Raw genomic sequence first — 288,358 nt, 5'->3', positions numbered from 1 at the left:
CAAAAAGTTCTTACAGGGACATGAAAATATTGTTTGCATACTTTCAGAGTCACAGCTCTGCTGGACTGAATCCTTGATCATAGTAATTTAGATGTCAACATTATTGCGTGGAAAAATTTGTGTGTGATCTGTGTACAAAATGATGTCTTCTTCGTTATCCCTGGTGCCTGAGAATCTTTATCAAGATCTCTTACGAGTTCAACATGGTGCCCTTCAGATGTTACTGAATGACACTTCTCATCAGTCCCAGCCCACATGATCAGTGGTCAGCGATGATAACAACTGTGATTCAGCAGTATCTAGAGGGGCATCAAGTCGGTTACTCCTGTCTCAGATGGACAGAGTTTGGTAATGGTATCATTTATGAGGAAGGTCTCTGAAGAGCTGCCTTATCTTATGAGGTGAGGGTTTCACTCATAGAGCTGACAGACTAGCTAGGCATTTTGGAACATAGGGATCTGCCTCAAGTCTGACCATTGGTCCTCCTAGCTGAGTATTGTCTACATTGATTGGGTGCAGCTCTCCAGGACTGGACTTCTCTTGGCTATACCTGGAATTGCCAGTGATTGAACTTCCACATGCAAAACAGACGCTCCACCAATGAGTCATGGTCCTTCTTTGTGAGTGTGAAATGACTTGCGTAGTCAGTTCCATGGGCATTCCCTCCTCCCTTTGCTTGTACTTCTACATACAGTGGAAATCTGAGTAACAATAGATTTATCATATTGGTAAAAATGTCACCTCCACCTCCATTCCTCTTAGGAGCACGGCCTATTTTTAGAACCAAATGCAAAGAGGCTGTTTAAAGTCTCAAGGAAGAGTTCCAACTCACTGACTCACTGCTGAAGTTAGAAAGTGTTAGAATTACCATTCTATTCATTGACTGTGAAAGAATAGCCCCAACACTATCAAACATTTTTAGCTGCCAAAATTAAAATCCAGTGATGCATTTCAGAAGAAGGAAACTCTTTAATTCTCCTGTCATATTATTTTCTGAAGAGCTACAGGAGAGTTGCATATATACATACATATATATATATACACACATACACACATCCAGATTTTTAACATTTTTTTTACTGGTTTGGGTCCATCACATCATTTTAAGCATGAGTTTTTCCTCATTTAAATTGACAATATGAGTTACTGAGATCAAAATATTTCAATATACAGATAATTCTGATCTCAGATCATCTACCACTAAACTACAGGTCTTCTCACCGTATCTGATGGTACCACTCTAATACTTAGCATAATATTATTATGTCATGAATAATACCTATCAAAAAGCACACAAAAGGGTGCTTAATAATCAACATTGAATAACTGCAAGGGTGGCTTCAAATACCAAGATGTTCTTACTCCTTTGCCATTAATAATTTGTGGAAGAAGGCCAGAAAGGCATAACATTCTCTCTCTCTGTTTCTGACCCTGTTGGTTATTCAGCTCTCATAGAGAAATGGAGCTGACAGATAATGTGGCTTGCTTATATGATCATGTGCGCCCATGGTGGACAAATGTGCCAATTTTTGGCTTCTCATTTGTCCAGCCTTCACTTCTCCACATTTCTGCACCAGGCTGTGATATATATAATTTTTTAAGGGTTCTCGTGAAAATTTGTCCACATTTTTGTGCAAATTTATGCCAATTTTTATATGCATTTTTCCCAGATAGCATGCATTATTGTATGCTATTTTCACTAATCTATGCATTGGTATGGACACTTTAATGTATGCATTCTTGTATGTGTCACCTGGCTGGAAAACCTCACTGCAAAATGTGAATGATTGCACATCTCAAAGGACGGCTATGTTTGGGTTTGCATGTTGTTTCAGAAAGTGTAAGTTTGCCTTTATATGCAAACTGAATCAAATTTCTCTCCTGTCTCTAACAGCAGACCATTGTGAAAAATGCATACACAAACAAATGGCCTTCTCCTACTCATCAGAAAGTCATTAAAAATCAGCTTGGTACTGATCACTGTTGGAGGCAGGCTGCACAGTGTGATGAGCTTTTGCTTGGATGAATGAATATCAAGGCACAAAGCAGATTTAATTTAGGAAGGGAAAACCTTTATTGTTGCTATTGTTCAACATCATGGCTGATTTTTCAAATCCTATAATATTCACCAGGATGGACCACTTGTGAATAATTCAGTCTTACTGAATATTTGCCTGGTTTAGTAAAGAAATGTCTTTACCATTGCCCTCACCTATTTTTACCGCATCCATTTTCATTTTGGTTTGTTATGCTGGGTCCCTTGCGGGATTCTCAAAGGAACTCTTAATACATATTTTTAATATACTCATAAATATACTCATAACTTGTTTTTATGGTGTTATTGGGGGTGGGGGAAGGAAACATGCACCAGATATCTTCAAAACTGATGCAATATTATGAAAATCATGGGTGTTAGGCCAGGCTACTGAGAAGGGGCCTTTAATTTTTATGGGGAAAATATTAGGCTCCACTAGCACCATATTATAAACATCATGGTCCCTAGACCAGGGTCTTAGTAGCTTGTTTGATAATGCAACCCTGGTCAAGACATCCTCAATCTCCATCATCGGCGGGGGGGGGGTCAGTAAAACGCAGAGTTCAGATACCTTTCCATTGACCAATTGAACAAACTCAGGAACCACAGTTTGAGAATCTCTGGTTTATTCCGTAAATATCCCTGATGCAAGCTTTTACTAGCTAAGCAGAAAGGTCTTACTTTTTAAATGGGTTTAAATGATATAATGCGATCAGAAGCAATGGCAGTAATTTTAAATGTTTATTTTACAGTAGAGATAATGAAATATCTCCAGGCATTGGTACAGCTGCAGCCGTCAAATTGTAGGGCTCTATTTATGTGCAAAACCAGACTAATACATATAAATGCAAAAAGTGTGATGACAAAAACTGGGCTGTCAGAGTGATTAAAGCAATCATTGGAAGTTGTTAGTAAAGGCAGAGCTACAAATAATATACTTTGATACTAATTTGACCTACTTAAGACTTTACAGTTAAAAAAACAACACCTAACATTGCAAAGGTAATCACGATTCTTCTTTATATATATTTTTTCAGTTCAAAGGGAAAAAAGTCTTTTAACAGAGCATCCTAAAGAAATAACATAATTAAGCCAGTCACCTACTGTTTTCATTGTACCTGCAGTAAAGAAAAGCACTGTCTTAAGTTTGTATCAGAAACTGTTGGGAGTATTTGATACAACTCAACAAGCAGCATCCGTTGCAATTACAGCTGAATTTGGAAAGAATTATGTCTTCCATTTACAAAGGCAGTATGTAAATTGGCATAATTGTCTTCAAAAGAGCAACAGGGATTTGCCGCAGCTGGGGTTCTGGACCATAAAACTCAGACTGTGTTTCCATAAAAGAACACTGCCTGCATTACGTCTTTGACCAATCCATAGACTGATTAAAAGCCCCTTGTTATCTTCAATGAAACAGACCCAGGTTAAAAAAAGGCTTTCGCAACGAGTCACCAATAAAGACAAACTCACTGGACATGGATTGTGAACTGCTGAGTGCTTCATAATCCCCCTTGCTTTTGCAACCCCAAAAATGACAACGGGAGATCTATTGAGCTTTTTGCGGATCACCTTATATAAGGATTGAGGCTGCATTCATTTTGGTGGGTGTGGGTTTGAAAGTAGCCTAAAGCTAGGGGAACCTGCTAGATGTTGTTGGACTATCATCACTAACCATTGGCTGTGTTGGTTGGATCTGATAGGATATAGTCCAACAACATAATTTTTGCTATCCATGACTAAGCAGTTATGTATTCTGGAGGGCTTTCTGCGCAGTGACTTCTTGATTAGCCAAGACAGAGGGTGACCTTTCACCCCAAGCAGGTGAACGAGCAAGAGGTGATGGCCCTGTGGAGTTATGCATCATGAGGTGCCATAAGGAACATTGGAAGCTGCCTTGTATTGCGTCAGACCATTGGTCTACTTAGCTCAATTTGATCTACACCTCCTGGCACTGGCTCTTCAAGATTTCAGGCAGGGTTCTCTCCCCACCCAAACTGGAAAAGCTACGGATTGAACCTGGGACCTTCAGCATGCAAGGTCCTTCCCATTCAGTGACAGAATACATGCTTTGAATGCAGAAAGTTCAGGGTTGGTCCCTAGCACAGGGCTGGAAAAGGCACCTGCCTGAAATTTTGTAAAGCTGCCTGCCTGTCACTGCAGATAAAACTGAAGTAGGTGGATTAATAGAAAACAGCATGTGACGCCCCTTTTATGTGAGACATGTGCTGCAGCCAGAGCCAGCCCACCTATGAGGCAAAGTGATGCGATTGCCTCAGGTGGCAGATTGCACAGGGACAGCAGATCCCAATGTAGATTTTTATTTCCCCCTTTGTTCCTGATGTAGATCTTCATTCACCCCTTCCACCCTGTCAAGAAGTAGGGGGTGGAATTTTGTGGTTTGCCTCAGATGCCAAAATGTCTTGAGCCGGCCCTGGCTGTAGCACCACCTTGTTCTGCCAATGCAGATTTGCAGCTGCCTCCTTAGCCATGGCCTCAGGCTGGGCAAGCATTGTTGTACAAAACCCAGGCTCTGGGTCCAGCTGTGATTTTTCTCCTTCTGCTTGAAGACTGCAGGTTGTTTTAAGCCAGAAATTTGGAACTTGTGGTCCACCATATATAGTTTGGTGGTCAGAGGCAATGGGCTATAGATCCCCATCCCTATTTAAAAGTCCAGGGCCACATCAAGACTGTAAAATACAGAAAAGGGATGTCATAATTTTAACGATCTAACCAGAAATGGTATTTGCTAAGAGATAAAGACGTTTTTGAAGTAGATAGAGGAATTCTTCCCCAGACAATTGTCTGATTTAATGATTTTGTTGTTGAAATGTCTCAAGTTTATAGTATGAGGTAATTACGTTTGAGTCTTCAGGGAAAATAGATTTATAGTAATGTAGAAAAGTGAACATTAACTTGATTATCACAGCAGATCAAGAGACTCTCTTTAAGTCTTTTAGGAAGGAGAAGGAAAAGCCATGGGGTTATTTGGGTAGGGTTTACTACAATGAAGTTAAAGGGGAAAAGAATTCCACATGCCAAATAAATAAATAAATTAAAATTAAAATTGCAACATTATAATATGAGAAATCTCATTGTGATCCTACTAGGATTTCATAATGTAGATAGATAAGCAAGTAAGCTAAAAATTCTGATTCACATATGACTTCAAAAGCTCAAGATATATGAAATAAATGATAAACTTAACTTGCATAGATTAGTTTTGTTGGATGACTAATTTAAAGGGGGATCTTGGGGAGGGGTTAGTGAGTCTAGGATTCACTTTGCAAGTGGTTTAGCAGAAAATGCCGTTATTGTAATCAAAGCTCAAGCCACTAGGTTAGCAAATGGGAAGGAGGAGCTAGGGACTTCAAGTTGCTGGGTCTTGGTGAATGCAGTATGAATGGTGAATGGAGTATGAACTGCATAATTCATAATGAATTACATTGTTACCTGCTCTTCACTTTCTAGAGTAGTGAGACATTCTAGCGACCTGGGATTGGCTACAGAAGACCTGTATTTGGCTTATTATTGCAATTATACAATTAGAGCATAAATGGAGGCAACCAGCAGAAACAATTCTGGTATCAGACTCCCAGAGAGTCTGGTGAAAGTACTTCAGACTCCCAGAGAGTCTGGTGAAAGTGCTTTGGTCCTTATAACTCACAGATCTCCTCCTACAGTTTCTACCTCCCTTCCAAAATTGCTGCTAGAGAAATTGAGAGAGATCAAGAGATCACTGACCTCCCCCTAACTGGCAGCTGCCATATAGATGTGCCACCTTCTCCAAACTCTAATGGCTTTCCCATTCTAGACAATCCAGGGAGGTCTCTGTATCAGAGAAATCACCTTCTAGCAATTAGTTCCCATAAATAAAAATCCCCTGGCCATGCTGGACCATTGAAAAATAGTGAGTGCATCCAATGCTGTGTGAGCATAAAAGGCAAGCTTGCACAGTGAATTGTTCCCTACCTCCATCCTCTCCCAGAACTCTGTATCCCCCCAATAAAATCATCTCCAGAGGTATGGGGAACCTACTAAACATTGTGGGCTTGTACCACTGCGGGCAACCACAAGAGGAGGAAGTCGGCCAAAACTGGATGGAGGAATCTTGTGTTCTGCCAGTTAAGATGCTTCCTACTTGCACTCTGTTGGATACAACTCATCAACTTTATTTTGTCAAAGTCCAGACTGTGCTCAAGTCTTGCTTTAAGATAAGGGCTAGCATCCATATGGACACCCAGATATTGCTGGACAAAAACTCCCTCTAATACTTAGAGTTTTAAATGATATTTACAATGCCTTTTCAAGTCAACCTTTTTGAAAAGAGCAACGTGCCTTTTGAAGGTTGGAACGAATCTATTTTGTTGAGCACTGAATTGCCATTGCTAGTTCCTTTTCGGACCAACCAGAAGAAGATTCGTGAAACAGAGATTGAAGTCCAGTCATCTTGTTGTTGGAGTTCCATTGGGATTGCACCAGCAACAAGTATGCACATGGAGAGTTAGAATCAGAAGAATCTTGATTTGCATCAACCACTAGCAATAAAATAAAATGTACTGAAGATAGAGGTAAAAACTGAACTATACAAAATACACTTTGGAGGTTGACATCAATAACACATGGAGAGTTATTCTTTCAGACTTATTGAAAGAATATTTGGACTGTTTGTATTTGAGATATTGAGTTGTGTACACCATTATTATTTTGGCATTGTAAATATCATTTAAGATTCTAAGTATTAGAAGGTGTTGAATTTCTTTTGTACATTACTGTCAATGATTTTTTGTAAACCACATATTGTCAGGGACTGGGCAGAGGAGGAATGGTGGAGACTGCCTCTCCAGCCTGACCCTTCCAAAGAAGAGGAAGACAGTTCAGAATTACAACAGGGGTTTGAGGGAGGTCACAGCTCAGAGGCAGATGAGGGGGAAAGTTGGGAAATAATGGGAGAGGAGGAAGAAGAAACAGCACCAGAGGAGTGACAGCTGATGGATACAGTGTCTTTAGAAAGCATTCCAGACCCCACCCCTCTCCCAGAACCTGTAGAGCCTTGAAAGTAGGAAAGTAAAGAGCTCAAAGGCAGAGGGTACTTGTCAGCACCTGTAGGGATGACACATGAGGGAGTGGGAGAGACGGAGGGGGTGGAGATTCAAGCAGGACAACGCCATTAACAAAGAGGCTGTGTTCCAAAGACTGTCTCTGTGAATATTGAATAAAAAGCGTATGGTAAGAAACATTCCTTGTCTTTGTACTTTCCTGGGCAACCAGCCATGGGAGTTGCTGGCAGCCGCCTGACACATACAGAGTTAGTTTGTGATGTTTGTGATGTACGTCTCTGCAGTCCTTGGAAAGTAGTATTGGACAAAAGCTTTCATCATCCTTGACCACTGGCCATGTATGATGAGGCTAGTGGGACAGGAGTCCTACAACCTCTGGAGGGCCACAGCTTCCCTGTTTTTTAAGGCAGCACATGAATGCCAAAGTGTGGATGGGAGCAGGGGTGTCCATATGAGCTCTGCTTGTACTGTAATGTTCTTATCCATGCCTCCACTACTCAGTGCCCTGAGCTTCCCTGTGCAGGGAAGATCTTCAGTGGGCTTCTGCTTATGTTCACTTGAACACTGATAGAATCCTCCATTGCAACTTGAGATGCTGCTTTATCAGTCCATACTTCCACATATTGACATTGAAGACATCAGTAGTGGTAATCTCATTCAGAGTTGCTGCTGCTGCTGCTGTTTTTGTTATTTTAAATCAATATCCTGTCCTTCCTCCCAAAGGAGCTGGATGGCAAACCACAAACAGTACAAAATAAAGCAGAAGCAGAAATAGAAACATAAAACATTATACAGTATTTTTTTTTACTGTGTACCATTAAGTTCCTCTTTTCTAATTATATTTCTATGATGCTTTAATCCTTACACCTATCAATTTGTTCTAAACAATTCTATAACCTTTCCATACTGCCTACTCTGTCCTACATACATATGTAGGAATTCTGATGTATTTATATTTTTCCCCTACACTATTCTACACGAATGAGCATTCTGTAATTATCTTTGAGTCATAGAGATTTATATTTTGCTCATGACAAACTTGATATGATGGGGAGGTTTGTGTGTATCTCATCAAAACCCTTCCTTCCCTAAAGACTGGAGCTAAGGGTGATTGTATAGTTCTCCCCCTGCCCATTTCATCCTCACAATATCCCTGTGAGGTGGGTCATGCTGAAAGACAGTGGCTGGTCCAAGTCACGCAGTGAGTTAGATGGCTGAGTAGGGATTTTAACCCTGGTCTTGCAGGTCTAACCACAACATGATGCTGGATGTGGGAGTATGATTTTAAGAGCAGAAGGATCACATGGATTTAAAGTATGGTTGTAATTCTTTTAGTGATACATACTTCCTCATTTCACATTCATCTAGCCCTCCATGGTTTTCCCCACATTTTCTAAAATTGCTGCATATTGTAGTTATTCTATACCTTATCTTCTCCACAACATTCTCCAACAATATATGAACAAACATAGTTTGGTCTTTTTTCCTAATTTATATGATGGCTCTTTTCATTTTTGCCAGATGATTGTTTTAAAGCCATGACATTTCTCATATTGTATTAATCCTTGTTTTCCTTCCTACATTTGAATAGCAAGAATTGTTTAGTGAAAATATTAATAAAATGACAGCATCTGTCCTCTTCCTGACTCTCTGAGCATTTGTGCTGGCAGCTTCTGAGCTTCTGAGTTTGTTTAGGTTGCTCATGACTGTCTAGGCCACCATTGCAATCTGGATCACAGTTTTCTGTTCCTTTCCCATCATTACTTTGATAAAGACTTTAAAAATTTCATGCCTGTATGTATTATTATTTTTTATATAAAAAACACACACACACAACCCTAACATGACCACAAAACACGAACACCCTGGTCAGTCTCACCCAACCACCGCAAGCCACACTTCACAGCAGTGTTCAACTTTCTATACATGTTTCCAACTTTCCACTGCTTCTGTTAAACTTAAATAATTCTCTTTAATTAAAGAGATGCTTGGTAACCAACAGTGCACAGATTAGAAAGTACAGATCCTCCAACTGTCCCTGTTTTCCAGGGATGGTCCCAGATTTACAGAAGCCATCCCAATTTCTGATTTGATCCTTAGAAAACCCTATTTTCATCAGAGAAATGTTGGAGGGTATGGAGTTATGTAACCCCCCAAACCAAGGAGATAAGTAACTATATAACCTTTAGAAGACATCTGAAGACAGCCCTGAATAAGCTTTTAAATGTTTTATTGTGTTTTTATATATGTTGGAAGCTGCCCAGAGTCGCTGGGGAACCCAGTCAGATGGGCGGGGTATAAATAATAAAATCATCACCACCACCACCATCATCATTGTTATAGAATAGAACATACCTATTTTCTTTGGAGATATGTTGGTGGGCATGGGAAATGATGGCACACAATGGGTTTCAGCCAGACTTCATATGCAATCCAAGCTCCCTTTGTACCAAACTGGGTGGGGCTGGGTTGAGTAAATTGGATTAGGTGGAAGCGTCGCTCTGCCCAGGTCTGTGGGCCTCTCCCAGCTTCCACCAGCACACAGCTCCCCATTCTACCAACCAAATGTGTGGGAAGGTAGAAGGTCTGTAATTGGGCTCTCCATCAGTGCCAGTCAGGAAATAGCTCCGAAGTGGAGTGCTCCGAGAGCAGGGATGGGCTGAGCTAGCTGGGGTTCCATAGATTCTGAGTCACCCCTATCTCTATCATGTGACAGCAGCTGGGTCTGATCTGAGCCTTATCACTGTTCCAGTTCTGGGCCGGCACATCTATTTGCCTATCCCACCACATTCTGCCCCACCTGGCATGAACAATAGGTCTGTTGATGCCAGTGCTATTTTTCTAGAAAAAGAGGTGCTGGAACGCAACATGAACATCTCCTTCATTCTCTTAGAATGGCAATGGCGCCCACCTGAGAGGTGCTGGAACTGAGTTCTGGCAAGTTCCAGCTGAAAAAAAGCCCTGGTTGATGCAGTAGTGACCCTACTTCTCCATGATATACCACAAGGCAACAGATACATTTAGGATTATGTTGTTGTAACCTGCCCTAGGGTTTTGTAGTGAAATGGTGGGTAGGAAAACTAAAGAAACAACATCCTCAGTTAGTTGACTTCAGGTCCTATTGAAATCAATAGCAAAAATTAATCTCTGGAAGGTCAGGAGAACCCCCAGGATAGAGGGGGTTTGACTAGCCAGCTGAAATTCTTGTCCAAGTGGAACGATTGCCATAGCGCTACACTGAATTCCTCCCAAGATATCTTTTTTTAAAATTCTCAGTAAAACTTTCCAGAATTTTTAGTGTGCATTTCTCCTAATATATATATATATATACATATATATATATATTTGCATATAATTTTGCTTCAAATACACATTCTTGCAAGCAATTTCCCATATATTAACTGCATTTTTGGTGCTATTTGTTATTCACATATGTGTTTTTAAGTGTATTTTCATTAATAGAAACATGTTGTACACCCTTTGGGAATTAGGTAGGCATACATTAGAATGCAAACTGAAGCAATCTTCACCTCCATCTCAAGATACAAGTACAGAGACAAAGGAACCAAAGTGCCCTCATTCACGGGGGTTTATAGGACAAGGAACATGTGGAATACATGCTTTGGACATCTTAACAAGGGGTCAATCAAGCGGTTCATAGGACCATAAACAAATTTAAACTTGGAATTTCATTTGTTTCACTGGCTGTCAATTAGAAGTAGATCATTTGGGCTGATCTTCCACTTATTTCATATGCATGTTTTTTCCCCCTGAGATGAATAGTGTGTTTTTAATTCTGGGGATAATGATAATGACATATGTCACTCAAAAATATCCCTGCAACTTTTTGTTCTTGTCAATAGTGATGGTGGCAGTCTTGTTACCAGAAATAGGCCTCACAACACATGTTCTTGTCTGCAAAATGAGAGCATGTCTACTAAAATGAAATAATGCACTTTTGATATGCCATATGCAGGCAAAGCAACCCACAGTTCAGTTTCAACACTATGTATCAAAGAAGGGAATTGTGGATGAATGGGTTTAGGACCAAATCTCAGTCAAAGGATTTTAATACCATGGTCCTATGCATTTTTATGCTGAAGTAAGTCCCACTGAGTTTTCTGGAGTTTACTCCCAGGAAAGTGTGTCCAGAATTGCAGCGGCTAATTATTTCAATAACAGAGTTAAATATGTATTTAAAAGTGCTTCACTGTGCTTGGATCACACCATACCTCAGAAAATCAGCAGTTGATATAACATGCTGCATATTTTGACAATAAATATTTCTCATTATTTGTGTGATTCTGACTGAATCACTTCAGCTTATATCTGCTGACCTTCTGGGGTACTTTATTAAAAGAGAGAACTGTGTAATTCATGCGTCATTTATCATGTTTAATAAGGGAGGCATTTTTTCCTAACCCCCTTTCCCAATTAATTTTAGTTTCAGATAACTTTGTGCCCTGTAATGTGAACTAAATTTCATAACAAAAATATGATTTAGAGTTCAGAGGTCAAGAACTGCATAACAAGCCCAGACTCCACACAACCCATCATCTGAGTCATCAGAACGCAACTACAGTTCTGCCTCCATGTGAGTCATCCACTGATATAATCTGAGATATACAGAGGCACAGTACTCCCAACCCTTTACCTCCAGATCTATCGCTCATTTCTAAAATTAACTTCCAGATGATGCCTCATTGTTCCTAAGAAACTTTTTCCACAACACTGCATTCAGGCTTTTAAGATGGACAGCGCTTTGCTGCATTGTAGCGGAAGTTGTAAGAGACATTGTGAGCTGGTTCAGGTGAAGAAGCCAAGAGCCGTCAGATTTCACACTCTCCTCTCCTCTAAGTGTGACAAGAGAAGAGGGAAAGCTTCAACTTCTAGTTTGTTTGTTTGTTTGTTTGTTTGTTTGCTTGCTTGCTTGGCTACTTATTATTAAAATATTTATGTGCCTTTTTAAATTACAGAATAAATAACAAAGTGGTTCATACAGTAATAAAACTGATTTATTATGTTGAGTATTAAAAAAATAATCAGTAAAATCATTTTTATTTTGTGAGACCAACCACCTCTTCCCTTGCAACCCAAACCATGAAAGATCTTGCTGCCTGGGCTTGTGTTTCTTCCACTTTGCATAGGTTCTTTTGAATCCCAGCCATGAGGAAGAGGACATTAAATTTGATTGCCAAAGGGAAAAGTCTGCGAAAGCATTATTTAAAACTGGAGCAATGTATTTCAAGACAGGGCTTTGTAGAAAACAATTCTGGCTGAGAAGAACCTGACAACATAGAGCACCAATTTATCAGCCGTGGAAGAGCGTTATTGCAACGAATAGAAGAAGAAGAGTTTGGATTTGATATCCTGCTTTATCACTACCCAAAGGAGTCTCAAAGCGGCTAACATTCTCCTTTCCCTTCCTCCCCCACAACAAACACTCTGTGAGGTGAGTGAGGCTGAGAGACTTCAGAGAAGTGTGACTGGCCCAAGGTCACCCAGCAGCTGCATGTGGAGGAGCAGGGACACAAACCCGGTTCCTCAGATTACGAATCTACCGCTCTTAACCACTACACCACACTGGCTATTCTCTCCTCCACATCTATTCTTGGTATGGCCTTGCTGTAGCAGTAGAGTGTGGTATGGAGTGCTAAATTGTGCTTGGTTTTGGGCATGGGAACTGGGACATTGAATAGTTTCATTGAAATCACAGAGCAGAGAGGAAGAAAAGCCTCCAACCCACAAAAAAACCCCGCACAATTGTACAACATGCACATCTATTTGGGAAACTCCGAGGTCTCTTAGGACTCTTAGTAATTTGATTTAGAACCAACAGAAATGAATGTTAAAATTAAATAAATGTCTCTCGGTTTTTCTGCCCCTGCCCCCTCTTTGTATATCAAGTGAAAACTATTTGTCAAAATAAATCAAGAAGAAAGAAATACTGTCCATATCAGGGCAGCCAATACTTGTAGAAGTCAGTTGGCCCAGAACCTGTAAATTTGGGCCTACCATCTGTTGTTGATACTACATCACACTTTGACCAGCAGAGTATGCACAGCTCCAGCAGAATCTTCCAGCAGAACACCAGCATTTTCCTGCTTTCCAGCAGGCAGCCTTTTCCAAAGGTCCTGGTAAGAAAATGCAGACCCTCCAAGCATCCTTATTTTCCAGGGACAGTCATCCCGGTTTCTGATTTGATGTTCCGCTTTTCCTTAGAACGTCCCTATCTTCAGTGAAGAACTGTTGGAGGGTACAGGCATCTCTATATTCATCAGAGAAATGTTGGAGGGTATGGAGTTACCCAACCCCCAGGCTATCTGAAGGCAGCCCTGTATAGGGATGTTTTTGAACGTTTAATGTTTTATTATGTTTTTATACCTGGCGGAAGCCGCTCAGAGTGGCTGGAGCAACCCAGTCAGATGGGTGGGGTATAAATAGTAAAATTATTACTATTATGGAATAGGACCTCCCTAATTTCATCGGAGAAATATTGGAGGGCATGGGAAATACCTTTCCCATTCAGTTTAGTTCAAAGTATAAGGTGCTTATTGCCTCAGGACACAAGACAAGCACAAACACACTAGCTACACAAACTTTTAGAAATACTGGTACATCATGAACTATTCTACTATAATACAGTTCTTTGGTCCAAGAAATAAACCTTGCAAAGATACACATTTACAGAGAGACCCACTAGCACTTTACCATTCTAGCTCACCATGCTTGACTTTACCATATAGCATGCCACTTTGAGCTTCAGCACGGATACCTTGCATTGAGCAAATACCTCACTCACAGTGAAGACCTCACACTCCTGTCAATGCCTCATATTCATGCAAACAGCTGCTGAATCCAGCCTTGGCTTTATACCCACCTGTGCACCTACATACATTCCTTAGAGAAAAGGAGGCTGGATGAGTTACACTTTACGTCTTTAGTCTTGGACCATTTCTAAGCCACCCAGTGCAGCCGAGTCTTTCTCTAAGCAGAATCCAGACATGGGTGATGGGCTGCTCAAGACATGGCCTGGTACAATTTGATGCATTTTTCTAAATTACCCAACAGTGCCCTCCAGATGTCGTTGGACTATAATCATCATAACCGCACTCCAACCAACATGGTGCAGGATATTGAGAATTGCAGACCAGCAATATCTAGAGGGTGACATGTTGACTACCCTTGGAATCTATCCACTGTGTCTTGCATCACCATCACCTTAAGTTAGGTCCAGCAGACTCCAGTCCTACTTCACTGAGGAAAGAAAGCATTGGAGGAGCTACTGCTTCACTAGCTGTTGGATGGGGCCAGGCTGGTCTTCTTCTCACTATGATGTTCTTGAGAAGCAGGAGAGCAGTCTCCCAGTGGCCTTTGGTGCCCTGGCTCGTGGCAGAGAGCAGAGTGAACTTCCCTTTAATTCTGTAGTCCTAGTTGAATCCTTAGCCCAAAACTTCTCAAATGTTACTATATTGCCAATTTCTTTTCTTTTTACTGGCTCACCTGCTTTCCCCTGTAGCCATAGATGACTATGTAAAAATTCCCGTTTTTACAAGGGCTTCTATTCCTGGTTGTCTGGAAGTGATACTTATTCACCACAGGTGACTAGCTATTTGCCCAACCTTTCTTCTATTGCCTTAGGAAAGTCATTGTTTCCATACTGGGGGGGGGGTGGAATCCACGTGGGCAACAGCAGGCAACGGCGGGCCATATTTTAACAGTGCAAAGCCACAGCTCAGTTAGAGGGAACTGCCGGCTGTAAAGGTTTACAGCTGATTTGCTGTGACCTACTCACTGAGCAGCAGAAGAAAATCTTTATTCCCTCAGTTGATTTGCAGCACATGTTGTTTCGATACAAATAAAATACAGTGAGTCGAGCTGCTATGAATCACTACCAAAAATAGCAGCTTATTTTCTAGGGGAAACTACAAAGTGTTCTTAAAAAGATGCTGTGCTTATTTTCAATGGCAGTAGTAATGGTGCTCTTTTTGCACCTCCTAACTATTTTGTCCATCTATTTTTTCCCTCCTCACACCTCAGCTACTGAAATCTCGTCTCCTATATGGTAGAAAGTAGTCAAAATATAATTATTGCCTTACATTGTAAAGAGGAAGGGCTGATGACAATGCAACTGAAAGACCCACCTCTGATGGGAGGCTGGTCAATGCCAAAAAAGAGGACAGGGGGCTGTATCTGAGTTAGCTGTACTCAGAGTAGACCCGTTGAAAAGGATAGCTATTAACTCAGATCCATTGATTTCAATGGGTCTACTCTGCATATAACACACTTGTATATCTGGATGGCCACTGTGAAATCAAAATGTTGGACTAGATGGGCCATTGGTCTGATCCAGCAGGCTCTTCCTATGTCCTTATGTTCTTACGGAACAGAAAGACCCCTTGCACCTTGAATAAATGTGTAGAAAGGCTAATTTTGACAACCGGAAGCTGAGGCAAGAAAACCTGCATCTTGTAAACAGAAATATCTTCTTTGCCAAAACTAGTTATGATACGGAAGCCTTGTCCTCTTTTGCATCTGGTCACCTTAGGAATGACGGGTTTCTTGTGGAATACTGGGGTTTTATATCACAAATGGGTTGTTCAGATCTGCACAATTGGCTTATTGGATTCCATCATCCCATTTTTTTATGGGAGCTGTTCTTCAACATCTGGAGGGCACCATATTGACAATCCCTTTTATAAAGTTATAATAATGAATAACAGCAGAAACATTCCCCCCCCCCCCGTTGGACACCTGTCTTAAGAAATAGTTGTGTACAATGCAGAAATTCACTGAGAGCATTGTGAGCATTAATTGCCCCCAATAAAATACAGGTACAGGCATTTATTGTGCTAATAAACAAACCAATATTTGTAATGCTGGTTGATTCTGGTCTTATTGGATGTTGTGGTTTTGCAGTTTCTTAGGAGACCAATCAGGGCTGTCTTAAGCATATGTGGCGTCAGGGTGCAAAGATCCACCCAGCGCCCCCCCCCCCCAGGTTGCCCAGTCCCAGGCACGCAGGAAGGTGGAGCCGGCCAACCGCCTCAGCATCTCACTGGCTTGGTCGCCCCTGAATTCGCGGTGCAGAGCCGCCCACAGCAGGAGAGTCCGTCACGGCGCTCCAACCGATGGGCAGGCTCTTCCCCAGACTCAACTCTTGTGCCCCGGACTCTCAGCATGGTGCACCTGAGAGCCCGGCGCCCAGGTGCCCGGCGCCCCTAGCACCTATGGGTAAAACGGCCCTGAGACCAATCACAGATCAAATTCATATAATTGTGATTCCTTCATTGTGGGGGAATCACCCCTGGGATTCCTTCCAACGCTAGAATTCTATGATTGATATTTATTAATGTGCATAAATTATTGTCTCCTGTCCAGTTGTGGATTAGAATATCTCCGGCATGCCCAAGGGAGGTTGTAGTCACCGCCAATTATCCATGAGCAGTCAGATATTGTAAAGGTACATGCTCAGAGATTAGCTTTGTTAGGCCTTGGGATTGATATATGAAATGCTGGCCATCAGGTCTGGTATCAGCATATGGCACCATTAGGCAGCTGTCAAGCAGAGTGCACTCTCCCACCTTTAACAGAACCTTGGAGCCACCATTTAAATTCCCCAATGCATCCCAGAGTGATGCAAAGGTGTGGGAACTGTGGGAAATTAAAATGGCTGCCAGCTGTCCACCATCTATTAGAGTGCCACCATTGTCTGCAGTGAGAGCCTGTCAAGCTAGAAGAGAAAGTGTCCTCTAGTGGCCAACAGCCTCTTCAAACGTAGGCTGGATCTAGTGACTGTGGCTACATCCATGCAACAGATTTAACACATGCTGAAAGCACATGACAATCTTCCCCATACCATGGAATTGATGTGTTTTAAGTGCTTGGATCGAGATGGTCTCTCCCGCAAGACTAGCCAGAGCTTAAGAAGTTGAAGCAACTACATCCAGCTATCACACTTGCTGAGCAATTATATTCCTGGAATCAGACTTTGTAGTGGATAAATGGCACTGCAGTTAGAACAGTAGGCATAGCTCCTCTTAAAAAACAAAAGCTAATCTCAAATGAATCACCAGTAGTAAGAAACTGGTGCGAGGGGGACAATTTAGAAGCAGTATCAATTGAAAAGGATTTCCTGATAAGTACCAAATTTAAAATTCAAAGGATGCTGTCTCACTTTGAAATTTAGCTTTGGCTTTTAGATAGCTGATAGATAGATAGCTGATAGATAGATAGATAGATGATAGATGATAGATGATAGATATAGATAGATAGATGATAGATAGATAGATAGATGATAGATAGATACCATATTTTTCTGTGTATAAGACAATATTTCCCCCCTAGAAATAATATGCCAAAATTGGGGGTCGTCTTATACACAGTTAGCAGAGAGGGGTCGGGCAATTGGTGGCAGCAGCCAGCAGGAGATTGGCAGCAGTGATAGGGTGTGTGATTGGTTGCCGTGTTAAGGCCTGCTGACAATTGGCTGCGGCTATTGGGCGGGCTTTTTACGTCATTGGCAAGGCATGCGTGCAATCAGCTGTAGTTGCTTCAAGCGTTCTGGGGGTATTTTGGTGGCTAGCATGCAGACAATTGGTGGCTGCGGCGATGCGTGAGATTTGTACTGGTGGGCAGCCTGTAGAGCGATTGGCAGCAGTGACCCCCCCCCCCAAAAAAGCTAGATAGATAGACACACACACACACACACACACACACACACACACACACAATATAAGCATTTTGTGTGTGTGTGTTTGTGTGTGTGTGTGTTTATAGTATTTACTTCTACCTGAAGCTTTCCCTGCACAAGAGGGATGCTGTTGGGCTGGTGTGTAGTGTGTGCCTTGCAGCAGTGTTGCTGCTACTATTTAAAAATAAAATTTAAAACAAACTGGTGACTGGGTGACTGGGCAAGCTGGCTGGGGTTAATGGGTGCAGAAATCCAACAACATCTGGAGGGCCATCGGTTTCCCAGCACTGATCTATGGCATAATATTAGAATCATAGAGTTGTAGAGTTTGAAGGGACCCCAAGGGTCATCTAATCCAACCGCCTGCAATGCAGGAATCTTAGTTAAAGCATCCATGACAGAGAGCCATCCAAGCTCTGCTTAAAAACCTCCAAAGAATGAGAGTCCTCAACCTCCCAAGGCAGACCATTCCACTTGTGATCAGCTCTCATTGTCAGAAAGCTTTTCTTCCTGTTGTCATCTCCTTTCTTGTAACTTGAAGCCCAGCCCAGCCCAGCCCTCTGGAGCAGAAGAATACAAGCTTCCTCCATCTTCCATGTGACGGTCCTTGAAATATTTGAACATTGCTATCATATCTCCTCTCAGTCTCCTCTTTCCCAGGCTAAACATCCCCAACTCCCTCATAAGGCTTAGTTTCCAGACCCTTCATCATGCTGGTTGCCCTCTGCACACGTTCCAGCTTGTCAACATCCTTCCTAAATTGTGGTGCCCAGAATTGGACACAGTATTCCAGTTGTGGTGTGACCAGGGCAGAACAGAATGGTACTATTCTGGAGACTCAGAATCATTCAGCTCCTTTTTCCATCTTTTGCCAGTTCCATCTTTTGCACCAGGCAGGCCCGTGCAAGGCTTGAGAAACATAAGACTCATTAAACCCCGAGTAGAACATTTGTTTCTCTATTAGAATATTCTGAGAGAGGCATTATGTTAACAGAATGTAATATAAAAAGGGGAAATGTTGTGATGCTGCATCTGCATTAGACCTGATTCCATCAACCATGACTGTTTTGTTATGTGAAAAAAATTGGTTTGCATTTTTTATCAGCTCATTTTTATGCTATATTACCCCAATAGTATCTTTTATCACAAACATGCCTTGTGGGGGGAAATGCTCATTTGTAAACAAATTGGTAATCCTGTAATTGCGGCAACAACTGGAAAACCAGAGTGAAGCATGTGTTGGTAACAGCCCACTGGGATAACATTTCATCAACTATTTTCTCCATTATGTCCAAACCATTTAATACAAAAGAAACATACAATGCTTAATCCACTGGAGAGAACACTGTGGGGCCACGTTGTGCTCTGAGTGACAGCAATACAGGCCTATTTAATCAACACCGGATCATGCTAGAAATCAGAATTATCCACATTCTAGCCTCCTCTCATGCACTTTCTATTGTTTCTAAGACCTGACTCTCTCGTTTGTTGGAAACGCTGCAGAATTAAGCAAAACAGATTGCATCAGTACCCTCACAAAATAAAATACTCTAAGGACTGAAGCTTTTGGGAAGAAAGAGCTAAGGTGTGATATCTCAGAAATGAGTTCCACTGGGTTAACTGAGGCAGAGGGCTGTTGCCAATATTAGTTCCACTTAGAGTAGACCCACTGAAACGAAAGGACATGGCTATCTTCATGCTGCTGATTTCAGTGTGTCTACTATGATAAAAATTGAGTTGGAGACAACTGTTGTTCCCAGGTAAGTGCATAGCTGTCAACTTTTCCCTTTTCTTGTGAGGAATCCTATTCGGAATAAGGGAATTTCCCTTTTAAAAAGGGAAACGTTGACAGCTATGGGTAAGTGTGCTTAGGATTGCAGTTTTAGTATCCTTGGCTCCATTACCGCATACACTTGCGTTTAGTGCTTTCTCTTTTAAGATAGATAGCTCACAGGGCTAAGCTACTTGTTATGCTACCCACACTGTTTAAAAAGGGTTCTTAAACTGGCTATTTTTATTCTGATGGAAAGGTACTGACTTTTCAAAAGTTGCTTTGGTTCTACATTGGACCCCGTGCCAGTTAGTTTCCTGCTGGAAATCCCTCCCTCTCTCTACTGTGTGCAAACAAAGGTGCCATTTTCTGCAAACAACACCTTTCAGGGACATAGAGAAGCTGGGGAAATATTTGCCAAGAAACTGGCACAGATCCCATTTGGGATCCAGAGTTGCATTTTCTTCCAAACAAAAGTGGTTGGCTTAAGTGTGTGTGCCCCCCCACCCTTTTAAAGCATCAGTAAGGATGTAAGGGTGTAAGGGACGCAGGCGGCGCTGTGGGTTAAACCACAGAGCCTAGAACTTGCCGATCAGAAGGTTGGCGGTTCGAATCCCTGCAACGGGGTGAGCTCCCATTGCTCAGTCCCTGCTCCTGCCAACCTAGCAGTTTGAAAGCATGTCAAAGTGCAAGTAGATAAATAGGTACCGCTCCGGCGGGAAGGTAAACGGCGTTTCCATGTGCTGCTCTGGCTCGCCAGAAGTGGCTTAGTCATGCTGGCCACATTACCCGGAAGCTATACGCCGGCTCCCTCGGCCAATAAAGCGAGATGAGCACCGCAACACCAGAGTCGGTCATGACTGGACCTAATGGTCAGGGATCCCTTTACCTTTACCTTTAATGAAGGATGTAGCTTTGTCCTTACATCAAATGGAGACCTTTTCCTCTCCCAATGCAGTGAGAGACAAAAGGTATTTGTGGCTGCTTCTACACATTCAGTCCCTTATGTGGTTGTGGTACAGCTGGAGATGCACAGATCACAAGGCTGGGAAGAGAAACAAGGGTCTCCCATCAGGACTAGTGCCCGGTGTAAGAGTTGTAGATCCTACCACCATCCTACTAACCCAGTAGAAGACCTGAGATGGAATCAGTTGAGTGGTTGTGTCTCTTGGAAGTTTTGATCAGGACAAATAAAAATCAGTTTGGATAGTGAGAGGTAAGGTAAAGGCAAAGGGAACCCTGACCATTATGTCCCTTAGTGAGAGGTAGGGGCCAACCTAGTCTTGTTTAACTGAGAGCATTACAAAAGGTACAGTTGTGGCATGGAGGGGAGTGAATGTTCAAAAGCATTGAAAGTGAACCTAACATTTCATGGGTATCAAGCGACGGTTTTTAAGTTAGGGTCAGGTGACTTGGGGAATCCTCTAATTGTCTCCCAGGCCTGGATACTGTAGCTTCACTTATTGTCATGCTCTTCTGTGTCTGTGGTCAGCTTCCACTAATTTGCCATTCCTCAGACTATTCCTTCCTTCAAGTTACCTGCCTTGCTCTGTATGTCTGCCTGCCTGTTTTCTGTCAAAAAATCAACTCGCTTAGGTTTGCCCAGTGAATTTTATTAATGGGGTGCTACCAGAGAAGGGGCATGAAACAGTTTGATGCCTCAACAAAGTCGTCGTCCCCCCAGTTAATTATCAAGATCTAACTTGACAATTAACAGGGAAATCTGAAATCATATAGTTTACAGGGAAAGTTTACTATAATCAGGATGGCATAGAAATGTTGTTTCTTCAGTAGGATTTGTCTTGATTCAATACATCTTATTTCCACCTGAGAAAATACTGATATGACAAGCTATAAATCTTTTCCACTGGTGTTCTTATTAAGGATGTGACCCATATTGTCTGCCATTAATATGGCACATTTTGGCTACTGAAAACACCTGTCTACAATGGAAACTTGTGTATCCCAAATGTCCAGCTATTTTATGCCCAGCTTGATTCCTTTTCTTCCAAATATTTGGAACACTTAAGTCTTTCTCCATTTGGCAAGTAGATTTTTCCATATTAGGAAAACCTCTTTGTTCTTGGATTCTCATTTTGATAAGAGCATTTTTTTTAAAAAAAAAAATGTTATGACTATATGTCTTCAATTTGCTTTTGAAAAAAAAAGCAATTTAAAATACTATTTATGAGAAAAATGCACTCAAAAGATATCAGAGTTTCCAGTTACCAGTAGCAATGCAAACTGCCTTTTTTGGTGAAAATTAGCAATTTGGATCATATACAGTAGAAGAGGCTGAAGTTTTCAAGCTCTAAAAGAGTGGATGAGTCTTTCATCAAGTGTGGTAACTAGCACATTGCATAGATGCTGTGCAATAGCCTGATTGTTCTAATAAATGTAGGCAGGTTGTGGAGGAGAGTGAGAGGCTGTGCTCTGTATCTGTCGTGACAATGCAGCCTACCATCAGCTGAGATTGCCTCAACAGAGACACTGCTTGTGACATGACTAGCAAAACTTTCCCCGGGGAAAAAAGTCACACTTCTTGAACTTCCTTCTTGTACTATGCATAGCTAGTACAGGCACAGCAGCCTTTCAGCTCTTTAATTTGCCCTGTGATTTCAAGTCATGGGTCCTAGAAGTGTTCTCTCTTTATGGTCCCAACACTTGCCCTGGGAAAACTCACTCTTTACTGCTGAACTGGAGCAAATGTCAATCCACAAAAAAAAAACCTGGTTGTCATTTGTTTCAATTCAGGTGTAAACAGCAAGTTTCCCCAAGCAATGCGGTGGGATAAAATTAAAAGCTCTCACACCCCTGATGAAAATCATGGGGGACAAACAAAGGTGTAGATGGTCCCTGAAATGGGGGGGGCAAATATGGGGGAGAAAAATGCATGGGCCTGCCCATACATTTCATTGAATGCAATATGAGGCTTGCAGCCAAGAGGAAGAGGACTACATGATTGTTTGAGCAAGTAAAGCATGTGGGACAAGAAGCTACAGTTAGAACTGGATATGGAACAACTGATTGGTTCAAAATTGGGAAAGGAGTACGGCAAGGCTGTATATTGTCTCCCTGCTTATTTAACTTATATGCAGAATTCATCATGCGAAAGGCTGGGCTGGATGAATCCCTAGCCGGAATTAAGATTGCCGGAAGAAATATCAACAACCTCAGATATGCAGATGACACAACCTTGATGGCAGAAAGTTGAGGAGGAATTAAAGTACCTTTTATTGAGGGTGAAAGAGGAGAGCGCAAAATATGGTCTGAAGCTCAACATCAAAAAAACGAAGATCATGGCCACTGGTCCCATCACCTCCTGGCAGATAGAAGGGAAGAAAATGGAGGCAGTGAGAGATTTTACTTTCTTAGGCTCCATGATCACTGCAGATGGTGACAGCAGCCACGAAATTAAAAGACGCCTGCTTATTGGGAGAAAAGCAATGACAAACCTAGACAGCATCTTTAAAAGTAGAGACATCACCTTGCCAACAAAGGTCCGTATAGTTAAAGCTATGGTTTTCCCAGTAGTGATGTATGGAAGTGAAAGCTGGACCATAAAGAAGGCTGACCGCCGAAGAATTGATGCTTTTGAATTATGATGCTGGAGGAGACTCTTGAGAGTCCCATGGACTGCAAGAAGATCAAACCTCTCCATTCTTAAGGAAATCAGCCCTGAGTGCTCACTGGAAGGACAGATCGTGAAGCTGAGGCTCCAATACTTTGGCCACCTAATGAGAAGAAAAGACTCCCTGGAAAAGACCCTGATGTTGGGAAAGATGGAGGGCACAAGGGGAAGGGGACGACAGAGGATGAGATGGTTGGATAGTGTTCTCGAAGCTACCAGCATGAGTTTGACTAAACTGCGGGAGGCAGTGGAAGACAGAAGTGCCTGGCGTGCTCTGATCCATGGGGTCACAAAGAGTCGGACACGACTAAACGACTAAACAACAACAACAACAAAGCAATCACCTAGAGCAGGCATGTCCACCTTTCAAGAGACTGAGATCTACTCCCACTATACAGTGGTACCTCGGGTTACATACGCTTCAGGTTACATACGCTGCTTACCCAGAAATAGTGCTTCAGGTTAAGAACTTTGCTTCAGGTTGAGAACAGAAATCGTGCTCTGGCGGCACAGCGGCAGCGGGAGGCCCCATTAGCTAAAGTGGTGCTTCAGGTTAAGAACAGTTTCAGGTTAAGTACAGACCTCTGGAACAAATTAAGTACTTAACCCGAGGTACCACTGTCTATATATATATGTATAAAAAACTGGCAGTGATCTACCAAAGTTGTTTAGCTTTTTGGGGAGAGCCAAAGTTGTTGAGCTTCCAGAGGATTGATTACCTAGTAGGGTGATCATGATCTATGGAAATTACATCTCCAATACAGTGGACACTCAGGTTGCGAACGTGATCTGTGCGGGAGGCATGTTCATAACCCGCAGCGTTCGCAACCCACAGCGCCGCGTCTGCGCACATGTGGGTTGTGATCCGGCACTTCTGCACATGCGCAAAGCACGATTTAGCACTTTGGCGCATGCGCAACCGCTGAAACCTGGAAGTAACCTGTTCCAGTACTTCCAGGTTTCAGCGCATCTGTAACCCGAAAAAAATGCAACCTGAAGCGTCTGTAACCCGAGGTATGACTGTAAATTTCTTCTACCAGGAATCTACCACGGGCCCCCCACGATCTACCAGTAGATCCCAATCTACCTGTTGGACATCCCTGACCTAGAGTGACAGATGATGGGGAGGCAGTGATGACAACTCTACAGCTGTCCCTTCTGTGTCCCCTGGTTGTACCCTTCTTTTGAGGGCAGAGCTGTGGATGCCACGCCACTTGTCCAGAGCCCTATAACTATCCTGTCGGCCTCAGATGTGACAGTGGACGCTACTGGTACTGAAGTGAAATTCATCTGCCTGTCCAGTCAGTTTTTGAATGCAGAACATGCCATTTTATTTGTTGCCTCAGGCGGCATAATTCCGTCTTTCTAGGGCTGACATATGTATGGGTTTTCCTGGGCAAGTCTGGGAAATTGGGCAGGGAAATGGCATTCAGGTGGATTTTTAGTAAATCGGTAAAAAAATGTCTGAGAAAACCTGGACACATGGCAAAAAAAACCCATGTACAGTGGTACCTCGGATTACAGATGCTTCAGGTTACAGAAGCTTCAGGTTACAGGCTCCGCTAACCTAGAAATAGTACCTCAGGTTAGGAACTTTGCTTCAGGATGAGAACAGGAATTGCACAGCAGTGGCGCGGTGGCAGTAGGAGGCCCCATTAGCTAAAGTGGTGCTTCAGGTTAAGAACAGTTTCAGGTTAAGAACGGACCTCCAGAACGAATTAAGTTTTTAACCCGAGGTACCACTTTAAAACTAAAATAAATAAATATATTAAAAGGCCCCAAAGCCCTTAAAAAAAAAAAAAGCCCAACATCTTTGACCCCTCCCCCCTCAAAAAAAGAAGCTCAACTTTGTCCGGATTGTCACTTTTGGGAATATGGCATCCACTTCTGCCTACAATCTGCAAAAGAGATTTGTGACTTGACTGCATGGAAGGAATAGGAAACCTATGGTTCTTTATATGTTGTGAGACACCATCCTCAATGGTTCCACTCAGCATGGGCAACAAATAAGGGGCAATGGGAGTTGGATTCCAACCACTTACAGAGATCCACAGGTGCCCCATCTCTGCTGTATGGTATAGCCTATGGGTAGGCAAACTAAGGCCCAGGGGCTGGATCTGGCCCAATCACCTTCTAAATCTGGCCTACGGACGGTCCAGGAATCAGCGTGTTTTTACATGAGTAGAATGTGTCCTTTTATTTAAAATGCATCTCTGGGTTATTTGTGGGGCATAGGAATTTGTTCATTATTATCTTTTTCAAAATATACTCCGGCTCCCCACAAGGTCTGAGGGACAGTGGACCGGCCCCCTGCTGAAAAAGTTTGCTGGCCCCTGTAATATAGCCTGTTAAAGATACAAGTGTAATATGCATAAAATGCAAGGTTTGGATGCCCTGTATTTAAAATGCTATGCTGCGAGGTTGGCATTAGGCACAGGAGGCTTCACTCTGGCAAATGTGGCAGAAAAGGCTGGCTGTTTCTCTTTAAGTCTTTAGGGTAATTGATGGCTCATCCCAGAAACCTGAGCTGCAGAGCTCGCACAGCAGGGAAGTGAAATCTAAGAAGTCAGGTATTTTTGTCAGTGATGGAGTCCTTAGCAGTGGCAGTAGTGGCTGAGGTCTGCGATGATGAACAAGCAAGATGCTTAGGATCTATCTCTGAGACCAGAGAGAAGAAGGTTCCTGTACTGAATCCTAACGACTAAATATACAGTGGTACCTCGGGTTACATACGCTTCAGGTTACAGACTCCGCTAACCCAGAAATAGTGCTTCAGGTTAAGAACTTTGCTTCAGGATGAGAACAGAAATCGTGCTCCGGCGGCACAGCAGCAGCAGGAAGCCCCATTAGCTAAAGTGGTGCTTCAGGTTAAGAACAGTTTCAGGTTAAGTACGGACCTCCGGAACGAATTAAGTACTTAACCCGAGGTACCACTGTATATATAGATAAGGGAGTCCATTGCTAGTTTGTTAAAGAGGTTACTTTGTATTTTTTGCAATGTTTTATTTTGTAACTAGTTGAAAACAGTTTTGTAGTCAAACATTTTGAAACTTATTCTTGTGGTGGAGAACATTTTCATCTCTGCAACAAGGTCCTGTTCAAGGAATCCATTGCAGCAACTCTAAGATAGACGACTTCGTAGGCCTTGTGTTTGTTCAAAGAGGGTTACTGACCCCTATGATCTGAACCACTTATGGCACTTGGGCTGTGAGTCAACTATCCCTGCTCTAAGCCAGGCACAGGCAAACTCGGCCCTCCAGATGTTTTGGGACTACAACTCCCATCATCCCTAGCTAACAGGACCAGTGGTCAGGGATGGTGGGAGTTGTAGTCCCAAAACATCTGGGGGGCTGAGTTTGCCTATGCCTGCTCTAAGCCAGCCTTGGGTCCCCAGATGTTGTTGGACTACAACTCCCATTATCCCTAGATAGCAGGACCACTGGTCAGGGGTTATGGGAGTTGTAGTCCAACAATATCTGGGGACCCATGGTTGAGAATGGATACTCAGAGCTATGTCATTCTTAGTCATGGATCTAAGAATACTAGCACTATAGCATCATAGCTCTTAAAGGTCTCATGAGAGGTTGTACAAAATGAAGAGGGAAAATGAACTTATTATTACTTATTTACTTAGCAGCCACTTGAACTTTTAAGCACTTTCGGCTGACCATCCTTTGGGAAAATGAGACATATTTACCATAGCTTAACTGTAGCTTGCTTCACTTAGTCACACAGGAAGCTAATGATCTCCCGGGAAACTGCTGTTATCATAAGAGGATTACAAACTGAACAAGGTGTATAAAATTATACGGCTCTCAGATATTTATGACCTGTTCTGTGATTTTTCTGACATTCAAGACCTGGCTATTGGGGTTTTTTTTTAATAAATAAATAAAAATCTGAGAATTTCTATCGACCCAGAGTCACTTTTAACATTTCAAATCCTCTTATCTTTTGTAGCATGTTTGCTTCTCTCTCTCTCTCTCTCTCTCTCTCTCTCTCTCTCTCTCTCACACACACACACACACACACACACACACTTGGGTGTGTGCATACACATGTAATGCTGTGGACCATTAGAGGAAAATGGTAGCATCACGAGACAGCAACCAAACCGGTAATTTAGACTGCAGCTCTCTACCCACTCACCTGGGAATAAACCCCATTAAGCTTAATTCCAAGTAAACTGAATTGCATTCAGTTATTGAATTAAAATTAAGCACATAGGCATGCATAGGTTTGGCCCATTAGCAGCTGCTATCAGCAAAGGAACAAACAATGAGAACATTTTCCCAAGAAGAAGCTATGAAGATACTGCCAATGAAACACAGACCTTTGTTCTTGAGTGTTTTGGAGAAAACAGGTCCCTCCTCCTCTCCTCTCTTTGTCCTTCCCTTTTTTATTTATTTAAAGGTATTTTTTAAAGACTGCCTATTAGGGCAGGGTGGTAAAAGACTCTTGTCTGAAATCCTGGAGAGTCATTGCCAGGCACTGTAGATCAGGCATCCCCAAACTCGGCCCTCCAGATGTTTTGGGACTACAACTCCCATCATCCCTAGCTAACAGGACCAGTAGTCAGGGATGATGGGAATTGTAGTCCCAAAACATCTGGAGGGTCGAGTTTGGGGGTGCCTGCTGTAGATAATATTGAACTGGGTGGGCCAACAGTTTGACTCAGTAGAAGGCACCTGCCTAGGTTTCAGCATTGTTCCATTTGCTCCAGCCCCCTATTTCTCTCTTATTTTCCCCAAACATACCCAGCAGTGGTGGCAAGGAAGGCTTCACCACCAAGGCTTCTAGCAGACCCTCAGCAGTTCAGTGGCATTCCTGGTAGAAGGAATTTATTGGAGATGTAATTTCCATAGATCATGATCACCCTACTATGTAATCAATCCTCTGGAACTCTTCTTTCTTTCTTTCTTTCTTTCTTTCTTTCTTTCTTTCTTTCTTTGGCGATCACTCATAGCCGAGTAAGATTGTGTTCCATAAACACAGTTTTAACAATGAGCCCGTAAGTGACTGAGGAGGCCAATTCTGGATCCACACATACTTCCACAGTTAGGACATTGGTTTCCGGGTGGAAGTTGATCATGGTGAGGGTTTGCCAAGCGTGCCTTCCTCTTAGCACTTTCCTCCCTTGCGTCTGAGTTCGAGTGTCTTCAAAGCCTGTGACACCTTTGGTAAAGGCTGTTCTCCAATTGAAGCCCTTGCAGGCAAGTGTTTCCCAATTGTTGGTGTTTATACTACATTTTTTTGGATTTGCCTTGAGACAATCTTTAAACCTCTTTTGTTGACCACCAGCATTACACTTTCCATTTTTAAGTTTGGAATAGAGAAGTTGCTTTGGAAGATGATAATCAGGCATCCACACAACATGACCAGTCCAACGAAGTTGACTCACCACAACAAGGTGATGATCCAGGGAGTGAGAACTACATCTCCCATGGATCCTTATTCCTGAGAAACCAACAGTGACACTGCCATGCCCTACAGCAAAGCCTCCATGTGGTGGAGCAGCTGCGATGGGGCAGGCTGGTGCCAGGCTTAGTATATGATGAGTTGGACCCAAATTGAAAGGGGTCACTCAGGCATCATTAAAAAAAAGAGGATCCTTATTTCCATAAAATTTGCACATCTCATTTCTAGATGTAAATTTAGGAACATTTACTGTCTTTTAAATAGAGATGGAAGACATTTCACCACAGTGGGGGAGACTATGAGCAGGTTTGCTGCCCAGGTGCTGCTAAATTTTAATGGGCAACTTCAAGGCTCCACCTCTCCCTTTGTAGGATTCTTTATCTTTAAACAGGAATTGGACCAGAAAGTCTTTCCTATAGAGGAAAGTGGCCTCATCCAGCCCATATTTTACCAACTTCTCCACAAAGGGGGGGGGGCGCTTTGAAAAAAGCCTTACTGAAATCAATAAACACTACATCCACAGCATTCCCGTGATCCATCAAGCTTGTAACAAGAAAGAAAGAAAGAAAGAAAGAAAGAAAGAAAGAAAGAAAAGAAAGAAAGAAAGAAAGAAAGAAAGAAAGGAAGGAAGGAAGAAAGGAAGGAAGAAAATAAGATTTGTCAGACATGACTTGTTTTTGAGAAACCCATTCTGAACCTTAGTAATCACAGCATCCTTTTCTAATTGCTCACAGAATGACTGTTTAGTTATCTGTTCTAGGACCTATCCTGGTATTGATATCAAGGTACCAGCCAATAGTTTATTTCCCCCTTTTTTGAAGATGGGGATAACATTTGCCCACCTCCAGTCTGCAGAGGGTGCTTGAGTTTCTCGTGTAAGCAGGGCTTCCAAGTGGGGGAAGTAATTTCTTAACCCCTCTCTTCTAGTGCTGAATTCCAGTGCCATGATGATGATGATGATGATGATGACTGGAAAGCACTTATTTACCACTTTTCATTTCAAGAATAAATACCAAGGTGGTTCAGAAACAAAGGAAAGCTACAGCACTAGTCATAGTAGAACAATAGCCAGCAAGAGACTTTAAGCACGTTGAGAATTGCATCTGCGAAAGGAAAGCCTTATGCCATGTTCCAAAATATCACAAAATCAATTCACAGATTTTGCCAATGTTCTATTTTTGTGTTGTCCCATGTCTGATGCTACCAAGGTTGTTCTTGTTCCAAAAATGAATGGTTTTAGCAATAGCTGGCACTTGGTAATGAGAGTCAAGAAGAGTGAGATTTTTAACACATTCAGAGTGGTTTAATTTCCACTCCATCAGATGATATTAATTTAACATGGGAGGGTGAGGAGGGGGATAGGAGGAAAAAAATATGTGGATTTTTAAAAGCCTCCCACACACCTTATGGAATTCAGTCACCGGGGTGGGTGGGGGCTGTGTCCATGAAGCTGTACTCGGTACTAAGGGATAGTCTGCCACAGCACATTTTCTTCTTAGGGGGTGAAAAACCATTAAATTAAAATTTAATGATACTCCTTTTATCTAAATATCCTATTCCAAACATTTAGATTATGCCTGTTGGGATGTAATATTATTTAATTTAAATTAGACTAAGAATTTTGCTTTGGGTGACACTTATAAAAATGAATCTGCTTGCTTATTCATTTTGTTATATGGACGACTGTTTTATGTTCGTAAAGGAAACACTGGAGAATAATACACTGAGGGGAGGGGCTACAATGAGACCTTTTTTATTGCTATTTTGAAATGTATAGAAGACGTACTGGTATATGTGTGTAGAGATATATGTGTGTATACTACACAGACCCACACAATTTCGGGGGGGGGGGGAAGAGATTAGATTTTAAGCAAAACAACAACCCATGCTTCATGTTATGACGTATTTGAAAAGCACAGAAGGGAGGGGGGACTGCAAATTTTCACTCGGAGCTTCCTTAGCCCTAGATTCATAAATAGATTTGGCAGTACGTGAATGAGATGCATAGCAGCTTTACAGATTTATGCAACAAATTAATGCAAAAAAACAGGAGGTAGGATGTGGGAAATCCTGTGCTCCCACCATTATTATTTTTTAAAAAATGTTCTCCCTAGGACATTTTTAGAAATTCATTTGAAGCATATACAACTCTCTAATTTTAGACTTTGCCCAAAGTGGAGGGGGAAAACAGATGCAAGCTTCCTTCATATATATATATATATATATATATATATATATATATATATATATATATATTTACAGAAATAGCAAAATGACAATAATGATAGCAATAACCTGTCATCAAGCTGTAGCCATCTCACCAGACGACAACACAGGGACTCTTTGTTGGCTCAGCAGAGAGACCAGCAGAGAGACCAGCAATTTTGGCTTTCTCCTCCCCTTGAACTTCTTCATTATAAGAACTCTGTACCCAAGTTTCTTTTTTTTTCTAGTACCCGAGTTTCTTTTTTTCCTCCTCCCTTTAGTTTTGTGTTTTTAAAACTGTAAGCCTAAAGGCAGGGACAATCTTATTCCTGATATTTCTAAGAAGCTCTAGGAGTGCTGTTCTCAACTGAAGATGGGTGTGTGTGACAGTTGTTGGCATCTGTTTGTCTCGAGAGACAATGGAGTGTGCATTCGGAGGTGGAGTCAAACCACTGTGTTGGCAGCTCCAAAGTGACCTCCCTGGGATGCAAGCCTTGGCAGTGTGTACGGAGGTCTTTGGCTGCCCAGACAACAAGACCTCCCTCCGGACCTCATTGATTTGGTCCCAAGAAAAACAGAGCATGGAAAGGAACAGGAGGAGGGGCAAATTTTGCTGATGGTGTTCTTTTACATAGGATGGAACCTGTGCAGTGTTTCAACAGGATTGCTCTGTAATGGGTCATGTGTCAGGGACTGGGCAGAGGAGGAATGGTGAAGGCCGCCTACGGATCCTGACCCTTCTAGGGAGGAGGAAGAGGAAGACAGTATAGATTTACAACAGGGGCTTGAGGGAGGTTGCAGCTCAGAGGCAGATGAGTGAGGAAAGCTGGGAAATCATGGGAGAGCCAGAGCAGCTGGCTGACATGTTGTCATTCGAAAGCATTCCAGAGCCTCCATCTCCCAGAACCTGGCGAGCCTTAAAAGTAGGAGAGCAAAGAGCTCAAAGACAGAGGGCACTCAGTGGCATCTGTAGAGGAGGTGATGATGATGACGAATTAGGAAGTGGGAGATTCACTTGGGACGATGCCATTATCCAAGAGGCTGGGTTCTATAGCCTCTCTCTGTAAATAAAAAAGGACTGCAAGAAACTTCTCCTTGTCTTTATACTTTACTGGGCAACCAGCTGGGAGCTGCTGACAGCATCCTGACATCAAGGAAGCATGAAATGGCAGATCACAGACTCAGGATAGTGCAGAGAAATATTCAGTGTGGCAACCCCCTCATGCCATCTCAAATCATTTTTATAAATGGGGCCTCAATAAGAACGTCCTCAGTAGATGGCAAGACTTCATGAGGGTCTAACACTAATTGGGAGCATCATATTGCATGTGCCGCCAAGCTGAAAACCCACAGAAAGGAGGAGTGGTGACTTGTGGCCCTCTGGACCTTATTGGACTACAATTCCCATGAGCCCTGATCATTGACAATGCTCACTGGAGATTATGGGAGTTTGAGTCCAACAACATCTGATGGGGCCACAGGTTCATCTCCCCTGTTAGAGAAACAGTGTGGAACCTGATTTGAAGTAACTGAGCACCATGAAGGATGAAGAGAAAGTCCAAGACTGGCAATTTGTTGCATGCCTTACTTTTGAGGGAATGTCTCTAAACTTGCTTTCTGGGAATTGCACGAATTATGCGATTGGTGTGAATACCCCTCCATCAATTGCTCTGTGTGAAAGCGCATTCTCATGCCTTTGAGATGGATGACAGATTGCTTTGTTCATTTCAACACTGAAGTGTGCTCAGGAAGGCCTACAACAAAACAACTACATACCATACCAAATAAATTTAAATGGAAATGAGCAATAAAAAACAGTAAAAACCAGCAGTCAAGAATATCAAAGGGGCCAAAGTGAGAAGAAAGCTCACTAGAACTCATCACCACCTGCCAAATGCAAACGTATGTCCCTATATATGCTGTTTCCACAGCCTGAGTGCTACTACTATCATTCCCTTATACAGCAATTTAGGAAGGCCTCTGGAGCAGAGTTTCTGTACAGATTCACTGGAGAGGTGGTTCTTCAGGAGGTCTTATGATAGCAATCTGCTCATCACAGGTTTCATCAAGGCACAGCCCTTTGGATTCAGCACAAAGTTATGGGAAACACTGAAAAGATATGAAACTTCTGTATATTTGATTCTCAGCTTACTTTAATTGACAACTGGAATGAATCAGCAGATGGGGAGGGGGATGACTTCACAGTTTCCAGCTGAATGGAAATAACCAGGCCGTTCAGTTCCATCTGTTGGTCTCTGTAGGCTGCTCTTCCCTGTGCAAAATACCCTTGAAAAGGCTGCTGTGCAAAGTTATGTCAGGTGAGATTTTATTTCCTGCACATGGATACATCCACACAGAGGATTTTAGAGTAACCAAACAATTTTAGGAGTCCCTTCCATGTGTGTGAAGTCCCCAGGTCTACCTTTTCTGCTTTACGATGGCAGAGGATGGCCCCTTTAATTTTCTTATTATTATTTATAAGACTGTGAACACAACTTGCAAGCTTCAGCCAAGCAAAAGTTGGGAGAGGGGAGGAGGTTTTGGCCCTCTGGACTACAATTCCCATGAGCCCTGATCATTGACAATGCTCACTAGAGATTATGGGAGTCCGAGTCCAACAATATCTGATGGGACCACAGGTTCACCTCCGCTGTTAGAGAAACAGTGTAGAACCTGATTTGAAGAAACTGAGCACCTCTTCTTCTTCTCAGTGGTGGCAAAGGAAGAAAATGAATAGGGCTGAGCTCAAGAGAAGGAAGGGGTTATGAGTGCGCAGGGATGCCTGGCATGAGATGATGAGTTGCAGATGCAAGCAGAGCACATGAAGATAAGCTGCAGGAGATGAACCCTGCTGCCTCAACCATCCATGGCAACTCCTGGCGTGGCCTGAGGGTGCTCAAATGCTTCTGGACTGAAGCAAGTGGGCTAGATTAAATGTTCCCTAACCTAGCTCTCTAAACAGGTAGGAAGGCATGATCACCTCACTTCAGCTGGACCTATATCACCAGCGAAATATTTGCACATTTGTTGGACTTCATGTTCGTCTTAGGAATGACATGCCCACAGTGGCTGTGGTTGATAATTAATATATCATACTTAATGACATCACCAGGGCCTGCTTCCTGTGATGTCACCAGGGGCCCAGCCCTAGGTCTCAAGTTTGGGCCCTGAAATCTCAGAGCCAGGGGTGCTCCTGGCCTGGCAGTGCTAGTGGAAACTGAAGCATCATGCAACCAAACAGAAGTAACCTCCCTCTTGCAGATCATTTGTGCGAAGGTGCCAGTGTCTGTCATTTGGGGAGTCCTGCCTGCACCCCTGTCCTCTGCTCCCAGGCCAGCTCAGCCCTTCTTTTCTTAAGAGACAAAACCCCCAACCTTTGTGAGTTCATGCGATACAAGCAGTTTGCTTTATGGAGCTGTCTCCAATATATGGTTCAAGCAGCTACCAGGACTCCATCTGCATGCTTGAAAAGAGTCACACAGCAAGCAGCATCGGACCCACCTGGGTTGTCGCAATGTATTTCTCCGCATGGTCCCCCAGGCTTTGTGTGTGTAAGCATTGAAATGTAATCAGCGGCCTTTCATCGGAAAACAGTGCAGAAAGGAAAATGAAAAACGCCTGTGCCGAAAAGCATTCATTAACCAGAACAAACAACAAGCCAATAAGTGTTAATTAATAATTTAAGTTCCTTCAATAGAACTTGCCCGCCCAAGCCAAGGATAGGCCAGTTTGAAACCAGCTCCGCTTGGCTCTTTTGTCTCCTATCTGCTTTTAATTTGAGTTGACCTCTGGGTTAATCTCTACTGAAAGGAGGGAAGCTCCCCCAGTCAACTTCCTACTACAAACAGACAGACGCACTCACCACTCTCCAATCATGAGAAAGTCTTGGAGCTATAAAGGGGCTTTCTGCCTTCTGGAAGAAGGAAGAGGGAAGCTTCACTGAACTGATTTTACTACATCATTTGCCTTCCCCAACACTGAGTCCCCAGATAAAACTCCCATCATCCCCAACCAACATGACCAATAGTAGGTAATGGTGGGAGTTGTAGTCCTAGTAACAATATCTAGGGACCAAAGGCTGGAGAAGGCTGGATTAGCTAGTCTATGTGTACACACACTGACACACACACACTGACACACACACACACACACACACACACACACACACACACACACACAGAGTGCTGAAGTTAGAACTTTTGAGGATGGGTTTTCTGAAGCTTAAAAGTTGACTGGGGGCCAGCAGTAGTGTCATGCGTTCAAACCAGTTTCTTTTCCAATCTTGTAGAAGCATAGATGGGTGGCTGGTTCAGTTTTAGTAGCAAAACAGGTATGTGGGTGAGGAGTATAGAACCCTCTCTCATCTCCCACTACCTCCATGCAGCTCCTCTCCCCAAGTGGTTTTAATCTAGCTGAGCTCACACCTGGTATTTTCCAGCTAGAAAAAAATGACATCAGAGGACACTCTGAAGCCACGGGTGGGAAAGGTTCTGCTCTTCTCAAATACCCCATTTGCTCCTAAAATTAGACACTACCTCATAGGAGCCAACTCCTAGGGGCTGAGGTCCCTTTGCTCTTGTCCCAAATAAAATATTTGAGGGGGCTGCCCCCCTCAGAGTTGGTAGGCATTATCATTCAAATGGTGTGCGTGTGCTGTGCCTTGTGATTGATTATGCAGGGCAAGGCTTACCTGGGCCCCCACAATATTTGATTCAAGGTGGCACCTCTGCTCTACCTGATTACAGCTAGGGATGTACAAAACTGCCTGTTTGGTTTTGCTCCATTTGCCTTTTTCCCACTCTTTGGCTCTCCACAATTATGTGTCATTTGCAATAATATAAAATAATGCTTATGAAATTGCATCAGCATTTTAGTCCAAATTTCACTGAATATACACATATTTGCAAGCAGTTTCTCCTAATATAATGCTTTTTTGTACGTCACATTCACTCATGTGTGCATTTTTATGCACATTTTTCCCCTAACCAACACATTTTTGTACACATTATTCGTTTGGACAAGTACATTATAAAGTTTGTAGAAGCACGATTCCTAAGCATCATGGTGATTTGGTTTGTGCATTGTTTCAGAAAGTGCAAAACCGGTAGATTTGCATCAATCTCTCCCCCATTCCTAAGTTGCAGGGGAGATATCTATATTTGCCTACCTTGCTATCACATTTTGTTTGGCCCTGAATATAGGAAATGTTGGGAGATGTTTTGTTATTTTCAGTCTGTATGTGGAGGATGCTGATCTCTGAACTGTAATTTTTTTTTAATGCTGATGTGGATTGCTTTGGATTTTTCTCTAATAAAGAAAGATAGCATGTAAGTGTTAAAAAACAAAAAAGGCCAGATAATTTTAACTTTCTGTCCATGTAACATATGCAAATAGCCATGTCTCTCCCCCTGCCCACCCCACACTCCAGCCTCTGGAGAGATGGTAATCCTAGCCAATGTATAAGAATGTATCTATTTTTAAAAAATGGGATGATGAAGATATTAATTGAGTTTTGTGCCCTGCAAAGCTGTTGGTTCACGAAAGATGGGTGAAGTATTGCTCTGCATAATGATTAAACGAAATAATACGTCCTTCCCTTCTGTGAATTGCTTCTTTATTCCTGAAGTTATGAAGCAGTCTCATTCTTGCCGATATTGGTTTGGGAAATAGACACTTAAATTACAACATAATCCTGGTATTTATCCTTTAAAGATAGCTGTCTCCCCATGTTCATGATTTATAACTCTGCTAAGAAGCTGTGTGGCCCTTCAGGGCAAGATGGTTTCATTTCAAGAATCGTGCCATTTCCCCACTTTTTTGCCATCTAAATTAAATTGTTAGAGATCTTTGTAATAGCTCATAAGCAAGAATCCCGGCTACATCCAAGCTGCTCGGTTTTTAGGCTTTATCAGATTGGTAGGTGAAGGCAGTATCTTTGTCTGCTTTTGAATCCATTTGAGAATGGCATGTGCATAAAGGAGACATATTATTAGGTTCGAAAAGAGGCAGGAGACAATGCCTACCTGAGTTTAAGCAGCTAAGAAAACCTGCTGTATTGAAAGGTTTGATAGAGGACTGAAGCCTGTGTGATGTAAACCACTAGAGCAGTCAAGTACAACATCACCTGTTTTGCTAGAGAGGTCATGCAGGGGATGTTGGTCCAGCCAGTCGAACTTCCTGTTACACCTGGCTGGAGCATCCTTCCTTGCATGTGACCAGTAGGTGGGCGTGACCTTTCCAGACCTGGTAAAAGGCCAAGTCATGCAGCCACCTCTCTCTCTTCAATCTTCTTTTTCGTCCTGCAAACTTCCTGATTCCTGCCAGCCAAGCAGTCCCCCAGGTTATCTTCCATATGGGGTAAACCTCTTTGTTCATATTTGTAGCTTTAAGCCTAAAGCCTGCCTTCAGGGATCACACTAAGTAAAACTACTTTTTGTTACCTATGAATAAGACTGTGGTGTCATTATTCTTTTGTTGTTTAGTTGTTTAGTCATGTCTGACTCTTTGTGATCCCATGGATCAGAGCACGCCAGGCACTCCTGTCTTCCACTGCCTCCTGCAGTTTGGTCAAACTCATGCTGGTAGCTTTGAGAACACTGTCCAACCATCTCGTCCTCTGTCGTCCCCTTCTCCTTGTGACCTCCATCTTTCCCAACATCAGGGTCTTTTCCAGGGAGTCTTCTCTTCTCATGAGGTGGCCAAAGTATTGGAGTCTCAGCTTCAAGATCTGTCCTTCCTGTGAGCACTCAGGGCTGATTTCCTTCAGAATGGATAGGTTTGATCTTCTTGCAGTCCATGGGACTCTCAAGAGTCTCCTGCAGGGATCAAAGGGGTCTTACCAGGAATAATAGCACATATCTCAATCTGGGCAAGCCAGACTGAATTGTTTATTGTCTTAAGAGGCTCATACGAGTTTTCAACCAGCTTTCTGCTGTGTAAAGGGGGAATGAACTCTGCTAAGTGAAGAAACTTGCTAGCGCAAGTTAGGAAGGATATCAATAATCAATATATCCTCTCCTGCCACCCTCAACATTCCCACAAAGCCTAGGCATGGTTCAGAGCAATAGCACTGAATTGGGCCCCACATTGTGCATGCCCAGTGTTCATGCATCACACTGTGACATCATGATGCTCTGGTAGCACCTGGACAGGGGACTGTGTCTCCACCGCAGGGCCTCTGTCTGCAGCCCCAGTGGGCCCCAAAAGAGGCCCCAGGGAGGAAGCGCAGGCCCTGGCCCTGTCACTACTGCGGGGCCTGAACGCCAGAGGTAAGGCGGTGGGGTCAGAGGGGAGGTGAAGGCCAGATAGTGACAGGCAGTGGTGGCAGGGGGGAAGCGGCAGGGGGTGGAGGCTGGGCATTCACAACACAATTTTTGTGGGTACCCAGGGCCCCCTGGAGATGAAGCCCGTGATTCAGAGACAGATTTAGGGGAGCGCGATTGGTTCGGTCACACTGGGTGCAGAGCCTCAGGGGGAACGTAGGGGATGCCACAACTATGATTTGGAGTGGAGCGTGAGAGGTGGGGGCACCAAAATTTGGTGTCACACAGGGCACCACTGACATTTGAGACCCTAAGGTCTGCCACCGATACATTGAGAGACAGCATTGATGAGGAATCTATGGCCCTCTGAGTTTTAATGGGGTACAACTTTGACCCTGCTGGCTGGGGCTGATGAGAGTTGGAGTCCATTATGGCCACTACTGGGCTGGAGATTTTCTTTGATGTGGGCAGGTGCCACTCTTTTCCATTCAATGTATTCTGATAAGCAGGTATTCCCTGAGGAGGTCCAATCCATGGAATTCTTTGCCATCAAAGGTGTGGGAGATATTTCCCAGAGAATGCCCTTTTCACCTGTTTTGTATCTGAAGAAGGGCTTTAGATCAGGGTAGAACATCTGCCTTTCATTGAGAAGGTCTTAGGTTCAGTCTCCAGCATCTCCATGTAGGGATGGGAGAAACGCCTGCCTGAAATCCTGGATTGCTGCTTCTAATCAGTGCAGGCAGATGGACCAGTGTTCTGACTTAAAGGTAATAAATGGACCCCTGACCATTAGGTCCAGTCGTGACCGACTCTGGGGTTGCGGTGCTCATCTTGCTTTATTGGCCGAGGGAGCCGGCATAAAGCTTCCGGGTCATGTGGCCAGCATAACTAAGCCACTTCTGGCGAACCAGAGCAGCGCATGGAAACGCCGTTTACCTTCCCACCAGAGTGGTACCTATTTATCTACTTGCACTTTGACATGCTTTTGAACTGCTAGGTTGGCAGGAGCAGGGACCAAGCAATGGGAGCTCACCCCATTGCGGGGATTCGAACCACCGACCTTCTGATCGGCAAGTCCTAGGCTCTGTGGTTTAACCCACAGCAGCAGCTCCTAAATTCAGATGACTGGTTGTATGGTAAGTGTATCAGGTCTAATTAGATCAGGGGTCAGCAAACTTTTTCAGCAGGGGGCCAGTCCACTGTCCCTCAGACCTTGTAGGGGGCTGGACTAAATTTTTTTTTGGGGGGGATGAACGAATTCCTATGCCCCACAAATAACCCAGAGATGCATTTTTAATAAAAGGGCACATTCTACTCATGTAAAAACACGCTGATTCCCGGACCGTCCGCAGGCCAGATTGAGAAGGCAATTGGGCCGCATCTGGCCCCCAGGCCTTAGTTTGCTTACCCATGAATTAGATGCTTGGCTATGGTTATGCTATAAACCAATATAGCAGAACATTGGTGTGCTTAGTCAATGCAATATATACCTTCTAGCTGCTTGACAACATCTCTCTTGCAGTCCTCAAAGGCAGAAAGAAAAAACAAAAGAAGATATTTATCTGCCCTTTGTCGGGCCACCATATATGGCTGATGAGCGGTGTATCGCTGAGTCAGAAGTTGTGATATAAGGTAAGCAAGCCTTGGGGAGTGTGCCGAGAAACCAAGTGTATTAATGGAGTCTCCTTGGCAAATTGCAGAGGGCTTTTAACAATGCTTTTAGCTAAGCAATGCTTTTAACAGAAACGTAAACAACCATTAATTGTGATAGAAACCAATTGACTTTGGACCTTTAATTATTATTTGCATATCTACTAGTACTTCCCAGGCACATTTAACAGTGGGGTTAAATGGGTCTAAAACTCCTGGCAGGTGGCAATATAATAATTATAAATATGGATTTCTAACTGTTGAGAAACCCTGATCATTCCAACTTCTGTATGTGGGAAGATGCTTTTGGATGGTACTACTTCATGTTTCAGCCTGTCCTCATGCTTCTCTCTCTCTCTTGCAATATATAAACCCTTCTCATTTCTTCTACAGAAAAGTTATTTGCCTCTGCAACCTCCCTTTGCCTTGTTTACTCTGGGATCTGGTGGAGTGTCCATCCCTACCGTTAGGTAATGTGCACCTGCCACCTCAGGCCGCCTATTTTGAGTGTCATGAAAGGGCGGGAAATTGTTGTTTATGTATCCATGGATTTACTTTGTGCTTTTACAACTAGAGAGAGACGGTCACCTCCAGGCTTGATTACAGTAACTCGCTCTATGCAGGGCTGCCCTTGAAGCTGACCCAGAAACTCCAGCGGGTGCAGAATGCTGCGGCGAGGCTCCTTATGGGGTCCTTGCCGTGGGATCACATTCATCCAGTGCTTTACCAGCTGCACTGGCTCCCGGTGGAGTACAGGGTCATGTTTAAGGTGCTGGTTTTGACCTTTAAAGCCCTATGAGGCCTAGGACCCACGTACCTACGGGACCGCCTCTCCTGGTATGTCCCACGGAGGACCTTAAGGTCCACAAATGACAACATTTTGGAGGTCCTAAGTCGCAAGGTGGTTAGATTGGTCTCAACTAGGGCCAGGGCCTTTTCAGTACTGGCCCCAACTTGGTGGAATGCTCTGTCACAAGAGACTAGGGCCCTGCGGCACTTGACATCTTTCCACAGGGCCTGCAAAACAGAGCTGCTCTGCCTGGCCTTTGGTTTGCACACAGTCTGACCCTTATGTTTCCCTCCCTTTATGGTTTTGATCTATGGGCTACTTCTAAAATGAGGCTGCATTTTAAATTGCATTTTAACCTGTATTTTAAATTGGTTTTTCCCCCTATTATGTTTTTACTGTAATTTTACTGGTGTTAACCACCCTGAGCCCAGCTCTGGCTGGGGAGGGTGGGGTATAAATAAATTTTATTATTATTATTATTATTATTATTATTATTATTATTATTATTATTATTGCTGCTGGTAGTGCCAAGATAACTTGACTAATCTTGGGTATACTCTGCTCTTTGACTTGTGGGAATCCAATGGATGAGCCTCACTCTGGGAAAACCTCCTTCATTGTCAAGGTGCCAAGTAAATATAAAGTCAGTATGTGTTGCCAAGATCAGCTTAAGGCAGCATAGATTCCTAGCCAATCAGCACCCACACAGTCTTAACCAATCAGCATTTCCCTTACTAAACTAGTGGTGAACGGGAGGGAGAAGCCAGAAACGACTGCAGTAGTTGAGTTGATACTATCCTAGTGGCTGGTTTTTCTCTTCTTTTTTCTTAAAAAAAAAAGGACTTTGTTAGTTATAATGAAAACTTCCCAGCTGAAAAATCCATAATGTATGTGAGGTTGTATCGGAAAGGCAATTTTTAATTAAAGCACTTAGGTTATTAATGCTTTCAAAATTGGCTTCTGTTCTCGATACATTTTCTTCATAGTATTTTTAATATACTTATTCATAATTAATTATTGTTTTCTTCACTGGGTGACGGGAGTTGGTTTTTGAGGTATGAAGGGAAAGATACGACTAAAAGCCCTTGGATTGACACATGCTTTGGATCATGAGAAACACTTGAAAAAACTGTTTGAAGTACATCATTTATATGGATGTAAATCACTACTTTAGTCCTGGTATATAATGTAGTTTGTCACACACACACACACACACTCTTTAATTCAAGTATCGGCCTTTTCAAAGGGTGAGGTTGGGCAGGAAAGGAAAAATAACCATGAAATGTCTTCAAAATGCATAGTAAACAAAAAACAAAAAACAGTGAGGTTGTTGTACAATAGTTTGTGATGGTGGGGAAGGGGCAGAGGGGTGGACCTGAAGGTGTTTTGATCACAAACATGCACACGTTCACTGCACACACACACACACACACACACACACACACAGAGAGAGAGAGAGAGAGAGAGAGAGAGAGAGAGAGAGAGAGAGAGAGAGAACACACTTACTTTCTCACATGAGTGACTCCCAGATTGTCCTTATTTTGCAGAATGAATTCAAGTGCAAACCAGAGATTTACAGTAGGTTTGCACAATTCAAGTGGGTTAAAGCACTCTGCTACTCTAGTGCAACAAATACACTTCAAAAAAGGAAAAGAAACAGATGTTTTGCTGTAAGGAAAGTGATAGGGAAATGCACAGAAAGGTGTGGAATAAACAAATGATAAATAGAAAGACATATAACTAAACTAATGTATAACTAGTTTAACTAGTTTAAAGTTAAACTAAACTAAATTGGGAGCACTGGTAGAACTCTCAGACATGACCTGCTGCACTGCACTAATTCTTTCTGTTTGGAGTTTCCCTGCAGCGAAAGCATGCAGTGCTGTTCTGTATGTTACAAATGAGTAAGCATCTTCGAAGAGATTGCTTGGTCAGAGTAGCTTACTGAGACAAAACATTTCTTAGGAATATGGGCCACCATATGACGCACAATGCAAGATATAGTGGATTACATTCTCCACCTGTTTAAAATTAGATGCAAATCCGTTTGGCTACTGGCATCTGTTAGCATCTACCATCCAACATGGCAGAAGGCATACTTTCTAAGCCTAGGTTTGAAAAAGTCCTGTACAGGGGAAAACACTGTTCATTCTTCTAAATATTTGATGGTCTTTGGGGGAGGGGGAGGGGGAGAGACAATACCACTGGAAAAATTTGGACTGTTGATAACAACCTCGTATCTCTGTCACTGAAATAGACAGTATATAAAAATGTTGCATCAAGGATTGTTTTGTGGAAGAATAGAAGCCTTTTTTGTGAATATTCATAGAAATATTTTGGTATGAATTCACGAGCAGGATTTGAACTATGAGCAACAGAGGGAATTAAAGATCAATGTATAGTAGTTATAATATAAGAGAGAGAAGATAGGGTGCAGCATGGGGGAGAAGCTAAAAACACCATGGAAAATGGGAGGGGAAGTTGAAAAAAAGAAAAAAGAAAAATTGATTATGCATTGGGGTGTAGAAGGCAGAGGGCCTTCTCGGTGGTGGCGCCTGCCCTGTGGAACGCCCTCCCATCAGATGTCAAGGAAATAAACAACTATCTGACTTTTAGAAGACATCTGAAGGCAGCCCTGTTTAGGGAAGTTTTTAATATTTGATGCTTTATTCTGTTTTTAATCTGTTGGAAGCCACCCAGAGTGGCTGGGGAAACCCAGTTGGATGGGCGGGGTATAAATAATAAATTATTATTATTATTTAAAAAGTAAAAAAAAATCATACGGGTTTGGGTCATGCCCTCAATTATTCGTCTTAGGCTACAGTCCTATATACACTTCTGTGTGTGCACCTAAGCCCCACTGAATAGGGCTTACTTCTGAGTAAGCATGCAGAGGAATGCACTTTCTGGCTGCAGTCCTGTTCTTACTTCTCTGAACTCAGTGAAGCTTACTTCTGAATGGACACGCATAGAATTGCACTGTAAAAGTACTTATTAATATTCCCTTCATTTTTTGGCAGTTTAACCATTTGGGCACAGACACTTATATTGGCAGGCTCCTTGCGTCAGGAAATTGAGCTCGATAATGCTATTTCATGTGATTTCTCTCTCTTTTTGTAATAATAAAAAGTCCTATTGTGCTAAGCTCAGTACACTGATATAAACGGCCACAATTTTTATTGATTTCCAGCTCAGCCACATTGTCAGAATGACTGATGTGATGGGGAAACACTGGTTGTGTTTCATTTTCCCTCTCCTTTATTATATAGCCTTTAAATCAGGGGCAGGGGAGAGCCCCAAAGTATATTAATTACTTTTTGAATACAGTATTAGAAACGTAGGATTTTAATCAGTGGTAATCTGTCTGCTTTTCTTCTGTCAAGATCACTGTTTTATTGAAACTTTCAAGAGTAAGATACTTACTTTCAGACCTATTATCACTGTCATTTCCCAGTTTACATCAGTTTTTTTTGTCTTGAGAATTATATTACTGAACCGTGGAGGGCAGGTGGCGGCGGCGGGGGGGGGGCGTTGATAAAGCATAATGGTGTCAGAGAGGGATTTTATATTTTTTTTCCTGTAACCTGTACAAGGATGATTTAAAGTTTTTCATTTTCCTTTCTCCCTTGTTTATGTTTAAGGTGATAATAGGATCCAAGAATCTCTCCCTTCAAACAAGTTGCAGCAAGACTTCAGTGCCACTGGGAATAACAGCTGTGTTCAGGGTCAACATATGAATGGCTCTTCTTGGATTCAACATCCCAGATTAGCTTGACCTGGATCGCTAAGTTACATCTGGAAAGCACCCGCAGGATGAAAGATATAAATATATTTGTTAGTCTTGTCATCTTACAAATTATGCTATGTAAATGGTTAAAGACAATGATTAACATTCTTACTGAAGCCTTGTGTGTGCTAAATTATGCTTGGATTATTCATCTAAAAGGAGACTTTTTATTAAATATTAACGCTGCAGAATATTGAGCTTTATATCTGTCACATATAAAGTGACAGATGTGCCTATGCATACACAATAAGCATCAACGAGTGCAATTTGCACATTGTTTTATGCTCCCACAAGCATCTCTCAAAGACTGTAAGGATAGAGGTGTTTGCGAGATGTTTAAGACAGTTATTGCCAGGGGTCTGGTAGGCTCTGAAATTCAGCAAATCATATCATGCTTTGCATATTTTGGAACCGCCACAGAATTTGATTGTGGCTGTGGAACTAGCCACAAAGAACTCCCAGAGGTAGCTGGGAGAAAGATTGAAAATTGGGAATGGGCAAGTTGACCACACCCAAGGAAAGGTGATGCTCCACACCAGCCCAATCTCCCCTGAGTGGTGCGCAAGATTTCAGGGATTGCAAGCACTCACCCAGGATTTGTGTTTGGAAAACTAGGCACAATGGAGGCTATGTGTATTTAAGGTTTGTTTATGAATATCTGCTTATGGAGGAGCTCACAGCAACAGCAGCCCAAAACACTGGCAGGGAACATGACATTGCAGGTGAGGCCAGAGACCCAACCCTTCTCCACTGGTCACATCTGAAAGCCCTATGCATATAAAATGTGAAAGGGGCTCAAGTGGTGTGTACATATAGGATGTGCTTGATGAGACTGATTCACACATGCATGTTCACCCCTTGATTTTACTGTAGCTAATGACTGTACACCTGAGGTTGACTTGCATTATCTCTTTTTTGTCTGTCAAAGAACCCAAGGTGGCCTTCATCATGCATCCATCCACTGGCTTCAGAAAAGTGGTGACCTTGTGTCCTTTCAGCAGGAACAATGGGGTTATGGCTTGAAATTCCACTGTAGAAATCACTCAATGCTTAGAGCAAGCCCTGATATACTTAGGCCCTGAACTGTGCCTATAATTATTTTGTACCGGTATAGAGAACACCTGATTCTAGTGTTTCTTTATAAAAAAGTGCTTCTTTATATAAAAAAAGGCAGCAGATCTCAGAACTTCCTAGAAAAAACTTATTTTGGCTCAGAACTAACTGTGTTACATAGCCCTGTAAAATAAGCGGGAATCCTGCTGACCAATAATTTGGAAGGGAGGAAGAAATCCACCTCCCAAATAGTTGATGACATAATGTCAGTGATAACATTAGTCAGTGGTGACTGAAGCTACCTGGCAGGCCATAATACATGCCTGGAGATGGGCATTTGGTATAGTGGGCCCCAGACAACTTGGCACCTTTGTTTCTGATAGGACTTAAGCAAAAAGCTAACTTTATCTGGCTGTAGGCCACTGTTGCTATGCTGTAACTTGCAGGTGGGAGGGGATTCTTGGAAACACTCTCAAATTTTGCAGCTAAGTGCACATCAAAAAAGACGAGAAAATCTATTCTTAAGAAATAACTCGGCCACCCATTCCATTTCTTAGAACTTCCAGAGGGCAAGTGTCAACCTCTTCAGGATCCTTGACCAGCTCTTCTAATGTCAAGTGAAGACCATTTTCTGGCAAGAATAAAAGTGTGTCACTGTGGTGACATTTCAGATTTCACAGTGGGGGCAACATTTAGCAAGAGGTTAGGTGGAAAAATAAATCTATTTTGGGATTGGCTGTAATGGTTGCCATCATTACAACCTGGGGCCATTAAAATCAACAGGAGCTTCTCTATTAGCTTCTCTGGGAAAGTGGATTCTACCTTATAATGGGAGCCCCTATAGGGTTGCTCGTACAATAAAATTATTCATGTAGGACAAAAATAACAACTTAATGCCAGTGCTTTATCTTCTACTGGAAACAATGAGCTTCCTTTTGCTGAAGAGGACAAGATGGAATGCATTGTGTGTGCTGTTCCACAAAAGTAAAACTTTTGTCATTCCCGAACAAAGTAAAATAAAGCAATGCAGAAAGTGAGAGCTATAATGACTGTGGGAATTAAAAGGCAGGTCTAAGTTGAATCAGCTCCCAGATATCAACAAATTCCTCTGCGACATATATGGCAAAATAATCTCTAAGTGGTTTACAAGTATAAAATCAATTATAAAATCCATACATAATTAAAATACATGATGGAAACAATTCCATCAAAACCTTAATATATATATATATAATTAGAATTTACCATACAACAAGGCAATTAAAAAGAATAAAAATAAAAGCAGTTAAAAGAGCAATGCAAGCAGTTCAGTCAGGAAGTTCAAGTTCAATGGAATGCTTGCCTAGATAGCTGTGTCTTCAGGAGTTGCTGGAATATCCATACGGATAGAGCCTATCACATTTCAACAGGGAGGGCATTCTACAACACTGTTGCCACCAGTGAAAAAGCCCACCTGTGGTTACTGCAAGCCAGTAATGATGGTTTGAGGAAATAAAGCATTCTTCCATAGAGGTGTGAGAAAGAGAGGAGAAGCCAGGGGAATCACTCAAGCTCCTTGTTCATTCTCAACCGGAATTCAATGTTTGTCCATTGTATCTGAGAAAACAAAGCAGATCCATACATCAAAACACGGCAAAGCCAGAGGGATTTTTCCAAAGGAACTATAATGAAAGGATCAGCCAGTGGTGTAGACTTGGGTGAACTGTGATCTATTACCAGGTGAGAATTGAGCGTAGGTTATTGTGCTTTGCTTTTCGTTAAAGGTTTTTGGTATGCTAGCACACTCAGATAAACTTATTGAATTCACAACATTCTGGGGAGGTTGCATGTGTCTTTATTTTTCTCTTTCTTGACTGGAATCCAAGCACCCATGACTTGTGCTCCTGACTCTTCTTTTTAAAGCATCTCCTCTCTCTCTCTCTCTCTCTCTCTCTCTCTCTCTCTCTCTCTCTCTCTCTGTGTGTGTGTGTGTGTGTGTAGAAGGAGGATTGAGATGACTGTACTGGCATGAAGATTAACCCCCTACTTACACCACTGAAAACTTCTTGGGACTACTGAAATCAGAGCCATCCCAGTGTATCTTATTTCCCGAGCCATTTCCCTCTGTTAATACTTTGTCGTCTCTATAAACTAGTTCCAGCTGTGTTGATTTGCCTGATAGAGCACTTCAAGTTTGTCTTTGGAGTCTAACATGCTGCACTGTCAGCTGACACCAGCACCTTGGTCCACCTAATCAGATTCTGAATGTGATGGGAAATGGGGAGGAAACACAAAAGCAAGCTATTGCTGAAACTGTTGCTGATAAATATAGCTCTTGGGTCAGTCAACAGCGGTGTGACACAGCCCCAGATATCATGATTTGGATTGTCAAAATAACCCATGTTAGATACGGACTGAAGCCTTCAAATCCAGCCAAATGTTCAGCACTTTTAAGCACTACTCATTTCAGAGAGAGGCACATAGCATTATTCTGGGACCAGGGGTACCTCACCACAATGCAGGCAGAATTACTACCAATGCATGCTTAGTGGAAGGGCTTCAGTAGAGGCCTGTGCATTCAGCACAGGGACGCGGGTGGTGCTGTGGTCTAAACCGCTGAGCCTCTTGGGCTTGCCAATTCAGAAGGTCAGCGGTTTGAAATGCTTGTGACAGGGAGAGCTCCCATTGTTCTGTCCCAGCTTCTGCCAGCCTAGCAGTTTGAAAGCACGTCAGTGCAAGTAGATCAATAGGTACCGCTGCGGCGGGAAAGTAAACGGCGTTTCCATGCACTCTAGTTTCCGTCGTAGTGTTTCATTGCACCAGAAGCAGTTTAGTCATGCTGGCCACATGACCCAGAAAACTGCCTGTAGACAAACGCCAGCTCCCTCGGCCTGAAAAGCGAGATGAGCGCCACAACCCCATAGTCATCTTTGACTGGACTTAACCGTCCAGGGGTCCTTTACCTTTTTTTATGCATTCAGCCTAACCTGCTTCATAGAGGTGTTAGGATAAAACAGGAGGGAGACCTATAGTTGCCACTAAGTTCTGTGGGGAAAGGGGTGGAATGTAAGTGGAATAAATACATGAGGCCTAGTTAGCTTTGAGGCGGTAAACCTGTGTGCTCTGTACCATGACTGTGGTAATATATGACTGAAGGCCACTTCATTGGGGGAGAGGGAATGCTTCAAAAAAAAATTAAGGGAAATAATTGTGTGAGGAAGAGTTCAATCAAGTAACCTCCCACCCACAGTCCAAAGGGGTACAAATAGTATACAGGCTTAAAACATCAGTGATAAATCTGCTGTGCCTTAGTGGACAGTTACCTCCACTAAACTAGGCCCTGTACAGGTACACTACAGATCTTGTCTGTAAGTGAATCAATTTTTTAAAGGTTGCCACGGGCAGTTTATCTCACCAAAAAGCACATGCTACTTAAATGTTCATATCAAGGAGAAACTTTACTGGCATGTTCTAATACACAGCAGAAGATGGGGATGTCATAGGGTGGGACCCTAAGAGGGCTGTTATTAATTCTCTCAAATATTGGTGGAGATTGGTAGGCCTCCACACCCAGAGTTTGCTTAATAAGCTTGCCAATTTCATTTTGGTGCCTCCATTTCTGTGTCACACTCTGCAAGTTGAAACTTGGGCTTCTGTAACCACAAGGAGCAAATTCTGACAAGTGTCTTGCCCTTCCCAATTTGCTGCCTTTGCGGCTTACATCCCAGGTGCAACAGTTTGCAGATTCGGATAGGTGAGTGAGTGGCACCTGTCAAAATACTTTCCCCGCTTCAAGATGGGAGCTGGGGAAGATAGCACATTCCAATAAGTGGAAGGCACCTATCGTAAATCGCTGCCTCCTGTATCAAGGATACAAATGGTAAAGATAGCAAATTCTGACAGGAAAGTGACATCCATCAGCATTTTCTAGAGGTGCTCTTCTTATTTCAGAATGTAAAATGATACAATCATCATCTTTTGCTGCTAGAAGCAAGTGCAGGCTGGAAGGCATTTTTTTCAGTGATATACTGCTTGTTTCTTTCCCCCCAAATTAAGCCTTGGGATTTCATTTCATTCCACCTGCTTAGGGAAAAAGCAGAGCAGCTCATGCTGTCAAAATGTTCCCGAATCTGTATTCTCTGGTTTAGAATCTGGAATGGGGAACCTGTAGACCTCCAGGCGCAGTAACACAGGAGCTGGGCTTTTAGTGTGGTTGCCCCTGTTCTGTGGAATAGTATTCTTGTTGAGATACGACGGGCACTGTCGAGGAACAAGATATTGCTCAGTGGGTTAGAGTGCTGTGCTGATAATGCCAAGGTTGCAGGTTCAATCCCTGTATGGGACAGTTGCATATTCCTGCATTGCACGCGGTTGGACTAGAGGCTCCACAGGACCCCTTCCAACTCTTCCCCATCCTGACCATCATCCATGGTGATTGGGGCTAGTGGGAGTCACAGTCACAGTCTAACAACAGAAGCTCCTATCATTCCTTTCTACACCGAGTAGAATGGAATGATAGGGATTCATACATTGTTTGATTCCAGTTTCGGTCTCTGACTTACAACGTTATTGCCTCCCAGTTACAAGGTCTTATCTGCAGCAAGCCCTTAAATGCTATAGAATTCCTCATCTTCCAGGCATTGTTTCTAGAAGCACAGTTCATATTGTAACTGCTACAAATATTGTTGTTGCTGCTGCCGCTGTTATTATGACTTCATTTTCCAGCTGACTCTTGCAGGATGTGAATCGGAAAACTTACAGTATCATATCAAGCATATTTACTTAGAGGTCAGACCCACTGAACTTCAACAGAACTCACTCCCAGACTCATCCAGCATTTTAGACTGCAGTTTACACACTTACCTAGGGGTAAGCCCCACTGAAATGAGTGCAATTTTAAAATGTTCAGCTTTGATCAGAGGGTTTCCTCCATCTGGCTCTACCACCTTCTGCCCTGTGGCTTCTATTGTTAATGACCTCTGAGACAGCCATTACAGGACCACAAGATATCTATCTTCACAGTGCCAGAAGTCCCCCCCCCTTTTGCTTTCCTTTCTAATGTGTGTGCATGTGGGGCAGAGCGGGGAGAAACAGCCAGGGTAATGTATTCAAAATACCCAGCACCACTTCTGCCTTAAGCCTAAGTTTTGTAAACATGGACCTTATTTAGAAAATTCCCAGACTCCCCCAAGTGGATAGGAAAGAAATGTAGCTCTAGAGATATTGCCAGGAAGATCCCTCCTGGCAGTCATTATCCATAATGAGCTAAATTCCTGCATTCTGATATACACTCTCTTTCCCCCATTAGCTTCAGAGCATTTGTTTGACAAGAATCATTGCCTAAGACTCTTCTTGCAAGCTGATGAGCTTTTTGCTCATTCTGTAGCTTAGCCTCTAATGTAGCGGGGGGGGGGGGGAGGAACCTGTGGCCCTCCAGATACTGGTAGGATCCAACACCCCAGTAGATATTTAATGTTTTAAATATGTCCATTAAAAAAAATCCTATTGTTTTATCACTTTGGTGTTTGCCACCCTGGGCTCCTTTGGGAGAAGGGTGGGATATAAACAACAACTTCTTCTTCTTCTTCTTCTTCTTCTCCTCCTCCTCCTCCTCCTCCTCCTCCTCCTCCTCCTCCTGAACCAGCATGGCCAATGGCCAAGGATTATGGGTCTGGGTGTCCAACATCATCTTTAGGGACACTTTCCCCTATGTCTGCTGTAATGCAAACCTCTTAGGAGGAAGGGGTCAGATTGCTATTTTTACAGACCAGGAGGATCCACCTCAAACCCTAACCCTTCAACAAAGCTTCCACTTTTTAATATACCATAATTATATATTTTTAAATCTGCATACGGAAGTTCTATAAAATGGCTTGGGTGATTCTTTCAACTGTCTGTCTATTGCTCAAACTGTGGCCTCCTTGCTGTCTTGCCTTTCTCCTTATCATACAGCTCAACCACATGCATATTTACCGGGAAGTATTTGTGTTCGGTGGGACACGGGTGGCGCTGTGGGTAAAAGCCTCAGTGCCTAGGGCTTGCCGATTGAAAGGTCGGCGGTTCGAATCCTCGCGGCGAGGTGCGCTCCCGTCGTTAGGTCCCAGCACCTGCCAACCTAGCAGTTCGAAAGCACCCCCAGGTGCAAGTAGATAAATAGGGACCGCTTACTGGCGGGAAGGTAAACGGTGTTTCCGTGTGCTGCGCCAGCTCGCCAGATGCAGCTTTGTCATGCTGGCCACGTGACCCGGAAGTGTCTCCGGACAGCGCTGGCCCCTGGCCTCTTAAGTGAGATGAGCGCACAACCCCAGAGTCTGTCAAGACTGGCCCGTACGGGCAGGGGTACCTTTACCTTTACCTTTTTATTTGTGTTCGGTGCAGTTTACTTCCAGGAAAGTGTGCCGAGGACTGTAGCCTTTAAAAAAACCATGAAATAAAAGCATCATTACGTTTCTGGAAGGATCCATCTTACAGCTGCAACCTTCAACTCTCTTACTGGAGAGAAGGCCCCACTGAAGACAGCAGGACTTCCTTCAGAGTAAACATGACTTAGATGTATTGGCAGGGGGGTAAATGAGAGAACCGTTTTTAGTCCCTTCCAGGTCTATTTTATTGATTAATTTTATTTAAACAATTCCTACGTTTCTATGATTGTGCTTCACAACCCACTTGTGTGCCATCATGATCTGTTTATCTGAAGGCTGGTAGTCTAAGGAACAAGTTGTAGTTTTTCTCAACCCAGGACTGTTCACACTCATCCTCAACATGCTGCTTACAGTGTTGTTCAAACTTGGACACCAGTTGGTTTTGGACTACAATTCCCATCATCCCTGACCACTGGTTCTGCTAGCTAGGGATGATTAGAGTTGTAGTCCAAAAACAGCTGGAGCCCAAGTTTGAGTAACACTGTGCCGCTAGATTGATTCTAGATCCTTCTATTCCAAGGGTGGGTGTGGCTACTGATACATATTTGAAAACTCTTTCCTTGATTAGGTTATCCACACCTTTTCTTTCCTGCACATGCCCCAGGTGAATGAAGAAGGAAGTGATGGTTGCCACCTTTGTACATGCCACCATCCTTGGGCAGCTGTGGAGGCATCTCCATTTCTCGGATTACCTGTATCTGTTTTCAAATGGACACACTGAGGAGAAATGTAGTTTCTCAAAAAGTGCTTTACAGGGGCACAAAATATGCAGCACACCTAGATTGTGTGTGGACTACAGAAAAACAACAGGAACCCAGTTGCCACTCATTCTGGAAGAAAAGGATGTGTGGACCCCAATTAAAAAACCCGACTAGCCAAGATGGGGTGGTGGGTGGTATTCAGCTTAGAATTATAATGCCAGATGTTCTAGGAATGACTACGGACAGGGGTACCAACTTGAATAAACTAGAGGGGCAGGTAAACCCCACCCTGCATATTCAATCACATGACAAAGTGCACACACACTATTTGAATGGCAAAGTCTGTCAACTTTTTGGGGGGAGGCCTTTGGCCCCTTGAAATATTTTTGGGGTGGCCTGAAGCCGCCTCAGCCTCTAGGAGTCAGGCATAATAGCGTAATAAGTATGATAAAATTTAAAATCAACAACTTAATTGGTAAGTATTTGAAACCCGGTATGGCTTTTGGAAGTCCATTATATTAATAGCTCCAAGAGCAGCTTTCTCTCTTATTGCCACAGATCCCTTTAACTCTTGCGGTGCTGCTCTGCACCTGTTCAGCTCCGAAAAGAAATTCCATGCGGCCCCCAGCAAGCCTCTCCACTCGGCCTGCGTCTTAAGCGGCACCCCCCGGCAGAGCGTGCGCCTCAATCTGCTTTTTCACCAATTAAGCCATCTTCGGCTTAGAGAAAGAAATAAAAGTCTCTGTAAATCCATTGCAGGAGGAATGGTCCCCAGGCTTTCCGCTGGCTGGTTATTGATCCCTTTAAGTGCCTGCTAATGAGACCCGTTTATACCCAATAAAGCACGCGCTACCGGAGCGCCAAAAGACAGATGAAGTGCTCGCAAGGAAGGGCAGCACACACACCACCACCCCCGAAAACCCGGGCACAGCGGGAAGAAGTATTGATCTGCTGCGGGGCCGCCCTTCAAGGGTTAACCTGCTCTAGGAGAGAGAGAGAGAGAGAGAGAGAGAGAGAGAGAGAGAGAGAGAGAGAGAGAGAGAGAGAGAGAGAGGAGGGGGCGTGGCCACGGTGGCATCAAATCTTGAGGTGGGAGGGGGGAGTCTACAAAAGAGAGGCAAAGCTGCCGGCGCTCTCCAAGTCCCGCGGTCTGTTCCTGAAAGGGAAGAGGCGCTGAGGCTGTGAAAGCTTTGGAAGCCTTTGATTCTTCCCCATCGCCTCCGTATGTAGTTTCCCCAGTGGTGGAAAGGGAAAGCCTGCGTCCAGAAGGAAGCATTTATTTTCCTGCTTCTTGCTCTCCCATGCACACCCCGAGATTCCAAAGGTTGCAACCCCTGACACTGAAAAATCCGGTCCTGCGGGGCAGCCCAGCTGCTCCTCGCTTGGGATCTGCTTCACGACGGCAGGCAGGCAGGCAGGCAATGACAGGGTACGGGGGGGACTACTACTAGCTCTGCTTCCTGTATCCCAACAAAGCGCAAGTAGGGAGCCCGCAAACAAGGCAGAGAGAAAGAGGAGCAGCGTTTGGTCTCGGATATACATTCCCTGGTGGTGGAGGCTCCACTGAGCTGGCGCGCATAGCAGAGAGTCGCTTGTAAGCAGCGAGGCAGTGGCTGCCCCGTCTTCCCCCACCTCCACAGGATCCCACCACAGCCTTGACCCCCGACAGCAGGCGTCGATCCGCTTCCCCCATCGGGAGCTGTCGGGAACGATTCTCTCCCCCCCCCCCACCAAGCGAGGGAAGCAGCTGCAAATGTCACATATTAGGGAAAGGGGATTCGCTGCAGCTGATGGAAAGGCTTCCCTCGACCAGCCAGTCAGGGACACTCGCTCGCCTACCTAAATAAAAAATAAATAAATAAAAATTCTCCCCCTCCCCTCTCTTCCTTCTCTTATATTTTACCTGGGCGACGGCAGCAAGAAGCTGATGTGGGGAGCGGGGGCGCCCTCTTCGCTTCTCCTCCTCCTCTGTCCGTTATTGCCCTCTTCTGTGGAGGGCTTGAGCCAAGAGTGAGGGTGGGGAGGGGGGAAACTGAGGAGGAGAGTGGGGGGGGGGAGGAGGAGGAGAGAAGGCGGCGTGTGACAGATGCACTCCTCTGACAGCTCCCCGGCTAGTGGCTCCCTGCCATTGGCTCAGTGCAGCGGAGCGGCAAGGCTGCGCGCTATAATAGCACCATGCCTGTGCGAGGCAGCAGCTCAGACTCCTTCGGCAAAGCCAGAGAGATGCTAAAGCTGCTCCTCCTCTCTCTCCTCCTCCTCCAGCAGCAGCTCTGAGGGGAAGGGGGGGAAAGACCGTGGTCAATGCCTGCTGGCTCCGGCCATTGCTAAGCTCGCCTGCTTGCTGTGTCTCTGTCCGTCTCGCTCTTTCTTCCCCACCCTGCGGAAAGGGAGAGCCGGGCTGCCGTTACTTCCACCGCCTGAGCTGGAGCGAGCAGCCGGAGGGAGCGCGGTGTGCATGCCTCTGGTGCGCGCGCCTTGTGTGTGCTCGGGGCTCGCTTCCCCCCGGGTTTCCCCACCCACTCCCGCCGCCACCCCATCGCCGCTTCCTCGCACCGCCACCCTACACGCGCACGCACATACATACACGCGCGCGCACACACACACGCCCGGCGCCTTGCTTCCCGGCTGATCGGGCACCCTCGGGGTGCATGGAAGCAGCGGCGGCGGCAGCAGCCCACGAGGCGGCTGCCCCATGGAGTGTTATTACATTGTCATCAGCTCCGCGCACCTCAGCAATGGGCACTTTCGCAACATCAAGGGAGTTTTCCGAGGTCCTCTCAGCAAGAACGGCAACAAAACTCTGGTAAGGAGCCTTCCTCTCCACCCGCCCGCCCCCTCTCCTCTTCCTCGCTCGCTCCATTATCTGTTGATGCCTCGCTTGGGTTAACTCTGGGTTCAGCACCGCAGCGTCCTGGACAGCTCCGAGCGGCGCGCTCCAGGGAAGGTTCTCTGTCGGTTTGGTGGAGATATATTTGCTAAAGGATGGGGAAAACGATTACCTTGTGTTCAGTCTCCCCTGCTTTCTTGTCGGTTTACTTTTGGGTCTTCCTGGACAGGGCTCTCCAACGTGCTCATTATGTGATGGGATCTGGTTTACCGTAACCCCCCAGTGGAAGGGGCACAGATGCTCTTGCTTATTGGTCGAAGCAGTGGTTAGTTCGAGTCCTTCTTCTCTTGGAGGGCAGAGTGTTTAAAACAAGCTGTGCAGTTATCTGGTAGAGGTTAGGACTCCAGAGGAAGTGGAATCCCTCTTATGTCTAGCTCTGGTTCAGCTTTGTTTAATACGAAAGAGGGTGTGAGGGTCTTCAGAAAGTGAAGGGAAAGGCAGATGGAGGCTCAAACTCTTGAGTTTTTCATTAGGAGGTTGTTGAAGAACGATAGTAGTTCGGAGCATCCCCCTGTTGATAAGAAGGGGATGTAAATCAACTTATAGTACAATCCTATGCATGTCTACTCTGAAGTTGGCCCCACTGCTTTCAATGTACCTTACTCCCAGATAGTGTATCTAGGATTGCAATCTTGCACACCTGTTCTCATTTGACTTCCAAGTGCTTAAGAAGGCACTCCTATACCTTCTCCCTCAGGCGTAAGCTTCTTTTGCACATAAGGTTGATGCTGGCTAACTGCCCATGGGGTGGCTTGAGTTGAGAATGCACTAAAGGCACACCTACCTCAATGATATATTGGTATATTCAGGTTGCCAGCCAAATTACATTAGTTGGGGTGTTTGGCTGACAACTCTTCTGTTAAATCTGTTGACGAACACATGCTTGGTTTGACTTGAGAGTGATCACATTTGTTGTGTCTGTGTTTGAAATTGTTGACGCTGGAAGGAATTGTTTTCTGAAGAAGTTCAGCTTCTTCATATGACAAATGAGATGCAGGAAGGCTACCCACTGTGGACCTGTCACCATGTGCAAGAGAGCCCTGAAAAAGTTCTATAGTACTGGATCCAGCTTTGGAGAGAGGAACGCTGTTTTCTCACTAGTGCTTATTGAAACTTTTCTATAGCAACAATGCAGTAGGAATTCAGCACATGTCCCTTGTGTGGAAGAGTTGCTTCCTATGCTTGCTAAAGAAGGTTACCTTGTGATTTCTCTGTAAATATAGTGACTGAGCAAAGTTTGAGGCAAGTCCTAAAATAAATTACACTAAATAGAAAATGACACTGGTTTAGGAAATGTTGGCACTCTCTTCTATGGTTATCACTGGAAGCACCTTGTTAAATTCATTCATGTTTCATCAAGCAGGGACACACAGAGATCCCTATGAAATAATAATGGAAGATGGTATGAATTATGCCAAGTTGGGTGCTGTTCTCTTTAAGGAGCAATAAGGCAAGAATGATTCATTGATGAAATTAGCAAGCAGCCCACAAGCATTTCTATCCATGTTGGTTAAACTGTGTCAAAATCTTATTACCTTCATTGTTCACTAGCCTGAGCTTTCATTGCTATGATTGGTTTGTGTATACAGAATTTTCTGTGTCTTTAACAACTGTGATCCTAAATACAATTCCTTGGAAGCAAGTGCCCATATTGTCAATGGAATGTACTTCCAAGCAGGTGAAATGGGTTCCTATCTCAAATATCTATAGGTAAATTTGTTACCAATGGCAAGGGAAGATTTGCTGCAATATTTCAGATGCCTGGAACAAAGTTAATGTTACATCTTGTGGAGGATCGCAGCTCAAGTTGATGCACTTCTGTAAAGTTCTGTTTGGTGACAAGTGGCACTTTGAAATGTCACGTTGATCACATTCCAAAAAATAGATATGTCAAATGCCTTTTGTCATGTACCACTAATACATCTGAAAGTTCAATTATCTGCTTATTATTCGGCATGATTGGGAGCAAATCTTAAGATATTTTCTTACGTACCACATTCTCATGTAGAAAAGTCCTAAATGTCACCAATCCCTGAGTACTGACATAATTTGTTTTGCCTTGAAGTTATTTTGGCATGTGGCAAAATTGGCCTTTGCCGCAAATCTAATTCAGTTTCGGTATTTGGGAAGAGTTTTTTGTTTTTTTAAAAAAAAGTTAATTTAATGAAAGTGATACAGAAGACTTCCTGAAAGGTAATATAAGGAAAATCTTCTTATAATACAACCTAATGCTCTCAAAAATGAAATTCATTTCTTTTTGGAAGTGAATGCAAAATTATTTCACCGACCCAGTCAACCAGGATGTAAATGTACTTCTTAAATGTAATTTAAAGTGGAAAAATCTTTCAAGGGAGATATGGGGTTTTTCATAAGTAAAAAATACATAGTCTGCAATCTTGACTTTCTCTTCTTGATACATAATAGAAAGGGGCATTATGCATGAAAAAGGAACCAAATTAACAGCATAATGGACAGGAGGGGAAAGAAGAAGAGCTGGCACCCAACTGAAGACAGTGCGGTTAACTTTGTTAAAGAATGAAATTAAGTTGCATGATTTTACATATTAGGACAAATGGAGAAAGCTATTCATTTTTGTTTTTAGATCATGGATGGGAAGGGGGAAAGTGTTGCTATCCAGGTGTTCCTGGACTACAACTCTTGTATTCCTTTAGCATTGACCATGTGGGCTGGAGCTGATGGGAATTGGAGCCTTATAATATCTGGAGGGCTGCAGCTTCCCCATCAGTGTCCAAGCAGGCACCACCTTAGAAGATGTGTTCAATGCAAGAAGGCATCATCTAAGTTAGTGCTTACCACCCACAGTTTTTCTGTCAGAATTTTTATTTTAAAAGGGTTTCCTGATTTATTAGTATTTAAAACTTTTAATAGATTAAGCAGTGCCCCCAGGTTAATGTAACTGCTGAACTAAAAGTTGTAATCTATGGTGAAATATATACAATTCAGTTGTCCCCAAAGTAGCAAGTCCATTGTGATCTGTGCTCACACCCCAAATCCAACTGTTGTCAACAGTCTTTGCTAGTTGTAGAGTGTGGTAAAAAGCAACCATTTCTTCAGAGTTCATGGAATAACTTCAGTGCTGTTTATTAAGTCTTTGATTGACGGTTGACTTTGTCCTGAAGAGATGTAGATATATCATTCCACCAAAAAATTGTGTGCATCTCTTTCTCTCTCTGTGTGTGTGTGTGTTTGTGTGTGAAATGAATATACATATATATGCACACACATGACTGAAGCTAAAATGAACTTCTACCAAAAGCTTTTTGTGACATCAACACTGTATAATCAACTTTAGTGCAGGAGACCCACTTTTTTTGTCGGCAAGGAAGTGCATACATTCCCAGGGAACATCAGATATAGAAAAACCCATAAGACTGGTTAAATGAGCAATTTATGGTTTTAGATGTAATGAAAGGGCCCTGGTTATTTCAGCTTTCAAAGGAGTTTATTTTATTGCATTTGTGCAATTTCTCCATTGGCCAAGAGGGGCCACTGCTGAGCAGTTTATCCCCCTCTCTTACACTCTCATCTCTTTCTCCTCTGAACTAACTTTGCTGTGTGGTTGTGGTCTTAAGAATGAGGACAGTAGATGTTAATCCCACTCCTGATCTAGTGAGCTAAGAAGCACAAATCTGAGGATTTATTGCTCTTTCTCAGATTTCTAGTTGGGGTGGAAGGGGTGATGGTGCCTTAGGTCTTTTCTTCACTTGCTTCACTGCTTGTGAGTGACTTGAAAGAGATGATTGTGAAAGTGCAGCTACATGGTGTTAAACAGAGGAAATGAAGAGCCTCCATTCATATCAGTTCCGTAGTAGGAAAGTGTGACACCCCAGCACCCTCACATTCATGGTCAAGTAAATCAATAAAAATAACTGAGGTTCTGCTCCCTGCTAACATAAACCCTGGCTATGCCCATGATCACATCATTTTCATTTCTACTATGAGACAGGGGGAAAATGTTTCACCGTGATGAGGATGCAAAAGGAAACTGAAGAACAAAGAAGTTGGGGGACAGGGAAGGAGACCACAAGAGCTGTGAGACTGGAAAATGGCTATGGATCAAGAAAACCATGAGTGAACATTGTAGTGAATGTAAAGGTTGGAGAAGGTGCTATAAGCCCAGGGTGGAAATTTGTGGTCCTCCATATATTGTTGGACTCCAACTCCCATCAACCTTTGCCAGTATAGTTAGTGGTCAGGAATGATGGGAGCTGTAGTTCACCACTAAGTGGAGGGCCACAGGTTCCTTGCCTCTGCGGTAAATGAGTGTAATTGAAACAAATGTTCAGAAGGAGCACGGAAATGAACTCAAGCTTTGATGCTCTGTGTTGCTGTATGCTGTAATTAAAATTATGTAGTGAAAATTGAGGTCCTGTAAATGTTTCCCTGGGAATAAGTACAATGAAGCTCAACAGGACCTACTTCCAAGTAGATAAAGGTAAAGGACCCCAGTTAAGTCCAGTCAAAGGCAACTATGCTGTGCAGCGCTCATCTCGCTTCAGGCCGAGGGAGCCAGTGTTTGTCCACAGACAGCTTTCCGTGTCATGTGGCCAGCATGCCTAAGCTGCTTCTAGTGCAACAGGACACTGTGACAGAAGCCAGAGCACATGGAAATGCCATTAACTTTCCCGTCGCAGTGGTACCTATTTATCTACTTGCACTGGTGTGCTTTTGAATTGCTAGGTTGGCAGAAGCTGGGACAGAGCAATGGGAGCTCACCCCGTAATGAGGATTCAAACCGCCGACCTTCCGATCGGCAAGCCCAAAAGGCTCAGTGGCTTAGACCACAATGCCACCCGCTTCATCTTTCCAAGTAGACATGCATACAATTGCACTGTAAGTATGTAGAGAATTCACAATAATGTTGCAAAGGATGTGTATTACAAAGAAATGATGGTTCTAGATTCAGGTAAGTAGCAGTGTTGGTCTGACGCAGTAGAAATATATGTATAAAAATGAAAAAAATTGTCCAGTAGCCCCTTAGAGACCAACTAAGTTTGTTCATGGTATGAGTTTTCGTGTGCATGCACACCTCTTCAGATACACAAAAGCTTTATTTTTATGTATTTCTAAAGAAATGATGGTGGGATTTAGTTGGAATTGTATTAGAAAGATTCCTTTCCATGACAGGACTTTATTTAATTTAACTGCAAAGTAGCAAAATAATTAAAATGAAATAAATTTTGAGCACAGAAGAATTGTTCGCATTAGCCCAACAACAGCTGGACAAAACATACCAACTGTTTCAAAACTGTCACACGCAATATGAAGACAAGAAGCAACGATATAGCAGGTCAGACTATTCAGCCCAGTGCTGTTATTCAGGCTAACAGTGTCTCTCCAGCATCTCAGAATCCTGTCATCCTGCTTTTTTCTTCTTCTGGGGGTACGCAGTACCAACAACTGCCCCCCCAAAAAAACCTTAAAAGTGTGGCACTTACTGTAATGACTTTATGGTGAATACCAGACCTTTTCCTCTCATTTTTTAAAAAATAATAATCACTTGTATCATCTGACACCTGATCATTTTAATTGAAGATGCTAGAGATTGTACCTTGGACCTTCTGCATGCAAACATGTGCTCTGCCACTGCATAATAATCCCTTGCCAAAAATAGTGTGTTATAAGTACAGGAAAAGCCCAGCCTATAGGAGCAGTTAATCAATGGAAGAAAATATCTGGAAAGGAAGTGGAATTTCTTTTAGAGGGAGCTTTCAAAGAAATGAAAGTAGGGCTGTACTTAGACACACACACCCTGCTCTCCATTGCAGTGCCAGTATTCCATTTTAACTTCTGCAACGCAATTCAACTCTTTGTTTATTGTTTACATTTTATACTACTTACTATAAAGAAATTCTTGAAGTGATTCATGTCATAAAGATGGTACTTTTAAAACCATTTCAAAAAGCAGAAAGATCAAGAACTAAAGGACTATAGAATCCAGGGTTAACGATCAAGATTCACAGGCAAAGGGGCATGTTTTAATAATAATAATAATAATAATAATAATAATAATAAGAAGAAGAAGAAGAAGAAGAAGAAGAAGAAGAAGAAGAAGAAGTAGTAGTTTATTTTATTCTGCCCATCTGGCTGGGTTTCCCCAGCTACTCTGGGTGACTCCCAATAGAATATTAAAAACACGATAAAACATCAGACATAAACAGGGCTGCCTTCAGATGTTTTCTAAAAGTCAGGTAGTTGTTTATTTCCTTGACATCTGATGGGAGGGCGTTCCACAGGGCAGGTGCCACTATTGAGAAGGCCCTCTGCCTGCTTCCCTGTAACCCTGTATAGGAAGAACACTTCTATGTTGAGGTTTCCTGAATAACAGGAAGGGGAGAGCATTCCACAGGGTAGGGACTATCGCAGAGACAGCCTGCTTCCAAGTTGCCATCAAAGAACAATTTGCAGGTTCTGGCAAAACCCACGAAGCCTCCCTTGAATATCTTCATGATCGAACAGTTTATACAGGGGAATGATGTTTTCCAGGTAACCTAAACTGCTGAGGGCTTTGTTCTACTGAGCACCCAGGCAGCTGCATGTGGAACCAGCTCTAGCTTCTGGATCAGATTCAAGGGGAGCCCTACACATTACCATAATCCAGTCATGAGGTCATCTAATCATGAGGTCATCAGTGCATGAATCACAGTGGCTGACCTATTCCTGCTTGCTGTTCTGCAGCAGGTCTTAGCTGGTGTACCAGCCACAGTCGGTAGTAGACACTTGTCCCCACAGAAGCTTCTTGAGCCTCTCACGACAATGACTCATCCAGGGTCTAAACGACAGAAACTGATCCCGCAAACAATAAGGCAATACAGTGGACACCACAGGCAGTATCCAACTAACTTGTTCTATCAGTGTAAGGATTTGCACGTTGGAACTACGCCCTATCTTTTCCCTGCTGCATATCCCCTAAACCTGTTCTGGGGATTCGTGCAACATTATGCAATAGATCTGGAGATGGTGCAGGGCAGGGAGGGGAGAGGGAAAGGTCAGTTGCACAAGCAGGAGTACTTGCACTGACAGAATGAGTTAGTTGGAAACCGTCTCACGTCTGATACTATACTAACCTGAGCAATTTTATCCTTGAATTTTATATAAAAGTGGTCTCAGCAGACCTCTGACAGTTCCAACATGCAATTCACTGAGCTAAACATTATTTAGGGCAAAATCTCACTGTTTAGTGTGTTCCTTTATATTCAATGAGACAAGAAAAGGTGATGGTGATATTTGAAATTCCTTTTGGAGGAGGAATGCTTGCCTGGCGCTTTGGTTATATATCTTTAGGGATAGGGCAAAAACGTTTCTTAATCAGGCCTTTGGCTGATCAAGATTCTATGGCTTTTTAAACATGTCTGTAGGAAGGTGGTTATTGGCTTGTTTTTATTTTGTTATGTATTTTGGGTTCTCTTTTTGCATTTTTATGTTGTGAACTGCCTGTGATCTTCAGATGAAGGGGGTATACAAACTGAAATGGTGGTGGTGGTGGTGATGATATTGTATCTGCCCTTGGTCTACTAGGCATTCTAAAATAGAACACACTACAAAAAAGCCCCAGGCATTGCATAAGCCTATTGTTTAAGATGGGGTTGTTTAACATGGTGACCCACAGGCCAAATTCAGACCCCAAAGTGTTGTGATCTGATGTCCCTGCAAGTGTTGATCTAGGGATAGTAAATGTTTTGCTCATGCTTTCACGTATATGAAAAAGAAACAATGGGCTGCCATGCCTATTTTGGTTGAACACTACTGTCTCTCAGTTTTGCGCTCACTCTTGAAAATTAAAGGTTCAAAGCAGATTTGTTTCTCAAGGACATCACCTGCCATTTTTTATCTTGCAGTGCCTGAGTAAATGAGCCCCCATGCTTGTAAAGTCCTTGCTACAAAATGATGTTGGCTTGATTATTGAACCAAGTTTGTTGTTGTGTTTAAAGTTTAAGGTTCATAGTGTATTTATGAAGTGTGCTGCACTTCTGTCAGTATGCAGCTGGTTCAAGAAATCTTGTTGTTGTATAGTCGTTTAGTCGTGTCCGACTCTTCATGACCCCATGGACCAGAGCACGCCAGGCACTCCTGTCTTCCACTGCCTCCCGCAGTTTGGTCAAACTCATGCTGGTAGCTTCGAGAACACTGTCCAACCATCTCATCCTCTGTCGTCCCCTTCTCCTTGTGCCCTCCATCTTTCCCAACATCTTTTCCAGGGAGTCTTCTCTTCTCATGAGGTGGCCAAAGTATTGGAGCCTCAGCTTCAGGATCTGTCCTTCCAGTGAGCACTCAGAGCTGATTTCCTTAAGAATGGATAGGTCTGATCTTCTTGCAGTCCATGGGACTCTCAAGAGTCTCCTCCAGCACCATAAGTCATTAAATTCACCTCTCTTCTGTTATGGTCTAAGTCACATACAATCCATGCCCTAGAGGCTGAACCCTCCAGCAATGATTTTGTGCCTTTTCTCATGACTGCCTAGACAGGCGATCCCCCTACAAGCTTCTTGTGGGCCCACAGTTTACAATTTTTCATCTGCTGTATATACAAAAGAGATGCCACCAGTGCTTCAATATTGTCATTGCTGGATATTTTCCAGATAAATTTGCAGAAAAGAATCCTCACCAGTGCTCTCACTACTGAGGGCAGAGTGAGGTTGATGAGGCAGTGCCCCCCCCCCATTTGTCCTGATGCGACTGTCTCCACTGGTCTCCACAAGCTTCTGAAATGCACTTCATTCAGATGGGGTCCTATCCAAATCCTATCAAACCTTTGCATTAGCAACTGACATTAAAAGAAGTCATGTAAATGCAAAATATAGATTTCCAGGCGTCCTGAATAAATGACAGTTGCCACAGACCAATTTGCTGCTGATAGAAGAGCACCTCAGGCAACCGCTAAGGTTGGATTGAAGAAACTGTTGTACATATTGCTTTTCAGTATCTGTTGGAGGTGGAAATGAAAACCTTATGGTGTGTCGGCATATGTTGTTGGCAGCGCAGTAGGTAGCATAGAAAGGGGAAGAAATGTAGAAAGCTTCTGCGGCGACTGGTTATTTCTTAGCTGTTAACGTTTTTTGTGCTCTTGATAGGTTCAGCTGGTAAAAATTCAGTCCTACAAAAAAAAGGGAGATACTATTTCAGAGGTATGTGTTATAAAATAAATATCCTTTTTAGTATACTGGTTCTGTGAAAAGCTTGGTTTAAAAGGACAGGAAGCCTCAGAAAGCCAAACTCCCAGGGAAACAGCAAGTATCCCCTTCCCCAGAACAAGTAAAACAAAGCTTGTGATAATCCTGAGGGCCACAATCCTGTGCCTTCTGGTAATAATAATAATAATAATAATAATAATAATAATAATAATTTTATTTATACCCCCCCCCAGCAAAGACCGGGCTCAGGGCAGCTAACAAACAATAAAAAACAAGTTGATTGAAATGCAACTTAAAAAAACAAGATTAAAATACAACATTAAAACTTTAAAATGCAGCCTCATCACAGGAGGGAAAAAAAAGAAAGAAAGAGGGGGAGGGAATCAAATTGACTCCAAGCCAAAGGCCAGGCAGAACAACTCTGTCTTACAGGCCCTGCGGAAAGAAATCAGATCCTGCAGGGCCCTGGTCTGATGAGACAGAGCGTTCCACCAGGCTGGAGCCAGTGTTGAAAAGGCCCTGGCTCTGGTTGAGGCTAATCTAACTTCCTTAAGTATGTAAGACAACTAATCTCAGTGGGCCCTGCTTCTGAGTCAACCTGCCTAGGACTGGACTGTGCAAGCAGTTGATCTTCCTAAATTTCAAGAGCAGATTTTTAAAGATTGTTTCAGGCTTTGCCCATCAAAATTATTCACTGAGGGAAAACCTTTTCACAAAAGTCTAGCTTTGTCCTAATAAACTTGTTCAGTAGTGCTATAGTATTGTTTTTATTATTAATATTGAAAAATGGTGCTTCCTTGTCTTTTCATAAGATGCACAATTTAAGAAAAAAAAGTAAAAAGAAATCAACAGATAAACAAGAGGGGGAACCAACGGCAGATCCTTAAAAGCAAAAGGGGAGCGGGGCAGGGGGACACTGAGAGAGTTTGCCAATCACTTACAGGCATTAAGATAGGATCCCAAAACAACACATTGGTTGAGATACTCCAGTCTAGCTAGGAAGAGGCTTCCATTTGTGTATTCCTAGCTAGATGGGGGTACACTTGCAGAAATGAGTTGTGCTCATGCAGTCCTTGTCTTTGGTCCAACGGTCAGTGCTTCCAATTGTTTGCTCAGGTGGGGGAGCAGAGAAGGATGGACTTAGTCTTCCTTTTCCTGTCAATCAAGACACAGACTGATGGAATGCTAAGCCTTTTGGAAAGGGGTTCTTGCATGGAATTTCAGTATTGTGGACTTGGAGAGGGAGCTGAAGGGCTGAATTGATGGCTAGAGTGAGGTTTAAATCTTAGCCAGTTATTTGATACATGCATATAGACATTCCAGTGTGGTGTAGTGGTTAAGAGCGGTAGTCTCGTAATCTGGGGAACCAGGTTCGCGTCTCCGCTCCTCCACATGCAGCTGCTGGGTGACCTTGGGCTAGTCACACTTCTGTGAAGTCTCTCAGCCCCACTCACCTCACAGAGTGTTTGTTGTGGGGGAGAAAGGGAAAGGAGAATGTTAGCCACTTTGAGACTCCTTAAAGGGAGTGAAAGGCGGGATATCAAATCCAAACTCTTCTTCTTCTTCTTCTTCTTCTTCTTCTTCTTCTTCTTCTTCTTCTTCTTCTTCTTCTTCTTCCAATAAGCATCTTTGACTTTGCTTCCATGATAGTTTCATGGTATATCTAGGACTTACCCACCCAAAACTTTTATTAACCCATTTTTCAAACCAGTAAATAAATCCAGCTCTAGCATACTAATTGCCAAACTTGTTTCCATTTTTTTTCTTGCTTAAAAATCAACCCTTAAGAAAGATATGGTTCTTCTGTTACCACTTGTCCATCTGTCCATATTCCATGTTACATTTGACATTTAACTAAAAAGGAAGACACTCAACAGACACTTATTTTCTTCTTCTTTTCATCCCCTTGGTTTTAATTGGTAGCAAATCCCAATGTCATTGGAGTGATTCTGAAAATGCTGAGGGTCAAGGTCAGAAAGTTGAGTGACTTCTGTAGAAAGTGTCTAATTAAGGAAAAATAAAAATCAACAAAATACTTTACAGAGTTTAGAAACACATAGAAAAGTGTTCTCAAGTGTGCCATGACTACAAAATCTACCATAGCCACATTGGCTGGAGTAACATGGGTGCATGCATGGCAACCTATTTGGCACACACTTCAGGAAATGTAAAAATAGAACCCAAACTGAGAAGTGAGATTGTGCAATGGATGGAATCCAGATGAGAAGGACCAGCTCCTGGCATCCTTGGACAGCTGTCAGGGCCCATTGCCCTAGACCTTCCTACGTCTTTGTTTTCCTAGGCCTGGCACTCTTAGCAGTGGCAAAATCTAGCTGTGCTTTCAATGTCTCACAATGCCACTGACCTTGCATTGCTTTGGGAATAATAACATGGCTAGGTAGAAGCAGCTGCCCAGGACTGCCTGATTTGTTATCAACCACAGTTAGGTAAGCCTGCCAGGTCTGCTGGCAAAGGAAAGAGCCCACCAGAGGACACAGTGCCCAGAGCTCCCTGAGAGGTGGACTAAATGGAAGCACTGGGCTGATAGGTGCCATCTTCTCAAGATGATTGAGGGGACCCAATGCGACATCCTGATGTTGCGCGTGCGACATCGCATGAAGCCAGAGGGCGGAGCTGAATGCCTTCTGAACATTGAGGGGGTCTGGCCTCCTAAAAAAACACTTTGGGGCCTCCAAAAGTGCCTCAGCCCCTAGAGGCTGATGCCTATGATTGGGCTTAAGGGATAAGGTATATTTTTGGTAGGTAGAAACTCTAGCTTGCAGCTGAACTAGAACAAAATCCATCTTACTAGATTCAAGGAATTCCAGGAGTGGGAGCTTTTCTGTCATTTCCAGCCTTTCTAAACTTTCACATACTCATTCCTTAGTAACTGATTTCATTGCTGCAGAGGTTGGATCTAATTAATCCAGCCTTGAAATTTATAATCTTAAATCATGCAGGATTTCTTGCCAGGTTTTTAATCTCGGGAAGGGTTGACAACCTATATATGAAGGGATACCTGTCTGGGTAGATAAATCAAGTAGTCAGAAGCTACAGGTGAGTTGATTTGCAGAGTATTCATAGCAGCGTCCTTCAAAATTGCTAGCAGTGTTTGAAGGGATTTACTGTCACTACCCACGTGACACGTTTAACACTTCAGCAGGTGAACTGACCTTTAAATATGATCCTTCTCAAAGAAGTAGTGACAGAATAAAGTCTGATAACTGAAGCTCTGACTACATTTAGGCCAGCTCTGCAGACTTCAATAAGAGTACTGTGGTTTTAAAACAATTAAGGATCTGGGTATTTTTTTAAGGATATTTTGTTCCCTTTATAAACACATCCTACTCAGCAGAATGTCCATACTAAAAAAGAATTCCTTTTACTTTTCCATGTCTCATTTGTCCACACAGACAGTCTGATAGACTACAGTGATACACGAGATTTTATTTATTGTATATGGGCAACAATCACATGGCTTGTATAATAAATTTAAATGTCTGTCAGTGAGGGCAAATGAGGTCAAGGACAGTGAATGCAAAGAAGAAGAACTAGCAACTAGAGGAATAAAAGGATTGCACACAATGTGTCCCCCCCACCATGAGAGGTTTATTTCCTTTACCCCCAGCAATTTGTTCAGCCACACTGAGTCTATCAATTTACAAAGTGGATTACATTCAGTACAATTAGAGTACCAAGTAACTATTTTTCATGGTATTACTAATGGGCCATACTGTCTGTTGGAGATGAAACACCAGGGATCATTCCGTTTGTAACTGAAGGGTTAATTCTGTTAGTGTTAAAGTCAAATAGGCAGAGTGGCATGATCTTCACTTATGTATGTAACACAGATACTGATTAGCTGTGCAGTTCTGAAGGAGTTTTTCCACCCTGCTATGCAAAAGGCTTGATTAAGAAAGACAACATCTCTGTTCCTTTCTCCTCAAAGCATACATTGTTTGCTCAATTTATGCTCAGTAAAGTGCTATCGGGATCCCCCTCCCCCTGCTCTGGATTCCATCTGTTTTATTTAAGTGACTTTGCTAACACTGTCATGTACCACTTACAGCAGCTTTAATGAAAAAATGTTGTCGGTGGTGGAAGGGTTGTGCTCCCAATATTCTCTCCTCCCACCCCCCAGCTTGGAAAACCAGTTTAAATGAAAAATAGGTAATGTTGCAATATGGAAAGATATTGCAACACTGAAAACATGTTGCTAAGCCATGCATGTTTTATACACGTCTCACATTTCAGTTGGGCACCTTTGTTCTTTCTTTAAAGCAGGCATTCTCTTGGTTCCTTAAATCAAAAACGGCAATTGCCATGTATGCATCAAATTTGTTACAGCTAATGATTGGCTGATCAGAAGGGTGCGCCAGGCTGCTTTCCAGGAATCACTTGCTTCATAATGGAAAGTGTAACCTCTCTCTCTCTCAATATCTGAGAGACTGCAATATAAAGTGTCACCCTACAGTTTCATTTTCTCCAGTATTGGTTAGATTTGCACCCTGCCTTTCTGAGACTTATGACCCACACAAGGTGACTTACGCAGAATTAAAATCACAACCATAGCAAAACATCTATTATATATAAAGACAGAGGCGACAGATAGAAACAGTCCTTAGCAGAGACACTTATCTAAGGTGGCACAGTGAAAGAAAATGGCAATATCAACCCTTGCTGGCAAACGTTTTCCAAGAACTAGAGTAAAGATGTTTCCCAGACCCTTCTACCCAGTTTGGGTAAACTGTGACCTCTCATATGATAGGTTTGCCATATTTCAAAAGGAGAATATCCAGACATGGGCTGCCATACATCCAGATTTTCCTGGACATTTCAGCGATTTCCGTCCAGATGCTGTTTAAGAGAGCCAAATACCAGCTATGTCTGGGAAATTGTGGGCGTATGGCAACTCTACCATATGATGATGGATCTCCCATCATTCTTGAGCATTGACCAGGTTGGCTGAGGCTGATGTAGGATTTTGGAGTCCAAAAACAATGGGAGAGTCGCAGATTGGCTGCCCTCTGCTTTAAATGGACATACTAATGGTCGACTGCATGGGTTCTACTGATGAACTGTGAGCCCTTCTCTTAGCATCACATTTCCTTATTCTTGGATTCAGTTCACAATGTCAAGTGTGAGTCAGGCTATGCACAGGTACAGTGGTGGTGATGCACAATGATGGCAGGTGGGGGGGGGATGCTGCATCCATTGTGTTCTGCGGAAGCACAAGAGCAAGCCCTAGAATAGATTGTTCTCTGGCACAAATCTTGGAGAGGCTAGATTGTGTGGGGATATATAAAGCTAGGTCAGGCAAGACAGAACCTCTGACAGCTTCCAGGAAGTTCCTTCAACAAAGGGCTGAAGTCAGCTGAGTGCTGAAGCCTGCATTTGGCAAGCAAAAGACTCCATAGCATCTTCCGTTAAAAATATTAGGTAGGCAAAGATGGGGAAGACCTCACTGAGAGCTGGTGCCAATTGGCGTAGACCAGTGTTCTTCAACCATGGGTTCAGAGATGATGATCAACTGCAAATCTCATCATTCCTTGCTTCTATCTAAATTGGTTGGCGTGATGGTAATTGTAGTCCAACAACACCTAGGGAACCAAAGTTGAAGAACACTGGAGTAGACGGTAGGGCTACATGGACAAGCCCTTGCATTAAAACTGATGAGATTTAGCCATTGATTTTATAATACAAAGTGGCTATATCGAGCTTCTGTTGGCTTCTACTCACTGCAAATAGCAAAAACTTCATTTCTCATCTATTTCCAAAGACTTTAGAATGTCTTGCCTCACTTTCATGAGTGCTGGAAACATGTTTTAACAAATACTTGCCTTCTTAGAATAACATTCCCCTTTGGTTACCCTATTGCACAACCCTGACTTAATGAGAGCCCCCCCTTTTAATTAATTAAGTAAGTAAGTAAGTAAATAAGTTCCTGTCCAGTTTGTCACTAGATTCTTGTGATATTGTTGGTTATTGATATTTTTAAAAATGGTTGTGCAAGTTTGTTATTTTCAAAGATTGTAATGCTCCCAAGTTCAGTGGTCTAGCTGTGTTGATTTTTTTTAATATTAAATTCCATGAGGTTGAGGTCTATGAATGCCTTCTGAAAATGCCATCTGTCGCTCAGGCTGTCTGTTGTCAACTCAGGCTGCAATGTTGCATTTTGTCTGTCTTCCTCGACCACCATCCAAATGGCATTGGATGTGAAAATATATTTGCACAACAATGAAAATATGAGCATTACAAATATTAGCCATTAAACAGTGCAAAATATTAATGGATGCTTTTAAAGCCAATATTCATAAGTGACTTATAGACCATAATACCAAGCACACATGCCGGGAATGTGTTCTGATTTCAAGAACGGATTCCTAATGTATAAGTAAGATTTCACATTTGGACACTGCTCAATTTATTTTAAGTGCTCTTACTAATAACAAATGGTGGTAGTGTGGTACATGATTAATGTAAGCAGAATCTTGGGCGGTGGGGGGGGGGATACTTTTGAAAGATTTTGCAGCGAAGTCCCAGAATGCTGATGAGAAGGACCATGTCCATATTCAAAATGTGCACCCCTCCTCCAAAATAAACCCACCTCTTTTCTAAAGTACTCTCTCTGATATACACTTGTGCATATACACACTCCCGCCATCTCTTTAAACCTTTAAATGCCTCTTTGCAGAGATTTCATTCTTCCTGATCTGCAAGAAGATACCTCTTTATTTACTGTATTTCTTATTTTGCTAAACAATGTCCAAATCGCCGTGACACAGTCAGATGTACAGTATCATCCTCATTGCTGACATTGCCTGTTAACTTGTAGCAAATCTATTGACTTAGTTATGCAGCAGTCCCTGCTCAAAATTGCACCCCAAGGTACTGTAATAATGAGGCTGAACATGGCTTGTGCAACTAAGCTTCTATGTGCCCCTCTCTGTCCCACACCAGGTGCAGATCTGCTGAAAGAATCCCCAGTCCCATTGCTACATCAAGAGTGTCATTTTTAAAAATTGAGGAGCGGGAGAGAGTGAAAAGTTGTGGATGTCTGCAGCATCCCCACCTGATCTTTTATTTAAAAATAAAGCAGTGTGAAGATTTGATACATGATCTCATCTGAGGGGAATCGCAGGGGGTCCCGGGCAAATTTAGGGCAGTGTGACTGGTTCCACTGCTCTGGGTGCTGAGCCTAGGGGGTGTTGTAGCGTGTCACAGCTATGATGTAGTGAATTGAGCAGAATGGAAGTGAGAGGCAGGGTGGAGGGGCAGAAATCTGGGCTCACACAGGACGCCATTGAAATTTGAAAGACCAAAGTCCACCCCTGTACACTCGTGCACGCTGGTGGGATAAGAGCTGGAAAGAAGACAGAGAGGAATTCCCCAAGTGAAATAACCCTTTTCCTGGCATTGAACAGATCAGGCATGCATGCGGGAAGTGTGGTGATGGGAGGAATACGGCTGAAGGTGGTTAATGCAGGTAACAGAGTGGGGAGAAAAGCAGTGCTGGATTTAGGGCAGTGAGGGCAGTTGAGGGGGTGCAAGATGAGGGGGAGAAGAAGGAGGAGGAGGAGGAGGAGGAGGTATAGTATAGTATAGTATAGTATAGTATAGTATAGTATAGTAGTGTTTTTTTCTGGGGGTACTCAAGTACCAGCATTGGTACTCAAGTACCAGTACTGGGGGTATGCAGTACCAGCACCTTTTTTTCTAGAAGAAAAGCACTGACAACTACCACCACCTATATTTATATAGGTAAATATCTAGGTAAAGTACCAAAAGGAATTATTATGAAAATAAGATGACAACAACAACAACAATGTTGGGCAGATCAAAAACAAAAAAATAGTGAAAACGAAATACAAAAAATAGCAAAAGCACACATTTAGGGATTGTGTGCAAGATTTTGCCTTTGCTCCAGATGCTATCTTACCAAAGTCCACCACTAGAAAAGGGGGGGAATGAAAAAGTCCCTGGCATCTAGAATGAGTGCTGGGCTGGGACATTTGTGTGTGCCACCTTGAACACAGGATAAAGAAATAAACAAATTAGATCTTGGTTTCCAGGGTCTATTCCCCCTTCTCCCTTCAATCCCCCGACCCCCACCCCTCACCCTGGGTCATTGTCATGCCATTGGCTGGATGTGAAGGCATTCAGTCGAGACGGCAAGGCAGCTAAATTGCTTTATCCCTGTAAAAATCGATGACTAAACCTATGGTGTTGTGTACACTGTTTCATATGCACCAGTGCAGCGATAAATTATTCATGTTGTGCTCTGTCAGCAGTTTTACTGTAGACAGCAAGGCTGCTAGCAGCACCTAATCTTCGAGCACATGAGTGCATCTTTCAGTGATTATGGCCCGTGAGCATATTTTATGAGAGGTGGGCCAGATGTTGTGTTGCTTTCAAAACGCAAATGTGACTGCTTTGCTTTTTCCAACCTGTCTGTCCCTCACTGCTTACATCTCCTGGAATTTTCTCTCTCTCTTAAAGTTGCTTTACGTGAGCAGGTGTGACATGCTGAGGGATAGTTGAAAAATGGAATCGTTCAGAGCTCTCACCTCCGAGACAATACAGTGTGGCTGGGATGACTCAGTAAAATGCTGAATCTATGCAAAATAGAATTATCCTACTCAGTTTGGTTCTAAAGGCTAATAGCACACATAGTTCTAAAATGATGGAAAGCCATTCAGTCAATAACGGAACTTTGTTTTTAAGGAAAATAAGAGTTAAAGTTGAAGCATCTGTTCACCAAGCTATTTTTAGAGCTCTGCTAAAAAGCTTTGGAGTGAGTTTTGTCCTCTGTGTGTCTTTTTAAGAATTGTTTGTGATTTGATATCTTGAACTTGCGTTACTGTCAGGGCAGATGCATTGAACTGTTACACAAGAGGCTGTGTATGTGTGTGTAGTGGGGTGAGAGAGGCAAGGCCCAGTAGTAACACAAATTAAGAGTAGTATAGAGGAATTGTGAATCAGTTACAAAAGGACACTTGACTGCTAGTCAGCCATGATTTGTTTTTTCCTCTAAGCTAAATGTGTCACACGACAATCCTGTAAAAATCAATTGTGGGGAGGGGAGCAGGTAAGTCTTTCATAACTTTAGATAATGTGCATGTTGGCTGGCTTTTTGCTTTGCTTTTCCAATATGCAGTTTTCCGTTGCAGAATTATAATGTCGGCAAGGGCAATTTGGTATGACTTAGGCCAATCAATGGTGAAGGCACAGGTTTTCCTGCAGTGTGGGCCACCGTGCCATTGGGATTATGGAAGAAGGAGATTAGAATTACCACACCCTGTGTCGACTTTGGACTTGAGATGTGGCATGAAAGAACCAGGGAAGAGGTGGGCTAGGCAAAAAGCAAGGTGGCTACTTCTATTTATATTAATTAATTAATATACCAATGGGTTCCTAAGCAGTTTACAAGTATAAAAACCAACCACACAAGCATTAAAATACAGCTAACCATAACTGAAAGATGCAATAAAACAATCCCATTAAATCAATGGAAGGAAATAGTAGCTGGGAATGTGAGGAAGGCAGACAGCCATATCTGGTGAAGGCATTTTTAGCAAGGGAAGCCCAAATGTTACCACACTACTGTGTTCTCTGTCACCGAGGCAGGAAACTCTGGGTTGTATTACCTCAGGCAGTCGGTGACAGCAAACACAACTTAACATTCCTCCATTAAATAATAATAAAATATCCCTTCACACCGAAGCTAGCATTTTGGGGAGAAGGTTAGGCCAGAAACTTTCCCCGTGCTATGATGATTTCCTGCTACCGTTTCAGAAATGTGAAAGTCTTTGTTGTCTTTTTTTTTACTCAGGTCTTGTACATAGCAAGGGAGCATTCAGCCAAGCATATGGAGGAAAAAGGCCAACCAAACTACATGGCTAATCAGAGCATGTGCTACCTCAGCAAATATCATGCCATTCTGCCTGGCTGTTAAGCAACATCTCCACCCTTTGCCCTCTTGGCTAGTTGACTCTTAAGTTGCACATAGAGTGATCTGTGCTATGGCACTTCCAACATTGTTGTCCTTCCATTCCCTCTCTCATCCAGTAATCCGTGTTGATTGCCTTTCGAGAGAATTAGCATTCCATAGGGGCTATCAAGCATGCTCAGTCCTCATTGGGCCTCTTATTATGTTTTAGGGTTGCCATGTTTCAAAAAGTAAAATTCCAGACACCCACAAAGTTGTTAGTTTTCCTGACACCCACAAAGCTTTTTTTTTGGTTTTAAACTTTTGGAGCTGTTTACGTTGCTTCTTCCATTGTGTTGCCATATATCCAGGTTTTCCCTGGCATTTCCCCTCCGACACCATTTTAACACCTGAAAATCAGGACGTGTCAGGAATTTTCCTGATGTATGGCAAGCCTAAAATGTTTTGTACATCTGCATATCTTGGGGTTACCTCAAGTCTGCTGAGGCACCCCTTTGTGTGTTTTGTGTTGCTGTTTTAGCTATATAAGGGATACCTCTCAAGGCATTGAATCAGAATTATCTGATTAAACGTACTAAACTGAACCAAGTCCCATCATGAGGGATGGGTAGTGATTACTTTAAAAATGCATTTCAATGTGCCACTTCCTCCCATTACATCTTTTTTTTAAAAAAAAGCTTGATAATGGTGTTCCACTTTGTAGGATGTTAATTGTTTGTCTATATGTGTGTGCATATGAAAGACCCATTCCACGAAGGCCAAGGATCTCGATTTGAAAAGTACCACTTATGAGTGGAATTGAATAGAAAGCAGTAATGATTGCTTTCAAGATCTCTTGCATTTGGGAATGATCTAAATACACATTTGCATGGGAGACCAGAGTTGTAATACCCATTAAGGGTCATTGTGCTGCACATTTTCATAATGAAAAGCTACATTCTTCAGCTGCTAGGATGAATGGAAAATTCATACCAACTGGAAGAAAGCAGCATCAGGCTCTGTGCATCTAAAATGGTTTTGAGCAGCATAGTTTTATGGTAAATCCACAGAGTCTCTGTGTGGGGGGCTATCTTCCTTTTGCCATGCCTTTCATCCCTTGCTGTGTGTTTCTCTACTCAGAATTCTCTTTCACAAATACTGGATTGGATCCAGCCCACCATAGGTGAGTGGTCGTATGCAGAGGGTTTTCCCTATAGGCCAGTGGCAGCCAAACTCACCTGTAGGCCTCACATGAAAGTTTTGCAGCCATAGGCCTAATTTCAAACACTCTCTGTGAGCCGTTGATTTAGAACTCTGACAAGAGTGTTCCACTCCCTCAATGTGGATCCTTTAGTGGGAAGTGGTGAAAGAAAGACAGAGAGGTAGGTGACCTTCCCACTTTGGCGCCACTACTGTTTTTTTGTCTCAGCCACAACTAGCATGCAGTCCCTGACATATTAACACCTCCCACAAGGGAATGTGGCTGGCTACAGGAGAGAAAAAAGGTTGCCAATTCGTCCTATGAGATGTTTTCTCATTCCTATCATGCATGCATGGGAGCATCACAGACCCTCCAACATGATGCAGCCAAAGTCAGGGACACCATCTTTCGGGTCTGAGTCATGTGACCCACGCAAGATCACAGACCCAGGAAAAGTGCTTTATCAGGCACGGTGCCCATGAACGTATGTTTGGGGGCACTGCATGAGATTGTGGACCCAAAGAAACACTTTTTCAGGGAGATATCTTAGCCAGAAATCATGCGAGAGCAAGGTGCCCAAAATGGTCACCATACTCTCATGGGGGGGGGGATGGAATGTCCTGGTTTTTCTGCTGCAGTTAATGGGCATGACACCTTCAGAGCCAATGTCAGACCATTATAGGAAACAGGGGAGCTTCCTAAAGACCTATTCAGGCTTCACCCTTCCACTGAAAAAGGAAAAAGCACTTTGATCTCATTTCCCTTGGCTGAGCACAGGGAGAAGAGGTGAATGGAGATATGGAAGGTGCACATCAACCTTCTGTTTCCTGTAACATGCCAGTGTGCTGAACCTCCATGGGTGTGTGCTGCAGTGGGCATGGGGAAATTGGAGATCTGCTGCATTCTATTGGGATATTTTTGTATTCAGACACAGCACCTTGGGTTGACCGGTTTGAGCTGTGTGTTTATAGGAATACAGAAGTGGAGTCAATATTGTGCTAGGAACAGTTACCGGTATTTGAGATTTAGGGCCAGCAGCTTTGATGCTGCCCCATGGGTATAATCTGATATAACCATTGTCTATATAGAAATGGAAGGTGCTCTGTGTATTTGTGGAGCCCCATCTGTCACAGCTACCAATGAAGCTGTCACACAAGAAGTAGGCTGTGGTTTTCACGTGGTGTTTTGCACAAATTGAGGTGCTTGTGCGAGGAATCATTTCCTAAGATAGCGTACTGGTACATGTGTTCTGGAGATGAAAGTTCTACTTCCTGTGTCTGAGGAAATGAAGCAACTTCTAAAAACAAAGAAGACTTAACTAAATCTGCCCTGCAAGTAAGGATTTTCTGGGAGAATTGAGTTCACAGCCGCTAGTACAAAACAGAGCATTTCAGCAATAGAAAAAGTAAAAAGTAAACATTTTGTATGACTGGAGGTCGTCCCACACTCATTCATATTATTGTAGTTGTGCACATCACCTATTGCTTAAATCCTTTCAAAGTCAACTGAAGTGTAAAAGGATGCAGCCAATGTTTTCAGGTCATTGATTATGCCCTGCTAAGTCTTGGAATACATCTTAGTTTATATAGCTCTGTCCTACTAAGTTGCCTCAAAGGAAGACCTCCTGGGAAACATTTATAAGCCTCCCTGATATCTCCAGAGGGAGAGCGAGGACTTGGTCCCATCCACACCATACATTTAAACATGGCCTCCTTCATGGCCTCTTGGGAACTGTAGTTTACTTCAAAGACAGTTACAATGATCACCACCCTTAACAAACTACATACCCTCCAAGATTTCTCAGATGAAAATGGGACATTCCACATCAGGAAGCTTCTCCAACGTTTGATGTCGCCGTACACATAGACATCATATACATTTTTTTTAAGAATCAGACCGTGGCTCACTGGCAACAGGTCTTATAGGAGTTGGCAAATTCACATATTGTACAGTATGTTTAGATTTCGGTCTACTGTCTTGGATGTCCAGTGTCCAGCAGAAATAAAAATCTGTGACATGGTCTTTTGGCTCTTTCCCCACAGCAAACCACATTCTGAGAGATCCAACTTTCAGCTAGGCTGTTAACAGTGTTACATGTCTTTTACAACAAATATGTATCTCTGCAACCACTACACATTGAATTAGGTTTGATAGAAAGGTTTGTGAAAGCAATAGATAAATGCTTTCTTTACCTGAAAGGGGAAAAGATCAGCATGGCCACAATCTAGGAAGGGATAGTTGTGGTTCGAGGACCCGAACCCCGCGCAGTGGAATGAAACACAAGGACACGTGATATAAGGTTAATGGGCAAGAAAAGGCCACAACTTTATTGATTACAGCAAGTGAAAAGGTATTGGCTTAGGCATTGGATTACGTCAGCTGACTCCACCCACTCGGAGAGGGGTGAGTCTAAAAAACAAACAAACAAACAAAGGGGGTTTATTCACCAGTAGGTGGAGCCTGTTGATGCTAATCCAACTATAGGCTCTCCCCTGATGTCACCGAGGGTCGTGCCATGGCCTCCCGCCAAGCAGGCATCGGACAGAATACACGACCGCCGGATTCCTTTAACGGAATACCCAAAAATTGAAGGCGCAGGCGATGGCCACACCTAGCCCTTCGACACCACAACACATTATTCCAATGCCTAACCTACCCACCAATACCACGAAAGTTGTGACGATTGCTACGAGGTAGGCGAAAAAACCAAAAAGCCTAATGCCAAATGGAAAAATTCCTACCAGGCCCCCCGGACAACCAGGGCGACCAACCTAAGGTCCATAGTAAGGCCAAAAGAAAACTGGAAACCCTGCTCTAAGGGAGTGGAGGGTGGGTGACTCGCGACAGGACTACAAAAGTGAGGGCTGGAGGCTGGCGCCGCAGCGATTCAGGCTGCTGTACACGCCCCCTTGAAGGCACCTGGTTGGGTGCTTGACTGAGGACGTGGGCGCCAGCCAGGTGAGTGGGAGGCAGGGGGCAAACGCCCCCTGCTTGAAGCAGAGTCCGGCTCCTGGCCACAACCACTCCCCTCTCTTGCAGGGAGGAGAGTCTTTGTCAGTCAGAGTCAGAGAAATCATAAAAGGCAAGGTATTTGATGATGTGTTAAATTAAGGGAGAGTGTGGAAAGCATTAAAATCCACTGTTACACATTTTCTTGGAAATCTTAAGGCCCCAAACTTTGAAACATGAGAAGTAATATATATCTGAAAATTCTTGGTTTCATTTCTCAACTTATTCCCACCAAACGTGGGTGCTCTGAATAACATACACAAAAAGTGGTTTCACCAAGATATGATATTTTGCTAACCTTTTCACTCTGAAATTCATATCACTGTTTTTTGATCTCTGAGCTATCTCATGCTCAGTTAGCTGTCATTGTTTTTGTGCATTTTTACTGTCTGTGTGCCTGCATTGGTATTACACAACCAACTCACAGAAGACCTTTTTCCTCAAATGCAGATTCTCTCCACTCTCATCAAAAATCAGCAGCATGCATTGTTGGAAGCAGAAAATGGAGGAATAAATAAATCTCTACCTGCATTCATGAAACATGTAAAGGTTTTTTTAAAAATTAAAAAATTGTCTTTTGGCCAATAAGTTCTATGAAATTTCTACACTGGTTGTTCTAACTGCTGTCTGCAATATATTATAGTATTGTTTTAAATGTCTCTTAGGTATTTTTGTTTTATTGTGAGTTGTCCTGTGCTTCCTTTATGGGGAAGGGGGATTAGAAATTTAAATAATGAATAAGCAAGTAAGTCAAGAAATGTTTATGCAGAAGGAAATGTCTCCATTGTAGGATTTCCCCCTAGAAAAGGAAAAATAGAGTCTTTAGTAACTGGTTTTGGAGAACTTAGGCAAATGCAGCAACAGTTGAAAGATTAAGTGTCCTTTTCTGATGGGATATGCATTTTAGGTAATCTTGTCAAAGAAAAGACTAATTTGAAGAACAATGAACGTTTTTGTTTAGATTTCTGTGCCAGGCAAGCAAATAAAAGATCTGGTAAAGTGGGTGGTTGAGGTGATGGGAAACTAGGGTGGAGATATAAATAATAATGTAGAATATCAAATGTGTGGAATGGTAAAGCAATACTAATCTTGTGGAGGGGACAAAAACAGCCTAAAAACAACTATGCATATTATTGTAGAATATACAGTACAGGAAGAAGTTTAAAAAACACACCAGTTTTCTTTCTGTCATTCTTTTGTGCCATGGGAGTAGATGATTTGCATTGGAGACAAAATCAGTCACAACTTTTTTGAGCTAGGTAAAGGTAAAGGGACCCCTGACCATTAGGTCCAGCAATAAAGCTCATCTCGCTTTATTGGCTGAGGGAGCCGGCGTTTGTCTGCAGACAGCTTCCAGGTTATGTGGCCAGCATGACTAAGCTGCTTCTGGTGAACCAGACTAGCGCATGGTAACGCCGTTTACCTTCCCACCGGAGCGGTACCTATTTATCTACTTGCACTTTGATGGCTTTTGAACTGCTACGTTGGCAGGAGCAAGGACCGAGCAACAGGAGCTCACCCCGTCACAGAGATTCGAACCACCGACTTTCTGATCAGCAAGTCCTAGGCTCTGTGGTTTAACCCACAGCGCCACCCGCATCCCTTGCTTGGGCTTTAATAATGGCACAGACCAAGGTGGCATGGCAAAAACTGCTGGCATTAAATGACCACAGACAATTGGTGAGCCCCATCCCAACCAATAGCTAATAAGACTCTGCTTTAAAAAATAAAAATAAAATCCTTGAAGTCCAAAAAGTCCTTGAAGTGGTGTAACTATACACTCACTTCTCAATATTATGATGAGATATATTCAACATAGCACTAAGGTGAATAATTCATCAGCTCAAGGATTTCTCCTAATGCAACTGAACCGTTTCAGTGCTATTTTTCTAGAAAAAGGTGCCGGAACTCCCCATGAACACCTCCCTTGTTCTTTTATAATGGCAAGGGCATCTACTTGAGAGGTGCCAGAACTGAATTCTGGTGAGTTCCAGCTGAGAGCTCCATCTCCTGCTCCCCCTAGATTACCTTCTGGGTTCACCACTCCCACCCTCTGGGGGATGGCATGGGGTGTGCATGGGGGAAAGCGGGGGATACTACTAGCATTCCTTGTGCAAATACAAATATTTAATTGAATACTGCTTGGTATGATTGGACAGATTAGGTTTTCTCCTCTCTGGAACAGCTGTCCTAAAATACCATGAAAATGACTGTGTTGTTCTTTTATTTTTACACCACAAAGCTTATCCTTCTGGCTGCCAGCAGTTTACAGTGTGCAGACTCACACCTTCCGTTCTTCCAATTGTAAGAGGGGTGGTGGTAGTGGTGAAATCGTGGGATGAACTTTGTACTGAATATCATGTCTGTTTTAGCTCCTGCTGCTTCTAAATTTATTCTCCACTAATTGCTAGATGCGCCACAGAGGAGAGGAAAGGTGAAAACTAAAAGAGTACCTTGTGATGTGTGTGAAGAGGGAATAAGCCAGGAAGGCCTAAGAACATTGCAGAGACAAACTGCCATGGAACACATTCCTCCTTTTCTCTGACTGTTGTCAAGAAGTAAACTACTTATTATCTGCAGTTCTCCCTGAAGTACTGTTTTGCTAACTCCATCCCAACCACCTTTTCTGGCTGCTCTGACCTTAATGTTCCCTTCAGGTAATTGGCAAGATTTACACTAAAGTGATCAAAGTGAATTTTTGAAGGCTCCCATTTTGTATCTGAGCCGCATTAAGATTGTGCACTCAGGTATTTAAGGAAAAAAGAAGAAAGAGGGGCACTGGTTTGTTTTTAAGACTATACAAGGGTTAAATGACTCCTGGAATACTAGTACTTTACTTTAGAGCAACAGTGTATGAGAACTAATAGTTACATGCTCAGGTAAAAAAAAGGTAAAGGACCCCTGGACAGTTAAGTCCAGTCAAAAGCGACTATGGGGCTGTGGCGTTCATCTCACTTTTAGACCGAGGGAGCCGGCGTTTGTCCATGGGGAAAAGTGTGTCACTGTACTGCATTAAGCAGGAGTAGGGGATCCAGTGACTTAACAGATGGAATTCTATAAAAATAAGAACCAGTATAAAACCAAAACATCCACCATTTATTATGCAATTGTCTGAGGACGTTTGAGCACATTTCTTATAAAGGTTAACTTCCTGTGGACATTTGGATGGCATAAATCAATTTATATGTTCAAATTTAGATGGGTGTATCACCTGCTATTGTATTTTATTGTGAAGTGAGGGGCCTTTCCCCTCACACTTTTTCTAGTTTTCTTTTTTCTTTTTGTTTATATATTGTAATATGTACACAAATAAATTTTAATAGTAGAGATAGGATAGTGCTCCACCCTAGTTCACCGTCTGTAGATTGGAACAGTGAAATGGAGGCATCTGGCTAACAGTAATTTAATCCCGTGTTACATGCAATTGATCCATTGATGTTGGTTGGTTTCATGAGTGCATGCAGGAAGGAGCTTTGAGAATCACTCCTTCAAAGACAATTTGCTACGGCAATGTTGATTTCCTCCAGGATCCTAGTATTGTTAGGAGAAGAGACACGTCTGCAACACGGCCAATGAATTGTGGAGATCTGCCTTGCAGGAAGCAGAAGTGGCGTGACAGAAGCAAGCATTGAAAAGATAAGCTTAAGGAGAACTCTCAGAGCTCTAGGATTGACATTAAGCATAAGAAGGCATCAGCTACTGATTACGCTAATTGGAGAAACGCAGGGAACCATGCAATGAGGCTGTTTGGTAGTTCAGTTGGTGTCATTAGCTAACTGTGTGTTGTCCTTCCATAGAGTTGCTCGAGATGTGTGAGCCTCTCCCACTGCCATGCTCACTCTACCCTACAGCAAATTATCAAAGTAGATTTATCAGGTCCCAGAGCCTCGAAGGACTAATAAGCTACCAAGTGCCAATTCTTGGGTTGCAAGTGTCAGGCATAATCAGTACCTCCAAATCTATCAATACAAAATATGTCCTCCTCCCTTCTGAGATAACATCACTCATAGAAACTTCATTATCCTTACTCCATAGCAGTGGCTGTATTGCCCTTCAGGAAGGAATCTATTTATAATGGCACACACAAGGCAATAGATCAAGCTCTGATTCTCCTGAAGGAGGAAGGCAATTGACGCTCATCAGAGTAAGTAAAGCTTGTATGTGCTACACTGAAATGGGGGGGGTGATATTTGCTCAAGGACAATTAAAGCTAGGGTGCCTCTCAAACCCTGGGGTATGAAATGTTTGAAAGCAAAGCTTCACTGGAAGGGCAGCTGAACTATTGAACATAATAATCTTATTGAGGCAGACCAAACGGCCATTTAGCCCAAAGCTTTAGTAATTTCCAGGCCCTGAAATCTTGGATGAATGTGTTTGGGTAGGATGGGCAGCATCGTGTTGGCATATCATCTTGAATGACCTTTTAGAAAGGTAACTCAGAATTTAGTAGAAATCCTTGTATTGTAGCTTGAGTCTTTGCAACAGTGTGAACATGTTTTCAGCACTAGATAATTGTGAGGTGAATGTTACATAGTTGCCTGGTGCATTTGCTAAGGTTATCAGTAATTATCAATGCTGAAGGCTCCACTATTTCTTCTTGTGGATTTTACAATGAAAGAGAAGATGCAATAGGTGAAACTCAGGGGCTGTCCTTTTGACACAATGTTTCCCCTGAAATGCAGCAAGGTGGGCGATGTGTGCGCCCATTGAGTGATGTGAGAAAATTCCAATGAAAATTGACGTGGAAGCAGAAATTGTCCCTTCTCCAGAATGTAAATAAATCCAGTGAACGTGATAAGTATACAGTTTTGTTGTTTCCAGTCTGCAAATGATACATAGCAATAAGTAGCTGTTCCATTTCCATTGAAACGACTGGTGTAGAATATGTAATGATAGCACAATTTATTGTGTAAAATTTCATCAAAGTGGACAGTGAAATGAACAGCAGCATTGGTTTTGGGAGCTGAACTGCAGCACAACAGCAACAGCACTGCATGAAATGAATATGGGGCAACATACCTTCTTACATCCTTAGTGAAACGCCTCTGAGAAATCCATTGCAGTCATCAACCTTCCCCCCGCCACCTGCTTGAACATGTTACTTGAAGGACCTCAGTCTTCTCTTTATATATGGCTTTAGGGCAATTCAGTGACAACCTAGTATTGCGGTCCTGAGCTGGTTAAGGCTTTATAGGTCAAAACCAGCATTTTTAATTGGGCCCGGAAACTAATGTGCAGCCAGTGTTGTGGGGTAGGATTGGCGTAAAATGCTCAAACCATCTTGCCCCAGTGTCTAACCTGGCTGCCAAATTCTGCACCAGCTGAAGTATTCAAACTGTCTTCAGAGGCAGCCCTACATATAACAAGTTGCAGTAATCTAACCTAGAGGTTACCATAGCATAGATGACAGAAGTTAAACTATCTCTGTCTGGGAAGGGGTGCAGCTGGCCCACCAGCCAAAGCTGATGGAAGGCACTCTACACCACTGAGGCTACCTGAGCCTCAATCAACAGCCAAGTATCTAGAAGTATGCCCAAGCTACGTAACCACTCCTTCTAGAACTTCCCATATTTTAAGGAGATCTCATTATCAGCTCTGCCCCTCCTCCTGGAATTATTATATGCCCTGGCTGTATAGGTAAATCTGTACACTTAATGTAAGTGTGCTGCTGTCCTAGTCTCCAGGTAGGATGGCACAGGTAGGGAAGTGAGAAGGCATCAAGTTCTATTCTGATCTGTGTTTCTCACGAGCCGTGCTTTTTCCATTCCACTGAATTCAGCTTCCAATGAAAACTGTATCTGCTGTCTGCTGGGGCAGAATTTTATGTAATTAATTAATTAAGCTACCCCACTCATTTCAATGCGAAGGGTGTGTGTGTGTGTTTCATTTATTTATCATTTGCAGACTGAGATCAGCAAAAGTCAACTGTGATCATATAATGAATTGATTTCCATTCTTTACCTTGGATGAAGAATATGTTCTCATTTCCATCAAAATTCCCCGACATCCCCACCTACAGGTATGAAAGCAAGCAAAAGCTGTTTTACATAATAGCAGTTTAAACTGATTTAAACTTACCACCAAGTATTACTTAAATAGGTGCAAACTGAACTCTTCAAAGGAATCCTTCATGGGTGTACATTAGGATACTTTGTTACCATTACGGTAAGAAGGATAATTGCTTTTTTAAAAAAAATCCTTTTTGCATGTCCCAGAATTAGGTTAAACAGTAAAGAGTATCTAATGTGAAGATTTTTAAGGGTTTATTCTTTTCTCAATGGGCATGTATAAATCCAGCTAACACTGAATGAACGCAACTTCTGAACATCAAAGGGAAACTGAGTCCCTTGACACCTTTTTTAAAAGAGTCAGACTCATTTTCCTTTGATGCATACAAGTTGTTTGAATTAGGCTACAGTCTTAAATGCATTTACTAGGGAGGAAGCCCCAATGAACACTGTGGGACTTACCTCTGAGTAAATATGCATAGGTTTGTTCTGCGAAGACGATTGAGTGAAGCAAGCATGTGATCTTTCACTTGGGAATCTTAAAGCTGTGGATTTTATGCCATTTGTACAGCTTCCAACCCTTTCCACAGGTCTGTCATGTAGCAATCACTGCAGGCACCCACTACAAATGAAACGAAGAGGAACTTTGTCGTTACTTTCATTCGCAGATAGGGCGTTTGTTATGGAGAGCTGATCCACAATTAACAGACACTTAGACGAATCTGTTAGGATTAATGATGTATAATGCAGAAACATTTTCTGCTGTGCTCCCTATTAATTACTTAACAATGACAGCCGTTCCATTCAAGCATCATAATTTCACACCTGATGAAATTTAATTTCCTTTTTAGAGTTGGATCCTAACGGTTGCTGCATCAGCAGATACAAAGGCATGTGAAACGTGGAGTCAGGGCAAAGTCACAAAGTGTGATGTTGCCATGGTATTTGTTAGTGTAAACACCAAGCTGAAGTCTCAGCCATCACGTTATTAGGTGGTATACGGAGATAATTTTTGTTTTCCTTTCATGTCTAGTGTGCTGCGTTCAGGAGCATCTCACCAGTGTGTATTCTTCAATTCAGAGTTGTCCAGATTCCCCCTTCCTCCTTTCTCTTAAACTAGGAAAATCCATGCTGCAGGCTTGTATTAGGAGCCTGGCCAGAGAGCTGTAAATAGGATGGCCAGATGTGAAAGATGAATAAATATCCTGTACTTTCTAACAGCTGGGTAGAAGAGGGCATTTCAGCCACCATGCAAGCTACAACTGATGAAATACCCTCTTCTATATAAATATTAAAGATGTGAGTCCTCTACTACCCTTGCAGTGGGCTATAGGCAGGTCTGCCCTGTATGTCCTCCTCCTACCTCCTAACTCATCTCCCCACAACCTGGTACCCTCCAAATGTTGGACTCCAATTCCAGCCCCAGCCAATATGGTGGATGGTTAGAGAATATGGGAGTTGTCCAAAACATCTGGAGAGCATTGTTGTTAGGCAAGGCTGGCATAACTGTGAATAATGTGATCTGGACACTATAATTTAGGATGGATGTTGACAAGTGGGAACATGTGCAGAGGAGGGCAACTCAGATGATCAAGGGCCTAGAAGCCAAGCCTTATGAAGAACAGTTGAAGGAGCTGAGTATGTTTAGCTTGGGAAAGAGGAGACAGAGAGACACGATAGCTATCTTCAAATATCTCAAGGGCTGGCACATGAAAGAGGGAGCAAACTTGTTTTCTCCTGCTCTGGAGGGTAGGAGTCAAACCAGTAGCTTCAAGTTACAAGAAAAGAGATTCTGATTAAGCATACAGAAAAACTTTCTGATGGTGAGAACTGTTCAACAGTGAAATGGTCTCTCTCTGGAAGTTGTGGACTCTCCCTTCTTAGACATTTTAAAGCAGAGGTTGGATGGCTGTCTGTCATGGATGCTGTAGCTGAGATTTCTGCATTGCAGGGGGTTGGACTAGATGACCCTTGGGGTCCCTTCCAACTCTCTGCACCACAAGTCCCTGTTGCTTTTGCTATGTTTGCTACCTGGGCTACAGTTTGACCATGTATACCTTCATCAATGACATTTATATGCTGTCCCATAACAACGTGGTCTGGATGGCTTGCAGTAAATCAATTTCAATACAAAATGAAGCCTTTGAATCAAATCAAAAGCTACATAAATACACCAGAAACAAAACTTGAACTAAGAACCATACATTCAGAATTAAGCCCTACTGAATTCAATTGAACTTCCTCCCAAGGAAGCATGATTTGGACAGCCATCTCTAATTAGTGCTGATTTTTGTGAATGCCAGGGTCAATAGCCTTGATTTGGATTCAGTATTGGCATATCTTATTGAGCCGTTTTTAGATTGTATTTATTAAATTGAAAAGTCACCTTGTGGGTCCTGCTGTGGATTTGAAAGGTGGTGCTTGAATTAGATAACAAAACTCCGGAATGATTTTCAGCTTCACAGGCTATGAAGAGACACGATGTTCTGAGGACACCCACATTTGAGGATGGAACTTAAAAGTTGTTTATGTCAACTTAACTCTAACCCTTAAAAGGAAAAATCCCAGAGATTTTTTTCTTCTTCTTTATAAGCAGCTGAGTTTTTAAGAAATGCCATGGTTACCTCCTGGAAGCAAATACACAGTTGCATCAGACTCCTTAGGAACTGAACAAGACACACGAACCATGTCTGCCAGAGCTCACTGCTTTGTAAGAAATACCAAAGCCATATGGTCTAAATCATATTTGTAATACCACCTTTGAGGTTCTGAAATAACATGTTTATTCATTATGACTGCTTCAGATTGTTCATTCAGGTGAATTATCAGAGACTCTCAACATGATTTCCATAGAAATTCTGTCACTATTGTATTGTCTTCTTAAAAAAAAATAAAAGCACACACAAGGTGCTATGATTAAATGTGAAAATTCGCTCAGCAACTTCCTTTGTGTTTATATCCCATGCTTAGTTCTCTGAAGTTATTGTTCAGTGCAGATCCTTTTAGATCTGTACAGGGTTTTGTTTAAAAGCAGAAGAAGATACATCCTTATTATTTATTTTTTTGTCTGTAATAAAGGAGCATTGGAAAGGATGTAAAAAACAAAGACAGCCGCAGTAAGCAAACTGAACAATGGCACACAACTTCCTGTTGCATTTTGAGTTGTTCCCAACACAATAACTGACTAATAGTTCTTCGTAGAGACTTGATTTCAGTTAGGAAGTTGACCGATCAACCGAGCAAGGCAAAAAAGAAAATGAAAAAAAGGAGAAGGTCCAGGGATTGTTGCATGGGGTTATGCTGGATGTGTGGGAAAATACTTTACAGCCCAAGTCCCTTCTGGTCTGTCTACTTTCTCTTTCTGGCAAGAAGCATGGAGTCTGTGGAAATCCCAGGTACAGCAGCACAGAGACTGGAAAGGAAATGACCAGTTCAGAACAGGGCTGGCCCAAGACGTTTTGCTGTCCTAGGCAAAAATGACACCCCCCCCGATATTTAGAGGTAGACTGTTGCTGGACCTGGAGGCTCTATTTCTTCTCCTTTGGCTCAGAGAGTGAGGCCAGCTGGGGTAACATTTTCTCCACTGGGAGTGGGAGGCAGAGCAACACAGTGGGCTGCCACAACAGCACTGAACCCTGGAGGGCTTTAAATGTTAAAACTGAATTGAGCCTGGAAATGCTTTGGCAATAAAGTTGGTGCAGCCCTGGATGTACAATATATGCTCCTCTCTCATCTTCAAGTCCTCCCTCAACTTGAGTCCTGCTTCCTAGTCAGTGTTAGAAACTGAGAAATGAAAGCAGGGAGCAAAATGGCACCTTAAAATGAGGTTATGGACGCAACAACGGAATGCCTAGGTGCACTTTTTTATAACAAGAATACAAAGCTGAAAATGAATGAGCTGCAGCTAAAATATTATGTTCATTTTTCACACAGTCTAGTCCTTCCCTTGCCTGCCCCCCTAATATTCTTAAGAGGGTCTCTTATCCAGTCTTCATAGAGTAGCTGAAAGTGGGGAGGCAGAAAAAGGTCCTCCTTTTCTTCCACTCTGCAGTTTTAATCTGAAATTTAGGCGCAGTACTGCGGCCATAAACTGTTCGCGCTAATGAAATTCCTTGTTGCAAAACGCACCTAGAACAATGGGAGTTTCAAACACAGTTCCTACTTTCAGGTACTACAGAAGTGCTTTTGCCTTGTTACTGTACTATTTCTCCTGGCAAAAACTATAGAGACAAATGCGTGTGGAGGTGTTCACAGCAGTAAACTACCTTAGTAATAGAAATAATTTCCCAGTTTGCTTCGCTTCTCATTTCTTGTTCTGGATTTAGATTTGTTTTAGATTTAAGCTCTTCTAAATTCTGTCCTCTCTCTATAAGTGCATCCTTCTCTATTTTTTTCTTCTCTTTGTTTCTCTGGCTGTGCAGCCATGTTAACTGCTTAGTCATACATCGCTTTTGTCTTGTCATGTCATGTATGGACACATTTCTATTAGAGCTGTCTGAAAAGAGGTGTTTTCTTCGGTTTTCACATTCCCAGCCTTCTCACAATTTCCCTTAGATCTTTTCCTTGATGTCACGCATCTTATCAAACTGTAAGATTGGTCAGAAGTGGACTGTAAGTAAACATTGCCTCATGGGGCATGCCAGCTGCTGTGGCAGCACAATGCCACAACCCGCAATGTGATGCTGGCAGATCAAACAATGCAGAGAGAACATTTTTATCACCTCAGTTAGAGACGGATCTGTCAGTTCAGTTCTCCATAGTTCTTCAGCATTTTTTGAATTTTCCAAAAACAAATCACACTTGAAAATATGTCAGCAATATCGTGCAAATTTCTCCTAGTAAACACATTTTATATGCAATTTTGTCTAATGCGTATGCTTTTGCAAAGCAATTTTGCCCAATATTTTGCATTTTTCACACACTTTACCCTGGTGTGTGCATTTTTTTGTACAAATTGCTTGGCTGGAGACCTGTGTTGCAAAATTCAGAGAAGTGAACATTTTGAAGGATGGCTATGTTTCAGTTCGAGAATTGAAAATTTGGTAGGTTTGCTTTTACATGAAAACTTAATTAAACCTCTTCATGTCCCTAATCTTAGATGATCTGTAAACCAAGCCACCGTTGTGACCTCCAGATGTTGCTGGACTCCAACTCCCATCAGTGCCAGCCAGGATGGCCAATAGACAGAGATATTGGGAGTTGTGGTTGACAACATCTGGGTTGCGCCATGTTGGCTACCCTTGTCCTAAACTAATCCTTTTCAAGACAGTCAATTCACATACTTGGGTCTCTAACTCACACATTATTTCACTTTTATGGATGTCATTGTGTGGGGGTAAGGTAAAGTAAAGGTACCCCTGCCCGTACGGGCCAGTCGTGTCCGACTCTAGGGTTGTGTGCTCATCTCACTTAAGAGGCCAGGAGCCAGCGCTGTCTGCAGACACTTCCGGGTCACATGGCCAGCGTGACGAAGCTGCTCTGGCGAGCCAGCACCAGCGCAGCACACGGAAACGCCGTTACCTTCCCACTATAAAGCGGTACCTATTTATCTACTTGCACTTGGGGTGCTTTCAAACTGCTAGGTGGGCAGGAGCTGGGACCGAACGACGGGAGCTCACCCCGCCACGGGGATTCGAACCGCCGACCATACGATCGGCAAGTCCTAGGCACTGAGGTTTTACCCACAGAGCCACCCGCGTCCCCCTGTGTGGTGGTAGTCATGGGGGAATAAAAGAGGGAGGAAATGCTTCCTTTTTGTTGTTATAACTTGTGTTTCCCCCCAATTTTCCATCCTAAGACTGTTTTTCATGACTTTCAACCATTTTCATTATTCCCAGTCTTTGTTCTCTTTGATTTCTACAGGTGATCTTGTGCTACCTACAATTCTGGTGCTTTTGATCCAATTGGCATAAATCCTTGTACTGATTTTTATGTTTCATTTTAACTGATTTTATCCTTATTGTATTACTTTTGTAGCTCATTGTGTGGTGCATAGAAACGACAACATTAAGTGCTATATAAATAAATTCTTCAAATTATTAAATGAATAAAAGTGGGTGTACCCACTTCACACAGAGACCCATCCTGGGTGCAGAGACACATACTGGTTGCCCAGCAGCCAGTTGTTGTGTTGTTTTATTGCCACCCCTTTGCTATGCCTTTAAAGGACCATACCTGCCAAATTTCACTGAGATATGAGCAAAGGAAGCTCACTGATTGTAGTGACTAGATGGAGCAAACAGGTGAAATGTGACTCAAATGAATCCACTGAAATCCATTCTAGGTAAAGGTAAAGGGACCCCTGACCATTAGGTCCAATCGTGACCGACTCTGGGGTTGCGGCGCTCATCTCGCTTTATTGGCTGAGGGAGCCGGCGTACAGCTTCCGGGTCATGTGGCCAGCATGACTAAGTCACTTCTGGCGAACCAGAGCAGCGCACGGAAACGCTGTTTACCTTCCTGCCGGAGCGGTACCTATTTATCTACTTGCACTTTGACATGCTTTCGAACTGCTAGGTTGGCAGGAGCAGGGACCGAGCAACGGGAGCTCAACCCGTCGTGGGGATTCGAACTGCCAGCCTTCTGATCAGCAAGTCCTAGGCTCTGTGGTTTAACACACAGCGCCACCCACGTCCCTTCTGGACTGGTCCATTTCCCTCATTGTTTATGGAACTAGTGTACATCCTTAATGAAAGCCCTTTTTTGAATCTAGAGTCTGAGAGAAGTCTGGAAAAGGTTCAGCAAGTGTACCTGTTCTGAGTTCTGGCAAAAGCAGGGGAATCCAGGGTTAACTAGCTAAGGGTTTTTTGTTTGTTTGCATAGCACTAGGCCAAAGCATGTTGTGTGGTATGACCTAAGCTCTCTTAAAAGCATCTCGGTCAAGCTTGTTCTGGTTGAAGCAAGGAAGCAATTTGGCCTTTGGCAGCCTTGCCTTTTTCACACACCTCCTTGCTTTGCTCCCTAATGTGACAGGAGCTGCGCCTGACATAAACAGGGGGCAATCGGTTGGCCTGAACCTGTGGCATTTCCCTGGTTACACCTCATGTGATCTGGTCCAGGCCATGTGGGAAGCAGATTTGAACATGACCACAGCCACATGGAGCACTGAGTATATGGGAAGTGGCTTTTGGATGGCAGCCAAGCTGCTGAGATGGCATTTTGCATCAGCACACATCATGATCATAAAAATACAGTGTACGGATGATCAAAACCTAAGATCTAATATACTAATGGCTTAAATGTAGCACATTAATCGCTCGCTGCTTTCAGGCATTCTGATGAAAGAAGTGCCTTGCAAGGTGCATTGTTCAAATGCAAAGGCTGTGGGTGGGAGACGGTGAAGAATGAATGGCAAGAGATTGTGATAAGGTAGTGAAGCAGTCTATATTACAATGGTGGTATCAACATTGTCCTGTCATCTGCAATCTAGCCTGTGAAGGCTAGTTGGACCTTTGGAAGCTAAGATTTTGGAATCTGCTTGTTGATTCTAGAGATATTGCATGCAGATCTAAGCAGTGGTTTTTCTGGGGGGACGCAGGGGTACGCATACCCCTAAATATTTTGTGAATCTAAGTTTGGCCTCATTGAGGGGCAGTATTTCAATATTAGTAGGAAAATGAGAGTACCCCCCCCAATTATTATTTTTTTTAGAAAAAAAGCACTGGATCTAAGGCTTTCAGGCAAATGTGTGATACACAGTCATGATGTGATTCCCCCCTCCTTCCACCCCACCCCCCAACAATCATCAATAAAATCACAATTACTCTGCAGAAACAAGGCTGGGGTAGGTTGGAAGGTAGATCATTTTAAAAGGATGATCAGTATTCACAATGGTCAGTTTGTGAGAGGCAGAGAGCCAAATACTCATTGATCAAGTTGATGATTTTGAAGTATATTGAAGCTAAATGACTTGAAAGTGGCTATTGTGGTGGTAGGGGTTTTTTATTATTTTAAAAATGCACTCATTGAAGACCTTCAGCGGTTGTGGTAATATCATCAAAGCTATTCAGAGCTATTTGTGTTTAATGTGTAAAACCAGCATTTTTTAAAAGGCATATGACTAAAATCAGCTAGTGGCTAGACAGATAATGGCTTATGAAGTAGGCTGCCTTCCATATTCAGGCAGTGGAAACAAAACTCATCAAAAATTGTCTAATTAAAGATGTTTCATAGATGAAGAACCAGCTGTTTTGTGTGTGTGTGTGTGTGTGTGTGTTGTAGTTTTAAGAGTAGTAGTAGGGATGTGGATAAATTCGATTCACTTTGCATCTTGAGAAGAACTTACCTAATTCAGCAAATTAGTAATTGACGTTTTCCAAAGCAACATGTGAACCGAAGTGTACCCTTGTACAATTTTGCAATACAGTTGTCTTGTGAAATACCGTGTCCAGAAATGCTCATGCAACTTGTGCATGGAAATGCACATATCAGTAAAAGAAAAATGGAGTATAAAAATGCCTTATATAAGGAGTCAGTGCCTTGCAAAAATGTCTATATTAGGCAGAATCGTATACAAAGATGTATCGATTGGGAGAAATTTGCACTAAAATGCTGATGAATTTTCATGAGGCCTTTCTCTTAAAAAAAATAAAAAATCACATACGGATCTGGAAATGCTAAGAAATGAACTGAAGACTGGAAAACGAGGAACCAAAAATGACAGGTTTATCTCTCCCTGGTGTACATGGGGAAAAGCTTTTTTTCTTTGTCTATTGTAGGCATGCTTTGCATGCTGGCTTTCCTAATGTGAATAGAAGTGCTTTACTCACCAATTCCTCCCTCTCCTGCAGCCTCCCCTTTTGAGATGTACTCCATTATCATTGTAATGAAAGCAGCCTTCCCTTTTCTCGAAGGTTTTTCTCCTCCGCAAAAGAGGCTTCCACTCATCCGCCTCATTCTCAGAGCATTTGTTGGTGGGTGTGGTCTGGTTTTGAGCTTAGCTTATCACGGAAAGGTGGCTGAGGGCATGGCATGTGATTTATTTCCTTTCCACTGCATATCTCTTGCTGAAACTTCCTGATCTGAAGACCCCTCACGGGAGCAGGTGCCTCATGATGCTTTCTCCTGGGATTTAATTGAAGCACAGTTACCTTGGAAGACTGCAGAGTGCTCACCACTGGCAACACTCTCCCAAGCACAAAGGGTTTTGGGGTGACCTTGATAATAAGCAGAACAAAAAACCTGCTTCCCACCAGGGCAAATTTGCTGACATTTTCTCTCCCCTTTGATAGTTTTTAAATGTGTTTTCCCCTCTCATTAACTGATGGGGAATGGTAAGAAAAGAAAGGGGGAAAGTTGGAGACATTTTGGCACAGAATAACAACAAGAACAAGAACAACAACTTATATGCCACCCATCTAACAATGATGCCCCAGCCACTCTGGGTGGCTCCCAACAAAAAATAGTAAAAACACAACATCACTCACTCAAAACTTCTCTGAACAGATGTCTTTTTTAAAAAAATACATAGCTGTTTATCTGTTTGACATCTGCTGAGAAGGTGCACCACAGGGCAGGCACCACTACTGAAAAGGCCCTCTGCCGGGTTCTCTGTAACCTCACCTCTCGCAATGAGGGAACCACCAGAAGGCCCTTGGAGCTAGATCTCAGTATCTGGGCTGAATGATGGGGGTGGAGATGCTCCTTCAGGTATACAGGGCCTCCTGAGCAGATTTTTGAGATACACAAGGAGATTCCAGGTAAAGCAATAGGGGTATCTCCCCCCCCCCGGAGGCTCACCATGAGTGAAACTCAATTCATAATAAAGCTCCCCCTTGAGCTGAATCTTTGCTATCGATGCCTAGCACAGTTATGAATATCTAAGGCAATTCTGTCATTGAAGCAAGACAGGCATATCTTGCATGAGTCACTGCAGCTCTGTTCAGATACAAAGTTCACTAGGTGAACTTTGGGCAATTTCCCTTGTTTTGGTTTAGCCTACTCACATAGCTTGTTGTGAGATTAAAGTGTGGTTAGTGGGTTGCGCGTGTGTGGGAAGTACATATGCCACCCTAAACTCCCTGGAGGAAAGGTAGAATATGAATAGAGCAACAATTTAAAACAAAAGTACCATGCTGCTTGGGTGGGAGACCACTTGGGAAATCATATGTAAGCTGCTCTTAACTCTTTGTAGGAACAGAAGCTTGGGAGTGTAGATAGGATAAGCAACTTCACATAGCAAAGGTTACAAACCTCTGCATTCCTATCTAGTAGTAAGTGTCATTGAACCCTGTTGAGCTTAATTCTGAGTACATGTAGAACTGTGCTGTAAATATTCCAAGCATACAGTATTTTAAAGGCGAGCTTGTAACTCAGGAAACATCTACATTATAAAGCAAATATTACCTTTTGCTTTATTTTGAACAAAACACTGAAACCAGCATTTGAATCTCTACAAAAATTTCAGTAGGCAGCACTAGCTATGAATTATTTTTAATGTTAATGTTGGCACTGAAGGTCAAAGTGATCTGATGTCCGGTATTCTTTGGCATCCCTTAAAAATTATTGATGTTGTCCTCCTTTCTAACACATTGTGGTAAACCTGAGTTGGGGGGGGGGGACTTCTTTTGTTGTCTTTCTCATTTTTCTCTCTATGGGAGTAGCGCTAGCCTTCTGAATGATTAAAGGATGGGTGGGAGGGATGGAAATTGCAATTGGGGGGGGGGAAACTAGTAATGGTTTCTGGGGCTAAAAAATAATAATCCATCCTTATCTATTTGACAGACATTTTGTGATATGTCCAGACTGTAAATCCCTGCAGGCATAGTTTGGAAAAACCAGACTCAGAGATGGGCCCTGGCATTATCAGCTTATAACTCTAAGCCAGGACAAGTCCTGAGTAACACAGATGTCCTCTGCAGGTGCCCTCTGCTGGATCACCCACAGGCAATACCTCAGCCTTTTGAAAGCATATTGAACAGATGCTACAGAGATGCAGAGAGGAACTGACAAAGGCCCACTGTTGTCCAGGCCATGTGCTGAATGCTTACAAATGGGTAGACTGTGAAGGGGAGCCTAAGATCTGCAAGCCTCTTGATCACAAATGAATTATTTAAATAACCCAGGATTAATCGCACCAATTTTTTGTCCTTGAAACTCTTTAAAAATGAGAAGTGTGCTTTTGAGGGGTTCATAAGACATCCCTAAAAAGCACTGCTGTCAGCGCTGCCCAAGGTCCCAGCTCACACAAGACCAACGCTGCTTCTTGCTCAAGTTTAAAAGTCTTTATTGAAGTTCAGTTTCATTTCCAGACGCGCAGCGCGCAACGCTACGTCTATCCATCAGACCGTAGAAGTCCCATCTGAATCTCCTCCCCCCTGACACCAGCTTAAGATTCTAGCCTTACTCCACCTCTTCCTCTGTTCCTTCTTTCTCTGGGTCCTTCTGCTAGTCGGAGTCTCAGCCCTCCTAGATTCCTCTGACGCTGATTCTGCTGACTCTTCTCCCCCCCTCCTTCTGGCTTTAGGACCTGGCTCCCAATCCGGGTTTTCTGCTGTCCCGCGCTCCTCCACATTTGAACTTGGCGCGCGCGCGCAGCCTCCCACTTTCCTTCTGACCGTTACACTTGTGTCACTGCTCCCCCTTTCGGGGAGGCTAGCTGGACCTGGCCTTCCCTCCGTCTCCCCACTCCCCGATGGAGGAGAAGCTGGTCCTGACTCACGTGACTCTTCCCCCCCACTGTGCTCTGGTGGGGGAACTGGCCCTACTCCTCCGCTACTCCTTTGGGACTCCCCTCTGGTTCCTTGTTTATGGATCGTCCCCCCTGGGACTCGCCTCGCCCTTACCATAGGCGCCCCCTCCTGGGAATCTTCTGATTCGCTGGAGAAGCTCATGGAATCTCTCGGTCCACTGTCATATTCCCCTACGCTCCCCTCTGATTCCTCTCCTCCGCTCTCTATTTGCTCTCTCCCCTGCTCTTCTGCTCCTGAGCCTCTGACATCCATCCCCCCCTCGAAGCCCCCCCTTCCCCCCTCCCCCTCTTCGGGTGTGGGTTCCAGGTGCTCCAGCACTGGGGGTGTGAGTGCTGGCTTCCGTTCTCTCCCCCTGGTGTGCAACCGGCCAGCGGGATCAGGCCCCCCCACGATGGGTTCGTCGACGTCGACTTCCTCTGCTTCCATTTCTCTGCTGTCGTGCTCAAAACCAAGATCCTCCCCCCACACGTCCATGTCCACCTCTCCACCCGGTCCCTCGGGTGAGGCTGTGTGCAAGGGCCCCCTCCTGGGAATCTTCTGATTCGCTGGAGAAGCTCATGGAATCTCTCGGTCCACTGTCATATTCCCCTACGCTCCCCTCTGATTCCTCTCCTCCGCTCTCTATTTGCTCTCTCCCCTGCTCTTCTGCTCCTGAGCCTCTGACAACTGCTTTCCACTGTTTCTGTGCCTATTCACAGCCATTCTTCTGCACAAATAAAAAATTCAAGGAGGGGGCTGGCCCCCTCAGTATTCTGCAGTAACCACTGTGTGTCGTACTCATCTCACTCGTGCATGCTGTGTGGCATGCATGAAGGACGTCACCATGTCACATAGTGCATGCATGTCACACAGCACCAGCCCTCTAAATCATGGGAGCAAGCTGGCACGTTTGACATACAGCCATACCTTGGTTTTCAAACAGCTTAGTTTTCAAACGCCACAAACCCGGAAGTGAGTTTGCGAACTATTTTTGGAAGTCGAACGTCTGATGGGGCTTCTGCAACTTCTGATTGGCTGCAGGAGCTTCCTGCAGCCAATCAGAAGCCACACTTTGATTTCCAAATGTTTTGGAAATCGAACGGACTTCCAGAACGGATTCCATTTGACTTCCAAGGTACGACTGTATATACTCTTCCTTCATTATTTCCTTCATTATTTCACTTCTCCACGTGGATCCTTTAGAGCCTGCAATAAATAAGGTTGTGTTTTTAAGGGCTCTTGTATATGTGTGTCAAAAATAAAAGTTTAGGCTGTGCATCCTGGAATACATGCTAGTGGGAAAGAACTGCCTTTCAAGGCACCCGGTTTAATTATTTAAACTCCCCGGGGCTCATATCAAAGTTTTAAAAAGATCTGGCCTTGCAGATGGGTTATGGTTTGTTTATCCTCCAAGAGCTGGGCAAAACTCCTGGGTAAATCCCCAAGACTGATATGCAATTGCAAAACAGATTATGCAGAAAAAGATAATGTGGAAAATAGGCTTGCTGGATGACATAACCATGAGTAGCTGAGTAACAATGTTTGACTCATTTCCATCTCGGCACATATTTTATTTAGATTCAGAACAATTTTGCAAACCTTCCAAGAAAATCTTGCTCAGTCGGATAAAAGGACCACGACCTACCAATGTAGCCCCATTCCTCAAGATTTGCAGCATAGTCCTACACTTGTTGGTGTGCTTGATGGGGCTTGCTTACATATGAGTGCTAAGCAGATTGAGTCTCTCCTGGGATAAGCACAAGGGATACAGAGCAGGGAGCAGGGAGTGGGTAGTCTCACTGTTGGAAGAGAATGAGGTGGAGAACCTGTGGCTATGATGATGCTGTTTGACACCAGTGGCCATCAGCTCCAGAGATAGGAGGAACCTGTAGTTCTTAATAAATATTAAGGATTAAAATATTAATAAAGGAGAAGAAGTTAGTAAATGAAAGAAGTTAATATTATTAAAAATGTTAATTTGGAGTACTGCTAAACAGCAGATATAATGAAACTCAGTTAGAGGGGATTCAAGGAAGTCAGTTATCAATGAAATGAAATTAGGATTTGGAAGTAAAAATTCTTTTTTATGCGTTTTTCTTTGTTTTGTGTATTGTAATGTTTTTCTTTGTTCTTGCTTCTTTTTTATGTGATAAATGTGAAAACCAATAAAAAAAATTGGGGGGGGGGGGAGGAATCTGTAGTTCAGCAGCTTCTGAAGGACCCTAGGTTCCCTACCCTGGAGTACAGCATTCCTTACATTTTATTTTCCCACCCAATTACTTTGTATGTAAAATTCATGCCCTCTGTCTACATCAGTGTTTTCCAGGTTGGGTGATAGCGCCTCCTGAGAGGTGCTGGAACGATCCAGGGGAGCGGTAGTAGCCTCGGGTGCAATTAGGGGCCATTGAGTAAAAATAAGGGGGCAGTCGAATCATACAGAAAATTTTGAACAACCATTCGTACATGTTTCATCTGCTGTGCAATGACGCTTATCGTCAGATCGGGCACCGTTATAGGACGGCGGCAATGCCTCCCTTGGATTCAGCAGTTGTGCTGGAAGCAAGGGTTTTTCCTGGGCTTGGGTGAACCCTTGATGGCTTCACCGAGGCCTGGGAAGTGGATTGCCTATTTAGCCAACGGCAGGCGGACTGTGGTGCCAGCCCCGTTCCTTGGGCGGATCGGACTGAGCTGGCAGGCTTTTGTTTGTTTCTGTTTGTGCACTTAAAGATGGTAGATTTCCAGGGGGGTTGCTGAGTAATCCCCCACCGAAAAGGGGGTGGTAGACCAAATAAGTTTAGGAACCTCTGATCTACATGCATGTTCTTTCACAGGGCCTGCAACAAAACAGAACAATGTAACCTTAGCCCCAGACAGCTGGCCAATCTTGCCTTCAGGATACTCCTCTCTCTTCCCTCTCCCCATTCATTTTTCTGTTTCCAACTGACAGGAAGCACCCCATGACTAACAAGTCTTGGTTCTCACTTCTCTCTGTGTGTGCTTTTACTTACTCCCCCCACCCAAAAAATCTTATGCTTCTGTAAACTTTGGGGTTCCCTTGAGCGTGCTGATATCTCCCTCTTCTTTCTCAGTCATCTTATTTTGGCTACAATTCAGTTGGCACTCAGCACTTCACTACAGTATTACAGGGAGTGATATATTCCGTGGTTCTGCAGAACGGTAGCACAGGGATGGAATCTGATATTTACTGCAAAATCCGGCATTGTGAGCTCAGTCTGTGAAAATCCTCTGGGGGGCAATTTGAAAAACAACAACTCTAAGTTGATAAAATCAGTTGCAAGGGGGATGTCCCCCCCCCATGATCCCCTCCTTCGAAAAGTTCATATCTCTGTCCTGAGAGTCCCAGCTGTAATTAACAAAACAAGTTACTTGCAGGCATTAGTGGCATGATAGAATTCCACTTTGAATTTGTTCCAGGTTCCCAGTATTCTATTGGTTTCATTCTGGTTAAACTCCAGTCAGAAATCTATACTTCCAAATGTCAGACTAGAACAGATTCTGTGCATATGTTGGTCTTATTAATGCACACACATACACACAGCCTGATAGCACAATTGCCCCATTGTTTCATGCTGTCATTGCACCATTTCAGGTCTGCCTCCATGAAAGAGGAAGAGATTATTTGCTCCCCATCAGGCACTTAAGGGGTGCGGCATCGTCAAATCTTCATATTATATTCAGTGGAGATGTCCATTGCACCACCATGCAATTTTGAAAATTAGAATATGCACTGGGGGGCTACAAACATGAGTCTGACCAAACTGCGGGAGGCAGTGGAAGACAGGAGTGCCTGGTGTGCTGTGGTCCATGGGGTCGCGAAGAGTCGGACACGACTAAACGACTAAACAACAACAACAACTGGGGGGGGGGATAAAAGAAGCAGTTGTTCTGTCATGTTAAGCAGTTCAGCTTCCTTGGGAAAAATCTGGAAATCTTCCTCTGGAATCTGATGCAACAATGAATTTGACCTTACCAGGTTCCACTCCAGAAAACATGCTGCAATCATAGGACAAGGAAATCCAGGGCAATATTTGACATGATTACTGTATTTTTCTGTGTATAAGATGCCCCCATGTATAAGGCAACCTCTATTTTTTTTAATCCAAAATTAAGAAATCAATATTTTAAACATAAAACAGAACTTTGAGCTTTTTTGAAGGAAGGTGGCCAAAGCTGTTGAGCTTTTCGGATGTTGTCCACAGTTAGGGTTGGTCAAACCCAAACCCAAACCCCAAACCCCTGTGCATTCACCACCCATGTATAAGACAGCCCGTAATTTTTGACTATCTTTTAAAAGCAAAAAAAAAAAATCTTATATATCATTTGTACCAAATTTTGGATGGGTTCTTAATAATAATAATAATCCTAATTTTATTATTTATATCCCACCCATCTGGCTGGGTTGCCGCAGCCTCTCTGGGCAGCTTCCAACATAATACAACATCAAACCTTAAAACTTCTGCTGACATCATTTTAGTTGTTGCCTTTAACTTTTGTTGATTTGATTGATATTTATTGATATGTTATAAAATATCTGGAGTATTTCTTTAAACTGAAGGGCTGAATATATATTAATGGTTAAAAATGTATGGGCAGTGCTTGATGACACTTTAAGTGCATGTGTGGTCTTGCCCCCTTGAAACTCTTTTTTTCAGAGAGGCAGAATTTTCAGTCTCCTACAAGAAAAAGAATAAATTATGCAAACACCACCCCTAGTAGATGCAAATGGGCTTCATCTGCATAATTGGAAATGACCACATGATTTTTTGTGCTGCAGAGCCTGAGCTACCTCGATGTGTTAACTTTGATTTGGCACAGCCCTGAATACACTGTGGTGCATAATGCATCATTCTTGCCTGTCAGAAAGCAAGAAAACAACTGAGTAGAATTTCTCTGACATGGAGCAGGGCTTGCCGCACAAGTTCAGCAATTAAGTCAAGCCAGATGCTCCACTTCTCAAATGAGTAGTAGCTTGGCAATAGCCCTGTAAAGCTGTCTACTTGACTTTATAGAGCAGTCATTATGCGCTGCAGCAAAGTAACTTATTACTTTTGTTCAAGCTACTGTAATCACTTTGCATGGAGGGAGGCAAGCATACAAAACAAAACAGAACCTGACTCTTCCTTCATAGCTACATAAAAAATGGGGAGGGGTGTTTGGAGAAAAGACAGATTACTCTCACTGTGGATAAAGTGCTGTCTGAAGCTTCCATTCACTGCTGCTTTTCATCTCCTCAGCTACAATACATCCAGTTTGTGAGATGCATTTGGGATTCTTGCAAGTATGACTCCTCACCCATAGGACACACTTTTGGACCACTGTCAAGTCACGTGACTTGAAGTGTGTGACCAGGGGCTCCCTAGGAAGATGCCTTTGATTTATTTTACTGACATCTTCTAATGCATTTTGACCAGGCCAAGATTCAAGGGAATAAACTTGATCAACATGAGCTGCTATGGGCTTGCTCTGCTTGGTGGGACTTATGTATTCTTAACCAAAGGATATTTGAAAACTGCTAGACGACATGGCCAACTCTAGAACGTCAAGACTTTATTCTTTCATGGTGATCTAATAAGCATGGTCCAGAAGGGATAAACTAGATAAGTTAAAAAGGTCCCAGCAGAAGCACTGCTTCCCCGTGGACATTGCTTGGGAATTCCATGTAAGTTATGAGATTTCTGAAAGATGAGTAGGGTATAAATGTAGTAATAATAAAGAAATAAAATGCTATGTTCAGTTTTGGAACGGCCTATTGATGGAAGTGCTATTGGCCTTGGTGATGTGGGTGTTTGGGCAATACATATAGGGATGTGATTGCTCCGAAGTGAAACTGACACACAGTGGATCATTTCTGATTACAATCCACAAGCTTTTTTACTCAAGCAACTGTGAGAGCAGACCCTCAGAACCAAACTCAGCCATTAATCTCTGGTGGGAATTTGGGAGGAGCAATGGGATGAACTCCATCTCCCTGGTACCATTGTCCCTGTACAGATCCCTGCCTGGTTTATTGGTGAAGGCTTATGAGAATGGAGCTCTGGAAGAAGTGGAGCCACCCTTGTGCTGTTATGCTATCATCATAAGTATGAATTAGGATCCCCACCCCCAAACAGCTAACTTAAAAAAAAAAATTCCTCCAGATGTCTAATGTATTGAGAGAATTCAATCTGATTTGCTTGCGTAATGCTTACACTGAGGTTAGATTATATCCAGTCATCGCTGAGCATGTGTTCTGATTTCTTCATTGAACTTTCGTCTTGCATTCGCACTGATTTGCTTGTAGTGTTTATGTGCAATGACATTTAATTGCTCGTTCATTTTTAATGCATTGTCCTGTAACTTCCCAAACTGCAAGAGGTCCGTTTCTTTTCTTTCTTTTTGAAAGATGGATTTGTTGCACAAGGGTGACAGAACACTTGCACAAACCTACATTTCCTGGTATCGGCTTGAATCTCACCCACAATAGGCTGACCATACCTACGGCATGGTTGCCATGGCTGTGGCGGTCCTCAGAAAGATCTGTACTATTTGGATAATCTCAGATTCTAGATAATAATTGAATCAGCTTGGGGGGAGGGCTGACCCTCAGTGCTAGCCTCTGGGATACATAATCTGTATGACAGAGACAAATATGACAAGCTTTTTAATCTACTTTGCCATGGAAGAAAAAAGTGGGGGGAGGCCATTGCAGTTGTGGGTTTGGACCGATAAAGATTTTTGATTGTTCATGGCACTGACAAGAGTGCATGAGACAGATCAGCTGGCTCCTGCCCACTGCCAGCATAAGGATGGGAGCCATTCAACACAGCTGGGTACAACTGTGGGAAGCCAAATCTTGGAAATGGCCATTAGTAAAGTCTTGGCAGGCAGAAACTAGAGACGCATGATTCCCAGGCATGGGTAAATTTGTTGTTTGACATTGGAAGGACCTTGGGCTGATGGAGCTTTGCTGTTAAATCTGCAGTTTGCAGTATGTTTTAAGGGAGTGCAGTTGTACGCAGACGGTATCCTCAGAATGACCCTGATGAAGGCTGCACAGAAGCAGTTTGGTGAGATCCCTATATTTTGTGTGTCTGCAAATTTCATCACAGAGCAAATGTAAAAGTTTATTAAATGTTAGGTAGCTGTAGCTGTAATAACAACAGGGACACAGAATATGTAATTTAGGAAAGAGAGGGGAATTGGAAATGGTATATACCTCACAGCGGACCCTCTTGGCACTGAATGACACTGGATTTATGGAGGCAAGGAATTAGTTTTTCCGCTATTTCCTGAATTAACTTGTTTGGCAGCTCTTAACAGAAGACAAAGTTCCTCATGGCTAAGCCCGAGAACATTGTTTTGTTGCCTGAGCTCGCAGAGTATGATTAACCCACAGCCAGCATTTATTCTTCTGAGATTAGCTGGCAAAGCATCCAAAACAGAAAAAAACCCCAAACCATGATTTCCACTGCCTTTCCATCTTTCTTTTTACTGCAGCCATGCCTGAGAATCTCAGCAGAAAACATTGTTCTCATGGTTTCTCATCAAGCCAAGAATCACCCCAAATGCATTCCAAGTAAATCCAATCATAGCTTGCAATGTTCTGTGCACATACTTGATAGCAAATCCCACTGAACATGAGAAAACATGCCCCATGCATATCTCCTCTGGTTAATCTACACCCTAAGTGGCTCTGCCTTCCAAGGCCATCTGGTCTTTTTGTTTGCCTTCATCAACGTAAATGGCTTTGCAATATTTTGATAGATAGGACTGTGTGACTTTTGTGCTTCCCTGACATATTGGTGGGCAGGTGCATCTTGGAGCAGTCCAGGAATCTGCCATTCAACAGCTGATCATTGGTCAAGATTTCCTCTCTGGGCATTTAGAATCAATGAACAGAACTGCAAAAAAAAACTGCCCATGTTCTTCCCTCTTGTACTTCTGTTGCTAACACATTATTCATTATTGCATTGCATTATTATTTTATGGTTCTCCTTTTAGATGCATATAAAGGCAAATTAAAAACTCTACCATGAAAACTGCTTAATTTTTTTAACACAGTCCAAAAATAAAACAACAACAGCAAAGAGAAGTTGAAAAACAATTCAAAGTGAACACTTGAGTAGGAGGCCTACTAAAGCTTATCTAAGATACATTGTCTCTAGTTGTTTCCAGAAAAGGCAGATACAGTGATACCTCGGGTTAAGAATGTAATTCGTTCTGGAGGTCCGTTCTTAATCTGAAACTGTTCTTAACCTGAGGTACCACTTTAGCTAATGGGGCCTCTTGCCGCCGCCGCGCCGCCGCCGCACAATTTCTGTTCTCATCCTGAAGCAAAGTTCTTAACCCGAGGTACTATTTCTGGGTTAGCGGAGTCTGTAACCTGAAGCATCTGTAACCTGAAGCGTCTGTAACCTGAGGTACCACCGTAGTTGAACCTTATTTGGGATACTATTCTACAGAGGCAGCCACACTGAAAGCCCTGCTCTGAGTTACAATGGGGTGAGCTTCTGATATTTTAGGGATGTATTCTGATATATTATAGGAACATAGGAAACTGACTTGGGTTCCCACAAGATGCTAAGCCAAACCATGCAGGCCCTTGGAGAGATGCTCACAGTTGCTTCCTCCCTGGTCCTTTTTTTTCTTTTCTGCTGTGCTGCACTCACAGCTAAGCCAAGTTTTGGCTTCATGAGTCATCTGAACTGGAGCTTGTTTTTTTTTTTTTAAATAATATTTTTATTAAACAATTTTTATATTCATACAAACAAAACATACATAAACAAACAGAAGACAAAAACAAAACAAGAAACAAGTACCATTTCATGTCCTAATTTCTTAAACCTTTCTTCTTCGACTTCCTCATGCCTCCCGTTTCTGTATTCCAAATTCTAATCAATTGTTCAGCAAATCTTCCCTTATTTTACTATAAATTTAAGCTAATCATCCTTATTCTCCTTGTCTTAACCATTACTAATAGTAACCATTTACTTTAGTCCAACATCATTCTAACTGTCGTTAATTTTATAATATTTCTTTAAATAGTCCTTGAACTTTTTCCATTCTTCTTCCGCCGCTTCTCTTCCCTGGTTTCGGATTCTGCTCGTCATCTCTGCCAGGCTCATGTAGTCAATCACCTTCATCTGCCATTCTTCCAGAGTGGGTAGATCTTGTGTCTTCCAGTACTTTGCAATGAGTATTCTTGCTGCTGTTGTAGCATACATAAAAAAGGTTATGTCCTTCTTTAGCACCCCTTGGCCGACAATACCCAAGAGAAAGGCCTCTGGTTTCTTAGGGAAGGTATATTTAAATACCTTTTTCAGTTCATTGTAAATCATTTCCCAGAATGCCTTAATCTTCAGGCACGTCCACCAGAAGTGAAAAAATGTACCTTCCTTTTCCTTACATTTCCAACATTTATTGTCAGGCAAGTGGTAGATCTTTGCAAGCTTGACTGGGGTTATGTACCACCTATAAATCATTTTCATTATATTTTCTCTTAAGGCATTACATGCCGTGAATTTCATCCCGGTGGTCCACAACTTTTCCCAGTCAGCGAACAAAATATTATGACCAATGTCCTGAGCCCATTTAATCATAGTTGATTTAACCGTTTCATCTTGTGTATTCCATTTCAGCAGCAAGTTATACATTTTTGACAAATTCTTAGTGCTGGATTCTAACAGTTCAGTCTCTAATTTTGATTTTTCCACCTGGAAGCCAATTTTACTGTCCAATTTAAACACTTCATTTATTTGATGATAGTGCAACCAATCTCTCACCTTCCCTTTTAATTTTTCAAAACTCTGCAATCTCAATTTGTCCCCTTCCTTTTCCAAAATTTCCCAATATCTTGGCCATTTCGACTCCATATTTAACTTTTTAACTGCCTTAGCTTCCATTGGCGACAGCCACCTTGGAGTTTTATTTTCCAGCAAATCTTTATATCTAACCCAGACATTTAATAGTGCTTTTCTGACAATATGGTTTTTAAAACTTTTGTGCGCTTTAACCTTGTCATACCACAGATATGCATGCCACCCAAAAATATTGTTAAAACCTTCCAAATCCAAAATGTCCGTGTTCTCAAGAAGCAGCCAATCTTTTAGCCAGCAGAAGGCTGCCGCTTCATAGTACAATTTAAAGTCTGGCAGGGCAAACCCCCCTCTTTCCTTTGAATCCGTTAATATCTTAAATTTTATTCTGGGCTTCTTGCCCTGCCAGACAAATTTAGATATATCTTTCTGCCACTTCTTGAAACAGTCCATTTTATCCATTATTTGTAATGCTTGAAACAAAAACAACATTCTTGGCAATACATTCATTTTTATAACTGCAATTCGACCTAACAAGGAAAGCTTCAAGTTTGACCAAATCTCCAGATCTTTTTTCACTTCTGTCCAAGTTTTTTCATAATTGTCTTTAAATAAATTCACATTCTTAGCTGTCATATTCACACCCAGGTATTTCACTTTTTTAACCACAGTCAACCCCGTCTCATTCTGAAACCTTTCTTTTTCAATCTGTGTTAAATTTTTCTCCAATACCTTAGTCTTTAACTTATTCAATTTAAATCCTGCCATTTGACCAAACTCTTGAATTATTTCCAAAACTCTTTTCGTACTAGCTTCTGGCTCTTGTAAAGTAAGTACTAGGTCATCTGCAAATGCTCTCAATTTGTATTGTTTAGCTCCGACCTGAACCCCTTTGACCAACTGGTCCTTCCTAATCATATTAAGCAAAACCTCCAGGACCGATATAAAAAGTAATGGGGAGATAGGGCACCCCTGACGTGTCCCTTTTTCAATCTTGAACTCTTCTGTTACCACATTATTTACAATTAATTTTGCTTTCTGTTCAGAGTATATTGCACCTATACCATTTTCAAACCCTTGGCCTACCCCCATCCCCCGGAGGTTCTTCAACATGAAACTCCAAGATATATTGTCAAAGGCTTTCTCGGCGTCCACAAATATCAAAACAGCCTTAGTGTTTATATTCACTTCCAACTTCTCCAAAATGTCAATTATATTCCTTACATTATCCGACAAATGCCTTTTCGGGAGAAAGCCCGCTTGGTCCCCATGAATCTCCTCCATCAAAACTCTTTTCAGTCTCTTTGCTAAAACATCAGCAAAGATTTTGTAATCCACATTTAGTAACGAGATGGGTCGGTAGTTCTTAAGTTGGGTCTTTTCAGTCTCTGTCTTTGGTATAAGTGTAATGTAGGCCTCCCTCCACGTGTCTGGTGCCCTTCTCCCCTCAATGATCTCATTGCAGACTTCCTTCAAAGGTTGTATGAGCCCTTCCTTCAAAACTTTGTAATATTTGGAAGTCAATCCATCCGGTCCAGGTGATTTGCCCAACGTCGTGTTTTGAATGGCATCTTCTATTTCCTGTGCTGATATCTCCTGGTTCAAAATTGTCTTACTTTCCTGCGAAATCTTTTTCAGCCCATTTTTCTCGAGGAATTGTTGTATATCTGTTTCTTTCTGCGGCCCTTGTGTATACAGTTGTCTAAAGTAGTTCTGAAAACAGTTCCTAATTTCCACTGGGTTGCATATGTTCTTTCCCTCCACTTCTAAGTTTGTTACCGTGTTGAGTTTTTGTCTCTTCTTTATTTGCCAAGCCAATAACTTGCCACATTTATCTGCAGATTCAAAAGTCTTTTGTCTCATTTGTTTAATTTTCCATTCTATTTCTTGATTCATCAGTTCCATATATTGTGTTTGGTACAGTTTAATTTCTCTTAAAATCTCTTGCAATTTTGGCTTCAGTCTTAATTTCCTTTCCCCTTCTTTTATCTTTTCCAAAATTTTCTCTTTCCTCTCGTTTTGCTTTCTTTTCTTTAATGTATTTTGTTGTATCAAAAACCCTCTCATCACGGCTTTACTTGCGTCCCATACTATTCTTTTTTCTACTTTAGTCCTTAAATTGATTTCGAAGTAATCTTTCAGAGTTTTTTGGGCCTTTTTACAGATCTCCTCGTCTCTAAATAAGGTGTCATTCATTCTCCATCTGAAGGAACCAGTTGTTGTTTGCTTCATCACCATCTTTACTGCGTTATGGTCGGAGAGAGTTTTTGGGCAGATTTCCACTTTCTTTATGTTCGACGCCATACTGCTAGTCACCCAGATTTGGTCAATCCGAGTCCATGTCATTTTGGCTTCAGAAAAGAAGGTTCCCTCTCTCTCTAATGGGTGTTTTGTTCTCCAAATGTCAATCAAGTCCATATTGTCAGTCATTTCAAAAAAAGTTTTTGGTAGTCTTCCATCTTTTGTGACTACCTGTCTTTGTGCTTTATCCATATTTGTTGAAACTACTCCATTCATGTCCCCCATCATGATTAATTTATAATCCATATAGTCCATTAAAGTCTCATGCAACTTCTTAAAAAATTCTGCTTTCCCTTCATTTGGTGCATATATTCCCACTATCAAAAATTTTTCTCCTTGGAATTGAATTTCAATTGCCAAATATCTTCCTTGGTCATCTTTAAAGATTTGTTTCGGTTGCAAATTTTCCTTTGCGTAGATCACCACTCCTCTCTTTTTTACTCTGTCTGAAGATGTAAATTCTTGTCCCAATCTCTTATTTATTAATAATTTTCTGTGTGCTCTTGTCACATGAGTCTCTTGTAGGCAAATCAAGTCCAATTGGTCTTTCTTTAGAGCATGAAATATATTTTTCCTTTTTCGGGGATTGTTTAGACCGTTACAATTCCAGGTTAGAAGTTGCAAAGCCATGATGGGGTTACTTGGTTCCTCCTACAGCTCCCAGTTGTTGTTCGTCTTTTGTCGGTGGTTCTGTGTCCGTATCTAGTGATCCCTTGCTTGAAGGATGTCCTTCCCCTGGATAGGTCTCTTTCTGTAGGTCTTCTTCGTGTTCTCCCAGGAACTTGTCTTTATCACTCACTGTTTTTATTCTTCTTTTCTTCCCCTTGTATTTAAAAGACAGGCCTTGGGGAAACTCCCACCTGAATAGTATGTAGTTCCTTTTCAGCAGTGTCACCAAATCCTTGTAAGGACCGCTTGCATCCAAAATACTTTTGGGAATGTCTTTAAAGATCTCAATATAGAAATCTTCAATTCGAAGGGTTGTTTGGTAGTGCAGGTTCAATATTTTATCTCTCTCTTCCTTGGATCTTAAAGTTATCAGGCAATCTCTGGGTCTATTCTTCCTCTGCCTTATTCCCAACCTAAATGCACTCTCTATCTTGAACTCTTCTTCTTTCAGCTCCTGCTTCCAAAAGTCAGAAAACTCTTTTGTCAAGTAATCCACCAAGTTGTCTCCTTCCTTTTCCGGCACAAGTCTGATCCTTAGGTTCTTCTCCTTGCGTTGCATATCCTGCATAGAAAGTGCCAGTTCATACTCCTCTAGCTTCCTGTGCACCGGTGGAAATTTTTCCTCAGCAGCAGTAGCAATTTCCTTAGCTTCCTCAGCTATCTTTCGTGTTGTAGATGAATCTTCCAGTAATTTCCCAATTGCTTCTGCATTGGAGTTCACTTTGTTCCCGAGGTCAGTTATACTTTTAGTATTTAAATCAATTTTCCCAGAGATTTCTTCAATTTTCTTATTTGTTTCAGCACCTTGCTTCTTTAGTTCCTCTAAAGAGTCATTTATTTTCCCCAATGCCTTTGCAAACGCTTCTTCAGAAGACATTGTTTTCACTTTTACCTTTGTGACAGCTGCAGTTCCCGAGGCCCCTGATACAGAGGCCCTTCTTTGCATAGAAAGATCGGCTTTGTATTGTCTACCAGATCTCAAAGTTGTTTCCTGTGAGTCTTCTTTCTGTTTACCATCTGCCATAACAAAGTCTTTCACTCAAGGTCATTCCCACACTTTTAAGCTGTCAGAAGAAAAAAGTTCTCAGGTTTTAAATTCCACTTGTTGCTGAAACTGTTCACAAATCCTCTAGAGGGCGTAAAGTCAGTTCTTAAACTTCAAGTTGTTCCCACACCTTCCAAAAGGCAAAAGCTCTCCTAGTCCCTTTCTTTGCAGAAGATCCAAATCAATAGTATCCTGCAGATAACTTGCTATGTAGCAAAATAGAATGTTTCAAGTTGAGAGTAGCCAAAGTCAATATTACAGTTACTTTCTAACCTTTTTGTAGCGACCGTCCTTAGCCGGTTCCTTTCCTCCGGCAGTCCGACCCCCAGGTAAAGGAGCAGCGGTAAACAGTTCAATTTCTTTTAAAACAGGCAGGGAATCCCTTTAAAGTCTTCTTCCCCCCCCCTCCTGCCTTCTGGGGAGGGAGTTCTTTACTTGGTGTTGGATTTCTTAGCTCGCAAACTCTCCTGTCAAAAGTTACAGCTTAAATGCCTTTCGCTTTAATCTTGCTGCAGAACGGAAAGCAGACTTCCTTTTTAGTGCTTGTCCGTCTCGGTGCCCAATTTCTTTAGTTTTAGCGTCCAATTTTAATATAAGCTCAATCCTACTCACGGAAAGTTGCTCTTTTTTAATCCGAATTCACCAGAAGAAGTCAGCGCTCTCCGCTAATGGCGACGCGGCTTCGCTTCGCAGGCTGGGTGAAAGCGACTCTCAGCACCGCTCCACACACCCTCCGCTGATCCGTAGCCTTTAAAAAGGCTATTTCACAACGTCGGGGGGGCGCAAAGGTGCCCGCCGAGTCTCCAGTTCACAGGCTACGCGCCTGTGATTTTTGAGGGTCCTAGCTCCGCCGTGAGCTACGGGACCCGAACCCGCGAAGCAGATCTCTCCCGGAGCTCCGGGAGAAATCCGCCATTAAGCGCTGGCGCTAACCCGGAAGTGCCTGAACTGGAGCTTGTGGTTAAATGCTCTGCAGACTAACCATGATCCATAACCAAGAGCAAATTCACAAGCCTAGATTTGAATGACATGCTATAAAGAAAACCTTGGCTTAGTTCAGTACAGCCTACCCTTCAACATTCTTCAGATGAAAATAGGGGCATTTATCACTCCCCTCCAACTGACTCTCCTTGACCCCCCAATTTTGTGTGTCCCCTGAGCATTTTCTATCAGGAGAAGGGCGAGTGCCACCACCACACCAATGGGACACAGCACACCCACCCTTCACTGTCCTGAGAAAATTCATTAATCCCAATCTTATTTTATTTTACACTTTGGAAGATTTACAAAAAGAAAAACACAATAAACAAATTTTAGAAGTGGGAAGATTAGACACAAATGCACAAAGGGTGTTTTTTTAAATTAATTCAGCTCTGCTCTGCTCCCCCTTTCTTTCCACCCAGGGTGGCTCTGTCCTTTGCCTGCCCTTCAGGGCCAGCACATCACACAGCTGGGTACAACCATGCAAAAATGTAGCTCAAAACTCTCCTGAAATATTTTTGTATGAGATTATGCATAAAATAACACACTTTTATATGCTTTTTTCACAAATGCATGCATTTTTGTCCACACTTTCCCTTCAGAAATATAAATTTGGGTGCGCATTCCTTGGTTGGAGAACCACCTTGCCAATTTTGGAGATGTGCAGATTTTGGAGATGTGGTTTGTTTCACATATTGTTTCTGAAATTGAGAATTGCGTAGGCTTGCATTAAAAACCAAAACCAAACCCATTTTCTACCCCATCCCTCCTCCTATCCATGTTTATTCTGCAGTCGGAATTTCAGGCCGAATCACAAACATCCGGTTTTGCAGTACTCATGTTAGTAATTTAATCCATTTCTGGTTATTACTTTACCATTTAGAAATGTTGGGATTTATTTGACAATCTGCCAGTACATTAGCTTATTTATTAGGGTAAATGCTAGCTTTATAAGGCAGGGTGGCTCCAAACTAAATTGTCTGGCTCTACTGAATGCAGAGGATTAATCTTGTTAAAGCTGGAATTGCATCTGGCATGGTCTGCAGGAGAAAACAATGACAACACGCAGCACCATGTTGAACAAATATGTTTCCAGCATTAAGTAACTAAAGGAAACAGTTTTCTTAGTTGGTTTCCGTCAGTTGCCATTTATTTGTTCGTAAGTGATTTTGAGCAGCCCTACAGTCTCATCTCAGATATGGAAGTTTGACTAGGTGCTAACACGCTAAATTTTGAGAATCGTGCCATTGATCCATCACGGACAAATTTATGAACCAGCCTCCTTGTGATATTGGGCCCTCTCCTCCCATCCATGGCTTAATTTGAGCTAATTTTACTTGCACAGTCTCATCTCAGAACAAGCTCCAGGAGGATATCTGTACCGCATCAACCTCTCCATGCTGGGAATGGGGAATTCATTGGGTGTGGTTCTCAGGTGAGTTGAGTTGGGCAAGACAGAATCCTGAGTTGGCTACCCATATCCATACCAGGCTTCCTAGGCAGCACAAGGGAAAGGCTTAGAGCATACCCTCCAACATTTCTCTGATGAAAATAGGGCTGTCCTGTTCCATAACAATACTAATACTGCTGCTACTAATCATTTTATTATTTATACCCCACCCATCTGAATGGGCTTCCCAGCCACTCTGGGAAGCTTCCAGCATATATAAAAACATAATAAAACATTAAACATTACAAAACTTCCCTATACAGGGCTGCCTTCAGATGTATTCTAAAGGTTGTATAGTTACTTATCTCCTTGACTCGGGGGTTGCATAACCCCCTACCCTTCAACATTTATCCAATGAAAATAGACATGTCTTAAGGAAAAGCAGGACATGCTGGGATGAAATCAGAACCTGGACAGCTCCTGTAAATCCAGGACAATCCCTGGAAAATAGGGAGACTTGGAGGGTCCGTTTGAATAATTACTGTTCCTGTATATTAAAATACCTCTGACCAAAGGTCCATATAGTCTAGCATTCTGTTCTTACAGTGGCCAACCAGATACCCATGGCAAGCATCTTAAATGAAGTTGCAGCCTATTTTATCTCAGCTATTGTTGTTCTGCACTCTCATTTCTGAGGCCCTTCTTCATGCACCTCCCCCATGAGAGGTCTAGAGAGCAACACAAGAGCAGGCCTTTTTTGTGGTGGCTCCCCGTTTGTAGAATGCTCTCCCTAGGGAGGCTCAACTGGCACCTTTGTTGCATATCTTTAGGTTCCAGACATAAACATTATTCTCCCAGGCCTTCTCCTAATGTCTTTTAAACTGTGTGCTGGAGTGGTGTTGTGTTTGTTTGTTACTATGTTATACATTTTGGTATTTTTATAATGTATAGAAGGGTGGTATAGAAATTTAATAAAAATAGAATAATAATAATAATAATAATAATAATAATAATAATAATAATAATGTGACACAGTGAGGCTGAGCTGTGACCTCATAATAAAATCTAGATTTGATGGTTAAAATGCTGACCACACTGGGGCAGCAGTAAGTAAGAGCAAGGTTGCCTGCACACAATCCCATCACAGACGCTGTGTGTGGATCTTGCTTGTGTGAAAGATAATTAATCTACCCCTTTTTTGATGTCTGCATTCAACAAATTCAACTTGGCTTTGCTTGGGCAGCCATTAAACACCTGTGACTTTATAGATGTGCTTTACCCAAACAAGAAGGTTGCATGGATAGAGAGCGCTCCTCCCTTCTGATCAGTGGTCTTATACCTATCTATGTTATATGGCCATATATTATGGAGTTCTCTCCCTAAGGCAATTCAGTCAATGTCTTCCCTGCTGATTTTCCACTGTTAAATAGAAGCCTTTTTTTTGTTTCAGTTGCCTTTAGGGAATTAATTACTGTTTTGCCCTGTTCTATCTTGTTTGCTGAACTGTTGCTTTCTGCTGGCATTGGGCTTTTTTTGTTTCATTTGTATCATTTTAACACTTAAGATTGCTATGAAACTTGGGTGAATTTCAGTCTTTATTTTTTTTAACGGAATCAATCAATAACACTCCCTTGTGTGTATGTTAAGGGTTTTTGTGAAACCTAGACACTTGGTAAGTCAATGAAAGAGGAAACAGGATGCACCAATGGGCAGCTTGTATATGATAAAATGTTAGTTTCCTGAGCAGAGTTAATCTAATGTGGATTAGGTAGGAGCCCCCAGGCAGTCATATGTAATCCAGATCCATGCGCAGATTAAAACAATACAAAGTGATTACTTTTCACTGTGTTCTCTTTGTTTTTGGTTGAATTAGGTCCCTTTTGCCGCAAAAAAAAAAAAAATCCTCAAAAAACTGGGTCACTGAAAGATGGCAGTTCCAGTTTCTGAGTATCCATGCATCTTTTAGTTTGAATAAATGTGTGACAACTATGAAATATGCATTCAAAAGATTTGTCATGACCCCACTTCCATTTTGCGGATTGGATGTTCAGTTCTGTTCCATTAATAAACATGATTTTTTTTTGCAGGAGGACAGTGAAGTGTGGCTGAACTTGACTGAGTTCCCCTGTGCATACGGAACTGGAGTTTAAAAGCACTATTGGGTTTATTTTCTTTCGATGCTACCCTTTCATTTGCTCTGAGAACCACAAGTGTTGTCAAGTGATGACAATGTAAAATGTAAAAGTGTTTGCTGCCTATGAAATGTGTGTGACAGATGGAGTGGGGGGGCGGGGGCTCAGTGCTATTGCATTAAGGACTCTCTCTTCATTCTTCCCAGGCTGCTTGCTCTAGTCCCCATAGTACTCAAAAAGTCAGAAATATCACCAAGAACAGATAAAGGCCGGTGCATTATCTAAGGGGGAGGACAGGAAAGGAGCTTTGCTAACATTATATCAGCATAATTGACCTTAAAGTATTCACTTATCTGTCAGAGGCAACCAATTATTATTTTTATCTTTGTGGAGCTAATTTTAATGGAATTCTTAATGAGGGAAGAAAAGTATAAAAATATGCTAATTTTGCATTCATTTTTAATTTACTTGGAGGGGGGAGTGCATAAGCACTGGATAGAGGCTTTTTTGCAGTGTTATTATAAATCCAATTAAGTTAACAAACATAAATGTGAAAAAAGAACAGAAAAAGCCTCAGATGTAACCATCTTTTGCAAAACATTCCATGTAGGCTTCAGTTGTTTGTTCTTTTTACTGTCTGAAAGGACTGTGACTCAGCATAGCGGGTCTTTACTCTTGCCGGCGATTCCTTGTAACTGATGTCTGTTTGCCTGGTGTTGGAATAAATTAAATAATTGCAGATGAGAAGAAATGGATTGAGTGGTGTAGTATTTATTTCATTTCATTTGGTTCTGGAATATACCTTGATGCTACCTCACTGGCCCCATCCCCCGATAATTTAAGAGGCAACTTAGTTTCTCACCAACATGAGGGCTAGACACTTGCTAACACAATTTGTAAGCAAGAATGCACAGAAAAGATTCTCAGAGAGCTGGTGGGTATCACCAGTATAATATTTTTATATAAGGATGGACAAAATAGACAGAAAAGAAGTCACACTACTGTATTGCCATGGCATAGTGCACCTGGTTTGCACCCGATTGCTGTGGGTGCAAGGGCTGTGGAGGAACCGGGTCCATAGCCCAGTAAGCAGGCATAGAACTGATGCCATAATTGTATTACTATTTAGTGAACAACTGGGGAGAACATGACCTATGAAACTCCACAAAGAATAGGGTGTGAGCTGCTTCAGTGCCAGCTGAAAATTCAGGGAGGGAGCCTAGGATATATATATATAAGTTGGCAATCCTTACAACCCCCTAGCTACAGTCCTGGATGGAGTGTGTGGCAACTGGCAGGAGGGAAGCAATGAATGTCAGTCAAAACTCAAGGGCAAGGGGACTACAAGGGAAGAGAGTGAGCTCTTATTGTGATGGATCCCATAGGGAGATACCCAAAGCAGCCAGCTTGGTGATACTTGCTCCTATAAACAGGGTGCGGCTTATAGATTTGGAAGATATAAGAGATTTTGCTAGTTAGAGCTGCATTTTGTTTTGATGTACCAGCCTGGGAAGTTTCACACTGAAGGGCAGGTTACAAAGGTGGATGTAACAGTTTGTCTAGCTCAGCAGTGGCAAACATGCAGCCCTCTGAATGTTGTTGTTATACAGTTCCCATCATCTGTGACCATTGGCTGAGGCTGATGTGAGTCCAGCAACATCTTAACATCTTAAGTTAGCCACCCCTGAGCCAGCCCAGCATTGTCAACTATGACAGCCAGCAGCAGCTTTCCCATTGCATTTGTTGGTATGCAATATGTCACATGGATTCATTCCAGAGGTAGCTCCCAAGTGCCTTGCGACTCCCTTAAGTATATTTGTGTCTGTTGGAAAACCAGGATATATTGAAGAAGTCGAGATGAGTAGCTTTGGCAGCACTTAGCTTTCTGGTTTTAAGCAGAGCATTCCCTGATGTGTTGTGTTGGATTAAATATTTCAACTCACTGTGCTTCAGTAAAGGTCTTAAAGGCTTAATTTTTGTTTTCACTATTCTGGGCAGGGTAAGCATCCTGCAGATGCATCCCCAATCCCAGCTGCTATGTTGCAGACAAGAGGTGGGGAACCTCTGGCCCTCCAGACATCGTTGGACTACAACTCCCATCATCCCTGAGCACTGGCCCTGCTGGGTTCTGGAAGGACAGCATGCCATAGTCTGGCATGGTTAACACCCTTCAGCAGATTACGGATTAGGTTGTCCATAGAACTGAACTGGAGCTGATGTTCTCCCACACAGAGAGACACACACACAAATGGATTTCTGTTATTCCTCCTGTATATAAGTTAACCAAGATGTCAAATGGCATTCCTACTTCAGAATTTGGCAATATTTAGTCCAAGGTGGATTTTAAGTTCAGAGTATATTTTGTTGCTCTCTATTATCTTTTCTGCAGCTGTAATAAAGAACTAAAAAGTCCAGCTACCTATCAACTGTTTAGCTGGACAAGAAAGACTTGTGGAATCCAAGCTGAAAGGCTAACAAATTATCCTTTTGAAACACAATCTTATGTTTGTCTACATAGAAGCATGTCCCATTCAGTTAAATGGTGCTTATTCTTCAGGAACCATGGATAGGACCTCAGCCTTAGCTGAAGGTTTTAAGGATTCAGGCCTGACTTATTTACACAGGTGTATGTGCACATGAATGGATCTACATTTGAGAAATTATCCAAATTCACATTTATGCATGAATTTGGGGTTTCCAAGCACCTCCCCCCAAATTATAAGCTCCACTAATTGTCATGGCAAATAAATGAGTGGTTTTTGACTCCACCAAAAAATGGTTTTTAAATCATAAGTTACATGAGTTAGGTTATGCTGACATTACTACTTTGAAATACCATCTTTGACCATGAGCTACTATGGTATCAAATCATCTATTCTTGGCCAGTTTTTTTAGCTTTCTCTCAGCAAAATGGAATGTGCCGGGCTATAACAAAAGAAACTGGTCTGGCCTTTTTCTTTTTTTGCAGTCCTTCTCTTTTTGAGCAGCAAAGATTAAAATAGGCACTGTGTAAAATAGGTGTTACGTAATGGAAGTGTCATGAAGACAACTGAATGTAAGCATGCTGAGCAACATAAGAAGATATAATTCTCTGCTTGGGTATGTGCATGACAAGCATCAGTAAATCCTACTTTTGCAAGTGGCACAAAACAAAAAGGGTGGGGAAAATGGGTCTATGCTTGGGATGGCGAGGTGGGGATTTGCAGATCCACATACACACACACACAAACAAACAAACACGCACAAAGTGTGTGTATGTTTGTAATGATATAATTTTAATCTGTGGTACATTTTCCCCCCTGATGTCAATGCTGGGCCAAGCAGTACTAATGTGTAAGATATGCTTACAAATTGCTTGCTTTTTAAAATTTTTGCATTGCTGTGGGTTTTGCTGCTTACAAAATTCAACATGTGAGAAACCTCCTAAGGGAGGAAATGAAAAGATCTTACTTGGGAGTCAATAACTCATCCATAACAAAGAGAGACAAATGTGTGCTTTACTACTGATAAGAAATGTGTGCTTCTGACTAAATTATTTGTTTAAATAAACTTCCCTCCCCTCTGTTCATTTATGTCCTCCATAAATAATGTTTTAATTAGAAAGAAGGAAAAACCGATGAGTTTTTGACACATATTTACAGAGTTGGTGAAAATGCTACATTTGTATTTAGAAGGTTAACTCTTCCCAGGAAGAGAGAGAGAGAGAGAGAGAGAGAGAGAGAGAGAGAGAGAGAGAGAAGTTGTTCTAGTTCACTTAAATATGCTAGTCTAGGCACCATCATTTTAAGGGTCTATATGACTGTTCAGGTGTTGAAATTGTACAGCAAAGGAGTGCACAGCTTCTAAAGAAGCAAAACATTAAAATACTCTAAGCTGCTTTAAAGATTACAGACATTGAGGAGAAGGCAGTGGCTGGAAGTGTCCCTGGGCAGTGTTAGAGAAGTAGGGAGGGATGTACCGTATTTTTTGCTCTATAAGACTCACTTTTTCCCTCCTAAAAAGTAAAGGGAAATGTGTGCGCATCTTATGGAGCGAATGCAGGCTGCGCAGCTATCCCAGAAACCAGAACAGGAAGAGGGATCGCGGCTTTCGCTGCGTAGCGATCCCTCTTGCTGTTCTGGCTTCTGAGATTCAGAATATTTTTTTTCTTGTTTTCCTCCTCCAAAAACTAGGTGCGTCGTATGGCCTGGTGCATTTTATAGAGCGGAAAATATGGTGACTGGTGAGGTGCAGACCAGCCGGGGGGGGTGCTGGAGTTTCAGGGGTGTGGAGGACAATGAAGTTATGGGGGTTGAGGGTGGGCATTGGAGCTAGCTGGGCTTCAGGGAAGTTGTCTGCTTCATGAAAAACTTGATTAAATAAATAAAAAAATTAGCGTGCAAAAAAAGCTCTCCCTGATACAGATGTTGAATAGAGGGTCCCTATTTTCATATGAGGAATGCGGAGGGTGTTCCCAGTCTCCTTCTCTTTTACATCCATGAGAATGAACAGAGCCACCCTGCTTCTTAACTGACCTGTGCAGTTACCTCACGGACAGGTGGGATTGCCCAGCTTTAATTGCATTTTAAGCGCACTCCACAGTAACTGCAACCTCCAGATCAAACATGAGGGAAGCTCCACAGAGAGCATTACAGTAATCCAGTCCTGAAGTAGCCAACGCATGAACGACTGCAGCAAGGCTTTCCCAGTCCAGGAATGGCCGTAACTGTTGAACCATTTAGAGTTGGTAAAAGTAGCCCTGCTGCTTCAGGGGGAGTGCAACCCCATCCAGGGTAGGGAACTGACCAATTTTTCAGAAACCGGGAACTGTTCCCCCACAGTGCCTCCATCTTGCCAGGATTCAAGCTCAGCTTGTTCTTGTTCATTCATTCTACTGCTGTGTCTAGGCAATGGCCCAGGGACAGTGCAGCCCCTCTCGATCCAGATGTTATAGAGAAACAGAGATGAGTGTCATTAGAATATTGAGGGCACCTCACCCTGAATGACCTCCTAATGACCACTCCCAGTGGTTTCATGTAAACATTAGATAGACCTGGAGAGTCCCCTGTTGCATCCTATAGCATAGCTGCCAGGGGGTTAAAAGACACTCTCCCAATGCTACTCTCTGGACTTGGTCCTGAAGGTAAGATTGGTACAGTGCCTCCAATTTTCATTCCCCAGAGCTGGTCGAAGAGGATACCATGGTTGATGGTATCAAATGCCAATGAGAGCTCAAGAAGCAGGAGCAAAGTCACATTCCCCTTGTTCCACTGTCTACAGAGGTCATCCAGGGTTGTGGTGAGGATAAAATTGGAAGTCTTCTATTATTATTATTATTATTATTATTATTATTATTATTATTATTATTATATTTAATTTATTTACCACCCTATACCTGGGGGTCTCAGGGCAGTTCACAGAATAAAATAAAGATGTAAAACCACAAAATACTTAATAAAAACAAAAACAACAATGCAATAGCCCCCCCAACACATTTTAAAAGGGCATAGGATGTAAATCAGATCAATATAGCAATACCTCCATGTTTTATAGCAATGCCTCCATTTTTTTCCTTTCTAACTGTCTTAAAAGAAAGATAAGAGCCTAGGCCTCCTGTGGGGATAGGTGGAGAATGGCCATGAAGGTGAACTAGAAATTGATCAACTTTCACAAAATGAACTCAAGTCAGCTTTAGTTTGCACACTGCAATTCTGCTAACGACTTTTGGGTGTCGTTCTGGGATTTTTAACTAGTTCAATGGAACCAGTTCATTCCAGCCACTGGAGAAAAGTGAATGGGGATTTGGAGGCCCTGCACAGAACTGCCACTCCTCATAACAGCCTGGCCTATTAAGTATGTCTCAAAATTGAGCTTTATTACACACTATGGCAATTCTTCTACATGTGGGATAGGTTCATGCTTTGATGGATCAGTGTTAGGGCAGCTACTTTGAATGCAGGCAGTCTCAAGTTTAATTATTGGCATCTCTAGTTAAAAAGGATGATGTGATCAGAAATTGCATGCCTGGGGACCCTGGAAAAGACCCTATTAATCAAAATAAAGTAGACGATACTGGGTTAAATCGGACCAACGGCCTGACTACCTTCCTACTATAGCTTAAAAAAATATTTTGTAAGCAGCTTTGTGTTCTCTAGGTGCATTGTGGGATTTCCTATTTTCAGAATGCTTGAAGGCAGGATAACCCAGATGGATGACAAATGCCATGCCCAGTCTTTATGCAAGGTATTTGTGCACATGGCTGGGAGCCTGGAAGCTGACCTCATTGAACAAAAGCAGCTTGCAAGGCTATTATTCAAGTTATAAATCCAGCACACAACAGATGCTGGAGTTTTACTAATATAGACGGAAAATCCATGTAATCCCCGCTTGACTTAATCGAAGAGCCAGGGTGCTGCTCAAAATGAATCACTGGTTCTTGTCTAGGGGAAAATGATTTCAAACAACTAGATTGTCCCATCCGTCCCAGAAAGTCTTTACATTTATACAAGGCCTGCGGGGCGTAACGAGTCATGCTCGCTTTATAAAGAAAGTGATCTATATATCTTGGAAATCTTGAGAATTTATAACAACTTTTGCCTTTGCTGGGTACTCATGACGCCCATATATAAAACTAGTGATCTAGGTTTGTCTTGTAAGTTCTGCGGCACAGATAATCTGCTGGATTTTAATAAACTTTTAAACAAAAACACACTGAAATCTTTGTAGATGAAGTGCAGGAAACTGAATTATTGCAAATATTTTGTTTATTTTACTTCTTGGCCTCACTACAAATCTAGCCATGGACAATTTGCCTCGTGTAACTGCTAGTATAGTTTTAATGTTGTTGAAAGAAATGATATTCCATCCACTCCTCCTCCATTAACCCACTGTGTTCACCATCCACTAATCTGAACGAACAGCAGAGTTTCATTCAATGACAAATGAGTCAAACTTTCTGAGAGTTTTCTGAGGATTAACTGTGGGAGAATTGCACCTCCCACACAAGAATGTTTGATGAAGTACTTCTCTACCATTTTGCCATCTCTGAATAGTGAGGGGAATCCTGGGAGGCTATTTCTGCTTAGCCCTCTGAGTCAAACCCACAATATTTCTGCAGAGAAAGCTTATGCATTCAGTAAATAGAAACTGAAGATGGGATTCAGCTAATAGATGCCATCAGCAGAAGCCTTCCACAAGGATTTCCACTTGTCCAATGGGGCTTCCCCTCTTTTCCACCTGTGTGCCCTCAAAATTGGTTCTAAGGGGCTCAGGAGAACCCCCAAAAGAACACACAGGGAAGGAGAGGTGTGTTTTTCCATCAGACAAACTGAAGTATTTGTCCTGGCAGAATAAATGTCTCAGTGTGATGTCGAATTCCTTCCTGAGTGATGTACGTCAGGAGAGGAAAGAAAGTAGATGAGGATCTATTGATATATTTCTAACTAAACTGCAGTAGATTAGCAAGGGTTTCTTATTGCCATTTGTTTAACAATAGCTACAGCAAAATGACTTTTAACACCTAAATTAGGCTGCTGAAATGAAGAACACTAATCAGAAGTGGACTTGAGTGTGAGCTGATTGTGAGCTCAGATCACTTCTGGTATTGAAAACCAGAAAAAAAAAATGGAACTTTGAACTCCTGATGTGCATCTGTATAGAATCAATAGCTTGTGGAAAGTACCAGCTCATTTGTACTGCTATAATGCAAATAGCACAGTCCCCTAGAATTATCTACTATTCCTTTCCCCATTTCTTCCTCCCACATTAAGAACACAGGAAGCCTGATAATGAGTCAGATTATTGCTCAATGTAGTCTACACTGACCAACAGTGTCCTTCTAGTGATTCTGGCTGTGGTCTCTCTCAAAGCTACCCAGAGACACCAGGGACTGAAGCTGCTCTGGGGGCGAATCTACACTTGTAGTTTATAACGTTAATAATGCATTATTACAGTGTGATGTTATAACCGACTGGTGTAGATTCACCCAAAGTGTGGCAGAAATCTTTTTTCCACTCTCATGACTATGTAAAATGAAATGTGTGAATGACTTGTGCAGTCCTTCTCTTTCCTTAAAAAGAGAGAGTAGAATAATAATTACTGAGAGAAGGACACAAATTATCTGATCACATAAGATTGGCCTTCTCCCTATTCCTCAGGCTTGCCCTACCGCCCTTTTGTATCAGTGGCTATACTATGCAGAAGACACAAATGGTATCTATTTTGGTGACTTGGGAAGCTATCTGGGAAATCCCAAACCACACTGACTCAAGATTTCATTTTTTAAAAGAAAAATCTTAAAAAAGGATGTCAGGTTCAATATTCATGTATTTTGTTATATATCTATATTATTTAATGGTTTACATTCATTTTGTGAGGTAAAATATGTTTTCATTTATTTTATCTCATAAAAATCTCCCCATATATTATTCTTCAAACCAGCCATTACCAGCATCAGATTGAGATGTGCTGGTTTACGGCTCTAATATATCTGATTTTAACAGGGTGACTCTAATGCAAAGTACAGCTTGTCCAGACTGTTTTGAAATATTTCCCCCCTAAACCCCTCCCCCCACAACCATTTAGGCATGGGAGTGTTAAATACTGTTTTGTGAATGCAAGCTTCACATTTTGACACTGCTGCAAATTGATCAATTTAGGCACAAATAAAATAAAAGTCTAGACTCCTAAAAAGTTCACTGTGTAATGTGTAAAAAGGAAGAAAGAATATTATGCTAGGAGGGATAGATAGTATCACAGGAAGAAAATAAAATAATAAACCAATGGAATCTTCTGCATTGTAAGGTGTTGTTCTACCACAGATCCAGGTCTTGCAGGAGTCAAAACTATAATTGGATTCTATATAACCAGTCAATGGATCTTCCACATACAATGCCTTATTCTGTTTTGCAAATAAATAAATAAATAACATGCTGACATGCTCACCTGAACAGAATACTTCCAGATGTTTGCTAACCATGCTATAGCGGAGGTGTATTTTTATGTAGACATATTAGGAAATCTGCAGCTCTTTCCAATTTCATTTAGATATATGGCAGCACTTTCATAGAATTTAATTTATTATAGTTTGGGTCTAGTAAATTGTATGTAATTTGGTTTTTATAAATTTGCCCTGTTTGATAAGCCTGTGTTTTGAAGTGAGTCGTTTGGTCAGTTCACAGGCATGCCAGAAACTGGAAAACATCCTACGATGCATTGGGGAATTGGTCCTAGCAGCATGATGGAGAGTGATTCTCAAATTTCCTTCTAGCGCATGATTGGCAAAGTAGCATTCATGCGAGGAGCATTCTGGAGCATATGCATTTCTGACAAGCAGCTTTTGAATTGTGGGGCGTTTCTGGGCTCATCAAATTATTTATATTCATTGTTATTTGTGTTGTTTTTTACTTGCTATTGTATGCTTATGTTGTATATAATGTGTGTGAGAGAATAATTTCAGTTGTATATTAATGTACAGTGGTACCTCGGGTTACATACACTTCAGGTTACATATGCTTCAGGTTACAGACTCCGCTAACCCAGAAATAGTGCTTCCGGTTAAGAACTTTGCTTCAGGATGAGAACAGAAATCGTGCTCTGGTAGTGCGGCGGCAGCACGAGGCCCCATTAGCTAAAGTGGTGCTTCAGGTTAAGAACAGTTTCAGGTTAAGTACGGACCTCCGGAATGAATTAAGTACTTAACCCGAGGTACCACTGTATGTTGGATTATTTACAAATATCTAAACAGCATCAAGATTTGCATTCTGATTTTCATACATTTGGGTTCTTGTATTTCTCCATTTGTGGTGATCAACCACAGCCACGGAAATGAGAACTTTTGATGTGAACCTTACCTGACCCAACCACATGATCGGCATATGATCTGATATTACTGGCAGAAGCATGGGAGTGCACACACTGGAGCAGTTGTCATGCTGCTGCCGGTAACTTTGCCTCTGCTTGGTTTGTCTGTTATGCTTGTAGAAGTCAGTTGGCCCATACCCTGTTGGGCCCACCACCTGTTGTTGATACTATATCAACAAATGACTTAAAGAGAGGCCAAGAGATCCTGATCCAGGATAGCCATTGTGCCCCTGTGCTCCAGATTTCAGAGAACTGTGTCTCCACACCTCAGCTACTATGATCAGCAGAGTATGCACAGCTCCGACAGAGCCCTCCAGCTTTCCAGTAGTCAACCTTTTCCAGAGTTCCTGGTGAAGACAATTCCTTTCCCACTCAGTTCAGTTCAAAGTATACAGAGCTTATTGTCCCATGACACAAGACAAGCAGGAACACACTAACTACATAAACTTTAAAAGATGTGCGTACCACAAGAACTATTCTACTATTATTCAGTTCTCTGGTCTTAAAAATAAACTTTGTAAAGGTACAAGTTTACATTGAGATGAACTAGCACTACCATGCTAGCTCATCATGCTATATTGAACCATATATCATGTAACCTTCAGCTTCACCACTGATAGCTTGCACTGGGCAAATCCCTTGCTTTCAGTGAATGCCTGTGCTGTTGAATCCAACCTTGGCCACTGCACAGACACATATTCCTTTGAGAAAGAGAGGGTGGATGAGTTGTGCTTTAGGCATTTAGCCTTCAACTGTTTCTAATCACCCAGTGCAGCAGCATCTTCCTCTAAACAGAATCCAGACAGAGGAAGTGGGCTGCTCCAGACATGGCCCAAGCACCAACTAAATTACACCAGTATGCCCTACATGGAATCAAAATGGGAAGTGAGCAGCTGGTCTTAGCTTCATTCTAATATTGATATGCTATATTTTTAAAAAAATACCCTGGTTCTGGAAGAGACTAGAAAACTGGGCTGAGGTGTGATGCAAAAGCAGTTTATGTAGCTAACTGTGGTTTGTTCTAGATCCATCAAACCAGGAGTTGAAACATCATTTTGAGAGAACGGTAGCTTACCGCTTTGTCTAAATATACAGGCTATTGATTTATCACCGTTCAATGCCATTTCTCTGTCCCAGGTGGCTGCTAAACCATGGAAACAGGAGTGAGTTTAGGAAATTGAGTCTGGGGCAAACAGGAGGCGAAGGCAGACAAGAAGCTCAAAATCATGGTTTGCCTGTCATACAACTGGAAGCTCAAACAACATCCAGAAACCCCTAAGTTGAATTCCCCTCATGCAATGGGCCTTTACTGGATGGTCCTCTGTGCTGAAGCCCCCTGAACCTTTCAGACTCTCCTGAAGGTCAAGGGATGCTCTGAAATTGTGTGTGATGGGGCATGCAGTAGAATTGGAACTGTCGAAACTTGGGGCAGTAAGATCCAATCCCAGTTCTTAAATATGGTCGGATGGTTTGTATTCACCATGGTTTGCTACCATCTCAACCCAGCTAAAGATTCCAACCAATTTGTAAGAGCTTGTCTTCATGAGCTGAGAAACTCAAGCATGCAGACGAGAAGTGCTGTATCTGATGCTCTGAGATTGTGCCTTTGTCGAGACAACCCGTTGCTTCTCACTCTGTTATCTTTATCTTGCTCCCTGTTTTCCATCCTCGTCTTCAGATCACTAGACAGCAAGCCTGTGCTATACACAAATCAGATTCTGCTGTGGGTAGAGGCAGTGTAGAATAAATATTGCTTCTGAGAGCAACTAGTTTTCAGAGGCCTATGAGATGTGACAGTATTCTGTTTAGCTGATAAATTGCAGTGTAGCAGGAAGGATTCTACAATGAGTATTGATTTCTTTTGTGCATAGAACTCATTTTGCCACAGCTTGTGAATTGCCTTCATGAGCTGACAATCCATTAAGGATCACTTTGTATGTCTCTCCCTTCATTATTGCTTCTTTTACTGCTTTCTGCTTTACTGCCTTTTAAAATACATTGTCAAGGCAAACGAAAATAGGTAAAAGGGGAAAACTCTTAATAGTGGCAAAACAATTTGGTTCCTGGTAAATGGCTTTATTGAAAAAAAGGGGGGCATTTTTACTGGGCAGCTACCTGCCAGATTGATATTATGCTTGTGAGGTTAGAAATGTATTGTATTAAAGGGGGCGGGGGCAGGGGCAGGCTTCCCTGCCTACTTATTGTTGTTCTGTGTCGCATATGGCATTTGATTAAAATAATTTAATATCAGGACAGCTAAGTGTTTGATTTTGGTTGTTCCTGACAATATGGTTACTGTTTATCTGTTCTGTTCCCATTTGCCGAATCAATATGTCCGTGAGAGAACAGATCATAGCAATTTCTTTCCTAAATTGTGTGAGGTTTCCCCCACTTTATCCTCGGTTTTTCTATCACATGTTGAATTAGTCTGAGCATGTGGTGTGTCTCTGGATTACTGGTTCATTTCCACGTTGCATATCAATGGCCACTCAAATATCTAATCCAGGAGAGGCCAACTTGTTCATATCAGGGCCTGAAACCTACTGGGCTGTGTCCAAAACTTAAAAGAATGAAACCATCCCTGTCCACAGACTTTCAAGCTAATCAAAGAGAAGTTACTCTAAGTAGGAACGAAAAGGGTTGTAAAAGAGAAAAAGGCTCAGGTGGGAAATGATAGAACCAGCTTGGTCAGGAGGACATCGGTTTAACCTTCTGTACTGGATGCCCCATCTGTTCACACAATTGTTTCCCAACACCTTTTGCTTTATCTTATCACATTTGTACCATATAATTCTCTAAGGTATTTGGGGATGTGCATGCTTAATCTTATCTTCTCAACTTCCCTGTAAGATAGGTCAGGTTGAGATGAGGAGGCTCTGCCAAGGATATAATGCTAGCTTTGAAGCAGGATTGATAGTTCAACTGCTCTAGAAATTGTAGCTCTGGGTGGGGAATGAGGGTCTCCTAACAACTCTCAGCATCCTTTACGAACTACAGCTCCCGGGATTCTATGGGGAAGTTATGACTGCTTAAAGTCGTCTCAAACTGTTTTACATGTATGCAGACCCTCCAAGTGTCCCTATTTTCCAGGGACAGACCCAGATTTATAGAAGCCATCATGGTTTCTGATTTGATTCTGGAATGTCCCGCTATTTTTCAATGGAGAAATGCTGGAGGGTATGGAATTATGCGATACCCCCCCCCCCCGAGCCAAGGAGATCAGTAATTATACAACCTTTAGAAGAAATCTAAACATGTTTTATGTTTTTATACATGTTGGAAGCTGCCCAGAGTGGCCGGGCAACCCAGTCAGATGGCCAGGGTATTATTATTATTATTATTATTATTATTATTATTATTATTATTATTATTGAATAGGATGTCCCTATTTTCATTGGAGAAATGTTGGAGGGTATGTTATGGTGTGAATGTGAACATAGTGAGATATTAAGATGGGACTTGCTGCTGTCTGGTTTATTTCCTTCTGTTCCTATGCATGATTAAAGAAAATTCTTGAGCGCGGCTCACAAAATTGATTGAATGTAGAGGTTAGGGCTGTACAAGGACAACACAGAGCCCTTTAATCTGGCATTAGAGTGAGAGGATGTGAAATCTGCATGTTTTTCTTAAATGTGCTTTTTGCAAATATTTTACAGTTGAGTGAGAGTTCCCTAAGGGGCTGCAATGTCGTTTTTTTCTCCCCTATTGACATCTTCTTGATGTTTTGAGCCTCATGCAAATTAGCTGTGCTGTCTGATATTAATCTCTGCTTTGAGTTGTATTTGAATGGGCAGATTAGAAGCACCAATCTTTCTTTAGCAAGAACTTTAGATATCCGAAGCCGATTCTGTTGAAGGACATGGCAGTTTTTATAATGAGTTTATTGAGACAGCATTTCAAATGCAGCTAGACTATTTCAGGGTGGGGGGCGGCTGAAATTCATTTTCTGGGACCACACCAGGAGTTTGTATCATCACAGGCAATGTATATCTTTGAATTTCAGACTTTGTAACCAGAGCAGGGATAGCTAACATGGTGCCCTCTCTGGGTGTTGATCATTTTTAAATAAATGTTGTTGGACTATGCGAAACTCACCATCATGTTGTCCATGCTAGCTGGGGCTTTTGCAACCTGATGGTCAAATAAAGAGACAGACATAGAGGCTGGGGTGAACTAGGGCCACTCTATTTAAAATGAAAACCAATGAAAAGACCCTGCAGAGGGAAAACACTATTGGTGCGGAAGCAAACCTGAACAAACTGCAACCTCTAGGGAGTCCCAAACGCTTAGCTGCAGGAAGTGGAGGCACGGCTGTCCAACGTCCCTTCTCTTCTCTTCTCTTCTCTTCTCTTCTCTTCTCTTCTCTATCATGAAGTTGAGTAGGGAGGCCTATGCTGCTTCATCAACACCCCCAAAGCCCCATAGCTTCAGATAGGAAAGACAGTTTAGCCTCAAGGGCAGCCCCTATCCTACTCCAGAGCCCAGAGGGCAAGTCTCAGGGCTAGCCCATCACCCAGAAATGTGCTGAAAGGTAAGACTAGCAAAGATTTGCCATATTAGTGATAACTTATGTTGGAAATGTAAAGAAAAGGAAGGTACCTTTTATCATATGTGGTGGAAGTGTCCTAAGGTGAAAGAATTCTGGGAAAAGATTTGTAATGAATTGGAAAAAATATGTTGAAATATACACTTATTAAAAAACCAGAAACCTTTCTACTTGGAATAATAGGATTGGAATTGCCCAAAAAAGATGTTAGACTGTTTTTGTATGCCACAACTGAAGCAAGAATTTTGTTAGCCAAAAACTGGAAATCACAAGGAATACCAACAGTGGAGGAATGGCAAATGAAGATCATGGACTTTTTGGAGCTGGCCGACCTGACTGGAAGGATCTGCGATCAGAAGGCGGAGGAATATCAAGAAGATTGGAAGAAATTTAAGGATTATTTAGCTATTCTAATATAACATAAGTAGAACTATTTGTAAGTATCAAATTGGCCTAGGCGTAAAATATGTTGAATTGTATAACATTATGGATTGAAATTATCATGAAGAGAAAGAAAGATAGCAATTTGATTAAGTTAATTTTATTGGAAAGTGGATATTGGAAAACTGCTACAATGAGATTTATGGAAACTCATCTAGAGGGGATTCGAGGAAGTCACTTAACAATGAAAACTAAATTGGGCTTCAAACAGTTAGGTGTTTATATGTTTGTTTGTTTGTTTTTTCTTTTTAATATTGTTATGTTTTTCTTTTTTGTGTGTTTGTTGTAAAATTAGAAAACCAATAAAAAAATTTGGGGGGAAAAAAGAAAGGTGCTGAAAGGGGGTCGCCAGGCTGAAACACATCTACCCCCTTTCCTGCGCCTAAACCACAGTTAACAAATAAAATGCCAGATTAACCTATTTAACAATACAGCAGACCAATCTAATGCCCATCATCCAGCTATTCAGGATGCAGGAGGTTGAAAAAACCAACCCAGTAAGAGGCGGATCAGCCAAAAATTCCTTTGTGGCCTTGAAGCAACCAAGAAGTCACACTGAGAGACAGAGAGGGAGAGAGGGTGCTGCTTCCAGGAAAAGGAGAGAGGCAGCTCCCATCCCACCCATAAGTGTGTGAGTGACACATCAGACAGGCTGCAAATATGCCCCACCGGCCAGTACCAAGGAGGAAGATGCAGTGGACCGGGCCTTTGGAACTAGAGAATCTTATTTGTAACATACATGGTTGGTGCTTTTCCGAGATGGAATAGATGATCCAACCACATGCCATGGATAGAGATACCAAGATGAGCATAAGGTGTTATAAAACTCTGCATCCCAAGGATGCATTGATTCTTATTATGTGATTACTGCTGTGGTTATATCTGTTACCATTGGTCACACTGGTTGGGACCAATGGGAGCTTTGGTCCTAAGTGACTGGAGGGCAATTAGCCAAGGAAATATGCTTTGGGAGATGGGGGGGGGGTTTGGATAACTTCAGCTATGAAAGCTGGGGCTGCCGAAGAGGCCAGAGACCATCTTGGCTGTGAGTCCTGGAAGACCTGCTCCCTGCCTTGCTGGACTTTTCCCACTTGACCTGGGAAGGACTGACTCCAACTACAAAAGCTGAGGCTACTGAACAGACCCTCGGGCTGGGGTGTTTCAGGTTTTTTGTTGTTGTTGGCAGGGGGCATTGTTGGGGGTGTTGTATCTTTATTTTTGATCTCGTGATTTACGTGGGGATTGATCTGTTTGGTTGCATGTTTTTTTAATGTTTTAATTATTGTTAATGACTACTTTTGTTGTAGTTATGTATTTATTTTTTCATGCTGTAAGCCACCTTGAGCATGCTTTGAACTGTGGGAAGGCAGCATATCAATAAGATTATGTATTGTACATATGGTTGATTTGAATATGTTATTATTGATTATGTATACCCAATGTATCAGCTGCCTGGGGGGTTTCAGTGTTTGTTTTCACTGTTTGTGTTTTGGTTGTTGGTAATAATAATAATAATAATAATAATAATAATAATAATAATAATATCAATAAAATTATGTATGTATGAGGGGGAGAGAGAAATCAGAATATGTAGGTGCTGAGACAGAAAGGCATGGGCCAAATCATGAGACATAGTCATTCGGGAACTAGAAGCCCCATTGTTATGTACTGAAGTTCTCACCCTGGGCCAGCAGGGGGATACTGTAGATAGTTATGCAAATGAAGGATCGAAAGTGACGTTCAGTGATTGGCTAGTTACAGAAAATGGTTACTGTTGCATTCTAGTGGAGCTCTATATAAGCAGGCTGACTGAGCTCCTCAGTTCAGTTCTGTTCCAGCTTACAAATAAAGAGCTGCTTTGGAAGAATCGCTGTGTCGTCTGATATGTTCGCCCACAACTTAACACCCATTATTCATGTTGTTGTTTTCCCATGCATAGACAGCAGGAGCAATAAGGGCTTGGCAATTGGCAGCAGGAGGGCAGGTGTGCACCGTAATAACCGCTGAGAGCTCAGGATAGGCTTCACAGTACCCAAAACATTGGTGAGTTAGGCCCTTGGTCTCCAGAGTGCATGGAATAATTGACGTGAAAGCAATGTCTGAAGGGCATTTGTCACTTGCTTATCATGGATACACATGCATCCCATACTGTCACATCTTAGTACTGATTTAAATCAGGCAGCCAGAAACATGAATATTTTAAACCACGGCTGGAGGCATTCTGGCTTGTTGTCAGACTGCAAGTCCTGTCTGCCCCATGGCCAATGGTCAAAGATGGTAGAAGTTGTTGTGTCATAAAATTTGCAGGGCCACAGAATTCCCCACAAAGGGAACATTGAGGGAGCTGAAGGATAGCCATCAAACAACCATTTCTTTTCCCAAAACAGACAAGGCCTTTCATGAGAAAGAAGGGAGCCCAAGTTAAAAAGTTAAAAAAACAACAACCAGGCCCAGAGAAATCGTACTAGAATACAAAAACCTGTGCCAAATGAATCTCTCTCTCTCTCTCTCTCTCTCTCTCTCTCTCTCTCTCTCTATCTCTCTCTCTCTTTCTCTCTCTTCCATGCTGTGTTATAATGTCAGTACATTATGTGTCTCCGGCATCTCTGTATTTGCATTTCCCTGTTGGAAAGGAAATTGCTTTCTGTATTTGATGCTATTAAATAACTTTATAAAAAGGAATCAATTAGCTCTCCTGTGTGTTAATTAATCCACTGTTTTATCCTAAGGATTGCTGACGAGAGAGTGCAGGTTATCAAAGCTATTTTGTGCGCAGGAAGATGACTTTGTAGGCTTTCTAAAAAAATATTATGCCAGAGAATGGAGAATTGGAGTAATGCACCCTGACATTTTATAAATGCTCACTGAAATCCATCAGAAGGCAGAATACAATAAAACGAGTCTTTACTGGTCAGCACTCCTTGGGATAACTGGCTAAAATGCTGAGTGCATTAAAGTTTATTTTCTTTCAACCCCCCCCCCCCCCCCGTACTGTATTTAGAGAAAAATCTGCACAGAACTTAAAAACTCCAGTTGGATGAGATACTCTGAAAGCTGTGCTTAGCAACGTTATTTTAAATTGGGATCAGTGGCCTGGATATGAAGGGCTGCCCTCAGCATTCCACACATATTCTGGGGCTTCCGTAGCCCTCATCCAGTTGCAGCCCCTTGTGCCTGTCCTCCAAAACATCTTTTGAAGGTTAGAGGACTCACTAGAACTGCATGCAGGACAGCCCAGGAAGATGGAGAGGGAAGAATCAGCAATGTCCTTTATGATAATGGATGTGCAACCAGTACCAGGCTTAATGGGATCGCAGTGGCACCAGGGGTGGAGCCTGTTGCTTTGATTTCATCTCTCCACACATATTAATTACTTGTACAGTTAACGGACTTCACAAGTTCCTTGTATATGGTTGTAAAGAAGAGTCTGTTGCAGTAGCTCACTGGCCCACCCTGTTTTCACAGTGGCTAGTCAGAGGCAGATGCACCAAAACTGGGTGTGTGTGTGTTAAGACAGCCCCCTTGATATTTGTTGGAAGGGAGCTGTGCCCCCTTAATATTGATGGGGCCTGGTGTGCTGGGCGTGTGTGCACGATGCCCAGTGGCCGGCTTCTCCAGAACACTCGGTCTCCTCCAGATGACAAGACAATGCATGTGTGATGTCAAAAATGTGCGATGCATGCCAGGCCTCCTTGATCTTGGGGGCAACCTAGCGCTTTTGGTCAAAGGCCTATGGGAAGTTTCAAAGCAGGATCTGAGCACAGCAGCACTTTCCCCTGTTGTGTTCGTCAGCAACTGATATGCCTCTGATAGTGGAAGCATGGTGGCCAATAGCTGCTGGTAGTCTTATTCTCCATGAACTTGTATGATCCTCTTTTAAAGCCGTCCAAGTTGTTGTCCAGCCAGGATCAGGGCAGGGTGAAATGTGGGTGGGAAGGACCTGTGTGTCTGGCCTTTTAGCTTTACCACCCTTGTAAGATGAGTCCATGAAAAACCAGCTTCAACTTTGCTACATTAATGAACAAGGCCAGCAGGAATATGTACACAAGGGGAACTCTTTTCAATACAGTACTCGATAAATTTAGAGAACACAATGGTTGTCTACAGCTGTGGGTGAGGCCAGGCCTTGTGGTCTCCACAGCTCTTTTTGTATATTCTTTAATTCATTCAGCAGAGGGGTTACTGTAATAAGGAATTCTCAATGTGGTGCCCTCCAGATATTTGACTACAGCTTCCATTAGCCTTGGTTAGCATGGTCAATGGTCAAGGATGATGGGAGATGTAGTCCAACAATGTTGAGAGGGCCCCATGTTGGTTTATACCTGGTGATTACATTATATGGTTAAATAAACTTCACCTTCTGTGTGGTTTCTGCGTGATACTTAATAGAGGAGTCATATTTTCAGTGTGCCCCCATGCATAGGCGCCGGCTCCTAGGGGCTGAGGCACTTTCATCCCCTCCCTGTTTTTGTTTTGAGGGGCCTGGGCCCCATCAATGTTCAGAGGGCATTCAACTGCAACCCCTGGTTCTTTGCGACATTGTGCATGTGGCGTCAGAACGTGGTGTCACTCCCCACAATGATCCTGAGAAGATAGTCCTCTGCCCCCATGTATAAATAATCCTTGTACGTAGCAGACTGAAATATATTTAAGTGGAAATCAGCATTGCCCTCTCCCTGGTTTGGCAGTTTAATACATGCACGGATATTTCTTTGTGAGGGAACATTCTAGCATATTATACTCTCTGAATTGGCAGTCCAGAATTCTGCCTATTCAGGCTATAGACCTATACTCACTGACTTGGGAGCAGCCTCATTTGACCCAATGAGGTAAGTGTGTGTGTGTGTGTGTGTGTGTGTGTGTAAACACACAGAAATATGATTGCCTCATCAGGCTATTGCCTCGTCAGGCTATTGCCTCATTCTGCATAATGTGTCGAACAATTAGCTGCACCAAACATTATGAGTTTCTGGCGCAGATGGCCAGTGTTTAATTTCACTCAGGGCTCTGGCCCTGTTGCTGTTTCGGGTGCCAAGCCCTCCAGGTTTGATGGGAGAACAGAAGGAGAGAGGGCCAGTCCTCCTCCGCTGATTTCCAGTAGCCATAACCAGTCTCCACTGGAGGAAATTAGTCAACACTGAGTCTTGGCAACATATTTCACTTTGGATATTAAAGGCGGGAACCAGACTAAGTTAATTGCAGTTCGTTCCCTCAGGTTAGTAATATTTAGCAATGGCTGCAATCCAAGCTCTGCTTGTCTGGGAGTGAGCACCATTAGATGACTTACTTCTGAGTAGGAATGGGAAAATCTCACTTTCTCATTTTTAAAAATTATTAAAATGAGTTTTCCACATGTCTGTATAAGTTTGAAAATCCTTTTGTAAAGTCTTCTTGAGAATTTGGCAGTGTTCTAGTGCAGTTTTAAGCATGGAGATAGCTCAGTCAGTAGAGTATGAGACTCTTGATCTCAGGGTTTGAGCCCCACATTGGGCAAATAATTCCTGCATTGCAGGAAGTTGGACTTGATGACCTTCGTGGTCCCTTCCAACTCTACAATTCTATGATTTCACACACATTTTTGCAAGTATTTCCCCCTAATATAATACATCTAGGTATGTTGTTTTCAGTAACACATCCACTTTATGCACACACTACTGCAATGCAGTGTACATCACTTGTTGGAGAGTTGCATTGCAAAATTCACAGAAGTGTGAAGAAAAGATGGCTGTGTTTCAGAAAGTGCAAATTAGGCAGGTCCTGCTTTCAGTGTGAATCAAATTCCTCCCCCAACCCTAGGTGCACAGAACTCTCCATGCGGCTCTAGCTGCTTAAGGCAACCCAAAGTAGTTCCCCCATTTGTGTGTGTAACATTCCTCAGTTCACACGTTCTTCTCGAAACTGCAAATTGGATAGATTCACCTTTAAATGCAAATTGAATCAAATTTCTCCTCCTTCCCTACTTTTGAGTAGACTTGGTTAGGATTGTTCTGCTTGTTGCCATTTAAATCACTGGGACACGAAGTGCAGTGAACTTAGTCTGGAGGCAAACTTGGCTAGAACTCTTCCTTTACTAATCAAAGCCATTTTGGGAAGATTTCAACACCAAACACATTAGGGTTTCCCAGACATAGCCCTTGTAAACAGCATCAACAACTTTTGTGTCCGGATTTTCACCTTTTGAAATATGGCAGCCCTAACACACATTTCTGTGAGGAGGTACAGAGTGGAAATTGGTGCAACATATGGTCCACACATCAGTCCTACCATGTGAAAGTACAGTGGTACATCGGTTTATGAACTTAATCCGTTCCGGAAGTCCGTTCTTAAACCGAAACTGTTCTTAAACTGAGGCACACTTTTCCTAATGAGGCCTCCGGGGCACCACTTCAGGTTTTGCAGAATTTGTAAACCGGATAGTTCATAAACAGGGCTGTTCTTAAATCGAGGTACCACCTTATCAGGATCAGCCCATGATTTCAGGTGCTGCAGCTGAATGGTGCAGGCTGTTGCTGGTCAATACATCTGTATCCTCTTCTCTTAGGATTGCCAGTTTTTCCAGCAGGAGAGCACCTGGTCATGTTTATCTCCATAACCTCTGTGAAAAGCTTCACCTGCCGATTTCTACAAATCAAGCTGCTGTTAAGATGCCTAACAGCAGGCCTGGGCGGTTTATTTCTGGTCATTGGGCAAGCCTGGTTGCTATTCATGCAGCTCTCCACCGCAGTAGTTTGCACAAATTTCCTGGCTTCCCCTGCTTGGCATGATCTTAGGCTGGTATCTGCTGCCAGGGTCCACCTGCATTGTCTGTGCTGTGGAATGCTTGGCATAGGATTGATAGCAAGCAGTAGCTGGTCCTGTAATAGACCTAGAATTGCTTCATTTTCATGCCACATTAAGGGCCATTTGGGAAGAACCTGGACCTGGCTCTCACGAGCAGCAAGTCTTTTTTCTATCCACTAGGACCAGGAGTTTTCCCACTGGAAGCACATCTGATTCGTCACATCCCTTTTCTGGGACAAGTGACAGGAATCCATAAAACCCATTTCTCTTCACCAGATGAATAGCCAACCCTTGATGCTTGAACACCTGCATCATTCTGTGAGTTCATGGCTTGCCTGATCATTAGGAGTATTTTGCAACACACTCTATAATTCATTTGTTGACCAGATGTCCCCAGCCCAAAGGGTGCCAGTCAGCTGTCCTGAACATGGTAACCTGGATACAGCTCATAGCTCAGTTGGTTAGAGAGTGGTGCTGATAATGCCAAGGTTGCAGGTTTGATCCCCATATGGGACAGCTGCATATTCCTGCATTTCAGTGGGTTGGACTAGATCAGTGTTTCCCAACCTTGGGTCTCCAGCTGGTTTTGGACTACAACTCCCATTATCCCTAGCTAGCAATACCATTGGTCAGGGATGATGGGAATTGTAGTCTGAAAACATCTGGGACCCAAGGTTGGGAAACACTGCACTAGATGATCCTCAGGGTCCCTTCCAACTCTACAGTTCTATGATTCTATGACTTAGCTTATTTAAGCAAGAGTGGAGAACCTGTGGCTTTCCATACATTCCTAGACTCTAGCTCTTATCAACCCTATTGGTTATGCTGGCTGGGGATGATGAAAACACAGCGACATTTGTCAATTTTGGTACCTCTTGGTTTCTCCTTTTTCCAGTATTAATTTTGCTTCTCCACATCAGTTTGTGACTGATTTGAAAATCATGAAAATTCACCAACATTTTAGCACAAATTTCTCTGAATGCGAATGTTTCTATGCAGTTTTTGCCTAATATTTGCATTATAGCAAAGCAACGTCTCTTAATTTAACACGTTTGCATGGTAGCATTTTTATGCATGCTTTAGTATACACATTTTTGCACACATTACTTAGAAAGAGTGATGCCCTCAGAAAAGAAAAGTGAGGAGGTCATTTTGCATCTTGTTTTGACTCATCCAGATTGGCTTGGGATCTAGAACCGTAAGTTATGGTAGGCAAGCAGAAATTAAGCAGTTGAAGATTACTCCCATCATGGCATCTCCATGTTAGGAGATGTTCCCTCCGAATGTATGACTCTTGTGAGGCACATGAGACTTCCAGGAAAACTGGTTGAGCATCAATATGTGGTCCTAGAATCAGTGGTTCTATTCCATCTTCAAGCTTTTTCAGCACTACAAATGGATAGGAGAACACAACCTCAGACCTACAAAAGCAATTGGGACCATTTGTGAAGGCGGAACTCTACAGGAGATTGCATTGGTTGTCATTTTTGAACAAAACAAGCCTGAGTCTCAATTTGCAGTGCTTTTCTTTTTTTTAATGCCTGCGATGGGCCTCTCTTGATTTGCGAAGCTGAATCTGGAATGAGGCTTTCTATTCCTCTGCTTGCCCAATGCATTTTCAAAGCCTCTCATCAACCTACCAGCGCAAAATTAAAATGTATGCACAGCAACCTTCACATGGCTAATTTTTAATACAGTCAAAAACCTACACAGCACATTACATATCATTACTCTGTTTGATAAGGAACAACAAATGTAAAATAAAATGGGTCACCTTGCCACGGAGGAGCACGCCGACGTGAACAGCTGCCACTTAAAACTCACCACCAATTAAATCTGTGTAAACATTGCTGCTCTCCATATAGAGGGAGGAACACAGTGATATCTGCAGCTTTATGGGTTGACATCTGTTTGAGTGACAAATGCCTCTGTCACAGGAATGCTGTACAGATTTTGTTTTATTGATGACAATCTCCTCAGAAAGACTCTACACAATACAATAAATTGAGATTTTTTTTAAAAAAAAACTTTTATGATGAAGCTCTTTATATATTTTTAAAATCCCATTTATCAGGAGCAGAAGCTGTGGGTTGTTTAAACTCCATATGCCATCGCAGGGAGATTTGACACATCTCCATAGCATTTGTGCTCAAGCGTAGAGAAGCTCCAGGGATCATTTTTCATGCAAACGCATTCCCGTGCTGGAATATGCATGAAGACTGCATGCCAATTGTCATAGGTGCCCCATACTTCTTTTTTACTCTGTATGGTGGTGCGCATGCGCTAGAGGGAGCCAGAGGCAACACATGGGCAATTGCAGATACATTCTGTGCTGAACATGATGCTCATTGTGTCAAAGCTCACAACTTGTATGCATGTTCCCACAGAGCGGTATCGTAACACATGGACATCTAAATGTATCCCTTATGTCTGGACCATTAGCTTTTATATTCTTGGGATGAATATGCAAATATGCAAATACAGGATAACATTCATTCATTAGGAAAGAATTCATAGCAGTTTCTGCAAAATTAACAATGGCTGAAAGTGTTGTATTCTGAAAACATTGCTTCTTAGCATATTAAAGTAATGTGGCTAGCCTTAGAGCAGCAGTGGGGAACCTGTGGCCTCCCAGATGCTACTGAACTACAGTTCCACTCATCATTTACCATGCATGGTTCATGCTGGCTAGGGGTCCTCTAAGAGCACAGGTTGTCGGTCCCTGCTATAAGGCATCTCAACATTGTCTTTGGGAAGGTAAATAGAACATACTGATGAATTCTCTCCACTGCATATGCTGACAAGACTTCATTCTTTGAAGTTACCATTGGGGCATGCGGCAGCTGGGTTTCTAAAGAGATCATCACTTTGGAAATGGAATCTGAAGTGCTTTGAAAAATAAAGCACTCTACAAATCCTGTATGTACAAACAGTGTATATTAATTTTTACTGTGATGGGATGGCTTGATGCCAAACAGCTGTAGTGGATCTTGGCTGGGATCCCTTTAAAAAAGAGAGCAGGGCTCATTGTTCCTATATTGTGTATCGTTTGGAGTTCTGTTTATGCATCATAGCATCTCTGGGTGTACTGTGTTATGCTACGGTCAGTGTTGGCAGGCTGAAGATTTAGGCATCATAGCTTCTAGATGAGCATAATTCTTCATTGCTTCTCCTTTTGGAAACTGAGCAGTGATCCTGCGCAAGGTGAAAGGAGCAAGTCTTCTGAGCTGCCTTGCAGAGAAAACCTTATTATTAAAAAGACAGTAGTTCATATTAGGGACATTAGGCTGTGCAAGAGCCCCATGGTGTCTCTGTCCCATACCTGTGCTGGATAATGGCCTCAGGTGGCTCTGTATTGACTAAACGATTTGAAATAACTTGAAATGACTTGGTGAATTATTTCTTGTTATGCCACATACCTGTCCTTGTCCATGCATGTGGCAATGTTGCACATACGCAATGTTGTGCAATTCTGCTGTGTTGCATCTGCCCCGGGTTTCATCTAAGGCAAGGCAGAAGAAGAGGAGTTTGGATTTGATATCCCGCTTTATCACTACTCTAAGGAGTCACAAAGCGGCTAACATTCTCCTTTCCCTTCCTCCCCCACAACAAAAACTCTGTGAGGTGAGTGGGGCTGAGAGACTTCAGAGAAGTGTGACTAGCCCAAGGTCACCCAGCAGCTGCATATGGAGGAGCGGAGACACAAACCCGGTTCACCAGATTACAAGTCCACCGCTCTGAACCACGACACCACACTGGCAGGGCAACATATTGGATCATTCTGCGTTGACACACCTATTGGACTTCATCCCAAACTGAGACAAGCTGTTTTGTGGGATGCCCTTTCCGAGGCTGGACTGGGCAACCAATGAAACAGATAATAAATTAAGCCATGCTGCTGATCATGTGTTGCAGCTCTTATTTGTTACTGTAGCAGCTCACAGAACTATTCCTGCATTCCAGGGGGTTAAATTAGATGACCCTTGGAGGTCTCTTACAACTCTTTAATTCTATGATTCTATGACTAGCTTGCCATTTGGTTATGTTTTCTCAGGTATTGTTCTTCTCTTTTTTTCCATGCTTTTCTTTGGGCATTAAACTAAACAAAAGGAAAAAGAAATGATGAGAATGTATTCCTAGATGCCTTCCACAGAATGTGTTTGGCTTGCTTTTACGCTTTGGGGCATGTGTACAGTACAAGTGGTTGGGGGAATATGAACAAGCAAACATGTTTGGTTTTTGAAAACAAAGTTGTAATTAATTCTTCTAACTGGCCTCAGTTGAAGAACCATTATAAAAAGGGGGATGGTGAAAGTTGGCTTGATGTCTGATTTCCTGATTAAGTCCTGATTTGTTTTTGTTTTTAATCCTAACCCTAATCCTTTAGCAAATCAATGCTGTTACTATATTGTAATTACCAAGCGAATACGCTGTTCATTGTTTTATGTGGAAATGGTATCCAGATTCGTTAGCCATTTTCTTTAAAAAAAAGTATACTGAATGCTTTAGCAGATGCTATTCCACACATGCACATTAATAAATATACTCTCTCTAACTGTGCATCTCTGCTGTCTGATCCCAAATGTTCAAACAAAATAAATCAAGCGTCACCATGTACTTAAGTAAGTGACAGGATTAACAAAAGAATCAAACATGCTGGAGAGACTTTTATAAATCTCTCCTTCTCCCCTATGAGATTTCTTCCCATCATTTCTACCAGCAGCTATGTCTTAACATTTAACATTCACAGAAGCTGACAAGCTTAGCAAATTCTTTTTGGCTCTGAGTATTCATCTGCCATGAAGATCAGCTTGCAAATTTCTTTATGTAACCAGTAACCGGAAGGCATTTTATATTCCGATCCATACATTTGAGGGGAAATGTTAGGGGACACACATTCTTAGGGAAAGTCAGAGAAAAACAAAATAAGCCAGGCAACTTTCTATATTGCAGTGTAAATAAGCACAAGGCTGTTGACATACATGGCTAAAAATATGTTGTCTTCTGGTTACTGGGTGCTGTTGCACTCAGGTCCTGCTTTCTGGCTTCCCACAAACATCTGGTTGGCTACTGTGAGAACAGGATGCTGTACCAGATAAGTCATTGGCCTGATCCATGAGGATCTTTTTACAGTCTTGTTGAGATGTCTGGCTTACCTGTACTTTTAACTCTCATCTCTTGACCATGAAGCCAACAATGATATTTGTTCATCCTTAGGATTCAGTTGAATCTGCATATGCTGCTGTTTCATTTTGGTTCTTTAGCAATACAATGGAAGCATGCAGAGAAGCCCCTCAAATGGCATACAGAATGATCTGAGCCAGTGTCTGTATGGCTGAGTGTAGCTGCCTTGGTGCTAGAGCCATATGGTCTGCATTGGTGTTAGTCTTGAGATGGGAGTTTGGGAAGAGGTAGCAGATTTAAGGCACCTCCAGACTCTCAGTATTTTGTGAGAGGGATTCAAGTGCACCCTGGAACTTTAGATGTGTGCATTTAAAGTGGATTAAAGGGTTCAGTGCTACAAATCCACTTAAAAGACAACAATTGTCTTCTTTGCAGTTTGGAAAGAGAGGTGGGTGAACAAGTGATTAACCTGAAGATGTGTAAACACCCTGCAACCAAATCAGGGTGGATGCAGGATAAATGCGCATTGCAATGTAAGCACCCTGTAAACAAACAAGAACAAATGCTCAATAAAGACCTAACATAGTCTAACCACCACAGAAATTTTGTGCAAGTGTATTGGGATGAATGTTGGTCATCTGGAGGAGTCCCCAGTGGATAACCTTTGTCTTTTGCAAAGCAGAACTTGATTTTTCTTTCAGAAATGTAACATCTAGGACAAAGCAGTGGCGTAGGATGGGTTGCCAGTGGCCGGGGCAAGGTGCAAAGGGGGAAGCAGATGCAGACTCCAACTGGAAGTCCCAATTGGAGCCTTTCTGGCTGGTCCCATCCTGTACCAGCCATAGCACTTCCACAGGAAGTTCCACCAGTCCGGCCCAGGAGCCAGCACACTGCCAGCCAAGGCTCACGCGGCTGCCTCTTGGTCTGCGCTGGGTGCTCCGGCTGCACCCAGCAGTTGCCTGCTCCTGTATGGGGGCCTGGACTGGGGCTCTGCATTACCATGGGAGCCCCAGCTGCTTCTGTCCCAAAGCAGGGGCGGGAGGGGGCCTCCCAGTGCAGCAGTGACCTGGCAAGCATGGCGCTGCTGCCAGCCATGGCACGAGAAGCATGTGGCATGTGGTTCCTGCAAGCAGAGGACTTGGCATGTTGAAGGGGGAAGGCAGCGAGAGGAGGCTTCACCCCGGCAGGTGAGGGTGTGGACCTGTCTGGTTCTCTGCTCCCCACTCGCAGTCCACCCAGCAGCCTGGGAGATGCTTGCGCCAATGGGAGGAACCCCCTCCCTCCCAGCCTCACCACACCTTCAGGACTGCTGCAGCTCAGTGGCCTAGTGTGAGATGTGCTTGGGGCAATCACGCCTGGGGCAATTGCCCCTGTAGCCCTCCCCATGCTACACCACTGCCTCTTCCATACACTTTGCCATTTCTCCCCAGTATAATAGATCATGCTAGTCCTTGCCCTGTAATAACTAGACATAAAATATATTGATGGGTGGGGATGGTGGGGATGCCTGGTCTCTAGGGCACATTCTTGTAAACAAGCCCATTGCACACACATGAACACTAAGAGTCATGTAGACAAAAAGGCTCGTTTTTGAATTGTTGATAGCAGATTGCATGGTAATTTATGTTTTCCCAAAATTGCCTAAAGAGCAACTCATTTCTTGGGTCTTTTAAGACTGCAGAAATTGTTGTCATGTGTAGCAAATGGAGTGTTGGGATATTGCCAGGGAGATAAAGTCCATCTTGGCCCCCAAGCTTGGTGCCGGACGATCCATCGACCTCCCGTAGTCAGGCAATATCAGCAATTCAGCGACACTAAGCCTCAGGCTTAGTGCACACTATATCAGCAGAATTCACACAGCAGGAAGTTGCACAAGCAGAGAGCAGAACATGCATATTTACAGTTTATTAGGCATTGGTCAGAACAAAGAAATCATGACCGTCTCCTCCGACTGCTCAGGCAAAACAGCCAAAAACGAAACGAACTTACAACATAAACATCCTGTGAGACAGGAACTTACGCAGGCTGTTATACAAACATCCTGCTCCCTTTTAAGGTGGAACGGAAATATCCTAACATCCTCCCCCTTTCCGTGTAACCTGTCGTACCTGTGGTTCAACCCAATTGCAACCTTTGTGCGTAAACCTTCAGTTGTTCTCTGTTAACAACCTTAGACAACAGATCAGCAGGAATTTCATTTCCTGGCATGTAGGACACCTGAATGAGTCCTTTCTGAATACACTCTCTTGCACGATGTAGCTTAATCTGCAAGTGCTTGGTCCTTTGCTTGCAACTCTCCGAGTTCAGCAAAGCCAAACAAGATCTGTTGTCTTGATACACTTGTATAGGACATTTCACAGAAACCCCAATGTCCTTAAACAGTTGCATCAACCATTCACAATCCATGAGTGAAAATGACAGAGCATTGAGTTCTGCTTCACAGGAACTTAGGCTAACTGTCGTCTGCTTTTTGCACAACCAGTCAAACAGGCAGTGGTTGTACATGTAGCATACTCCAGAAGTGCTTGTACCATCCGTGGTGTCACTTCCAAAACTTGCATCTGCAAAGATTTCAAGACCTCCAGTCTTCTGACTGGTGAACCTCAGCCTGTAGTGCATAGTCCCTTTCAAATACCGGGCTATGCGCTTCAGAGCTTTCCAATCCTGAACAGTAGGATTGTTAGCATGTCTGCTAAGCAGGTTAGTGCTTACAGCAATGTCAGGTCTTGAACATCTAGCAATGAAATTCAACTTGCCTAGAATGCATCTGTACAGCGTTGTGTCAGAAAACGCTTCAGCAGTACTGTCTACCTGGTAACCTGTCACCATCGGTGTGTCTGCTGGGTTTGCATCAACCAAATTCAACCTGGTTAATACATCAGCAATTTTCTGTGTTTGGTGTACCAGAAAATTACCTGCTTGGTCCCTCTCCACCTGCAGAGAAAGATAGTTGGATACCTCACCAAGATCCTTCATGTCAAAGTGCTCCTTCAGCTGAGCTAGGGTGCTTTGGTAGAAAGCCTGATTCTTCCAAAACATCAGAAGATCATCAACAAAACATAAACAATACAGTTTGTTTTGCCCCTCCTCCTTGACAAACACACATGGATCAGCTTTGCCCTGGTGAAAACCTAGAGAAAGCAACGTTTCAGTGAGTTTTGTGTTCCAACACCTGGCACTCTGCTTGAGACCATATAAGGATTTCCGCAGTTTACAGACCATTCCCTTCTGTATCTGCATCCCGTCAGGTGGAAGCATGTACAGCTGCTCGTTCAAAATCCCGTACAAAAAAGCTGTATTAATGTCATGATGGGAAACATGCAGTTTCTCCTCCGCAGCGATCTTGAGCATCAGCCGAATGCTCTCATATTTGACCGTGGGTGAGTAGGTCTCGTGGTAATCCTGCCCTGGTACCTGTGAAAAACCTCTGGCAACCAATCTGGCTTTGTGTCTGACAACCTTGCCATTCTGGTCTGTCTTGGCCTTGAAGACCCATTTGCTGCCAACCAGTCTCATCCCTGGGACTACCGGTACCAGTTCCCAAGTTTGGTTCCTGTTTAAGGAATCAACTTCAGCCTTCATGGCATTAAGCCAAGGCTCAGCATCTTTAGAGGTTAACTCCTGGACCTCTTTGAAGCTTGAAGGTTCCCACACCTTCTCTGAGCTACTAAGAACAGCAGTTGCCATCTTAGCAAACTCATCAGCAAATCTCTTTGGAGGTTTGCCTTTGGTCGCCCTTTCAGACCTGCGAACCAGACGCAAGTCTTCTGGACTCATCTCCTCCTTCTTAGGAGAAAAGTGACCAATGGTGAACAGTGGTTCTTCCAGTTCATTGTCAGACTCATCAGATGGTCTGACTGAGGCCTTTGCGCTCTTGTAGTCTGCTGTGTCATCACTGTCACTGACAGCAGCAGCAGCGCCGCCCACTGAACTGGAATCCGAACTCTGATCATCATCATCATCATCATCATCATCATCATCATCCTCAGTTTCCTCAGCTTTCTCAGCATGATCTGCTTTCTTCACATCACCTTCATCCTCCTCTGGGTAACTCTGGAAAATTCCCACATTTTCCCCCCACTTAGGATTGTACTCAACACTCCTTGTGAACTTTATGGATTTAGAGTTAGTCATCCATACCCTGTATGCACCTTTTTCGTACCCCATGAACAGACCATGTGCCCCACGCTTCCCAAGCTTGTTGCTTTGTGGGGTGTGTACCCACATGTCAGAACCAAAGATTCTCAAGTGCTTGACATTAGGTTTCCTCCCATACATCTTCTCATAGGGAGTACAACCACTAGGTGATGACAGTCTGCGATTAAAAGTGTAAACCAAATTCGAGAGAGCCTCCCCCCAAAACTTCTCAGGGAGGTTGGCATCATGCAACAAGGTTTTTATTCCTTGCAGCAACGTTTGATTTGCTCTCTCCGCAAGCCCATTCATCCATGGCGATCTAGGCGTTGACAAGTCATGCTGGATTCCCTTCTCAGTCAGGAAAGCTTCAAACTGCTGAGAAGTGAACTCCCCGCCCCGATCAGTAAACAGACAGCCAATACGTTTACCATGAGCATTCTCCAACCAAGCACAGAATGCCTTGAACTTAGGAAATGCTTGCGATTTCTGCTCGAGCATAAACACATGAATGTACCTGGAAAAAGAATCAATTAGAACCATGAAGTACCTTGCTCCTCCCAAAGAGGGCGCTAGAGGGCCTACCAGGTCTGCGTGAACTAGCTGGTAGGGTTTGGAAGCCTGCCTGCTAGACTCCTTGCCTTTTGGAGCAACCTTCACCTTGTTCTCTGCACAAGATACACATTTCATGTGAAATTTGCAAGGTTTGATGTCCAAACCTTCAACCAACCCAGGCATCTTGGCTAGCGCTTGCCAAGAGAGGTGACAAAACCTTCGATGTGCATCATGAATGCAACCTGCATGAAGAACCTTGTTAGTTTGTGCAACACAACAAGTATCAGCATTAGACATAGCAACACCATTGTCATCATAAGTTAGACAGAACAAACCATCCATCAACTTTGCATGCCACATGTCCTCTTTGCCTTTTCTGATGACACAGATAGTCTTCTTGAAGGATACCTCAAAACCACGCCCAGTCAGCTGTGGTACACTTATCAAATTGTCCACAGCTCCTGGAACAAAAAGAACATTACTAATCGTAGTATGCAGACTTTCAAGTTTCACAGTCCCAACTCCTGTAGCTTGCAAAGTCCTTCCATCAGCCAGCTAGACCTCTCCATCTTGAGGTGTGAAGGAGATGAACAGATGGTGGTCTTTGGTGAGATGGCGCGTGGCCGCAGAGTCAACAATAAACCTGGCCTTCCCCTTCGAAGCAGATTTGCTGGCAAACAAAACCTTGTTTTCCACCAGCGTGGGCTTTTGCAGCTTGCCTTTAGCCTTTGGTGAAGCTGTGCCAGCAAACATAGCGTGTTTTCCACTGGCGAGGGCTTTTGCAACTTGCCCCCCTGCTCCTGGCCATCAGACGTGCCTTTAGCCTTTGGTGGAGCTGTGCCAGCAAACATAGCCTTGTTTTCCACTGGCGTGGGCTGTTGCAACTTGCCCCCCTGCTCCTGGCCACCTGCAAGCATCTTGCTCTGTTTACATCTGGTCTTCCGGCCTCTGCAAAGGCTCTGACCTTGGTTCTCACGAGAAACAGAGCTCTCAGCTGCCGACTCCTTGGCTCCCCCTGGAGGCTGGAATGCTGCCTGGGATGACGTGGCAGTCTTCTCCCCCTGCAGCTTGCAATCGGTGCCCTCAGCATCCCTGCATTCACTAGCATTCTGGGAAACAGCCAGGACCTCCGATGCATTCAAACACTGGGCTGGGATTATTGGCTGATGGGCCTTTTTCAATGCATCCCACATGTCACGTGCCGTGAGATTTCCAGCAAGCGTCTTTATTTCCTCCAGAGAGACGGATAAGACTATAACATCCACGGCCCTCGAATCCTGGGCCTGCCATTTCTCTGTCCGAGGAACTGGAGTGGGTTCAAATACAGTATGCCAGACTCCAAACTGACGCAGCAAACTCTCACACCATTTAGCCCAGGTCTCATAATTGTCCCGATTTAATTTAGGACACTCAGCAGCTTCAGAGGCTTGGAAAAACTCCATTCCACCTCTTTACTTTAGCCGTGAGCCTTTATGCGTTCTAAGACTTCTTATCTTGGCAGCCCATAAATCACGATGCCTCTGGCTCGGCTCCCAGGCCAATTAGTTTTGCCGGACATCTAAGACGTCTTCCGCGGCAAACAGAAAAGCCTCTGCTTTCGCTTTTCCAACATACCTTTCAGCAGTCTGTCGCTGTCTTACTCTTCTGCAAGTGCCGTGAATCTGGGCCCATAACCTATTTGTTGGGATATTGCCAGGGAGATAAAGTCCATCTTGGCCCCCAAGCTCGGTGCCGGACGATCCATCGACCTCCCGTAGTCAGGCAATATCAGCAATTCAGCGACACTAAGCCTCAGGCTTAGTGCACACTATATCAGCAGAATTCACACAGCAGGAAGTTGCACAAGCAGAGAGCAGAACATGCATATTTACAGTTTATTAGGCATTGGTCAGAACAAAGAAATCATGACCGTCTCCTCCGACTGCTCAGGCAAAACAGCCAAAAACGAAACGAACTTACAACATAAACATCCTGTGAGACAGGAACTTACGCAGGCTGTTATACAAACATCCTGCTCCCTTTTAAGGTGGAACGGAAATATCCTAACAATGGTGGGGATGCCTGGTCTCTAGGGCACATTCTTGTAAACAAGCCCATTGCACACACATGAACACTAAGAGTCATGTAGACAAAAAGGCTCGTTTTTGAATTGTTGATAGCAGATTGCATGGTAATTTATGTTTTCCCAAAATTGCCTAAAGAGCAACTCATTTCTTGGGTCTTTTAAGACTGCAGAAATTGTTGTCATGTGTAGCAAATGGAGTGGAACTTCCATCACTGGTGGTGAAAGGTGCTTGAGTAATAGTCCTTGGTTTTTGTTTTCGAAAGGAGGAGCGCTGCACAGTTTCCCCCTGTTTCCATCTGCAAAATATTGGGAGGGATGGTGCCCACGGTGACATTCCCACGCACTGCAAAGGGTTAGCTCCCCAGGAAATGTGTGCCCATTGTTTCCAAATGCTCAGAGCTGCTGTATACCCCCCTAGGACACATATGTATCTGGATTCCTTTTGTGTCATATCTGCAAAAAATATACATTCTCTGGATTATGTGTCAAATAAAATAAACACACGCAGCTATGCTCTGGGGAAAGAGAAGTGGGGAATATGAAGGTTGCTGGGTATTTTTAAATCCATCAGGCATTCACAGAAAGTCTCTCACTCATCAGGATTCCATTCCCCCAAACTGAACCTTCCTTTGAGAAAAAAGAATGAAACGTTAAATATTTGTAGCATAGACTATTTTTAAAATCTGACTTCAAATGACTTGGGAAGTTGCCATTTGCTCACTTTGTCATATTTCATTTCCTTTTCTGTCTTCCTTCATATGGCAGGGGGGAGAAAAGGTCTGATTCCTCTTCCCCTCCCATAGCTGCTACCAGCTGGGAAGGATAATTTTCTAGCAGCAGTGTGTAGCTTTTGGCAGGCCTCTTAGCAGACACTGTGTACTTGTTCTGAGGTGGGAGGGGGATCCTTGGCTTCCTTCTACTGCTGCTACTAGTTTGTGCTACTGATGGCACATGCTGGTTGTATGTTAACCCTCTAGGTCTGTTTTCTGCCAGTCGAGAACAAAACCTCTTGACTGTCAAAGATAGATTTTAAAAATTGGGTATTGTGTGGTTATAGGACTTGCAGTTAAGAGTGCCATATGGACTTGACCCATTAATGTAGATGGGTGGGATTCACAAGGCGCTTCACAAGCTTATTAGCTAGAAGATCGGGAATGAAGGGCATGTTTGCTGAGGGGCAGGGATGCAGCTAACCATTATCCCTTGTAATGCATAGCTGCAGAGGAGTGCAGAGGACCCTCTACGTTGCAAACTTAGGACTCAGCTACATTATCAAAGAAAAAAATGCTTTATATGTGTTGTATGTGCATTATAACACTGTGACACCAGGTGGCGCTGCGGAGTTCCTTTTTTGCCAGCCCGATTTCTCATACAAAGCTTACAATGCTTTTAACTGAAACGCTCCTTTGATGTGTCTAGATTCAGCCTTAGTCCAAACATGCACGGTTTATGATGGATGAAAAGGATCATGAAGAGGAGGACTCACAGAGGATGCTTAAACAAAAGCAACTTTAATATAAACAGTTTATGAAGGGGGAAACATGTGCTAGGCTGCCAGGACCGGATTATACCCTTGGAGACCCTAAACACTTAAAAGATTTTGGGGGGTCCATATATATCTAATTCAAAATATAAACAGTAATAAACTGTATACAATTGTACCTTGGAAGTCAAATGGAATATGTTCCAGAAGTCCGTTCGACTTCCAAAACATTTGGAAACCAAATAACAGCTTCTGATTGGCTGCAGGAAGCTCCTGCAGCCAATTGGAAGCCGCAGAAGCTGCGCCGGACGTTTGGCTTTTGAAAATCTTCCAAAAACTGGAACACTTACTTCCAGGTTTTGATCGTTCGGGAGCCAATTTGTTCGACGGCCAAGGCATTTGAGATCCAAGGTATGACTGTATCATGAATCTCTATTATTACTATTTTTAGTGTGTGTTTTTTAAATGTGTGTGTGTATATATACAGCTTCTGCCAACCTAGCAGTTCAAAAGCACACCAGTGCAAGTAGATAAATAGGTACCGATGTGGCGGGAAGTTAATGGTGTTTCCGTGCACCAGTAGTGATTTAGTCATGCTGGCCACATGACCTGGAAAAGCTGTCTGTGTACAAATGCCGGCTCCCTCAGCCTGAAAGTGAGATGAGAGCTGCAACCCCATAGTCACCTTTGACTGGACTTAACCGTCCAGGGGTCCTTTACCTTTTGCTGGTTAATCCTGCAGGCTGCTGCTTAGAATGCAGAACTGCAAGTAAAAGCAAAGTGCCTGTGAGCCGATTCAGCCAGTTTCCAGTAGGGTAAGCCATGAGAGCCAATTCCTCACAATGGATCGATTCACTGATCTTACCCAGGATCCAGAAGATTGAGTGCAACTGTTAGACATACCCAAGGCCTACATTAGGAACTGATGTTCTCCATCATAGAGCACTTTATGGGAAACAGCCGCCCTGCAGGGGCGAAGGAAGGCTCTCTGGCACCTGGTGCATTGTGTCGAGGGGCGGGGAGAACCACCCACAAGGGTGGGGCAAACTGCCCGGTGGCGCATGTGCAGCACTGCTACGTATGGCGGTGCCACACGTAGCAGTGCTGCACATGCGCCACCAGGCAGTTTGCCCCAACTGCGCCATACAGACGGCGGGATCTTCCACACACAACTGTAACGGCATGATGGCAGCGACTCGCAAACTCCCCGCGGGGTGCCTTCTTGTCACCCCCCCCCCCCAGAGATGGCATCTGGGGTGAACCGCACCCCCATCCCCCTTCCTCCGCCACTGCACAAATGCGGGCTGTCCAGGGAAATGAACAAAAGGTTGCATTCTGTTGTGCTGGGGTTACCCTTTGCATGGTGCAAGGAGGAGGGAAAGGGTTGCAGAGAGGATGGGGAATCAGTGAGAAGAATGGGTGGCAGAAAGAGAAACAGAGGTGCGTCACTCACCCTGGGCTCTGGTCTTACCCACCACTGACATGTTCCCACACCCACCCACAACAGATTACTCCAACAAAATGCAGTCCATAACAGGGGGAAATGGCTCTCTAGTCAACAGTCTTTTTATATATGTATAAAATTATTCTTTTGATAGATATACAAACCCTTGTTTATAATGTTTACTTTTGTGTGTGAAATTGATTCTCAACAAGCTAACTTTTATTTTAAAAATCTGCACAGGGACCTGTCTGAACAGGGACCTATCTATCAGCTCAGGCCAGTATAGCTGAAATAGCTGCTTCAGGGAAGAAAAATCAACCATGTTTTGAAAAAAATAGCCTCTAAACTGGATTCCTTATCCTGTACGGATGAGAGTACCAGGGGATCACCTAGGATGCAGATTATCCATGGAGTGATGCTCTCAACCTCCACATGATAGACTGTAGACTAACAACATGCACAGATTTCTTTGCTGTCAGTTTCTGCATGCAAACTCAACTTATCCTGCTCTGCTCTTAATTCCCTGCTCTGCCAAAAAACCTCTGTGCTGGGAGAGTACATTTGTATAAGTAAATCTCGATTAGCATAATTATTAATCATACGTCTTTTGTCCACTTATTTCCTCTCCTAGAGGAAATTACCGACTACTTGAGTTCAAGCATAGTAAGTGCTGTTCTCCACAACAATCCATTAATCTCCAAACTTTCAAAAGGGCTCTTACGTGGCTTTTGTATTTTGATTATCTCGGAGCTGCTTGGTCCAGATGCATCTCTAGGCAACTGCAGACTTGCAAGGGCTTCATGCAGAGGCCTGTAGGAGGTGTGTTTTTTACGGCATGGAGATTTGCTGCAGTGGCCATAGCTTCCTTTTAATGTAAAGTAAGTATTTTGGAGGCTCAATTCAAATTGCAGCATGGAGTGGTCGCCTTTGTCCTTTTCTCCTCCCACTCATCAAGCTCTGGATTAACCTTGCTGCTTAGCACCGTTTCACATAGCATGGTGCTTTTCCATCACATGAATCATTCAGGTGCCTCAGAGTGTAAAGGTAAAGGTAAAGGACCCCTGGATGGTTAAGTCCAGTCAAAGGCAACTATGGGGTTGTGGCGCTCATCTTGCTTTCAGGCCAAGGGAACTGGCGTTTGTCCACAGACAGCTTTCTGGGTCATGTGGCCAGCATGACCAAACCACTTCTGGCACACAGAACACCGTGACAGAAACGAGAGTGCATGGAAACTCCATTTACCTTCCTGCCGCAGCAGTACCTATTTATCTACTTGCACTGGTATGCTTTCGAACTGCTAGGTTGGCAGGAGCTGGGACAGAGCAACAGGATCTCACCCCGTCGCGGGGATTCGCACCGCCAACCTTCTGATCGGCAAGCCCAAGAGGCTCAGTGGTTTAGACCACAATGCCACCACATCCCTTAGAGTGTACATCCTTGCAAGGAAGTATAACACCTGAGGCCATCATTAATCTGAGTTGACCCAGCAACATGTAAGATTTCAGAACAGGGTTAACTGCTGTGGTGCTCTCTGGATGTTGAACTGATGGTTTTGGCATCCGTCTGTCTCGGCAGACCATGGAGGAGTGCACCTATGTGTGTGAAGTCAAAATGTTGAACTATAGCTCATACAGTCCACAGCCTTTGGCCATAGTGCTGAGGCTGAAGGGATTTGCAGTCTAATGACATCTCATTGGCTCCACACTGAGGGCTAATCCACACTTCCGTTTGTTCCAGCACTTTCCCCCAGGAAACCCCACTGAACCAGAACAAATGTCAGTTGGTTCTTCTGTGGGTTGACGCTTGTTTCGATTTGGTGGTAAACAACAGGCTATCTCAGGGACATATGAAAAACCACTCAGACCCATGGGACAAGCAGAAAACCGCTTGGACATGCTTTCTAGGAATGGGAAAAGCAGATGTGTAGGTGAGCCCTTACTTCCTGTTTTAAAAGCTGTGAAACATGCCTCTGAGATAATGGAGATTTCCATACTAAAATATCTGTGTGATCTGAAACTCTCACCTGGGCTAGCGAGGACAAAATGAATAAATAAAATGTGTGACACCTGAACCAAGCCAAAGTCAACTTACTTTGTTCAAATTGTCTGTTGTTGCTTTGGGTTTCTGTACACAATGCTTAAGACATGTTTTTTAATATATTAATGCGGTATAGAAAATAAATAATCAATCAGCTATAAACAGCTGCAAGCAAATATTCCTGTAGGGTTCCTGCTTAAGTGTAGGCAAGAGTCTGTCAATGAAAAGAGAGACCCTAGATTGCCCTATTTCAATATTATTCTTATGCTTCGGAATATGGACGGCTCCCTTCCAAGGGAGACCCGCCTGGCTACTTCCCTGATTTCATTCTGCCAGGTTAAAAACTTTCTCATTTTAAAATGATTTTGTAGTGGCTGAGCAGCAGTTCTGTGGATGTTTGGCTTATGAGGTTACTGGGAGCGGCCTGTTTCTGTTCAACTGCTATTGCCATATATACAAATGGTTTTTTAAAAATGGTTTTGTATTGAATAGTTCATTTTGTTCTAGAATGTGTGTTGAGATTTTTCTCCATTCCCTTGGATGCCTTTGAGCTAGAAGTGTGCTCCATAAAACAATCAATCATCGGCAATGCACTGCACTTAAGAGCAGGTGAAGCCTCTGGCCCTGACCTGGCTGAACTGGTGTGAAGCCAGAAGACTCATTACCAACTGCTCAGGGAAGAAAGCTGATTCCAGTGATAGAAAGGAAAGTTGGAAGTTTGGCTGGGTGTAAAACCTCCCACAGACCCCAGAGTATTGTACGGCATTCCCAGGATTGAAAAGAGGCTCTAGGAGGTTAAGAAGTATAAAGGAAGGGGCAGCTTCATATGGAAATTATAGTAGATTTAAAATCACTTTCTTATGAAAGAAAAAAAAATGTTTCAGAAACACCTGTCATCCTTATACACACTGCCTGCGAATGAACAGCCACCATGTTGTCAGGCAATATATATATATATATATATTTAAATGTATTACAGTGGAATCTCAAATGTGATCACTAAGATGTAAATCCCACTGAGTTCATAGCAAGCTTTGGATCACTCTGATTGTTTAATAGGAAAACATATTTGTGCTTTGAGGGTGTTTTAGATTTGTATTTAATCGAATTACTCCTTTTGTGTGGGATTAAAACAGTGGCTGCCTTGTACCTTTCCTGCCCTCATTTCATGGCTGTACTGTTTAACTTAATCTTTATTGTAAAAAAATATGTATGCCACTGAACTCTTGGGCCTACTAAAAAAAACCTGTGAGGGCACTCATTATTAATCCCTGCTGCTAAAAATTTATAATAGCTAGACTGCAGTCTCTTATGTCAGGTTTCTTTCTTTTTCTAAAAAATGTGATAACAAGCTGCTATGATTGAAATGGTTGCTTTCATTTGGGTCAAGGCACTGGCGGAGGAAGAGGAGTGCAGGGGGACCGCACTGCCCCCAGCAGCACGGTCCCGGTGGGGTGCCCTCGCTGCTGCCCCCTGCCTGCACTGGGTGCCACGCTCCCAGGATGTGCGGCACGCCCCACCCCTGCCTGCTCTCCGGCCCCTGGTGCTGGAGCATGAGTCAAGGCACTGGGTCAAGGCACCAGTGAGTAGATAACATGCATATATATATATGCCTGTGTGTGTGTGTGTGTGTGTGTGTGTGTGTGTGTGTACTAACACACATGCGTGCGCACACACACACACACAAACAGCTACTAAGTTTCTACAGAGATTGTCCACAATTCATTGTATTACAGATGCAAAAGTTATCTTTTATGTCTCAAAGTGGGGTGGGCTTGGGGAGAGGTTCTTTTTTTCCTGAACATTGGACCATTTACAAGTTTTGGTTGTTCATCTTCTGTGCTAACCAAACAGGAAATAACTTCTAGAGGGGTAGCTATAGGAGTCTGTTGCAGCAAAAAACAAGAAGTCAGAATATAGCTCCTATGCTCAGAGATCTACACTGACTTATGATAAGTTAAAGACATTGCTCTTAGTATAAAGCCCTTAACAGCTCATGGCCTGTTAACTTGAGGGATTGCCTTACCACCCCATATATACCCTCTCAACTGCTTCAATCTGCCACATAATATTTGTTCTGCACTTGCATGTAATCAATGTTTTAGAGTGGCAAAACTTATACTTTGGAATTCCCTGCCTATTGACATCAGGCAAGCACCTTCACTGTACACTTTTTAGCACCTGCCAAAATGTGTTGGTTTAGGTAAGCCTATCCAGGCAAGAAGGCATGCTGAAAGACACATATGTTTCCATCAGTTTTTAGTTTAACTGTTGATTTTAATTATATCTTAACTACTCTATGTATTTTACTGGCAATTGCAATTCTTTTTCTTGTAAAACAGTTAGAGGTTCTATTGAGCAGAATATGAATTCTGTTAAACAAAATAAATAGTACCTTAAAGGTTGACTCATTTATTATGGCATAAGCTTTTTACTTTATCAGATGCAATAAACAGAGAGTATTTGTTCTATGGTATCAGCAGTTTCCCCAAATGATGGGTTTGGAAACTTTTGAGCATTTTCATCCTGGGCCTCTAGTTGTTAAATCCATCTAGTTGCTTGTGACTAGTGCTGCAGGAAACCTTAGTACATTGCTGTTACGAAAGGGTTTTTTACCTAGTTCTGCAGCTTCATATTCTTTCAGGATGGGTATGGCTTTGAGTTAGTAGATAGCTAACATACAATTTGACCCTTTGGGTGAATTGAAAATTGCTTCAATGGCAGAGAGTTGTATGTGTATTCTGTTTGGTTATATGAATATGGCTGTATCTTCCAAAAAATTATCTATAGCATTTAGTGCATCAGTGATGCTTATTGAATGTTGTGGAACTGCATAGTCATTAGGACAAAGCAATGGTTTTATTTAAGCCAATGATCTCTCTCTCTCTCATTCACACACACACACAAATATCAGTTTCTGGCAACTGATAATGTGGAAACTACTTTGTAAATGCCACACATCTTGCCCATTCTGTCCTTGAAATTCTGTTGCTATCCGTTTGTTCAACTGTGGATAAGGTTGAACATTTCTCAGGGCTACCTTTTTGCTTGATGTGTTGTGTTGGCGTAAACACTGGAGGCAATGTGTGGGCCACCACATTTTGAGGTAGCTGTGTCCTTGGAATGCGAAAGGTAAGTTAGCTGGAGGGGGTGTCAGAAACCAGTTGCTAGAGATTGTTGTGGATACAGGGAGTGAGCAAGCGTTGGATGCTCTGTTTATTTCCGAAATGAACTCGCTGAGAACAGAAATATGTCTTCGTCGAATTCTGTGGCACTGAAACGTTCTGAAATGAGAGGAATCCATTGCATTTTGTGAAGCTGTGATATTTGACACTTTGGGGCATTGTAAGGGAACAGAGCACAGTTGGAAGGGAGTGGGAAGGGTAATTCAGATTTCCGTTTCCAAACACTCTATTTCATCTTAAAATTTTCAAAGTTTAGTATAGATAAATGAAAATTGGTCAGACAAATGAATAATTATTATATTTGTGGTTTTATATTCTGATTTTAACCTGTGAACTGCCCTGAGACCTGTGGGTATAGGGTGGGATATAAATTTTAATAATAATAATAATGACAAAATGGTATACTAAGCAGATGTGCACATTACAATGGAATGTTAAGTCCATTTACGAACAACTCTGGGGTTGCGGCACTCATCTCGCTTTACAGGCCAAGGGAGCCGACATTTGTCCACAGACAGTTTTTCCGGGTCATGTGGCCAGCATGACTAAGCCGCTTTGGAGAAACTAGAGCAGCACACAGAAACACCGTTTACCTTCCTGCCAGAGCGGTACCTATTTATCTACTTGCACTTTGATGTGCTTTCAAACAGCTAGGTTGGCAGGAGCTGGGACCAAGCAACGGGAGCTCACCCTGTTGCAGGGATTCGAACCACCGACCTTCCAATCAGCAAGCCCTAGGCTCAGTGGTTTAGACCACAGCGCCACCTGCGTCCCTATATCTGGATAGGTTTGCCCAACAAACATGTTTTTAGCAGATGCCAAAGAAGAGTACAGTGAAGATTAGGGTTGCTATATTCTGAAGAGCAAAAAAGAGGACAAATTTACTGCGCAAGGGAAGTCCCACATAGAGGTATCTCTGATTCAGTGCCAGATTTACGTATAAGCTAAACAAGCTATAGCTTAAAGCCTAACTCTCTTGGGGGCCCAAAAAAAATTAAAAGGGAAAAAAAACCTGGATGTACATTTCCAAAATATAAGATAAAAAACAAATAAAATAAACCTACATACAGCAACAGTGTTTTGTGTTGTGTAGGCTCCTGTGAGTAAGTAATGGGCCTTGCCTGCTAGCCTGCTCCCTGGAACGTCACTGGTTTGCTCATTTCTATATATAGGGTGCCTACATTCTGCATGGACTGTTATGTGCAAATGGCTTTAGATACCTATTAGGTCCATAAATTTCCATATAGCATATATTCAACACAAAAAACAGCGACAATTTGTTGTTGACAAAGGACAGCTGGACATATAAAGGGTCCCATTGCCTTCAGTAGCTTAGGGCCTCATCAAACTTAAATCTGGCCCTGCTCTGATTCATGACAGTTGTAGGTGGTTTGGTGGTGGTGCATCTTAAAAGCCACCTCATGTGGCGGTTAAGGCATTGGGTGGAATCCTAGTCTTCAAGCTTTTGGGTGAAACGATGTGTCACCTGCCTGAACCAGTGGCTGATTCAGGGTACCCCATTAGAGGGGTCTCAATGGAAATCTCTGGCCAAGCGTGGGGCAGACAGGCCATAGAGCTTCCAGCAGTGGCCTTAGAACGGCCATCTTGGTAGATTGACATCTTGGGAAAGGCCCACATTCCTTGGCACGACCCTGATGCAGTTTCAGGCAGGAGGCTAGACTTGATGTACGCCCAATGCCTGAGCCAAAATACCACCTACACCTGTAACCAATCAAGTTGTGGCCATTTTTCATACAGATCGTTGTCGGTTTGACTTTGTTCTATCACACCTCTTAGTACTTGCTAGCTGGGGGAGGGTGACACTGTGACTGGTACGGCAAAAGGTGCTTCCAGCCTCTGAATGTGGCAGGTGAATATGCACAGATTAAATACACACTAGCTACTGCTGTGCAATGTGAAGGGAGGGGGAGTACTCTGCCTATTAAATTATATACCCTTGCATCCGGTCCTGTTCAAAGGGATTGGTAGATTATATGCAAAATCCTGTTAGCTTTAGGATTCTTCATAAACAACTCATGCCTCCCTTTTTAAAATTCTGCTTGAGTAGATAAATGTGATTTAAAAGTGAGAAAGAGGGAGAGTAACTGTTTTACTACCCGAGCTATATAATGTGCCGCTGCAGAGGCAGAGTTAGTGATTTTATCTAGTGCTTGGCAATTAGTAGCTGCAGTACTTTACAGATACCAAGTCAGCACTTAATTTTTATTTGAGCAACTTCCTCCTTCCCCGGTTAATGCAGCAAGCTTCCGACTGCCCCCAGGACTAGCACCATGTGTTTGAGTTCGTGGCGTACTTGCGGAGGATCCCCGGGGACCTTCATCACAGATGCAGGCCTACTGTTATGTACCCACAAGAATCTGCTCAGTCCTCGCTGTGTGCAAAAGATGACAGAGCAACGCAGCAGAAATAATTCATGACTGTGCACCAGAAACCAAAAGGCATTACTCTGAGTTGCCGAGGCTGGGAGTGCATTGCTTCTGACAGCTGATTCCAGTTTTGTGGCGGTCTCTGGGATTTATCTGCAGTGCCTTATCTCCTCTCCAGATCGGGCAGTAAGTCCTGGAAATTTACAGCCTCAGACCCAAGTGCCTGCAAGGCTGGCAGGGAGAGCCTGTCAGTTTTATTGCGATTCCCCAAAGTATATTTAATTATGCACTGAAGAATCAGCTAAACAATTAAATCTATTTTGACCAATTAAAAACACATTAAATGCTAATGGGTATTATTTTTGTAATGAGAGATGCTGGATTGCCTTTAGACATTCTCAAAGCACTGCCGGATTATTTTGAACATTCTAGGTTATACTTGGGGTTGAAGAAGACATCTTGATTATTGGCAAAAGATGATACAGACCAGGGTGGTTTTTTCCTTATGCTACGTGGCACAAAGGTTTATAGATTAAGTGTGCATATCTTTCCCACATAGCCCTATGTCATCTGTGCAGAGAACTAAAGCAGGATAATATGAATAGTCTAAAAAGGTACTGTACTCGAAAAACCAAAGAGGTAATGAGAAATGATGAAGGAAGGAACCTCTGTTCACAATTTTTCCTCCATAAGTATACCATGCCTGTTGGGTCTACACCAGTTTTGAACATTCTGTTCACCCTCTTCCCATATGGACAGACTTACAGCATGACTGGAAAACTTATGCAATCAGAGCCCCTGGTCACATGGGGAGCCTATGACCTGGATCCCTGATTGTATGGAGAGCCTGTGCAATCAGGGTCTCTGATGGTTTGGAAACCCTAAATTTCCAAGTGTGGTGTAGTGGTTAAGAGTGGTAGACTCATAATCTGGTGAACCAGTTTTGCGTCCCCACTCCTTCACATGCAGCTGCTGGGTGACTTTGGGCCAGTCACACTTCTCTGAAGTCTCTCAGCCTCACTCACCTCACAGAGTGTTTGTTGTTGGGGAGGAAGGGAAAGGAGAATGTTAGCCACTTTGAGACTCCTTAGGGTAGTGATAAAGCTGGATATCAAATCCAAACTCCTCCTCCTCCTCCTCCTCCTCCTCCTCTTCTTCTATGTTTCCCTATTCTGGCACCATACTGAATTTTTGGAAAGCAGGGACCAGGGTTGGCATGGCATGCTATTCCAGGGGTGAAGCGAGAATAACTAGGAAATGTAGAAAAGAAAGGAGAAGAAAAAGGACACGAAAGAAGTTAGTGGAAAGTCAGGGGGGCGGAGCAGAAAAAGGAGTGAGTGGTAGGCCAGTCTAGAATGAATGCAAGAAGCACATGAGTTTCAGTATTAAAATCCTCCAACAGTGTCAAGCTATTAAAAAAAAAGTTTATTTCCTATTAGAACATTTTGTTATTGCATTGAACTCCAGCATTCCTTCTGCAAAAAAGTAACATCTCTAGTATGGTACGCAAAATTTGATGTTCAGTTAAGTACTCTTGTGGTAGTCCCCCATAAGTAATGGACCTAGGTTGCTCTTAATATGGCTTTCTTCTTAGGATCTCTCTTGGAATCATTTTGTTAGGATGAGATTTGCCCCAGGGTAAATATTCATCCAAGTGCCAGTGGAACTGCTTTAATGGGCACTCTGCACCAGTTTCAGTGTCACTTCCTGTCAACAGCATGCAAAGAATGACTCCCTTCTCTTCCACTGTTCAGCATGTATGCATTTCTTCTTGGCAGCTGCACCCTGCTCACTTCTCCTACCAAATAATCTTGTTTTGTTCCCATTTAACTTGCTGTCCAAATCTACTGGAAAAGAGTGGTTCTGAAGCTTCAAATAGCTAGGACACCAAATGAGTCTCTCTCTCCTTCTCTCCCTCCCTCCCTCCCTCTTTCTCTCTCCTTATCTTAAATCTGCCAGCATTTATATTCTGGTTCCTTAAGAAAAAGCAACAAGAAAAAGCCAGAGATTATCAGTGAAAAGAGGATAGAAGGGAACTAATTATAGGAACACTGCTCTGAAGTTTATTCAGAATTATTAAATATTTGGTGGCTGAACTATTAGGTTGTTCTGCCAGAAGGATTAGCAGCATATGACTGATGGCAATATGAGCCTCAAAAATGCTTTTATAAATATATGTATATAAGCCAGCATGCAAAGGTAAAATCTCAGTTTTTGTTTAATAATAATAATGATGATGATATAATAATAATAATAATAATAATAATAATAATAATAATAATTAATGTTTCCAGATCTGGAGTTCTGCAAAGAGGAGTCCAAAATCACAAGGCTTCTACCTATGGACTAGGGATGCTTGAGGGACTCATTCTTACCAAATTTCAGTGCCAACTGCACTGATGCACAATACCAGGACTAAGGTGTGGGTTGGGTCTTTGTTACTATTTGAAGGAACTGTACCTCAGCAGTAAGGCATTTGCTTTGCATGCAGAGGGTCCCAGGATCAGTCTCTGGCATCTTCAGTTAGAGCTTCCTGAAGTCCTGGGGAGCTGCTGCCAGTCAGTGTAGACAATACCAGACTAGATAGACCAGTGGTCTGACTTGGTAGAAGGTAGCTTCTTGTGTTCTTGTTGGCCAGTGCTTTTTTTCAGCCAGAGCACAGTTCCAGCACCTCTCAGATGGGTGCTGTATGGGAAATGCATCCAGAAGACAAAAATGTATCGAGGAGTTAGTGATCTAACACGGAACCCTTCCTGCCTCTGTTCCTTCCCTCTTGTTAAGTTTTTCGATGATGTGAGAGCAGTCTTTAATGCCCTGAGAACATTGGGAGCTGGTGGAAATCCCCCCCCCCCCGCCGGAATCAGTTGTGGAGGATAATGCTGGGTACCTTCTTTGATGTTGGACATTGTTTTGAGAAAGTGACGCATTGGGAGGAGGTGGCTAATGGATGATCTGCAGGTAGTCAGTCTTGGAAGCCACACAGGCTATCTAGAAAACCAGACAGTTTGGGCAGAGTTTCTTTGAAGCTTGTGCACAGACTGATCTGAGGCTACCTGGGGGAGCTGCTTCGCCACTTCTTGAGGGCTTCCAAGTGGCTTGCTTGGTATGTATACATTGCTTGCTGTTTTAGAATAAACTCTTTAATCTTCTCACTCATTTGTGTATTTTGTGTTGCTTCTGAATCTCATTTTAAAAGAACCATCTTGCCTTTGGCAAGACTGGTGCCATTGCAGGTCAGCACTACCCTGCCTGCTTCTTGCCTTTACATACTTCTGAGAAGCCCCAAAGGAACATTCCAAGACAAAACAAAAGCTGGCCAGTGTGTGTGCATCTACACTTTTTTTTTTAGATCTTTGACTAGACCTAGCTCCTGGCTGCTCCTAGTTGCGATTGGTCAAACTGCAGGAACATCATAGAGAAGGCTGCTTTTTAATATGTTGGACTTGTTTGTCCATTTAGCCCAATTGTCAGGGAGGATTCTGAGGGGCAATGGACAGAAGAGGAAGACAGGGAGATGACAAGGGAGGCAGAACAGGGGGCGGAGAGCAGTCAGGGAGAACAGGGGCTCAGGGATGCTGGAGAGCCCTGCAACCACCCAGAGGCTCAGGAAGGAAGCTCAGACTCAGGAAGGGCTTTCAAATCAGCACAGGCAAGGAGGGAAGTGAAACGTAAGGATCAAAGATGTTTCGTGCGATTCCCACACCTACTTTGTTGGCGTGGGAATCATAGGAAGCCACTCCCTGAATCTGACTCAACGGGTTCGGATGCATAATTCTGAACTGTAGCTGTTCTTGTATATATGTAATAAAGACTGTAAATATCACGCTGATTGTGGTGGAGTGTTACTGCAAAGGTGAAACACCACCTTTACACTAGTGTTGTCTACCCTTGACAGGCAACTGTTCTCCGGGGTCTCCATCAGAGAATCCTTCCCATTGCTGGCTACATGTTGAATCTGAACACATTCATTCAAATGTGAGCCAAAGTTATTTCCACTGTTTCTGACTGCTGTATTCCAGCTATATCCAGGAAATTCCAGACGTATGCCAGCCCTAACGGTCCTTCTTTTAACACTCCAGAATGTATTTATATGAATGAGGGTGGATGTGTCACCTATCCGGTATGCCCGTTGAATTTTAATCTAATCAGAACATGCAGAGAGTACAACATCTTAATGGTAGCAATGTGTACCCATGTGTTAATTTGTAACACTGAATTCAGATGTAATTAATGTCACCATCAATGTAGACTGACAATTCTCAGAAATTAAGAGTGTGAAAGGGGACTGCAGTAGATAGGTTGATTGTTTAGACAATCGTTTCAATTTGATTAGCCTGGTTTGTATAGAATGCGAAAGAAAAGAAAAGGAGGGAGAGAAAATAATATCGCAGCCATGTAATTTTTAGGATACAACTGAAGTAGGGCTGAGGGAGACTCCCTGTCTAGAAGCCTAAAGAGCCATTACCGGTCGGTATAGGCCAATGTTTCTCAAACTTGGGTCTCCGGCTGTTGTACTACAACTCCCATCATCCCTTGCTAGCTGGACCAGTGGTCAGGGATGATGGGAGTTGTAGTCCAACAGCAGCTGGAAACCGAAGTTTGAGAAACACTGGTGTTGATAGACCAATGGTTTTACTCAATACAAGGCAGCTTCCTATGTTTCTGAACATTGAAAAAATGCAGGATTCTACAAACCCAGTGTCATATTTAACCTTGTGCTCCGGCATATCTGTGTGCAGTGAGTGAGCATCATTTCCTTTTGGGCCATACATCAGTGGTATGGAAATACTGCAAACTTTCAATGTGGCATGTGGCTGCATGGAACAATGTGTGGATAAATGTTTTATGTAGTGCTAGTGGCATTAAAAAGAATCTGGTGTACTGTGCTCCTTCCCTTTTCTTCTATCCACCTGATTTCTCCCTAATACGGTAATTCATTCTATCTATATTCATGTTGTTAACAATTATTATTTGTGAAGCTCTCAGTGTGCAGCTGGCTGTTTGGGGTATTTGATGTATCATTCATCCAACAAAACAAAAGAGAGAGGGGGGGTGGGAGAGAGAAATCACAGGCATTTTAGCAATGGGAAAGCATGAAATAAATTTCAAAATTAAATCTATGCCATGGGGTGCTGGTCATAAATAGCTGGGGGCAGGGAGCGCTAAGCGGCAAGGATAAAAACAAAGAGAGAGGACTGGAGATGGGACTGAGGAGAGATTAGAGAGAGAAATGGAGATGAAGCAGCTTCAGAACCTGTTTCAACCTCCCAGTGTGTACTGTTCATGAGAAACAAAACCAAAACCATGAGCTCAATACGGGAAGAAAGGGAGTTCTCAAGTCTGTTTCTAGAGATGATCCCATATCTACTGGAGGAGCCACAAAATATGTACTTTTCTATGAATTTGATTAAAAAAACTCATCTAAGTCAATAATCATAGCTAATAACTATCACCACCAATCAACACCAATCAGTTCTATGTCAGTCTTGTATTATGGGTGTGTTAAATGGCATTCAGTGGTCGAGTTGGGATCTTTGTTGTCTCCTTTTCGCCAGAAGCCAGAATGCATTGACTGGTGTCCTTCCCCAAACTGTGGAAAGGCTAAACTAAAATACAGTGGTACCTCGGGTTAAGAACTTAATTTGTTCCAGAGGTCCGTTCTTAACCTGAAACTCTTCTTAACCTGAAGCACCACTTTAGCTAATGGGGCCTCCAGCTGCCGCTGCGCCGCCGGAGCCCGATTTCTGTTCTCATCCTGAAGCAAAGTTCTTAACCCGAGGTACTATTTCTGGGTTAGCAGAGTGTGTAACCTGAAGCGTATGTAACCTGAAGCATATGTACCCCAAGGTACCACTGTAGTATCCATTGTATACTCTCTGTCTCTGGGTCAAAGAGGTGGAGACAAATGGCTGGCCAGCAATTCCCCTGGTGGCATTTTAGAGGAATATAACCAGTTCTCCAGTCTCTGCCTGGGAGTTAATCCATTGCCTCCGTATGGATAAACTTGGAACATGCAATTTTTCCCCTACTCAGCTCCGAAGTGTCTGGGGAATGGCAATACTGCCCCAATACAAGGGGGTGAGGATATGATATCCCAGAATCATTTATTATATAATGGCTTGAGAGTTGAGAACATAAGAAGAGCCTGCTGCATCTGGCTGGTAGTCCATCAAGCCCAGCATCCTATTCTCCCAGTGGCCAACCAGATGCCTATCAGAAGCCTGCAAGCAGGATTTGAGCACGACTGCAGTCACCCTTCCTGCGGTTTCCAGCAGCTGGTATTTGTAAGCGTGCTGCTTTCGAGAGTGGATTTGAACAAATCCAGCATGCCAGATTTATGTGTAGTGACTTTTCAACATGTGCATGCAGTATCAATCAATGGGGGGAGAGCTGTGATAAAGCTTTCATGTCCAATTATTGTGCGAACCGGTTGTGTGACTTCACTCGGTGGGACGGTCACCACTGATCCCTGCAAGTTTAAATTTTTATCAAGTCTATCAATTTTAGTGTTGCTAAGGGATCTTCCGCGCTGACCGTTGTAACACGTTTCAGCGAAATGTAAAAATGAAATGGCTTTATTGATAGTGTTGTCGCTGCATAAGAATGCTGTCAAGCGTTAAACGCTAAAGTACCCTGGAAGAATGTTGCCTGGTTTTTTGACTGTGTAGGGTTGATAAGAGATTTTCCTGGATATGAATTTGAAAGATGCATGCATATAAAAATGTTTTAGGGCCAGAATTCTGCCGTTTATAGAGTAAATAAAAATCTACAGGCAAAAAGAAAACTCACTGCTAAGGAAGCTGTGCAAGTCGAAGGGTGATTCGGATTATTCACTCTCTGAATAACAAAAGCGGTGAAAAATGCATCCCTCTTGTTTAGTAGAAAGAGATAACAATAAATGTGATTATTGCTATTTAGCAATTGAAATATTGCTGGCAAATAAAAGTCATTTTGAAGGTTGTTTTTTTGTGGTAATGGGGAATGCCTCAAAATAAAGGTAGCACCAGTTAAAACACAACAGAACTATCTTGTGTTTGTAAATGAGTAAAATGGAGATGTTGTTGCATCTGGCCTTACAGCTGCGATCAACTTTCCCCTCAAAACAAGATTTGGGTGCCTCCCCAGGAGAAACAGCTAGGAAGCCATAATGTGATGTTACTGCAGTCTTTAAATGATTGCAGTTATAAAAGTTACCAGGCAAGACAGATGCAAAAATGTCCAGGAGTTCTGCCCTGGCATTTAGGGGAGTTTTGCTAAATGAATACCTATATTCCTCCTAGAATAGTAAGTTAAGAGAAGCTTGCAAGAACAATGGTGTCTAAAATGGCATATCTTTCTCACTTTTCTTAAAAAAGAAACTTTCATTAGCAGAAATAAGATGAGGACCATCAGCTACAGATGGGCAAACTTGTCATATACTTGGCTCAAGAACTGCATTGCAAAATTGGGAAAGGTTTAATTTTTGAAAGATGGTTGTGTTTTGGTTCACGTATTGTTTCAGAAACTGCAAATTAAGTAGGTTCAACTTTAAATACAAACTAACTCAAATTCTCTGCTCATTTGACAGCAGAGCAGGAGAATGACTGGAACTTGGTGTCATCATTTATACCTTACCACCAAAGTATACCTGCTAGCATGATTCCTCTTGGTAACTATAATCAACAAGGCAGCTTTTTTCTATAATGTTTCTTAATTCTTGCACTGACTGGCTCAACCTTTGTTTAGGAAGTAATACACCCACGTTTTGCAACATTCCAGCTGGCTCTTTAAAAACAAAGAAACAAATAAACCCACTTCTCTTGAAGCTGTTAATACACTTTTTTGAGGTGAAAGCAAAATCCAGCTCTTTAAAAACATGCAGTCTCTCCCTGCCTGACCATCCTGAAAACCAGTTTTATAATCACAGCTGAGAAATAAAATTGGAGCAATTTGCATCAGAGGAAAGGAGGGAGGATTATCATAGCTAGGCGAAATTAACTGTTTGGCTGTGCAGGAAGCAAAAGAATAAAAACTAGTAATCTCCTCATTAAAGCATTTTGGCACAATCATGTGTGTATGTGGGGGGAAACATTCCAGACAGCTGAGTCGAAGAGCAGTTGTATGGGCTGTTATCACAGCCTCCTGGTGGGTCGAAGCAAGTTTATGTGTTTGGAGAGGGTGCTTAAGCATGTTTATGTTTACGGAGAGCTTGTCCTATTAGTTTCCTGTGATACCCTCCACACACAGAGAGACCCACACACAACTCAAAGTCTTAAGGATGGAAGAAGTCCTAGCATTGCTGCAACATTTTATGTATAGTGAAATCTGAGGCAAATTTTGTGATCCTGGAACCCATCCAAGAAATTCCAAGGGAAGCCCAAAGGCTCTTGATAAAGGGTTGCAAAATATCTCAGTGAGGTTGAGGTTCTGCCAGCTCTGCTAAATGCTGCAAATGTATAGATCAAATCAGGGTGGCCAATGTAGTGCCTTCCACCATTGGATATGCTGTCTGGGGCAGATGAGAGATGTCATCCTGGAACATCTGAGGGGCACCACCTAGATCAGGGTTTCCCAAACTTGGGTCTCCAGCAATTTTTGGACTACAATTCTCATGATCCCTGACCACAGGTCCTGCTAGCCTGGGATGATGGGAGTTGTCATCCAAAAGCAGCTAGAGACCTACGTTTGGGAAACTCTGACCTAGATTGTCCCTGGTTTAAAGAGTTACTGAAGGTTCCTGCTTGCAGTCAGAAGGTCTCTTGGGAGAAATGCCCAGTGCAATCTTCAGATGTAAGTTTGGCAAAATTCATGGTGAGTTACTTCCTCATAGATGCGTTGAGGATTGCAATATAAAAGGGAGCTCCATGAGACTAGCAAACTTTCTCTGGTGTGTGTGACCGTGATGGCCCTCAAAAAAACCTTGCATGAATTAAATAAATGTGTGTGGAAGCTAAGCAACCATAGTATGGGAAGATTGTTCAGTGATTTTTTACATGCACATTTTATCACAAAGCTTGAATGGCTCCATTTGTCATAACACAAGGGGGGGTATTTTTCTTTGAGGGGGGAGATAATATTTACCGAGTCATTCTTAATATTTTTTATGAATGACCTGTGTTGCTCATTTTGATCTTCTGGGAAAATTCTAAACAATATATATGTTTCACCTCTGACACTCGAGGCCATTGCAGAGACCCATTTATTGTATTTGGTATAAATAGCATTTTCTTTAAAGGCCATTTTAGCTTCAATTGCTGTGCGCAGCCATTCAGAGCTGCGGTACCTGGCTAGGTTATTAAACCAATCATCTACCTCAAGTGCCTATTACTGTACGGAAAGCAGCTGGCATAATTCAGATCTAGTAGGGAAAGTATGAAATTCAATTTCAGAGGGCAGAGTTGGCTTCCTACATTAGATCTTCAACGGGAACGAGAATACAGGGTTGGCCTTCTATTAACTGTGCAATAAAGGTAATGATGTAGCTTCCAATCCACAGGCTACCCTGGCCCAGGTGAGATATCATGCTGGAAAACCTTTGTCTTTTATCAGAAGGGCTGGGAGGCTACAGGCCAAGCCAGAGGGAGGGATTGTGAGAAGCCATTGAAGGAGATTATACACTTTGAAGAGTTTTAGTGCTGTGGAGCTATGGTGATATATTCTGCCATGATTCCTCATTGTCACAAGATTTTAATAATGTGCATAGATGAGATATATATTTTTTTGGAAAGTCGCTATGCATTTGGACACGCTCTGAAGATATTGCAACAAGATTTTGCATGATGGTTCCTGAGACTGAGGAGCGGCTTTTCGGTGGCACTTGGGCCAAACCTTTCAGAATTGGACTGATTTTAACCAATTGTTTCAAAAATTCAATGATTCCTTTGGCTGTTTTGTTTTGTTTTAAGAATTCTCAAACAATGCTGGGTACGAGGTTACTTTGGTTGGCAGCGAGGACGCTGCTGAGGCAGGTATGAGATAAATTGCCTCAAATTATGTAAGCGGACTAAGCCTGAAAGGTGGTAGTTTTTGTCTCTCTGAAGTCTTTGGCTTCTGTGAGTCTGGGGAAACAGAAGATGGCAGTAGGGAAGTATCCTCTATCCAGGAAGTCCAGGAATAGGGTACCATTGGTTCCCACCTCAAGGAACTAGCCTGAACTTCATCAGAGTCCTCCGTTGTGCAATACATGATGCCGATACTCTCTAGGTCAGGCTTCCTCAAACTCAGCCCTCCAGATGTTTTTGGTCTACAACTCCCATGATCCCTAGCTAGCAGGACCAGTGGTCAGGGATGATGCGAACTGTAGTCTCAAAATATCTGGAGGGCCGAGTTTGAGGAAGCCTGCTCTATGTTTAAATGCGTAACAAGTTTATTATTATTGAACCCATAATTCATTTCAGATACCTCATTTGCAAATGATTACATGTAGAAAGTCCAAGTTTCAATGGCCATCATTGCCAGGTAGGGCTAGAAAAGAGTCCTTGTCTGATGATCCCCTGGAGACCTGCTGCCAGTTTGCATGGATAATAATGAGCTAGATGCATCAATGGTCAGACTTGGTTTAAGGCAGCTTGCTGTGATCCCTTGCTAGCTGTGCAAGCAGAGTGACATTTCTATAAAGCTGAGCTGGGCATTCACCAGAACCTGGAGTAGAGAGCACTGAACCATCTCAGTCTGTGTGAGCTGGCTACTGAGGATGAGAAGCCCCTGCACATGGAGTAAGGCCACAGATACAATTCTGGAAGGTGTGCACATAAACAGGTAGATGGGGATGCCCACCTGTGAATTCCCTGGTGTCATGTGACCTGCTTTCGCCCACATTGTTTGAAATCAGAATGGTCTGCACAATGCTGCAATCAACTGTTTTGGGAAGCACTGTGCATCATGCTTCTCAAGGGCAGCTGAGGAGTTCTTGAGAAGCCTTGCCCACAACATTTCCCAACTGATTGTCTGTGCTTAAGAAGCCTTGTTCAAAGGTATTTGAAGGCACCATCCCATCAAGCTTCACCTTGGTCCAAGCTTCAGCTTTCCTTGCTATGACATTAGGTGGAAGACAGATGGGTGTGGCTTCACTGAGATGACCTCATGGGATGAATGGGGAGGTGTATTTTAGGATAAATTTGTATTAGACACCAAATACTTTTTTTTCTTTTTAAGCAAACTGATGTGGAAATGTGGAAAACTGAAATTGGGGAAAACGAGAACATGAAATCGACAGATTTGCCCAGCTCTACTCCCAAGTAAACTTATACAGTACTACAGCCTTAAAAATGGAAACGCTGAGGCATTTGTGACTGTACTGTTTCCACCCCATTTAATCTAGCTTGCAAGTAGGGCAAAGAGATTTGCAAAGAGGCACACTGGGATGTATTTTGCATACAGATTACTTCTCCATGTGACGTGCTGTTCTGTTCTGTTTTGTTTTTGTTTGGGGGCCCAAATGGTACAATAACTATTGACAGAATAAACCGCAAGTGCATATGTGAATCTTGTGTGTGTATAAGAGAGAGAGAGAGAGATCACTAGAAAGTAGTAGTCAACTTTGCTCAGCATAAACTCATTGCAATTGATGCCCCTAACTTAGTTGTTAATTTCAATAGGTCTGCTCTGAGTAAATATTAGTTGAATACTACCCTGTGACTTTGAAGTGTTGACTGTCCAGCTAAACTCCCTTCAGACAAACTCCCTTTGCCAATGTCTGCTGATACCATCAGGCAAATGTTAGCAGAGAGAAATGGAGGAATTGTGTTATTCAATGACTCTACTGCTGAGCGATAACGAAACTTCTGTGTATCCTCCTGCTAATAAGTAGGAGGATTGGATTGTGTGGGGTGCAGCTTCAGGAGACAGGAAGGAGATGTTTGGTAGGAAATGTACTCACTCACCCCACCCCTACCTTCTCCAGTAAGCTGCCCAGTAAATCAAAAGAAACGTTTCCATGGTTTCTCCTTCCTGCCCACCCTCCTCTCCTTCCTGACACCCACCCCAACAGCTCCAGATTGTTCTGGGCCACCCAACGCAACCAGCAGAGATTTGGGGCTTTCTCAACTCAATGACTGATGCCCAGATCCCTCTGAATAGGTCTGATATAGTTTGAGGCTCTGCAGGATCCAGTGCAAAGCTCTACATCAGGGATGTCCAACTGGTTGACCGCGATCGACAGGTCTGCCCCCGGGTGATATTGGTCAATCGTGGTTGATCGCAGGCTCACTTTCCTCTGCGGGGGAAAAAGAGCATCTGGCCTCATTCCCTTGCTCTCCCCTTCATTTGTGCACGACTGCAAAAATGGAAGACAGAGTTATTGCTGCCGCGTTTTCTACTCGGCAAGCAATTAATGGCGTGCTCCCCCCCAAGTAGTGGCAGAAGTATGGTGTCTCCCTCTCTTAAAGAAGCTCAACAACTTTTGGTGCCCCCCCCCAAAAAAATGGGTAGTTCACTTCCATCTTTTTTAATCCGGGAGTAGATTGCAGTCTCTTGGGAGTTGGACGTCCCTGCTCTCCATTATACCAGGTCAGACTATGGATCCATGTAGTCCAGCATTGTCTATTCTGATTCGCAGCATGATTCACAGCGTCTCCAACAGTGGTCTTCCACATCACTTGCTACCTGATCCTTTTCAACTGTAGATGCAAGGGACTGAACCCAAGTTCTTCTGCATGTGTGCCGCCCTTGGTTCCTCCCTTGGTCAGAGAGACCAGAGCAGAGAACCTTGCAAAGAGCTGGCAGCTGGAGCAATGGTGAGAATAGAGAATTCATATCCATAGGGAGATGAGATCTGGGTATTCTTTCTTTTCAGATACCTTGGCTGCTCTGAACAAGTGCTCGCCTCACTCTGTTTTCACCAGGTTTCCTTTAATTCATTTAATACATAGAATGAATATGTTGCTTTGCCTGAAGCAGTACTAGACAACTTGTTCAGTGCTGGAGGATTGGAGAGCCATAACCATTATGCTTCTTTCAGCTGCATGGAATTCTTGTAGCAGATATAATTTCTGTGCAAGCAGGTGCCCTTCTCTGTTTTGTAAGGGTTGTAATTACTCTACAGAATTTCTATTTGTAAATCATTATCTTCAAATGTCAAAATCTGAAATTATTCTTGATTCATAGCTTACTCCTCCATGGTATATGGATTAAGATACACAGTGAATTCTTAGTGATGCAAGAGCTCATCTAGAATAGTAGCTCAAAATAGTAGCAGTTCAGATCTCAACACAGCTATGAATCCTTTCGGCAGGGTGCTATTTCTTGGCCTCAGTCACATAGTCTGTAACACAGGGCTTATAATCCTCACCTACTTTACAAAGTCAGCGAGATAATGTATTTGAGGCTCTTCTGAACACTCTAGATTTTGAAAATGCTGCCTTGCTTCACAAATGCTGCTGCTGATTAGTATTATCTTATTTTAAAAAATGTTCTCGTTACAGGCTTCTTACAAGAAAATAGCAAGACTGGCGCTCCCATATAATTTTGCTTCACTTAGGAAGCCTTATTAACTGTGTTGTTCACGTCTGTTAAAATATCCTATGAAGGTTTTAAGCAGGAAGGGTGAGCTGAAATTCTCAAGAAAGAATATTCTGAGAAATTCTCAGAGAATTTACTATTTTCAGGTGTGTGTGTCCCCCATTGCAAAACTCTATCCCCTCCCCACCCCAAAAAGAATACTCTATAGAATTTCTCTCCCAGCAGTTCTTGCAGGGGAATATTAAGGACAACTGTGGATTCAACCCAGTACAATTTTAATATTGTTGAAGGAAGCAATGGACTTCATCCCTGCTCCTTCCAGCCCTCCTTTCTTAGCCCATTGCTCCCTTCACCCAACAATATGAACTAATAGCAGCAGAGTTTTATGCAACATCAGGTGAGTTGAAATATCTGGGAATTGTTTCCTGAGAGTTTTCTCTCTGTGTGTGCTCCCATCCATACTGCTGTATTAGGAAATCCCACCTCCCACCAGGGAATGTTGGGGTTGCTTCCACAACCACTGCTGCCATTTTTTCCACGAAACAAACACCATGGAGAATTTTATGAGGCCATTTTATCTTAACCCAGGCCCCGCTGAGAATGCTGCAAAAAGAACTCACACATGAAAAAGTTCTGTAATGAAAGTTTCATTAACTTGTTTTTTTTAATCTGCCCAGTGCTGTTGTTTGTCTTAGTGATTAATTCAGAAAATCTTCCTTACTAGTCAGCAGTTGATAACACTTCATTTTGTGTCTTATTAGAGATGTGTTGACATTTCTGCTTGCTGGAAAAGCTTCCCTCCCCCCTCCCCCCTCTTCTTTCTGCCACAGTCTCGGCATTATAAAATGCTGCATTAACCTTTCTATTGGGCGAAGGTGTGACACAGAAGATATATTTTACAAGAGAATGTATTATTCATTAAGTAAATAGTGGATCTGCTATGAAAGAATTGCCTGAGTGCTAAAACTTAATCAAGGAAATTACAATCAGTGAGGGATTAATATATTACTAGGCACAATTACATTACCATTAAACACACTTGGTCCTTTTCTTTAGCAGCAAAATGGAATCTTCCTCCAAACAGTTGTCTGAGTTGATACAGGAGTGTCTATTCTCATTTTCGTTTTGAAAAGGTGTAAGGGTTTGCCTCATTTATCCAAAGGCCAGTGGGGGCAGGCAGAAGGAGTGGAAGGGTATATACACAGTTATGTAAGTAATCAGGGCAAGCTGAAACAAAATGTTACAGCATGGAGTTCTCCTGCTCAGTTATCCCTCCCACCCAGTTATTCTATCTCCTGCCCCAACAACCAGTCTATGTCCAATTGTCACTGAGCATGCTCTGAGCTTATCTGTTTCAGCGGTATCCCCAGAATATTTTATTTTGTACTTTTGCAAGTCTTGGGGACCCCCCAAACCTGCTGATGCTTTCCTTGTGTATGTGTGTGTGTGGTTCCATTTTAGCTATATATGTTACAGCACTCATCTCTGAACATTGGAACTAGAATGAACGATGTTTTCTCTTCTTTAGTTGCTGAGTGGAAAACAGCTGAAATATATTAAAAGTGTGCCAGGCAAGCATAATGATAAACTTGGCTAGCACCACAACTCTTTCAGCCTGTAAAGGTAAAGGGACCCCTGACCATTAGGTCCAGTCATGGCCGACTCTGGGGTGGTGGCACTCATCTCACTTTATTGGCCGAGGGAGCTGGCGTACAGCTTCTGGGTCATGTGGCCAGCATGACTAAGCTGCTTCTGGCAAACCAAAGCAGTGCATGGAAACACCGTTTACCTTCCCGCCGGAGCAGTACCTATTTATCTACTTGCACTTTGACGTGCTTTCAAACTGCTAGGTTGGCAGGAGCAGGGACCGAGCAACGGGAGCTCACCCTGTCGCAGGGATTTGAACCGTCGACCTTCTGATCGGCAAGTCCTAGGCTCTGTGGTTTAACGCACAGCGCCACCCGCGTCTCCATTCACCCCGTACCTCACTGCTATTTGCATCCCTTTCTCCCACTTCCTAAATACTCTAAACTTAGAATCATGCAACTGTAGAGTTGGAAGGGACCACGAGTATCATGTGGTCCAACCTCCTGCCTTATATTTGGTTTTCCTCTCTGCCTAAGTCCTTCCCTCCAACTCTCCATGTCCCCTTTGTTAGATGAGAGGTCAAAAGAGATGCATAAGCATTTGCAATCCAGACTTACATGTATGTTACTCATACGTAACCCCCACAGAGTTCCATGGGATGTTCTCCTATGTGTAAGAGCATAAGAATAGCACCACCGGGTCAGACCAATGGCCCTTCTGGAACAGCGCTTTGTTCACACAGTGGCCAACCAGATGCCCATGGGAAGTCCACAAGCAGAAACCAAGCACAGGGAGAGTGCAGAGGATGAGTGCTGATTGTTGCTGTTTAGTCGTTTAGTCGTGTCCGACTCTTCGTGACCCCATGGACCAGAATACGCCAGGCATTCCTGCCTTCCACTGCCTCCCGCAGTTTGGTCAAACTCATGCTGGTAGCTTCGAGTGTTGATTAAACATGCCCAAATGCATAAAGCGTACAAATTAAATAGCCCCACACTTATTGACACCAAATTACATGTTTCTGTTGTTTTTTGAAATTACATTAAAATAACATATTGTGCCTTCCTCAGTCAAGTGCATCCTCCCTAACCCCAGTTGCATTATTTTTACACCTGAGGCAGAAGATCCCACAAGACCCTCTCTCCCTAGGAGCAAACTTACAATCATATCAATTTATATATATACACACACACACACACACACACACACACATATATATATATTATTTGCTATTTTTCTTTATGGCATCTTAACATGACCATCTCACGCTACCCAATGGTAGGATTGGCCCCATTGGTCTTCCATGCACACCTAGCATTTAGTTATTAATAAATAATGTGAACATTTCACCTTTGAAATGGAAAATAAGGGGAATTTTTTTCTTACTATCTAGCCCATCAATGAAAGTACATAAATACCCACAATCACAACCCCAGGAGAGATTTATTAAAATGTCAAAGAAATTGCCTTTCCATTTTTCACATTATCAGGCTACAGAAGTTTCAGATGGATTGCCCTTATGTATACAATTGTCTTGTTTAAAATGGGCTATTGCAGAAGAGTAATAGAAATTATGGATCAGATATGTTGAAAGATTAAAAAGCAAATTCCAATTCCCAAGTTACTGATGCTTAAAAATAGCTTGGGTGTAGCTATAGCTTCCTCAGTTAGTAATATTTACTTTTAAACACAGTTTATCTGTCTCCCCATCAGGCTGGCATTTATTGTACAAGGAACTGGGTTTTGATCCACTTTGCTCATTAATCATCAGATCTGCGTTTGCTTGGTTAATAATACATATTTTTAAATCCCCAAATACATATTCATGATGTGGCTGAATAATTCATGCTTTTCAGCTGCATATGTATAATATTCTGTCCCCTCCCCCCGCCATCTAGATTCTGGGGTTCTTTTCTAGGGGAGCATCCTGCCAAATTAGTTCAGTGGAAATTTGCAGTGATTCATTTTCAGAAAGAGTCTTTTCTGTTTGGAAGTAGCCATAATGATACTCTGCCAGTCCTCTGGAATTTTTTGTTTGTTGACAATCAGAGAGACACACCAAAAACAGTAATCATCATCATCATTCTGCTATGTCAAATACGGTAGAAATGCATGACTTAATACAGTGGGAATGTTAGTTTATACTTATTAAAAAAATGCAACACAGCCCATCTCCTTCTGTATGCAACCCCCTGCCCCCAATAATATAAAATAAATATTTGACTCAGCCCCATTAAGAAAACATATTCAGAATGCCAGTCTGAATTTCCATCCAAGAAATTTTTGTTCTTGTTGTGGCTGAGAAGTCATGACTTCTGGGCCAGGAATGGGGAAGAAATTTGATTTGGTTCACATTTAAAAGCAAACTTACCTGTTTCACACTTTCCAAGGAATCAAAATGCAGCCATTCTTTGAAATTTGAGCTTCTCTGACCTTTTCAATGCAGTCCTTCAGCCAAGTATTTAGTACAAAAATGCATATAGTAGGGTAACATGTGGATATCTGAGTGAAAATAGCATATAGGTATTCATATATTTGTGAAAATAGCCTGCCAACATGCATTACGTCAGGGAAAATAGTTTTGTTTGTATTAGGCAAAATTGCATACAGATGCGTCTATTGGGGGAAAATGTTAAAATGCTCATGAATTTTCACAAGGACTTTTTTTTTTTAAGCCGACTAACATGGAAATGTGGACAAGTGAACTTAAGAATTGGGAAGTGAGAAAAAGAGAAACTGAAATTAATAGAGCCATCCAGTCTACTTCCATGTAACCATACTGCAGCCTTAAAAATGGAAATCCTGAGACATTTGTTACTGTATTTCTCTGATTCCACTTAATCTTTTTTTGCAAGTAGTGTAAAGAGATCCACAAAGAGGGAAATGGGTAAGGATTGGTATGAACATGTTGCGAGGCATTTAAAATGGAGAACTGCAAAACCACCAAGTTTCACTGATAACAAAGTATCCATCACGCCTGTGGACTATTAATTTTTGACCACTCCTGACCGTACCATTGGCTCAGATAGGCCTTCCCAAATCTGCGGCTCTGCAGATGTTTCCGGTCTCCAACCTCTGGTAGTGTCAACCAGCACAGCCAACAGTCAGGGATGGCGGGAGTTGTGGACTGTTGGCTGTGCTAGTTGGGACTACCAGAGGTTGGAGTCCAGAAATATCTGCAGAGTCCAGGAACATCTAAAGACCCAAGGTTGGGAAAGGCTGGCTTCAACTATAGTTTTGCCCTGTAACCTCAAACTGTTCCGCCAATACAAACCTTGTTTCCTTCAGAGGAAATTGAATTTGATCTGAGGTCCATAACTTGAATATGCCGAGCTATGCAATTTGCTGCAACATTGTCATGGGCATATTATATTAAGGAACCAGTAGGCCTAAGACTCTATAATAGTCAGGCCCGTCACTTTAATTTAAATCAAGATGTACGAATTACCCAGGGAGAGGTAATGTACATCACATGGCCTGCTAGATTATGCATGCTACTCTGTTTCTTTCAGCATTGTTCCACTGATACCTACTCGGCAAATGGCTTTTATATTCAAAATTATAAAAGGGAGATGTTCCTATTATTAGTAGCAATTCAAACGTAAGGGTAGAGGGGAGCTGGGACTTTTCTGGCAGAGTCCTTTGTGAGGGCTTGTGAAATTCTTTTCCAAATGTGTAAGAGATTTTTAATCAAGATTGCTTTTCCAAAGGTGTTTCAGAATAGGTTCTTCATGGGTTGTTAGGCAGAATGGGAAGGCATCTGATGGCTTTAAAATGATGTGTGCCTGATTGAGATTCACAGCAGTTACTCTAGCTAAGTTAGGAAGGACTTCTAATGTGAATCTGCACAGAGCATACTTGGTACAATGTAGATCTGTGGTTTCTCCAGGCAAGGAAATACTTTGGTCTTTCAAATTTCATCAGCACCCTGTGTGAGGCCAAAATTTGGATGCCATCCCAGCCCTCCACCAGCCTTCTGTTTTGCTCAATTCACTACATCATAGTTGTGATGCCCTGTGGCACCCCTTAGACTCAGCACCCAGTGTGGCAGAACCAGTCATGCTGCCCTAAATCTGACTCTGCTCCAGAACAGCAATTAAGAATGCTGGTTTTGCAGCATTAAAAATATTTCCTGGAAACCCACTTAAGAGAATTCTGAGTGGATTCTGAAGACTCATTATCTGGATCTTGCCATTGTACAACGAAAATTTCACATATGTCGTTAAATTCCCCATGCTTGTTGTGTCGGTATGTTGAGTGTCTAAAATGTGCCATCAAAATAGCAGAAAACCTGGGCTCATATGCATGTTCATCATTTGATGGAAGAAGCACCAGATGGCAATGTGAGCCACTGCAGGTCAAACACCACTGCTAGAACTTCACATCACCTCAAGCAAAATGCTTGTCCATGGAGTAAGTTCATGTGGCAGTCAGCCCTCAAATTCTGAGTATTCTGTTCTGAGTGAAACAGCCTGCAGATTATAGGAAAGCAGCTCATTATGTTTTTGCAGATACTGCAAGGAGACATGCCAATAAAACTTTCTAGGATTAGAATTCCTATTAAATTCATTACTGACTTTTAAGACGTGAATTTTGCACATCATCAAAATCTCAACGATGATTACTAGGGCTATGGATGCCCCCACTTCCCAGATCCAATCCAAGGTCCAAGTCCAGCATTTTGGATCACCCTGATTCAATGATCCAGGGGCAACCTGACCTGGATCTCAGTCCTGAATTGGTTCTTGATGCTTAGGCCGGATCCTGTGCACGTATTCCACATGGCATGAGTCAGTCATTGGCAGGTTCAGTTCTATCATTTTTCAAAGTGAGGAGCTGCCTTAGGTAGCAGATGGTGGCAACAGCCCCACCATCACGTCTTTCCCCCTTGAATCTTCTAAGCCAACCTAGTGTCCACCATCTAGGCTCTAGCTTGATGCTTTGAGGATGTTTCACAGCGAGAGCAAAATTCAAGGGACAAGCTCAAATGTTTTCAGGGACAGAATGGTTGGAAGAGCAACCTAAAACTTAAAAGAAAAAAATGTCCCTATGATTTGCCGTACATTTCCACACTTCCTTTCAGATCACCCTAAACAGAGAAGTAAATAAAATGTTTCCTTAGAGCAACAGTTCCTTACACACTTAATTTGCTTTGCAGTTTTAACTGGCACCTTCTCCAGTCTCAGGATCAATATCTATTATTCTAGATGTGTCATAGACTGTGTTTTGACCCTGAAATAGAAGCAAAGCTACTTGAACATAAAAATTGTCTTGATTTGCCCTTAATAAATGTACTCTAATCATAATATATACTTTATTTTTTAATTTTCCAAATATTTTGAGAACCTTTTGAATTTGCCTACTGTCCCTTTGTTTTGAACAATGGCAGACATCCCGGACTCATTTAAATCTCCATTTTATTTGTGTGCCTCTTCCAGGAGCAGTAGTACAGGAGGCGGAATATATTCAGTAATGTAACATACTCATTATTAAAAAGACAGATGACCAGAAAATTAAATCTTCTAGTCCCACAGAAGGTTCTCAAATGTTAAATGAAAACATCTGCAACAGATCTGTTTCATTCCCTTTTAAGTAACAATGTCCAGATGCTGAATCAGTTCTAATCATGTGCATGCAGGTGAAAAACCCTGGCATGCAAAATGTACCTGTGGGGGAGAATTCAGCCCATGACAGAATTAATTGATATGGAGGAAATTACCCTCTACTCCGATGCCAAGTGAAACTGAATTGTAGCATGCTGCACCATTGAATGGTGTGGTGCAAGGAACAGTTCTGTAGAACAGCGTTGCTGTATTTTTAACGATCACTTCTTGGTTGTTGGGTCAACAGCAGGGATAGGGAACCAGGGATAGGGAACTGGGGACTTTACACATCCCATCATTACTGACTAACTGGAGGATTTGCCAAGGTAGCCAGTGGCTATCAGGTCAAGAAAGGGTATACATTCTTGGTTTAGTGTGTCAGACTGTGGGTGGGGAGATCTAGGGTCAATCTCTGATACAATCATGAATGTCAGGGACGGGCTGGATGAGGAAGAGTGGGAAGAGCTACTCACCCAAGACTGCCCCCCAAGAGGGTACAGAAGTTGACGACTTAGATCCCAGATCCTGGTGGTGGGATACTGGCCACACCTCGGAGGAGGGGACAAGCTGGGAAGTCCTAGAAGCAGGAAGTATGAAGGATCACAGAAAGGCAGCAGCAGGTACGTGACCTACCACGGAGCAGGGTGGTAAGGTTTCCAGTTTGGATGCAGGCTCTGACAGAGAAGACAGACAGTAGCCAGACTCTGCATCTTTCCCACACCACCAACAGGATGCTGAAGGCTTTCTGGCCCCATTGACCCCCAGAATGTGAAGGACGTTACATGTTGCTGAGCAGTGGGCCACAAGCACACAGAGAGGCTCAGGCTGCTCACCGTAGCACAGGATTACTGGGGAGGAGCCCTGACTCAGAGGGCTATAGAGCGAAGGAGGGGGCTGCACACCAGTTCAACCAACTTCTTCATGACAGGGGGTTGCCTTTACGAGCCTCCTTGTATTTTTTCCTCCCCGTAATAAAAGAAACTAACTGCACCTTAGACTCGTGTCTCAGTCTCTGACCTGTGAATGACCTGATTGTCCTACCAGCCCCTTGACAATGAAACTTCTTGGGTGCTCCAGTCTCTTTTGCCTCCCAATCTAACCTTCCTCATAGGGTTGATGTTCTGAGAAAATGAATGAAGGCTCATCAACACAAACACATCCCAAGCTCTTTGGAGGAAGAGTGATATATGAATGTAACAAATAAATAAATAAGTGATGAATAGCTGCCCTGGATCCTTCCAACGGCCCTTGCAGATGTGGGGCATCCAGGTAAACCTGCCCTGGGCCTCAGAAGGCTAATCCAGCAGGTGGACTAACTGTTTTTCTTTTCTTTTCTTTTTGAGTTTATAACTTTATTCTAACAAGACCCCAGGCCTTTGACAAGCTTTGCACGAGCCTGTCTGTCACTATTATACTGTCCCTCCCCAGTTAAGTACAGGAGTCTGATAGGAAATCTAGCTCTTTTCACAATACAGCTTTAGATGTAAAATTATCACCATCCTTCTATGCCAGGGTGGGGAACCATATACTTGTGCAGTATAAGACATGACTGGTGCATGGGTTTTTGAAGGCTGGACTCACAATTCTCTGGGGCCCTTTATTTTCAAGCCTGGCTTCCAGTATCGCTCACCATGGGTCATTAAGTCATCTGAAGCTCACCATAGGTCTTCCCCCCCCCCATCAAACTTCCAACCTGCATAGTTACTATTGACTGCTTCAGTTCACTGGTTTCCATCACTACATTGCAGAATCAGAATAACTCAGAATTCTGGATAAATGGAACTGAAGATATCTGAGTTTTTACTGGGTATTGTGCCAGCATCTGTGTTGTTCTCGGATAAGAAGTAACACAGTGTAAATAAAATTTGATTTAAAAAATCGCCTTTTGCCTTGAAAACAAGCCCTGCAGCACCATTAGCATACCCTCAAGGTAAACTCCTGCAACCTATTTCACAGCCATGAATTTTCTTTGAAGTTATGACAGCTACTCATGCATGCAGGTACTTATAATTAAAAACAAACCTAGTGGGTTTCATTTCATGTCCCTCACTCTTTAAAGGGGGTGGGGTGGGGGGGAGAGAGCCTGACTTCTCTTTACAGTGGTTCTGATGCCATCATGTGATTCCTATCAGAAATTCTCATCAGCTAAATAAATAGACTGAAAGAAATATACTGAAAGAAAGTACTGATATAAAAGTCTGGTTTCTTCAGTTCTTAAAATTAAAGGAAACAAAGAAACTGAACGCACAATATCTGGAAATATTATGTTTTCCTTATAGAAGGGGTACTTTGCTCCATTTGTATCAGTTTCTGATAGAAATCACAAAATTGCATCAGAGCTGCTATCAAGAGAACTCAGGGTTTTTTCCCCATTAAAGTGTGAAGGGATATGAGGCGAAACCCAGTAACCTTTGCTGTGATAGCACCCACACCCTGGAATAGTGTTACCCCAGGAATAATCAACATTAGTGCAATTTCAGCACATGCTGAAAAAAATGCTCACTTTGGCTTTTACTGAGTATTGATCACTGCCACTGTAGAACTTTAAGGATTTTTTGACTGCATGTTTGATATTTATTGTAGTTGATGATTACAGTTGGGTTGTGGGGTTTGTTTGTTTGTTTTGTATAATCTTGTATTATTTGTTGTGCACTATCTGGAGATGCCTGCATAACAGGGGCATTATAATATTAAATAAAGCAACCGACCTACCTACCTAATCACTTTTTCTTGGAACACAGATCTGTTGCTGACTGTGTCCTCCTTCCTCACCAAAAAAACTCCCATCCTGTATGAATCTCAAATGCAGGTCGTATTTAACCAAGCTAGTTTGACAGAGGTATTTCGGTCTGTTTCAGTTCTCTACAACTTGTGATTTTCTGAGCGAAAAAGAGTCCACTAGCCATATGCTGCTGTCAGGGGTGCCAGCATCTGGGCACTAAGCACTTTTGCCCCCCCCCATATTTTTAGGATGAGGGTCACTTCCACCATGTCAAAAAGGCATAGTGGTGAAGCATGAAACCAAATGTGGTGCGGTTCCATTGGCCAGCTCCTCCTCATCCTGCCGCAGAGGGGGAAAAAGGTTGAATCAGTGATGTCAGGAGGTGGCAGAAGAGGAGCTGCTGGCCATTGAAGCTGAATGGCCACTGTGTTCTGCTCCACCCCAGCTCCTCCCAACGTCCTGATACCACATGCACGATATCAGAGCGTGCAACATCACATGTGTGATGTTGGCCCCTCAATCACCCTCGTAAGTTGGTGCCTCTGATTGAGGTCCATCATAGGCTCGATAAATGTCTTGTGTGGTACTGCAAAGACGAAGTCTCCACTGGTGGGCTGTGTTTGCCTTGGTGGCTAAAAGATTGTGCAGGTCTGGTCTGTTGCAGGTCGGGTCTGTTCCAGTAGTTGTGCATACAATTAATGGCAGTGTGGACTCATTGTAACTCATTCATAAGAGCCTTCCTGAGTAATTGTCCATTTGGGGATATATTAATTGCCATATCTCAGCCTGTGAATCCAAAGCCAGCACTAAACTGTCTCAGTGTCCATGTTTTCTTGAAAATGCACATAATCTGTATGTATGAAGGCTATTATTTGCTTATTTTGCAATCTACTTAAAGAGGCGCATACCTGGAAAAACAGCAACTATGTGCAATCAATTGATTGCTAAAGAATTATTATCCCACTAGGATGCTTTTCTTTATGTACAAGGTGGAAGGTGGGATTTGAATATTAGGCTTGCTGTGCAGCTAGCGGCAATCCCAGTTGAAGAATGTCAATCCACTTGAGAAAATTTCAACATTGTTATCATTATTATTTTACTTAACCCTTCACACCAAAGCAAGCTAACATATTGGGAGTCATGAACCTTCTTTTGCACAATTTCTCTTGAGCCAAATCTCATTTGCCTTTGTGAGATGGAGAATAAAATAAATTTGGCCCAACAGTTATTTATTTATGTATTTTCTTCCCAGGTGAAAGATTAGGGCAGGGAGAAATTTAAAAGTTGAGGCCAGCCTGGTTTTCCTAGCTAGTTTATAATCACTTCAAAACTTTTTTTTTAAAAAAAACCAAAACACTGTACTTTTAAAATAGAATTCTGCTGTGTTGCGTTCCCCCCTCCCCGCTCCACAACACACATTGATTGGTAATTTGCATGTCAGAGGCAAATGAACTTGGGCTGACTCTTAGAATACCAGCCAGCAGATTATGAGAGGAAGAAGCTGTGCTGTGGAGACATGTTCAGAACACTTTAACATCACTCATGGCAGGAAAGGGAAGATTTTGACACATTAGGCATCTGCTCTGAAAGCCAACCCTCTCCAAGGATAACTTAGTAACAGAGGATGCAAAAACAGTCGGGGAAAAGAGGACAGAGAGATCCAGGGACAGGCAACGTACCCAGCGCTACAGGTTGCAATGTAAATGTTTCATGAGCTTGAAGATGACAACGAATCTGCATCTTCTATTTCAATACAATTAACGTAATGCTCATCGTAGGAGCCAACTCCTAGGTGTTACAGTCTATTTGGCCCCTCCAATAAAGTATTTGAGGGAGGTTATAAAATTATTCCAGGGCTGTTTTGGGGTTGTTGTTTTTTGACAGCTCACTGTTTACAACTCCCCACCCCAAAGAAGTCTGCATATACTTGCAACTCAGAGTAAAACTTCATGTATCTGATGAAGTAGATTGTAGTCTGCAGATGCTCATACATTGATTCATGTATCTTGCGTCTTTGAGGTGCCACAAGTCTCTTTGTTGTTTTTGCATATATCACGAACCTGTTCGGTTTATTAAAATTGCAGTGTTAAAGAAGAGAGTGGAGTTTTATTTAAACCATCCCTTACCCTGAATGTCTCTCTTCATTCACAAAGCAAATAAATACTTGTGTTTGGGGTGACGCTTTCCTTCCCACAATTTGACTGATTTCTGCTGGGATATTTGCATATCCTTATCACTACTAGATAAGCATGTTTAAAGAGGGAAAGGACTGAGCATTTTACAAGGAAACATATGAAATGAAAATTCATTCCATTCTTAAAGCATTGTTCTGATAAGAGCACCACGGCAAAATGATTTCATCCTGAAAGGCTTCTGAAACAAGTGCTGCAGTAGGTTTTGGGTTTGGTTTTAAATTGAGTCTCACCTGTTTCTCATTCATCCAGTGTCCTGTGTTCCTTTTACAGAAAACATGTTTTCATTAAGCCAGGACATTGTCAATGACAGCTAATCAAGAGCCTGAGGACTGAGCCCTTTGGGGGCTCCAAATATTTTTGGGGTGGGAGCCAGCCTCCCCAATGTTCGAAAGAATGGAGGTGAAGTGTGGAGCTGAGCATGGCATGGCTCCAGTGGCCAGCTCCTTCTCCTCCTCCTCCTGCCACAGATGGGAAGGAGGGTTGAAGCTACCTCTCACCAGTGGCAATGCCAGGACAAGGTGAAGGAGGAGCTGCCAGCCATTGATACCATGCGGCTCCCATGTTCGACTCTACCCCTGGCTCCTTCCAATGTCCTGTGTGTGACATCAGGATGTGTGACATCACTTGCACGGCGTTGCCCCCCCATCACCCTTGCAAGCTGGCACCTCTGCAGCTAATAGTTTGTCACTGTGTTGTTTGCCCCTGTGTTGCAAGTTATAGGACTCTCTACTGAACTTCTGATAATTAATAAGAATAAGAAGTTTCCTTACTTCCTCTTCCTTACTTTATCTTCTCACAAGGGGAGAAGATCCATGTGATCTTGCATCCATGTGAAAGAGGTCACCAGCCTCATGTACACATTTAGGGATGTGAAAAACTCTCCCCATACCTTAAAGGTAAAGGACCTTTACCTGACTTTAGGACCCCTGACCATTAGGTCCAGTCGTGGCCGACTCTGGGGTTGTGGCGCTCATCTCGCTTTATTGGTCGAAGGAGCCGGCGTACAGCTTCCGGGTCATGTGGCCAGCATGAATAATCTGCTTCTGGCAAACCAGAGCAGAGAAATGCCATTTACCTTCTCGCCAGAGCGGTACCTATTTATCTACTTGCACTTTGATGTGCTTTTGAACAGCTAGGTTGGCAGGAGCAGGGACTGAGCAATGGTAGCTCACCCCGTCGCGGGGATTTGAACCTTCAACCTTCTGATCGGCAAGTCCTAGGCTCTGTGGTTTAACCCACAGCGCCACCCGCATCCCCTCCCCATACCTTGTTGTTGTTTAGTCGTTTAGTTGTGTCCGACTCTTCGTGACCCCATGGACCAGAGCACGCCAGGCACTCCTGTCTTCCACTGCCTTACCATGTAGCAAATGGTGATAACTGTAGGAATCCTTCTGGAGAAGAGAGAGAGAGAGAAATCTAAGGGCTGTAATTGATGATTCTGATTCTGGGAAGAGGAAAAGATACTCTGGGTTGAAATTAATGCCAACTCTGTTAGATTTCCAGAAAGTGTGAGCTTATTTTCATCTCTGTGGCCATGAACTTTCCAAGCAGTTTACGAAATGAAATAGCTGAAGAGGAAAGTGACCACAAACATGTGGTGAATTGCAAGGGGAGTGGCTAGGGTGGCTCGATGTTAAAAGGAAACCAGGGACATGTTTCCTTAATAGTCAAGCAGCAGAAGAAGACATTTTGGCAATCAGCACTCACCCACATAGGTGGGTGGGAAACACCTGTTTATTGCCAGTGATTCCAAATAATCTTATCTCAAAATCCAGTCATTTATCTTATGAGAGCTCATGGAATTTATTCATCATCGTCATCATCATCATTGCATGGTTTTGTTTGTTTTGCATCCTGTGCTGCTGTTTGTACAGATGAAGGGTGAGCTGTACAAATATTTATTTAAAATTTTTAAATGAATAAAGCAAGGCATCTTCCTATATGGACATATTTTACTCCCAAATCCACTGGCATTATTACTACATATTGACATATGAAATATAAGATTCAGTCTGTCGTGTTAACTTGGGTTTTGAAGGAACAGTAGTATATACATTTGACTAGTGATATTATTAATAGCAGCAATCTCATTAATCAAAGCTCTGTGGATGGTTTGTTGCATCTACTTCTTTATTTGGCCCAACTGTCAAAATCAAAGTTTTGAAAATGCCAGTATATTTTTTTAATTAACCCAGGGAACTAGAGATTTTGCTATTTTGAAATGCCTTGTGTACAACAGAATGTTAGTGATCATTAACTCTAATATGAAATCTGCCTATCATCACTATTGTTTCCTCTGAACTCAAGTAGTTGAGTGTCGATAGACTGTTGCCAAAAAGGCTGAGAAACAAGATGGAGTCTGTGTGTGACAGCAGGCTTGGGTGAGTTCCTAGAAATGAAGAAGTACAAACCATTAATAAACGACTGTGCGAACCTCACAACTAAATATAATACAATTTTTGTTCTAAAACACTTGGAAACAAGTCTCATTGATTCCTTCATCTCTTAAATCAATGGGACTTAATGACCAAATGCTTTCTTAAAATCATAGATGAACATTTACAATCCACAAACCACGTAGACCAAAATGTTTATTATTTTTTAGACTGAGTTGGTTCCATTGACTAAATGGACCCAAATCCAAATATTTAACTTAAATAAAAATGTGATTAGGCTGTGCATTTGTAACCACCATATGGCATTGTTGAAACCATTTCATTCGGCAACCAGAATTAAGGGGAACCCTCAATTCACTGTGTGTGCTTTCTCCTTTTAAAAGTTTTGCTTGTGACAGTTTGTATTAGGCAACTTAAAATGCATCTTTTCTTTTTTACATGCAGTTATCTGAATACTAAGTCCAATTATTTTGATGGGTTTAAGCATAGTTAGCTCACTACTATAAAAATAAGTGTCCAGGAATCTTTCTCACTCCATAAATGAAATTTCTTCCATTGTTACTTTGAAAGCCTTATAAAAGCAGAGTGACTTCTAACAGTCACGTGGAGATCCTGCTTGGCCACCTATCATTATAAAATGATGCAAATCATCATCATCATCATCATCATCATCATCATCATCATCATCATTATCATCATCATCATCATCATCATCATCATCATCATCATCATCATCTTACCTCAATTACCAAGTGTAGAGAAAGGTGAACTTTCCCCTGTTGTTGGAGTCTCTCACTTTGAGGAACTTATTGACACTTTAACAACTGAACTGTCCCACTTACACTCGCACAGGCCACCTAAGAAGAGGGGGATTGGCGACTGGACTAACAAAGAAACCGTAGCAATTAAAACCGAGGTTAAGAGAATCTGTAGAGAGTTCAGAGAGATAGGCAGCTCTCGATTGCCTGTTTACTTCTCCAGATCTCGACAACTTAGGGAAACTATCCAGCTCAGCCGCATAAGATATAAATCAGACATGTTGGGATATGCTACTCTCAGCCATCCTAACAAAAGATCATAAGAAATTTAGGACGGCTGTAGCAGACTCCCCACAGACACAAGATGATTCGCTGACATTGATTCCATCTTTGTCATGGGTAGAGCATTTTAAGGCAGTTTTCTTTGATGACTGTGTTCTGCTGATAGTCAAGACCATACCACTTTCGCGGATGAGTGGCCCCTGTCTCCATCACCAAAGTTATAACTTTAATTGACCAGATGAAAGCAGGAAAGGCTGCCGACCCTGATGCTATTCCATCTGAACTGATCAAAGCCAAGCCAGAGTGGTGGACTCCGATACTAGTGGAACTATTCAATATGATAGATAGATCTGGTGTCATATCTAACTCATGGCAGCAATCTATAATTATCCCAATCTTTTAAAAGGGTGACAAAAAGCTGCCCCCAATTATCGGCCAATAAGTCTACTGTCAAACATCGGGAAATTGTATGCTAAACATCTGTTAAATAAACTAACTACTTGGCTTGATGAGAATAACAGCATAGGTCCAGAGCAGGCAGGGTTCAAGCCAGGGAAATCTACTTTATGCAACTGTTTGGTGTTATCTCATTTAGCCACTAAGCACACACTGCTTCATAAAGAATGTCTTTATGTGGCCTTCCTTGATATCAAGGCTGCTTTTGACACTGTCGACAGGGGGCTGTTATGGTACAAATTGGAGACAATGGGCCTAGAACCTAGAAGATTACTTTAATTGATCAAAAAGCTTTGCTTTGCCTGTTTCATTTGACCAACGTTTTGTGTCACTGGGAAGGCGTGAATTCTGTATTGATTTGCTATGGGTATTTGTATGTGATGCCAATAAAAGGTTTGATAAAAAATAATAATTACCAAGTGAATAATTTGTGTATAAATGGGGGAAATGGAAAGGAAGAAAAACCACTTCTGTGAGTACAAGAAGAATCAGTGAGGGGAAAGGTGGTTGTGGGGAATAAGCATCATTAATCACTGCATCATATAATAGCATCATTGACCCAAGCATATTCTTAGGAGACTGAATGATACCTGGCAGTCACTGCTATTAAGCTAAGGCAGCAAGCACAATGAGTCATTCCTCCAGGGGAAATCCACAAGATCAGGATTTGGCAGAGTGAGGCAGCTGATTCAAGTGACCAATGCTGGGGGTGGAAGTGACCCCCCCCAGCATTGGAGTGACCCAGTCATTCCTCTGGGGTCTTCTAAGCCGGCTGCCTGCTCTTAGGTATGACACGTTGGTGTCTCATCTTTGCTGTTGAAATAATTCAATTGCCTATCTTGTTAGATTTATACAGTGGTACCTCTGGTTAATTGGGAAAGGAGTATGGCAAGGCTGTATATTGTCTCCCTACTTATTTAACTTATATGCAGAATTCATCATGTGAAAGGTGGGCTGGATGAATCCCAAGCCGGAATTAAGATTGCTGGAAGAAATATCAACAACCTCAGATATGCAGATGACACAACCTGGATGGCAGAAAGTGAGGAGGAATTAAAGAACCTTTTAATGAGTGTAAAAGAGGACAGTGCAAAATATGGTCTGAAGGTCAACATCAAAAAAACAAAGATCATGGCCACTGGGCCCATCACCTCCTGGCAAGTAGAAGGGGAATAGACAGTGAGAGAGGCAGTGAGAGATTTCACTTTCTTGGGCTCCATGATCACTGCAGATGATGACAGCAGCCACGAAATTAAAAGACGCCTGCTTCTTGGGAGAAAAGCAATGACAAACCTAGACAGCATCTTAAAAAGTAGAGACATCACCTTGCCAACAAAGGTCCATACAGTTAAAGCCATGGTTTTCCCAGTAGTGATGTATGGAAGTGAGAGCTGGACCATAAAGAAGGCTGATCGCCGAAGAATTGATGCTTTTGAATTATGGTGCTGGAGGAGACTCTTGAGAGTCCCATGGACTGCAAGAAGATCAAACCTATCCATTCTTAAAGAAATCAGCCCTGAGTGCTCACTGGAAGGACAGATCATGAAGCTGAGGCTCCAATACTTTGGCCACCTCATGAGAAGAAAAGACTCCCTGGAAAAGACCCTGATGTTGGGAAAGATGGAGGGCACAAGGAGAAGGGGACGACAGAGGACGAGATGGTTGGACAGTGTTCTCAAAGCTACCAGCATGAGTTTGACCAAACTGCGGGAGGCAGTGGAAGACAGGAGTGCCTGGCATGCTCTGGTCCATGGGGTCATGAAGAGTCGGACACGACTAAATGACTAAACAACAACAAAACCTCTGGTTAAGAACTTAATTCGTTCTGGAGGTCCGTTCTTAACCTGAAACTGTTCTTAACCTGAGGTACCACTTTAGCTAATGGGGCCTCCCGCTGCCGCTGCACTGCCAAAGCACGATTTCTGTTCTCATCCTGAAGCAAAGTTCTTAACCTGAGGTACTATTTCTGGGTTAGCGGAGTCTGTAACCTGAAGCATCTGTAACCTGAAGTGTCTGTAACCCGAGGTACCACTGTCCTTAGAATGTGGGTTGGGGAGAGACAACTTGTCCTTCAGGCACCCAAACGTCTTGGCCAACCCTGCACACAATGTCCATCATCAGAATTTTTTTGCTTTATGTTTTCTCACCTCTATGCATTTCTCAATTACTTTTCACCCCCAAAACTCAGTGTTACAATGGCTCAAACATTTGAGAAGCGTGAAAGCTGGTGTATAATTATGCTCCAATCTACATATTAGTCCTGGAGGTATGGATCACATCGGCTCTTACCAGAATTCATAAAGGTCGAAGTCTACAAGCTTCCCTCATTATTCTTTTTATGATAATTGGTTTGAGAAGGTTTACAGTGCGAGCCTATACATTTATTCTCAGCAAGGCAGCTGAGAAGAGGGCTTACTCCCAAGTAAGTGGGTGTTGGGTTGCAGCTTTCCCTCCTACACACCTACAGATGCATGCAGACAGTTCTTCCTACTGGGAGTGTATCCACTTAGGCATTCTCTAAAGTAAGGGTGGGGATCCTGTACTCCTTCAGCTGTTAATTATAATTTTATTATTTATACCCTGTCCATCTGGCTGGGTTTCCCAAGCCACTCTTGGCGGCTTCCAGGAAATATGAAAACATAGTAAGTCATCAAACGTAAAAAAACTTCCTGAAACAGGACTACTTGTTGTTGGGTTCCATACTACTATGGTGGAACCTCTTCTTCCTCCCTGCTGGTCCTCAGCATAGTGTGGTGTAACTATGCTAGGCATAGCATGCTTGGAAGGCTTAAAGAAGGATAACCCACACCAGACATGGCATGCTCTGGTGAAGGATCTGCCAGGGCTCCTTCAACGAGGTTCAAAACCTCATAGAGTGTGTTCATCACAATGTGGCTCTGTCCCAAAACATGGCTGCTCTAGCTTCTGGGAGGCATGGCACTGATGGGGGAGGAGGTAGGGAATGGCCCTCAAAGCTACTGGGGAAGGGTTGTAGCTCAGAGGTAGAGAATTTGCCTTGCATACAAAAAGTCCCAGGTTCAATCCCCGGAATCTCCAGGTGGGGCTGAGTTTGTTTCCTGCCTGAAAACCTAGAGAACCACTGTGAGTTACAGTAGACAATACTGAGGTAGATGGGCCAGTCGTCTGATTTAGGAGAAGATGGCTTCCTGTGTTCACGTGTTCCTACTGACATTTATGTTGCAGTGTGAGATGGAGCCATGCTGCAGCAGCTTCTAAACTGTGATGGTGACATGAGCTGGAGCTCCAAGAGTGGCAATGGTAAACATCTCTCCACTATTACAATTTGAAAGAATTATTATCTACTTCTATACAGTGGTACCTCAGGTTAATTCATTAAGGAGGTCTGTTCTTAACCTAAAACTGTTCTTAACCTGAGGTACCACTTTAGCTAATGGGGCCTCCCACTGCCCCCGCTCCGTCGTCATGCGATTTTTGTTCTCATCCTGAAGCAAAGTTCTTAACCCAAGGTAGTATTTCTGGGTTAGTGGAGTCTGTAACCTGAAGCGTCTGTAATCTGAAGCATCTGTAACCCAAGGTACCACTGTATTCCTCTTCTGGAGCTGGTAGCACGTGCCTTAAAAGGAACATTTGATGTACCAACAGAGATAGTTTGGGGAACATGCAACATCTTTAATAGATTATTAGACAGGCTTCTGATAGTTTTTTAATTACCAATCAATGGCTACTGCAAATATTAAATGTACTGTAATAATTTCCTGCATGTGACAACGTGGGGGACTTGTAGGCTTAGGAAATTTCGCACAGTGGGTTTAGCTGATCCAAAAAGGAAAACCAGCTTCTTAGTGTTGAATGATTCATTTATGAATGTTGTAAAAGTATTCTAGAAATCTGTAAGGCAGCCATTTTAAAATCAAATGCATGTTTTGCTCAATTTAGCTTTTTCATTGGATTTGGAAAACCAAGGAATTTGGTGGTGTTTGTTTTGTTTTTTTAAATAGAGAAAGCATTGTTTGTGTAACTTTTGTTTTAAAAAGAAGTCCTTTAAATGTTATCAATATGTCATAAAAATCAGTGCTTTTTTCTTAAAAAAATGTTTAGGGGTACTCTCATTTTCCAACTCGTATTGAAATACTGCCCCTCAATGAGGCCAAACATTCACAAAATGTTTAGGGGTATGCGTACACCTGTGTCCCCCCCAGAAAAAAGCACTGCTTAAAATGATGCAGGAAAACAACTGTTGGAGAAATAGTATATCATATTTTGCAGTTTCACCCATCCCTAAACTCAGATAAGTCTGTATCAATTTGATTGCCAATTTGCATATCCCAATTACTACAGTTGAACTGAATATTTGCATAAGTAGATACAGGCTTTGTCTTCTAAACCATAAGTTTTTATTTCTGAATTTTTACATCCCAATTCAAATATTGATCCCCAAATCCGGATGTCGAAATCCATCTGTAAGCTAATACTGAGGCAAATACACCTTTGCATAGTTGCTATATTTCTTAATAGATGAGTAATGGTACAAATACTCTGCTTTAGGGCACAAAAGTTAACTTTTAGAAGATCCGGCCTTCATATTTTATCTTTTCTAAAGAGTGACATGCATGCAAAGAGCTCGGGAATACAACAGAGGGCAATATAAGATAACTACTGTTATAGTTCACATATTATTATGTGCTGTACAGCAATCCAGCAATCCTGCATCATCATAAGACACAAAGGCTGGTGCCCAACACACAGTTTGGCTGCTAATGACCAAATGGCATTAGAAGGGTCATATGCAAGGGGAATTGATTCAGGCACCACTTGTTACTGGAGAAAAGAGAGACAAACAGGACATGTGTTTTTGATATGCAGTGGCTGGGTCAGGCTGAGGTCTATGGTAGACTGTGTGCTCACAAATCTATTCCTATAATGCACTCATCGGTCCATCTAGCAGCTGCTTTCTAGGGTCTCAGATGGTGTCTTTCTCAACCCTTCTTGAAGATGCAGGGGATTCCCTTTGGGATTTTTGTAGACAAAGCATGTGTTCTGCCTCTGAGCTATGGCCCTTTCCACATTGCATTCCTTACAAATAATGTAACATGGTGTGGCTCCTATGTTTTGACAAATTCCTTCAAACTCTCTGCTTTAGGACACATTACATACATTGCCTGGTGGGTGGGAGTACAAAGAGGCTTATGTTTCTATGAAGGGAATGTGGGTACCATCCAACAAGAGAGCGAAAGAGGAAGTGCTCACCCCCTCTCTCTTTTTCTTCAGCCCCCCACCCCCAAATGAGCAACCTTTTCTGACACTGTGAAAATTTGTAAATAGCATCCTCTAGCCTCTATAAATTACAGTCCAGTTTTTCTATGTCCATCATTTGATAGCACAAACCAATCTAGGCTGCAACAGACTGCACTTATAGCTATCACCTATATTATTATTATTATTATTGTTGTTGTTGTTGTTGTTGTTGTTGTTGTTGTTGCTGTTCTTATTTCTATTAAAGGCAAACAAACCTGAGGTTGCTCTAAAAATGGCAGGCATCCGAGAAAGTTGTTTCACTACATTTCGTTTTCTTTCCCCTTTTAAAAAATAGCTATGTTCTACTAGTGACATTAAAGAGTGAGAGATTTCATGCTAATTTTGTCCATCCAGATTAAATATGCTGCTTCTCAAAAAAAATTGCCAACAATTATTTTGATAAAAATAACTAAAACAATGTTGAAGTACATTATGTATGTGTAACGCCAACCATTTGCAGTAGCCTACACAATGTTCAGAAAATGCAACATGTTTCCAAGTGGGTGTGTAAAAGATGAAAAACTCAAAGTTTCCTTTATTTTCAGTTTCTTTATTTCCCCCCTGCTTAAGTAGGTCATTAAATTTTGGATGCATGTATTAAAGAGTCCAGGAAACATTATTACACTGGAGCTAGCACCTGTAAAATGGTGTGCTCTGACATAGCCTTGATAACACCAAGGTTGCAGGTTTGATCCCCATATGGGACAACTGCATATTCCTGCATTGCAGGGGGTTGGACTAGATGATCCTCAGGGTCCCTTCCAGCTCGACAGTTCTATGATTCTATCTACCTCCACTGTCAGAAGCAGTATGCCTCTCAAAACCAGTTGCAGAGAATCCCAGGCATCTGGTCAACCACTGTGAGAATAGGATTCTGGACTGGATGAGCCATTGGCCTGATCCAGATACCTTGTCTTGTGTTCTTATGCTGTATGAAAGTCAGGGGGCCTTTTTCAGCAACCTATTTTGGTCTTTGAAAATAAATAAATAAAAACGCAGTCTTTGGAGGGAGAAGGATTGGAAGTGTGGAAGGCAATTGGCTAGAGATTTGCTAAATTCACGAAACACTTAGTGCTAAAAATGTCCTAATTCCCAAGGTCTTAAATTAGCGTAAGCATATTCCTTAGGCTTTTCATATTTGCTTGTTGATTCTATGGAATTTAGATACTTGAGGGGCAGAGACAATCATTCCCCATAGCCATGCAGAAACGAAAAAGAATGAAAAGCTGACGTCGTATTTGCTATTGAATTTTGTTTCTTTTGTTCTCTTTTGGTTTTTGCATGGAAATAAAATGACAGAATGATCTCATGAAAGAAAAGGCTATTATTTTGCAACCTCAACAACAGAAAAAGTATATACATGCACCCCAAAACACCAATAATCAATGGGTACTCTCCTCAATAGTTGTTGTTGTTTTTTAACCAACCAAATAAATGCCGAACAAATACAATATGTGAATATGTTCTGTTTCTTGGGACTAAATTGGACATGACATTGGGAGTTCCACGATCAGATTTCTACCCTTAAAAATAAAATCAATTAGAAGTGCTAATAACAGTTGCCAGAAAAGGCAGTTTAGACTGGGGTCATGGTTCTGATCCCCTGCCTGATGTGTGCATCCCTACCTCCACCTTGTGTGTTCTTTCCAGGGGAAACAGCAGCTTGGGACAGAAATTTATTTCTGGGGCGAAATATGTGGGTGGGAGGGGTGTTAAAATTCTTCCCCTCCAGTGTCACTGCCCAAGTCCAAATCCCTGCCTCAATGAGCCAATCAGAAGCTTGACAGCAAGTCAAGGATAGAAAAAAAATCCTTTGCTTTTGGGGGAAATAAATCAAACAATGGCAATTAATGGGTTAAGGTTTGAGGAACGTTTGACTGACATAACCAAGAGGTGGGATTTTATGGGCATGCCTAGTCTACAGTTAAGATTTCCTGAATTTAAGCATTTTTTAATCTAACAGTATCACAACTTTTTATGACATTGTGAATTGTGTGTAACTGACAGTAGCAATCAAGAGAAAAGGCAGCAAATTTGCAGTTGGGTGATAGACAAACTGACTGACTGACTGACTGACTGACAGATAGACACACATACCACAACTATGTTAAAATTATATGTCTATTTGAAAAGTAATGATAAAGTGAAAATGCCTAGAGGTCAAAGGGGAACTCCACAATCCACAGTGTGCAAATACCTCTGTCGATTAAATATGACAATCCTTACTTAGAAGATGTTGGCTTTTCTATAATTCTGTATATTAATTTTAAATGATTGGCATCCACTTATGCTGCTTCATTCTGAGCTGAGTTTGTGTATTATATTCACAGCTGCAATGTCAAGTAATTTCTTGCTTGTCTGAAATGAGACAATCCACATCAAACACCACAGAAAGAACTTTCATGTCATCTGACACAATGCCTTTCAGCTTGAGAAGTTAGTTCAACTTATCACCGTGTGATAACAAATTATGTGCATCCTTCTCTAAATCTATCTTTTCAGCCTACAGACTTCAAGTTTGAAATCCACCCCCCAATCCCCAATCCAACTCTCATGGTGAAGTGAGAACCCTTCTTTTCACTTTTGTAATTGATGTTATTAAGCTAGTACCAGGTTTGAAACTTTGTTAAATCTGTCCCAAGTGACTTTTTGTCGTTAAAATTCTCCACTCTTGCATTCAAAATGTGCCTTCTATGCACCAGTGCCGCCATCTGGATGCTAACAGAACTAAGTAAATGTTTGCGGTGATCTCCCCCTCTAGTGGCTAATTTCTTTCAGCTCCTTTGATTCAAATGGTAGTAGGCTGTGATTTGTGAAAGAAAATGATCACAAAACCTTTCTTTTCCTCCTTTTGTATGTCAGCTGGCAAGTAAGATACCCCTGTGTCTCATTGCATTATATATATATATAGAGAGAGAGAGAGAGAGAGAGAGTGTCATTTTCAGTTTTGCAAGGCTGACAGAATGGAAACATCACACTGCAACTATGAAAGAGAGAAATCTTATCCAGGAGCAAAGTTGCAAAGTTATTCTTTAGGTGATAATAATACAAACAGGTGATAGTACACATTCTCTTCATTTTGCTGATTGCTTCAGGAATTTCAATGAGAAATTCCTTCTTGTCACTGGGATAGGAAAGAACAAAGTTTACATTTTCAGACTCTGTTGAAAAATGAGACAATGGGGAAAAAATTAAAGGCACACTCATTCATTTATGCTATTCTTTCCAGTTCATACAGGAGTCAATGAATAAGATTTCACATGATGAGAAGCCTCCGGGTGCCTGTGACAGCTAATAACTGCTGCAGCCACCTAGGAAGACCCCACTTTCAGCCTATTCAGAGCAACCCACCTGCTTTCTCACAACCCATCCTACATCCCTCACATGCTCTTCTTTGTTCTTCTCTGCCACTTCAAGTCCAATCTTGAGCCCTATGGTAAAAGATGAAAGGTGAGCAAGTGGTCAATAATGAGAGAGGGTTGGTAGGGGACTTTTCCCAGATGACTGACAGAACTGCTAGCCACTACAGTCCCCTAGAGGCTTCTCACCATGTGTAGCTTTGTTTAAAGGCTCCTGGTGATCTCAGACAGAGATGTACATTCCTCAATCGTATCCTCTTTGTTGTGTTCCAGTTCAGCTGTGAATTCCATTCTCTTTCCCTTCCATCCTCCTCCCATTTCATCTTGAGTTTATTAAGCAGAGCATGAAAACTAAACTGGTTCCTAAACCCCAAAGCTTATAAATAAGGAAAGCCTATTCTGCTAACCAGTCACATCTCAACTCACACAGCTGTATCTAAAAAAAAAAGTTTCCTCCTGTCACCTCCCCCCACATCACTGCAGTAAAAATTCTGTTACCACTACCATGTCATCATCATGTGATATCATTGTACCCATACACAGTCACCAAGTGGCATTTGGTGAATTTTCCATTACATATAACAAAGGACAAATATTCTAATATGATAATCATGTGACTGGAACTTCCATTCATTCAGTACCATTCAGTACCCATCTAGTCCAGCATTGTCATAGGCCTGTGGTGCCAAGCAGGATGGTGCGTGAGTGCCAGAATATAGAAGAATAGAACCCTGAGATGAGGGTTGGAGATAGCCCTAGCCTTGGAGGCCAGGGGTTGCCCCAGGGCAGCCAGACATCCCAGCCAGGCAGGCAGAAGTGCCTGTCTCTGCTCCGCCTCTGCAGAGTGAGGTTCCCATTGTATCAGAGGAGCTGGCCAATCGGTGGAGCAGAGGGAGAATCAGAGGGTTGGACTACAGTCTTGTCGCCAAGGACGGGCCGCCATCAATTGCAAGGAGATGCAGGGCCATCTTTCCCCGCGGGCACAAGGGGTGCAGGGCACCCGGGTGCCAAATTCTGGGGGACACCAGGCACCTGCCACTGAAGCCGCCTAAGCTCTTAACTATCTATCTGTTATGAAATGATAAATAATTTTGATCAAGCTGACATTTAAAGCCGGCTGCTGCCACCACCTCCACCCTGGCCGCTTTCTCCTCCCCGGAGTCCCGCCCTTCATGGAGAGGTGTTGCTCTCTCGCCCGCGGTCAGCACGGCTGCTGCATCCCTCTTCTTCTCCTTCCTCCTTCTGGGGAGCTTTTAAAAGTGCCTGGATGTGAAGCTGTGTGCCTTTGTGGATCTCAGGTGCCCGGTTCTTGAGGGGCAACGGCAGCGAGACTCGGAAGAGCAGGATGCCGACGCTGACGCCGTGGCCTTGCCTGCAGCCACGGAGAAGTATATCTTGGGTGTAGACATGGGCAGCACTAAATTTGGGGGTCCTGGGCAGATCTTTGCACCCCAGCAGTGCATATGCTAAAGAGGAGATCCATATCTCTCTCTGCCCCACCCCACCCCTCACTTGCAGACTCAGTTTTCTCACTTGGGGAGTGAACTGCATGAATAACAGGCTCGGCTCGGCTCCTTTAGCAACAGAGCAGGAGTGGCGCAGTGGAAACCAAGTGCCTATGAGAAGTCCACAAGCAGAACATGAACACGTGAGTTCCCCAGTAACAGGTTCGTAGACACACATTGCCTCTGGCACTGAAGGTAATGGAGCCATCATGACTAGTAGCAAGGTGAGGGGAAATGTGGGCAGGGGTATGATTTGGGCCAGGGAAAGGAAGTTCTGCGGCAGGCACTGATAAGTGGTTGCCAGTGTGTATCTAGGTGCAATTTCTAGGTGCTCACATCAGTGTTTAAAGACCTAAATGACTTAGGCTCCAAATCCTGCAAGACTGCCTCCATCTTTAGATAACCTCTTGACGGTTAAGCTCAGCTCTTGGTAGTTCTACCACCCTCAGAAGTGGTGGGGAACCAGGACATGGCCTTCCCTTGTGGCAGCCCCTAAGTTGTCCAGCAAATGATTGAATTCCCTCCTTGGATCGATGCATATGGTACCTTCACTGTATGTGTTATGAAGAGGCACCCATTTCCCTTGGCCTTTGACCCACCTGTTCTCATGACTGTGATTTGTTTTACACTGGTTTTAATACGGCATTTTGAAGTTGCTATAACCTACCCTGGGATCTTTTGGGGAGGGGCAAGTAAGTAAAGTAAGTAATATTTGGTTGGTCAGCTGATGACACATTCAGCAGATGACAAATCATGGTGGGATATAAGCCAGAGATAACTGCTTTGGGAAAATACAAATCTTGAGCCATTGCTAGGCTGCCTATGCCTCATACAAGATTGGCCTCAGACATGAAAAGGATACATAAACAGGAAGCAATTTGAGGCTATTATTTAAACATTCACATTTGAAAATATTCAAAGTGATTAGTTCCCCAGAACGGCAATTTGCAATTAAGGCATTTAAGCGGGCACACAAAAATTGAAGCCCCCTTCCAGATACTGTTCTTGTACAGAGCTTGCTTTTAAAACATGAATTCTTAATACATTAATCAGCAGAAGCAAATGGAATATCTTTACTCGGGGTGTTTTTTTTTTTAACTTCAGACTTTTTAAAAAAAGACTAAGCAAATACATTGTGGAGAGGTGAAAAGGAACACTGAAGCTTTTATTTAATCCCTAATTTTAAATCAGATGTGACTGATAGATTTTGCAGGCTAACCACATATGTGTAAAGAATGCCTTTTTTCTGGTTTGCAATATTATTTTTGGATTTATTTATTCATTTTGGACTGGGAATGGGGTGTTGTTTGTTTATATTGAGCAAACAGGCATAAATAGATATGCAGATGATATCCCCACCTGCACTATATATTTGAGTAGCATCGTGCCACTTTAAACTGTCATGGCTTCCTGCAAAGAATTCTGGGAGGTGTGGTTAGTTAATGGTGCTTAGAGCTGTTAGGAGACCCCTATTCCCTGCAGAAAGCTACAGTTCTCAGAGTGGTTAAATAATCAATCCATCTTCCCAAGGTACTCTGGGAATTTTAGCTCTCTGAGGGGAATAAGGCACCAACAACCCCACCTCAAAAATTCATCCTGGGTGACATTTTTTAGCTATAAATGTGCCACTTGGTTGCTCTGGCTGGAGATATTTAGATGAGAGATAACTCTACTCTAGGGTTGACCCTTGTGTGAGGTACTGAGAGGTAATGAACCTTTACCTATAAGGCAGGCATACCTCTCAGTAGTGACTTGAGCAAATTCTTTAGAAGTAAATTAAAATCGACCAGGAAGAATATGCCATTTACCTCTCCGGACAAATGGTGTGGAAGAAACTGCTCAACGTGGCTGTTGTCTTAAATTTGATTTGGATACGCAAGCTTTTATTGATGGACACACACTAATTGGCAGAGTTGTTTTTCCCCATAATGATTTTCTTTGTCCCCACCTCACCCCCCTTTTATATATTTAAACCACAGTACAAAGCAGTATTGCCTTTGTTCCTTATTTATCTTGTACACTAGATAGGGGCTTGCTCAAACTGCAAACATCTTATTCTTTCAGTATAGTGAAATGAAGTTCTATAGCATTTTAATCCAGTGCAGTATGCTTGGTACATATTGGTGCAATAACAATTTGCAATCATCATGAGCTGCAATCTGTTATATTATAATGAGAAACATGTGCACTGGCCTGGAAGCCTGGATCCTGGCTACAAATCCGATCTTACAAACACTTTCACTCTTAAGTAATGCCACTCATCGGAGTGATCTCATTGATTTTTGGCAGTAAGCTGTTTGTAAAATTGGGCCTGATATGTTTGAAACCTTTCAGAGACACTGATCAATGCTATAGTCTTAATTACTATGCTTTGCTATTGAACTGAAATATGCTGGTCTAAATGGAGTGCAATTACTTCAAAGTGCTGTAGCTAGATTACTTATTCAGATGAAATGCAGCCTTTACCGATGATCTGAGCTTTCCATTCATACCTTGGATACTTGTAATATTTTGCATTGCTTTCAGATGCTAATGAGCGTCGCAACCCCCTCCGTCATATCTCTCTGTGACATTCCTCAATCCATACATTGGCCATCAAGGAAAAGAAACAAGGAGCTCACAAAGAACTCATAAGCCACTTACTCTCAGCAACTAGGACCATCATAACAAGATATCAGGAGTCAACATGGACCACTGGTCCCAAACTGTGTGGGAAACCACCCTACTAGAGAAGCTAACCTAAAAACTGAAATTAGCATGGTTACAAACAAAGGAGAAGGCCTTCACCCCATTGTGGCTTCCCTTCATTACATACAGAGGCCAACAAGACAATGACCTACCCCCCTCCCCCCAAGGCATATATATCAGTATGGCTAGTTTGACCCAACAACAGTCCTTCTTGCACACACACAAACAAAGCACACTGCAACCAACCAATGACAACAACCATGCCCTTGGCCCTTTAGTCTCTCACTCCGCCAACAAAAATATGATACCTACTTACATGACAGTAGCACAAAACAGTGCTCACACAATATGCAAAAGAATGAATGTTTACTATCTCCCCCTATCAGGGCTGTATTAAGCATATGCGGTGCCAGGGTGCAAAGATCTGCCCAGCCCCCCCCCCCATTGCCAAATCCCAGGTGTGCAGGAGGGCGGAGCCAGCCAGCCGCTTCAGCGTCTCACTGGCTCGGTTGCCCCCAAACTCGTGGCGCAGAGCCGCCCGCAACAGAAGAGTGCACCGTGGTGCTCTGACCGACGGGCGGGCTCTTCCCCGGACTCAACTCTTGGGACCCAGACTCTTGGCCTGGCGCCCCTGAGAGCCCGGCACCTGGGTGCCCTGCACCCCTAGCGGCTATGGGTAAGATGGCCCTGCCCCCTTTTCCCTTTTGCTCCCACTCTCTCCCCAACCCTATACTGTCTATAACAATAATGTCTCACACTGAATGTAACAGGCCTGTATGAAGGACTCTTCGAACTGAAAACAGGGACACCGTATGTACTTTCGTTACCCAAGAAAACAATAACAACAACTTGTGGTTCGAGGACCCGACCCCCGCGAAGTGAAATGAAGACACAAGGACAAGTGATATAAGGTTGATGGGCTAGAAAAGGCCACAACTTTATTGATTACAGCAATGAAAAGGTATTGGCTTAGGCATTGGATCGAAACAAGTGGGTTTATTCACCAGTAGGTGGAGCCTGTTGATGCTAATCCAACTATAGGCTCACCCCTGCTGTCACCGAGGGTCGTGCCATGGCCTCCCGCCAAGCAGGCATCGGACAGAATACACGACCGCCAGATTCCTTTAACGGAATACCCCTAAAAATTGAAGGCATAGGCGATGGCCACACCTAGCACTTCGACACACAACACATTATTCCAATGCCTAACCTACCCACCAATACCACAAAAGTTGTGACGATTGCTACGAGGTAGGCGAAAAAACCAAAAACCAAAAAGCCTAATGCCAAATGGAAAAACTCCTACCAGGCCCCCCGGGCAACCAGGGCGACCAACCTAAGGTCCATAGCAAGGCCAATGACCTAAGCCCTAACTAAAAGGGAGTGGAGGGTGGGTGACTTGCGATGGGACGCTGATGAGGAATGAGGCCAGGGAGAGGCTGGCACTGCAGCAAAAGGCTGCTGAACACGCCCCCTCCACGGCACCTGGTTGGGTGGCCATCGGGGGGGCGTGAGTGCCAGCCAGGTGAGCTGGAGGCAGGGGGCAATGCCCCCTGCTGGGCGGTGCTCGGGCTCCCGCCCACAACCACTCCCCTCTCTTTCAGGGAGGAGAGTCTTTCTTTACTCTCGACTCCAGGATTGGCATTTGAGTAAATGACTGTTTTCTTCCCTAAACTGCAGGAATATAGGAACATAGGACAGTGGCTTTCTAGTTCAGTATTGTCTGCTCTACATTGTCAACATAAAATATGGGTCTTAATCCTCGCTATGTAATAGTTCTGCTATTTCAGGGTAGGGGAGCCTGTTACAAAGTAGACACAAAGCTCTGCAGGTGGCTTTGTATTGGATGCTGCATAGGGTCGTTTCGATCATTAACAGAATTGTGAGAACTGAGGGGAAGGGAAGCAGCCACCATATTAGTATAAAAATATAAGCTTTGGGTGCTTCATACATCTTTAGAGTTTCAAATGGAAAAAGGCAGGGGGAGGAATACTGAATAATTATAAACAACAAGAAGGAACAAGAAATGACTTTTAAAACATCTCTAACCATATTGCTACTCCTCCAGCATAACAATAGGATGCTGGAAAAATAAGATTGCAGGACACAAACCTCAGGTGTCAACTTGTCAACATGTTACATTTAAAGTAGTTATTAAAATCATTATGCCATCAAGTCTCAAAGTTTAGATACTCCAAAGATAGCAGCCTGCTTTAATTGCTCACCACTTTTCAGAGAGTGGGGAGGTGGAAGGGGGAAGAGAGAGAGGGAGGGGGGGAACCTGTTAATACACAAGTTATTCTCAGAGGTTTCCCCCACCCACATCAAAAGGCAATGCGCACATGCCATAGATTAATCAATAAATAAAACCCCAATAGCAAGAGCAGTTGACTAAAATAAATATAATTTGTAGAATCAAATCATAGGCTTTGAATAATGACTAACTGGAGAGATACCTGCCTAGCCATTTGCCCATTTTGGAACATAAATTATGACACCGGATAGGAATTTCTGAGAGTTTCCAGAAACACAAAGAAGAAAAAACAACAACAAAATGCATGTTGACATGGCTCTGCAGTTCCAATAATGACATTTATATTGTGTTTATCTGGGGAAATTAAGGTAAATGAATATAAACGAGTGCAGTCTTAAACTTGTGAAGTGTGCAAAGCTAGTGTTCTTAATCACCCGACTGGTATGTGTAAGATTAAAAACTAGTCGGTGGGGATTGGATAGTAAACTGTTTGAAGGCCAGTGCTAACATCATTATTTATCTGTTCACTGATAGGCAGATCTTGTAACTGGACCTCAGTCATGTAACTGGGGCAAGCTCACATGAGATCTTGTCGGCTGCTGAGTGTGTGAGTTAAATCCTGCTCTTGTGGCTCCAGGCACCTGCTCCATGCAGTTGTTTGCCTGATTCCTAAAACTGGATAAAGATTGATCCAAGAGTGCCTGCCTGGGTAGAGCATTCCACCAGCAGATATGTGGCTATAGGGGGAACATTTCATTATCCTCCCTCTCCCAACTTCACTAGTCTGAAAGGGAAATTATTTTTGTATGGTAGCATTGAGCAATGAATGGGGAGTGGGGGAGTCTCAGGGGAGTACACATATTCCTAAAGCAAGCAAAATCTCTTGCTCCTCGGACCATGAAGGCAATGCACTACCTCAACACCTAGAGGCAGACTGCTCCTGAATACCAGTTGCTGGAAACCACAAGAGGGAAGCTCTTGTGCTCAAGTCCTGCTTGTGGGTTTCCACACTGAGGTTCAGCTCTGAGGGCCTTCTGGTGGTTCCCCTGCTGCGAGAAGCCAAGCTACAGGGAACCAGGCAGAGGGCCTTCTCGGTAGTGGCACCCACCCTGTGGAATACCCTCCCACCAGATGTCAAAGAGGAAAACAACTACCAGACTTTTAGAAGACATCTGAAGGCAACCCTGTTTAGGGAAGCTTTTAATGTTTAATAGGTAATTGTATTTTAATATTCTGTTGGAAGCCACCCAGAGAGGATGGGGAAACCCATGCAGATGGGCGGGGTATAAATAATAAATTATTATTATTATTTTTGATTTCTTTTAGTTCTCTGTGTGTACATGAGTACATCAGTAATTTTCCACCAGTACACACCAAGTCAATTGCTTTAATTTATTATTTATAATTATTATAATTATTAATAATAATAATATCAGAATATTGACCATGCAACTTGAAAACATGAATGTTATAAAGATGTAGTCTGTCTGTCAATGATACACATTAACCAAATGTCTCCTTTGGGGCTCAAAGGATTCCTGTAAGAAAGCTGATAACTCAGCTGACTGGCCACTTAAAATGCACCATGTGCACAGAGACCATTCAGAAAAAAAGATGTAGAGAGCACCTCCATTATTAAAGTCTTGCTATGTGTGTTTGTTATTGTCAGCAGCTCCTCTTGGTAGGCTGCTGGTTCCACAGAGGAACAACATTAAGACAAAAATGTGTAGGGAAGTGATGAATTGCTACACCGATGGAAACAATTTAGTACTCATTGATAGTCCATAAAGAGACTGGGTGAACTCGCTAAAGTGACTCTGTATCTTAGACTCAAACTCTGCTTTGCAATGCCCATCTTGTGAATGTGAAAGCTAAGAAAGCAGAGTGCTTAATGAGGCAGAATATAATGACGTGAAAGGATACAGGGCACTCAACTCCACCTCAAATCAGAATGGAAAATAACAAGTACAGGGATACCTTGGTTTGCAACCATAATCCGTTCCGGAGGTCCGGTTGTAAACCAAAACAGGTTGTAACCCAAGGCGCGCTTCCGCCAATGGGGCCTCCCCCCCAAAAATTGGTTGTAATCCGAAAAAAGGGGCACACACTTCAGGGTTTGACGTGGTTGCAATCCAAAACGGTTGTAATCCAAAACGGTTGCAAACCAAGGTACCACTGTATGGTACTTTTACATGTCAGTTTTCAGGCCTGATCAGTCATGTTTCTATGAGTTAAGTTTTTAGTTCCTAAAAAAGAGAGAAATTCTTGACCACAGCAGAGCTGCTTTCTTCTCTTAGCCTCATGAAATTTTTGAAAAATAGACCATTTCTATCTGTTTGATTGGGCAAAAGGGAAATTACTTTAGAATTCCATACTAGAGCTCAAAATTTTATTTTACACTGAAATTAAGTGTTCTAGACTGCTTATCTCAGCCTTGAGGGAAGGGGCTTGACAGAGGCAGAACTCAATGGTTGGTGCCTGGTTGAATTTATAAATTCTTGGACAGAATTGGGTGGGTATCAAAAAGACTTTGTCCGACTGGCTCTTAAATTTGCTTCCTTTTTGGACTCTGGTGACTTGACAGAATATCTTCTGTTGTACAAACTGCACCCCTTAAAGCTACATTGTGGCTTGGCAATGAATAATTTAATGAATCTGCCTGAAGATGTGTTGTTGGCTAGTGCTGGCCGTACATAATATTAAGCTTACAACATACTGGCAGTGGGACATAACCTTCAGTTTGACATCTCTCTGTATTTACAGCAGCTGAGGGTATCTTGGTACCTAAGTTTGCACCTATTGGAGCAACCGCTTCTAGCTCATAAATGTGTTGCCCTCCCACATTCTAGAGGGATTATACTGGTACACCTTTGAGTAATAGGTAGGAACACTTTCTGCACATTGATTTAAGAGGACAAGTGGACAAATAATACTTGCATGGATTTAAGATCTCCTTAGGCACTCTTTAGGAATGTCAATGAACCCAAGGTGGAGGAATAAGTGTGCTAGCTCCACCCCTTGTCGCCGGTTCAATCATCTTCCATATGTTGGAGGACCATCTTCTGAAGCAGGCAGCTTCATGGTGATCTATGCGTACAGAAAACTGCTTGCTTCAGACAGCTGCCCTCCAACTTGCATGGAGTGATGAGGAAATATGAGGTGGAGCTAGCTCTCCACACATCTTTCCTGAACAAGGCTAGGGGATGCCTAAAGAGAGATTTAGAAGCATATATTTTATCTTAAGAGAAGACTGTTTTATTTCAGCCCTTAAAAAAAAATCACCTTTTTTGGTAAGTCGCTTTTCAGGTCTTACAATACGACCACAGACAGTTTTGTGGGAAATGATTTTTAGCTTCTAACAGCTACTTAGATGCACATTAAAACAATTTACATCTCCTTGCCCTAATACCTTCCTGTCTCTAATTTTAATTTAGTGTGTACGCTCTTTCACAGCCTGCGCTTTAACTGTACTGTGTAAGAATAATTATTGCACCCCGCCTTGTCCTCTTTCTGTGTGTGTGTCCTTAGGGGGTGGGTTATGGCGGCAGTTATGGTGCCATAAACAAATTGATTAGAACCAGAAATGAAATTGCCAGGGGAGGGAAGTGTTTTGTTTATTGGAAAAGGCAGAATGTGCCTGCTTGCAAATATTTAACCAATTTGGGAGAGGAAATGTTGCAGGAAAGCTTCCTGAAAGGTAAATGAATCTCTATTTTAGTGCACCATTCTCATTACCTTTAAGATTGAACATGAAAGGTCAGCAATGAAAGACTCATATTTGGTAAATTTTGTACTACAAGGTGCCATTTAAAATAAAAGCAAAGCTTTAACCCCCAATAAAGGGTGGTGACAACAATCACCTGAATACTGGCACGTTCTTCTCTGCAATATTGTACTGTAAACAGGAATGCTAGCTTTGCCCGTGATCATGATAGTCAGAGGTGGTAGAAGGAGCCTTAGTAGGGCACTCTGTGAAGACCAGATGACTCCACACAAGCCAGGTCTACCCCAAGCAACTTCAAGGATGCTCAGGTGGTGCCATGGTAAAGCACTAGACGCAACACAGGAGGAACTGGTTGACTGTATCAGCAGCTGAAACTCCTGCTTCCTGTCATTTAATTTCTTACATTTATATACCACCTTTATCTTCCAAGGAGCTCAAGGTAGTGCATGTGGTTCTCCTCCTCCTCCCCCATTTGATCCTCCCAACAACCCTGTGAGGTAGGAAAGGCTAAGAGTTTTTGAAATTGCTAATCCTAGGGCAAGTGCAGTAATATTTGGCTGGTCTGTGATATAACACGTGGAGGGCTATTTTTCTAGAAAACATGGTGCTGGAACTCACCATGAATGCTTCTCTTGTTCTCTTATAATACAATTGTGTCCACCTGAGAGGTGGCTTGGCTGCATCTAGCACAATATTTAGGCAGATGTTTAGGTTCCTGCACTATGGGGTGGAGGAGAGGTTTCTAAGGAATCCTAAGGGAAGCTCTAAAAGAGGAAGTTGTTTTCCTGTTTTTCAATAGATCTTTCATGCAATTTCTCAAGGAGGCTCCTACAGATCACTACATTGTCTTGAATTTACACCTATTAAATATCAATAATAATGATGATGGTGATGGTGATGATGATGGTTCTTGTTTTCGTTTTTTGAAACTTCTTCATGGTTCACTAAAGGAAGAGTGTATTTTTCCTACAAAGCTGTGGACATGCAGATTAGACACCTCTTATAGCAGGGTGGCCAACCTGTGGCCCTCTAGTTTTTGCTGGGCTACAGCTGTCATTATCCTTGACCACTGGCCATTCTTGCTGGGACTGATGAGGGCTTGGAGTCTAAACGAATCAAGCATTGAAAAAGAATTAAGCCAGTGAAGAAGCAAGGTTCTGCAGGGCAGCCAGAGATGTCAGCATTGATTTTCTGTCTGACCTTTAGTTCTTGCTGTTGTTCGTAAGAAGATTTAGTTTGTAACAAATTAAAGACGCCATGGGATAAACTGCTGAGTCAGAGTGCTAACACGAAATGCTCACGGTGAGCATGTTTTTCATATCTGCCATGATGAAAAAAAGCCAACAGGAATATGATCAGTAGGCAGTCAAGAAAATGCTATTTTAATTAAGGAGCTGCCCATGGAAACAGTGATAATTTTAGACCAAATTAAATCGATTCCTTCTTGCTTTGTGTGAAACTATTCAAAGGGCACTTTGAGATTTCAGATATATCTTGCAAGATAAATATTGCAACTAAAATCCTAGAACTCCACTGTGGGACGGCTGCCATTCAAGACTGGCTTGCACTGAAATTGAATCTCAGCCATGTTGTGATCTGCCAATTACGTGGGCTGAACAGTGGTGAGTCAAGCTCAGACCAGCTTCTGTGCATGTCAATTTGGTTGTCAGAGACTTTAAAGAGGAGCACAAACTTTTCAGTGGGGTGTTAGGATCCCACTGAAAAATGAAATCTCTCTCGCCAATTTCTCTTTCTTCACACTTGGCCATTTTTACACACCAGATACACATAGAGAGAAGGGCACTTTAAAATGCTTCTCTGTATTATAATCCCACACCAGTGGGGAATTGACCACATGGGCATGATTATTTCCATGGGACCTTGGGACCCGCCACCCTGGCAAGAAACCAATCAGGTTGGGGGGCGGGATCTCACCATGTGACTGTTTTGATTGAGCACCTCTCAATAGTGACCTCAGGCAATCTCTATAACCCTCACTCACATTCCAGGTCACCGTGGGTGATATCAGGGCACTAATTCCTTTGGCAATCATAATTCATATACTGACTTTGTCAGCAGGGACTGAAAAAGTAATGTGAGCAAAGGTAATCCTGGTCTTAAAAAATGGCAAGCTAGAATTCCTTTATTGGGCATACAATTCTGGCATGGGGGAGGAATTTGGATGGAAGCATTCTTTGTACAAAACCATGTAGAATCCTAAACATGTCCTTTTACTTATGCATCTACAAGCATTACCCACATTTGAAAGCTCAACCCATCTCACCAAGACATCACGTATATCAGCCCTCGGTGTTTTCGATAAAGTGACCTTTGGAGAGAACTTTTAACATTTTCACAGATTCAGCCATTTCATAGATTAAATCATTAACTCGTTTGCTTCAGATCTTGTGAATCACAGCTCGCTACTAAGGAACTGCCTTTAGGAAGTAATCTGGCTGTCAGACTGTGTGGGGGGGGGGGGAATTCGTCAGATTGAAGCCTTCGGTGGTCTCAATGGCTAAAAAGTTTCACTGGCTATCCCTCCCCGAACGCGCTGCTTTTCCAGTCAGATATAAAAATCCTTGTAAAACTCAGTACACAGATTGTAAAAGCAGTCTGAGATTTTGAGAAATAAAAACTGTTTATTCAGTATAGCCATAAATACAAATAAAAAAGGAGAAACACATTTTATAAGTCACAAAATTGGCTTGATGCAAAGCATCGGTTTGCCTCTCCACATTTTAGGGAACCTAGGAAAATAAAAACAGTTAGGGCCAGCCCTATCATTGAGGAAAGGGAGCCAGCTGCCCCAGACAGCTGATATTGAGTGTCATGAAAGGCAACAAATTGCTAGCTATGTTTCATGTTATTATTGTATTTTTACGCCCAGAGAGCAACACTTGCAGGATCAATGTTTTATTACAGTAGGGATATCTGAAGCTGTCAGTGGTGGCTTCCATGGAAAGCATGGAAGACAACAGTAGGTGGAGCCAAAATATTTTTCAAATATGGCAACCCTAACTTATTCTAGAAACATAACATTTTTTCACAACCCTAGAAAACAGTTGGGGTATTTGATATAACTAAGTTATTTACTGTCAAATATATTATCAGGAGTATCTGGCAGAGTTCAGCTCTTGCAGCCAAGGGCAATGGAGTATTTAAAATCTGAGAAGTCACTACCTAGGCCAAAAATACTTCAGAAGTCTAGTCAGGAGGAGGATGAAGTCTCATGGGAATTCCATAAGCCTTTAAGTGGTGTGTGTTTGTGTGTGTGTGTGTGTGTTTGTAACTTGTGTAACTTTCCCATCTGAGAGTTTTTGTGGCAAGCCAAAAGTGTTGAGAAAAGACTAGTAAAATTTCTCAAGTACATTTCATGCATCTGTTGGGTTTTTGTATTGGAGCTTAGGGCCTGTGTTTGGATGTGTGGACTGGCTTAGAGTCATTATGATTGGACACTTGAGAACTCTTGTATGCCCAGCTGAGTTTTGTGAGAACCCTAAAACAGCCTCCCTCTGTACCTGACTGTGAGGGGAGTCCAAAGTTCTCTCCAGGAGAAACAGAAGACGATGCTGTATGCAAAAAGACATGTACACGTGCACTAGACTCATACTGGTGTGCCCACGGAAGGCCTCATTTGCACCTGAGGGACTTTTTGGAGTAATCAATGAACTTAAAATTCATCTTGAACTTGTTCTCCACAGAATAACCAAATTTATTTGAAAGAAAATGTATTCTTCACAACAAGGGAGGAAGGATGTTAGGACTCATGGGCAATAAACTAAAATATGCTTCTTGAAGTGTGTTTTTGAACTTCCCTCTTGTGCTTAGGAGAAAAAAGAAAGAAAAGAAGGCAAAGCAGCAGATAGAAGCAAGTCTCTGTACAATTATTTGAGACCTGCCCAATTGGGAGGCATCTTTTTGGTGACTTGATCTTTAAGTACTTATAGCATATAACTTCATCATGCATAAAGCAGGACTAGTGGTGAGATTTCCTAGGGAAATAACAGGACAGAAGAAAGATGGTAAATTTCCATTAAAAGGCTTAATAGATTGGAGAGCTATTGTCAAATGGAAACTGAGGTAGAGCAATGGGTTTTAGAGAAACATCTCTACAGAAGGGGGTGGAGAATCACTAAGCCTTCTCTTTGGATTTCAACCAGCATCTGTTTGAATACATATAATTTTAAATTCTAAAGTGTTTTATTCATAATAGGTATTTACTTTCATTCAGGGTACATTTCTGGAACATCTCAACAGGACGAATAAGTAAGATGCACTTTCTGCCGCCACTGATTTGTATTTAATTATTTTTAAAAAACAAAAAACCCAGCTTAAAAGATATGTATTTGAAAGGAAATCAGTTTGTAGATTGTAATGAATCTCAGGGGGAATGAAAAATAAATGACTTAAGTATACATAATAATGTTTGACAAGCTCTGTCATGATTGCCATTTTTTTTCATTTCACTTGTAGAAAATACTAATTAAAGTGAAAAAAAAGAAGCCAAGGGGAAATGTGGCTTCTTTAAATAGGCACAAATTGGGGGAGTAGGTGGCGAAAAGATATAATTTGGGGAAGTAAGATACCGATTTGCAAAAATATATATATATATAAATTAAAGTGCCCATAATTCTTCCAAAGCTAACTCTAAGTCTCCCTGATTTGAATGAGACAGTTATATTTGTGCATAATTCTGCCATTTAAATAAATGGTAGTTCCAAATGCTTAGGTTTGGCTGGATGGAACATGACCAACAGGATGAGAATATATAACAGAGTTGATTTGCTCTACAAATATTTCCTCAAATGGCCATTTGGACATGGCATTAAGGCAGTGGTTTCCAGGGGCGCTGGAGCTAAAAGCCCATGCACTCTAAGGTTCCTCCTAATAGGACTGGCCCCATGCACAGACTTTGCATAGTCACATTCTGTTCCTCTGTTTGGGAGAGAGCTGTAGCTCAGTGATAGACCCCAGGTTCTAAAAATGCCTTTTCCAAGGACTGAGAAATATTCCTGTTTGGAAACCAATGGCGAGCTCATTCTTGGAGCGTGGATCCTTGTGTAACTAAAATGCCACAACCCACAGACAAGCGGGAGGATCCACTTGGCTCACAGAAACCCACAGAATTCATTAGGATTCGCCTAACGAGCCCTGTCAGCAGAAGCCCTGTGCAAGGACTTTCAGCTGTACACAACTGATTGTGATTCCCCACAGCTGATTGATATCTAAGCATGTTCAGCTGGCATGGAATGCTAGCTGACTGACAGCAGAGGAAAGTGAAACCTGTCTGTATGTGTGGGGAGGGAGAGAATGGAGTGGAATGGAGTGGAATGCAGTATTCTGGAAATGGGCATGGTTGGTGAGCTGACTGAAACTCTGAACAGGAACCCACCACAGTGCAACATTTTGCAGATCCTATTTGTATGTCCCCAAACACCTACAACCCGAGGCTACACAATACGGAGAAAGATCAGTTGTGGTGGGCAAGCTGTCTTTTTGAGTGTTTTATCTACTGTTGCTGATATCATTGAGGACATCCAGGAGGTTCCATTAATACCACAGTCAATAATGCTGCTTCTTTATCACAATGCAGTACAAATCCTCTGCAAGTCATAACCAGTAGACTGTCTCGTGAACCTGCTGAGGTTAATTTTTGACTAACTATATTGTTCTCCCACAGTTTAAGGTAACTTATATCAAACCAGAAGACACTAGAATGCCCAATTTTATTCATCCATAAGGCAAATATGCTTAGTAAATAATAGTAATGTGTTTTGCGAAATCCTGGTCATATTCTGTGAAATGATAAGAGCGAGGAAAGGTCTGCAAGAGCTCGTTGATATCATCTGGTATTTGCACGCTCATATGCAATAATATTATCCCTTTGATTTAGCTCTTCCGTTTTAAAGTACCAGAAGAGCATCATAAATAATAAATATAACCATATCTCCATGCAAAACTGCTTGCCTAACATTTAAAAACTTAATCAAGCGATTTTATGGGACTCCTTTTTCCCTTTCTAAAAAAAGTCATTTTGCAGTAGCAAATACTTGACTCATGTAGAACACACAGAAGACTGTAGTAAAGCAGCCATTCCATCACAAGCATGGAAGGATTTAGTGGCGCGGGTGGTGCTGTGGGTAAAAGCCTCAGCGCCTAGGGCTTGCCGATCGAAAGGTCGGTGGTTCGAATCCCCGTGGCGGGGTGCGCTCCCGCTGCTCGGTCCCAGCGCCTGCCAACCTAGCAGTTCGAAAGCACCCCCGGGTGCAAGTAGATAAATAGGGACCGCTTACTGGCGGGAAGGTAAACGGCGTTTCTGTGTGCTGCGCTGGCTCGCCAGATGCAGCTTTGTCACGCTGGCCACGTGACCCGGAAGTGTCTCCGGACAGCGCTGGCCCCCGGCATCTTGAGTGAGATGGGCGCACAACCCCAGAGTCTGTCAAGACTGGCCTGTACGGGCAGGGGTACCTTTACCTTTACCTTAAAATGACTGGACTGGTTTTTCCATTGACATACATCAGTTTCAGGTTTTGCTTCAGGACAATTTTCCAGCTGCACAGTTATGGTGTGCATTTAGGTGTGTATGTGTGTGTGTGTGTACAGTTGCCTGTGAAGAAAATGGGGAATATATTACAAAACACATTGCAGAAGGCAGCGATCACTGTTTGTGGGAGACGGCAATGTTCAGCACTGAAAATAAGTATTTAGGAACAGATGAAATTATCACCTACTAGGTCAGTTTTGTCCATGGAGCCCATTCTTGTCTTCTCTGTCTGGTAGCAGCTCTCTTGGAACTCAGTTCAAGGTCCTTCCATCCTGTCTGATGGATGGAAGAGGTTTCGAGAAGAGGTTCCAGGGACTGAATCTGGGACTTCCTGCATGAGGAGCCATGACCCCTCCTATACTTTATGCCAGAAGGAAGACAAAAACAGCCACTCGTCACTGAGAAATATGGAGAACGGTTTCTAGGGATTTCAACAGTCTTATCAAAATGCTTTAGGATTCCTGTGTAGCTCCTCACATCTCACACCTGAGATGCACTCTGAATTTCAATTTAGGCAAAATTGGCCAGAAGATGCAGAAACCCCCCCTAAGATGCACTGCTAGTCTTAGTCAGTGAGCCAGTGTGGTGTAGTGGTTAAGAGTGGTAGTCTCGTAATCTGGTGAACCGGGTTCGCATCTCCGCTCCTCCACATGCAGCTGCTGGGTGACCTTGGGCCAGTCACACTTCTCTGAAGTCTCTCAGCCCCACTCACCTCACAGAGTGTTTGTTGTGGGGGAGGAAGGGAAAGGAGAATGTTAGCTGCTTTGAGACTCCTGAAGGGGAGTGAAAGGCGGGATATCAAATCCAAACTCTTCTTCTTCTTAAGGGATCCTCAACATTCCTCAGAGGTTTTGCTTGAGTAGGAATCCTCACATTTATTCGGGATTTAGGCTAGCTATGCAAAGAGAGGGCTGTGAGGGTCCTTTGAGATGGGAAGAAAATGGGGACTTAATAGATCGATACATAGTAGCCTGTCTAAGAACTGTCAATTGCCAGTAGGAAGGGCTGGGGAATGTATTTGAAAGCCTGGAGAGCCACACTGCCCATCAGTATTGACAGCCTTGAGCTTGATGGACCAATGGTCTGTCTCAGTGTAAGTCAGGTGCTGCCCAGCATTTGCATCCAATCAGTGCATGTATCGCCATTGCCTTGTTGTTGTTGTTTAGTTGTTTAGTCGTGTCCGACTCTTTGTGACCCCATGGACCAGAGCACGCCAGGCACTCCTTTCTTCCACTGCCTTCTGTAGTTTGGTCAAATTCATGTTAGTAGCTTCGAGAATACTATCCAACCATCTTGTCCTCTGTCATCCCCTTCTCCTTGTGCCCCCCATCTTTCCCAACATCAGGGTCTTTTCCAGGGAGTCTTCTCTTCTCATGAGGTGGCCAAAGTATTGGAGCCTCAGCTTCAGGATCTGTCCTTCCAGTGAGCACTCTGGGCTGATTTCCTTAAGAATGGAGAGGTTTGATCTTCTTGCAGTCCATGGGACTCTCAAGAGTCTCCTCCAGCACCAGAATTCAAAAGCATCAATTCTTCAGCTCTAAATTTAGGAAAAGTTAAATGTGGCATGTAAAGGGAGAAAGCCAAGGAACACTTTATACCATGGGTAGGCAAACTAAGGCCCAGGGGCCGGCTCCGGCCCAATCGCCTTCTTAAATCCAGCCCAGGGACGGTCCAGGAATCAGCATGTTTTTACATGAATAGAATGTGTCCTTTTATTTAAAATGCATCTCTGGGTTATTTGTGGGTCCTGCCTGGTGTTTTTACATGAGTCGAATGTGTGCTTTTATTTAAAATGCATCTCTGGGTTATTTGTGGGGTATAGGAATTTGTTCATTTCCCCAAAAAAATCTAGTCTGGCCCCCCCACAAGGTCTGAGGGACAGTGGACCGGCCCCCTGCTGAAAAAGTTTGCTGACCCCTGCTTTATACTGTATATGCTACTGAGGCCACAGTAAGTGGCAGTCTTTCTTCCATCACTGGCTGATTCAACCCCAGTGAAGAGCATGGCCTGTGCCAGGGATGGGGGCACTTTTGACCCTCCAGATATTGTTGGATTCCAACTCCCATCAGCTGCAGCTGGCATGTCAGGGTTGAAGGGAGTTGTAGTTCACCGACAACAGATTGCCCATCCCCAAACTATGGCCATTTTTAAAAATAAATAATTATTCAGTTGTAGCCTGAAAATAAATAATTATTCAGTTGTAGCCTGAAAATAAATAATTATTCAGTTGTAGCCTGAAAATAAATAATTATTCAGTTGTAGAATCATCCTCCTACATATTTATTCCCTTCCCCCCTTTTTATTCCTAATATTCAAGCACCAATTTGTTTATTACTGTTTACTGAAAACAGCCCTGAAACCAAATTAAATGACTGTCTTAATTTCCATATGTGTTCTGCTGAAATGTATTTATGCTCTGAAGGTTTTGACCACACTAATGTGTGTGTTGTCATCATCGTCCCCCCACCACAGATAGAAATTAACATTTACACAGCCGTAAGCAAGATAAATATTCATTTTATTTATTTCCTTTTCCATAAGATTAAAAGACATGTTTCCTTAGCCCTAGAGGTAGCTGTCAGTTGGAAGTGCAAATTGGAGTGTGCAAAAATGTTATGCTCCTCTGCTGATAAAGCAAGTAAGAGCAAGCTTTTAGTTATAGGTTGACAAATTTGATTAACTTACCCGGTACAAAAAACCAACAACCCATCCCTCATATTTGTAACATTGGAATAACAACTAAGAATCCTTACTCTTCCTCTCTACAGGATTATGCTGAAAAGGAGAATACAATCGCCAAGGCTCTGGAAGACCTTAAAGCCAACTTCTATTGTGAACTTTGTGATAAACAATACTATAAGCATCAAGAGTTTGACAATCACATCAACTCCTATGACCACGCTCACAAACAGGTAAGTGCCTGCATTTTCATGACTGCCAAAATGATGTAAATAGCAAAGTTATTTTTTCCACTGCTGTTTTGTGCCTGAAACCCTAGTTGAAAATGAAAGACCTATGGTTAGAACAAGTGCACATCATTTTGAAAAAGAGGGTACTAACAGACTGTCACTATTTGGGGTTGGATTCTATCACATACCAGCAAATTCAGGCTACAGAATTATAGGATGCATTTGCACCATATATTTAAAGCACTGTGGCACCACCTTCAACAGTCATGGCTTCCCACAAGGAATCCTGGGAAGTGTCATTTGTTAAAGGTGCTGAGAGTGGTAAACAGAGACCCCTTCAATTCCGCTTTGCAAGGAACTCTGGGAATTGTAGCTATCTGAGGGGAATAGGGGTCTCTCGACAACTCTCAGTACCCTTAACAAACTACAGGTCTCCAGATTTGTGGGGTGGGGGGAGTCATGACTGTTTAAAGTGGGTTAATAGTGTTTTATATGTATTGTGCGGATGTGACCATAGAGTCTTGATCAACAAGCCCGCTTCTTGCAAAAGATCTGACTTTTTGAGATAAGGAAAGTGACTGGGGAATTCATTGGAAAGTGTAGGACAACACCTTTTGATGTCATCTAATCACGTGTTGGTGTTCTGCTGTTTTATTATATTTTATTGTGTTTGGCTACTATCTTATATTTGCCTACCTGGAGGTCAGCCCCTTTGAAATCAGCCAGACTTACCTTTGAGTAAACATGTACACAACTGCACTGTTTTTTTCCTATATTATTAGGCACTTTAAAATGTTGCTAAAAGTTGGGATGGAAATCGTAAAATTAATTACCGTAATTAAAATTCATTTCTCTATTATAAAGCTTTCCAGTACTGGCGTCTTTGAGATTCTGAAGGATGTGTGAAAACTCACAATTTAATAAACAAGCATGACTACTAATGGTTCCTTCTTTAATATTTTATTCCCTGTTTCTGATGCACCAGAACCAAAATAGCTTCAGAAGATTAGCAAGGGTTTTTTTCACTCTCAGCCCCATCAATTAAAATTTGCCTTCACTGATTAATATTGGACTCCTAACCAATTAATCAACTAAAGCGTTAATGGATTAATCTGCTGATTAAAGCTTGCAAGGCTCCATATGAGTGATTACATCCTCGGTGCTCTCCTGATTTGATTTCTTATCAATTACATCCACAGTAATTGCAGATGGCCTGAATGTACATGCTTGCCTTGTATAGACAGCTGTTGTCATGTTGACCCCAAGATCGGAGAATATAAGACGTATAAAATAGTTAAGGTATTCTTTTTTAGATGTTTGTGTCTTACTTGTATGCAAGCTTTTAAGTTGTGCAATGACAAAACCAGGCAAATAAGAAGGTGACTTATGAGTTTGTGAGGTGCGAGACACCCTAAATTCCTGGATCCAATTAAAGTTAGAAATTAATCAAGGTTTGGAGAGTTAAACTATGCCAAACACTGAACCCCTGAATTCAGTTTATGTTAACAAACCAGGCCAGTCTAGTGATTGCTAGTTGAGTGTAGGTTATTAGGGGGACAAAGACTGGTGATGAGGAATCAAAAGATGAGTCATCAGGACACTCAGTGCCAGACAGCAATGGTAGGGATGGAGCCCCTTCTTCTAAGTGGGTTTAGGGGTTTATGATTTCAGTTTGGGTGATGTAGGCTGGGGGGGGATCCTTTTCAGTCTGTTAGCGGCAACAAGGAAGAAGAAATGGAGGTCAGGGGCACCATGTGATAGCTGACTGTGATAACCTAAAGAGACAGAGAGCATGGCTGATTTCTCTGTTCTGTTTTTTTTTAATAATCTTTATTAAAGTTCTATTTTTCTGTATTTTGTATTTTTTGTTTCTTTCTTTTTTCTGATTTCTCTGTTCTGAGACCCAAGTCTGCTGTGCCTATGGGAGAAGCAAGAGACCCTATTGGAATCTGAATGCTCTGAACTTTCTCAATCTAGATTCAGGCTGTAAATATGCATTAAAAAACCATATATCATAAAGACACCACAGTCCCCGCTGTGCCTCATTGTTCCAAAAGAAAACATGAACCCTGATAAGCATGCCCGGTACCCTTGGAATCTCACACCCCTCAGAGATTGGGGTGGCACATAACAATACAGTAGTACCTTGAGTTATATACGCTTCAGGTTACATATGCTTCAGGTTACAGACTCCGCTAACCCAGAAATAGTGCTTCAGGTTAAGAACTTTGCTTCAGGATAAGAACAGAAATCATGCTCCGGCAGCGCGGCAGCAGCAGGAGGCCCCATTAGCTAAAGTGGTGCTTCAAGTTAAGAACATTTTCAGGTTAAGAACGGACTCTAGAACGAATTAAGTACTTAACCCGAGGTACCACTGTACACTAAAATTGGTTTCTTCCAATTGCTACAGGATGCAATTCTAAGGACACTTACCTGGGAATTTTGAGTGCACATTCTTAAATGTTTTGGGTTGGGGTTTTTTTAAGTCTAGCTCATAATAATGTTTGACACATTGTCCTCTAATGGGATCACAAGATCTGAGCTGAGAGTTCAAACTCATGACACTTCAGTTGAAAACTGAGGGTGGTGAATAGTGTACAGTTAAACCTCTTTTGGATGGGACTGCATTTTCCCTAAAGCAGGAGTGGAGTACCTGTGACGCTTCCATTGTTCCTGGACTACAAATCCCATCATACCCAAACAGTAGCCATGCAGGCTAGAGGGCTACATGTGTCTGAAGGATCAGGTCCACAATTTGGACGTCTTTACTTTATAAGAAAAATAAGAAGCTGTGCTTTCAAACAGCAAGTGCTCTCCCTGTAAAATATGGCAACTTTTGCTCATACACCCCCAGTTCACCATAATGCCCCCCCATTTTTACTGCATGTGAATGGGTCAATAAGGGGGGGGGCATTTTCATCCTATTTAATTTCCTCCAGTACTGTTTTTGTATTCCAGTGAAAATGTCTTTTGACCTAACACTATTTTTTTTTGCTGTGTTCTTCCCCCCCTTTCCATTTTTTAATTTGAAGCAGAAGTAAACATGAATCTGTTAGCACACAAATTTATCTCTCAGCCCTTAAGTGGTTTATGATTCACATAGAAGTGTGGAGAACTGAACATCTTGCTGGAGACAGATAAACAGGATATTTAAGGGAGGAAAAACGACTATACCTTATTTTACCTGTTAGCATCCTGTATAAATATTTGACAAAATGGAATAAATAGCAAGAAAGTAAGGGGCTTGGATTAAATAAAACCCAACTGTGGGCAGAAGGAGAAAATGTTTCTTCCAGCTCTTATGGAGGTCATAGTGGAATATTTTTTATAGTGCAGCACTGGCGTGTCCCAGAGGTTGCATTACAAGTAAAAAAAATTGTGAATAAGGAAGACATAGGTTTTAAGATTGAACTTAGATTGCCAATGTGCTGCCCTCCAGATATCACAGACTACAACTACTATCTAAGCATGGCTAATAGCCAGGAATGATGGGAGTTCTAGTTCAACAGCATCTGGATAGCACCACATGGACTACCTCAGCCTATAAACTAGTGTGTTATAAAACCATCTTGAGAGACAACAGCTCATGCAAAGCAAATAACTTCTTTGTAATTTTGACCGCAATCATCTTTCTTCAAGCAGCAGAGCATCTTTGCATGCTAGAAACCCATTATTTCAAGCTGGGCGTGTGATGCAGTCATAAATAAATATTTCAATTTTTAAAAATCAGAGGAGCAAGAGTGGCTTGAGCAGCTAAATTTGACTGGACACACCCACCTCAATGGCGAGGTACTTGCAACCTAGGGGAAGAGCACCAGAATGTTGTATTTTGGCTCAAAATGGGTGCTGAGGGTAGAAGCAGTGTTGAAATTGACAAGCAAAATGCTTCTGTGTGGAAATTTCTGGATGCTAAATATGGCTGGTGGGGCACAAATTGTGGAGGCCTGGCTTGTTCATGGAGGCTTTTCTTAGCAATAACATTATTGTTGCGGTTTCCTCACTTCTGCTGATATTATACTTTTCAAAAATGGGGGCAAGCAGTTTTTTTATTCTACTTACGTCATTTGAACTGTTGGGTATTCTGTCCCTTCTCAGTTTTTACATAAATTTTGTGTCACGGGAATCTGCCACTGTGACAGTTTGGGAAGTGTAGCTTTTTTTAGATTACCAAACCTCAAAGGGATAGTTGGCTCATTGTCCTTCCTTCCTTCCTCCCTTCCTCCCTTCCTTTCCTAGTACATCCACCACTGTCCTTATCAGACACGTTTAGTGAACTGTTGTGGGATGACTCTTCACCACCAATCAATAAAACTTTGGGTGGGGGTTGAGGAATCTTTATTGAAATGCTATTTGGATTTGGTGGCCGGTAAAAAATATCTTATTTCCCTAGGCCTTTTAATCTCTTCCTTCTATATAATTTGTTTTTTTAAAAAAAATATGGGTGATGTTTTTGTATGTTTTCTTAAATAACTACATACATTTTTAATCTGTTTGGGACTGCCCTAAGAACATGTCTTTAGGATGTGGCATCTAAATCTTTCAAATAAATAAAACTAAAAAATCAATTCTGGACTTCAATGGAAGAACGGATTCATCACCTCTATACCTTTTGGGGGAGTTTTGGAACTAAGAGTCTTCTGGACATCTCTGGTACCAGCTTTCCCCCTGTTATCATGACCTTAGTTCTTAGAAGTTAATTGGCATCATTCTGCTATTGATTGCTTTTCCTAAATGGCATCTCATTATTTCAAACAATTAGTTGCAACAGTCAGTTGGTAAAGGCTGCCCCATCTTTGTCAGAAAATTGCTGGCTAACACCAGAGCTCATCAATGTGGAGCATTCCAAACACCTAGGGAAGTACGGAGTATTATTGTTAAATCTGTTAGCAAATCAAGATATCTCTTCTTTTATGTCTCTTTTGTCCTCGTGCCCAGTCAGGCAGCTGATGTGATGGCATTTGGGAACTCCTTGACAAAAAGTTTGCTGTCATCTCTTGAAACTTAGCTCAGTTTCTCTTGTTGCACAAGACCACATCAGTGGAAAAGCTTCTCCCTAATCAGAATGAGGAACTAATTGTGTTGTTGATACTATGGAAATAACTTTTATTGCATACAATACCAGACAGTGGTTTCCCTCCTCATCTTTCTCTGCTCACTGTGACTCCACGGAAAACAGGTTCTTCTGGTTTTCCTTGGATAGAAATGAACAGGATCTTTGCAAAAAACTTTTTGTTATCATTTGCCTCTGCATTATAAATTAATTTTAGAAGGATGTTGTGCAATTCCAATGCTCAATCGATAATACAATATGTGGGCAACTGGCACCATTTCTGATGGGTAGGCAACATTCTAGCCAGCCAACATGCTATCTAACTAAGACAGCTTGGCAAAATCCATCTACTAAGTCTCCTCAAGTTTTGTTTAAGCCTTATAACACAGTCCACCCCATTCCCCCAAAGCAGTTGCTACTCATGACATTTTCTGAAGCCCCAACAGAAGCATAATTAAGTAACATTTGGGGGGGGTATGAGATAATTTTCTGTCTCTCACAGGTAAAACATCAGATTACAAACAATAAAAATACCTTGCTTATAAAATATCTAACTCCCCTTTTAAAGTTGATTCCTATCCTCCCATGGCTATTTTACAATGCTATTATACAAATCTAAGATGGTGCTCCACTTTTGGAGTACTGGTTAACTCATCTAAAAAAAGGAATATTGTAGATCTGGAAAAGGTTCAGAAAAGGGCAACCCAAATGATTAAAGGGACGGAGTTAGTCTCCTACGTGGAAAGGTTATGGTGTTTGTTCACCATGTTTCTAAATTTAAAAGCTCAAAGGGGACAAAATAAAAGTACATAAGATTGTGCATGCTTGGAGAAAGTGGGTAGAGAAATGTTTTTCTCCCTTTCTCAGAATCCAGAGCTATCCAATGGAGCCAAAAGTTAGTATCAGGACAAGCAAAGGAAAGTGCTTCTTGACATAGGGCACGAACCAAGGAATGCCCTCCTGCAAGTTGTGGGGGTTGGCTTAAAAAGAGAAATTGACAAATACTTGGAGATTAAGACTATCAACAACTACTAGCTACAGTGGTTATGTTTGACCTCCACTGTCTGAAAGCCAGTGGCTGCGAATCGCAAGGTGGGAGGGTCTTGTTGTACCCAGGTGCAGCTTGTGGGCTTTCCCTTGTTTGTGTTAAAACAAGATGCTGGACTAGATGGGTCTTTGGCTTGATCTAGCAGGACTCTTCTTACAATGGTCTGAAAACCTAGACAATAAATATCCTCAAGTCCTACTACTTGTACTGTCCATTTTAAATGCAGTACTGTTTGTTCCGTGATTTTGTTTCAACACAGCATTGTCAGCATTAATTGCTGAAATTATAATCATGCAACCTGCTGTCATTTTCTGCCTGTTTATTACCTACATAAATTGTGCCAATCACGAGGGGGAGGAATAGAGCTGCGTCAAGAGGCTTCTTTAGCTTTCCCTCCCACACCGTCTTAAAACTGCTGACATTTGCATTCCCTTGAGTAAGGTAAGATTGCCAAAGCAACAGGACAGCGCTAGACCTTGAAGAAGGTGAAGAAAGAGAAATTCCACTTAACTTACAACTCTGCTGAAATCCAGAAAATGTGACTAGAACACTAAGTCTGAAAGGAAATCCATGATAATGGTGGTGAAGACACAGTAATTGTTGAGACAGTGGACTGGAAGAGGAATTTTTTAAAACAAATCAGCTGCACAGGAGTAAATGAGATTGAACTGAATTATAGCTCTTGAGAGACAGGATTTGGAGCTCATAGGAAAGCCTTTGATGTTATTCAGTGACACCGTATGACATCATACACTGAAAAAGAAAAGAAAGCAATTGATGACAGCAACTTCCAGCAGGCAGGCAAAATCAAAGAATGGTCCTATCTGCACATTGGTCCAAGAAGTTTGGATTAGATGAGTCAACTCCCCATATGCTTTCCTAATACATAAGGAAGAATGCTACATCATGATGTAATGCCACTTCGTTGGTTAATGGGTCACAAATTTCAAACAGAATGTCATTCGACTACCCTAGGTAGCTGAAGCAGCAAAGTTTGGTGGGGGGCTTTTCCCTAATTAAAAAGAAAGAAAGAAAGAAAGAAAATAGAAGAAACCTCAGCCGCCTCATCTTTTAATGTCAGCCCACTCACTCCGATCCAAAAGTTCTTCAGTGTTTTTCCACCAAGATTAATCCAATCACCAGTGGTATTTTTGTTCCACTCACCACCACCACCACCCAGTACCAAAACTGAATACTTTGGCCCAATGCAACTTTGATCTGGCAGCTGGAATTGCTGCAGAAGTGCAGGGAGGTAATGCATTGATTTTGTTTCACCTCTGAAATTTCAGCTCCAACGTACTGCAAGAAGCCTGTGCTTTTGCAAAGAGACAGTTATCAATTGTGACCCTGAATTAGAGCAGGTGGATCAATATTTCAAAAAGCAAGGGACTCTTAGAGGTGTGGTATCTCAAATAAGAGACATCCATTATATTCCCTGGAAGTGGAACAAGTGGAAATAAGGGGCATCCATTACGTTGCAAGTGACTGGAGTAAAAGGATGCCCTCTTGGGGGCTCTGTTGTGCATCACTGCCTTTTTCAGCAACAGTGTTTAATTGCAGAATATCTAAATCCAGGTGCTCTGTTGAATAAATGGTTTTATTCTTATAAGAAAAAACACACAGATATATTTAGTTACAGATATTTTTCCATCGAGCAAGTTCTTCACCAGACACACAGCCCAAGATTAGATGCTGAAATGCACCAATAAAGATACATTGGTTCAGAGGCATTCAGGTTGTTCTGTGTTCCTGATTAATCATTCAAGTCTCTCATGGGAATTTGGGGATCTCACAGCAGAATGGTTCACGACTGTGGGTGATCCTCTAATGATGAGTCCTGTCAGTGTATGGATTTCTGCTTGCAGAATGGGACTTCCCTTCTCTCCTTCCTCCACGTGTACTCCACACACTCTCCAAATCTACTCCAGAGGGTTGGGGACAACCTCTATGACAGATTTGGGATGACATGGGTAGAGGAAGGGGGACATTCTGTTGCACAAGCAGAAACTTCTGCTGACAGAACATTCTTCTTAGTGCTGTATTGGATTCTCTCCTTTTTCTTTCAGCCATTCTATCCTGGACCTATGTTTTAAGCATTGCTATTTGGGTACTATTTTACAGAGTAGCTGCATACTCTTTGAGTATTATGAAACCTACATTCATTTATTATTTCTTTCCCAGCCACCCATCCTCCTTCTGAGGAGCACAACGATAAGGTAGATCCCTCAGTCTGCATTCCCCACACCCTCATAAAAATATTGTGAGATAGTTTAGGTTGAGATACAGTGGCAGGCCCAAACACTTAGGTACCTTCTTAAATGAGTGGAACTTGACATTGGGTCTCATCGATCTTCCTGGTCCGTCTCAAGGTGAACATCCTGAAACAGTATAGTGGTGAAGGGAGCATTCATCCAACTGATGCGCCAAGACTGGCCAGTGTGAGGGCATGGAGAAAGGACCTCTCTTGGGCAATGGCAAGCCATGTGTTCCTCAGAGGCTTGAGGAGCGTGGTTGCCATTAGCTTCCTCAACTTTTATACAGGGTCTTCTTTAGGTGAAGCAGAGGATAGGCTGTACCTAATTTGATCCATGTTGCCCAACAAGGATGACAGTAGGATGTAAGGTTTCTGCTTAGAAGTGGTACCCACACTGCTAGGGGAGGCAGGTATTAGGGGTGGCAGGGAATTCTGCTCTAAGTGGACATGGGAGCAGAAATTCCTGCAGCTTGCATGTTGGTTTGAGGTCAGGAACGGAAATCAGGTAAACAGATATAATTAGTGTTCTTTGTAGCTGCTGTTTTTCATCCACAAAAGATATGTAAATAATGGCATTCCCTTGCCTCATTTTTCTGATGTTTTCTTCGCATTGAAATAATGTAATTAATGACATACAGTGGTACCTCGGGTTAAGAACTTAATTCATTCTGGAGGTCCGTTCTTAACCTGAAACTCTTCTTAACCTGAGGTACCACTTTAGCTAATGGGGCCTCCCGCTGCCGCTGTGCCGCCAGAGCAGGATTTCTGTTCTCATCCTGAAGCAAAGTTCTTAACCCGAGGTACTATTTCTGGGTTAGCGGAGTCTGTAACCTGAAGCGTCTGTAACCAGAGGGACCACTGTAATGAACTGCACTGAATTCAGTGAGAGCTGACAAGGAGACAAATCATCTAGATTTATGTGGAAGCCAAAGTGCAGCACAACAGAAACAGCTCTGATTGCGATGAATACACGTTGGAATGGAGATAACTGCCTTCTTACATCCCTAGAAGGCATAGACCAGGTGATGCCTTTTGCAGTTGCATTATTAATAATGCATCCCACATACATTTGCCTCGTGTCTTTTGCCTTTGTCCCTCATGCTGAATAATCTGATTATGTTTTAGACACTATTATATTAGGATGACACAATCCCAAGGGCTGGGCCAGAGCACTAAGCATCCGTTCTGTGCCTGCTGAGTTCTGATTGAAATTCACAAGGCTGCTTGAGGACCACAGCCATTACCAAGAATCTTCAAACTCCTTATCAAGAAAAATACAGCTTGGGGGTTGCAACAGTGGGCTCTGAATTTTGATTCCTTTGGAATGTAGAAGCTTGAACTTTCTACTTACACTTCGGCCTGCGAGAAATCCTGTACGGAGTCCTGCAACCTCTTTGCACATGAATAATAGAAGCTGACATAGCTTCCTGCCTCTATTATCTTTGCCTTTCTTCTGCCTCTGTGTTACACCATCCCTTTGTTCTCTCAGCCTCAATTAGATCTGACCGGGCCTCCTAGGCACCTCTGCATTACAAATAATGAATAATAAATAATAATATTAATTCCAGGTCATTAATGATTAATGCTGCTACATTAAAATGCCCAGCGGCTGTGCAACGGCCAGCCTGAGTCATCTCTGAGCGTATGCTGGCAAACGGCTCTTCTGAAATGTTGGTATTGCAAGTATAAGCCAGCACTGTCGACCACTGCAATCCCACAGGATGTATTGACATGAGAAGCAGTGGAATGAAGGAAATTAGCCTGAACACAATTTCCAGCTCCTATTTTAAAAGCGATTAGCTATTAGTCCTTCTTCTTGACTAATGCTTGGTGTTGCCTATGAATTACAATCAACATACTTGCAGCCCAATCAAGTGATTCAGCGCAGACACAGGAGCTTTCTATGTATGCAAGCACTCCGCTCCGTACAATGCTTTCCCTCATTCACTTCAATGGATATGCGAACTCCAAATGCACAAAGGGACAATGGATTAGGTGAATCTGTCCACACCAGATTAGGTGAATTAGTGAAGCACTTACAATTGTGGTTCAGGGAACATAAATAAGAGCAGACACTATACCAGGCTTCCTCAACCTCAGCCCTCCAGATGTTTTTGGCCTACAACTCCCATGATCCCTAGCTAGCAGGACCAGTGGTCATGGATGATGAGAATTGTAGTCTCAAAACATCTGAAGGGCCAAGGTTGAGGAAGCCTGCACTATACACTTTGTGAGAATGCGTAAATCTCCCGTGGTGCTTTTCTCATCAACTGAAGGCCTTTGTTAGGATTTTCATTTCAAAAACAGAAGTACTGCCCCTTGCAGTTTTAGAGATGGAAATACGATAGTAAAATTTGCTGAAGAATCAGAAGCAACAGCTATTGATTGATCGGTTGATTTGCAAGCATGTCTGCTCCTCTCTTCAACTCGAATGGAGCAGCTAAAATCAAAAGCAGCAATTTAAAACAACAATCATTTCATTAAAACAATAAAACAGCATCACAGAGCAATATCGAGAATAGCAATGTTTTCTCTTTTTTCACCACTCTATGCAGCAGACTTTTTTCACGGTTGGCATAAGTTTTCCATACATCGGCATGTTTTAAGCCAGGGTTAATCCTGAAGCTCACTTTTCCAGGGAGAGGGTAGTCAGGTCTAGAACATGTGACAAATATCATAACAACAAAGGGCCAGAACATGAGCTCCATCCCCCCGCCAAGTCTTACTCAGCGTAGACTAATTTAAGTCAATGGACTTTGGTGGTTGTGGCCTGTGAGTAAATGAAATGGATTTCTACTAGTGCAATGGGACTTACCTCCTTCAACATCCTGTGCACCCTCTAAAACTGCTCCAGAGGGTTCTGTGACCCTCTCAAACCGATTTGTGGGTGTGGGCTTCAGGAGAGAGAAGAGGAAGGCGAAGTGCCATTGTAGAACTGGAAGCTCACTCATACAACTTTAGATTCCACCCACTGATTTCAGTGAGTCTACTCTGAATATGACTTAGATACAACCCTTTTTTATACTGTGTTTTAGCCAAGTCTCATTCCTAAAGCAGTATGTAGTTAAAATCCATTATAAGGTACAATATTGTAGAGACGTGGAAGTGTTTATGATCACTGGTTGTTGATGTCCCAGTTGTTTCTTCTTCTTCTTCCATTCATACAAAGGGGTAGAGAGAGCTGCAGATAGGCTCTGGGGCTAGCTCAGAACTTGCAAACTCAGAGAAGAAGCTTTCCATTTGTGGGTCATACCATTCTCTTGATTATCTTGCTTATGATTTTTTTTCTCTTCCAATTTTGCCTCCATGATTCAACAAGCTTCCTTGCAAATCACAGCTGGAATTTGATGTGCCACAGGAATGTGATTAGACTTTCACTTGAAGTGAAAGTGTGGGCCAATTTAGAGTCTAATTTGTGTTCCCAAAATCTATCCATGGAGTTTTGAGGGAGGCTGAATGAGTTCTGATAAGACTAGCAGAAGTTGCCTGTGATTTATTTGGACATCTCTTGAGTGCCACTGAATTCCGTGTAAGGCAAAATTGGAGTGGTAAGCCTGACAGATCCTGCCTGGGCCAAACAACTTAAGATCTAACGGGAAGTCTGAACAATTTCAACCGTCATGTGATCCTCGGATGAAGGGTTGTATAGAAATTTATTAAATAATAATAAGTCTAGCAACTTTTCTCAAAGAGATTTTGCACATTCTTAAAAACAAAACAAAAAAGGGGGGAATTGCCTTTGAAAGTCACAGATTAGTATTTTTTGTTAGCCTACAATCTTACCTGAGCAGTAGAGTAACATGAACCTCTTCATTTAGGATGCAAGAACAAACTTTATTAGTAAACTCACTTAAAGTTGCCTGTATTTTCAAATCAGATATCGAGATCATATAAGTACATTTGCTACAGTGTAGCACAAGGCTTGTGTCTGTTATATGGCATTATGTTCTCAGGATGACTAAACTCACATGTGCTTTGTGTTAATAATTTACTGAACACATACAAACGATAGAAGGAGTTTAAGGCAAAGATGACATGGTAAGGGAGAAAAGATCTGGACCATTTCGAGTGGGAAGAAAACTGCTGCTCCTACTGTTACAAAGTGAACAGATTTTGAAATCAGCAATTTGGATCAATTTTGTATTGTGTGCGTGTGTTTTGTAGGAGAAACAGTAGAAATATAAAATAATGGTTGTCTTTGTGAGCAGGCTGCTCTGATGATGTCTGCAATGAAAACTGTGCAGTGCACTGCTGAGAAACCCATTTCATTCCCCCATTCTAAGTGCTATCACAGACAATAAAATTGCCTGAAATATGAAGTAATGGCTGCATGTTGCTTAATGTGACAGGGGGTATGAGAGGTTTTGGCCTTTAGTATGCTTTAATGGGGTGCTTTAGAAAGTAACTATGCAGCAAGTGACACATCTATTTATTAAACACAATTGCCCCCAAACAAATTCGTCACATTTTTCCTCTCAAGAGAATGCATTATGAGTTAGCTTAATTGTGCAGGCTTTTCTCTCATTCTGACACCTTGACAGCCCTTGTCAGCTTTTAAGAGTTGGCCACTTCAGAGTGTCATACCTCTGTTCTGGGTGTTGCCATTCCTCTTCTGTGAGCAAATATGACTCGGGACTGCTTTACACGTAGCTTAAAGGCAGAACCCGACCCATCTTCAGTCAGTCAAATCTTATCAAATGTCCATGTATTTGGGGGCAGCATTGTAGTGCAAGGTGGAGAACGTCAGACTAGGATGGAGAACCTCTGGAGCATTTCTATTTGGCTCTTGGAACTCACAGGCCCCTGGTCTCCCCAGGCCATACAATTCTCTAGTCCTATTCTACCCTGTCCCCAGGTATTTTTGTCTGGCTGGGATGTGTCCTTGCACTATGACAAAGCCTCTTGCCTCTATGGACAGAGAGCTGAATGAGTGTCTGTAGAACCCTCTGGCTACTACTGCATGGCTGAAATCTAGCATGTGTACAAAGATCCAGAGGCAGCCCACCCATGATGATGGAAGTGCAAGAGGAGGCGCCCATCCCGCCGCACCACTTCTGCCGCCACCAGAACACCCTTCTCTCACTGGCAACAGAGAGGCGTTCTGGAGTGCAGTGTTGCTGCTTATCTTTCCCATCCCTGGGGAAGGAACGACGAGCAGCAGTGCCTTGCAGAACACCCTGGTTCTTGCTGAGTTTGGTGAGAGGGGGATGCTCTGGTGCCAGTGGAAGTGAGGGGCTGGACGACAGGAGGGCATGGGATGGCGCATTCCCATTTCACTACAGGTTCCATAAGGGAATGTGGTTTGAAAAGTTTTCCTACCTCTGTTCTGGTGAAAGACTCCACCCTCTGATTTGTACTACATTAGTGCAATGCAGAGCTTTACTTCCAGAGATAATAGCAGCAGGCTGGGAAGGCGGGATTTTCACAAGGATTATACTCCCAACATGCTATGGTTCCATGAAAACTCCCTCTATTTCTTGCTATTATTGCTAAAGGTGTGTTTAGCACTAGGGTAGCCAACATAGTGTTCTCCAGATATTGTAGGACTTTAACCCCCATCAGTCCTAAAGAGCATGGGATGAGTTGTAGTCCAACATCATCTGAAGGGTGCTACATTGGCTACCTCTAGTTTAGTGTTATGTCTAGTCCAGCCCTTGGCCAAAAGATGAAAACTTCGAAGTAGCTGGAGGAAATATGAGGGTTTGTTTATAATGATACTTTTTTCTGGCTCATTTCAATTGGCCCTCCTTCCCAGGTTTTGTTTCATTTTTTAATAATAATAATAATAATAATAATAATAATAAAACAACTTTATTATGATGATGGTCATTCTTCATACAGTATGGTTACTGACATAAGCACATACAAATGCAGTAAGACTAAAGAATGTAACCAATAAAAACAAAAACCAGAAATCAAAATGAGAATACAGAGGGGAGGGGAAAATCAGGAGAGAACTGAGAACCCAATGCCGCATACAATGATCACATATAAAAAGAAAAAGGTGAGTTAAATTAGTTCTCAATAAAGCCTCTCCATATATTTATCTGTGGAGCAGGGGCTTTAGTGGGCTGTGCAGATGAGTTTTTCCCAGTCGGATTTGTACATTTCATTTGTAAAGTGGGAATGGGTGATTTATTTATTTAAAGCCTTCCTTTCCTTCAAGGAGCTCCAGATAGCATGCACTGCCTTCCTCAACTCATTTTGCCCTCTCACCATCCTGTGAGCCAGGTTGGTTTCAGAGTTCTGATGGGCCCAGCATCACCCAGCCAGCCAGCTTCATGGTCGGGCATTCTCACCACCATACCACAACGGGTTCTGTCCCTGTTGTTTGTTTTGCATACAACAAGAGGGGGGGAAGTTTCAAGGACTTCAGTTCATGCCTTTGCCCCTCACTAATGAAAACAGACTTGCCTGGTAGTTCTCGCTGGGTACCACGCCACTAAGTGTGCTTTGATTTTGCCAGCTGAGCAGGCTTAGGGGGAAACTCACAGCGGAAAGAGATGTCCTTTTAACTCTTTACACTGCAAAAAGCACTCACCCTTGGGAAGGGGCGGTTCTTCGTTACTGCCCTCCCCCTGCGAGCGAGTATTGAAGCAATGTGTCACTGTGCTGCGGCCCCTGCCATTTCTGAAGACATAAAACCAAGCCCCTGATGGCTTGTGATAATTAAACTCCCATAACACTTTTCTTAAGAGCAGGAGTGTCAACCCTCACACTCTTGCCAAATTCCAAGTCAGGTAATTAAACACCCTCTCTATTAATTTCCCCCCTGTGGTGCCAACTGATTGCACTGTCCTCCTTTTTTTTGCTTCCCTTTTCTAAACTGTGCAGTGTGTCAAATTGGGATGCAGTATAAAAGCAATTACACTTTTTCTCCCCTTGTAATGGCTACCTTTCATTGGGAAACACATACCTGGCACCTCCTTTATATGGAGCACCTGAGAGGGTGTAAAATGTATTGTTTAAGCCCTAGTATTAAGTACTCTGAGATTTATTTATTTATTCAAAGTTCATGATATCGCTGCTTTCTTGGTTTAACAATATTAAAGCCCTGACCATTTGGTGAAATGCCACTCCCACTGAACTTCATCAGTAACAAAACTTTGGGCAGTATTTTGCCTTTCCAGGATGCTATAGAATGTAGATAATTCGTCTTTGGTTGCTGAAATTTCCAGATAAACATTGTGAATATCTGAAAACAGACTTACACTTACCCATTTCAGAGAACAGACACCAGGGGATTCTGTCAAGGTGGCTGCCCGTATTTGCTGTTGTAGCTATGCTTTTGGACCTTCCCCAAATTCAGCTGACTAAATGCTGATATTCACCAAAATTTGGAAATTAGGATTTAACTCCAACATATACTGCAGTGCAATTTTCTAGGCTCAGCATATCTCCAGTTTGCATCCATTTCATATGTCTTTGCTCATAGGACACTTCCACCCAAAGACATCTTATTAAGCATTTCCCCCCCTCCCACAAAATATGCATTTTTCCTACACGTTTACCCCAGGATACACATTTTATACACATTTTCACATTTTAAATACACATTGAAACATGGATTATTGTATGTATTTTGGTATATTTTTGAGTCAAGAAATGTATTGCTAAATTCAGAAAAGTGGAAAAACTGAAGGACACCTGTGTTCCAATCCACATATTAGTCTGAGAAGTACAAATCAGGCTGGTTCACTTCAAATATGTCAACAGAATATTCCTACTTGCAAGTAAGTCCCAGAGAGCTCAATGGACCTTACTCTCCAGTAGTGTATTTACACTACGACCTATAGAAGCAAATGATAAGATTTTTAGTAATGCTTCAGTAAATATTTCAGCTCATACCGCACCCCCAAATAGGATCTTTTGCATGACATAATTGTTCACCAGATAACATTCAGTTCAGCCCTCATCTTTATCTCCCGTTCACACAGAATCTCAGCCCCTAACAGTTAAATGAGATCATTGATGCAACATAGTTGTGTTGTATCAATGAAGAAAATTAACTGTTAGGGCCTGATATTCTGTGCAAATGGGAGATAAAGATTAGAGGGAGATGGCAATTTGCTTGCCATGCGAGAAGATAGAATTTAAAGAATCCCAACTATGCTTTTCTTTACAGACATCATTTTTATAGACAGTTGCTTTTAAGCATGTGTTTGCATATATTAATTTTGCAACAGATACTTTATATAATAGTAAATTGTGGAATAGTGTTTAAAATGGTGAAAACACTACTAGATTATGAGACTCTCTGAGAGAATATGTTCAAACTGGTTTTTTTTAATGAAAAAAAATGAACAAATTCCTATGCCCCACAAATAACCCAGAGATGCATTTTAAATAAAAGCACACATTTTACTCATGTAAAAACATGCTGATTCCCAGACCGTCCGTGGGCCAGATTTAGAAGGCGATTGGGCTGGATCCAGCCCCCAGGGCCTTAGTTTGCCTGCCCATGACTTAGGGCTTATGGTGGCCTGTAGTTAGGATACTATGTAGAGACTTCTGTTGACCCCATCTGAAAAGGAGTGGCACAGTACTGGAAAAGGTACTGAAGATAGCAAACAAATGACCCTAGGCCCAGGGGTTGAAGCACTTTCATATAAGAGGGAGGAGAGAGAGGGAGGTGGGAAGCACAGTTACAGTAGTGGCCAAAACTATAGAAACCTTTTGGGAAAAGTGTATTTCTGAGGTTTGATTGGCTCTCGAAACACTCATGCTCATTGGCTACATTCGAATGAAGGAAAGCTACTGCATATCAACCTAATCAAGTTGTGCTTCCTTTTTCTGGTTATTTGGCTATACCTTTTGATGGAATACAGATAATTGAACAAACTTCGTTGCATTACATTTTTTCATTAAATCATCTTTCCATTGAGATATAATTTTATGGTATTACTCAAAAAAAAAGTGGTGTTATGAGCCACTGGTGTAAGTTTCTCCACTGAAGCATCTCTAGTCATATTTCTCCCAACAGTTTATGCCTCGGCACCATGAACTTGACTGCAGGGTTATGCATACATGTTGCAGGCAATAATAACTGAGGCAGCAAAAAGGTTGGGCTCCGAATTGTGGGGGTGGGTGTCATCTCCCTTGGAGGAACTCTATGAATTCTTCAGTAAACTGGATTAGATATTTTCCTAGTCTGATGTCCTTTGGGATCTCCTCATTAAGAAATGTAGAGAGATGGGGCCCTGGGATTAAATCAGAGGAGGTTTCCTATATTAACCAAAGTGTCTCTCCTCACAACTGTAGTTTCCCAGTTCCTGTGTAGACATTACCAAAGTCTACCTTTTTTAAAACTTGTAAACTATTTAATGGCAATGGTGGCGGGGGGAGAGTGCCCCTCGCAAGCATTTCTGGAAACCTTAAGGGAGAAATGAGTCACCCGCTACCTTGCAGAGACAATGTTCCCTGAATGGGGTATTAGGTTCATTTTGCTGACTGTAGCTGCTGCTCCACTGCCTTCTAGCTTCTCAAGGACACGGAATAGCTCTCAAGCACTTTATTTTTAAAAGGGAGGGGGAATAGAGTTTGTTCAAAGCGGACGATCTTGTGTTTCTTACATTTCCTGGCTGAATCTTCTGCAGACTTTTTGTCTTGGTGTAAGGTGCCTGTTGTTGTAATAGAGATTCCAGTGTGTTCTCTGGCTTTCACCAATAGCAGGTAACAATGGTTCTTTACAAAGGGAATGTAAACTGATAAACATAGTTGAGACCTACCTAGGTGTCAGTGTTTTAACAGCAATGACAAATGCTATTGTCCCTCAAACTTCCCTGGGAGGCATATAGGTCCACTTCCACATATATATATATAGTTTTAATAAACCTATTTATAGACCACCCTCCTACAAAATACCAAGGCATTATACAACTAATTTTACAAGTACAACAAATCATTAAATACAATGAAAACAATACAAAGCAATCACAGAAATGACTGGCTCATCTCAAAATAGTTTCAACAACTGAACAGGCCTGGTAGCATTTTCTTAAAAAGTCTTCAAGAGATGTTGGGAAATTAGCAGCAAGGATGCCTGCCAAATCTCTCCTCCAGAACATGAGACTGGCAACACTAAATGCCCGACTTCTAGTAGACGCAAGTTAGGCTCCTGAAACAAGTGGGGAAACTTAAAGCACTCCTGTGGCTCATCTCAGCAATTGAGGTGGGATTATAAGGCCTCAGGTGATCCTCAAGGTATCCTGAACCCAAGTTGATCAGAACTTTGCATATTAATACAAGAACCTTCAACCTGACCCAATAGAAATGCAGATGTTTTTGCACAGCTGTCACATGCTGTCAGCCACTTGCTCCATCAGCACTGCAGCTGCTGTGTTCTGCCCTAACTGAAGCTTTTGGATCAGGCCCAAGGGCAGCCCCACATAGAGTATGTTTGCAGTAATCCAGACTTTGCACAACTCTGTTTTGGTAGCAGCAGGGCTGCTTCAAAATAGTTTTGGTAAGACTAGCAACCTTTTTAGGGAAGTTTGCACATTATCACCTGGTTGAGATTACTTAGGACAAAATCTGAAGCAAATTTGGTGGGTCATTCTCAGGCAAAGTACCTGAGGTATTGTGAAACAAACTCTTTATTATTATTATTTGTTTGGAATGTGTGTGTCTTTCTCTCATCCTTACTTGATACCTGTCTGTCATAGCTAATTAATCAATTAATATTCTTAAAAGGGAAGGGAAAGTATGTTAGAAGAATGATAACCACAAGTTAGTCCTAGGGATCAGCTAGCATTTAGCTAGCAAGTGTGGTGAGATACTTTTAAAAGATCAAGATGACTTCTGAGGCACATGGACCTCTCTGTGAAGCGGAATGGACAACATATGTGCTTAACATCCACACGCTAACACATTTGTCCTTCCTTGCAAACCATCTGCTTTGGCATGAAAATTACATAGATCTGCACTTTATTTTTGATGTGAAGCAAAGGCCAGCTCTTGGGAAAAGAAGACAGCCAATCTTCTCTGCCCAAGGGGGGTGGGGTGGGTCACACTTGTCTAAGAAATCGTCCTTTTGAAGATTCAAATGTCTTTGTTTTTTTAAAGTGAGGGTCACCTTAAAGAGCAACTATAAAGCAACAGCAGCAGCCCTAAATCCTTAAACCTAAGCTGCTTACATGCCTATATCTTCAGAAATGAGACAGAGGAGACATAAAGGCTACCCCCAGGTCACATATATCAGTACTGCAATTAGCCAAGTGGATTTCCTCCACAATTCAGTGCGAGAAAGGAAGATGGATTTTTAATCACCATACTTAACACAGGAGTCACATATCTCATTTTGGCAAAAATACAGCCGATTTGAAGTACATTGCCAGTGAGATGGTGGGGTGTGTGTAGAGACAGGCCAACATACTGTCCTGTTAACAATATTCTTTTAATCAGGCTGCTAAAACAATAGGATAGATATGGTGGAGATGATTCCTTTTCCTCTCTGTAGACCTGGTTCTTAGTATTCCCAGACATTATACAATAGTCATCCATCCACATGTCATTATGCATAATGAATGCATTTGATTTCCAAAGAGATGCTGTGCAGGTAATAAAATAAAATACTTGTCCATGTTTGGACACCAGTGAAACAGAGTTCAATGGGTGTGTTTGTGTGTTTTACTCTCATATTTTTTTCAAGTAGGAAATAATCCGGCACATAATTGTCTGTCCTTTTGATGTAAAAGTGCTTCTCAGCCCAATCCACTGAGCTCAGGGTAAGTGCACTTAGGATTGCAGTCTATGTCTGGCAGAATCTAGTTCATAATTAAAGGGGGGGAGGAGAGTTGTGGAAATTGGTTAGAACCAAACAATGAAAAGAATGTACAGTGGTACCGTGGTACTCGAATGGCTTGGCTCCCAAACAAATTGGCTCCTGAATGCCACAAACCTGGAAGTAAGTGTTATGGTTTGCGAACGTTTTTCAGAAGCCAAATGTCTGATGCAGCTTCTGTGGCTTCCAATTGAGTACAAGAAGCTCCAGCAGCCAATCGGAAGCCACACCTTGGTTTTTGAATGGTTTTGGGAGTCAAACGATCTCCCGGAATGGATTAAGTTCAAGAACCAAGGTACCACTGTACTTCTTTGTGTAATAGACAACATAACAATTTTATTACACAGAATGCTTTTAAAAAGGTTCAGCAAATTCACGGATGGTGTCATAACAGCTGAGAAGGAACCTCTTTGTCTAGAGCCAATATATCTCTGATTACCAGATAGTGTAGAATGGCTATCGCCACCAAGGTCTATATGATGAGGCCTCAGAACTGGCTTCTGTTGGAAATAGAGAGGTAGATAGTGCAGATATTTAGCTAGATGTTAAGAACTTCAGATCCTGGATCAGGGGTAAGAAAAGACCAGCAGCCTCAAAAGGGCCTGATACAGTCAGCAATCTTCAGCATATACTGTAGGAGGCTGACCACTGGATAACTGTTCTGATTTAAGCCTGAAGGCAGCTATATTAGTCATTTTGGTGGGTTAAATATTGCTTGTGCCAGAAGGTAATCATCTATGTGTCTTGACTGTGCTTGGAAAAAGCTCTCACGTATTTGCTATTGGACAAGATTTGAAATGGGAGGCCAATGCGATACAGAAATGGAATTGAAATGTCAAGTGAAATTTGAAGTAAAGAGAGAAAAATGACTCCCAACTTGTCTTTAATTTTCTTGGTTGAGGAAAGCTCTTCAAGGTGTTACTGCAAATTTATCTTTATAATTAGAAAGCTTGTTCCGTTTCCTGGAGAAGCCAGTGAGTGCTTTACCACTGACTTCAGCGAAGGCAGACTGGAGCCCCTTAAAATCATTAAAAATAATTACCCTCCAACTCCAAGGCAATTGCCACATGTAGCAATTTTTACAGATAAACAAATGGCCTCAAGCTTTATGATCTTTTGATTATGAATTTAAATAAATCTGAAAGCTAGGATGCTAATTCCAGTTTTACGGTGTTTCCTTTGGCCCTCCCATCACTAATATTTATGAGGTGCTCTTGGGAGTTTTTGCTGAAGCTAACAGAAATATCCTAAAGCTCTGCAATTTGGCCAGACTGCAGTTATACACATTGCTCCTTTTCCAGCTATCATGGTGAAATATTCAGCATGCTCTCCTCAGCTATTTTGTTCACATGAAATGGATCAGCTTTGGTTGGACTTTTCAATAGGAATTGGGTTGGGTGTAGAGCAGAGCTCAGTCCCAGGTGTTGTGATGCAATTTGGCAACCTGGTGCCCTCCATATGTTGTTGAAGTCTAACTCACATCAACCCCAAACAGCATAGCTGATGATAAGAGGTGATAATCAGGTAAGGAATAGTTGAGGTAAGATATATGAAAGCCAACCTCAAATCATTTGAAACCCTTGTACATAAGCCCATTAATTAAAAGCAGGTGGAGACAAGCAAACAGATTCAATGTCTACTCAAAGGCAGATGAATGTAGCACAACATAGCAGTAATCATTTCAGTTTTTGGAAGAATTACATGCATGCATCTGGCAGCAAAAATGAGGGAAGTACCAAAAAACACAATAGCCATGTTTACACAAGATTCCCCATTCAACAACAGATAGATTTGTGGAGATCTGCTTCCCCATGTGTATGCACACTAACTGGATAAGGACAAAAGAATGGCAAAATGCTTAAAATATAGTAGAGTCCTTTTGATAGTCATAGTTTGGGAATACTTTCAAGTATTCATTGAGTCAAATGTTGTGTCAAGGCTGTAATCCAATGCAGACTCACAAGAATGTAAGTTCCTGCTGAACTTGGTGTGATTTACATCTGGGTAAACATATTATATAGGATTGCATTGTACTTATTTTTTATTCTTTAGCACCACTATGATTCTCAAAACCATTTACTAATAGTAAACACAGTATGATTTGCATATTGTTTGGGAAAGGGCAAATTAGAAAGTTTGCCTTTAAATGTAATTTGAATTTCTTCCCCATCCTAATTGTGATATAGTTATTGGCTAAAAGGGAAGCCCAAACATATTGAAACATGTTTTAGTTTATAGTGCATTCAGAAATATACACATGATAACGTACAAATTTAAATATGCAATTAAATATGTGTTGTTCTGTGGATTTTTTTAAATAAAAAAATAATCTTGCAATTTTGTGCAAAAAACAGGAGAGAATAATTCACTTATGAATGAACATATGTGAAATTGATAAAGAACAGAAGCAGACCAATTTAGTAATGCTTTTGATTCTCTTCTAGGTTAGTATATGTATAATTAGTATCCAATGCAAAATGAATATGCTAAATTAATTTCGTACCGCATTCAGTTGTACTCTCATCAGTTCTATTGAGGTTCTTGTATCATAGCCATTATTACAGTATTTGAGCATGGCATTAAATAAGATTTCAATATGCAATTTGAACTGATTAGCTTTAAAAAATTGAGTTATGTTAATCAGCCCAAACTAATATGCAGTATACGAACCCATGCTTCTTGCTAATTGCAACAGGAATACATTGCTGCAATGCAAGAATAGCAGAGAAATCGCTCATTGTGAGCTGTGGGTTTAAAATAACCCATTAGTTGGATTACCCCATTCCAGATTTGATTGCAATTTTAGCATAGCAATAGTAGACAAAGGAATCAATTAGCAGAAGATGTAAACTTATCTAAATCAACATTGGACTGCACAGAGTTGGTCTATATCACTGCTTTGGGCAAGTATGCATGGTCTAAAAATTTTCATTACAGATGGCCTCTCGCACCCCCATTTCCACATGCCTCTTTTCTTCCTTTATGCTCATCCTACCTCATAGGGCACCTCCAAATTATCAGTTTATTGCGCATTCATCCCAATTTGTTTGCAGGGAGGTTAGAGCACATTGTGTCAAAACTAGTGTTATCCCACCATTTCCAGGGTGTTTTCCTGCCCTTTTCTTTATCACAGGGAGTTTTAGGGAAGCAGGTTTTCTTGCACAAAGACCTCCGAATTAACGAGAATACCACAACTTGAATTTGCCAGAATGTGACTGAATTCCAGTCAAAATAGCAACAATCTGGAAGCATCCTTGCTCTGCATCCTTTTCCCCATCCACTTTGCCTCTGGAAGGAGGAAGGAGAATGATACCCCTTGGCCACCATTGCACCAAGCCTTTTCTCCTGTCTTATTTCTGTCCCACTTACTGCCCACAGCTCCAGTCACCAAAACTTGTGAAGTTTCTATTTCATCCAGCTGACCAGATTCCACATCCAGATTCATCCAGATACCACATAAAAAATTCTCTTTTGCTCTTCTTGCTGACACTTTTACTCTGATACATTAGAAGGTCACTCCAGATGCTAAGTGAACATGTGGATTGGATTGAGGCATGAGATTGCATCAACTGTCCATAGTGGTAGAATTCCTGCTCCATGATTGCAGTCATGGGATTTTTGTCTATCACATGACGATGTGTTGTTTGACTCCACAAAGTGGAAAGTGACGGAGACAGGATGTTTGTGTTACTGAGTTCTGTGAAGTGGAACTATTGTTCTTTGTTTTTTTCTCTTTGCTGTCTGATACTAGAAAGAGGGGGCCATGTTGCAGTGCTCCGTGTGTGTTTATATGTAAATAAAGTAGATTAGCCAAAATGCTGAGTTGCTGAGGTCTGTTATGCAAGCTGCAAAGACTCTGAGGACCCCTAAGTGTGCTGATGTCTGTTGGCATCAGTCGTTGTGATGTTTGAGCAGAAGAAAGCTTTTGAAGCTCCTGAATGAACAACCAGGAGGGAGGGAACATACCAGTCAGGCATGTGCCTTATGACCAGGGGTCAGCAACCTTTTTCAGCCATTGGCCGGTCCACCGTCCCTAAGACCATGTGGTGGGCCGCACTATATTTTTTTTTGGGGGGGGGTAGAATGAACAAATTCCTATGCCCCACAAATAACCCAGAGATGCATTTTAAATAAAAGGACACATTCTACTCATATAAAAACATGCTGATTCCCGGACCATCCACGAGCCAGATTGAGAAGGTGATTGGGCCGCATCCGGCCCCCGGGCCTTAGGTTGCCTACCCCTGCTTATGACCAATGTCAGCCAATGACTTCCCTCAGCTCTATAAGGTCTTTTTGCCTATCACTGTATAAATTCTTCCTTCCTTTTTAAAGCTACCCAAATGCTATCCCTGGTTGTTGTTGTTTTAGCTTATAGTGATGGGGGAGAGGGATAGAGACAGAGGCCCTCACTCCCCACCCCATTGGTGACAATACTTGTTTTCTTTGCTGCCAGACTTGGACAGGGTGCAATGAGTCATCCTAGATTAATGTTAATAAAACTTCAGGACATCCAGATTCTGTCATGAGCTCAATCTCTAAATTTGGCCGTTCCTGAGCAGGAATGGGTTTACTTCATTATGCTATGTCTAGACCTGACTGTTTCATTACTGGTGTGCCACTGGGGTTTGAAAAAAAGCTGCCTCCAGCCCCAGGTGGTGCCACAGAAATCAGGTGGGTGCCATCTGGTGATAAAAGAGTGTCAAAATAATTGATTTTTGAAAGGGAGTGAAAATTCTTTCCCTATTGTGTGTTCAGATGTGTATGTTATTTAAGGCAGCAGTCTGTAGCTGCTTAAAGGGCTATTATGTTAAAATAAATCTCAGGGAGATAAAGTCATAAGAAGAAAGTAAAATGTGAAAGGTAAAAGCCAGGTGGGGGAGGCATGCAAGCAGTCTTTGAATAGTTTCAGTAGACTCATTTTACTTTTCATTCTGCCTCCAAAACAAATCTGCTGTCTATGACCTCTTCATGAGGAATGCACTCATGTATTCAAGAAGCCTACAAAACTCTTGTCATTTTAGGATTTAGGATCAATCTTTTTTAATATTGTGCATGGTCACAACACAGCATGCCCTGGAACTATCTCCTACAAAATCTGCTTGATGCTCCCTGGAAACATAAGAAGTTGCCTTCTACTAAGCTAGATCATTTGTCTGTCTAGCTTGCTCTTGTCTATACCAGGAGTAGCTACCACAATGCCCTTCAATTCCCATCAGTCCCACCTAGCATGTGCAATGGTCAGGAATAATGAAAGATGTAATCCACCCACATCTGGAGAGAATGGTCTACACTGACCGGCAACAGATTTCTGGTGTTTTAGACACTACCCAGGAGATGCCACACACCAAACCTGGGACTTTTTGCATGCAAAGCAAGTGCCCTTCCCCTTATGCTTCCTTCAAAGACCTTCTCAGATTCCACCTTTTCTACCTACTCCCCCAAGTTCCCATGCTCTAATGCAGAAGTGGCTAATCTCCAGCCATGGGGCCCAAAGACTCCACTAATTTTGGCAGCTGTGGAGCAAAGAAATTAGCACCAGGGTAGATGGACATGGTTAAATCTCTCCACCCAGCCCAGGCCCTGTTGAGAATACAGTTGTCCCTTTCCTACTTTCCTATCCCTGATAGGGATGCAAATTGCCTCCTATCTGCACAGTAGAACAGAAGTGACTAAAGTTACAGTAGAACAGAAGTGACTAAAGTCTGTAACCAGACCTAAGTACTAGGCCAGCCCAAGACATTTTACTGTCTAGAGCAGCCTTTCTCAACCTGTGGGTCCCCAGATGTTGTTGAACTACAACTCCCGTCACCCCTAGCTAGCAATGCCAGAGCTCAGGGATGATGGGAGTCATAGTCCAACAACATCTGGGGACCCACAGGTTGAGAACCACTGGTCTAGAGGGAAAGAAAAGACATTGTCCCCTCCAGTGGTGCCAACTTCTCAAGTTGATTGAGAGGGGCCAACACAATATCCTGATATCGCACAACATCATGAGGAGCCAGGGGGTGGAGTCAAATGCCATCTGAATTTTGAGGGGGCCTGACTGGCACCTATGGTCTCTTCCTACTCCATGTAAAAAAACCTGACCAGACTGGTAGTTGAATCTTACTGGTAGTATGACTATCTTATGCTATCTTAGGAGGTGCAGGCCAGACCATGTAGCACACATTGCCCTGTCTCCAATACTGCATCACTCTTCATAATGGCATGGCTGTCATTTGAATAAAAGGTGCTGGCAATCAGAGTTGGGGGACACAAGGAAAGCGCTCCTGGTGTAGACCAGTGGCCCATTGAGTCCAGCATTCTGTTCTCACAGTAGCCAACCAGAGGCTTATGGGAAGCCTGAAAGCAGGGTTTGATCCCAATGACACTCTTTCCCATTTGAGATTCCCAGAAACTGGCATCTAGAGGCATGCCTGTTCTGGCTTCCCATGGGAATCGGGTTGGCCACTGAGAAAACAGCTTGTTGGACAGCAAGCCTTTGGCTTGATCCAACAGGACCCTGATGTTCTCATTCTACATGTAACTGAAATAATAGCCCATCTTCCCCCATTTACCACCTGCCTCTGCTTTCCTCCACAGCTTCCCCTGTTTCATATTCTAGATACATAAGCCCCTTAAGGCAGGAACTTTTCTTCCTCTGTCATAAAGGAATCTAAAATGCATTGTGAGTCCCCGTCTAGTCTCCAGGAATGAAGCTAATGTGTTTCTCAGTATCTTTTTTTTTTATTAATGTATGGGTTTTCCACATTTTAATGCCATTTTATGCTTTGTTACATGTCCTTAAACAGCTCTTCCATTTGCAAGCTAGTAAAAAAGAAGGTAAGAATGTGAAAGAAGCACTTAATCCCAAACTTAAACAGGCTATTTTCTGTGGGTGTAGTCTTAGGCAGACCTAGTCTCCGATTTGTAAGTGTAGTTTGGCAGCAGAATATATATTTGTATATATATGCAAATTTGTAAGAATTCTGCTTACCTTTAACCGTAACACTGTGTTGCTCATGGCACCATCCCGCCGCTCCTGGAGACCCAACAGCTGGGTACCACAGCCAGTGGAAGACACAGCAGTCTCTTTCACCAACTGGAGAATTTTGAATTTGGTTTGCCTGCAAACTGATCAACAGCAGATGGATCCAGAGATTGGCACACTGAGGGAGTGGAGCTACAGAGCTGACTGAGTCCCTTGGGGACTTCATTCAGGTCCACTCCCACTTGTCACCTCAGTCATCAGATCTTCCACCAAACCCTCCCTGGAGTTCGGCTACCCATCACTGGCGGTAGTGTGCGTTTTGACCTTGTCCACAGAACGGACACTGACTGTTTCCCTGGTGGGCATTGGTTGAGAACCATCGCTCTCCACCTCCTTCCCGGCAGCTGGACCCACAGTCGCCAGCTGATGGGAAGCTCCCCCCACCCGGTGCAGCCATGGGGGCATGACTGCCTAGCCAGAAAGCCAGGTTTTTAAAAATAGTTTCACCAGTTTAAGTCTGTGGTGTGGATGTTCCTGATGTCCCAATCTGCACAGACATGAGAAGAATATCTTTAATACCAACCGAGGGGGTTGCAACTGCTACCATCAATCCTCAAAGAAGATAAGAGCTGGGTCTTATGAAATGGAGCCTCAGTAACCTAGCATTCTGTATTATAGTGCAGGCTATCAAATATCCCAAAGTCTTGTCCAAAATGCCTAAGTTTCATTGTTTCTAGCTTGCAACAGACGGCAATGTTTTTCGCAAGCTCCACCTGGGGAATACTTACAGCAGAGGTCATGATTATTTTAACTTCCAAATCATTTATTTGTACCCATCAAGGGTTCCCTGAAAAGCCACGCAGAGCTACTGAAGTGACAAGTAATACCCATTAACCCACGAGTGTAATATTTCACTCTGCTGTTTCTCGGCATCTTTTTAAGGTTTATGACAGCATCTGAAGAGACAGATGGCACGGCGCTAGTATCACTCAAAATGAGAAAGGGAGTACACCAAACTACTAAAGGGTGAATAAATTAGGCTCATGCAAATGTGCTTCACAAAGGCTGCAGTTTAAGGGAAAGGAAAGGAAATGGAGAGGAGAGGAGGACTCCTGAACAGCGGTGTGCTTACTAGGTGCTTGCTTGGGAAGAGCTGTAGACCAGCATGCAGAAAGCTCCAGGTATCTCCAACTAGGTCTGGGAGACCCTCTGCAGAGCCACTGTCTGTCAGACAAGACTCCGTTTGACAGATCACTGGTGTGACAACTTGGCACAACACAGGTTCCTATGTGCCATTATAAATCTATGTGTCATTATAAATAATAGACTTAAATCAGATTTATGAAGAATTGTGTAGATGTGCGTTTGTGGAAGCACAGAGCACAGGAAGTGGCAATGTTAGGCAAATTAGGACTATAGTGGATGGTCAGGAGTGAAAGGTAGAACTCAGAGCGAGTTGCTGAGGATCTTTCTCTAAACTACAGAAGAAACAGAAGGGTTGTATTGGTTTGTTTTCCAGCCCCTAAATTCAGCTACCAAAACAGCCCTTTTCTAAGGCCTTTGATAGATATTAACTCCTAGACTAGCTTTTAAGATGTAGTCAACTATGTGAATGGCTGCCATTTTTATTTGCTTGCCTGCTCATGTTTTCTGATATTATTGTGAAGAATGATGCTGTTGTAATTGTTCTCAATTTGGTTTTTTGGTGTTTTTTTACCCCACCCTGGGATCACTTGTGAATAAGACCAGCTTAGAAATATTTAAAATAAATGAATAATACAAATGATCAGATGGATGAAAGTTGAAAACTCCTTTTGCAAACACCCTTGTTTATTTCAACATATACCTTAAAATACTAAGCCTAGGTTTTTTTGAGTGCAGATGTGCCAAAGCAGTTGGAAGTAATTCTGAGGCAACACAGTGGGGCAAGGACAGGGGCACCATTGCTATCCATAGTGTAAATATTTGTTTTGAAGATTTTCCTTAATAAAGTTGTGTAGCATTTGATTGTCTCATCTGTCCATTTTAACCACTATGGTAGAATGTATTTACCTTTCAAGATTGAAAATGTAATTGGTTAGATTTTTTGGGTTGTTGTTTGGATTAGGGTCAGATTGGAAAGGCTGAACTTTGATTAGCTTAATAAGCTTGTCTGTATAACAAAAGAAGACCCCAATTTTACTGCATCCCCCCAAAAAACCCCAACATACATACAAAGAGCCTCTCTATATGTCTGTACCATCATAGAGGAAACCTCAAACTGTTTCCATAGCCACTCCTCAGATTAGGAATGGGGAACTAATTCAATTCAGTTCACATTTAAAGGTGAACTTGCCAAATTTGCACTTTCGGAAACAATATGCAAACCAACTTACAATGCACACTTCTCTATCTATTGCAACGCAATTCTCCAACCAAGTAATGTGTACAGAGATGCATATACTGGGGTAAAGTGTACATGCATTAGTGAAAACGTCACAAAAAAGCGTTACATTGAGGACAATTGCTTTGCAAATAATGTATATTAGGCCAAATTATACCCCCCTAAAGTATCTATTTACACTAAAATTCTGATTAATTTTCATTAAAACTTTTTTTAATAAAAAAACCACTAACTGGTGTGGAACAGTAGAGAACTGAACTGAAAATTTGGAACAACTCAGTTAAAACACTAAAAAAAAAAAATGAAGGCTATAAAATTTTTTTTGAAGCAATTTAAAAGAAGAAGCCCTCTCTGCTGAGCAGCAGCAGCAGTCCTTATAAAACCTGGCCACACCCTGGACCAGGTAGATAGAGGCAGTAGCAGGGCCCTCAGGCTCTCAGCAGCATGGATGGTGGTTCCTTTGTCCATCCACCCTCTAACTCCCAACCGCAGATCCCAGGTTTCAAAGTGGTAGTTTAATTTGTGTCTTTGGTCTCTGTCTCAGCTTGGTCTGAGGGAAGTCTGCCTGTTCCTTGCCAGAATGGAATCCATCCCGCTGGGCATGCAGAAGCATGCTGCCTTCTCATCTATAATTTTGAAACCTGTGATTTTAGGATTTATATCAAGAGTTTCTTTCTTTTTTATTTCAAGGCAGCTAGTTCCCTACTTGCTTTATATTGAATGCTTTGGATAAATATCTTAGGGCACTTCTTGGTGAGCACTTCCTTGAACATTCACCTTGGTTTTGAGGTAGATTAGATGACATTGACTGTTTAAGTGAGCATTCATTCCAAATTGTCTGTAGGGAGGCTAGATGACGGTGCATCAAAACAGGAGTTGCCTGTGCTTTCCAGAACAATCTTTTTTGGGAAGCAAGTCTGTTGTTCTCCCAATCAGCTATAAGCGTGTGACCTGAATTTGCTGGTATGTGATTGAATTCCACCTAAAAATATTGCCATTATGGAAGACTTATAGCTGAGTAACAAGAAGGGCCAGTCCAAGACATTTGGTGCTTGAAATGAACCACAAAAATGTACCTTCCCTCCTCATCGATAAATAAATAAATTTAGAGATAGTAGTATTGGGTCATTTACTTAAACAAAACCATTTTGCTACCAAAACAATACACAAGCAATCATGAAGGACTAGCAATTGAACAAAATGCCATCATAGCTATGCTAAATTTGGGGGCTACTCTCAGTTTGTATAAATGCATAAATCAGAGGGTTTAGTGAGAACTGAAAACAATGGCTTCTTAAATTATTTTGCAATATTTTCTCTCTTTTGGCATTTAATGTTTCTCTCCTCCCCATTTTCCCCTGACCCTGCTTTCAATTGTTCCTAATAGAGACTTAAGGAGCTGAAACAGAGGGAGTTTGCCCGAAATGTAGCTTCCAAATCAAGAAAAGATGAAAGGAAGCAAGAAAAAGCCCTTCAACGCTTACACAAGTTAGCTGAACTGAGAAAAGAAGCTGTGTGGTGAGTGAAAAGTTATTGAAAGGTAAAAAGTACAGGGAAAGGGGGAAGAATATTCCAGATGACATGATGTGGCAGAATGCCCCATGACTATTAAGATCTCAAACCAGAACAAAGTAGCTATATATTTTTGGCACTCTCTGAACTGTATGTTGCAATTAGATGTGGCACCATGCAAAGAAATAAATGTTTTAACATTACTTTTTCAACAGAGCTAAAATGACAAGTATTTGAGTTAAAAACATGTCCTATATATATTTAATAAATCAGGCTTAGCAGTAGAAAACATTAGAAAACTAGGTCAGTCATTTGAATTTTGACAGGACACCACTGATGAGGAAAGGAATACACTGGCTTTCTGCTAGTCTGCGCAATATTGCACAACCCAGTTCAATTCTGTAGTATTCATTCTGAAATTTGGGTCCTATTCTGCTTTAAGCAGTTTATTGATAGCAAATGCCACATTGATCACAAAGGTTGCTGATTCAGGGACTTCACACACCAGCAACTGAGGAAGTGGAATAATAGTGCTGTAGCCAATTCTGCCATTCTGCTTGTACAATAGAGTTCCATTTGCACAACAAGACTTCTCTTTCATCGACTCTCACCTGCACACATAAAAATGTAAGCAGAGACCTGCTGGATCAGGCCCAAGGCCCATCTAGTCCAGCATCCTGTTCTCACAGTGGCCAACTAGATGCCCATAGCGGGCACCTTCCAGTGCAGGGTTTTGTTTTGATTTGATTTGCCGGGAGGCACAGGGACAGGAGAGAAAGAGGAAGTCCCATTGTGCAAGCAGATATGAACTTAGCTTCTTCAAAGTCAAATCACTGGACACATTAGCCCAATGTTGTCTACTCTGATGGACTACAGGTCTACAGAGTCTCTGGCAGAGATCCATCCCACCACCTGCTACCTGGTGATATTATCACAGAATCATAGAACTGTAGAGTTGTAAGGTAGCCTAAGGGTCATCTAGTCCAAGTTCCTGCAATGCAGGAATCTCAGCTAAAGCATCCATGACAGATGGCCATCCAACCTCTGCTTAAAAACCTCCAAGGAAGGAGAGTCCACAGCCTCCTGAGGGAGTCTGTCCCACTGTCGAACAGCTCTTACAGAAAGAGGAGGTTCCAGTGATTGAGTCAAATCCTGCAAAGGAATTTGCCCATGTGAAAAAATCTTCAGGGTCCCAGGGGAAAAGTGGGTGCTACAGTGGGAAGTGTCGCAAATTCTTCACGGCGCTTTAGCAGAAAAAGCTCAGAGTTCCAGGTTCTTCAGTGCAGTATTATTTATTGTGAGCTATATATACAAATGTGGGCTATGGGTGACGCTGTGGGTTGAAACACAGAGCCTAGGACTTGCCGATCAGAAGGTCGGTGGTTCGAATCCCCGTGTCAGGGTGAGCTCCCATTGCTCAGTCCCAGCTCCTGCCAACCTAGCAGTTCAAAAGCACGTCAAAGTGCAAGTAGATAAATAGGTACCGCTCCGGCGGGAAGGTAAACGGCGTTTCCGTGCACTGCTCTGGTTCGCCAGAAGCAGCTTAGTCATGCTGGCCACATGACCTAGAAGCTGTACGCCAGCTCCCTCGGACAATAAAGCAAGATGAGCACCGCAACCCCAGAGTCGTCCACGACTGGACCTAATGGTCAGGGGTCCCTTTACCTTTACCCTTACTATATATACAAATATCTACAGAAGCAGTTCATACAGTCAGACAGAGTACCTGGCTGCACCTTAAGGCAAATAGGAAGACTCTTTCTCTCTGACCACACTCCTCTACACCACCACCATTACTGCTGGACAGGTTCCTCTTTTAAACTGATGACAGCCAAAACTGTCAGCAGATTACTGCTGAGTCATTCTGACCCAGCACCTCCATAGAAAGTATTGCAGGCTGATTACATCAGCTAGCAAACTCAAGCCTGCAGACTTACTACCTCACACAGCATTCTGTGGATCCCCATAGGAAGATGCTGATCACTGTAGACTGATGGCAGAACATCCCTAATTTTCCTAATTTTCTCTCCCCCTACCCAGCCCTCAATCAGTACTGCTGGGAACATGCAGAGTAATAAGCAGATGATCTGGTCCAACACACATTTTTATCACTGGTAGCCTCCCTGCATCCTTTATCACTAGTAGCATTCCATCTTTCATCTCAGTTTGCAAACATCCATATTGCTCTCCCATCTGGGATTGCATGAAGCCATTGTAGACATCGAAATATGTGTAGCAGCAATATAAGGATATGCTGGGTGGGAAGAACGAAGTCAAACATTTTACTGCATTAAGCAACCGCTTCTCAGTGTCACAAACCATATATACTGTGGAAACGGCAAACAGAGGACCCCTTATGGCTGCTGCTTTATGTCACACTTTAAATGTGCAATTCGTGTTACAACTTTTATTGAGGTGTGTTCACACATTCAAACTGCTAATAGCATTCACTTCATCACCACAAATCATTGCTCTTAGCACATTCTAAATTGATTGGCTGCCATTATGAAGTATTTTCTTGTTGCACTGACAGGCAATTATGCGTGATGACTGAAGTCCTATATTTTCCTTCATTTCTGACATTTTTTAAAACAATAAACATGGGTTTTTTAGTGGACTTCCAAGTGGAGAGATCTGAATTGTCATGCAAAACTGCTCTGAGATTTACTGCGTTGATAAGAAAGAACAGCTCTCTAAGACAGAGCCAATAACATACTGTACCTCACGACCGGGGGAGCACTGACAAAAAATAATCTGAAAGGCTGGAGTACCCAGCAATGCATCCTCCAGATGTTGTCCAGGTGCCATCAGACCCAGACAGCACAGCCAATGGTCAAGGATGATGGGAGTTGTAGTACTGCAACATCTGACTGGAGATCATCACATTGGCTCACCCTGATTTAAGAGAAATGTCATTTGACCACTTTTTCAAAAATATAGATCCGAGAACTGAGAACTTGGGTTATCAAGTGTTAGTTGTGATTCCTATGAATTGCAATACCCCCTTTATAGTCTTTTGACAGTTATCACATCCATTTCACAGGTTGGCAACTGACGCTGAGGTATACTCACAGATACTCAGCTTGCTGAGCAGGGTCTTGAATCTATATTTCCCAAGACCTTTTCCTAAATCCTGCCTGCCAGCCTATACTTCTTAATGGCAACTTTTGTTTCTCATCAGAACTGACTAATAACCCCCTGAAAATAGTAACGTTTCCTATTTCCAATTAATGGGTGGCATGACTCACTTCCTTAAGATATCCCTTTAAATCATCATCGTCATCCTCCTCCTCATCATCATCATCCTTGCCCTATGGTTGCATTCAGCACCCCTACTCCCCTCAATTCTGGATTTGAAGAATAACCCATCAGGGATATTTGTAGATAAAGCAATTAATCACAGAAAGGCAAAATGAGTGACCTTATAGTCTTCTTCCAGACCCAAGACTCTGCAATGAATTGGCTGCAGACCGTGAACAATTCAAACCAGAAATAATTTAAGCCCTCTAGGTTACTGTACAGCTGAAACAGTTTAAATCCCAAAACTCTGATTTAGCATGTTGCCGGTTGGGGTGTGTGTTGTTATTATTTTACCCTTACTCCTCAGGCCTTTGTAACCTTTAAATAACTCACAGCCAGAGGTCCGTATCCAACTCCTCATGCTGTGCTAATGATCACATTATACCTAATGGTATATTTATTAATGGTGGTGCTTCGGAGAGAGAGGAGGACAATAGATCAGCCTATGTGTATACATATCTGAAAATGCAAGCTGGACCCCTGGGGTACTGTATACATTTAGATACAGCTATAAATGTTTTAGAAATACAGCTAAGAGCTCTACATGCTACATCAGAGAAAATGCAAACCTGTCTGGTATAGGGTAGCTGTGCTCGGAGAGCAACTATTTAAAATGACCATGGGGGGTTCCATACTTATCTTCACTCAACAACTCGTGTGTCAAATAAGATGTGTTTAAAAGTCATTCCAAAATTGCTAGCGCAACATGCATTCCCAAAATGTCGTTAAAAACACAGGGGAGGGGGGGGTTGCCGATCAGTGGCAGGGGCCATGCTTTGCATACACAAAGCTGCAAGTTCCGTTGTAAGCATTTCCGACGAAATGATCAAGGATAGCAAGACTGTCTGAGAGGCCCTGGAGAGCTGCTGTCAGTTGGGCTTTCCACCAAATTGCACACAAAGTGAAATTTGAGACAAATGCGGAAGATCTTGTTCAGTCAAAAGATCTGAAGATATTTCAAGGGAAGCTAAAATAATTCTGGCAGGTGGGATTTTATAGAGTAGGGAAATTAGTGCCCTATCTAGGCATGGTGCTTTGGCTCACTATAATAAAGTCCTGTGCTATATGATGTCCAAGTGCCCCTATTTTCCAGGGACAGTCCCGCATTTACAGAAGATGTCCCAGTTTTTGATTTGATCCCAGAATGTCCCTCTTTTCCTTAGGGTGTCCCTGTTTTTGAAAGAGAAATGTTGGACAGCATGCTGTACAAATTCAAGATTAAAGAGATTTTGACATATAATTTATGCCAAGCCCCCCCGACCTACACATCCAGAAAGGAGACTTGAGGCATAGAATAGGTTAAAGGTTCTATTTCTTAAAATGTTAACAGAATGGAGGATATGCATTCCAAGCAAACAAGTCAACCCAATCAAACAAATTCAGATTTAACAGACAGGTGAGGACTTTGTCAAACTCTGACAGGTAAATCCTCACCTAGTCTGGACATGAGCTGCAGCCTTGCACTGTGGCTCCCCAGCTAAGGTCAGTGAATAAAAGACTCCCTCCTCATCAGAAAAACCTTGTGTATGGTCCCCGCAAGTGCATGCAGACTGTGCAGCATTCACCTGTGTGTGTACTCCAGGCCTCAAGGGACACTCCTCCAAGCCCTCCAGGCACAATGTAGCAGCTGGTCCCTGAAGGGTGTCCTTAGCCCAATACTGCCTCCATAAACCTAGGGTTTGCACCCAGCTTTCTTATCTACTCAGACTCAATGCCATACTGCCAAGCAAGCCATACCTCTCCCTGAATGCTAATCAAATTTACTCAACAGTGTGAAGTGGGGGGGGGAGAGAGGCCCTAACAACAACAAAAATCCTACTCAGCTCTGGGTGATTAGCCTATAATGCCAATATTGCATAAAGGGTACCAATGGGCAAACAGGAGGGGGTCTGAAGGAGGAGCTACCTTAAAAACCCCTTCCAGGCCACCTCCTATTTGCCCACTGATACCATGTGACCAAGCCCCTCTCCCCTCCCCATGGGAGTGGCAGGCCTTGCATTTCTTCTTGAAGGGAAGGGTGGGAGCAAACATGCCTTGCAGAATTGCCAAACTGATGTTTACCAAAATATACATGCTTGAGAGACAATAAATCCCTAGTGTTTTATGATTCACAGCTGCAATATGGATTTTCATAAATATGTGGGATGGGATTCGCTTAAGAAACTCCATCAGGAGAAGCCCTGTGCAAGGACTTCTGCTTGAGACATGGGGTTCCACCATCCCTCAAAGAATGACTTGATGGGGCATCAGGAGAACCCACAGAACAATGGGGAGGAGGGGGAGATGGGATTGTTCCATCTGGCTAGTTGAAATACTTGCAAAGACAGAACGTTTGCAAGAGAGCAACACTGAATTCCACCTTTATTGATCAGTGGGGAGAGGGGTGCTTAAATGTAAATTAGGTCTGGTTCATTCACACATTCAACTGTAGCATGTAGGTGTCATGTTCACTGAGAGATAGGTAAAAGTCCCAGGTTCACACACATTCTTTTCACTGAACCTTCACCAAATGTGAAGTCCCACTCATGTAAAGTACCGGTTTCCATTTCCCCAACCACAATGGACAGATAGCCTTAATTTGGTGTACTTGTGTGTAGGGCTCTGTGCTGAAGGTTCTCCCCACGGTGGTGGAAGACACTCCAGTCCAAGGCTGGCAGGGGGTGGGCCAGTGTGTGTGTGAACCAGATCAAAAGTTGCCATTACGTTTCTCCTAAAGAAAAAGTCAAGACAAATTTTGTCATTCCAGCGTAATGGTGTGGCAGACCCATAGAAAACTTCCAGCTGCAATTCTGTCCTTGTCACTTTCAAATAATTGTCTAGTTCAGTGGTATAGATGTCTTCCTGACTACTTTGTAAGAGAATAAGAACAGAAGGGAGCTGGAGAATAAATGACCAGAAAGAGACATGGTGTCTTTTTCTCCCCCCCCCTTTGTTCTTTTCTTTTTCCTTTCCTTTTTTGTTTCCAGAGAATAGAACCACATCAGGCCAAATGAAACCCTTGGCATCTGACTATGTGCTCATTTCCTCCCAGGACACAGAGCTGTTATATAAAGTGTGGTTTGCCATATTGAATGAGAATGGGTGGGAAACCTGGAAATTGTTTTTGTTTGTTTTGCATACTTCACAGCATGGAAGAGTTCTAAGACCTATCTATTAATACATTTCTTCCATTTTTTAAAAAGAGGCGTTGCTTTAACCACAGTGTTAATTAGAACCAAAGAACTGTAAAGTTGGAAGGGACCCTGAGGATCATCTTGTGCAACCCCATGAATAGGCAGCTGTCCCATATGGGGATCGAACCTGCAGCCTTGGTGTTATCAACAGACTCTAACCAACTGAGCTTATCTAGTCCATGCTTTGGCAAAGGGCCCTCTGCCAACTCTAGAGACCACTGCCTGGGTTCATCCTCCTCCTCCCTCCTGTTGTTGCCTCCCCTCTCCAGCAAGCACTGAAAGAAGGAGAAGTTGCTTTCAATCTCTCTTTGGGCAGCTGCACATAGTGAGAGCTAAGAAAGGCAAGCAAATGGGGGAAGCAGCAAGAAAGCAAAAGACGGTAGATCCCACTTATGACATCTAGACCAGGTTCCTCCTAGACACTTGAGCAGTGGCGGAGGGAAGGGGGCAGGGGGAGGTCCGCGCCAGGTGCCATCTCTAAGGGGGTGACAAGAAGGCACCCTGCCACGGGCTCACCGCCCGCCATCGCGCCACCTCCGCCATGTGAGAGGGAAACAGACCGGTGGCGCATGCGCACACGTCGTGTTTGCGGCTCATGCTATGTACTGCGCATGCGTCGCCAGGCGGTTTGCCCCACCCTCGACACCCCGCACCGGGTGCCGGTTACCCTTCCTTCACCCCTGCACTTGAGCAGACATTGATGGTGCTATAAACCAAATGGAAGCCTATTTTGGCATTAAGCCAAGGGTAGGCAACCTAAGGCCTGGGGGCTGGATGCAGCCCAATCGCCTTCTAAATCTGGCCCATGGACGGTCTGGCAATCAGCATGTTTTTACATGAGTAGAATGTGTCCTTTTATTTAAAATGCATCTCTGGGTTATTTGTGGGGCATAGGAATTCGTTCTCCCCCCCAAAATATATATATATATATAGATAGATAGATAGATAGATAGATAGATAGATAGATAGATAGATAGATAGATAGATAGTCTGGCCCACTACATGGTCTGAGGGACGGTGGATCAGTCCACAGCTGAAAAAGGTTGCTGACCCCTGCATTAAGGAGTATATTAATGACAATGTTGGTGGTAATATACAACCCTCTGTAGCAATTGGAACTCACAGGACCTGCAGGAGAGTTTTGCAGGCAGCACTTGTGCACAGAATTGCCCTCAGCTCCCAGGAAACAACAAATGCATGCGTAACTTTTGCCTGTAAAATGTCAGGATTGTGCTGTTTTTGGAAAGTGTTACTGCACTGCTAGCTCTGCATTTCAAATGCTTCTGAACTGCATTTACAGAAAGTGTATTCTTGTTTTCTTTCAGTGCTCCAGGGAGTGGCCCTATGTTCAGATCCACGACAGTTACAGTCCGAGATAATTGTAACGAAATCCCTCCACGTGCCCTCATCGACTCTACTAAAAAGGAGCAAGAATTCAACTTTGCATTATTGCACAGCTCAAAGACGGCTGACAATGTTACATCTGTGGCTTCTTCCTCACCTGAAAATGCAAATAACAGCAAGCCAGACATTAACAAGCCTGGGGATCAAATGCAGGGGCTCCATGGACATAAAGTGGGGTTCTCTTTTGCATTTCCTAAGAAAGCAGCAGTCAAGCTGGAATCATCGGCCGCTGCCTTCTATGAATACAATGATGAAACTTCGTCTGAACATGGGCTTAGCAGAAGAAGCCGGTTTGTTCCTGGACCTTGCAACCTTCAGGTTTCACTGAATGAAGAAATGTCTCTGTGTTCTGAGGAGAAACCTAATTCTATTGTTCCACTGATGGAAAAACATGCTGATGAATCTCTCCAAGTACAGGAACCACCAGATGAACCACCCAGTGAAGGAAACATGATAAAGGACGTCATGGAATTAAGATCTCCTGCTTCTCATTTGAAAGAACCTGGGCTTGGCGATTCAGAGGGCTTTTCTGTTAATGTAGATTCAGCTGCCTCTCCAGATGAAACATCATCCAAAGTTGCCCTTGGGAACAAAGCCCTTCCTGCAGAAAGTAATAGTGATGAGCCCAATGGAAATAAATGCACAGGTCTCCCTGTGAATGAAAACTGTTTATCACAGCAGGATATCCAGGAAAAAAATGATCAGAACCTGAGCAGCGATTCACCAGCCGCTGAAGTTGAAATTAAAAAATGCTCATCGGATGGACTGATGCCAGCAAATTCTGAGGGGGAAACAGTAGCTTTTCCTTGTAAACAAAATTCACAAAAGAGACCTTGTGAGCCATTTGTTCCTGTGCTTAACAAACATGGATCAACCATTCTTCAGTGGCCATCAGAAATGTTAATTTACACAAACACAGAGCCAGTCATTTCATACAGTTGTAATCCATTATGTTTTGACTTCAGGTCATCAAGATCGAATGAATGCCTCGAGAAAAATAAACCTCAATCAAACCATGATTTGAGTTTAGACTGTCCAGATAAATCTCTTTTAGCAAATGTTGATTGTGCATCTCACATTAACACACTTCCATACAATGATGAAAAATTAACTACGACAGATGCTTCAGTGGCAGAGGATTGTGGCCCCAATAAAAAACAAGATGGCCTAAGCCTAGATACTTTGTGGATGATTGGAGAAAATGAAAAATGTCATAATTCCCCAAAATGTATACATGAAAGCTCATCAGAACAGCAAAACAAAGCCTGGATAAAAAGAACACATGAAAAGTGGTTTCACAAAAACAGGAAGAGGAAAAGAAGAAGAAAGCTATGCCACCACCATTATGAGAAGGAAATTACTGAGGCAGATATTAAAATTTCTCCCTTACTCGAACAGCAAAATAACTGTGCTGATGTTGATAAACATCCAAAATTTCATAATGCTCTGGAACAAGGCACTGGTGAAAATGGAATGGGAGATTCAGTTGTGGAACTCTTTCAGCAGACATCTGAAACTTTCCAGATTGATAACAGTGACTGTGGTGGAACATCCACACAGGTCCATGGAAACCAAAGTCTACATCCCACTTGCAACATAAAAGACAATAGGGAATTCTACATTAACTCTAACCAAGTGTGGAGAAGGAGTAAATCAATTTCTCACAGACAATCAAATAAACCAGGTTCAAGTTCTGGAAGATGCAATTCAGTTCATTCTGGAGCATTTTGTAGTTGGAGAATCAGAAGATGTAGCAGTAGCCCAGACCATAAACATTTAGACCATTTTCCTGAAGAAAAATGTGTGAATCAATCACAGCCCACGAAGAGAGCCTATCATTCGCTCACAGAAGAGCCAGAGAGGTCCCATAGGAAACGGAGACATCATATGTATTCTTGTTCATCAGATGAAAGTTCAAATGCACTGACCTGTTCCTCAGAAGAGAATCTGAGGCAAACATGTAACTTAGCAGCACCTTGTAAACCTAAACGGAAACGAAGGAGAAAGAGAGCAAGAACTCAACATGAATTTAGAGAGAGGGCACCAAGAAGGAATGTCATTGTTGAGTCTCCTAAAAGGGTATGCACAATCAATAATTCCCTCAAACTATTTACTGAAGAAAACACAGAGCAAACGAAAACATCTTCCATCACAGATGATGCAAATGGTAATATGGAACAAACAATCCAGTCAGTAGAAAGTCAAACAGCTCCACAATCCGAACATTTACTTTCATTAGAAAATATCAAAGGTTCAAACTCTTCCAGTCCAGAGAAAACTACCTCTTTGGAGGAATCTACATTTTCTTCTTCTTCTGTTACCGAACACAGTGTTCAGCCAATGGTGAAACCCCAAAACATGCTAGAAGAAGGAGAAAAACCTGAAAACCTGAGTGTTCCTGAAATGCAAGCTCCTAATAAAGTGCCCAGTCTTGAAAGAAACTTTGATCAGCCTCCTCCTAAAGCATATCTGTGTCATTATGAAGTGGCTGAGGCTATGCCCCAAGAGAAACTCAACCCATCAGTCAACGAGTGGCTACGGTATAACCCAGGTATATTTAATGCACCGCCCCCTTTGCCCTTTAAAGAAGCACATATGAACAGTCACACTTTTTTAACCACAGAGCAAATTCTTTCCCCCTTCACTTTGCCCGAACACACATTGCTTTTGCCTCCCGAAAGCCACGACAAGTTCAAAGATCTGCAATGCGAGGCCTACCACCAGATCTTCCAGCAAAACATGCTCGCCAGTAAGATGAAGCTGACCTTTCCTCCAGCTGCAGTCCAACCTTCCAATGCCCCTCTGCAGCCCTTGCCTTTGCAGCAGCCTCTGTGCTCTACCTCGGTCACCACAATCCACCACACGGTTTTGCAGCAGCATGCAGCCGCAGCCGCAGCAGCCGCAGCTGCTGCAGCAAGTACATTTAAGGTCCTTCAGCCTCACCAACAGTTTCTTTCCCAAGTCCCGGCTCTTTCACGGACACCTTTACCTCATCTGTCAGTCGGGCCAAGACTTTGCCCTGCAAGTCACACAGCCATCGTTGGCCCACCCCAACTGCCCCTCATTCCAGCTTCAGTTCTCCACCCAAGCCATTTGGCATTTCCCCCATTGCCCCACACACTGTTCCCCTCACTCCTGTCACCACATCCTGCAGTCATTCCTTTGCAGCCACTATTCTAAGCCTCATGAGGAGCAGTCAAACTAGAAGGACAAGTCTTCGATTGAAGATACATCAACACTCTTCATCAGAACCATGGACAGATCACTCTACCAATAGACTGAGCTTAAGAGGTTGCAAGAGCCTTCTGATATAGAAGAATTTGCTATTGGTTTAAAAATGCAAATATTTATATGTAAAGTGCAGATTCATAATAAAATTAAAGCACTGAATAGTCTAATATTAATACAAACCACATATGTATAGATATAATATATATATATGTATATGTATGTATGAAGATCATGTCTTAAAAATATACTAACATGTATATAAAATATATTTATAGTACTGTAAGTTATGTTGTAAAGTATGCTCCTGGGTTGTTTTTTTTAATTATATTTGTGTATTCACACCTAAGTAATGTTTAGACGAAGCTGATGCACTATGTTTTGTACAACATCCCTTATAACCATAAATATAGTGAGAACTCTCTCTTGCAATAATTTTCTTTGTTACAGATTTAACTATCTTTTTTTAAGAAAACAAAAATCACGCATTGTGGGCCTCCTAGATGGTTGCTTTCTGCCATTTAAATGGTAAACTCTTTTGTGTTTGGGTAACCAACTTTCCCATAGCCTTCTGTGATTTATTATCATGGCTCAGAGGCTAAAACCTAGAGGGGAACAATCTTACTGAGAGGATGACAAAGGGTAATAGATCTGATTGTATTAGCAGCTTGATGCTGCGGAGACAAATATTGCTCATTTGCAGAGTGTGCTGGCACTCTCTTTTTTTTAAAAAAAACCCAAACATTCAGAGGGAAAGCAAGCACAAGGGACTGCTTCCACAACACACTTGTAACAGCCAGCAGCTCCTGTGGTCTCCAGACCTCCTCTGAATTGCCTGGCTGTCTAAAACACACTGACAAAGCTCAGTCAGCCTGAGTAGAGATCAAGTAGCTCAGCAGAACCTGGGCCAAGGGAACTATTGGCGTTGCTGCTCATCTCAGCATCAGAAACAGTATCACTGACTACCACATGCACTGCCAGGTTATAACAGACATATTGATGGCTATGAGCATCAAAGGAGATGCAGCCAAGAGGAAAATCTTAAGTATTTTCACTCCTTTCCCTTATGACTTCCCTTGCCAACCAAGAACACAGAGTAGTTAAATTAACCATCCAATTATGGTGAGTCACTGGGTTATTCCATGTTATTCCAGAATGTTACAGTGATGGGTGACCTGTACATCCACAACACAACAAAGAGAGCTTTCATATTACTGCAAGCACAGGTCTTTTCAGCAACGTTAGTTCACACATTGAGCTGCCAGTATCAACTGGACAGTAAACCAACGAAGCATCCCTTGGGCATATTAATATATAACACAGTGAATGCAAGAAGCTGGCAGTCCAAGCACCACCCAAAGCGCCAATGTTACAGATTGCACCATAGGTGCACACTCTAGAATTGGTTACAATATTTTTCCCCAGTTGCACCACCATGGTGTGTGTGTGTGTGTGTGTGTGTGTGTGTGTGTGTGTGTGAAATCAATTGCCACTTTTGGTTCTTTGAGGTTGAAAGAAAGAAGTATTTGATGGCTGCCTTGCAACTGTTCAAGGCATATCTCTCTGACAGACTGGGCATAATCTAGCCAATAGCCAAGTCCTTTGTATCCTCCCAATCACAGCATTGGTGATGTTTTCAATCTAAGATAGTCACAAGGAAAGTCCCAATCTTTGATCTGGGTTGTAGATCCAGCCAAGGGGAGTGTTCCTTCAATGGGAGTCTCCTGCATAATTCTTGCTAACAGATGAACATTTGGGTACTGGGTCAGTATTAAACTCAGATTGTGGGACACAAACTATTAAAATATTTCTTCAAATAGTGCAATACAGTGGTACCTCAGGTTAAGTACTTAATTCGTTCTGGAGGTCCGTTCTTAACCTGAAACTGTTCTTAACCTGAAGCACCACTTTAGCTAATGGGGCCTCCTGCTGCCGCTGCGCCGCCGGAGCACGATTTCTGTTCTCATCCTGAAGCAAAGGTCTTAATCTGAGGTAATATTCTGGGTTAGCGGAGTCTGTAACCTGAAGCGTATGTAACCTGAAGCATATGTAACCCGAGGTACCACTGTATTTAATAAATATCCCAAGTGGGACCAAGTATCTTTTAAAACAAAATGTCAGTATTTTTACCTATCAATTACAGTAGTTTAAATTTATCTATCTGACAGCACAATCCTTTACAGAAACAACCCCAAATGTGGGGTTTAGGTAAGCAGTTAAAGGATTTCAATTAAAAAATAGCAGTTTTTGAACAGCCACACCATTTCAGAGAAAGGAACTGTTCTGATATGTTATTTTCTGTACTCTGAATCAGTCCACATATGTAGACTTCTTAAGTATTTTCACTACAATTCATGCTGTCAACATCTAGCAACGAATTTAATGCTTTTTTTAAAGTTGCCATTTCTTTAAATCACCTGGGTCTACAGAATTAATTAATCTTCAGATTGCAATGATAAGCCTAAATTAGGCTATAGATTTTTGTTAAATTGCTTCCCATTCCCCAAACACCTATGCTGGAAAATGATTGAAAAGTTAATATGTTCCACCCAAATGAGAAATGTAGGCTTCCCCTTCCCGAGCCCCTGACCTTGGAAAAGAACAACATGACCAGGCCCCAAACGTTTGGGAGGCATATAATCTCTCAGGTAATATGAACTATAGACGGAAGATCTAAATAGGAGATTTGTTAGCATAATCATATTATCTTGAGGTAGCTCAAAAATGGGCACTGAATTTGTCACGAACTGTAACTGCTGCATCCTGCAAAGCAGTGAGCCTTCATGATTTATAACTAAAAACCCAAATGCTGCTGCAATTGCCCTAGAGATGGTATGCACAACTTGCTGCTTATTCAGCCAAATTTGCTCACCAGCATGCTTGAAAACACTATGGTTTTTAGAGTTCTCGTAGGGGCAAGGGTGGCGCTTTGGGTTAAACCACAGAGCCTAGGACTTGCCGATCAGAAGGTCAGCGGTTTGAATCCCTACGACGGGGTGAGCTCCTGTTGCTTGGTCCCAGCTCCTGCCAACCTAGCAGTTCAAAAGCACGTCAAAGTGCAAGTAGATAAATAGGTACCACTCCGGCGGGAAGGTAAACGGCGTTTCCGTGTGCTGCTCTGGTTCGCCAGAAGCGGCTTAGTCATGCTGGCCACATGACCCGGAAGCTGTATGCCGGCTCCCTCGGCCAACAACGCCAGAGTCAGTCACGACTGGACCTAATGGTCAGGGGTCCCTTTACCTTTACCTTTAATTCATTAAAAAATAAGGAACCATACTGGGCTGTCCAACATGGCTGTTAAACTGCATTTCACTGAGTGTATCACCAGTTATGGGAGTAGAACCACTACAAAGGGCAACTCTGAGGCCGATATCATACAGTAAACATTTCAGTAAACACATAGGTGTTTGCCATACAGCAAAGCTTTCTTTTCAAATAAACTAGAATGCGCTTCACTGCCTGCCCACTACTTGGTTTTGCCCCTGCAAATGATGTGTCTCAATTGTTTTCAAGAGCTGCAGTTGCACGAACAATGTTTGTGATCTGGTCTATCCACAGTTATCATGGCAGCATTCTGACAGTGGTTTCTCCAAGCATGGCAGGTTTTTTTTGGGGGGGGATGCTGCTCTAATATTGGGGAGTTTCATGGATGGATTGGGCCATGTGCACATGATCTTGGCTCTGAGTGTGGAGGGTCAGACAATTTTCTTCCAGACAAGGAAGAACATACATGACATACAGAGAGAGGTTAGCATATAGAGAGATAAGGCTAGCAGCACTTTCAGATGTGAATCAACTTTCACAAATGAACTAACAGAAGAGCATACTAGGCTATCAGCCTTGCCTCTTCCTCCATCACAACTGTCTCCTGCTGTTCTGGCAAAGCTACACTTTTCCTTCTTTTTATTTTTCACGGTGGGTCTTTCAATGTATCCATGAACCTTGAGACCTTCCAATGCTGCAGGACTACAACTCCCATCAGCCTCAGCCAGCATGGGCAATAGTCAAGGGCAATGGGAGTTGTAGTCCAAAACATTTGAAGGAACAGCAAGTTGAAAATATCGGGTAAACATTGCAGTGAGGCCTACTCACCTACACAGCACACCATTCTTGTTACTCGGTATTGATTGTTTCAGGCAGTATGACTTCCCCTGCTCTGATAAAAGTTTGCATAAATTGCAATTAGCCCACTGCCTTGTACAAATCTGAAACCTAGTAAAGTACTGGACAATGGACAATGGAAAATCCTTTTCCAGTCAGCCATTTGTCCATATCTGATGATTTCGTACTGTAATCTGTTGATATTAGTGTTTCCCAAGCATTTGATACATGGGCCCTTCTTTTCTGGATTAGAATTCAGAGGCACACCTTTTTACACACACACACACACACACACACACACACACACACAATCTATCTGTCTAGAGCAGGCATGGCCAGACTCAGCCCTCCAGATGTTTTGGGACTACAATTCCCATCATCCCTGACCACTGGTCCTGTTAGCTAGGGATGATGGGAGTTATAGTCCCAAAACATCTGGAGGGCCAAGTTTGGCCATGCCTGGTCTAGAGTGTTCAACACCCAGGAGAAATAAGAAGGCATTCTCTTTGAAACTGCATTAAATCTTGGTTATATGGCCTAGTTAAACACCTTACCCCTTTTGCTCGATCTGCTATGGATGGGGGCTGATTTTCTAGGTACTAGGGTACTTCTGGGATCCCCTCACAACACCTGTCAGCTGTAGGGCAGCTATACCAGGGATTCCAGGGACACTTTTACTCTATTGGTAGAGATGGATGAGGTGGAGATGTCAGTGCTGCATGAACTTTCCAAATGTGAGAGTGGTGGATGCACCCAACATGGTGGCTTAGTTTTTTCAAGGCACATGTAATGCCCTGTTCATGGTTGACTAGTTTGTCCTGGAACACAATTTGGGAATCACTAGTTTAAACTATGTTAGTCACATTTAGGTTGTATTGAAACCAATGGGGCTTATGTTAGTTGTGATTAACTTGTCACATCCCCCCGCCCCACCCAGTGGGACTGTAGTGTGACCGACTTAGTTTGGATTCAGCCGATTCATTTTATTTTCATTTCTGTATATTGTTTCAAGTATCTGTATATAAGGACAGTATCCAATGCACATGGTGTATGTTCCCCTATTGTATAGTTTTGTCATGTTATTTTAAGTCTTTTCTATTGAATTTAGAGACAATTTTTTATAAAGCAAACTAAAAAAAGGTTGTGAATAAAATGTCATTAACTGTATAAAAAATAATGCAACTTGCTATACAATATGTATATATTAACATTTTGTAGAGCATCCTGGATTTATGTATACAGCAACTAGATGCTTAAATATTATTTTTCCTGATAGTTTCCAGTCTCCTTTTTTTGCTCTTGCTATATACTTTATAAAGATTTAATTCTCTCTCTCTCCTTTGTCGGCTAGCGACACCTTTCAAGTTTCTTAGGATTTATATTTGCAAATATGAACTAGGGCTTTTTTTGTACTTTCAATTGTAAAAAATAAATTGTATCTGCTGTACGAATGATACGACTTCTTGTTCAGGATGTTATATTCAGTCTTCACTGCTGAGGTTTCAAATTTATTTTCTACTCAGTTTCTAAATGATAGATCATAACTATAATCCATTGGAGGGGAAACCAGACCACAGACACAGCTTTTAAATCTTTGTCTGCTATTAAAGACTTCCAACATGCCTGCACAGCTCATTGGTTCCATGCCTAGCTCCAGGGAAGTTTTGCCTTCTGCATTTCAGAGTCTTCTGCATCAGTTTGCTATAATACAAATCTTACTAGAAAACTACTGAAGCCAAACTTGCACATAAGACTTTATGAACATTTCAAGCTGCTTTGTAATGAGTCCAATCGTTGGTCTATCTATCTCAGTTTGGTGGGCAGTAATTTTGTCAGATCTCAAATGAAAAAACGCTTTCCAAGTCCTTAGATCCTTAAACTATAGGTTCCAAGGATTCATAGGACTTTGTGCACACAAAGAACATTCTCTGCCACCATGCTACGACCTCCAAGACCCATTTTTCATTACTATGTTATAGTTGCACTTATTATGTGCATCTCTACACTTTTCCCATAAGCAAAAATCTCTTTTTTATTTTATAACTTTCTAAAATGGATCCCAAGGTGATTATAATCATAGCAACAATAAAAACAAAATATAATCCATCACAATACAATCAACACTAAAAGGCATCAGCTAAAAAGGGGGGAAAAAGACCAGACACCAATATAATCCCTGCAAAATGCCTGGGCAAAGTGAATAATCGGAAACTAATACCCCAAAATATTGTAATGCCAACACCAGCCAAGCCTCCTTAGGGATTAAAATGTCATGGTGCCACCATAGAAAATGCCCTCTCCTTTGAGCAAGGGTAACACTCTTCTGCAGACAATAGGACTTGGGAAATTCCTCAGTTGAAACTGTAATACCCAGGCAGGGCCTAATACTCTACTCAATATTCACACATATTTTGATGCTACTAGTAAGGAGAATTGGTTCACATAATCATTCCCCTCACTTCACATTACCAACACAAGGTCCACTTTCTCCTCACATGTGCCTGTGATTCACTTGATGACTTCATCACCAAGTCAGGAATGAGCCATCACAGATAAAACACCATCAATACAATTTGTTTACCATTCCACACCAATAAAATGCTTTTCAAAGGCATCAGTCCACACATCAAATGAGAGGTACGTGCATGTCTAAAAAGAACCAAGGGTAAACATAGCATGCAGACCAAGTAATGAAATATATGGCCATGATCATGGAGCTGAGAAAAATACCCATGCAATTATGGGATCTCCTGCCAGTTTTTATCCAATCCACATGTTTCAGAAGAATATTCATAGGTATTTTTATGTTTGCATATTGCTCTTTTATATCACATTTTCCCCATCTCTAACTGCATTTTCTCTTAGCATGTCCACCAATCTACCTGTGTCAACAGCAGACAGGATAATGACAAGGAAATTGTATATCATTTGCATAAAACAGAGTCTGCTTTTCTATCTGGAGAAGTGATTTAGTAGAACTATATATCAGTGCACAAAATAAGAATTTCAGCCTTTCAGTCATTGCATGAAATTAGACCATGCTATCTTCTTTTGTGCAACTGATTTGCCCCCACTTACTCCCACCCCATGCCAAAAGAGCAATTTAATTCAGTCTCACAACTCGACATCAGCCTTTAGGGTGTGCTGTAAAGGTTTGAAATTTAGGTCTAACCACTATTGCAATTTGCAAACGCTTATTTGTAAACATTCGAGCCATTTTGAAATGAGTATTGGATAAAGAAATGTAATAGTCTCAGCCCCAGGAAGTATGCCTAATGGCCAAGGATGGTGGGAGTTGTAGTTCAGCAACAACTGGAAGGCCAGAGGTTCCCCACACTTGACCTAGAGCAAGTTTTTAGGTAAATTTTGGTGGTCTGGCTGTGGTGTGTTGAAATTTTGGTGGATTTTCTAATAACGCTTTCTCCCACCTCTAACTAAGATGTGTGAATAGCTGAAAAAGCAGCATAGGTGCCCCTCCATCTAATTTTATTGCACTGTATTAATATATTAGGTGGAAACATTCAAATATACTCAGAAGTAAGTCCAACTGAATTCCACGAGGCTTACTCCTAGGGAAGTGGTGTCAGGATTGCAGTTGACCTGACAAAACGATCAGATCATGATGCTTTTCAGGACACAGAGAGGTACTGATGAAATTGTTGTAGCCATCCTCAGCCAACAGCATAGGGCCGGGGTAGGCAACCTAAGGTCCGCGGGCTGGATGCAGCCCAATCGCCTTCTCAATCCAGCCCGCGGACAGTCCGGGAATCAGTATGTTGAGTACATGAGTAGAATGTGTCCTTTTATTTAAAATGCATCTCTGGGTTATTTGTGGGGCCTGCTTGGTGTTTTTACATGAGTAGAATGTGTGCTTTTATTTAAAATGCATCTCTGGGTTATTTGTGGGGCATAGGAATTCATTCATTTCCCCCCCAAAAAAAATAGTCCGGCCCCCCACATGGTCTGAGGGATGGTGGACTGGCCCACGGCTGAAAAAGGTTGCTGACCCCTGGTATAGGGTACGATATAAATATAAATAAATAAATGAGGATGGGAAAATTCACAAAGGTATTGAATTCCCCCCCCCCAACCACCTGCCTTTCTGTAAGCAGCAACTCTGTGGTGACAGAGAAGAAAGGATTCCCTGACACAATGCGGTGTGACACTCACATTAATAGCATCAGCCTTCAGATATCTCAGGCACCAGAAAGATTAATTACCCACAAAGATTTGAGAAACAAACACCTACTGGAATATTTTCTTTTTCGCAGCAAGTCAAAGCTGCCCGTCCTTGCTTCATTAAAAGGCATACGGAACTTGTACTTGGGGAATCTAAATATTTTTAAAATTCTCTTGCTGCGATGCCACACTGTGAGGTGCTGTATCAACGTACATTTCCCCATCATTTTTCATTATCAGGCGGAGTTATGAAGCTTAACTCGCATGATGGATTTGATATGACAGATGCGTCATCAGGACCACCTGAACACAGCTTCTCAAAAACTAGAAGCCTGCTTCGTATTTTTATTTTGAAGCTCGGTTAAAAAAAAAAAATCTTCTTAAAATGAAGATTAAAAAACATCTTCCGAGCTATTGATGCTCAACCTATTAGATTGCTGGTACTGGTAAGTTGAAAGCATGAAACTTAATCTGAGCTAGGGCTCACCAGGACATATTCCTAAAATGTATTTTTCAATGTCACATCCCCAGAACCTATTTTTCAATGCCAAGATTCAGCCCTCAAACATGTCAAGTAATATTAAAGAGCCTTGAACAGGTAGAGAGAGAGTTTTCATCAACACTGAGTAATCACAATCAGCCGCACACATGTGAAATGAGGAGAGAGATGTCAGAGTGCAATTTCCAGGCTGGTTTGAGGCTCAGGACCCACTATTATTATTATTATTATTATTATTATTATTATTATTATTATTAAAAAGTAAGCCAGGTGAAAAATGCACACACCACAGCCCAATAGCTTTAGCCCTTTTTGCATCTTTTAAAACTGTGTAGGCTCAATGTGTGGAGAGAGAAGGGGAATCCTACCCAATGAGAACTGAATCAAATATCCAAAGACTGGAAAACGTTTATTGAATATATGGGAAATAATTGTGTACAACTGAAAATGCTGGCAGCATTAAGATAAATTCAACAGTGTAAATAAGTTTTGGTGGATGCAATAATGGAATACTGAATGGTATAGTTTTTGTAAAATATACAGGGATATATGATATGTAAAATGAACCATGGAAAAAGAAGGGAAGTCATAGATATCTTAAGGAGTAGAATGAGTATTTTAAATTGTAAAACTGTGTGTGTGTGTGTGTGTGTGTGTGTGTGTGAGAGAGAGAGAGAGAGAGAGAGAGAGAGAGAGAGAGAGAGAGAGAGAGAGAACTGAATAAAATTTCTCCCACATCCCCACCTGAAGGTCTGAACAGGTGGCAATGCTAAGCCAATCATTTCAGCTAAGGTTTTCTCATGACATCAGGTTTGCAATAGCTCTCTTCCATCTTTTTCCCAGAAGCTGGTAGTCAGTAGTGTACTGCCTCTAAACTAGAGAAAGCTGAAATAAACTGAAATAAAAAATAATCATGGTGTGCTCCCAAACCAGCAATCATGTCTAAAAAACCTTATATCAGCAGCTGCTGCTGGTACAAAAAAAAGTCCATGGTCTTGCAAACCAATAATAATGTGCTGCAGCTTGTGGGTTGTAACCAATGTTAGTTCTACCCAATGCAGAACTTTGAAATGAATGGACATGGATTAGTTCTCTTATTTTCAATGGGTCTACTCTGAAGAAAACTTAGTTCGGCATGGCCTTGTCTCCATTCAGGCATGGGGTTTATTGCGCAGTTTAAATGCTACCGCTTCTGTCTCAGTTTCTACAATTTCTTTTATACTGCAGTACCTGTTGCACTATGGAACTGTGCCTTTTTGATCAATAGACCACCATGTCGTGTTAAATTTTAAACGGTGGGAAAGAACTCCAGATTTCATTGTATGAGCAGCAGCAGCATGTAAACCATGGAGAAATTACAATGCAAAACTCCTGTGATTTGCTGACTTAACAGGCTACAAATGGATTTCTTTTTCGAGGGGGAGATTAAGATGGAAGAAAGCGCTAACTTTTGCTAGATTCCACTAGATTTCTTGAAGCTGCTTTTATGTCATGTGCAAGATCACATGAATTGGAAAAAGACAACAGGTGATGAAATGTTAGGAAGAAAGACAGAAGAAAGTACTGTCTGAATTCAGCCCTTGTTTCACAATGAAAACTTGGGAGGGTCAAAATACAAGATTAGGATTCCTCACACAAACATCACCCAACTTTGTTGTGTCTATCTGTTAAATGTGCAGAGGGTAGTAGGACCTTTTAAATATATTGTTGGGTGAAGTTTTTATTTAATTCTGTTTATTGCTGGTTTGATCTGATTTTAATGTCTTTGTTATTTTTATTTTTTATTGTGTTAGCAGAAACGAAAGATGATGATGGTGGTGGTGATGATGATCTTTTTTTCCTGGCTGTCAACAAACTTATAAAGACAAGACAATGGATGCTTGAGGTGGTCTTGAAACATACATTCACATAAGGGGATGGAGTAAAGCCGCCTTGTTTGTAAGCTGAACTGAATTTCCATCTAGTCTTCTAGCCCAGAAGCGTGCTTGGCAGAACTGGTACAAACTTTTTGTAGCGAGGAAAGCATAAGCTTGCCCAGGAAAGAGATCTATACTGATACCTTTCTGAATGAAGGCATCTTCTAGTTTGCAAGCAGAGTTTTAGCAAAATGGAAAATACAATTTTCACATTAAAATTGCAACGAAGCAAGGTTGAACATTCATTTTCCCCAGTATACCTTACTTTTCACTATATCTAAGTCACCACATGGCAATGCTGCTAAACAGAAAATTAATGTCACACATGAAATAATCCAATATGGGGCTAGTTCTATGAGATTCATTTTTTAAAGAAATAATAATAATATTTTAGCTAAATATCAGTTGGCCCATGCAAAAAAATATTTGCCTACAATATTTTAAAACTTGGTACATCTAGGATAGTTCTAGTATAAAACTGATTGGTATAGTTAAAGCTATGGTTTTCCCAGTAGTGATGTATGGAAGTGAGAGCTGGACCATAAAGAAGGCTGATCTCCAAAGAATTGATGCTTTTGAATTATGGTGCTGGAGGAGACTCTTGAGAGTCCCATGGACTGCAAGAAGATCAAACCTATCCATTCTTAAGGAAATCAGCCCTGAGTGTTCACTGGAAGGACAGATCCTGAAGCTGAGGTTCCAATACTTTGGCCACCTCATGAGAAGAGAAGACTCCCTGGAAAAGACCCTGATGTTGGGAAAGATGGAGGGCACAAGGAGAAGGGGACGACAGAGGACGAGATGGTTGGACAGTGTTCTCGAAGCTACCAGCATGAGTTTGACCAAACTGCGGGAGGCAGTGGAAGACAGGAGTGCCTGGCGTGCTCTGGTCCATGGGGTCATGAAGAGTCAGACACGACTAAATGACAACATATTATAATAAGGAATAAAGAGTGAAATGTATGGTAAAATGGGGTATCATTTAGAGCATGGATGGTGGGGGCTGTGGCCCTTCATATGTTGTTGGGCTACTACTCCCATCATCCCTGATCATTGTCTATGCTGGCTGGAGGTGATGAGAGCTGGAGCAAAGTAAAGTGTGGAAATATAGTCTGTTAGTCCTTTGAAATATTCCCTTCTAAGTTGTGTCCAAAGTTTCCTACTACACTTAGCATAGAAAGAGACCACACATTTGGTAAATTAAAAAGGGGTTACTTACAAACCAAGGGTCAGATTCATGTGCTTTTCCATATAGCAGTAAGAAAACACAGGCGGTAAAATTTTGGTTCCAAAGTGGTTAGAGTTTCTAAATTATTTGTATAGAAACACAAAGATGGCTTGCTTTAGCCATGTGGTCAAAGCCTGGAGCAACTTAGGCCTCCTTACCGGTAGAGTTCACATGGTGGAAAGTGGGAGAACAAAGACTTGATAACCCTTCCTCCCAAAGAACCTTCCATGGTTATGGGAAGTAACCTAGCTACTCGTGGTAGTATAGCTTACTCTATAGTTTTAACTCATTCATGCATTAATTATACTTAAGGATGTTGGTTTTATGAGGCTGCTATCCCACAGGCAAAACCCCAAGGCCTTTATTCTCCAGTCTACTCCCCAAGGGCATTGTCCTGTCATCCATAGGGATCATGAATCTGTCAATTTCAGTTTCTCCCAGGTTTCTCCCCACCTCCCATCAATTGTACATCACCGCATCAGTTTGCAATTCTTTTTAAAGGCCTCTAAAACTTCATTGGCATTTTAGTCCAATTTTTTTTCCCAGCGTACACATTTGTATGCAGTTTTGCCCAACACACACATTTTTGCCAACAGCATTTTTGCACAACCTTCTGTAATATAATGCGTTTTTGTGCATTAAGTATCACTAATACATGCATTTGTACACAAACTGCACCGGAGCACACGCATTTTTGTACATACTCCTTGGCTGGAGTACAAACTCCTTGGTTGCACTGTTTCAATTTGTGTACTGTTTCAGAAAGTGTGAATTTGGTACAATTGCCTAAAATGCAAATGGAATCAAATTTCTCTTCCATCTGTACATGCAGATAAACTGAGATGGAAGTGAGATTGAAGAGAAGGGGAAAGCCAAAGTCTGTGATGCTGGTCGTATTCAGCTCAACATATGGCTCCTATTTTTATTTTTATTTTCAAGTTGCTTATCAGGACTCTAACACTAATCCATGACAGTAGATTGAAAAGAGACAAATGATAACAACTTGCGGTTTACAAATGTGACAAACAAAGAACTTGGCTTAAATGCAAAGTAGGGGACAATGGATCCTTGTATAAGCTGGGTTTTGCATGATATAACATTATTCAACTCTAGTTGAAGGAATAAAACACTCAAATAAAACCAGTTAAACAATATGATTTTATGACTGTGCTATGTGGTTGTTAAACCACCCATATTATTCCACAAATCATACTCACGGCCTATTAAAATGGCTGTTTCCCCACAATGGCTTGAAAAATCACTAGACGTTAGACAACTGTAAAAATAGATCTGGCTATAATTTTATTTAAATAGGTACAGACGCTGCCATTATAAAATAATTATAGACCTTTTGTTAATACCTCTTCAGTCTGCCATTGTGAATAATAAGTGAAATACAGGTGGATGGCATAGCTTAACTTACACAGTTATTAGGATCCGATCCTTTCATTTAGGAGTAGCCCTCCTAGACCGTAGAGAGGCATCTAATCAGTCAGAAAGAAAGTTAGAGATCTATAGAAATGGAATGAGACTCCATTAGTACTACTTGAGATTATAATTTACCACTGACTTAAATTTCTGCACATGGCTCAATTGTATCAAAAAGTGACAGAATTGAGTTTTGCATCAAAACTCCCCATTATCAAATCAGGACCTGTGCTGTGCCAAAAACCAAAATACGGTAGACCCTAGTCAAATCCAACAGCATCCAGCCTGTTTTTGTTTTTCTCTTTCACAAGTTTGCTCTGAGTGGGAGATACACAGTCTCTAAGGTAGCCCTGTAGTCAAGGCCTCAGGCAGAATCAAAACAGGAGAGAGTGTGATGGATTCACAGCAAAAATAAAATATCTATGTGTGTGTGTGTGTGTGAGAGAGAGAGAGAGAGAGAGAGAGAGAGAGATTACAATGTAGCCATTAAGAGAATTATTACTTTTATTGACTATTTTACAGTTGACTTCAACTTACAGTTGACTTGCGCTATCAAAAAGAATGGGGTCATAGATTTTCAAAAGTCTTTTGTTTCTCCAAATAATTTAAGATATAGCTCAGTTACGCTGGCAGTTCCATTCAAAATCTGAGTTCAACATCTAGAATTTCAAGTTGTGTTCTTGTGGTCCCATTAGATTGCCTTATTGATTGGCCTACCATTGATTTACAGGCTGCTCTGCCTGGAGCCATGATAACACCGAGTTTGTCTTTCAGCCTTACATTCCATTTCAGCATACTCTATTCATACTCAGTGTTCTGCATCTTTAACTAGCTGTGTTCTTTTAAGTTGGGTTTCCCGAGCAGAAAACCCCAGCCCTTTTTTACAGAGACGCGACATTAACATGGATTTACAAAAGGTACATTGACAGACATTGTGTAGAATTAACTAACTCAGCATTAACAGGAAATTAACATCTGTTTCTTCTCTTCCCGTGTTTCAGTTAATGTGAGGCATGCCATGACCCGTCCATTCCGTGACTGGCAGAACTAGACGGTTCACTTTCAGTTGCCGCTTCATGGCTAGCTGCCAAAAGTTGATTCTGCCACCTCTGTTCCTCCCAGAATTCCCTGGGAATTCTGCATGGTGTGGGAGCTTCTTTATAGTGGTCCTAGTGCTAGCGCAATGCCAGACTGAGGAGATGGCTTACCCCCCACTCTAGAGCATGGGTTGTCAACAAGGAGTCTGCCAGAAGTTGCAGGACTACAACTCCCATCATCTCTGTCCACTGACCATGCTAGCTGGAACTGATGGGACTTGGTGTCCAACAACATTTGCAAAGCACCACATTGACTCCCCCCCCCCATTCTAGTACAAGTTTACACCAGTGATGTTGTGCTGCCATTGTGCAGCAGGCTGTAAGGCAATTTATAAGTCTTCCTTCCTTCCTTCCTTCCTTCCTTCCTTCCTTCCTTCCTTCCTTCCTTCCTGTTTCTGAACAAAGTAACTGCATGCTACTCTTTCCCCTCTACACTTTAGTGCCGGGTTGAGGTGTACTCTTGTGGTAGCTGACAGATAAGTAGTTTACAGGTGCACACAGCAGTACTCATGATGTTTAATCTAGCTGTATAGAATTTGCTTTTAGTATGTTTTTTAATGCTGGTTTTAATGTATGTGTGCATTTGCTTAAAATATTGTAAATCAATTTGAATTGCCATGGCAAAAAGGCAACTAATACATTTAATTAGCTAACAACAACAACACTTTAGAAGAAGAAGCAGTGGCTGTAATATTTATCAGGGGTGTGTGATTTGGGGAAATCGGTGTGATTTGGGGAAGGTTCTCATATTTCTGGGTCAGTTAATGCCATTAACAAAGCATCTCACAGCAAATCAAGGATTCCCTAAGCTTTTGTGTTGGACTGTGGCCTTGACTGGCTAAAACCTATGTGGCAATGTTGTTTTTCTTTCTTTCTGAGAAAGGAAGCCAAATTGACTGAGGAAACCAACAGAGCTTGAGAAGAGAGAGGATGGTGAGATGGGAACCCTTTTGTTTTGATGGGCAGGTCTGGCTGTTAATCACATTGAATTATTTCCCCAGGGTATTCCATTCAGTGTTTTAGGGGAGGGATCAAAATCTGTGTTTTGTTTTTCATGTGGGTCCATGCCAAGGGATAGAAAACCTGGTGACCCCCAGATGTTATTGGATTACACCTCCCGTCATCCCGGACCATTTGCCAAGTTGGCTGCAGATGATGGGAAGTGGAGTTTTCCATCCCTGATCTCTGCCTTCCCTTATACATATCAATGAAGATATGTCCATTGTATCCTAAAAAAATACATGGTGTTGAGGAGAAGTCTACCAATCGCTAACAACCCAAGGCCCTTGCCATCTCAGTCTTTCCAGAGGAGTTATGCTATTTTCCCACAACCCCCTCAAAGCCAGAAAGAACCGTCCGTCCCCCAAGCAGGGCATTTGATGCAGCAATGTATGCACTGTTTTGCCCCTTCATTAGAACTTCTCTGCCCATGCACCAAGGTGAGAGCACAGAACAGAAAGTTGCAGTACTATACCACTGTTTAAGCCAGTGATGGCCCCCCCAGCTGTTTTGGGACTACAACTCCCATCATCCCTAGCTAACAGGACCGGTGGTCAGGGATGATGGGAATTGTAGTCCCAAAATGGCTGGAGGGCCATGTTTGGCCATCACTGGTTTAAACTAACACAATTATGTAAATCTCCACAAAGACACACACATACACACAGGCAGCAGTTTGCACAAGCAGCACATCTTAATGAATGGGGTCACACATTTCTGAGGACCTCACAAAGGGGCAAGGTAAATGTGAATTTTACTTTGTGCTTGTGGTCTTCACCAACCCTTCAGGCAAAGATCACAACATGTTGATATGTTGACACAAAAATAAGTGCTTTTCTTCTTTGTCTTGAAACCTACTTTTGTGTCAGTTTTATTAGTGTGGTCCTGATTTTGGGGTCTGAACTAGGGATGGGGTGGGAATCCAGCAAAAGAATATACCTATGCAGAATCACAGGATCTGTACCAGCCTAGCCAATGTGCAAATTGACTTGTTTGTTTGCTCAGGTATACCCACATTGCTAAATACTCTAGATAACTTACAGAAGCCATACAAGGTGGTCTGAGAGCTGCTTCTCTGCCTTCTCTTTGCTATTTTAAAAGAAAATCATTACATGAGGGGATCTGGGATCCTAATGCTGACACATTGAAAACAAACAAACCTCCCTGAGAGCAATGTGCCTGGCTCTCAGGGGGAATTATCCATAAAAAGAAACATTGGATACATTTTTTATTCATTTTTAGAACAAAAACAAAACACCATGCAACTGTTGAGATTTCTATTCCACCTTAAGAAGCAGACATGGAACTGTTTGTTGGCTTTTTGCAGTATGGTAACGCTGCAGAGAGCTTGCTGGGGAGACCATGCATTAAAAAATAAAGGACTCAAAAATAACTTAAACTAGGTTTTAATAAGAAAAACAAAAACTCCTTTTACACTAAATACATTAACAACCAAACCAGACCCAACCACCAGGCCATCCCCCAGGGTAATGGGAGAGCTAGGTGCTGCTCCTTATATACTACACCCAAATGCTGACACACCTTAATCAAATACAACTCAGCAGCACCTGCTATGCTTCACAGCTGTAAAGCTGGGTCTCGTTATCTTACTCTGGCCCTTGCTCTGGCCCCTTAAAGACATACACATCGGGTGCAACAATGATGAACCTTTACATTTAAATAAACCATTCAACATTTCCCCTGCGGTTCATCATTGTGGAACAAAAACATAAAGCATACTTTGTACATGTCTTTCATGTGTAACCTTTGGAAGTGCTTTAGTAAAAATGTCCGCAATTTGATTGTCACCTGGAACATATTCAAATACAATCATTTCGTCAGCAATTAGTTTCTTTACAAACTGCAAACGTAACCTTAAGACTCTAGTGCGCTGCGTATTGGTCTCTGAACACAGGATAGCAAGTCCGCTCTGGGAATCAAGGTAAACTTTTACTGGTAGTGTTACTTGCATCTGTAGGTCTGCAAATACTTGCAGATACCATTCTACATCACGAGTGGCCTGAACGCATGCACATAATTCACTCTCTGTTGTGGAGAGACAAATAATGGTTTGTGTCTGGGACTTCCATTCAAATGGACAACCATTATAACAAAACACCATACCAGACACACCCTTGCAATTATTTTGTTCCACTGCATGAGATGCATCACAGAAAATTTCAAAACCTTTGTCAATACATGTTGTAAACTGCAACCTATAATGTTTGGTGTGTTTAAGGTAATTTCTGAACATCATTGTAGCTTTTTGGCTCAAAAACTGCCTTATTGGCATAGACAGTATTAAAATGTTCATCTGCAAAACGTTGTGGCTTCTGTCTCTTTCTATCTGAACGTCTCAGTCCGGAAGGAGAGTCAGACTCCTCAGACTTAATGGGACTAAGTGAACCACTAGTTTCAGGTTGTAAATCATTGTCAGATTGAAGAGATGCCTGTAGGCTAAGCTCACGGTCAGAAAACTCAAGAGAATCTAACCTCCCCTCGGGTGCCTGTGACTTTAAATCATCAAACAAATCAGATTCAACAGACTTTTTGTCTTTTTCCCATTAATTCAGAAGCACCATTTCCTGCTGCTGCTGCTGCTTCCTCTTCTTCCTCAGTATTATCTATACCATCAGTATCTTGGAAGACAGCAACTCCATTCCAATTTACAGTTTGTATCATGCTTCTGGTAATATGAAATTTGCCAGTTGCTGGTATGTAAATTCTGTACGCCCCCTGCTGGTAGCCCATTAATTTTCCCTGGACACTACGTTCACCCAATTTCTGCTTAGCGGGATAATGCATAATTACATCTGAACCCCAAATGCGTAGGTATTTCAGATTAGGGCGTTTTTTAAACAGCTTCTCATAGGGGGTGACATCTAAACCAGAATGATAACTGCGATTTCTAACATAACAAAACGCATTAAGCGCTTCAGCCCAAAAGTCTTTGGGCAGATTAGCATCGTGCAGATACGTTTTAACCCCTGCCTGTAGGTCACGCTGCACAACTTCAACAAGCCCATTTTGCCAGGGACTTCGGGGGCAAGATAACTCATGAGTAGTCCCCTGCGCTTCCAGGAATTTCTCAAAATCCTCAGAAACAAATTCCCCGCCCCGGTCAGAAAACAGGTTCTTAATTGATTTGTTAAAGTGCGTTTTTACCCAGTTGCAAAAAACTTTGTACTTCTCAAATGCTTGGGACTTCTCAGCTATTGCATAAGTCCAACAATATCTACTATACTGGTCTTTCAGAGTAAGCCAGTACTTAGAACCTCCTAATGATGGTGGGAGTGGCCCAACTAAATCACAATGTACACGCTCAAATGGCTCAGTTACTTTCCTATCTGAGCACCTACCCTTGCGTGCAACCTTAATCTTATTCTTGCAACAGGATAGACATTGCATAAAGAATTTACATGGTTTTAAGTTGAGGCCATTAACAATATTCTTTGTCTTAATTACATCAGCAAAATTCAGGTGTCCCAGAATTCTGTGCGCCTCATGGACACACCCGGAATGTGGCCTTACATTCCTCAACCCCTGGCTTGACTGTGCTGCTCTGCAATTTATAGGCGATTGGGAGTAGGTGCGAAAATACAGTCTATATAAACCATCAGATTCCCGGGCATATAATAGACGTTTGTTCCCATCGAAAAACTCACACATTGACTTTAAGAAACGCACAGTTATGCCTTGACGAGCAAAGCACCTTACTGACAATAAATTGTCCACTGACGGGCAGTAAATGCAGTTCGCGATTGTAATGTTTAAAGAGTCAAGTTTAACAGTACCCCTGCCAAGCGACTGCAAGACTTGTGAATTGGCTAAATGTACATTACCAATTTCCTCTTCGAAAGAAGTAAACAAGCTCCGATCATTGCAAACGTGCTGAGATGCTCCTGAGTCAATAATAAAAGACTTCCACTTGGCACGTTTAAGTCTTTTACGATCTGTTGTCCTAGCATGGAAAACTCGCGGCTCGTTTCTGTCTCTACTATACGATGTTGGCTGCTGGGCTGACAACCGTGACTGACGAACAGAAACAGGCTTGGGAGTACTTTGCTTTCTTTTGGATCTGCAGTCCTTTGCAAAATGTCCTTGCTTATTGCAGAACCAACAACGCTTTGCAGCTTTAAATGCAGTTGTATCACCACAGGTTTGCATATGGCGTTCCTCATTACTTCTTGAAATAGGAGTGCTTATGGCACAAGCCTCCCTTCTGTCCAACTCGCCCATTAATCTTGCCGTCACCCCTTCCACAGTTAATTGTGCTGGTGGAACGGCAGATATCTGGCTAGCTATGCCATCAAAGTCCTCGTTAAGGGAACAAAGAATGATAAAAACATACTGAATATCAGGTATCTCCATGTCCCTTCGAATTAATTCGCCGCGTATTGCCTCCAGACGTCTCAAGTGTGCTGCCAAATCACCACCAGGCTGCAACTTCGTCTGGTACAACTGCTTGAAAAACGTCAATGCAGATGCTGACTCTTTTCTAACATGCACTGCTGCAAGACTGTCCCACATTTCTTTGGCAGTTTTCTTATTTCTTATATAGACTACTTGCTGGTCGCTGACTGCCAAATTAATTATCGCCCTGGCTTTTGCATCTCCTTTCGACCAAGCATTAGTCACAGGGTCAGGAGGGTCATCAGTTACATAGGTCCATACTTCTCTAGAGGTCAAAAGCGCCTCCACCCGAAAAGACCATAAACTATAGTTCTCATCTGTTAGCTGTGGGAAGACCAGAGCCTTCTCAGCTTCAGGAACCCGGTCAACCATTCTGGAACTCTTCCAGACCCACAGAACTACGCTAACAGGAGAAGGAGTTTTCAAACCTTTCTCAGAGTCCAAAAATATGCAGTCATCCACTCAGCAGCTGGGCCCATAACCAAAGATGTTGGCTTTTTGCAGTATGGTAACGCTGCAGAGAGCTTGCTGGGGAGACCATGCATTAAAAAATAAAGGACTCAAAAATAACTTAAACTAGGTTTTAATAAGAAAAACAAAAACTCCTTTTACACTAAATACATTAACAACCAAACCAGACCCAACCACCAGGCCATCCCCCAGGGTAATGGGAGAGCTAGGTGCTGCTCCTTATATACTACACCCAAATGCTGACACACCTTAATCAAATACAACTCAGCAGCACCTGCTATGCTTCACAGCTGTAAAGCTGGGTCTCGTTATCTTACTCTGGCCCTTGCTCTGGCCCCTTAAAGACATACACATCGGGTGCAACAATGATGAACCTTTACATTTAAATAAACCATTCAACACTGTTGTGTGTCACATGTCTGTTTACATTCCAGCACAGTATGCTGGGAACTTCCGTTGTGTTATAGCTTTTGTTTTTCTCTGTCTCTCTGAGAAGACAAAGAGAGACGACATGTTTCTTTGTCCTGATTTATGATTAATAAATGCGTAGTTGTAGTATGCTTCCCCAAGCCTCACACCTATTCTGTGTGTGCAGTTCGCTCTGCTGAAATAGTGTGGCCTGGCTTTGAAGCCCGGGTCGCTGTTTTATGTCGGACCAGAGGCCGATGGGTCGTTGCAGCAGGATGGTTGGAAGGAGACAACCCAGCTGGGGCTAACCAGCTGGGCTTGTGGCTCACTGCATGCCGACAGCAACTTCTCCAGAGACTCTCAAACATCATGCCTTAAGGAGTCATTTGTAACCACTCATGGTGAAGCATTTTGAATACCTAAAATGGGTTTTCTTTTTTACAGATTTAGGGGAGAGTTGGGGAAGAATTGCTAATTGCACGATGCTGTTTTTCATTAAAACTCAAACTTATGTGTCCTATGTCAAAAGTGATAAAGGGGGGTGACAGAGAAGTAATGAAGTTAAAGCTGAAATTATATACTTAGGATTTACTGTAACATGCTCCAATTTTGAAAAGCTGCTTTGAAAAGCGCTCAGGGAATCATATGGTGCCTTGCTACAACAGCTCCACTAGCTATTGGTCTGTTTCCTGGCACAATTCAAAGTTTTGGTTATGAGCTATAAAGCCTGCATGGCTTAAGTCCAAGCCATCTGGAAGACTGTATTCCTTCACACAAACCTGCCTCAGTTTTCAAATCTTCAGGGGATGCCAATCTCTTGGTCCCGCCCCCTCAAAGGCATACTTGGGGAGGAGGTGGGAAAGGGCCTTCTTGGTGGCTGCTCCCAGACCCTGGAACTTCCTCCCTGGAGAAACTGGACTGGCTCCTTCCTTGTTGTCCTTCTACCAGCAGGTGAGTACCTTCCTGTTTCAAAAAGATTTGGGGAATTTGCATTTCTTTTCCCAGCATAGTCTTCCTATTTAATCCTAGCATCTGTTCCTGTCTGATTTGGAATTCTTCTAGCTGCTTGTGTTGGGGGGCGGGGAATAAAAGTTATTTCTTCAAAAGACTGCTTAATGCAATTTTACAGTAGATATGCGAGGCACAGGTCATAGACCACATTATGTGTTAATGGGAGATTTAATTTTGGAAGCTGTAGGCATGGGGGAATGGAATTAAATGAGAATGTCATTGGTTCAGAAATGCAGACAAGGGAGAGGGAGAGAGTAAGAACAAACACCTGGCTTCATCTGAAGAGAGAGAGAGAGAGAGAGAGAGAGAGAGAGAGAGAGAGAGAGAGAAATGCATCATTCAGTCTGTTGTGTGCTGCCGTATTCAAAAGAGTGGTTATTTTGTTTGAAATTCAGAATGACAGCTCTGAGAGAAATATTCCCAGCAGCAATTCTGCCTGCACATGAACCTTCTTTTTCTTTTAAGAAAGAAACCTTCCTTCAGAAAATGCTATGTCATTTAAGACCAGGGCACTGCAGGGAGCCAGCTTTCTGGAAGAGGACATATCAAGTAACTTGTTTATGTATCCTACAGTATAAAAACACACACACTGGCCTTGAGCCAGAGATCCTGGAACATAACAGCAACCTATACACACAGAGTCAGTGAGCACTGAGCATGAGAATCTATTGATACTTTCAACTCTGACCTACTGAGAAAGAGATGCCATATGGGGAATTTCTAGAATCCGTCTTCGTTCTCCAAAGAATCCATCTTCGTTCTTGAACGGCAAAATCTGCCTCCTTCACACTGAAATTGAGGCATGAAATAATTAAATGGAATAAAGGGTCTTGTCTTTATTAACTACAAATCGGCAGCAGAAAATAAGAAACATACTTGACAGCGTGGGCAGTGAGATGGGGAGCCACCTGAAGGAAAGACTATGTGGCTCCAGGCATGGTCCAACCAATTGGCTGGGCCATGTCTTCTGATCACCTGCTCGTAAGACTGAACTGAGGGAGCGCTGAGATTCACCCCACTCCTGCTGGCTGGCATTCAATGAGGTAGTGATGGCAGTGATGGATCCAAGTTGTATGGCTTTAAAAGAAGGTTAGATAAATTCATGGAGAATAAGGCTATCAGTGGCTACAAGCCACCAGGGCTATGTTCTACCACTGTAGTCAAAGATGACATGCTTCTGAACACCAGTTGCTGGGAACCACATGAGGGGAGAGGTGCTATTGTGCTGAGGTCCTGCCTTCTCATAGGAATCTGGTTGGTCACTGTGAGAAAAGGATGTTGGACTTGATAGGCCTTTTGGCCTGATCTAGCAGGCTCTGCTTACGTTCGTAGAATTATTATTATTATTTATAGCAATAATATAGCAAAAGACAGGCTGAGTCTCAAAATGGTACTGGAATAGATAAAGGAGTAAATGCTAATGATTGGGATAATGTCATAAATAAATAATTTTAAAATAAAAAAATGTTTAATTAACGCTCCTCATATATCGCAGCACCATTTTGAGAGTTCCCCCGCAGAGGCTGCGCAAAGAAGTTGATTATCCCTTCTATTTCCCAATATTTAGGATGTGTAAATATTGTTGCACGACACCCCAATCTCCTAGCAGTATGAGATTCCAGCGGTTCCAGGAATTTACCCAGGGTTCGGTTTCCTCAGAATGAGGGACAGCAGAGACTGTGGTGTCTTTATGATATATGGTTTATTTACACATAAGGTTAAAGGTAAAGGTAAAGGACCTCTGGACAGTTAACCACTTCTGGCACAACGGAATACTGTGATGGAAGCCAGAGCACACAGAAACCCTGTTTACCTTCCCTCCGCAGTGGTACCTATTTATCTACTTGCACTGGTGTGCTTTCAGACTGATAGGTTGGCAGAAGCTAGGACACAGCAATGGGAGCTCACCACCATTGAGTGGATTCGAACCTCCGACCTTCCAATCGGCAAGCCCAAGAGGCTCAGTGAGCCTACCATGGAAGGGCTCACAACAACACCCCAAAAGGTCTTGCTTCTCCCACGGTCACAACCTTGGATTCAAGCAGAAATCAAGCATGGCTCTCAGTCTTTGTCTTCTGCCTGCTTCTAGCCCATCTCTTCCTCTGTTGTCCTTTTCACTACCAGTCAGGCAAGAGATGGGGCCCACTCATTTGTTCCCAGGCACAGAACAAACGTGCAACAATACTGATTCTTGGCACATTGCCGCCTGATGCCATTGCTATGCAGTCTAATGATTCATGAGGTGGCAGAACTGCAGAACTTCTGGCATTGCTCTCCTGGGCAGAATTGGAGCAGGAAGGGCAAGGGCAGGTGCCAGTAAGGTTGGGGCTGTGGAGACACACTAATGGGAGCACTGGATTGGTTCCACTGGTGAGCCTGCACAGGCTTGACCTCACCATCACCTTGTCCTGCCCTGCACCAACCCTGTCCAAGTCCATCGCACCACCTGGGTCACTACTGTATAAAAGTGTACCTTTGGAGGGCACGTTGACCCAATTTCTCCATGTCATAATGAATGTGTCTGGTACATTTTTGGAAAGAGGTTGCTTTCCTTCTGTTCCTCTGAATATCCTTCAAATGAATTCATTGCCAGCCATTGCTGCCCTTGATTCCCCTACCCTTGGAAGCATAGACAAAGAGGTACAAAGGTCAAGAGTGAACTAGAGTGTACAAAGGGCAGGAACAGAGTAAGCCACTGTGAGTTTGCAATGGTTGGAAGCCTGTTGTCCTCCTGGCCAGAAGGCTCTATTATTCCCCTTCTGCTATGTTTCAATGCAGCTCATATAAGTGTCTTTTGTATTTTGGGAGCAGATACATGTAGGTATGTGTATTTTGAGAGAAAGTATGTTCTAATGTGTGTTGTCACAGGTACCTTTGAGAGAAAATATATTGTGAGGTGCATTTAAATATATATTTAAAAGTGGTTTTTAAAAATGTAGTTTGGATTTTTTTTAAAAAAAGGCAGAATAATGTGGAAACAGGACACAATAAAGATAGGCAAAAGTATAATTGACTGGAAAAACACAGACTCACCCATCTGTAGTGGTTAGTATGATATAGTATTTGCACCAGGTTTATTATTATTATGGCATATTAATTAATCATTCAGATAGCTGCTTATCTGTCTAGGTAGGTAGGGAGGTAGTGTGTAAGCTATAAGCTAAGAGCTGCAATAAACTGGGCAACAATAAATGATTCAGTAAAACTGGCTGTCAGAGAAGAACAGCTTAAAGTGTTTTCAGAGATCAAAACAATCAGACTGCAATCCTACGCCCATTTATTTGGGAGTAAGCCACATTAAATTTAATGGGATTTACTTCTGAGCAGACCTGGATAGGATTGCCCTGTAATTCATGATTGCACAGACAGAGTTTATTCTAATGTGAAACGGGACGCAAGTTGTGCAGCGGGGCATAGGGAATGTAATGATGTTTTGTCTAACTTATGCCTGATTGTGTGTTATGCTTTATTGTATAGTGTCCTGCTCTGGGGTTATTTTAATGGGTGTGGGTGTGTGCCCGTGCGTGCGTGCATGCTAGGAAAGGACAAATTTCTCCATTTTGGTTTTTCTCTGTTTCTCATTTCCTTAATGTTAAGTTTGTCCAATTTCCACATGAGCTGGTGATTTAAAAACAAACAAACAAACAAACAAACAGCACTGCCCCCAATATACACATTTGAGCAATTTCCCATAATACAATTTGCACATTATTTCCAATAATATTGTGTATATGCTTGTGTGTGCGCATTTTATCCCAATAACTGCATTTTAAGGTTATAGAACTGCATCACAACCATTGGAGAAGTATGGATTTCAAAGGATAGCTGTCTTTCTGCTTACGTGTTGTTCCAAAAAAATGTGAATTAGTTGAGTTTGCATGGAAATGAGAACTTAACCTGTTATGTACTGAAGTTCTCACCCTGGGCCAGCAGGGGGATACTGTAGATAGTTATGCAAATGAAGGATCGTAAGTTACATTCAGTGATTGGATGGATACTGTAGATAGTTATGCAAATGAAGGATCGAAAGTGACATTCAGTGATTGGATAGTTTTAGAAAGTTGTTACAGTAACAAGGTACTGGAGCTCTATATAAGCAGGCTGACTGAGCCCCTCATTTCAGTTCTGTTCTGGCCTCTGAATAAAGAATCGCTGTGTCGTCTGATATGTTCACCCACAACTTAACATAACCCATGTCTCCCCCATCCCTGCTTCTTTACAAGGGACCCTTATATCATGATGCTATCGATGAATGAATACTTTCTTATGTTTCCCCCCTGCTCTGTTCCATAGAAGGTAAGCAGCTTAATTTGAAAATAATTCAGTATAGCACTGTATCTCTGGGACTTAATGACAAGCGTGAAATTGTTTTATCTTTTGTGTTGTTGGTGCTCTGTACTGATAGACCTGAGTGTACAGACCATCTGCTGCTGAGGTAGCTCTTGGGATACTTGTCAAATTGATTGCTCTCAAAAGCAACTGAGACATAAGCAAAAAAAAAAAAGTGCAACTCTAATTACTTTTTTTTTTTTTTGCGCAGGATCTTGTTCAATTCTAGGAAGTGATAATTTAGAAATAAATAGCCTTGGTGGACAATTTAGAATTCATAATTAACAAATTACTCTATTAGCACTCTCTTTTTTTTCCTAGGTGAGTGAGATTATTCTCCCATGGGCCCTTTGTTCCATATGCCCAATGTTCCTCTAGCTACATACATAACAAATTGATGTGTTCATTTGATTACGTAAATAAAGCATCTGGGTATATGATTCGGCAAAAGGGGGAGGGAAATACCTTTCCATCACCTTCTCTTTATCAGCCAAGCAAAAAAAAATTTTTTTAAAAAAATCACTATATTACATTATTACTTTCTGTTAATAGCTTTTGCTCAACTTCATTTCTGCTCAACTTAAATATTTGGCATTGAGCTTTCATTTCCTCAAACAAGAGAGTCAACAACAGAATCATTAGAATTGGTAACAAAACATAATTAAAATGTTTCCTTCTCAATTCTTCTCCATGCTGAAGCTATACGGAAAGAGGATCTGTGCAATGCTTCGTATTTTTCCTAGAGAATTCATTAGCTGTAAGATTTGGGTAATTGATTAGTAAGTTCCACACTTTTCTGCCTCTGTCGTTATACTAGATCTCAGAGTCATTCGATGAAATTGATTGGCATTAGGTTCAGTACAGACCAAAGGAAAAAAATTTTCCCCAGAAGGCATAATTAACTTATGGAATCTTTTGCTTCAAGATTTGGTGATGGCTGCTAGCTTAAGATAGCATTAAAATGGAAGAGGAGGAGGAGGGGGAGGATTTTTTAAAAAAATGTTCGGGATGAGGGAGAAACAAAAGTCTAATAATAATAATAATAATAATAATAATAATAATAATGTATTATTTATTATTTATACCCTGCCCATCTGGCTGGGCTTCCCCAGCCACTCTGGGCGGCTTCCAGCAAAAGATTAAAAATACATTGAAACATCAGTCATTAAAAACTTCTCTAAACAGGGCTGCTTTCAGATGTCTTCTAAACTTCAGATAGTTGTTTATTTATTTGACATCTGATGGGAGGACATTCCACAGGGTGGGCACCACTACCGAGAAGGCCCTCTGCCTGGTTCCCTGTAACCTCACTTCTCACAGGGAGGGGACTGCCAGAAGGCCCTCAGAGTTGGACCTCAGTGTCCGGGTTGAATGAAGGGGGGTAGAGACGCTCCTTCAGGTATACTGGGCCAACTGAGTGGAGGGTGAGAAATTCTCCAAAATTTTATAATAGGGAAGAAACCTTCACTTTACAAGGTGGCAGTGGGATTTTCTATTTCCCCCATTGGTTTCAAACTTTTAAAAAATCTCGCAATGCCCTGCTTCCAGTTGGTAGGGTTGCCATATTTCAAGTAAAATTCCTGACACCCGCAAAGTTGTTGAGCTTTTAGGAAACCACCAAAATAGTGAGCTAATTCCACTGCTTTTTCCATCGCGGTTTTCCCTGGCATTTTGCTGATTCGACAAATTCCCCCCCCCTCCAAGCCATTTTTACACCTGAGAAACAGGACATGTCAGGAATTTTCCTGATGTATGGCAAGCCTACCAGTTGGCTGCACTTCCTGGAGCACCATGGGAGTGACATTATGTTGCATCGCATGGCTCCAAAGACATTCTAGTGAGCCCTCCATCAGGACATGGCATCAGCCTCTGTCTGCTTCTTCCCACCAGCTATGTGTTCCCAGAATGCCTTGGGAATAGCACAATGTAAGATGATGTGATGTGGAATCACTCCCAAGCCATTCCAGGTGGAAGGCTGTACAGAAAAAGCAGCTGCACTTAGCATAGAAAAGGGTTTTAGATTTCCAGGAAACTGTGTGAGAGAGTTTTGACCATGGATTTGGCAAATTGGTTGATGGTAAGTCTATCATTGATCTTGGTCACTGATAGTTTGATAGTTCTACGTACAGAAGTATATTATTATTATTACTCTATTATTCCCCACCTTTTCCCCTGACGGGACTCAAGGCAGCTTACGGACAAAAACTACATTTCTGAATGCAAGAAATGAAATAAGACTAATAGCTCCAACCTTCTTTGTGAATTTCCTAGAAGCATCTGACTGGGGAAGCAAAGCTAGAAAGACTCAGTCTCATCTCGTCATCAGCTGTTCTTATAGTTCTTTCCAAGAGGCTTTAAAATCCAGGGAGCCAAAGCTCTGAAAAGAAATAAACTTGCTGCTCTTCCTGATGAAGCACCTATTGCAACTTAAAAGTCTACATGCTTCCATGCAGATAATAGGCTAGTAAAACTATATCGGCTTATCTAATGCTCTGGACACCCAGATTGTGACAAGCTACTTTTGCTACCAAATCATAAGCAGGAATTTGTGCTGCTGCAGATAAAGAGGTATTAGAAGCATGAGAAGAGAATCACATTCATTCCTTTACAGTCCACCTCTCCTCTTCAATGGGAGACTAGGGTAGCTCACAACAAATTGTTATTGTTATTGTTATTATACATTTTTAAACAGGACTGTGACATATTACAGAAAGCTGTTAAAATCAGCAATATAAAAGTACCATAATTTTGGATGGTGATGTGGCACAGCAGCCAAGAGCTGTGATCCAAGAAGTTCTAGGTTCAAATCTCATCTCAGGAACAAATTCCCTGGGTAGCCTTGGAAATCTTCTGTCACTGAATCTCAGTTATATATCTGGATTTTTAGGGAAAATAAACACTGCCCTGTATTACAGGTTGATTGAAAGATAGACTTGAAAAACTCAAATGAGTTGGAGGGCTGATGCCAGAGGGCAAAACGTGTCAGCAGAAAAGCCATAAGATTGTAGCCTTATTAGACTTTACCGACTGGTGGGGTCTGCGTTGCTACCGGGAGGGAGGAAGGAAGTCAAATGACACCGAGGTTGATTCAGAGAAAGAGTTTATTCTCCTCTCCGGATAGCAGAAGGCACTTGCGTGGTCAGTCCAAAGCAAGTCCAAAGAAATGAGAGATTTCATGCAGTATATATATCCTCCAGGCACCCTCTCCCCCCTTCCCCAGGAATCCAGCCACGTCAGCTTATACACGCAAGTTGACATCACAGATGTTCCTGCTCCTTACTCTTAACCATAAAAGGGTTTTCCTCTTCCTGTATTCTTGACCGTAAAAGGGTTTCCTATTCCTGTTCCTATACTCTTATCTTGGAGCAAGAGGTCACCAACTCCTGGCACCGTTCCCGGACTAAGTCCGTGCGTCAGAGTGTGGTCAGGATGTAAGATAAGATAGACAGAGTGCCATCCCTGCTCCACTGGAACAGCCAAGGCCATCCATTGCTGTCACGGACTGATAAAGGAAAGCGCTTTGAGCACTTGTTTATACAGCTGGGTTTTGGCTCAAGAGCTCAAGTTAGAGCATTTTAGAAATGCTCCCTTGGAGGAGGAAAAATGGGGATTTGGGGTCAGTTTCAAACTGACTGCACAGAAACCCATTCCTTCAAGATTTCTTTTCATTTATTTTTTAAGAACACAGGGACCTGCCTTATGCCAAGGAAAACCAATTGTCCACCAGTGTACTGTCTACACTGACTGACAGCAGCTCTCCAGGGTCTCAGGTAGGGGTTTCCCCAGCAATACCTAGGGATGCAAGGAATTC

General features: G+C 42.4%; 1 protein-coding gene and 1 long non-coding RNA gene across 2 annotated transcripts; one reads left to right on the top strand and one right to left on the bottom strand.

Moving 5' to 3' along the window:
* Positions 1–46,380: 46,380 nt before the first annotated feature.
* Positions 46,381–54,579, bottom strand: LOC128423765 (uncharacterized). Its single transcript, XR_008332838.1, has 2 exons — positions 54,361–54,579; positions 46,381–46,951 (listed from the first exon to the last, which is right to left on the bottom strand). It is a non-coding gene; the product is annotated as an uncharacterized LOC128423765 (long non-coding RNA).
* A 12-nt stretch (positions 54,580–54,591) lies between these two features.
* Positions 54,592–258,892, top strand: ZNF804A (zinc finger protein 804A). The gene is made up of 4 exons (XM_053409279.1): positions 54,592–55,260; positions 216,221–216,364; positions 247,239–247,369; positions 255,162–258,892. Exons 1-4 carry the CDS (start codon positions 55,150–55,152, stop codon positions 258,418–258,420), a joined length of 3,645 nt encoding a protein of 1,214 aa, XP_053265254.1. The 5' UTR covers positions 54,592–55,149; the 3' UTR covers positions 258,421–258,892.
* The last annotated feature ends 29,466 nt before the right edge of the window (positions 258,893–288,358 follow it).

This window comes from Podarcis raffonei, chromosome 1 (assembly GCF_027172205.1).
Source record: "Podarcis raffonei isolate rPodRaf1 chromosome 1, rPodRaf1.pri, whole genome shotgun sequence".
NCBI classification, from domain to species: Eukaryota; Metazoa; Chordata; class Lepidosauria; order Squamata; family Lacertidae; genus Podarcis; species Podarcis raffonei.
The sequence above is the reverse complement of the archived record's forward strand: the minus strand, read 5'-3'. Positions and strand labels throughout refer to the sequence as shown.

Excerpts from the sequence above, each read along its gene's own strand:
- ZNF804A (XM_053409279.1), top strand. The coding sequence starts at position 55,150 with ATGGAGTGTTATTACATTGTCATCAGCTCCGCGCACCTCAGCAATGGG. Across the intron at positions 55,261-216,220 it reads AGAACGGCAACAAAACTCTG|GATTATGCTGAAAAGGAGAA; the intron begins GTAAGGAGCCTT and ends TCCTCTCTACAG. Across the intron at positions 216,365-247,238 it reads ATGACCACGCTCACAAACAG|AGACTTAAGGAGCTGAAACA; the intron begins GTAAGTGCCTGC and ends TGTTCCTAATAG.